Consider the following 269,658-nt stretch of genomic DNA (forward strand, 5'->3'; position numbering starts at 1 on the left):
TTTTGCATGGTTGTTAGGGACTATATACTTACATCACGCACCAAATTGCAACCGGATCGGATGAATTTTGCACCTCCAAGAGGCTCCGCAAGCGAAATCTGTGGTCGGTTTAAATGGGGGTATCTATAATTATAGACCGATATGGACCAATTTTTTCATGGCTGTTAGGAAACATATACAACACCATGTACCAAATTTCAAGCGGATCGGATGAATTTTGTTCCTCCAAGAGGGTCCGCAAGCCAAATCTGGGGATCGGTTTATATGCGGTCTATACGTAAAAGTGGTCCGATATGGCCCATTTGCAATACCATCCGACCTACATCGATAACAACTACTTATGTCAAGTTTGTAGTCGATAGCGTGTTTCGTTCGGAAGTTAGCGTGATTTCAACAGACGGACATACTTAGATCGACTCAGAATTTCACCACGACCCAAAATATATTTAATTTATGGGGTCTTAGTGCAATATTTCGATGTGTTAAAAACGGAATGACAAAGCCTCTAAGCAGCATTTGCTTGTACGTGAATACCTTCCCAGCAAAAAAAGCGTCACCAAAAATGTAATGAAAATGTACCTTTTGGATCCGGAAGTGGTGCAAAATTGACGCAGAAGCGATGAATTTAACATGGGCTTGTCATAGGACGGAAGTGCTCCATTTCAACAGCCGTTACACTGAATTTGAATCACTTCTTTAGGTCTCATCCGAATTCAATGTTTTGGATGTAAATTAAAAAATTCTGTGTCAAATTAATAATTTTTATAATTTTTAATGGATTCTAACGCTTGTCTGAAACGTTTGACCTCAAATAAAGGGTGATTCTTTTGAGGTTAGGATTTTAATGCATTAGTATTTGACAGATCACGTGGGATTTCAGACATGGTGTCAAAGAGAAAGATGCTCAGTATGCTTTGACATTTCATCATGAATAGACTTACTAACGAGCAACGCTTGCAAATCATTGAATTTTATTACCAAAATCAGTGTTCGGTTCGAAATGTGTTTCGCGCTTTACGTCCGATTTATGGTCTACATAATCGACCAAGTGAGCAAACAATTAATGCGATTGTGACCAAGTTTCGCACTCAGTTTACTTTATTGGACATTAAACCAACCACACGAATGCGTACAGTGCGTACAGAAGAGAATATTGCGTCTGTTTCTGAGAGTGTTGCTGAAGACCGTGAAATGTCGATTCGTCGCCGTTCGCAGCAATTGGGTTTGTGTTATTCGACCACATGGAAGATTTTACGCAAAAATCTTGGTGTAAAACCGTATAAAATACAGCTCGTGCAAGAACTGAAGCCGAACGATCTGCCACAACGTCGAATTTTCAGTGAATGGGCCCTAGAAAAGTTGGCAGAAAGTCCGCTTTTTTATCGACAAATTTTGTTCAGCGATGAGGCTCATTTCTGGTTGAATGGCTACGTAAATAAGCAAAATTGCCGCATTTGGAGTGAAGAGCAACCAGAAGCCGTTCAAGAACTGCCCATGCATCCCGAAAAATGCACTGTTTGGTGTGGTTTGTACGCTGGTGGAATCATTGGACCGTATTTTTTCAAAGATGCTGTTGGACGCAACGTTACGGTGAATGGCGATCGCTATCGTTCGATGCTAACAAACTTTTTGTTGCCAAAAATGGAAGAACTGAACTTGGTTGACATGTGGTTTCAACAAGATGGCGCTACATGCCACACAGCTCGCGATTCTATGGCCATTTTGAGGGAAAACTTCGGAGAACAATTCATCTCAAGAAATGGACCGGTAAGTTGGCCACCAAGATCATGCGATTTGACGCCTTTAGACTATTTTTTGTGGGGCTACGTCAAGTCTAAAGTCTACAGAAATAAGCCAGCAACTATTCCAGCTTTGGAAGACAACATTTCCGAAGAAATTCGGGCTATTCCGGCCAAAATGCTCGAAAAAGTTGCCCAAAATTGGACTTTCCGAATGGACCACCTAAGACGCAGCCGCGGTCAACATTTAAATGAAATTATCTTCAAAAAGTAAATGTCATGGACCAATCTAACGTTTCAAATAAAGAACCGATGAGATTTTGCAAATTTTATGCGTTTTTTTTTTTAAAAAGTTATCAAGCTCTTAACAAATCACCCTTTATTTGCAAAAATTCATAATTTTTTAGATTGGATGTAGAATTATCTTCAACAAAATTTAAATGATTTGTACCATTTTATGAATTCATACTCTGTTTTTAACCTATTTGAAAAAATAAAATTACCCATTAAAAGTATGAAAAAAGCATGTTATAAAAAATTTAATCAAAAGAATTTCCTGGGTAGTTAAAATAAAGAACATCATTGGGAATGCATCCTCTGGAAGTGCTTTTAAAGTTGTGCCTTTGGAAGAACTGAATATTCGATAATTAAGATCTGTATCCTAATTTTAATTTTATTGATCTTAAATTTAAAGCCAAATAGATCGCTAAAAATATCTTTATTTTAAAAAAGTGGCATCTTTGGCTCGGTATCAGTACCAACATCCCTTGGATCAAAGTAAACGTTTTTTGGTTAGAGTAGTTGGTGCTTGTTGGTGACTTCTATAGTGGTTTCACTGTCCATCCTACGCAATATCTATTTAATAATATTTTATTTTGCAATTTGCTAAGTAGTTAGTCTAGTATTCACATCGATGGGGTCTTGTTGACATTTGAACGTTAACTAATTAAAATCGATTAAATTTCTTTGGGTTATTCTACACTGGCAGAGATGCTGGATAGCTGTGACATGCTTGGGGCTGCTACCGCTGGTAGATTGACACCTTGAATAACCATGGCTCAGGTTAGCACTTCGATTGGTTTGTTCCCCCCTTCGGGTGAAATGTTATCATCACCTCTAGAAGGGAAGGGGAATTAAATAGCATTTGTTTGATACGATGCGATTATGCAAGTTTATAACCAGTCTTGGAAACTGAGTACTGGATTTCGAAGATTTGCATGCAGATCAAAGAAACCAGTTAATGGTGGTGGTTGTACCAAATGCCGATTCAAAGAAAGAAAAACCAGAAATAGTTTTATATCAAAATATTCCCGCATCTTTGGTGCCTACAGTGTGCCAGTAACCGTTGAATTATCAACATCATCAAGTCCTCCATTGCAATTAAAGCGGATTCTTTGTCAAACGAAACGAAAAATAAAATGAAACTACAACTCTTCTGTCTACTTATCGGTGTGGTTTTGGTAGGTTTTATTCAATTGTGAAATTGTAAATCCATAGTTTAACTGATATTTTTGTTGTGTTATAGGCCTCTGCCAAATATGAAATTCGTGGTCCTCAGGATGCCCTTAAGGCTCATGAGGAATGCCGTGAAGAATTCCCCAGTATACCCGATGAAATTTACGAACAATATCTGGATTACGTTTTCCCCGATCACAAACGTACTAAATGCTATGTTAAATGTTGGGTTGAGAAAATCGGTATTTTCACCGAGAAGAAAGGATTCGACGAATTGGCCATGGTGGCCCAATTTACTCATGAAAATACCTCATTCCTTAGTTCGGTACGTCATGGCCTTGAAAAGTGCATCGATCACAATGAAGCCGAATCAGATGTTTGCACGTTTGCCCATCGTGTTTTCTCTTGTTGGTTACCCATTAATCGTCATGCTGTGCGTAAAATTCTTGGTACACCCAAGGATAACTAAAAAAAGGACAATATTCCTAAACTGTGCTGCTGTGAACTATTTTAGATTTTGTTTCAAATGTACATAGATATTGTTAAAAATATAATTTTGTTTTAGAAATTTTGTAGAAATAAAGCTCGATGTGTTATTTGTAGATTGAGTATTTTGTGTTTTTTTTTTTTTCATGCTTAACCCTCTAATGCCCCAATTTTTTTGCCAGCTGATAAAATTTTCAATGTTAACGACACAAAAGCAAGAGAACTAAGCAAGAAAAATGTATACGGTAAAATTCAGCATATGCTGCAAAGCCTCTTGAATAGTTTCAAATAAGTTTTCTCTTTATTTTGCCTATTTTTGTTGTCTTAAGGCGTGTTTTACTAAAAGCTTCCTTATTTAATGAAGCCCGCCTAAAGGGCTTGGGCATCAGAGGTTTAATAGATATGCGGCCGCCCGCTGCATCGTATGAATATGGATGTAAATTATTCTTTGCTTAGTTACCAAAACGTTTAATTGCCCATATCTCTGAATACTGGGTGTATTTTTCACATTTGTAATAAACATTCAACATTTTGGGTGACGAACTTTTTTGATATAATCTCAAATCCGTAAAATTTGTTGGAGCATAGCTTCCAAGAGTTATAATCCCATATAAATATATATTTTAATTAAGGACATTTTTTACACTTTTAAAAAATTTCTATCCTTAATATTTAAATAGTGAAATGGCCTGGGACCTAGGGTTGTGGAGTCTAGCCAATGTCCGACTCCAGCATTTTTCCATCAGCCACGACTCCGACTCCGGAGTCGACTCCAGGTAATATAACTAAATCGCATTTTAATAACTTTCATTTGTAATTATAAGGTGTACCCTTCATAAAAAATGGAAAGATATAAATTATCTTATTTCTAGCTCTAAATTTCACATTTGATGCCAGTTGCATACCGACAACTGTTAGAATTTTAGAAGTCTGAAAGAAATTTAGACCAATTGGCTACTATTGTGAATACATTAACCCTTTCACTACCGATATAAACCGAATGTTGAAATTTTTTTTTATACCCTCCACCATAGGATGGGGGGTATATTATATATATATATATATATATATATATATATATATATATATATATATATATATATATATATATATATATATATATATATATATATATATATATATATATATATATATATATATATATTCTGGGTCTTGGTGAAATTCTGAGTCGATCTGAGCATGTCCGTCCGTCCGCCCGTCTGTTGAAATCACGCTAACTTCCGAACGAAACAAGCTATCGACTTGAAACTTGGCACAAGTAGGTGTTATTGATGTAGGTCAGATGGTGTTGCAAATGGGCCATATCGGTCCACTTTTACGTATAGCCCCCATATAAACGGACCTCCAAATTTGGCTTGCGAGGCCTCTAAGAGAAGCAAATTTCATCCGATGCGGCTGAAATTTGGTACATTGTGTTAGTATATGGTCTCTAACAACCATGCAAAAATTGGTCTACATCGGTTCATAATTATATATAGCCCCCATATAAACCGATCCCTCGATTTGGCTTGCAGAGCCTCTAAGAGAAACAACTTTCATCCGATCCGACTGAAATTTGGTGCAAGATGTTAATATATGGTCGCTAATGACCATGCAAAAATTGGTCCATATCTGTCCATATTTATATATAGCCCCCATATAAACCGATCACCAGATTTGACCTCCGGATCCTCTTGGAAGACCAAAATTCATCTGATTCAGTTGAAATTTGGTACGTGATGTTAATATATGGCCTCAAACACCCATGCAAAAATTGGTCGATATCGGACCATAATTATATATAGGCCCCATATAAACCGATCCCCAGATTTGACCTCCGGAGCATCTTGGAAGAGCAAAATTCTTCCCATTCGGTTGAAATTTGGTACGTGGTGTTAGTATATGGTATCCAACAACCATGCAGGAATTGGTTTCTATCAGTAATTATATAACAGGTCAGTAATTATTTTATTTTTTTTTTTTGTCAAAATTCGTTATTATTCAACATAGTTCCCTTCAAGAGCGATACAACGATTACAACGACCTTCAAATTTTTTGATACCAATTTGGTAGTACTCCTTCGGTTTTTGCCTCAAAATAGGCCTCAGTTTCGGCCATCACCTCTTCATTGCAGCCCTGCGAGCATCCTTTTGAGGTCTGAGAACAAGAAAAAGTCGCTGAGGGCCAGATCTGGAGAATATGGTGGGTGGAGAAGCAATTCGAAGCCCAATTCATTAATTTTTGCCATCGTTCTCAATGACTTGTGGCACAGTGCGTTGTCTTGGTGGAACAGCACTTTTTTCTTCTTCATATGGGGCCGTTTTGCCGCGATTTCGACCTGCAAACGCTCCAATAACGCCATATAAGAGTCACAGTTGATGGTTTTTCCCTCCTCAAGATAATCGATAAAAATTATTTCATGCGCATCCCAAAAAAAACAGAGGCCATTACTTTGCCAGCGGACTTTTGAGTCTTTCCACGCTTCGGAGACGGTTCACCGGTCGCTGTCCACTCAGCCGACTGTCGATTGGACTCAGGAGTGTAATGATGGAGCCATGTTTCATCCATTGTCACATATCGACGGAAAAACTCGTGTGTATTACGAGTTAACAGCTGCAAACACCGCTCAGAATCATCAACACGTTGTTGTTTTTGGTCAAATGTGAGCTCGCGCGGCACGCATTTTGCACAGAGCTTCCGCATATCCAAATATTGATGAATGATATGACCAACACGTTCCTTGGATATCTTTAAGGCCTCTGCTATCTCGATCAACTTCATTTTACGGTCATTCAAAATCATTTTGTGGATTTTTTTGATGTTTTCGTCGGTAACCACCTCTTTCGGGCGTCCACTGCGTTCACCGTCCTCCGTGCTCATTTCACTACGCTTGAATTTTGCATACCAATCAATTATTGTTGATTTCCCTGGGGCAGAGTCCGGGAACTCATTATCAAGCCAAATTTTTGCTTCCACCGTATTTTTTCCTTTCAGAAAACAGTATTTTATCAAAACACGAAATTCCTTTTTTCCATTTTTTCACAATAACAAAAGTTGCTTCACAAAAGACGCTCTATCTCACAAACTAATTGATTTACTATATAAAAATAATATGCATTTAATACTAGCGACGCTGTGTCAGACCGGGGACTTATCAGCCAACCTGTTAAGCCCAAGTAGTAAAATCGGGAGATCGGTCTATATACTATACTAAAACATGGACCGATACTCACCATTTTTCGCATACCTCTTTATGGTCCTAAAATACCTATAGATTTCCAACTTCAGGTGAATTGGATAAAAACTACGGTTTTATAAGCCCAAGACCACAAATCGGGAGGTCGGTTTATATGGGAACTATATCAAACCCTGCACCGATATAGCCCATCTGCGAACGTGACCTGCCTGCAAAAATTTTAGCACGATTGCTTCATTATTGAAGACGTGATTATAAGAGACAGACGGACATGGTTATATCATCTTATAATTTCTCACTGATCAAAAATATATATGCTTTATATAAACGAAAATCGATATTTCGATGTGGTACAAACGGAATGACAAAATTATTATATCCCCGTCACCATTCTATGGTGGTGGGTATAAAAAGCGAGTTATAAGAAATTGCATTAATGGGACTTCCTATGTAGTTAAAATAAAGAACATCTTTGGGAGGACATTTTTCGAAGTGCTTTTAAAATTGTGCCTTTAGAAGAACTTCCAATTTGTTTGCTGGGTAAATATGGAATACGTATAAAACTTCCCAGCACAAAAATGGAAGTTGTTCCGTAAATATTTCTTTTAAAGCGCATCCCGGAATATCCCATGAATTTTTTTGTACTTCCGATGCAGTCCTTTTGGACAAGTCCACAAACATTTCTTTTGAAGCCCATCCCGGGATCCAATATCGATATTTTTCCACTTCTGATGCAGTCGTTTTGGAAAAGTCTTAGAAAGTACGGAATAAGGTGAAAAGTTTTGGACAATTAAATTTCGCAAAAAAGAATAGAAGATCAATAAAAAGGTAAAAAATATAAAATAATATCCGCTGAGATTTGAACCTGCGCCGTTTGACTTTTTCATTTCCATGGAAGTTCGTTTGAGAAGGTTTTGCAAATTACGAACCTTCAAAAATATATTTATACAAAAATATATGCCGAAAAAAAAACAAAATAAAAATGTAGAACATAAAAAAAATATATATTTTTAGCTGATGGTCTCAGTTGCCAATGCTTTTTTATATCTTTATACTAATATTATATTTACTATAAATTTAGTATCAACTATAAATAAATAAATAAAAAATATTTTTTTAGAAAAATTTTTAATAAAAGAATGGCGATTTGAACCAGCGTTCTTTATTTTTTCATTCATAATAATAACAAGTATATAAGGACGTAAGTTCGACCAGGCCGAATCTTATGTACCCTCCACCATGGATTGTGTAGAAACTTCTACAAAAGACGGTCATCCACAATAAAATAACTTGGGTTGCTGCCGATGGCAAGGCATCTTAAAACTTCTTAGCATCATCTTTTAAATTGTAAGCTATTCCATGCGGGATATATGGTAGACAGAAGAAATTTCGATTAAATACGTATATATTCAGTTCTTGACTGGTATATATAGGGAAGAAATAATAACGAACCGATATGAACTTTAGTGCGGTAATTATAGACCCAGAATTGAAATATGGTTGTCGCTTTATATTAAAATTACTTGGGTTGCTGCCGATGGCAAGGCATCTTAAAACTTCTTAACATCATCTTCTAAATTGTAAGCTATTCCATGCGGGATATATGGTAGACAGAAGAAATTTCGATTAAATACGTATATATTCAGTTCTTGACCGGTATATATAGGGAAGAAATAATAACGAACCGATATGAACTTTAGTGCGGTAATTATAGACCCAGAATTGAAATATGGTTGTCGCTTTATATTGAGGCTATATACAATTATGAACACGAGCCTACCAAATATGACAGATTTTTTTTTCTAATTAGTAGATTGGTAGAATTCTTAATGTTTTGGAAGATTTTGCAAAATATTCCTCTCCCACTATGAAATGCTTCATAAATTTTCTATAGAAATAACATTTTGACAAAATTTTCTATAGTAATAAAATTTTGACAAAATTTTCTATAGAAATCAAATTTTGACAAAATTTTCAATAGTAGTAAAATTTTGACAAATATTTCTATAGAAATTATAATTTGACATAATTTCGTAAAGACATAAAATGTTTACACAATTTTCTATAGAAATAAAATTTTGACAAAATTTTCTATAGAAATAAAATTTTGACAAAATTTTCTATTGAAATAAAATTTTGACAAAATTTCTATGGCAATACAATTTTGGTAGATTATTTTTGGCTCGAGTGGCAAACGTGATTTTTCTGTGATTGGGGATCGGTTTATTTGGGGGCTATATATAATATAGATCGATACGGGCCAATGGTTGTTATCGGCCATACACTAGCGCAATATACCAAATTTCAACCGGATCGAATGAATTTTGCTCCTTCAAGAGGCTCCGGAGGTCAAATATGAGGATCGGTTTATATGGGGGCTATAACATATATAATTATGAATCGATATGGATCAATTTTTGAATGGGTGTTGGAGACCATATACTAACACCACGTACTAAGTTTCAACTGGATCGGACGAATTTTGCTCCTCCAAGAGCCTCCGGAGTTCAAATCTGGGGATCGGTTTATATGGGATCTATATATAATTATGGACCGATGTGGACCAATTTTTGCATTGTTGTTAGAAACGATATACCAACACCATGTATCAAATTTCAGCCGTATCGGATGAAATTTGTTTCTCTTTGAGGCTCCACAATCCAATTCTGGGGATCGGTTTATATGGGGGCTATATATAATTATGAACCGATTTGGACCAATTTTTGCATGGTTGTTAGATACCATATACCATGTACCAAATTTCAGCCGGATCGGATGAAATTTGCTTCTCTTAGAGGACCCGCAAGCTAAATTTGGGGATCGGTTTATATTGGGACTATATATAATTATGGACCGATGTGGACTAATTTTTGCATTGTTGTTAGAGACCATATACTAACACCACGTACTAAGTCTCAACCATATCGGATGAGTTTTGCTGCTCCAAAAGCCTCCGGAGGTCAAATCTGGGGATCGGTTTATATGGGGGCAATATATAATTACACCAACCCCATGTATCCCATTTCAGCTAGATCGGATTAAATGTGCTTCTCTTAGAGGCTTCGCGAGACAAATCTGGGACCCGTTTATATGAGGGCTATACGTAAAAGTGAACTGATATGGCCCATTTGCAATACGATCCGACCTACATCAATAATAACTACCCAGCAAAAAAAAAAATTGAAAATGTTCCACAAACATTTCTTTTAAAGCCCATCCCAGAATCCCCCATCGAGTTTTTTCAACTTCCGATGCAGTCCTTTTGGACAAGTCCACAAACATTTCTTCTAAAGCGCATCGTGGGATCCCCCAATGATTTTTTTCCACTTCCGATGCAGTCCTTTTGGACAAGTCCACAAACATTTCTTCTAAAGCGCATCTTGGGATCCCCACAATGATTTTTTTCTACTTCCGATGCAGTCCTTGTGGACAAGTATTAGAAAGAACGCAATCAGGCTATTTAAAGTGCAAATTTTGTACAATTAAATTTTACAAAAAAAAAATAGAAAACTAATAAAAAAAAACTAAAAAAATGGAAAATTAATAAAAATGTAAAAAAAAAAAATTCATCCCCGCTGGGATTTGAACCTGTGCCTTTTGACTTTTTCGTTTCCATTGAAGTTCTTTTGAGAAGGTTTTGCAAATTACGAGAATTTTTAATTTTTTTGTTGATTTTTAATGGAAAAAAATATATATATACCAAAATATATGCCGAAAATAAAATATAAAAAAGATGCATGAATTCAAAGAATAATTTTTTAGAAAAATATTAAAAAAAAAAATGCCGCTGGTGAGATCTGAACCTGCGTTTCTTATTTGTTCGTTCATACTAATAAAGAACATCTCGAGAAGCAATTAGAATGTTATTCCTTGGTGCCGTATTACAATTATATCACAAACATTTGAATTGACATTTCGGGGCTTTATGTTCAATGGCGTTTGTTACTGAGTGTGCTAAGGCGTTCTGTTATGGTGCCAGCAAACCCAGGTTCAACCCCTGCTCGGAGCGAAAAAGTTTTTCAAATTGTAAAAATTAGATAATAGGAAAATAATTGTGTAATAAAACATATGGGTAAAAAAAAGTGAAATTGATTGAAAAAAAATTGTTTTTTTTTCGCTTTTTAAATTTATTCATTCAAATTAACTTCCAGGGCACAACTTCTAAAGCAATGCAAAGGATCCAAAAAGGGAGTACTTCCGTCCTATGACAAGCCCATGTAAAATTCATTGGAGATTATCCAAGTTTGCACTACTTTCGGATCACAGATTGGGGATCCAAACTACTTTTTTGGAAGCTCTTTTTTTGCTGGGTACTTGTGCCAAGTTTGGTGTCATATAAAGTTCATATCTCAAACATTTGAGTAGACGTTTTGATTCATGGTGTTCAATGGCGTTTGTGGCATAGTTTTGTAATTTGTAAAAATTAGACAATAAGAAAGTAAAATTGTAACAAAAAATACTAATAAAAATAAAAAGTGAAATTGAAAAAAGAAGTATTTTTTTACTTTTTTTTAAATTTTTTTTATCCATATGAACGTCTAAGGCAATGCAAAGGATCTAAAAATGGGGTACTTCCATCATGACAAGCCCATGTAAAATTCATTGGCGATGAGCTAAATTTGCACTACTTCCAGATCACAAATTGGGGATCCAAACTACTTGTTTGGAAGCTCTTTTTTGCAGTAAAATACAATGTATTTTTACAATTCATGTAGTACTAGGCCGATCGATCCTGTTGGTCATATCAAACGATGTCCTGTGTCGCAATACCGGTTCCTTATGGTGAGAGGTCCTTCCACTTCTACGAGATAGTTCTTCATATTATGTTTGGGGATTATTCCATATTACGATTAGATCTTCGTGCTATAGCAAAGGGTCTCCGAATGACTTTGATGTCGAGTGGAGCTTCCATCATTTTGCAATCGAATATTCAGGGACGCTCTTATGTAGAGCATCATCATTCTACACTGGCATTATTTTTCCAATGCTAAAGCTTATCTTTAGAAACTGAAATTGATGTTCAGCATGTAAATGAACTTGGCAATAGTCAATGCTATTTTTTGCCTCAATTGTTAAAGGCAAATATGTGTGAAATAGTTCCCCAAAGAGAAGGAATAGACATAGATTTGTTATCAGCGCGAAACATTGTCATATTTGTATGTATGTGCGGTGTCGCAAAGGGTAATGAAATCTTTAAATGGCGATATGTCGGCCATAATAATCTTTGAGATTTGCTTAAACGCCACCAAAATAAAAACGAAAACACAAAAAAACATCTCAAATTTAAATCTCCGAAAAAAATTGAGATCTTTGAAAATTTTTACCAGTTGGAGGAAGTATTTCTTAATGACAGCAGCATTAATCAAGTGTTGGAGCCGAACCATATTATAGCGGGTAGCATTATGAAGACGTGTCATTTAATTTGCATAACATTGGCTATTGTTCTACTAGGCAAGGTTGTTGTTTAAAAAAGTGTTGAAAAAAAAAATTAAAACAAATTTATTTATTTTTTTAATTTAAAAAAAAATTCATAGAATTTTGCTGCAGCTGATATCGATGAACATGAAGGCTATGTGATTGGCCAATGTTTGGAACGTTTTGGTGGACCAACTTTGGAGAATGCTGAACGTTTGAAACGCTTTAAGGAATGGTCCATTACCTATGAGGAAATACCATGCTTCACAAATTGTTATCTTTCCAAGATGTTTGATTTTTATAATGAAACCAATGGCTTCATCGAAGAGAAAGTGATCAAAAAATTTGGAGCTCCCGTTTACGAGGTTTGCAAGCCCAAATTGAATGAGGGAAATAATGAGTGTGAAGTTGCCTACAATGGTTTCCATTGTATGGTCAGTGTAAGTATTTTTAGCGCAGATGACCCTTTAATCCTTTCTATGACAACATATTTCTTCTTTAGCTGGAAAATGATCCTTTTGTTGTCATAGATGGTATGGACAATTTAAATATCGATGCCAAATTAGCCATGAAGGATTGCCTACATCAATTTGATCGTTATGATTGGCAACGTTTTGGTGAATATCCTCGTTTTCCCGTGGTCGAACCTATTCCGTGTTATACCCGATGCTTTGTGGAAAAACTCAAATTGTTTAATCATCGTCTACAAAAATGGAATTTTTCAGGATTAAATACTAAGCTAAGTATTCCTCTGGATAATGTCAACACCGAGCATTGTATGGCTTTGAGTAAAGCGCGTAATCGAAATAATTGTGCTTGGATGTATCGGGAGTTTACGTGTCTTGTTATGGCCACTATACCAAGTGGACATTAAGGGAAAGATTTAAGTAATAATATTGTGCAATTATTGTTAAATATACTTTGAAAACAATTCATGTCCTTATTTGCGGCGGTATGATTTTTATGATATTTTACGGTGGTGTGAATCTTAACATAATCAGGAAGGAAAGAGAATAGAATTGTCAAAGTCAAAAATCCTACAAAAACAAAACACTAAAAAGCGAGTAAGTAAAGTCGGGCGGGACCGACAATGTTAAACTCTTCAGCACAGTGTAGATCACAAATTTTGGTACCAACTCAAATCAATCAAATTTATTGGGGACAGTATAAAGCTCTAAACTGAAATATATATGTATTTAAATCTGAAGCGATTTGGACAAATTTTATTACACTTTCACAAATAATCTACAAGTAAAAATTAAATCCACACCATGTTAGTAAAAACACGTATATATGGCCGTATGTTCGGCCATGCCTAATTTTATGTACCCTCCACCATGGATTGAGTAGAAAATTCTACTACGAATTACTTGTGTTGTTGTAACACTTGCCGTTGGCAAGGTATATTAAAACTTCCTAATACCGACTTCTAAATTGTACGTTAGTCCATACGGGGTATATATTTAAAAAAAATCGATTAAATACGTATATAATTCAGTTTGACATCATTTTCTATAGAAATAAAATTTTGACAACATTTTCTATAGAAATACATAAAATTTTGACAACATTTTCTATAGAAATACATAAAATTTTGACAAAATTTTCTATAGAAATAAAATTTTGACAAAATTTTCTATAGCAATAAAATTTTGACAAAATTTTCTATAGAAATAAAATTTTGACAAAATTTTCTATAGCAATAAAATATTGACAAAATTTTCTATAGAATTTATATTTTGACAAAATTTTCTATAGAAATAAAATTTTGGCAAAAAAAAATTTGACAAAATTTTCTAGAGAAATAAAATTTTGACAAAATTTTCTATAGAAATAAAATTTTGACAACATTTTCTATAGAAATAAAATTTTGACAAAATTTTCTATAGAAATAAAATTTTGACAAAATTTTCTATAGAATTTATATTTTGACAAAATTTTCTATAGAAATAAAATTTTGACAAAATTTTATATAGAAATAAAATTTTGACAAAATTTCTATAGAAATAAAATTTTGACAAAATTTTCTATAAAAATAAAATTTTGACAAAATTTTCTATAGAAATAAAATTTTGGCAACATTTTCTATAGAAATAAAATTTTGACAACATTTTCTATAGAAATAAAATTTTGACAAAATTTTCTACAGAAATAAAATTTTGACAAAATTTTCTATAAAAATAAAATTTTAACACAATTTTCTAGAGAAATACAATTTTGACAAAATTTTCTATAGAAATACAATTTTGACAAAATTTTCTATAGAAATAAAATTTTGACAAATTTTATTTCTATAAAAATTTTGACAAATTTATTTCTATATATATATATAAAATTTTGACAAATTTATTTCTATATACCAGAATAAATTCGGGTAATTCACTCAACCCAAAGTGAAATACACTTGAACCTTCCGAAAAAGGGTTTAATAGTCGGCTACTGCCTAAACAAATTTGCAAGCATATCTCTTTTCCTTTGCCAAACTCAAATCATCGATTTGTATTTAGTTTGCTCGGTTTGTTTTTGAGCGTGCTTCCTCTATCCTCAAAAAATTGACAAAATTTTCTATAGAAATAAACTTTTGAAAAAATTTTCTATAGAAATAAAATTTTGGCAAAATTTTCTATAGGAATAAAATTTTGACAACATTTTCTATAGAAATAAAATTTTGACAAAATTTTCTACAGAAATAAAATTTTGACAAAATTTTCTATAAAAATAAAATTTTAACACAATTTTCTAGAGAAATAAAATTTTGACAAAATTTTCTATAGAAATACAATTTTGACAAAATTTTCTATAGAAATAAAATTTTGATAAATTTTATTTCTATAAAAATTTTGACAAATTTATTTCTATATATATATATATAAAATTTTGACAAATTTATTTCTATATACCAGAATAAATTCGGGTAATTCACTCAACCCAAAGTGAAATACACTTGAACCTTCCGAAAAAGGGTTTAATAGTCGGCTACTGCCTAAACAAATTTGCAAGCATATCTCTTTTCCTTTGCCAAACTCAAATCATCGATTTGTATTTAGTTGGCTCGGTTTGTTTTTGAGCGTGCTTCCTCTATCCTCAAAAAATTGACAAAATTTTCTATAGAAATAAACTTTTGAAAAAATTTTCTATAGAAATAAAATTTTGGCAAAATTTTCTATAGAAATAAAATTTTGACAACATTTTCTATAGAAATAAAATTTTGGCAACATTTTCTATAGAAATAAAATTTTGACAACATTTTCTATAGAAATAAAATTTTGACAAAATTTTCTACAGAAATAAAATTTTGACAAAATTTTCTATAGAAATACAATTTTGACAAAATTTTCTATAGAAATAAAATTTTGATAAATTTTATTTCTATAAAAATTTTGACAAATTTATTTCTATATATATATATATAAAATTTTGACAAATTTATTTCTATATACCAGAATAAATTCGGGTAATTCACTCAACCCAAAGTGAAATACACTTGAACCTTCCGAAAAAGGGTTTAATAGTCGGCTACTGCCTAAACAAATTTGCAAGCATATCTCTTTTCCTTTGCCAAACTCAAATCATCGATTTGTATTTAGTTGGCTCGGTTTGTTTTTGAGCGTGCTTCCTCTATCCTCAAAAAAATTGACAAAATTTTCTATAGAAATAAACTTTTGACAAAATTTTCTATAGAAATAAAATTTTGACAAAATTTTCTATATAAATAAACTTTTGACAAAATTTTCTATAGAAATAAAATTTTGACAAAATTTTCTATAGAAATAAAATGTTGACAAAATTTTCTATAGAAATAAAATGTTGACAAAATTTTCTATAGAAATAAAATTTTGACAAAATTTTCTATAGAAATAAAATGTTGACAAAATTTTCTATAGAAATAAAATTTTGACAAAATGTTCTATAGAAATAAAATTTTGACAAAATTTTCTATAGAAATAAAATTTGGCAAAATTTTCTATAGAAATAAACTTTTGACAAAATTTTCTATAGAAATAAAATTTCGACAAAATTTTCTATAGAATTTATATTTCGACAAAATTTTCTATAGAAATAAAATTTTGACAAAATCAACAATAATTGATTGGTATGCAAAATTCAAGCGTGGCAGTGGACGCCCGAAAGAGGTGGTTACCGACGAAAACATCAAAAAAATCCACAAAATGATTTTGAATGACCGTAAAATGAAGTTGATCGAGATAGCAGAGGCCTTAAAGATATCAAAGGAACGTTTTGATCATATCATTCATCAATATTTGGATATACGGAAGCTCTGTGCAAAATGGGTGCCGCGCGATCTCACGTTTGACCAAAAACAACAACGTGTTGATGATTCTGAGCGGTGTTTGCAGCTGTTAACTCGTAATACACCCGAGTTTTTCCGTCGATATGTGACAATGGATGAAACATGGCTCCATCACTACACTCCTGAGTCCAATCGACAGCCGGCTGAGTGGACAGCGACCGGTGAACCGTCTCCGAAGCGTGGACAGACTCAAAAGTCCGCTGCCAAAGTAATGGCCTCTGTTTTTTGGGATGCGCATGGAATAATTTTTATCGATTATCTTGAGAAGGGAAAAACCATCAACAGTGACTATTGTATGGCGTTATTGGAGCCTTTGAAGGTCGAAATCGCGGCAAAACGGCCCCATATGAAGAAGAAAAAAGTGTTGTTCCACCAAGACAACGCACCGTGCCACAAGTCATTGAGAACGATGGCAAAAATCCATGAATTGGGCTTCGAATTGCTTCCCCACCCACCGTATTCTCCAGATCTGGCCCCCAGCTACTTTTTCTTGTTCTCAGACCTCAAAAGGATGCTCGCAGGGAAAAAATTTGGCTGCAATGAAGAGGTGATCGCCGAAACTGAGGCCTATTTTGAGGCAAAACCGAAGGAGTACTACCAAAATGGTATCAACAAATTGGAAGATCGTTATAATCTTGAAGGGAGCTATGTTGAATAATAAAAACGAATTTTGACAAAAAAAAAATGTGTTTTTCTTTGTTAGACCGGGGACTTATCAGCCAACCTGTTATAGTTCCCAACAAATTTGAAGGTGTTAAGATGGTATAAAAAATGTTGGTATACATAGTGGTGAAGGGTATACATATTGGTGATATGGTCGGCCCTGCCCGACTTAAGACTTTCCTTACTTGTTAAAACTTTTTTTTTAGCATCAACGCTTCAGTTCTGGTGAAAATCGAAGTTGTAAATTTCCAGCTGATTTTTTCAAATTTGACAAGCCTTTTTTTTAAATTTGAAAAAAGGTATTGTTTAATACATATTTATAATATTCCCTTCAAAACAATATATGGTCGTAGCTCAACATATAATGGATTCCAACCGACTTTAAAAAAACACATACATACATATTAAAATTTTAATTGTACATTACTTGATATGTGTATAAATGAGTTCTACAATCTAATTTATATGAAATGTCAATGAATGCTGGTCCACCAGTCATCCAAATGATGGATACATTTTCGCCAATACTGTGCTTGCTGCAAAAAAAGGAAACAGAACGTCCATACAAAATTTTCCTCGGCTGCTCTCTTTAAAATTTTCAATACAGAGGCCATTCAATTATTTGTCCTTGCTTTCATGGGCTAACGTACGCAATGCTCGTCGATAGGCCACCGAACCATTTGTGTTGTAATTCAAACGTTCCCAGCAATTATACTCATCATACATCCAGGCACAAGTGTCCATCGTTTTGCGTTTCTCATCACTTATGCGACAAATGGAAATATTCACTGTTTCATCTCGAATGGGTCCAAAAGCTTTTAGCCAATTTTTAACGATCCACTGATAATTGGCATCGTATAATTGAGCCTTATTGGCGAAACAGTTGAAAAGGCATGGAATGCGTTCACCGGCCGGAAAATGATAGTATTCCAGTAATTGTGACATACTGGTGGCTTTCTCTTTGACGCATGTCAGTAGGTGGGAATAGGTAACTAAAACATTTAATTCAGCCTTATGGAAAACGGATGGGGGGGGGGGGGGGGGAGAAAGAGAAGAAATATTCCATGTTACTTAGTGTATCCGAAGCACTGATGGATATTTGCCACTCACTTACCTGTTTCAAACACTTTAAGCCTTTGAAGGCAAATGTGCAAACATTATTAAAGTCTCGATTGAACTCGTAACGGCAATAATTGTACAAATTTGCACCCAAATCGTCGACAATCTTTTGCTTATTCCAACGATGGCGTTCTATGTCGAACCAACCTTTTTCCGCTGCCACACATCGGGCAAAACATGGTATCTCCTCTTCAGTCCAATTGGCATAATTACTGAATTTCTTTAATAAACGCTCAGTCCCAGTTTCATTATGATGGCTAATATCCTCCAGGCATTGACGCAGAATTCCACTGTTTACATCATTTTCTTTATCGCAGGATATCTGGAAATACGTAGATTAATATCAACATTGTAATCTATGGCATAAAAACAAAAATTCTCTTTTTTCCCACTTACTTGTTGTACTAAAATGCTGATGGCCACGAGAAATATGGAAATAGAGATCATTGTTGGAAATTCTTGTTTTCCTTGGCAATGTTCCGCCAGAACTGTGAGCTGCTGTGTTTTTGTTGAGAAGCGTACTCCATGATGATGATACGATGTTCGTTGGTTGGTTGCATTTGTAGTGCGTTGATGGTCTTATCAGTTTCAGAACACTCATAGGCCGTATGCCTAGAAGCATAATCGTGAACAAGAGAGAAATTGTAGGTTAAGGGTTATCATTGCCATGCTATTGTGATGCATTGGCAATAGCGAGAGAACGAGTGAGAGAGAGAGAGGGAGAAAGAGAGAGTAAATGTTTGAGCAATCATTATTATCGATAGAGCTGATTTTTTTTTTTTGCTATTCCACACCACAAGAGTCACTGACTGCATCCATGAGGGACTAGGTCAATTATTTAATTTCAAAATATTTAAAAACATTGTTGCAATGACCAATATGCAGTCACTTAACCTAAATTTATTAAAATTTGTACAAATTATTAAATTAATCAAGTAAGAAGATCTATGGTGGAATAGCACAGTGGTTCCAAATCGCATTTTTATACCCACCACCATAAAAGCGTCGCCAAAAAGTTTTTGGATCCGGAAGTGTGCAAAATTTACCCAGAAGTGACGAATTTAACATGGCAGCAGCCGTTGCACTGAATTTGCATTACTTTTTAAGGTGTGATGCGAATCCAGTGTTTTGGATGTGAATTAAGAAATTTTGTGATATTTTGACAAATACATATTTTTTAAATTTTTTATGATTTTTAAAGGGTGATACGGTCAAAATTTGGTCAATATAAACTTGACGTATTTCTTTCAATTTTCCATTTAAAAAACCTGAACACCCCTCATTTTGAAGGTGTGTGTGTGTGTAGAATGTTGCTCCTATTTTGATTTTGGAATTCACTCTTCAGTTGTCAAAATGCCGTCCAAGCAAGAAGAGCAGCGTATCAAAATTTTGATACGCGAGCTACTCGCACGCAAAGCTGGCAAAATCGCTAAAAGTTGCCAAATCAACCGTTACAAATGTAATGGGGAACGTTTGTCGACAGCCAGGAAGTCTGGATCGGGGGGAAATCGAAAACCGGAAGCCGCTGAGACGACAAAGTGAGTTGCCGGTAGTTTCAAGCGAAACCCTAACCTCTCTCACCGAGATGCCGCAAATAAGCTGGGTGTATCGTCTACAACCGTGCATCGAGCCAAAAAACGAGCCGGACTATCGACTTACAAGTAGGTAGTGACTCCAAATCGCGATGATAAACAAAATACGACGGCCAAAGCGCGATCCCGGAGGCTGTACACGACGATGCTGACGAAGTTTGACTACGTGGTAATGGACGACGAAACCTACGTCAAAGCCGACTACAAGCAGCTTCCGGGACAGGAGTTTTATACGGCAAAAGGAAGGGGAAAGGTAGCAGATATTTTCAAGCACATAGAACTGTCAAAGTTCGCAAAGAAATATCTGGTTTGGCAAGCCATCTGTACCTGTGGCTTGAAAAGCAGCATTTTCATAGCTTCCGGGACTGTCAACCAAGAAATTTACGTGAAAGAGTGTTTGAATAAACGTCTGCTGCCTTTCCTGAAGAAACACGGTTGTTCCGTACTGTTTTGGCATCTTGCCATTACGGTAAAAAGACCATGGAGTGGTACGCCGCCAACAACGTGCATGTGGTTCCCAAGGACAAGAACCCTCCCAACACGCCAGAGCTCCGCCCAATTGAGAAATACTGGGCTAATGTCAAGCGGAACCTAAAGAAGACCAAAAAACTGCTAAGGACGAGCAGCAGTTCAAGGCAAACTGGCTTTCTGCGGCGAAGAAGGTGGACAAGGTGGCTGTACAAAATCTGATGGCAGGTGTCAAGCGTGAGGCCGGCAATTCGGATTTGGAAAAGCGAAAGCCTAACTGAATATTTTTCCTGAATTTTGTACTAATTGAACTTGAGAAAGAAATTTAATTTGATTTTTAAAATAAACGATTTCACCGATTTACACGCGTTTTCCCTTGACCAAATTTTGACAGTATCACCCTTTAATGCATTACAACGCATGTTTGACATCAAACATTTTCAAAAATTTGCAATTTTTGTAAAAAGGGTTTATCATTTTTTTTCGGCAAAATTTAAAAAATTTGCATTATTTTTTAATTCTTAATATGTTTTTAACTTATTTGAAACAATAAAATTTTAAATTTCCCATTAAAAATATGAAAAAAGCGAAAAATTTACTCAAATGAACTTCCTGTGCAGTTAAAAACAAGAACATTTTTGGAGGTGCTTTCAAAGTTGTGCCTTTAGAAGAACTTCCAAATTTTTAGGAAGAACTTCCAATTTTTTTTTGTGATTTTGTTGGGTTACAAACTCCACCTTAAACGATTGTTAGTCAAAGGCATCTTGTCAACACGTCTCACTCTAGGTTTTTCTTATAATTTTTTATTTAAATTTTATATCGGATCTATAGATAGAGTATGTTAGGCGTACGCTTTTTACACCCAATGAAAAAAAAATACTTTCCTCAGGAACGAAATTTTAAACAAGTAAGGAAAGTGTAAAGTCGGGCGGGGCCGACTATATTATATCCTGCACCACTTTGTAGATATAAATTTTCGATACCATATCACATCCGTCAAATGTGTTGTGGGCTGTATATAAAGGTTTGTCACAAATACATACATTTAAATAACACTCGATCTGGACAGAATTTGATAGACTTCTACAAAATCTATAGACTAAAAATTTAAGTCGGCTAATGCACTAGGGTGGAACACAATGTTAGTAAATAAATATGGGAAACATTTTAATCTGAAGCAATTTTAAGGAAACTTCGCAAAAGTTTATTTATTATTTATCGCTCGATATATATGTTTTAGAAGTTTAGGAAAATTAGAGTCATTTTTACAACTTTTCGACTAAGCAGTGGATTTTACAAGGGAAATGTTGGTATTTTGACCATTTTTGTCGAAATCAGAAAAACATATATATGGGAGCTATATCTAAATCTGAACCGATTACAACCAAATTTGGTACGCATAGTTACAATGATAATTCTACTCGTTGTGCAAAATTTCAACTAAATCGGATCAAAAAATTGGCCTCTGTGGTCATATGAGTGTAAATCGGGCGAAAGCTATATATGGGAGATATATCTAATTCTGAACCGATTTCAACCAAATTTGGCACGCATAGCTACAATGCTAATTCTACTCCCTGTGCAAAATTTCAACTAAATCAGAGCAAAAAATTGGCCTCTGTGATCATATGAGTGTGAAGCGGGCAAAAGCTATATATGGGAGCTATATCTAAATCTGAACCGACTTCAACCAAATTTGGCACGCATAGCTACAATGCTAATTCTACTCCCTGTGCAAAATTTCAACCAAATTGGGGTAAAACTCTGGCTTCTGCGACCGTATTAGTCCATATCGGGCGAAAGATATATATGGGAGCTATATCTAAATCTGACCCGATTTCATTAAAATTAGGCATATAGTCATTAGCGTAGCTAGACAATTTTCCTAGGGGGGGGGGGGGGGCTACAGCCCCCCTAGCTAAAAATTTATATTTCATTTATTTATATTTCAATTAATGTTTTCTTTCATAACAAGTATATACGGCCGTAAGTTCGGCCAGGCCGAAGCTTATGTACCCTCCATCATGGATTGCGTAGAAACTTCTTCTAAACACTGCCACCCACAATCGAATTACTTAAGTTGCGGTAACGCTTGCCGATGGCAAGGTATCTTAAAACCTCCTAACACCATCTTCTAAATTGTATGTAAGTCCATACGTGGTATATATTAAATCAAAAAAAAAAAGATCGATCCAATACGTATATAATTCAGTTTGACAAAGTAGACATAAAATTTTGACAAAATTTTCTACAGAAATAAAATTTTAACAAAATTTTCTATAGAAATAAACTTTTGACAAAATTTTCTATAGAAATAAAATCTTGGTAGATTATTTTTGGCTCGAGTGGCAACCATAATCATGGAACCGAATAAAATTTGAACAAAATTTTCTATAGAAATAAAATTTTGACAATGATGAAAATTTTATTATGAACCGAATAAAATTTTAACAAAATTTTCTCTAGAAATAAAATTTTGACAAAATTTTCTATAGAAATAAAATTTTGGTAGATTATTTTTGGCTCTAGTGGCAACCATGATTATGAACCGATATGGACCAATTTTTGTGTGATTGGACCAATTTTGGTATGGTTGTTAGCGACCATATACTAACACCACTTTCCTAATTTGAACCGCATCGGATGAATTCTGTTCCTCCAAGAGGCTCCGGAGGTCAAATCTGGAGAACGTTTTATATCGGGGCTATATATAATTATGGACCGATATGGACCAATTTTTGCATGGTTGTTAGAGACCATATACCAACACCATGTACCAAATTTCAGCCGGATCGGATGAAATATGCTTCTCTTAGAGGCTCCACAAGCCAAATCTGGGGATCGGTTTATATGGGGGCTATATATAATTATGGACCGATATGGACCAATTTTTGCATGGTTGCTAGAGACCATATACCAATACCATGTACCAAATTCCAGCCGGATCGGATGAAATTTGCTTCTCTTAGAGGCTCCGCAACCCAAATCTGGGGATCGGTTTATATGTGCGCTATATATACTTATGGACCGATGTGGACCAATTTTTGCACGGTTGCTAGAGACCATATACCAACACAATGTACCAAATTTCAGCCGGATCGGATGAAATATGCTTCTCTTAGAGGCTCCACAAGCCAAATCTGGGGATCGGTTTATATGGGGGCTATATATAATTATGGACCGATATGGACCAATTTTTGCATGGTTGTTAGAGACCATATACCAACACCATGTACCAATTTTCAGCCGGATCGGATGAAATTTGCTTCTCTTTGAGGCTCCGCAAGCCAAATCTGGGGATCGGTTTATATGGGGGCTATATATAATTATGGACCGATGTCGACCAATTTTTGCTTGATTGTTAGAGACCATATACTAACATCATGTACCAAATTTCAGCCGGATCGGATTAAATATGCTTCTGTTAGAGGCTCCACAAGCCAAATCTGGGGATCGGTTTATATGGGGGCTATATATAATTATGGACCGATATGGACCAATTTTTGCATGGTTATTAGAGACCATATACCAACACCATGTACCAAATTTCAGCCAGATCGGATGAACTATGCTTCTCTTAGAGGCTCCACAAGCCAAATCTGAGGGTCCCTTTATATGGGGGCTATACGTAAAAGTGGACCGATATGGCCCATTTTCAATACCATACGACCTACATCGATAACAACTACTTGTGCCAAGTTTCAAGTCGATAGCTTGTTTCGTTCGGAAGTTAGCGTGATTTCAACAGACGGACGGACGGACGGACGGACGGACGGACATGCTTAGATCGACTCAGAATTTCACCACGACCCAGAATATATATACTTTATGGGGTCTTAGAGCAATATTTCGATGTGTTACAAACGGAATGACAAAGTTAATATACCCCCATCCTATGATGGAGGGTATAAAAATGAATAAAAAAATTAGACATCAAAATAACTCGAAAATTTATTTATAATAAAGCAACTAAAAGTAGTTCCACACATTTTCCAGCAAACAAATTTGGAAGTTCTTCCACAACTTTACACATAACTTTAAAAGCACTTCCAGAAGATGTACTCTCAATAATGTTCTTTATTTTAACTACTCAGGAAGTTCTTTAAGTTCAATTTTTTATAACTTGATTTTTTCATACTTTTAAAGGGAAATTTTAACTTTTTTTGTTTTAAATATTTTAAAAACCGGGTAAGAATTCATAAAATGGTACAAATAGTTTATATTTTGTCGAAAAAAATTCTAAATCCAATCTGAAAATCTGGTGAATTTTTGAAAATATTTGAGATCAAACGTTTCCGACAAGCATTAGAATCAATTAAAAATTATAAAATTTATTTATTTGACAAAATATAACAGAATTTTTTAATTTACATTCAAAACATTGAATTCGGATCACACCTAAAGAAGTGATGCAAATTCAGTGCAACGGCTTTTGAAATGGAGGACTTCCGTCCTACGACAAGCCCATGTTAAATTCATCGCTTCTTCGCCAATTTTGCACCACTTCCGGATCCAAAAAGATCATTTTTATTATTTTTTTGCGACGCTTTTTTGGCTGGGATTGTTTATTTTTTATAAAAATGGAAAATCGTAAATATGTTTTCAAATTCTGGGGGGGGCTAAAATTTTTCTGGGGGGGTCTAAGCCCCCTCCCCAGAGGCCTTCCTACGCTTATGCATATAGTACTAATTGTTCTTCTTGTACAAAATTTTATGCAAATTAGGGTAAAACTCTGGCTTCTGGGGCCATATAAGTCCATATCGGGCGAAATATATCTAAATCTTAACCGATTTCTTCAAAAATCAATAGGCATCTATTCTAAGCCAAAACACATACTTGTGCCAGATTTGAAGTCGATTGGACTAAAACTGCGACCTAGATTTTGATTACAAAAATGTGTTCACGGACAGACGGACATCGCTATATCGACTCAAGAGCCCACCCTGAACAGTTTTGTCAAAGACACCATGTATCTATCTCGTCTCCTTCTGGGTGTTGCAAACATATGCACTAACTTATAATACCCTGTTCCACAGTGTGGCGCAGGGTATAACAAACGAAATTCCCTTTTCTTTTAAAGTATTTTCTTGTAGAGCAGATAAACCCGATTTACGATAAATTATTCAACGATTGTTACTAAACTACTTTATTTGCATCTAAAGAAAACTTTGTATCGTCAAAAGAAAACTTTGTTCGTCTGAAAATTCGTTTCTCAGGAAAGAAACTCTTCTTTCAGTAGATCATATTAGCAATGGTCAATTTCACTTGGATTAAAAATTATTATTGTTTTATTTTGATTTGATCGTTTAACACTCAACTTAATTACTTTACTAACTAACATTGCTGTATAAAAATTAAATTTCTTATAAAGATTAATAACTACAAAATAGACCTCGATTACGTTCATTCACATCTTTCCACCGCCATGGTGGTAGGCGAATGGAAGTTGATTTAATTTGGCTGTTGGCTGGTCTACCCAATGTCTACGGATGAATGCCAGTCACTGCAAATTGCGCTAAAATATGAACTCTGCGTGAGAAAAAATTATTTTACTTCTTTCTTTTTTGTTGTTTTCGTTGTTTTTTTTCAGTATTTTGTAATGACCTTGGATGTGTTTCTTGCATGATGAAAATATTAAAAAAAAAAACAACTTGTGTATTATATTATGTTTAAATCAGGTTTATTTCTCCCATGAGTGTATTTTTCACATTTTTTGCTTTCATTGCAACGACACGAAATGAAGGTGTAACATGAACTACATTGCAGGCAAACAAACATTCATGTTTTAGATAGTAGAAAAATTGTAATAATAATTAGCAGACAATATAAAATATTTTCATAAATTCAAGGCCTTTGTCTTATATATAAATAAATTAATAAACAATATAAAATTAATCTAATATAGAAAACTAGAGATTTTAAGCTTTCAATGTAGTCCCAAAAATCAATATTCAAAATAAATTCTACACAACAACTAATGCTAAATTAACTTATGTTTTGAAAAAAATATTTATTTTTTGATTGATTTTTTAAGAAATTTTCCCCAGCCCAATGAAATTTTCTTTATTTCAAGTATGATTTAAAAATTGTATGAATTAAACGTGGGCATATATTTCAATAGAAAATAGAAGCCAATTTTCGTACACTTCTTAAAACTAGTAAGACTGAACTACGTCGTGGTTTACATGGTACTGATTTGGCGCCAATGACTTTTTTCTTATCTTTTAGTTCAGTTTTGTTTTTATGAGAAGAAAAAATAACATAAATGATAGTTCAAATTTCAGTAAATTTTCACTATTTTAATAATGCATTATGGAAATCTCAAAAAATGGAATACAATTTAGTTAAATTTTTTGCACGAGGTAGTTCACTCTTCCCATAAAACGATTTACTTTTTTCTGTGTATGTCAAAATTTTACTTCTATAGAAAATTTTGTCAAAATTTTATTTCTATAGAAAATTTTGTCAAAATTTTATTTCTATAGAAAATTTTGTCAAAATTTTATTTCTATAGCAAATTTTGTCAAAATTTTATTTCTATAGAAAATTTTCTCAAAATTTTATTTCTATAGAAAATTCTCTCAAAATTTTATTTCTAAGAAAAGGTTCTCAAAACTTTATTTCTGTAGAAAAGTTTGTTAAAATTTTAGTTCATTAGAAAATTTCGTCCAAATTTTAGTTCTATAGAACATTTTGTCAAAATTTAATTTCTTTAGGAAATTTTCCCAAAATTTCATTTCTATAAAAAAAAATTTTGCCAAACTTTTATTGCTATAGAAAATTTGTCAATCTTTTATTTCTATAGAAAATTATCGCAAAATTTTATTTCTATTACAATGTTTACAAAATGCTGCAATTAGAGGATGCTGATGAGGAATGTGGTAAATACCGAAACGTGCCTCCATCCAACCATCTTGCAGTCTATAGGGCTTTGTCCAAATAAATTTGACAAACATTCTTTTCCTCTGTTGGTTCAGCTACACTTGTAGTTTAGCCAATGCATGGTTTTAATCTGACATCAAAAACAACAATAATAAAATGTTCTTCCTATAATTTTGTGTCTATAAAATTTTTTTAATGTTTATTTCTGTACAATATTTCTATAGAAAATTTTTGCAAAATTTTATTTTTCCATTTGGAGCAAATTTAAAAATTAATAATTTTTTGGCCCAATTGTGGTCCGATCGGCCAAAAAAATCCTGCACACGACCATTTTATTTTTCCATTTGGACCAAATTTAAAAATTAATAATTTTTTGGCCCAATTTTGGTCCGATCGGACCAATATGGCAACCCTGCACACGACCATCGTTTACTCTTTGCTGTCCACTCTACGGGAATTTGTTCGGATCAAAAGTAAAGACTTTTTGTGATAAACGTAGACGCATCTACAGGATGATTTTTTATATCTGGACAATTTCATCTTCCATCATATCTTTCTTAGTTCTAAGTGGTTTATTTACTGCTCGGCCGTTTTTCTGCGGGTCCTTCGATATTACAAAATTTTCCTTTCGTCCAGAGGGAAAATTGAACCGAATAGCTATAGCCACAATTCGGCACAGATTCATCTTTTGTCTGCACGCAGGCCGACTCCAAACACGGTTGCCACTCGAGCCCAAAATAAAATGCCAAAATTTGAAAAAAAAAAAAACCAAACAAACTACAAAACAAAAAATTTATTTTGCAAAATTTTATGTCTATAGAAAATTTTGTCAAAATTTTAGTTCTATAGAAAATTTTGTTAAAATTTTATTTCTATAGAAATATTGTCAAAAATTTACTTCTATAGAAAATTGTGTCACAATTTTATTACTAAATTACATTTTATCAATTTTTTTTTGTCAAAATTTAATTTCTATAGAAAATTTTGTCAAAACTTTATTTCTAAATAAATTTTTGTCAAAATTTAATTTCTATAGAAAATTTTGTCAAAACTTTATTTCTAAATAAATTTTTGTCAAAATTTAATTTCTATAGAACATTTTGTCAAAACTTTATTTCTAAAGAAAATTTTGTCAAAATTTTATTTCTATAGAAAATTTTGTCAAAATTTTATTTCTATAGAAAACTTTGTCAAAATTTTTTTCTATAGAAAATTTTGTCAAAATTGTATTTCTATAGAACATTTTGTCAAAATTTTATTACTATAGAAAATTTGGTCACAATATTATTACTATACAAAATTTTGTCAAGATTTTATTTCTATAGAAAAATTTTCCAAATTTTATTTCTATAGAAAATTTTGTCAAAATTTTGTAAAAATTTTATTTCTATAGAAAATTTTGTCAAGATTTAGTGCTATAGAAAGTTTTGTCAAAATTTTATTTCTATAGAAAATTTTGTCAAAATTTTATTTCTGTAGAATATTTTGTCAAAATTTTATTTCTATAGAAAACTTTGTCAACATTTTTTTTCTATAGAAAATTTTGTCAAAATTGTATTTCTATAGAACATTTTGTCAAAATTGTATTTCTATAGAACATTTTGTCAAAATGTTATTACTATACAAAATTTTGTCAAGATTTTATTTCTATAGAAAATTTTTCCAAATTTTATTTCTATAAAAATTTTGTAAAAATGTTATTACTATACAAAATTTTATGAAGAAATAGAAAATTTTGTTAAAATATAGTGATATACATCCGATCGGGTTGAAATTGGTTACGCGGTAACAAACATATGGTATAAACTGATTGCGAGATTTGTATTCCTCTCGGAGATTTCCTCCAACATCCACATGCAAAGAAAAAAAAAAACGTTTGGAAAACGAGTAGAGTTTTTTTGAAATGCTTCGAAAATTTTAAACTTTTATCACCAAAAAAATTAGTTTGTTACAAAATTTTTATTTTTTCAATAAAAAAAGTTATTTTTGAACCAAGTCCATTTCGTTTTTTATCAAACACTGTTCTTTTCTGACTTTAGGTCTTTAATAAGATACATTTTACAGTTCAAAATATAATATAGTACAATGTAATGTTGAACATTTTTTTCGGAATCTTCCGAACATATCTGGAATATATGTAAAAAAAAAAAAAAAAAAAAAAACTTTGGTCGAAGCAGGGATCGAACCCACGACCCTTGGCATGCAAGTCGGACGTAGCAACCACTGCTCCACGGTGCCAAACTAAATGTTTGTTTCTGTTAAATAAACTTTGTTTATTCGGTTCGTTGGTATTACAGGAAAAGGTGTTAAGAACTAAAAAACCTTGTGGATGTGAGAAAGATGTGAGGGAAAATGCAATTAGCAAGAAAACAATATTTTTATACCCTCCATCATAGGATGGGGGTATATTAACTTTGTCATTCCGTTTGTAACACATCGAAATATTGCTCTAAGACCCCATAAAGTATATATATTCTGGGTCGTGGTGATCTAAGCATGTCCGTCCGTCCGTCCGTCTGTTGAAATCACGCTAACTTCCAAACGAAACAAGCTATCGACTTGAAACTTGGCACAAGTAGTTGCTATCGATGTAGGTCGGATGGTATTGAAAATGGGCCATATCGGTCCACTTTTACGTATAGCCCCCATATAAAGGGACCCTCAGATTTGGCTTGTGGAGCCTCTAACAGAAGCATATTTCATCCGACCCGGCAGAAATTTGGTACATGATGGTGGTATATGGTCTCTAACAACCATGCAAAAATTGGTCCATATCGGTCCATAATTATATATAGCCCCCATATAAACCGATCCCAGATTTGGCTTGCGGAGCCTAAAAGAGAAGCAAATTTCATCCGATCCGGCTGAATTTGGTACATGGTGTTGGTATATGGTCTCTAACAACCATGCAAAAATTGGTCCACATCGGTCCATAATTATATATAGCCCCCATATAAACTGATCCCCAGATTTGGCTTGCGGAGCCTCAAAGAGAAGAAAATTTCATCCGATCCGACTGAAATTTTGTACATGATGTTGGTATGTGGTCTCTAACAACCATGCAAAAATTGGTCCATATCGGTCCTTAATTATCTATAGCCCTCATATAAACCGATCCCCAGATTTGGCTTGTGGAGCCTCTAAAAGCAGCATATTTCATCCGATCCGGCTGAAATTTTGTACATGGTGTTGGTATATGGTTTCTAAAAATCATGCAAAAATTGATCCACATCGGTCCATAATTATATATAGCCCCCATATAAAGGGACCCTCAGATTTGGCTTGTGGAGCCTCTAAGAGAAGCATAGTTCATCCGATCTGGCTGAAATTTGGTACATGGTGTTGGTATATGGTCTCTAACAACCATGCAAAAATTGGTCCATATCGGTCCATAATTATATATAGCCCCCATATAAACCGATCCCCAGATTTGGCTTGTGGAGCCTCTAACAGAAGCATATTTCATCCGATCCGGCTGAAATTTGGTACATGGTGTTGGTATATGGTGTCTAACAACCATGCAAAAATTGGTCCACATCGGTCCATAATTATATATAGACCCCATATAAACCGATCCCAGATTTGGCTTGCGAAGCCTCAAAGAGAAGCAAATTTCATCCGATCCGCCGGAAATTTGGTACATGATATTGGTATATGGTCTCTTACAACCATGCAAAAATTGGTCTTCATCGGTTCATAATTATATATAGCCCCCATATAAACCGATCCCCAGATTTGGCTTGCGAAGTCTCCAAGAGAAGCAAATTTCATCTAATCCGGTTGTAATTTGGAACATGGTGTTAGTGTATGATTTTTAACAATCGTGCCAGAACTGGTCCATATCGGTCCATAATTATATATAGCCCCCATATAAAACGTTCTCCAGATTTGACCTCCAGAGCCTCTTGGAGGAGCAAAATTCATCCGATCCGGTTCAAATTAGGAACGTGGTGTTAGTATATGGTCGCTGACAACCATACCAAAATTGGTCCAATCACACAAAAATTGGTCCATATCTGTTCATAATCATGGTTGCCACTAGAGCCAAAAATAATCTACCAAAATTTTATTTCTATAGAAAATTTTGTCAAAATTTTATTTCTAGAGAAAATTTTGTTAAAATTTTATTCGGTTCATAATAAAATTGTCATCATTGTCAAAATTTTATTTCTTAGAAAATTTTGTCAAAATTTGACTTCTATAGAAAATTTTGTTAAAATTTTATTCGGTTCATAATCATGGTTGCCACTCGAGCCAAAAATAATCTACCAAGATTTTATTTCTATAGAAAATTTTGTCAAAAGTTTATTTCTATAGAAAATTTTGTTAAAATTTTATTTCTGTAGAAATTGTTGTCAAAATTTTCTTTCTATAGAAAATTTTGACAAATTTTTTATTTCTATAGAAAATTTTGTGAAAATTTTATTTCTATAGAAAATTTTGTTAAAATTTTATTTCTGTAGAAACTTTTGTCAAAATTTTATGTCTACTTTGTCAAACTGAATTATATACGTATTGGATCGATCTTTTTTGATTTAATATATACCACGTATGGACTTACATACAATTTAGAAGATGGTGTTAGGAGGTTTTAAGATACCTTGCCATCGGCAAGCGTTACCGCAACTTAAGTAATTCGATTGTGGATGGCAGTGTTTAGAAGAAGTTTCTACGCAATCCATGATGGAGAGTACATAAGCTTCGGCCTGGCCGAACTTACGGCCGTATATACTTGTTTTTTTTTTTTTTTTTTTTTTGAGATAGTCTTTATGAAATTGTTTTTAGATCCTGGAAAAGAATAAACGTTTATCACAAAAAGTATATACGTTTCTTCCAAATACAATTCGGAAATACGAAAAGCAAATGAGAAATGAACTTTGTTTGTCTAAATTTCGTTTGGGAGGAAAGAATTATTTTTTTTTCGTGCAAAAATTGATCCGTATCGGTTATATAGGGGCCCTATACAAACGGAACCGCAGATTTGAGTAAATTTCTTCCCATCCGGTTGAATTTTGCCACGCGATGTGGCAAAATTTTCAGTGGTTGTGTTTTCTCTCTCAGTAATTATGGTGAAAATTTTATTTCTATAGAAAATTTTGTTAAAATTTTATTTCTGTAGAAACTTTTGTCAAAATTTTATGTCTACTTTGTCAAACTGAATTATATACGTATTGGATCGATCTTTTTTGATTTAATATATACCACGTATGGACTTACATACAATTTAGAAGATGGTGTTAGGAGGTTTTAAGATACCTTGCCATCGGCAAGCGTTACCGCAACTTAAGTAATTCGATTGTGGATGGCAGTGTTTAGAAGAAGTTTCTACGCAATCCATGATGGAGAGTACATAAGCTTCGGCCTGGCCGAACTTACGGCCGTATATACTTGTTTTTTTTTTTTTTTTTTTTTGAGATAGTCTTTATGAAATTGTTTTTAGATCCTGGAAAAGAATAAACGTTTATCACAAAAAGTATATACGTTTCTTCCAAATACAATTCGGAAATACGAAAAGCAAATGAGAAATGAACTTTGTTTGTCTAAATTTCGTTTGGGAGGAAAGAATTATTTTTTTTTCGTGCAAAAATTGATCCGTATCGGTTATATAGGGGCCCTATACAAACGGAACCGCAGATTTGAGTAAATTTCTTCCCATCCGGTTGAATTTTGCCACGCGATGTGGCAAAATTTTCAGTGGTTGTGTTTTCTCTCTCAGTAATTATGGTGATGATTCTGAATGTTTCAAAGCTTCTCCAAGTGGTTCACAGTAATGTGGAACGCCGTTCGGAATCGGACATAAAAATGAGCTTAACATTGAATCGAGCAGCGTTCTGTGATCAGAAAGGAGTTCCCTACTATAGTATCACAATGAGCTGAATAGTCTAAGTGAACCTGAAATTATGGGTTGCCACTATACCATCATCGCATAGCTTTCATTTTCATTATGTATCATTTGCGTTCAGATTTTTTTAGTTTATTTTTTGCTCCCAATATGTGAAGCTGCGCGACCACAATAACATTAGCTTCAATAATTCCTCCGCAGAAGGAAATCCCCACTATTGACCGTAACCATTTTTCCCAAAAAGTCGGATCACATTACTCAAAGATATGCAACTCTTTAATTTGTCCATCAAGGTGCAATTTAAGTACTTGTTGTGTTTTACGTTTTTCTTTTTTACATTTTAAGAAGTTGATACTGCATTGCAAAATTCAGCTTACAATGTATACAATGATGAATGCCTCTTCCTCCATGTGGAAATGTCGTATTCTTGACAAGACAACCAAATTTGGCAGCAGTGCCATCGTATCAGCCAAACTGGGTGTATGATGATCCGTATGCACCCAATAACGAAAGACAACCAGCCAGAGTAAACAATCACATAAATTTCAGAAAAAAAATACAACGAAAATTTACTTCATTCCAAGTCTTATTTTTTTTGTTTGCCAAAAAAAGAAGACACGCTACATTGCAGAGGATTGCTACAAAACAAGTTCAAAGCAATCAAACCAACAACAGATACACTGACCTATGACAATTAAGTGGCCTAAAAATACTACATCACTTATGGTGGTGGTGCTACCCATACTGGGTCTCGAGCTCTTCCAATGAAAATGAAGATGAAGATGCGAGAGACGCGACAAGACAAGTAGAGAATGATGATGTGAACTGACCACTGCCACTAAAACCGGCCACCATTTCAAGTCATCGTCAGTTTTTGCTCAAAGAAGAGAAGAAAACACCAAAAACAAAAACTCAAAGTTTCCATCTTCATTGAAGATTTTGGTGGTCTTGGGAAATCCAAGACCCAATGAAGACCAATACCAAAAATATGGTGTTTTAATCTTAAAGATGATGCTACCATGCCGGTGTGATTTCTTGCAATCGTTGAACTCTTAATTTTGCTGTTTTTGTCCTACTCATCTCCATAACACAAAGGCGAAAAATTACCCGTGATTCCATTAAAACTAATTTTCAAAATATTTATATCGGATTTTATTGTCATGATCTGGGTATTGTTTCGTTTTGCCGTGTGAAATATTTAAATTAGTTGGAATTTTTTGTCTTAATTTTGTTTTTCAAAAGTTCGTTGTCTTGGGTTAGAAAATTAAAACTAATTTGACCTATTTTCAAAGTTATGGATGCAAGAAGAGCTTTTTAAAAGATAATTTATGGTAATTTATGATGTTCCATTGTAGGCCAGTTTCAAGGTTAATCCATCCAAATGAGGGGGGGGGGGGGGGATAACAAACGAATATCCATGGTAAATCTTATCAATGAAATGTTGTTACACTATATTTGTGAACGATTTATTTACCAATTATGGATGATTAAATGGATCACAACCCAAAGCGTATAGTCTATTTTAATGGAATTTGTAAAAGCTACGCTAATGTCATTATGAACTTGTTTTAACATTTGTAACAAATTTGGACGAAAAGTCATAAAATAATTTAAATCATATTGGCCATTAAATATTTTTATGATATTCAATCCAAAAATGATAGCTAAATTGTAGTTATTGTAATAAAATTAAAAAATAAAAACCGGAATATAAATTAGTTCATTTTTCGCACGAGTTTGTTAGGTTAGGATAGGTAAGGTTTAAGTGGCAGTCCACTTTATACCACTCGGCATTAATATTTTGTGATTTTAATTACGCTTCTTGGAAATCTCAAAGCGTAAAGTATAATTTATTCAATTTTCCCACGATGTAGTTAATTCATCCTATAAAACAGTTTACTTTCTTTTCTGTGTAGAAAGGTGATGAGGGTATAATGAGTTTTTCGTTCGCTCAAGAGATATTTTAGGTGTGCCCTATATATCATAGTGCGTATCAGTCCATGTTATGTAGCCCCATTTAGACCGTGATCCCGATTTGATTCTTATTTGATTTGATTTCTTAAACCCGCATTTTGTTCGATTTTCCTGAAAATTTATATTTTTAAATATTTTAGAATCAACAAGTAAAGGGTGATTCTTTTGAGGTTAGGATTTTCATGCATTAGTATTTGACAGATCACGTGGGATTTCAGACATGGTGTCAAAGAGAAAGATGCTCAGTATGCTTTGACATTTCATCATGAATAGACTTACTAACGAGCAACGCTTGCAAATCATTGAATTTTATTACCAAAATCAGTGGCAGAAAATCCGCTTTTTTATCGACAAATTTTGTTCAGCGATGAGGCTCATTTCTGGTTGAATGGCTACGTAAATAAGCAAAATTGCCGCATTTGGAGTGAAGAGCAACCAGAAGCCGTTCAAGAACTGCCCATGCATCCCGAAAAATGCACTGTTTGGTGTGGTTTGTACGCTGGTGGAATCATTGGACCGTATTTTTTCAAAGATGCTGTTGGACGCAACGTTACGGTGAATGGCGATCGCTATCGTTCGATGCTAACAAACTTTTTGTTGCCAAAAATGGAAGAACTGAACTTGGTTGACATGTGGTTTCAACAAGATGGCGCTACATGCCACACAGCTCGCGATTCTATGGCCATTTTGAGGGAAAACTTCGGAGAACAATTCATCTCAAGAAATGGACCGGTAAGTTGGCCACCAAGATCATGCGATTTGACGCCTTTAGACTATTTTTTGTGGGGCTACGTCAAGTCTAAAGTCTACAGAAATAAGCCAGCAACTATTCCAGCTTTGGAAGACAACATTTCCGAATAAATTCGGGCCATTCCGGCCGAAATGCTCGAAAAAGTTGCCCTAAATTGGACTTTCCGAATGGACCACCTAAGACGCAGCCGCGGTCAACATTTAAATGAAATTATCTTCAAAAAGTAAATGTCATGGACCAATCTAACGTTTCAAATAAAGAACCGATGAGATTTTGCAAATTTTATGCGTTTTTTTTTTTTTTAAAGTTATCAAGCTCTTAACAAATCACCCTTTATATGTTATACGGCCGTAAGTTCGGCCAGGCCGAATCTTATGTATCCTCCACCATGGATTGCGTAGAAAATTCTTCTAAATACGGTCATCCACAATTAAATTACTTGGGTTGCGGCCGATGGCACGGCATCTTTAAAATTTCTTAACACCATCTTCTAAAATGTAAGTTAGTCCATGCGGGATATATAGTAGACAAAAGAAAGGTCGATTAAATACGTATATATTCAGTTCTTAACCGGTATATATAGGGAAGAAATAATTAGGAACCGCTATGAACTTTTGTGCGGTGATTATAGAGCCAAAATTGAAATATTAGGGTCGCTTTATATGGATTTTTACTGTTTGGTAGATTGGTAGAATTCTTGATGTTTTGGAAGATTTTGCAAAATATTCCTCTCCAACTACGAAATGCTTCATAAATTTTCCATAGAAATAAGATTTTGACAAGAATTCCAAAGAAATAAAATTCTGACAAAATTTTCTACAGAAATAATATTTTGAAAACATTTTCTATATAAATATAAAATTTTGACAAATTTTTTCTATAGAAATAAAATTTTGATAAAATTTTCTATAGAACTAAAATTTTGAAAAATTTTCTCTAGAAATAAATTTTTGACAAAATTTGCTATAGAAATAAAGTTTTGATAAAAATTTTCTATAGAAATAAAATTTTGATAAAATTTTCTATAGAAATAAAATTTTGCAAAAATTTCTATAGAAATATAAAATTTTGACAAAATTTTCTATAGAAATAAAATTTTGCAAAAATTTCTATAGAAATATAAAATTTTGACAAAATTTTCTATAGAAATAAATTGTTGCAAAATTTTGTATAGAAATTATATTTTGACAAAATTTCCTAACGACATAAAATGTTGACAAAATTTTCTATAGAAATCAAATTTTGACAAATTTTTTTATAGAAATATACAATTTTGACAAAATTTTCTATGGCAATAAAATTTTGGTAGATTATTTTTGGCTCTTAGAGGCTCCGCAAGCCAAATCTGGGGATCGGTTTATATGGGGGCTATATATAATTATGGACCCATGTGGACCAATTTTTCCATGGTTTTTGAGACGGTATACCAACACCAAATTTCCAAATTTCAACCGGATCGGATGGAATTTGCTTCTCTTAGAGTATCACAATGGGCTGAATAGTCTAAGTGAGTCTGATACATCGGGCTGCCACCTAACCTAACCTATATGCCCATAAATTTCGTCTCACAAAAGTGCAGCTCCTTTTCCTCTTCTTTGTAGTGGCAGGATAAAAATTGAATAATCGTTACTGCATCCGAAGCTGGCAGGATCGCCAATTGTAGAGGCAGGATATAAAATTGAATAAAGATCGTCTTCTTATTTTTATACCCTGCGCCACACTGTGGAACAGGGTATTATAAGTTAGTGCATATGTTTGCAACACCCAGAAGGAGAAGAGATAGACACATGGTGTCTTTGGCAAAAATGCTCAGGGTGGGCTCCTGAGTCGATATAGCCATGTCCGTCTGTCTGTCTGTCCGTGAACATATTTTTGTAATCAAAGTCTAGGTCGCAGTTTTAGTCCAATCGACTTCAAATTTAGCACAAGTATGTGTTTTGGCTCAGAATAGATCCCTATTGATTTTGGAAGAAATCGGTTCAGATTTAGATATAGCTCCCATATATATGTTTTCCGATTTCGACAAAAATGGTCAAAATACCAACATTTTCTTTGTAAAATCGCCATTGCTTAGTCGAAAAGTTGTAAAAATGACTCTAATTTTCCTACACTTCTAATACATATATATCGAGCAATAAATCATAAATAAACTTTTGCGAAGTTTCCTTAAACTTGCTTAAGATTTAAATGTTTCCCATATTTTTTACTAACATTGTGTTCCACCCTAGTGCATTAGCCGACTTAAATTTTGAGTCTATAGATTTTGTAGAAGTCTATCAAATTCTGACCAGATCGAGTGATATTTAAATGTATGTATTTGGGACAAAACTTTATATATAGCCCTCAACACATTTCACGGATGAGATATGGTATCGGAAATTTAGATCTACAAAGTGGTGCAGCGTATAATATAGTCGGCCCGCCCGACTTTAGACTTTCCTTTCTTGTTTTATATTGTAAAGTATGAATTATGTACAGCACCTATATCATCATGAACACTCACGCAGTTGTCATTATATTTCACGTCAGTAATTTTTGCAAGCTTGCGTATCAGGTAGGGACTAGTGGTGGGTACGTGACACGATATTGTTCTGACTCAAGAAAAATGGCAATCCTTTCAATTCTCCCATCGGACACTCGCCATTATAACAGACTTATCACGCAATATAAGCATGCAGGTATCCAGTGGCATACCAACAGATTCTAATTCCCCTGGAATATGTACGATAGTTTCCAGGTTTGCTAACTCAACCGCTTCGCAGTTTCCAGGTATGCTCTCGTGAATGTTGCACTGCTCAGCCTTCTCATTGAGAGATATGACAGGTTTCGAGTTAAGAAACACAGGTCTTTTGAGAATACCCCAAAGCCCATTTCTCCATCCAATTTGGAGCCATAGCCAATCCGCGGTGTTTGTATGCCTCATGTCTCACTGGGGTTCGCCACAGTGTAATCCACTGAGCTTGGAACATCTGTCATTATTTTGATAACCGAACTGTGACCGTACTTTATTTCAGACTACAGTGATAGCCCGTGCAACCGTACACTCGTTGTTGCAGCTTGGAATATGGTTACGTGATGGAATGTGGAATATGGTTACGTTATGTTAAAGAAATTTCTTCCTGGCCTACTGAATGCGCCAGAGATACATAAGCACGCCACTTATCTAAACCGCCAGCCATCAGACCACACATCATATAGCTTTATAGGTCTAACCACCGCCGTATATAGCCAATGTACGATTTTCGATTGGATTTTCGGTTTTAGTACCCACTTGTTTTCTTGGCATTTCTATGGGGTTGACCGTGGGAATTTTGTGGTCTTGGCAGGATTTGAACCTTATATGCCTCTTCGATGTCTAGAAAAGTCACAATTGTGTATTCGGTAACTGATGACTTTCAATAAAGCTGACAGTAGACCTGCTCTTCGAGTAAGCAAGTTGTCGATTCGAAAGCTATCTTGAAGTCATTATTTTTAATGTACATCCAAAAATACTCTTTTAACGATGGACATAATTTTCAGATGATATTTTACGCAGTTTCTGCTATTAATTTAAACATTTTCTCAATTTTACTGTGTATAAAACACTGTTAGGATAAGGTATATAATGACAATTCCCAAAGAATATGTGAAAAGTGTGGCGATCCATTCATCGATTGACTCAAAACGTCTCTATGTAGAGATAAATGTCAAAAAAAAACTTTAAAAATATATATTTTTTGCAAAATTTTTCCTTATTTTTTTAATGAAATCCGAAATACTGAAAACGAATTACACCGGAAGAACTAATGCGAAAGCAATACAGCGGATGCTTCAGCATATGATTTTCAACCTATGAAAAATTCATTGCTTCTGAGCCAAATGACCACTATTTCCGGATCCAAAAATAATATTTTCATTGATTTTTTTTGGCCACACTATTTTACAGGAATGTTTATTTTATTTTGTTTTTGTTAAATAGAGAATGTAATTGAAACCTTCTCCTGACTACAGTCAAGGTTACTGCGATAGTCTATCAAAAAACTTTTTTCGAAAAAAAAGAAGAAAACATTTATTTAACAATTAATTTACCGGAAATATTGAAACTAATCCAACATAAAGACATTTAATTTCACGAGAAGCCTATCGCATCTGTCAAGATGATTTACTTTAAACAGCATTTAGATCTTATTATGGCTTCGCATGCAAAACCAATGGTTCTATTTACAATAATTTATGTATTTGTTATCCCATACGATTTGCCTATGAAGATCTAATGTGATAATTAAGATAATGTATTAGCTTAGACATTTTGTGTTTTTTTTTTTTGCTATTTATCAAAAGAGCCGATATATGGCGTGAAGAGACATCTGATCCCATGTGATTATTTGCTATTTTCTCTCATCATCTTCTTTATGGATTTAAAAGGAAATATTTTAAGATCTTTATCGCCATATATATTTTTTGTTGCTTTGACATTTCAAATAATTGAAATTCCTTTTTGTCGCCATCAGATAAATGTCATTTTTGAAAAAAAAATCTATAACCATTTACATACGTACGTACTTACCTTTATGCATATGCCAAGGAGGAATGGCATCCATCGACTGGCACACCAATGACATGTGCCGCTTGTTTCATTCACATGATTCTCTTAAGACAGGCCATAAACAAATAACCACCAATATGTGCGCTTGTACCTATTACGAGTTTTTCCTTAATCGCATGTTACCAACTCGACCAAGATTTTGTAAAAAAAAATAACTAAGAAACATAGTACGAGAATAAATCTTGCACAGTGAAATGTAGTTGGAAGTGGAATTTACGTGGATCCTAAATAAACATCAAAATATTAAAACATGTACATACACTGAATGCTGTGTTTTTTTTTTAATATTTAAATAAAAGTTAATAAATTTATTTTGATATAAAATAAAAATCTAATAAATAAATAAATAATTTAAAAAATATATTGGAATTTTTAGCGCTAGGTTAGGTTAGGTTGAAGGAATCTTAAATACCCATCAGGAAGAATCAAATATAATAGTTTTCTTTGATAGCTCTTCATCATAGAATTTTATTTGAAAATATATAGCATTTCAGGTGGATTTGATAACAAGAACAAATATTTTATTAAGAAACGAATACAAAATAAATATTACGATATATAAATCATTGTGTAAATCAATAAATTTATCACGATTTTGTGGTTTTTCAATCTGAACATTGCGCCTTTGCAGTCAACGTTACTAAGTCAACATTTTCATTATTATTCAGAGAACAGACTTTAAATTGACAGATTCTTACATTTCGAAAATTAATGGAAAAATGGAAAAACATTCTTCATCAATGGTTTCAACGGATATGAATGAAATTTTATCAAGAAATTTTTATCAGCTTAAATTTAAATTTCAATCATATCACAAAAAATTAGCAAAAACGAAGCCAAATTACATGCAACCGCTACTATCCGCTCTAACATTGAAAAACCCAATTTTTTTTACTGAGCGAATTAAAAACATAACTTTTTATACGACCCACAATCACGGTTGCTACTCCAGCCAAACAAAAAAAAAAATTACCAAAAAAAACTTTATTTCTTTATTTCTATAGACATTTTATTTCTATAGGAAATTTTGTGAAAATTTTATTACTATAGAACATTTTGTGTACGTTTTATTGCCATAGAAAATTTTCTGAATATTTTATTTGTATAGAAAATTTCGTGAAAATTTTATTTCTATAGAAAATATTGCCAAAATTTTATTTCTATCGAAAAACTACCGTCAAAATTTTATTTCTAAAGAAAGTTTGTCATTCCGTTTGTAACACATCGAAATATCGATTTCCGATTATATAAAGTATATATATTCTTGATAAGGGAGAAATTCTAAAACGATATAGCCATGTCCGTCTGTCTGTCTGTCTGTCTGGCTGTCTGTCTATTGTAATCACGCTACAGTCTTCAATAATAAAGCAATCGTGCTGAAATTTCGCACAAAGTCGTCTTTTGTCTGCAGGCAGGTCAAGTTCGAAGATGGGCTATATCGGTCCAACTTTTCATATAGTCCCCATACAAACCGACCTCCCGATTTGGGTTCTTGGGCTTATAAAAAACTTAGTTTCTATCCAATTCGCCTGAAATTGGAAATCTAAAGGTATTTTAGTAACATAAAGAGGTGTGCCAAAAATGGTGACTATCGGTTGATTTTTAGGTATAGCCCCCATGTAGACCGATTTCCCGATTTTACTTATTGGGCTTCTAGAATCCGTAGTTATTATCAAATTTGGTTAAAATTTAAAATCAAGAGGTATTTTAGGATCATAAAGAAGTGTGCTAAAAATGGTCAGTATCGGTCCAGGTTTTGGTATATCCCCCATATAGACCGATCTCCCAATTTGGGGTCTTGGGCTTATAGAATCCGTAGTTTTTATCCAATTTGCCTGAAATTGGAAATCTAGAGGTATTTTAGAACAATAAAGATGTGTGCCGAAAATGGTGAGTATCGGTCCATGTTTTGGTATAGCCCCCATATAGACCGATATCCAGTTTTTACTTCTTGGGCGTCTAAACTCTGTAGTTTTTATCCAATTTGCCTGAAATTAGAAATCTAGAGGTATTTTAAAACCCTAAAGAGGTGTGTTGAAAATGACGAGTATCGGACCATGTTTTTATATAGCCCCCATATAGACCGATCTCCAGATTTTATTCTTGGGCTTATAGAAACCGTAGTTTTTATCCAACTTGCATCAAATTGGAAATCTAGAGGTATTTTAGCAGCATAAAAAGTTATGCCGAAAATAGAGAGTATAGGTCCATGTTTTGATATAGCCATTAGATAGACCGATCTCCCGATATTACTTTTTGGGCTTCTAGAAACCGTAATTGTTGTCCACTTTGCCTGAAAGCAAAAATCTGGAGGTTTTTTAGGAATACAAATAGATGTGCAACAAATGATTCTAGAATCCGTAGTTTTTATCCAATTTGCCAGAAATGAGAAATCTTCAGGTATTATAGGACCTTAAATATGAGAGCCAAAAATAGCGTGTATTGGTCCATGTTTTGGTTTATCTCCCAAATAGACCGATTTCCCGATTTTACTTCTTTTAGAAACCATAGTTTTATCAAATTTGCATGAAATTTTAAATCAAAAAGTATTTTAGGAACATAAAGAGGTGTGTCGAAAATTGTGAATATCGGTCCATGTGCACTGATAATGAAAATTGCTTGAAACTGAATTATAGTTTCCAGATTTTACTTTTGGTAATCATTTAAATAATGGGGGTAAAAATCTACAGATGTTAGATTTTATATCAAGGCGTTATTTCATTTTCATTTTCTTGCACACGATGTTTATAATTCCTCTAAAACTCAAACAAATATGGTTCTTATAAATCCAGAATCTGATCTAGTCTTCATAGGTAAAATCTTGGAATTTACGGAACTGACGACTGAACTGATCTGCTTGTCACCAAATCCCCCTGAAATTTTCACAGGAAACTATAATATTTGATTCATGCTGGTGGGTATTTAAAATTCGGCCCCGCCGAACTTACTGCTTTATATACTTGTTTTTATATTATTTTATTCTACGAAAAAAATCTTATTATCCAAAGTTTATTTCTATAGTGAATTTTGTGAATATGTTAGTCCTATAGGAAATTTAGTGACAATTTTATTTCTATAGAAGAAAATTTTTTTAAAATTGTATTTCTATAGAAATTTTGTAAACATTTTACTTCTCTAGAATATTGTGTCAAAATTTTATAGAAATATCTTTTTTTTTCAAAATTGTATTTCTATAGAAAATTTTTTCAAAATTTATTTCTGTAGCAAGTTTTGTCAAAATTTTAGTTCTATAGAAAATTTTGTCATATAAAATCTTGTTCTATAGAAAATTTCGTAAAAATTTTAGTTCTATTGAAAATTTCATCACAATTTCAGTTTTATAGAAAATTTTCTGTAAATTTTATTTTTTTTCGAAAATTTTGTCAAAATTTTATTCCGATTTCGATATAGAAAATTTTCTCAAAATTTTATTTTTGTAGAAATTTTTCTCAAAATTTTATATCTGTAGAAATTTGGTCAACATTTTGTTTATATGCACAATTTTATCAAAATTTTATTCATATAGAATATTTTTTCAAAATTTTATTTATATGCACAATTCTATCAAAATTTTATTCATATAGAATATTTTGTCACAATGTTATTTCTATAGAAAAATTTGTCAACATTTTATTTCTATAGAAAATATTGTCAAAATTTTATTTCTATAGAAAATTTTGTCAAAATTTTATTTCTATAGAAAATTTTGTCAACATTTTATTTCTAATATAGAAAATTTTATTTCTTAGGAAATTTTGTCTAAATTTTAGTTCTTTAGAAAATTTCGTCAAAAGTTTAGTTCTATAGAACATTTTGTCCAAATTTTAGTTTTGTGTAAATTTTTATTTCTATAGAAAATTTTGTCAAAATTTTACTTCTATAGCATTTTTTCAAAATTTTTTTTTCTATAGATAATGTTGCCAAAATTTTATTTCTATAGACAATTTTTTGTAATTTGTATTTCTATAAAAAAATTTATCAAAACTTTATTTCGATAGCAATAAAAAATTCCCCAAAATTTTATTTCTACAGAAAATTTTCTCAAAATTTTATTTTTATAGAAATTTTTCTAAAAATTTTATTTCTATATATATATATATATATATATATATATATATATATATATATATATATATATATATATATATATATATATATATATATATATATATATATATATATATATATATATATATATATATATATATATATATATATATATATATATATATATATATATATATATATATATATATATATATATATATATATATATATATATATATATATATATATATATATATATATATATATATATATATATATATATATATATATATAGAAATAAAATTTTTAGAAAAATTTCTATAAAAATAAAATTTTGAGAAAATTTTCTGTAGAAATAAAATTTTGGGGAATTTTTTATTGCTATCGAAATAAAGTTTTGATAAATTTTTTATATATATATATATATATATATATATATATATATATTTCTACAGAAATTTTGTCAGATTTTTAGTTCTATAAAAAATTTTGTCAAATTTTTAGCTCTATAGAAAATTTTGTCAAAATTTTAGTTTTATAGAAAATTTTGTGTAATTTTTTTTTAGAAAATTTTGTCAAAATTTTATTTCCATAGATAATGTTGCCAAAATTTTATTTCTATAGAAAGTTTTCTCAAAATTTTATTCTTATAGGATTTTTTCTCAACATTTTATTTCTGTAAAAATTTTTGTTAAAATTTTATTTATATAGAAAATTCCTCAAAATTTTATTTTTATAGAAAATTTTGTCAAAATTTTATTTTTATAGAATTTTTTCTCAAAATTTTATTTCTGTATAAAATTTTGTCAAAATTTTATTTATATTGAAAACTTTGTCAAAATATTATTTCTATAGAAAATTTTGTCAAAATTTTAGTTTTTTTAGAAAATTTCGTCAAAATTTTAGTTTTTTAGAAAATTTTGTCAAAATTTTAGTTTTGTGTACATTTTTTTTGTCAAAATTTTATTTCTATAGAAAATGTTTCTATATATATATTTCTACAGAAATTTTGTCAAAATTTTAGTTCTATAAAAAATTTTGTCAAAATTTTAGTTCTATAAAAAATGTTGTCAAAATTTTATTTCTATAGAAAATTTTGTGTAAATTTTATTTCCATAGATAATGTTGCCTAAATTTTATTTCTATAGAAAATTTTGTGTAAATTGTGTTTCTATAGAAAATTTTGTGTAAATTGTACTTCTATAAAAAATTTTATCAAAACTTTATTTCGATAGCAATAAAAAAATTCCTCAAAACGTTATTTCTATAGAATTTTTGTCAAAATTTTATTTTTGTAGAAAATTTTCTTAAAATTTTATATCTATAGGAAATTTTCTCAAAGCTTTATTTCTAAAAAAAATTCTTTAAATGTTATATCTATAGAAAATTTTCTAAAAATTTTGTTTCTATAGAACATTTTCTCATAATTTTATTTCAATTGAAAATTTTCTCAAAATTTTATTTCTATAGAAAATTTTGTGAAAAAATTGAATTGTAAGAGAAAGTGGATTAATTAATTTTTTATTTCCATAGATAATGTTGCCTAAATTTTATTTCTATAGAAAATTTTGTGTAAACTGTACTTCTATGACAATTTTATCAAAACTTTATTTCGATAGCAATAAACAAAAATTCTATAGAAAATTTTGTCAAAATTTTAGTTCTTCAGAAAATTTCGTCAAAATTTTTGTTTTTTAGAAAATTTTGTCAAAATTTTAGTTTTGTGTGCATTTTTTTTTGTCAAAATTTTATTTCTATAGAATTTTTTTCTATATATATTTCTATAGAAATTTTGTCAAAATTTTAGTTCTATAAAAAATTTTGTCAAAATTTTAGCTCTATAATTTTAGCTGTCAAAATTTTATTTCTATAGAAAATTTTGTGTAAATTTTATTTCCATAGATAATGTTGCCTAAATTTAATTTCTATAGAAAATTTTGTGTAAATTGTATAGAAAATTTTATCAAAACTTTATTTCGATAGCAATAAAAAAATTCCTCAAAACGTTATTTCTATAGAATTGTCAAAATTTTATTTCTATAGAAAATTTTGTCAAAATTTTATTTTTGTAGAAAATTTTCTTAAAATTTTATGTCTATAGAAAATTTTCTGAAAGCTTTATTTCTAAAAAAAAATTCTTAAAATGTTATGTCTATAGAAAATTTTCTTAAAATTTTGTTTCTATAGAACATTTTCTCATAGTTTTATTTCAATTGAAAATTTTCTCAAAATTTTATTTCTATAGAAAATTTTGTGAAAAAATTGAATTGTAAGAGAAAATGGATTAATTAATTTTTTATTTCCATAGATAATGTTGCCTAAATTTTATTTCTATAGAAAATTTTTTGTAAATTGTACTTCTATAGAAAATTTTATCAAAACTTTATTTCTATAGCAATAAAAAAAATTCCTCAAAATGTTGTTTCTATAGAATTGTCAAAATTTTATTTCTATAGAAAATTTTGTCAAAATTTTATTTTTGTAGAAAATTTTCTTAAACTTTTATATCTAAAGAAAGTTTTCCCAAAGCTTTATTTCTATAGAACATTTTCTTAAAATGTTTATCTATAGAAAATTTTCTTAAAATCTTATTTCTATAGAAAATTTTCTCATAATTTTATTTCAATAGAAAATTTTCTCAAAATTTTATTTCTATAGAAAATTTTGTGAAAAAATTGAATTGTAAGAGAAAATGGATTAAAAAGTCTAATTTTTTTTTAATAATCGCAATTCTTGATTGGTACAAAATTTTCAAAAGTTAAAAAATCGACAAGCTTGAAAAAAAATCCGAAAAACAAAAATTAGCCCAAAAAGTGACAAAGTCAAAAGTCGGTAATTTTTAAACTTTGATGAAATTAAAAAGTTTTTTACCAATATTTTTAAATTTTCAATTATTTCAAGAATACAAAAGATTTCGTTATTTCTTTACTTTTTTTTGTTTAATTGGCAATTGTTCCAAATGTTTGGTTAAATGTTTAACTGTATCAATTTAATTGTTTTATACAATTCGTAGTCAACCTCATGTTTTTTTTTTTTGTATTTTTAATCCACTGTATAAAAGCTATTACAATGCGGGTTTCTTCGAATATGAAAATCAGAGAACGTTGTTCACTTAACATTATCAAAAGGCAGCTATCATTAGAACAACTTTCAAGTTTTATACGGGACGGTTAATAGACATAAATACCCGATATACACCATACATAACTAATGAAGATGTTGCTATGCTTAACTCGCAGAGTAAACGTTCGAATTACCCAACAATAACGGCAGGTACAAATACACTACAACTGTCGCTATGCATGCTTGCCCGCTGGGACACATTCCTAGGCAGGGTATCAAAAAAAAAAAAAAAAAAAAAAAAAAAACAGTAACAGTAACATTAACAAATCTCTGAAGACAACATAAAAATTCGTATTGTAAACGTGTTACCCATAAATATTTTTAGTTGTTTTTTTTATTTTTTCTTTTAAATTTTAACAAAATTTTATTTTTTTGCTTTGCCGTTTTATATTTTGTTGTTTTCCAGTGAACACTTATCTGTTGTTGAGATAAATGATTTGAACTTTTTATTTGTGTTTTAACACCGGCACTTGTCGAAAATAAAAAACCGTAAAAACGGAATCAATTAAATACATGTGTAAGACAAACAAAACAAAGTCTTATTTAAACAATAAAATATCTGGCATGAATATTATTTGGTCACATTATATAATTGGTAATTGCTGCTATAGATTTCGCTATATTGCAATTTATTTTGTTTTCTGTACACTCCTAACGATATCTATATTATGATGCAAATCAAAGACAAATTTTGCGAAAAATAGCCAAAAATTACACCATTGAACAAGAGTGCTTATGAACAAGTGCCAATGCATAAATTGCGTTTCCATTCCATTCCATTAGCATACAAGAAATAAAAAGTGAACTACGGCAAATTGCAGTTTTATGTCCTTTACTATAGGATTAGAATATTATAAGACGAATTTTCAATTGAATCACCATTGAATTGAATATGTTACGCTCAGTATTGCCAATTGAACTATTTTATAAAAAAATATAGCTATTTTTGATGTTTAGTTGTTAGAAAATTCGTAATTTTTTTTAGCAATAATGCTTAGAGCTGGATGTTGATCCGACTGCCACAGTATAATTCTAAAACAAGTAAGGAAAGTCTAAAGTCGGGCGGGGCCGACTATATTATACCCTGCACCACTTTGTAGATCTAAAGTTTAGGAAAATTAGAGTCATTTCTACAACTTTTCGACTAAGCAGTGGCGATTTAACAAGGAAAATGTTGGTATTTTGACCATTTTTGTCGAAATCAGAAAAACATATATATGGGAGCTATATCTAAATCTGAACCGATTTCAACCAAATTTGGCACGCATAGCCAAAATGCTAATTTTACTCCCTGTGCAAAATGTCAACTAAATCGGAGTTAAAAATTGGCCTCTGTGGTCATATGAGTGTAAATCGGGCGAAAGCTATATATGGGAGATATATCCAAATCTGAACCGATTTCACCCAAATTTGGCACGCATAGTTACAATGCTAATTCTACTCCCTGTGAAATATTTCAACTAAATCGGAGTTAAAAATTTGCCTCTGTGGTCATATGAGTGTAAATCGGGCGAAAGCTATATATGGGAGCTATATCTAAATCTTAACCGATTTCAACCAAATTTGACACGCATAGCTATAATGCTAATTCTACTCCCTGTGCAAAATTTCAACTAAATCGGATTTAAAAATTGGCCTCTGTGGTCATATGAGTGTAAATCGGGCGAAAGCTATATATGGGAGCTATATCTAAATCTGAACCGATGTCAACCAAATTTGGCACACATAGCTACAATGCTAATTCTACTCCCTGTGCAAAATTTCAACGAAATCGGAGTTAAAAATTTGCCTCTGTGGTCATATGAGTGTAAATCGGGCGAAAGCTATATATGGGAGATATATCCAAATCTGAACCGATTTCAACCAAATTTGGCACGCATAACTACAATGCTAATTCTACTCCCTGTGAAAAATTTCAACTAAATCGGAGTTAAAAATTGGCCTCTGTGGTCATATGAGTGTAAATCGGGCGAAAGCTATATATGGGAGATATATCCAAATCTGAACCGATTTCAACCAAATTTGGCACCCATAGTTACAATGCTAATTCTACTCCCTGTGCAAAATTTCAACTAAATCGGAGTTAAAAATTGGCCTCTGCGGGCAAATGAGTGTAAATCGTACGAAAGCTATATATGGGAGCTATATCTAAATCTGAACCGATTTGGCTGATATTTTGCAAGTTTTTCGAGACCCATAAAATATTCGGATGTACGGAATTTTAGGAAGATCGGTTGATATACACGCCAATTATGACCAGATCGGTGAAAAATATATGTGACAGCTATATCTAAATCTGAACCGATTTTTTCCAAAATCAATAGGGATCGTCTTTGAGCCGAAACAGGACCCTATACTAAATTTTAGGACAATCGGACTAAAACTGCGAGCTGTACTTTGCACACAAAAATACATCAACAGACAGACGGACAGACAGACAGACAGACAGACGGACATCGCTAAATCGACTCAGAATTTAATTCTAAGCCGATCCGTATACTGGTCTATGATTACTCCTTCTTGGCGTTACATACAAATGCACAAACTTATTATACCCTGTACCACAGTAGTGGTGAAGGGTATAAAAATTGTAAATTTTTTTATGTTTTGTTAGATTGGTAGAATTTTTGATTTCGGTAGATTTTGCAAAGAGGTACTTCTTCATAAATTTTCTATAGAAATAATATTTTGCAAACATTTTCTATGGAAATAAAAATTTGAAAAATTTTTGTAGAAATAAAATTTTGACAAAATTTTCTATAGAAATAAAATTTTGAAAAAAATTGGAATAGAAATAAATTGTTGACAAAATCTTCTATAAAAATAAAATTTTGACAAAATTTTCTATAGAATAAAAATTAGACAAAATTTACTACGGAAATAAAGATTTGACTAAATTTTCTATAGAAATAAAATTTTGACAAAATTTTCTATAGAAATAAAATTTAAAAACAATTTTTCTTTGGAAATAAAATGTTGACAAAATTTTCTATAGAAATAAATTGTCGACAAAATTTTCTATAGAAATAGAAATGAAATTTTGATTTTCAAGAGAAATTAAAATCTGACAAATTTTTCTATAAACAAAATTTCCTATAGAAATAAAATTTTGACAAAATTTTCTATAGAAATAAAATGTTGACAAAATTTTATATAGAACTAAAATGTTGAAAAAAAAATTCTATATAAATAAACTTTTGAAAAGAATTTCTATAGAAATAAAATTTTGACAAAATTTTCTATGGAAATAAAATTTTGACAAAATTTTCTATAGAAATAAAATTTTGACAAAAATTTCTGTAGAAAAAAAATTTTGAAAAGAATTTCTATAGAAATAACATTTTGAAAAAATTTTATATAGAAATAAAATTTTATAGAAAAAAAATTATATAAAAAAAATTTTATAGAAATAAAATTTTGAAAAAAATTGCCAAAGTCATAAGTCGGTAATTTTTAAACTTTGATGAAATTAAAAACTTTTTTTGTACCAATGTTTTAAAGTTTTCAACTATTTCAAGAATACAAAAGATTTCCTTTTGGTTTATTTTTAAAATTTTGAAAGAATTTTTACCCAGGCAAATGAAATTTTCTTCTGTGATTTTTTTTGTTTAATTGGCAATTGTTCCAAATGTTTGGTTAAATGTTAGATGGGTTTATACAATTCGTAGTCAACCTCATGTTTTTTTTCGTATTTTTAATCCACTGTAGCTTGCGGGTTTCTTCGAATATGACAAAATTTTCTATAGAAATAAAATGTTGACAAAAAATAGGAATATAATGTTGACGAAAATAAAAATCTGCTGTTCAAAAGTGTAATTAGACCTTCTATTACATACGCGTGTCCAATTTGGTGCATAGCAGCAAAATCGCACTTGAAAAAGTTGCAAGTTCTTCAAAACAAATGCCTAAAGATGATAAATAATAAGCATTGGAGATACTCTACATCTATACTCCACAACGAAACAGGATACATGAAATTGGAAGAATTTCTTGCCATGCTTAATTCTAATTACATGAACAAAGCAAAATATTCTCCTTATCCGCTGATAAGGTCTTGCTGCGAATAAGACTTTTATTAATACTTCAATCATTAGAATTATCAAATTGGAAGTCGTATGTTTATCGTGGCTATTCCCGCAATATCCCTGTATAGTCATACATATTCCAAAATATTTGAACTGATTATGATAATGTATATAAAGGTTTTATCCTAATTTTCCCTTTAAAAATATATAGATAAATATAGATTGAAACATATTGTTAATATCTCTGATGAATAATCTTATTTGTAGCAATATCTAAAAGATAAAATCTCATCCAAACATTGTAATTATAATGAGAAATGAAGACTAATAAAGACGAATTCAAAAATTAAAAAAAAAAATTAATTAATTAAAATTTTATATAAAAATAAAATGTTGAAAAAAAAATTCTATAGAAATAAAATTTTGACAAAATTTTCTATAGAAATACAATTTTGAAAAGAATTTCTATAGAAATAACATTTTGAAAAAATTGTCTATAGAAATAAAATTTTGACAAAATTTTATATAGAAATAAAATGTTGAAAAAAAATTTCTATAGAAATAAAATTTTGAAAAAATTTTCAATAGAAATAAAAATTTGACAAAATTTTCTATAGAAATTAAATTTTGAACAAATTTTCAATAGAAATAAAATTTTGACAACATTTTCTATATAAACTTTAACAAAATCTATATATATATATATATATATATATATATATATATATATATATATATATATATATATATATATATATATATATATATATATATATATATATATATATATATATATATATATATATATATATATATATATATATATATATATTCAAAGTATGTTTCTTTCTTTGTATGTTCCGGATAAGCTCGGAAACGGCTGAACCGATTTACTTGAAACTTTCAGAGATCGTAGGGGCGCTCATGTTGTTAAAATAGGGAACTTCATTTTTTGACACCTGGTCGCGGAGGGGGACCTCCCTTTGGCCGACTTTTTAAAAATTGTACCAAAGTTGATCGATTTGCTTGAAATTTTGATTGAAGGTTGGTGTTGGCATCTAGACAAAGATCCGTTACTTTATTTTTCGATATTTTGACGCGGAGGGGAACCTTCCCTTTGTCCGACTTTTTGAAAGTACACCGAAAGAATTTTCTTCGTAAAAAGAACGAAAAATTTCGTTAAAAGTACGAAATTTGTCATTGTTTTACAACCAAAGAAACTTTTCATTAAAAGTACGAAATATTTCGTACTTTTTACGAAGAAAAGTTCTTCCAAAATTTTCGTAGTTTGTAAGAAAAAAATTCGTACTTTTTATGAAGAATCTTCGTACTTTTTATGAAAAATCTTCGTACTTTTTATGAAACAATTTCGTTCTTTTTATGAAAATGTTTCGTACTTTTTATGAAAAATTTTCGTAGTTTTTATGAAAAATTTTCGTACTTTTTATGAAAAAATTTCGTACTTTTTTCTGAAAAATGTTCGAACTTTTAGAAAAAAAAAATTATAGTCGAAAGTGCATTTGGTTGTAGTTGCAAGTATGAAAAATGACATCACTACTTTACATCTTAAGTTTTTGAATAATTTTTAGTTTTATTGCTTCACTTTTATTCATAGCGCGCTATCACCCAAATGAGAAGTAGCATAGACTTGCATAAAAAAATAGAATAAAGGAATACACTCAAGCACATTATAAAAGACAATTTAATGCCGCGAACGGAAATTTTACAACTTCAATGAAACTTCTTCGTTATTTCAAAGAAAATGTTTCGTACTTTTTATGAAGAAATTTTAACGCAGAATGTTTCGTAAAAACTTCTTCACAAAATTCATGAAATTTTAAGAAAGTTTCGTTAAAAGTACGAACTTTTTACGAAGAAAAGTTAATGTAGAATGTTTCGTAGAAGTTTCGTATATTCGTAAAATGTTCTTCGTAAAATTTACGAAAATGAATGAAAATTTCGTTATTTTAATGAAGAATTCAGGAAGAATAGTTAATGAAGAATTCTTCGTAAAATTAACGAAGAGAATTCTTTCGGTGTACAGTGAAAAAACTTAATTTCTCTAAATTACCTGAGATTTACAGAGAACATGCGGTGAGGTTATGAAATTTGGTGGTACCTGGTGTGTTCATATGCATTTGGGGAGGGGGAATTTCCCCTTCCCCTTGACCTTCTGCTTGCCCCACACTTGAAGAAAAGTTTCGATATTTCGGTGTGTTACAAACGGAATAGCCTTGATGGGGGGAATATTTTTGTTGATGGGTACAAAAAATATTTGATGATCAAAGGACCATGTGAATATACCAGGTATACCGAAATGAAGTGAGCGTTTCTGCGTTCCTTGAATCTCTTTCGTGAAGGATTACCTCCATTTGATGTCGTTACCTTAGCAAAGCTTCGACTTGCCAAATTGTCGCCACCTGTCGACCTGTCTACAGGTCGACTACTTGGGCCGGAATCTTGGTCCTTGCCCAAATTTAAAACTTCAGTCGATACCCGTCCACTGGGCCCTGAAGTTAGCAACCCAGTGGATGGCTTTGAATCTCGCTGCAGGGTGGTTTAATTTACCACCACACTTGAAATTCGTAATAAGTACTTATTACGATGAAATAATCCGCTATTAAAAACAAGTTGAATAACCGTCGAACTGAACGGACGTATACCGGTATACCTGGTAGTTAAAAGGAGTCTATGATGAGAAAAAGGTTACAATTTATTCTGCAACAAACCGCTTATGAAGACCGTTCAAGAAGATCCTCCTCGGAGCGTAAATAAATGAGATACTCATTTTAGGAAAATTTGGTTATTGCTTGACTAAATCTAGAATAAAACAAATGACACCGTGTATGCAAGCCAGTATGTGTATTTTTTATTATACCATTAAAATGGGCCAAAGACAATAAATAAATGACCAACTTCAATTCTTTGATAACAGATCCGTAGGTGAAAACTTAAAATTCCATTCACAAATTTCATATTCTATAACTGTTAAGTTTAAGCAAGAACAGTAAAACAAGTACCTGCATTTTTGTATGAAGAACTTTTAGTATAAGCTTAGTAATGCCTTTCCCATTTAGTGGTATTTCCCGGCGTTATACTAACACACCTTATTTGGCTTAAAGTTAATAACCCTTGGCAGTCTATCGACATTAGGAGTGCGTCAGACGCTATTCACATTTTTATTCCCACTAATCAATGAAATGCATTATTACCGTTAAATGATATAAATGCAAGCATATATGCTCATATGAGTGTCTGTGCATGTGCTTGGTACCCGTATTGATTGTATATTATGCGTACACTGAACAAATCAAATTCTTATTTATTTAATTACTAACAGTAAAATTATACTTATATGCTGTAGGCTCTACTTTTATTCACAATATTTACAGTGCAGAATACATACATTCTACACATTTAAGATGAACAACGTATAAAAAATACCTAGCAAAAAATGGAGCACTATTTCAGCAGGATTGTAAGGGATAGAGGCAGTACAACTGCTTACAAAATAAACGAATCAGCGTTGATTTTTGTGGGCGATTTCCCGATTTAGAGTAGCTTCTACATAGCGCTGATATAATTGCTCATTTTAATTTAATATTCGGGAGCCACCGTGGTGCAATGGTTAGAATTCCGCCTTGCATACACAAGGTCGTGGCTTCGATTCCTGCTTCGACCGAACACCAAAAACTTTTTCAGCGGTGGATTATCCCACCTCAGTAATGCGGGTGACATTTCTGAGGGTTTTAAAGCTTTTCTAAGTGGTTTCACTGCAATGTGGAACGCCGTTCGGACTATAAAAGGCTATAAAAATGAGGTCCCTTGTCATTGAGCCTAACATCGAATCGGGCAGCACTCAGTGATAAGAGAGAAGTTCACCAATGTGGTATCACAATGGACTGAATAGTCTAAGTGAGCCGGATATATCAAGCCAAATCGGGAGATCGGTTTATATGGGGGCTATATATAATTATGGACCGATATGGACCAATTTTTGCATGGTTCTTGGCAACCATATACCAACACCATGTACCAAATTTCAGCCAGATCGGATGAAATTTGCTTCTCTTTGAGGCTCCGCAAGCCAAATTTGGGGTCCGTTTATATGGGGGCTATACGTAAAAGCGGACCGATATGACCCATTTGCATCACGCTAACTTCCGAACGAAACAAGCTATCGACTTGAAACTTGGCACAAGTAGTTGTTATTGATGTTGGTCGGATGGTATTGCAAATGGGCCATATCGGTCCACTTTTACGTATAGCCCCCATTAAACGGACCCTCAAATTTGGCTTGCGAGGCCTCTAAGAGAAGCAAATTTCATCCGATCCGGCTGAAATTTAGTACATGGTATAACTATATGGTCTCTAACAACCGTGCAAAAATTGGTCCACATCGGTCCATAATTATATATAGTCCCCATATAAACCGATCCCCCGATTTAGCTTGCAGAGCCTCTAAGAGAAACAAATTTCATTGATCCGGCTGAAATTTGGTACATGATGTTAGTATATGGTCTCTAATGACCATGCAAAAATTGGTCCATATCGGTCCATAATTATATATAGCCCCCATATAAACCGATCACCAGATTTGACCTCCGGAGCCTCTTGGAAGACCAAAATTCATCTGATTCAGTTGAAATTTGGTACGTGATGTTTATATATATGGCCTCAAACACCCATGCAAAAATTGGTAGATATCGGTCCATAATTATATATAGGCCCCATATAAACCGATCCCCAGATTTGACCTCCGGAGCATCTTGGAAGATCAAAATTCTTCCCATTCGGTTGAAATTTGTTCGTGATGTTAGTATATGGTATCCAACAACCATGCAGGAATTGGTTCCTATCAGTCCATAATTATATATAGCTCCCATATAAACCGATCGCCAGATTTGACCTCCGGTGCCTTTTGGAGAAGCAAAATTCATCCGATCTGGTTGAAATTTGGTACGTGGTGGTAGTATATGATATTTAACAACCATGCCAAAAGTGGTCCATATCAGTCCATAATCATTTATAGCCCCCATATAAACCGATCCCGAGATTTGGTTTTGGAGCCTCTTGGAGGAACAAATTTCATCCGAGTTAGTTGAAATTTGTGGATGACAGTCTTTCGTAGAAGTTTCTACGCAATCCATGGTGGAGGGTACATAAGATTCGGCCTGGCCGAACTTACGGCCGTATATACTTGTTTTTAGTTATACCCTTCACCACTACTGTGGAATAGGGTGTAATAAGTTTGTGCATTTGTATGTGATGCCAAGGAGGAAAAGTCTGGGACCCATCGTTTAGTATACCGATCGTCTTAGAATTAAATTCTGAGTCGATTTAGCGATGTCCGTCTGTCTGTCTGTCCGACCGTCTGTCTGTATATGTAATTTTGTGTGCAAAGTACAGCTCGCAGTTTAAGTCCGATCGTCCTCAAAATTGAACATAGTTTTAACTCAAGCTTTTTTATTCCAAAAATCGAACGAAATTTTTCAAATTGGAAAAATTGAAATGAAACAATGACATGTGTGTGAAAAAAGAGCACTTCCGCTGCATGCCAAAACCATGTAGAATTCATTAGGGACTTTTCAAGTATGCATTGTTTCCGGATTACAAGATGAGTTCCAAACACACATTTTTGGAAGTTTTTTTTTTAACATTTCTTTTTCAGTGTAGCTGCTAAGTACTAATGTCACCTGAATGACAGCGGATTTGAAGTGATACTTTTTAGATTTTTTGTTTTGCCTTGCTGAAAATGTCTCTGATATCAAAAACCAATGAATGCAGGCAAACACCGGTGAATGCTACTAAATGCGACAAAATCAAACAACAACAACAGCGGCAACAACAAAATATTATTAAATGTTAACTATAAAACGTTATAAATTGCCAACTGTTACAGCAGTGGCGGTGGCGGCGATGGTGGTTAGTTGAACAAATCGAAAGGGCACATGATGCATATTAATGGCCAAATTCAAAACCGCTAAAATGTAAATGGGTTTTCTGTTTTTGGCATTGCTGCTCCCTAACTCACGGTAGTAGAGAAATATAGTCCAGCAGCCATCAAGTAACCATCAGCAATGGCCCTACCAGTCATCATTGGCCCTCCCAGCAGTAGTGGGTCGATCAAACGTCACATGTCACCTCCTTCGTATGCTGTTGCGGTTGGCAATTTGTGGAATATATCCCAAAAGTGATTTGGCACTTTGTGCGTTACATTAGAATCGCACAAACGCTCACACGCCCCATTTGAATACCATGCGAATGTAATTAAAATTCAATTATATCGAATAAAACTAATTAAGATTTATGCAATTTTGTCTCATTTTACTACCAAGATGAGACTGACTTTGGAAAAAAGCAATTATATCGTTTTTTCTCAAAAAAAAATTAAAAATTATGTAAAAATTAAATTTGAAAGCGGGAAAAAATGTTTATATAGATTGTAATGAAACTAGTGGTCAAGGTACAAACTATTTCCAAATGGACATCATTAAAATATCATTACAGTCACCTATGAATGCATTTTCGCAGAGGCCAACAACATGGTAGAGGTTAACATAATAGTCCGTTCATATTAACTAACTCGAAAACATGTACAGACTAAAAGTTGTTTGAGAAAATGACCAACGAAATTTTGTAATAAAGGTCAACTTATGGAGAAATGATGAAGTTTGCCAGTTAAGTTTTTTTTTTTTGGTTTTGTTAATTGTGAAAATGTTTCTGTTTGAGAAACATTAAATGATTTATGCATTTCTCTTCAAAATATTACTATCATGGCTCATTGCATATCAGAGTTATTGATTTATTTATTTATTTTTTTTTTGTTAAATCATTAGTAACAGGTTGGCTGATAAGTCCCCAGTCTAACAAAGAAAAACACATTTTGTCAAAATTCGTTTTTATTATTCAACATAGTTCCCTTCAAGAGCGATACAACGATTATAACGACCTTCCAATTTTTTGATACCATTTTGGTAGTACTCCTTCGGTTTTGCCTCAAAATAGGCCTCAGTTTCGGCGATCACCTCTTCATTGCAGCCAAATTTTTTCCCTGGGATCATACTTTTGAGGTCTGAGAACAAGAAAAAGTCTCTGGGGGCCAAATCTGGAGAATACGGTGGGTGGGGAAGCAATTCGAAGCCCAATTCATGAATTTTTTCCATAGTTCTCAATGACTTGGGGCACGGTGCATTGTCTTGGTGGAACAACACTTTTTTCTTCTTCATATGGGGCCGTTTTGCCGCGATTTCGAGCTTCGAACGCTCCAATAACGCCATATAATAGTCACTGTTGATGGTTTTTCCCTTCTCAAGATAATCGATAAAAATTATTCCATGCACATCCCAAAAAACAGAGGTAATTACTTTGCCAGCGGACTTTTGAGTCTTTCCACGCTTCGGAGACGGTTCACCGGTCGCTGTCCACTCAGCCGACTGTCGATTGGACTCAGGAGTGTAGTGATGGAGCCATGTTTCATCCATTGTCACATATCGATGGGAAAACTCGGGTGTATTACGAGTTAGCAGCTTCAAACACCGCTCAGAATCATCAACACGTTGTTCATTTTGGTCAAATGTGAGCTCGCGCGGCAACCATTTTGCACAGCTTCCGCATATCCAAATATTGATGAATGATATGACCAACACGTTAACCTAACCTATCTCGATCAACTTCATTTTACGGTCATTCAAAATCATTCTGTGGATTTTCTTTATGTTTTCGTCGGTAACCACCTCTTTCGGGCGTCCACTGTGTTCACCGTCCTCCGTGCTCATTTCACCACGCTTGAATTTTGCATACCAATCAATTATTGTTGATTTCCCTGGGACAGAGTCCGGAAACTCATTATCAAGCCAAGTTTTTGCTTCCACCGTTTTTTTTTCCTTCAGAAAACAGTATTTTATCAAAAATTCCTTTTTTTCCATTTTTTTCACAATAACAAAAGTTGTTTCACAAAAGACGCTCTATCTCACAAACTAATTGACTTACAGACGTCGTCAATTTTGACACAAATCATTTGAAGGTTGGTACTTTATAAAAATAATATGCATTTAATACTAGCGACGCCATCTATATGTCAGACCGGGGACGTTTGTAGCACATCGAAATATCGATTTCCGACTATAAAAAGTATATATACTCTTGATTAGGGAGAAATTCTAAGACTATATAAGCATGTCCGTCTGCCTGTCTGTCTGTTGTAATCACGCTACAGCCTTCAATAATGGCGCTATGGTCCTGAAATTTGGCACAGATTCGTCTTTTGTTTGCAGGCAGGTCAATTTCGAAGATGGGCTATATCGGTCCAAGTTTTGATAAAGTCCCCATATAAACCGACCTCCCGATTTGGGGTCTTGGGCTTATAGAAATCGTAGTTTTTATCCAATTTGCCTGAAATTTTAAATCTAGGGGTATTTTATGACCATAAGAGGTGTGCCAAAAATGGTGAGTATCGGTCCATGTTTTGGTATAGCCCCCATATAGACCGATCTCCCGATTTTACTTCTCGGGCTTATAGAAACCGTAGTTTTTATCCAATTTGCCTGAAATCGGAAATCTAGAGGTATTCTAGGACCATAAAGAGGTGTGCCGAATATATTGAGACGATCGGTGTACTTAACGACTTCTCAGACTTTTCCTTCTTGGCGTTACACACTTATTATACCCTGTACCACAGTAGTGGTGAAGGGTATAAAAAAACCAGTAAGGAAAGTCTAAAGTCGGGCGGGGCCGAGTATATTATACCCTGCACCACTTTGTAGATCTAAATTTTCGATACCATATCACATCCGTCAAATGTGTTTGGGGCTATATATAAAGGTTTGTCCCAAATACATACATTTAAATATCACTCGATCTGGAAGAATTTGATAGACTTCTACAAAATCTATAGACTCAAAATTTAAGTCGGCTAATGCACTAGGGTGTAACACAATGGTAGTAAAAAAATATAGAAAACATTTAAATCTGAAGCAATTTTAAGGAAACTTTGCAAAAGTTTATTTATGATTTATCGCTCGATATATATATATTAGAAGTTTAGAAAATTAGAGTCATTTTTACAACTTTGCGACTAAGCAGTGGCGATTTTACAAGGAAATTGTTGGTATTTTGACCATTTTTGTCGAAATCAGAAAAACATATATATGGGAGCTATATCTAAATCTGAACCGATTTCACCCAAATTTGGCACGCATAGCAACAATGCTAATTCTACTCTCTGTGCAAAATTTCAACTAAATCGGAGTTAAAAATTGGCCTCTGTGGTCATATGAGTGTAAATCGGGCGAAAGATATAAATGGGAGATATATCTAAATCTGAACCGATTTCAACCAAATTTGGCACGCATAGCTACAATGCTAATTCTACTCGCTGTGAAAAATTTCAACTAAATCGGAGCAAAAAATTGGCCTCTGTGGTCATATGAGTGTAAATCGGGCGAAAGCTATATATGGGAGATATATCCAAATCTGAACCGATTTCAACCAAATTTGGCACGCATAGTTACAATGCTAATTCTACTCCTTGTGCAAAATTTCAACCAAATCGGAGTTAAAAATTGGCCTCTTTGGGCAAATGAGTGTAAATCGGGCGAAGGCTATATATGAGAGCTATATCTAAATCTGAACCGATTTGGCTGGTATTTTGCAAGTTTTTCGAAACCCATAAAATATTCGGATGTACGGAATTTGAGGAAGATCGGTTGATATACACGCCAATTATGGCCAGATCGGCGAAAAATATATATGGCAGCTATATCTAAATCTGAACAGATTTTTTCCAAAATCAATAGGGATCGTCTTTGAGCCGAAACAGGATCCTATACCAAATTTTGGGACAATCGGACTAAAACTGCGAGCTGTACTTTGCACACAAAAATACATCAACAGACAGACAGACAGACGGACAGACAGACGGACATCGCTAAATCGACTCAGAATTTAATTCTAAGCCGATCCGTATACTAAAAGGTTGGTCTATGATTACTCCTTCTTGGCGTTACATACAAATGCACAAACTTATTATACCCTGTACCACAGTAGTGGTGAAGGGTATAAAAAACAAGTATATACAGCACTAAGTTCGGCCGGGCCGAATCTTAAATACCCACCACCATGAACCAAATATTAGGGTTTCCTTTGAAATTTCAGGAGGGCTTGTGGACTTGAGGATATTCCCGAAGATAAATTTAAAGATTTCACCTATGAGGACTATATCAGATTCTGGATTTATAAGAATCATTTTTGTTTGAGTTTTAAAGGAATCATTAACATCTCTTGTAAGTGTGCAAGAAAATTATAAAATAAAGTCTTGATTTGAAATCTTAAATCTGTAGAAGTAAAATCTGGAAATTTTACATTGAGTTTCAAGCAATTTTCATGATCAGTGCGCCTTCTACACCCTCAAGAAGTGAATTCGGTCTATATGGAGGCATTACCATATGGATCCATAAAAACTTAATCCGATACACGTTTTTGTGAGCCTAAAATACCAGAATATCTACAATTTCAGGCAAATCAGATAAAAACTACGGTTTCTAGAAACCCAAGGAGTTAAATCGGGAGATCGTTCTTATGGGGGCTATACTAAAATATGGACCGATACTCACCGTTTTCGGCACACCTCTTTATGACCCGAAAATACCTCTAGATTTCCAATTTCAGGCCAATAGGATAAAAACTTCGGATTCTAGAAGCCCAAGAAATAAAATCTTGAAATCGGTCTATATGGGGGCTATACCAAAATATGGACCGATTCTCACCATTTTCGGCACACCTCTTTATGGTCCTAAAATACCTCTAGATTTCCAATTTCAGACAAATTGGATAGAAACTACGGTTTCTATAAGCCCAAGACTCCAAATCGGGAGGTCGTTTTATATGGGGACCATACCAAAACATGGACCGATACTCACAATTTTTGGCACACGTATTTGTGGTCCTACAATACCTCTAGATTTCCAATTTCAGGTAAATTGAATAAAAACTGCGGTTTCTATAATCCCAAGAAGTAAAATCGGGAGATCGGTCTATATATGGGGGCTATACCAAAATATGGATCGATACTCACAATTTTTGGCACACGTATTTGTGGTCCTACAATACCTCTAGATTTCCAATTTCAGGTAAATTGAATAAAAACTTCGGTTTCTATAAGCCCAAGAAGTAAAATCGGGAGATCGGTCTATATGGGGGCTTTACCAAAACGTGGACCGATAATCACCATTTTTGGCACACCTCTTTACGGTCATAAAATACCTCTATGTTTCAAATTTCAGGCAAATTGGATAAAAACTACGATTTCTATAAGCCCAAGACCCCAAATCGGGAGGTCGGTTTATATGGGGACTATATCAAAACCTGGACCGATATAGCCCATCTTCGAACTTGACCTGCCTGCAGACAAAAGACGAGTTTGTGCAAAATTTCAGTACGATTGCTTCATTATTGAAGACTGTAGCGTGATTACAACAGACAGACAGACAGACGGACAGACGGACATCGTTATATCGTCTTAGAATTTCTCCCTGATCAAGAATATATATACATTATATAGTCGGAAATCGATATTTCGATGTGTTACAAACGGAATGACAAACTTATTATACCACCGTGACCATTCTATGGTGGTGGGTATAACAATGTGTAACATAAAAAAATATTTTTTTAGAAATATATTTAATAACAAGTATATACGGCCGTAAGTTCGGCCAGGCCAAATTTTATGTACCCTCCACCATGGATTGCGTAGAAACTTCTACGAAAGACTGTCATCAGCAATCGAATTACTTGGCTTGCGGTAACACTTGCCGATTGTAAGGTATCTTAAAACTTCCTAACACCGTAATATACCACATAGTCCATACGTGGTATATATTAAACTAAAAATAGCCGATTAAATACGTATATAATTAAGTTGAAAGTTTCTATAGAAATAAAATTTTGACAACATTTTCTATAGAAGTAAAATTTGGAAAAAAAATTGTATAGAAATAAAATTTGGAAAAAATTTTCTATAGAAATAAAATTTGGAAAAAATTTTCTATAGAAATAATTTTGACAAAATTTTCTATAGAAATAAAATTTTGACAACATTTTCTATAGAAGTAAAATTTGGGAAAAAAATTGTATAGAAATAAAATTTGGAAAAAATTTTTCTATAGAAATAAAATTCGGAAAAAATTTTCTATAGAAATAATTTTGACAAAATTTTCTATAGAAATAAAATTTTGACAACATTTTCTATAAAAGTAAAATTTGGAAAAAAAATTGTATAGAAATAAAATTTGGAAAAAATTTTCTATAGAAATAAAATTTGGAAAAAATTTTCTATAGAAATAATTTGGAAAAAATTTTCTATAGAAATAAAATTGTGACAACATTTTCTATAGAAATAAAATTTTGACAATGTTTTCTATAAAAGCAAAATTTTGGTAGATTATTTTTGGCTCGAGTGGCAACCATGATTATGAACCGATATCATATGCTGACACCATGTACCAAATTTGCTTCTCTTAGAGGCTCGATTTATATGAGGGCTACATATATAATTATGGACCGATATGGACCAACTCCTGCATGGTTGTTGGAAACCATATACTAACACCACGTACCAAATTTCAGCCGGATCGGATGAATGTTGCTCCTCTAAGAGGCTCCGGAGGTCAAATCTGGGGATCGGTTTATATGGGGGCTATATATAATTATGGGCCGATGTGGACCAATTGTTGCATGGTCAGTAGAGAACATATACCAACACCATGTACCAAATTTCAGCCGGATATGATGAAATTTGCTTCCCTTAGAGCAATCGCAATCCAAATTTGGGGGTCCGTTTATATGGGTGCTATACGTAAAAGTGGACCGATATGGACCAATTTTTGCATGGTTGTTAGAGACCATATACCAACACCATGTACAAAATTTCAACCGGATCGGAAGAATTTTGCTTCTCTTAGAGCAATCGCAAGCCAAATTTGGGGGTCCGTTTATATGGGGGCTATACGTAAAAGTGGACCGATATGGCCAATTTGCAATGCCATCTGACCTACATCAATAACAACTACTTGTGCCAAGTTTCAAGTCGATAGCTTGTTTCGTTCGGAAGTTAGCGTGATTTCAACAGACGGACGGACGGACATGCTTAGATCGACTCAGAATTTCACCACGACCCAGAATATATATACTTTATGGGGTCTTAGAGCAATATTTCGATGTGTTACAAACGGAATGACAAAGTTAATATACCCCCATCCTATGGTGGAGGGTATAAAAAAATTGCCGCTGGTGAGATGTGAACCAGCGTTTTTCATTTTTTCATTCATACCCAGCAAAAAGAATTTGAAAGTTCTTCTAAAGGCACGACTTTAAAGCAGAAGTCAAATTGAAATAATTTTTTTTGCTTTTTTTTTAATTTCTTTATCGAAATGAATTTCCAAGGCACGACTTCTAAAGCAATGCAAAGTATCCAAAATGTAGTACTTCCGCCATATGACAAGCCCATGTAAAATTCATTGGAGATGATGCAAGTTTGCACTTCTTCCGGATCACAAGTTGGGTATCCAAAATACTTTTTTGGAATCCCTTTTTTGCTGGGTAAAAATCGGTTCTGTAACATATATCCCAAACACATTTTGCTTCAAGCATATATATTTTCAGGATTGGTCCAAACAAAATATTGTTTGTATTGTTCAAACATATTATGTTTCACCTTAGGGCATATACTGGTAGTAAAACATTTTAATGAAATTTTCTTTGTGTGAATATATTTCTAAGGCGCCAATTCGTTACTTCCATTATTTTACTTGCAACATACTCTCTAGGTCTCTCTTTCTAAACCCATATATGTTTATAGGCTATTTCCAAATTAATATATGTTTGCATCTAAGCATATTATAGTTACAAACATTTTATGTCCCAAATATAATATGTTCTAACATATTAACATGTATGTCCCAAACATATTATGCTAGTTTATGAACATTATATGCTTGCACTTAAAAATATTGTGTTAAAAAATTTGAGTTCCAAACATATAATGTTTACACCCAAACATATGAAAAACAGTCTTTTTCGTCCGTGTAGTGGAAGTAAGTATATTCTAGACGATTTAATTTGCTTTAAAAAAGGTGTAATTTAAATTGTTTCCTTTAAAATGAAAAAAAGATCTAGATCTAAACTTCATTCAGACATGGGAAATGTTTCCCATTTTTATATCAGAAGAAAAGTATGAGAGCTAAATTTAAGTCCTAACCGACAGTAAACCCCCTGTGTGGAGCTCCGCCTCACCTAACTTTTAGAAAAATTCTTTGGAGTTCTCTGGAAATGAAGAGCTTTTATTGAGCTATCAAACTTTTCTGTCCAATAGCCTATTGCAGCATTTTTAAATCAAAGGAGTGCTCTCGGGCTCGACATAACAATTTTTCAAAACAGTACAATTTAACTGGTTTGATTATACCATACACGGATGAAAAAGACTGTTTTTCATATGTTTGGCTATAAACATTATATGTTTGGAACACTAATTTTTAAACACAATATTTTTGAGTGCAAGCATATAATGTTCATAAACTAGCATAACATGTTTGGGACATATATGTTAATATGTTAGAACATATTATGTTTGGGACAAAAAATGTTTGTAAATATAATATGCTTGGATGCAAACATATATTAATTTAGAAATAGCCTATAAACATATATGTGTTTAGTAGCTTGGAGCGCTATTTAACAGGGAGCGATATTGAATTAAGTTAGTGGTTGTTGCTTGTTATTACAAAATTAACATTTTATTTTCCCTTGGGCAATTGATCAGCTACTTCTTTGATCCTTACAAACTGTGTGGTCCGCTGTTCGAATCCCCGTCCGGCAAAAGGTAAAATTAAAATAAAATAAAAATCATAAAATTGAATAATTTCTTCTACAATGTTTGTATTACAGAAAAAGGTGCTAAGAACTAAAAAATCTCGTGGAAGTGAGAAAGATGTGGGGGAATATACAATTAGGCAGAAACAAAATTTTGAGCATTCAGGTCGAAAACCTATGTTGTTAGCACCTATATTACCTGTTTATTTTCATAATTCATTATGATTGTAAATATATAAATAAATAAATAAAATTTTGAGCACAATATTGTTTGGGAGAATTTTTTTTAATCATATAATATTTTGGGTGCAAAATGCTTCCAAACATATTGTATGTTCACATAATAACATATTGTTTTTTAGAAGACAACATTATTGAATTTGGATGCAAAAATACAAAATGTTTTGAACTTAGACTACCCAAACATATATTGTTTAGACCAATACCCAAAAATGTATATGCTTGAAGCAGAATATGTTTGGGAGTATATGTTACAGAAGCGATTTTTTGTGAGGGTGTAGAGAAAATCAAATATGAAAATAGTCGTAAGCTTACGATTAATATTCCACAAACCCTTTGTCATATTTTCTTTGTCCCAAAGAAGGTATGACAATTTACTCAGACTACCAAGGCCATTTGTTATATACAAGGTATATCAACTCGATCTTATCAAGGAGCGCTGCCGATTTCTATTTTTAGATTTCACACTTTCACGGCTAACTAACAAATTTATATGAGGTATTATTTTGCCATATATCTTAAGTTTAATTTATTTCCATATGTACGTAGGCCTTTGAGTATAATGTAATATTAGAGTTTTGCTATAATATTACAATTTCTTTATTCAGCGTACTGGTAGCTAAAGTCCTTTAAATTTAAAATTTAATTAATTTCCAAACAATTTCATTAGTCATATTACGGACGTCTACTCCTCCATGGCAACATTTGGCAATATGGCCTTGTTGAAAGAGGTCTTGAAATTTAGAGAAATTTTTCATGGCATATATGTGCAGACTCATCTTTCCATTTGGTAATATTTTCCATTAGCCCGAATAGAAAAACTTCAACCCAAATTTAAAGATAAATTATTTTGAAAATTTACGTAGGTATATTTACATTGTACTAGTGGATGAGACTGAGTCAACAACCTCTATGTTGAGCGTCAAACTTTTGATTAAAAATAAAAAGCGATTGCCTTCAAAAATAGAAAATATGACCGTAAGTTATAAAAGTAAAGTTTGTATATTTTTCAAATTTTTATTGTTTTTTGTTTTGATGCTAAAAACAAAGATGCATTCGCGACAATAATAAACACCTTCGGCATCTTCTTATTCAGTTGGCATTGTTGTCAGTGGGAAGTAATGGAATTTTTATGGAAATTTTTGCTTCTTTTAATATAAAGCCATTGTCTATTGAGATGAAGTGTGATAAATGCAGTTTAATGACACATCTTTTTCGATCTTAGGCATAAATGGTATTCACTCATTATTCTAATGATGTATTAATGCACAGAAAAAAAGTATCTAACATAGAATCCAGCCCATATGGATTCTATGTTAGATACTTATAATTTAGAAGACAAAGTTAAAGGTTTAAGGTTTAAAATACATTGCCATCAATTTTAATTAAAATTAAGTTTATAATCTTTGCTTCAAACATTTTTTTATTAAAGTTAGGGCAGAGATTTTGGAAATTTGGGTCCCTTCGTTAAAGTCGTATGTCGTTGAACTTAGCGGCTTGGAATCAAATTCTGAGTCGATTTAGCGATGCCCGTCTGCCTGTCTGTCTGTATATGTAATTTTATGTGCAGTTTAAGTCCGATCATCATCAAATTTGGCACAGAGTTTTACTTTGGCTCAAAGACAATCGCTATTGATTTTGAAAAAAATCGGTTCAGATTTAGATATAGCTGCGATATATATTTATTACCGAACTGGTCATAATTGTCGTATTTATTAACGTATTTACTTAAAATTTCGCAAGGCCGAATATTTGGGGGCTTTCGAAATATATGAAAAATATCAGCCAAATTGGTTTAGATTTAGATATAGCTCCCATATATGCGTCGCTAGTATTAAATGCATATTATTTTTATATAGTACCAACCTTCAAATGATTCGTGTCAAAATTTGACGTCAGTAAGTCAATTCGTTTGTGAGATAGAGGGTCTTTTGTGAGGCAACTTTTGCTATTGTGAAAAAAAAAATGGAAAAAAGGAATTTCGTGTTTTGATAACATACTGTTTTCTGAAGGGAAAAAATACGGTGGAAGCAAAAACTTGGCTTGATAATGAGTTTCCGGACTCTGTCCCAGGGAAATCAACAATAAATGATTGGTATGCAAAATTCAAGCGTGGTGAAATGAGCACGGAGGACGGTGAACGCAGTGGACGCCCGAAAGAGGTGGTTACCGACGAAAACATAAAAAAATCCACAAAATGATTTTAAATGACCGTAAAATGAAGTTGATCGAGATAGCAGAGGCCTTAAAGATATCAAAGGAAAGTGTTGGTCATATCATTCATCAATATTTGGATATACATAGCTCTGTGCAAAATGGGTGCCGCGCGAGCTCACATTTGACCAAAAGCAACAACGTGTTGATGATTCTGAGCGGTGTTTGCAGCTGCGACATTTTCTTGATCTCATATCTCAAAAGTATGCTCGCAGGGAAAAAATTTGGCTGCAATGAAGAGGTGATCGGCGAAACTGAGGCATATTTTGAGGCAAAACCGAAGGAGTACTACCGAAATGCTATCAAAAAATTGGAAGGTCGTTATAATCATTGTATCGCTCTTGAAGGGAACTATGTTGAATAATAAAAACGAATTTTGACAAAAAATGTGTTTTTCTTTCTTAGACCGGGGACTTAGGATAGGTTAGGTTATGTGGCAGCCCTATGTGTCAGGCTCACTTAGACTATTCAGTCCATTGTGATACCACATTGGTGAACTTCTCTCTTATCACTGAGTGCTGCCCGATTCCATGTTAAGCTCAATGACAAGGGATCTCCTTTTTATAGCCGAGTCCGAACGGCGTTCCACATTGCAGTGAAACCACTTAGAGAAGCTTTGAAACCCTCAGAAATGTCACCAACATTACTGAGGTGGGATAATCCACCGCTGAAAAACTTTTTGGTGTTCGGTCGAAGTAGGAATCGAACCCACGACCTTGTGTATGCAAGGCGGGCATGCTAACCATTGCACCACCGGGGACATATCAGCCAACCTGTTATTTATGGTAAAAAAGCTGCATCTTTGGCTCGGAATCAGTACCAAAATCCTTAAAGGATGGTCAAAATATTTCGATTTAAGTAAACTTTTTTTGACTGTGGAAGACAGCCTTTTGTAGAACTTTGCATGCAATCTATACACTGAAAAAAATATTTACGTGATATTAAAGATTACGCAACCTAAATTTTAGGAAGCGAAATTTACAAAATATTAAGGACAAATTCCTTTAAAATAATGAAATTTTAATTAAAATAAAGTTTGTAATCTTTGCTTTAAAAACTTTTGTCATTAAATTTAGGACACAAATTTTGTAAATTTGCGTCCCTTCGTTAAAGTCGCATGTCTGTGAACTAAGGCTAATTTTCTTTAAAGTAAAGAAACATATTTTTGATTTAAAGAAATTGTCCTTAAATTAACTGAAATATTGAAACTTTAGATTTACGATAAAAACGCTTCAAATATAGGCTAAGACTTATTTTGAGGATTTAGCGTCTTTGGTTTAATGTTTTTTTTTTAATTAAGAAAACATTTTTTACTTTGAGCTATCCGTTATAATTTGGATTTTTAAACTGGCATTTGTTTGTACGTGAGTACCTTTATTAATAAACCGCGAAAATAGAATGAAAATTTAATAAATAAGATCTGTATACTAATTTTAATTTTATTGGTCCTAGATTTAAAGCCAGATGGGTCGCTAAAAAAATTCTTTATTGTGAAGAAGTCTCACCTTTAGCTCGGAATCAATACCAAAATCCTTAAAGTTAAAAGGTTAAAGTGGCAGCCCGATTAAGATTCAGGCTCACTTGGACTATTCAGTCCATTTTGATACCTCATGAACTAAAAGTACCTATTACATATGGGCTATTCTAGTTTTAACCGCTGAACCTTCTCGATTATTTTCTTCTGTTGAACCAACCAGATTAGCAGACATTAGCAGACTGCTTTAGGTAACGTTTTCCAGGTCCGCCAGTTATCTGAAGCTATATGCCCCTAAAATTTGCTTACGCCTTACACAAAATGCAGGACACTCACACAAGAGGTGTTTTATTGATTCCTTTTCCTCCGCATCATGACAGCTCATACAATAGTCATTATACTTGGCACCAATAGTTTTTGCAAAATCGCCTATCAGGCAGCGACCCGTTACAGCAGATATCAGGAGTGATATCTGGCGTCTCGAGAACACTAGAATACCAAGTGTGCGATTTAAGTTTAAATGGGGCCATATTTGCTTGGTGCCGTTACAACCCTTGCAATTCTCCCATCGAACATTTGCCATCATCCAAAATCCTTAAACTAAGGTCAAAATCTTTGGATCCAAGTAAACTTTTTTTAGTGTAGTCTCAGTAGCCTGCTGCAACATAATTACTTATATTATCATATGCCATCATATTTTTTCAGTGTATGATACTTGGAATTACTTGTTAGTATTTTCTAGTCGTCTATTTAATGCACGTACCATTTATAGGGGTTTCATCATAATTGTCGTCACTTCTTCATCATCAAAAAACAGCATCATTGACAAAAAAAAAATAGTTGTATAATTTTGGGTTTGCCATAGGTGCTGTTTGCATTACGTGCCACGCAAAAACAAAAAAATTAAAATGATTATAAAAGAAAAACACATTCATTGAGAAGAATATTAAATGCTTAAGAAGTAAGCATCCAATAGAGTAGGTTTTTGTTGTTGTTTTTTTTTTTTTAAGAAGATTTATATTCATTAGTTGCAGTAGTAGATATTTCATGATTTTGTCTATTTATTCGATCATAATTAATTACCTTTGAGCTATTAATCATCTAGAATTATGTTTATTTGTTTCAAATAAAATTTTTATGGACAGAGACATTGCGTAAAGGAAATTATTTGGGACGGTATTGAATTGCATCATTAATTTGTATCCACGTTTCTAGGGGATTTGCTTCACATAAAGGGTGATACGGTCAAAATTTAGTCAAGGGAAAACGCGTGTAAATCGGTGAAATCGTTTATTTAAAAAATCAAATTAAATTTCTTTTTCAAGTTCAATTAGTATAAAATTCAGGAAAAATATTCAGTTAGGCTTTCGCTTTTCCAAATCGGAATTGCCGGGCCTCACGCTTGACACCTGCCATCAGATTTTGTAAAGCCACCTTGTCCACCTTCTTCGCCGCAGAAAGCCAGTTTGCCTTGAACTGCTGCTCGTCCTTAGCAGTTTTTTTGGTCTTCTTTAGGTTCCGCTTGACAATAGCCCAGTATTTCTCAATTGGGCGGAGCTCTGGCGTGTTGGGAGGGTTCTTGTCCTTGGGAACCACCTGCACGTTGTTGGCGGCGTACCACTCCATGGCCTTTTTACCGTAATGGCAAGATGCCAAATCCGGCCAAAACAGTACGGAACAACCGTGTTTCTTCAGGAAAGGCAGCAGACGTTTATTCAAATACTCTTTCACGTAAATTTCTTGGTTGATAGTCCCGGAAGCTATGAAAATGCTGTTTTTCAAGCCACAGGTACAGATGGCTTGCCAAACCAGATATTTTTTTGCGAATTTTGACAGTTTTATGTGCTTGAAAATATCTGCTACCTTTCCCCTTCCTTTTGCCGTATAAAACTCCTGTCCCGGAAGCTGCTTGTAGTCGGCTTTTACGTAGGTTTCGTCGTCCATTACCACGCAGTCAAACTTCGTCAGCATCGTCGTGTACAGCCTCCGGGATCGCGCTTTGGGCGTCGTATTTTGTTTATCATCGCGATTTGGAGTCACTACCTTCTTGTAAGTCGATAGTCCGGCTCGATGCACGGTTGTAGACGATACACCCAGCTTATTTGCGGCATCTCGGAGAGAGAGGTTAGGGTTTCGCTTGAAACTACCGGCAACTCTCTTTGTCGCATCAGCGGCTTCCGGTTTTCGATTTCCCCCCGATCCAGACTTCCTGGCTGTCAACAAACGTTCCCCAAACACTTTAATTACATTTGTAACAGTTGATTTGGCAACTTTTAGCGATTTTGCCAGCTTGCGTGCGAGTAGCTCGGATTTTCGCGATGCGCGAACAAAATTTTGATACGCTGCTCTTCTTGCTTGGACGGCATTTTGACAACTGAAGAGTGAATTCCAAAATCAAAATAGGAGCAACATTCTACACACACACACCTTCAAAACGAGGGGTGTTCAGGTTTTTTTAAACGCAAAATTGAAAGAAATACGTCAAGTTTATATTGACCAAATTTTGACCGTATCACACTTTATCAATATACACGGACTTTATTACACCAGGAATAAAGTGCCTTCGGAACTAAAGGAAATAACGTTCATCAATTTAGTTTAGCCAATTTATTTCCATTAAGTTAAATTTTTGTTTAAAATAATAAAATTTACTTGCTTCAGTAAAAAAAATCCTAAACTTAAAGCAGTTACGAATAGTTCATTAACTAGGATAAGGTATGGAATTTTACTAATACTGTTTTCTTCGCTGGGTATAAGAATTTACTACTGAACAAGAAAATTTTATTCACTGAGAACAAAGCATTCGTAAAAATAAACAAAATATGAACTAAAACCAAGTTTCCTCAAATTTAGAAAAATTTCTTATAAAATGACAATTCTGAATTCCTTTATTATAGAAAGCTTATCACACATACGAATAACACTTGGCATAGAAAAATATTTTAGTTTATTCGTACTAAGAAGTATTCAGTCCTTTTAAAACTTAAGGAGACACACTTGTTAGAATATAGAAAATTTTCCTATATTTCTTTTATCTTCCTGTGATCGATAACTGTCATCGATGTAATCGGTATGTTTGCGCGTGGGTTGTTTTTTTTTTTTAGTTGGAATCGCGTTGTTATGGTATACGGAGGGATTGTTAAAAAAATAATATAGTAAAATTATATAATAAATAACAAATAAAATATATAACATATTTATACCCTGCGCCACACTGTGGAACAGGGTATTATAAGTTAGTGCATATGTTTGTAACACCCAAAAGGAGACGAGATAGACACATGGTGTCTTTGGCAATAATGCTCAGGGTGGGTCCCTGAGTCGATATAACCATGTCCGTCTGTCCGTCCGTCCGTCCGTCTGTCTGTGAACACATTTTTGTGATCAAAGTCTAGGTCGCAATTTAAATCCAATCGCCTTCAAATTTGGCACATGTTCCTAATTTGGGTCAGAATAGAACCCTATTGATTTTGGAAGAAATCGGTTCAGATTTAGATATAGCTTCCATATATATCTTTCGCCCGATATGCACTAATATGGACCCAGCAGCCAGAGTTTTATGCCGATTTGCTTGAAATTTTGTACAAACATAACACTTAGTCGTATAGTCAAGTGTGCAAAGTTTGATTGACATCGGTTCAGATTTAGATATAGCTCCCATATATATCTTTCGTACGATATGGACTTATAAGGCCCCAGAAGCCAGATTTTTGGCCGAATTTGGTTGAAATTTTGCACTAGTAGTAAAATTAGTAGTATAGTGAAGTGTGCAAAATTTGATTGAAATCGGTTCAGATTTAGATATAGCTCTAATATATATCTTTCGCCCGATATGGACTTATATGGCCCCAGAAGCCAGATTTTTGGCCGACTTTGGTTGAAATTTTGCACTAGGAGTAAAATTAGTAATATAGTCATGTGTGCCATATTTGATTGAAATCGGTTCAGATTTAGATATAGCTCCCATATATATGTTTTTCTGATTTCGACAAAAATGGTCAAAATACCAACATTTTCCTTGTTAAAGAAATAGAAGTACAATTAGTAGTATAGTCAAGTGTGCAAAATTTGATTGAAATCGGTTCAGATTTAGATATAGCTCCCATATATATCTTTCGCCCGATATGGACTAATATGGTCGTAAAAGCCAGAGTTTTGGCCCAATTTGGTTGAAATTTTGCACAGGGAGTAGATTTTGCATTATAGCTAAGCGTGCCAAATTTGGTTGAAATTGATTTAGATTTAGATATAGCTCCCATATATATATTTCGCCCGATATGCACTTATATGGACCCAGAAGCCAGAGTTTTATCCCGATTAGCTTGAAATTTTGCACAAGGAGTACAATTAGTAGTATAGTCATGTGTGCCAAATTTGATTGAAATCGGTTCAGATTTAGATATAGCTTCCATATATATTTTTCGCCCGATATGGACATATATGGCCCCGGAAGCCAGAGTTTTGGCCCAATTTGGTTGAAATTTTGCACTAGGAGTAAAATTAGTAATATAGTCATGTGTGCCAAATTTGATTGAAATCGGTTCACATTTAGATATAGCTCCCATATATATGTTTTTCTGATATCGACAAAAATGGTCAAAATACCAACATTTTCCTTGTTAAATCGCCACTGCTTAGTCGAAAAGTTGTAAAAATGACTCTAATTTTCCTAAACTTCTAATACATATATATCGAGCGCTAAACCATTAATAAACTTTTGCGAAGTTTCCTTAAAATTGCTTCAGATTTAAATGTTTCCCATATTTTTTTACCAACATTGTGTTCCACCCTAGTGCATTAGCCGACTTAAATTATGAATCTATAGATTTTGTAGAAGTCTAACAAATTCTGTCCAGATCGAGTGATATTTAAATGTATGTATTTGGGACAAACCTTTATATTTAGCACCCAACACATTTGACGGATGTGATATGGTATCGAAAATTTAGATCTACAAAGTGGTGCAGGGTATAATATAGTCGGCCCCGCCCGACTTTAGACTTTCCTTACTTGTTGTTATTTTAAATTAGTGAGAAAAAATTATGTTCGTGATGTCGTATAAAGAAAGAAAACAGATTAACAACCAATTCATTCGTCTTCATTTTGAAATCTTCAATTAACAGGTAATTTCATTCCTTTTGTGAAAAAATTGGTTTATGATTTTTATACCCTCCACAATGGGATGGGGGTATATTAACTTTGTAATTCCGTTTGTAACACATCGAAATATTGTTCTAAGATCCCATAAAGTATATATATTCTGGGTCGTGGTGTAATTCTGAGTCGATCTAAGCATATCCGTCCGTCCGTCTGTTGAAATCACGCTAACTTCCGAACGAAACAAGCTACCGACTTGAAACTTGGCACAAGTAGTTGTTATTGATGTAGGTCGGATGGTATTGCAAATGGGCCATATCGGTCCCAAATTTGGCTTGCGATTGCTCTAAGAGAAGAAAATTTCATCCGATCCGGCTGAAATTTGGTACAAGGTGTCAGTGTATGGTCTCTAAGAACTATGCAAAAATTGGTCCACATCGGTCCATAATTATATATAGCCCCCATATAAACCGATCCCCCGATTTGGCTTGCGGAGCCTCTAAGAGAAGCAAATTTCATCCTATCCGGCTGAAATTTGGTACATGGTGTTAGTATATGGTCTCGAACAATCATGCAAAAATTGGTCCACATCGGTCCGTAATTATATATAGACCCCATATAAACCGATCACCCGATTTGGCTTGCGGAGCCAAATACGTGATGTTAGTATATGGTATCCAACAACCATGCAGGAATTGGTTCCTATCAGTCCATAATTATATATAGCTCCCATATAAACCTATCGCCAGATTTAACCTCCGGTGCCTTTTGGAGAAGCAAAATTCATCCGATCTGGTTGAAATTTGGTACGTGGTGGTAGTATATGATATGTAACAACCATGCCAAAAGTGGTCCATATCAGTTCATAATCATTTATAGCCCCCATATAAACCGATCCCGAGATTTGGTTTTGGAGCCTCTTGGAGGAGCAAATTTCATCCGAGTGAGTTGAAATTTGTGGATGACAGTCTTTCGTAGAAGTTTCTACGCAATCCATGGTGGAGGGTACATATGGTAATATAATAAATGTATAAAGAAAGAAAACAGAATAAAAACCCCTTAATTCGTCTTCATTTTAGAATCTTCAATTAACAGGTAACATTCAGTGACGCTAACCTTTTGTGAAAAAATTGGTTTATGATTTTTTTTTTTAGAAATTGGTTTATGATTTTTTTTGGAACCGGGCATGCTTTCTTCTTAGTGTATGTATGCAAGTTCAAATAATTTTGATAAATTTTTCATTGCATATGATCTTATATCTTGCTTTTATCGTTACCAATTATGTTTCATATAAAGACATTTTTGACATCTTACTGACATTTAACAACCTTTTATATATTTTCATAAGACTGTCACAGCTACACCCATACCTTTATAGCTTATGGATTTATTAGACGAATATTAATGCCATCGCGAAGACTATGGTATGATTCATGCAGAATATATGATTGAAAGAAGGTCACCCTACCCTAACGTTTCATTGATTTGATGTCATTAGTCCATAAAAAACACACAGGTAGAAACACAGTATAAATAATAAAAATTATGTCATTTTCATTATTCAGGTTCAGAAAATATTTACAAACAGCTCGTAGACTGAAAGAAAAACAAAATAACAAACTCATGAATCTGTGAAACATGTATAACAGCCCGGAGGAAAAACAAAAGACTTAAGACACAAACCTCTTTGAATGAGATGATGTGCGATATTGCGGTGCTGTATCGATGCAAAATACAAATAGCTTCTGCTGCAATGTTTACATTTAATTAACTCCCACTTTGTTTTAACAAATCGCTTGGTTACTAATAAAATATAAATTAAATAAATCTCTAAGTGCTGCACACCGATGCCCGGGTTAGCTCGAGACGAAGAGATAGGAATTCACAAAAAAAAAAAATAAATAATCTAACTGAATAGAAGGCACAAACCGAACTCAAACAAGAAATAAACTTTCTTCAATTTTGCATGAAGTCAGACGTTCCTATGTCTGTTCATACGAGTGGTCGTTTAGAGGAATGAACAACATTGCAATGCTGGCTGGACACACCCGCCGTCGACTAAACAATGATCTCTGAAAACTGGTATTTATTGCACATTTCCAGTAATGCTTACTAACATGAAATACTTGGAATAGTTTTCTTGTTTGGTATTACCTCCCGCAGCATAAGTAAATATCAGTTGTTTTACAGTGGTTACCAATCTTGTAATGGTAATGGTTTCGTATGCAAGGAAATAATGGATCCATATGAATCATAACACTAAGTTCCAAATTTCATATCGGATGACAAATTTCACACGAATGCGCTTAAGGAGAAAAGTTCACAGATTGGTCTATGGGATTTATATCAAAATAAGGTATCAAAGTAGTTTAGCATAAACAAGTATATATGGCCGTAAGTTCGGCTAAGCCGAATCTACACCATGAATAGCGTAGAAACTTTTATGAAAGACTGTCATCCACAATCGAATTACTTGGGTTGTGATATCTTAAATCGTTTTCTAAATTGTGAGTTAGTCCAACCACGTATTAGACAAAAAAGGTATGTCTAGGTAAGTCTACAAATAATTACGAATCGATATGGACTTTTGCACGGTACGTAGGGAGCCAGAATTGAAATATGGGGGTCGCTTATGTGAAGGCTATATACAATTATGAACTTGATATGGACCAATTTTTGTGTGATTGGGGATCGATTTATCTGATGGATATATATAACTATAGACCGATATGGACCTAGTTAGACATGGTTGTTAACGGCCATATAACTAACTAGCACAATGTACCAAATTTCAACTGACTCGGATGAAATTTGCTCCTCCAAGAGGCTCCAAAACCAAATCTCGGGATCGGTTTATATGGGGTCTATATATGATTATGGACTGATATGGACCACTTTTTTTTAATATCATATACTACCACCACGTACCAAATTTCAACCAGATCGGATGAATTTTGCTTCTCCAAAAGGCACCGGAGGTCAAATCTGGGGATCGGTGTATGGGGTTTATATATAATTATAGACTGTTTATATGGGGGCTATATATAATGATGGACCGATTTCGACCAATTTTTGCATGGGTGTTTGCGGCCATATATTAACACCATGTACCAAATATCAACTGAATCAGATGAATTTTGGTCTTCCAAGAGGCTCCGAGGTCCAATCTGGTGATCGGTTTATATGGGGGCTATATATAATTATGCACCGATGTGGACCAATTTTCGCATGGTCATTAGAGACCATATACTAACACCATGTACAAAATTTCAGCCGGATCGTCAAATCGGGGGATCGGTTTATATGGGGGCTATATATAATTACTGACCGATGTGGACCAATTTTTGCATGGTTATTAGAGACCATATACTAACACCATGTACCAAATTTCAACCGGATCGGATGAAATTTTCTTCTCTTAGAGGCTCCGCAAACCAAATCTGGGGATCGGTTTAAGTGGGGGCTATATATAATTATGGACCGATGTGAACTAATTTTTGCATGATTGTTAAAGATCATATACTAACACCATGTACCAAATTTCAGCCGGATCGGATGAAATTTGCTTCTCTTAGAGGGTCTGCAAGCCAAATTTGGGGGTCCGTTTATATGGGGCTATACGTAAAAGTGGTCCGATATGGCCCATTTGCAATACCATCCGACCTACATCAATAACAACTACTTGTGCCAAGTTTCACGTCGATAGCGTGCTTCGTTCGGAAGTTAGCGTGATTTCAAGAGACGGACGGACGGACGGATATGCTCATATCGACTCAGAATTTCAACACGACCCAGAATATATATACTTTATGGGGTCTTAGAGCAATATTTCGATGTGTTACAAACGGAATGGCAAAGTTAATATACCCCCACCCTATGGTGGAGGATATAAAAACACTAAATAAAATATTGACCACATCGGTCTATTTTCTCCTGTACAGATACGGTCTGTCGTAAACTTTAAGGTATTTGACATACATTTACGACGTATTTTACCATACGTCAAAAACGTCGTAAACCTACGTAAAATACTTAATTTTTGACAATATTGGAACATTTTTATAACGATTTATTTCATACTTTATTTACAACTTTTTATTCGACTTTATTAGTAACATTTGTATTTATGAATGACTTTTCAAGGAAATAATGGATCGATATGAATCATCGGCATTATATATAAATCGAAGTCGAGGTGGTTTGTATTTTCGACATTTACTATGTTTTTTACGTTTTATGAAGGTATATGAGGTTTTCGACGTTTACAACTTTCTGACAGTAGAAAAATACAAAAATTGGTTCTCGGACAATATCTGCATGGATTATCAATGACAAACCCATGTTAAATTAACCGGTCCCTTCCATACGTTTTGACCAGAACCGGGACTCGTCCATACACACCAGAGACTAGTCCTGAACAGGTCCTGTCCTTTATATATAGGCCTATTATAAACCAATCTTCACAGTAGATTTATTGAGCCTCATGGTGGAGCAAATTTCATCCGATCAGGAAATCTGGTATGTGATCTAGGCTGCCACAGTTGGTAGAATTCTACCAAAAAAGATCGATTTTTTACTGCTTGGAAGAATTTTTTAAAACTTTGGTAGATTCTGCAGAATACTCCTCTCCAACAAAGAGGTAGAAATAAAATTTTTACAACATTTTCTATAGAAATAAGTTTTTGCAACAATTTTCTATAGAAATAAAATGTTGACAAAATTTTCTTTAGAACTAAAATTTTGACAAAATTTTCTATAGAAATAAAATTTTGACAAAATTTTCTATAGAAATAAAATTTTGACAAAATTTTCTTTAGAAATAACATGTTGACAACATTTTCTATAGAAATAAAATTTTGGTAAAATTTTCTATAGAAATAAAATTTTTACAAGATTTTCTATAGACATAAAATTTTGACAAAATTTTCTGTAGAAATACAATTTTGACAAAAATTTCTATAGAAATAAAATTTTGACAAAATTTTGTATAGAAATAAAATTTTGACAAAATTTTGTATAGAAATAAAATTTTGACAAAATTTTCTATAGAAATAAAATTTTGACAAAATTTTCTGTAGAAATAAAATTTTGACAAAATTTTCTATAGAAATAACATGTTGACAACATTTTCTATAGAAATAAAATTTTAATAAAATTTTCTATAGAAATAACATGTTGACAACATTTTCTATAGAAATAAAATTTTGGTAGAATTTTTTTTAGAAATAAAATTTTTACAAGATTTTCTATAGAAATAAAATTTTGACAAAATTTTCTATAGAAATAAAATTTTGACAAAATTTTCTATAGAAATAAAATTTTGACAAAATTTTCCATAGAAATAAAATTTTGACAAAAATTTCTACAGAAATAAAATTTTTACAAAATTTTCTATAGAAATAAAATTTTGACAAAATTTTCTATAGAAATAAAATTTTGACAAAATTTTCTATAGACAAAAAATGTTGGTAAAATTTTCTATAGAAATAAAATTTTGGTAAAATTTTCTATAGAAATAAATTTTTGACAAAAATTTCTATAGAAATACAATTTTGAAAAAATTTTCGATAGAAATAAAACTTTGACACAATTTTCTATAGAAATAAAATTTTGACAAAATTTTCTATAGAAATAAAATTTTGACAAAATTTTCTATAGAAATAAAATTTTGACAAAATTTTCTATAGAAATAAAATTTTGACAAAATTTTCTATAGAAATAAAGTTTTGACAAAATTTTCTATAGAACATTTTCTATAAAAATAAAATTTTAATTAAATTTTCTATAGAAATAACATGTTGACAACATTTTCTATAGAATAAAAATTTTAATAAAATTTTCTATAGAAATAACATGTTGACAACATTTTCTATAAAATAAAACTTTGGTAAAATATTTTATAAAATAAAATTTTGGTAAAATTTTTATAGAAATACAATTTTCACAATATTTTCTATTGAAATATAATTTTAACAAAATTTTGACAAAATTTTCTATAGAAATAAAATTTTGACAAAATTTTCCATAGAAATAAAATTTTGACAAAATTTTCTATAGAAATAAAATTTTGACAAAATTTTCTACAGAAATAAAATTTTGACAAAATTTTCTATAGAAATAACATTTTGACAAAATTTTCTATAGAAATAAAATTTTGACAAAATTTTTTATAGAAATAAAAATTTGACTGCATCATATGTCTATAGAAATACAATTTTCACAAAATTTTCTATTGAAATATAATTTTAACAAAATATTTTATAGAAATAAAATTTTGACAAAATTTTCTATAGAAATAAAATTTTGACAAAATTTTATATTGGAAAGAAAAAAATTGACAAAATTTTCTATAGAAATAAAATAGTGACAAAATTTTCTATAGAAATAAAATTTAAAAAAAAAAAATCTATAGAAATAAAATTTTTATAGAAAAAAAGCACAAAATTTTCTTTAGAGATAACATGTTGACAACATTTTCTATAGAAATTAAATTTTCTATAGCAATAACATGTTGACAATATTTTCTATAGAAATAAAATTTTTGTAAAATTTTCTATAGAAATAAAATTTTTATAAGATTTTCTGTAGACATAAAATTTTGACAAAATTTTCTATAGAAATACAATTTTGACAAAAAATTCTATAGAAATAAAATTTTGACAAAAAATTCTATAGAAATAAAATTTTGACAAAATTTTCTATAGAAATAAAATTGTGACAAAATATTCTATAGAAATAAAATTTTGACAAAATTTTCTATAGAAATAAAATTTTGACAAAATTTTCTATAGAAATAAAATTTTGACAAAATTTTCTATCGAAATAAAATTTTGACAAAATTTTCTATAGAAATAAAATTTTGAAAAAAATTTCTATAGAAATAAAATTTTTATAGAAAAAAGCACAACATTTTCTATAGAAATAAAATTTTATTCTGATCATTAAAATTTTGACAAAATTTTATATCGAAAAAAAATTTACAAAATTCTCTGTACCCAAATGTATGCAAGACGGGCATGCTAACCATTGCACCACTGTGGCTCCCATTTTCTATAGAAATAAAATTTTGACAAAATTTTCTGTAGAAATAACATTTTTTCTATAGAAATAAAATTTTGACAAAATTCTCTATAGACATAAAATTTTGACAAAATTTTCTATAGAAATAAAATTTTGAAAAAAAAAAATTATAGAAATAAAATTTTGACAAAATTTTCTATAGAAATAAAATGTTTACAAAATTTTCTATAGAAATAACATTTTGACAAAATTTTCTACAGGAATAAAATTTTGAAAAAATTTTCTATGGAAATAAAATTTTAAAAAAATTGTCTATAGAAATAAAATGTTGACAAAATTTTCTATAGAAATAAAATTTTGACAAAATTTTCTATAGAAATAAAAATTTTACTACATCATATGACAAATTTCATCCGTTCCGGTTGAAACTTGGTCAACCAAAATTGTTTCCATAACCCTAGTAATTCGATTGAGGATGATAGTCGTTAGTAGAGTCCATGGTGGAGGATACGTAAAATCCAACCTGGCCGAACTTTGGGCCGCATTTACTTCTTCTGGGTTAGAATATTAGAGATTATTTTCAAGCAAAGTTAAATATAGTGTGGGAGAAAATAAATTAGGCATTGGAAACACTGTGCATGCAGTTTACCATTATCGAAAGTAATCAAATCTAACAATGCTAACACAATATCTTTTATACGCTATTAATAAAAGAATTGCAGCATTGGTCTTTTTTTCATCGTATGTTAGACTCTTTTTTCTCGCTTTAGATAAAAATGTTCGTTCAATTGTTTTAACTTCCATGTACAACAATTCTTAGTTTTGTTGTTAGATTAATAAATCTATGGACATGAGTATATGTGTGTGTATAATGTGTGTTACACATTATATACTCCTATAAGAATGTCTTGGTATATAAGCACACTTTTGCTGTTATAACAACAGTTAAAATGCATTAATCTGCATTGCTTAGCAATGCTTAAAGAATTCTGTTTTTTTGTATCTCGTGGTTCCACCTCTGTTGTCGACTCAACAATCTATAGTCAGTCAGTCATAGGCTAACCAAAGTGTTTGAATCCGGTTTTTTGGCTTTAGCGTTAAAAACAAACAAAAAATAAACAATAACAAATTTTATATAAGATTGTTGTCTTCAGAGCTGAACAAAACTGTAACACATGATGTAAAAACAAAACAAAATATCTATCAAAGTTGGCGACAAATGCTGCGATATTTTCCACCGAAACGTTTGGGGGATTGCGATGCTGTTTTTGATATCTCAACAACAACCAAAAACTGAGCATTTGAAGTTTTGAAAGAAAAAAAAAACAAAATCAATAAACTGGGCTGAGCTTCTTAGCCTTACCTCAGTTCGGCTCCATTCGAATTCAACCTCACCCAAATTGCTATGGCACCAGAAAGGGAGTCAAGGTGTGCTTGACTAACAATCCCGTTTTCAAAACATTTTTGATTTTAGATATTTTTTTTTTTATGTTGTTTTGGTGCCGTTGATTTTCAATACAAAAAGACATTTGCTCAAGACCACTACAACAAATTTTCACCTTCGGTCCTGCTGACATTTCGTCCACCAAAAACCAGTAGCATAATAATGTTAATGTAATTAATATCAAAATAAAATCAAAAACATTGAAAAGTGTCTTAGAATTTCAATGAAATAGTAAGCGTTTTGCTAATTGATTCCGAATGGTAATTTGAAAGGTGTTTTATTTCACAATCGATATTTGATTGGTCTAATAATTTTTTTAAAGTAAAATAATTATTTATTTATTAAAATCTTTATTAAATTATTTCTTACATGTCATTAATATATGCAGTTTCATACCAGATGATACTACTTATCCACCAACTATTGTGGTAAGAATTGGTCCAAAGTTTTGCCTAGAGTAGAGTATGTATTTCTCTGATATATGTGACTGAAGGAATTAGATGATTCATCGATATATTGGTCTCAAACCCCGTTAAGTTTATACATTCTGGGTCATTCTGAATCGTCTTACTGATTGTCCATCTATTAAAATCACGCTTCGGAACGAGCAAGCTATCCACTCGAAACTTTTCACTGTTTTCTGTTAATAATATAGGACGAATGGCACTCACGGTTGCTACACCAGCTATAAATAAATCTACCAAAATTTAAAGAAAACTTCCTAAAAAAAATACAAAACAAACAAGTATATACGACCGTAAGTTCGGCCAGGCCGAATCTTATGTACCCTCCACCATGGATTGCGTAGAAACTTCTACGAAAGACTGTCATCCACAAATTTCAACTCACTCGGATGAAATTTGCTTCTCCCAGAGGCTCCAAAACCAAATCTTGGGATCGGTTTATATGGGGGCTATAAATGATTATGGACTGATATGGACCACTTTTGCCATGGTTGTTAAATATCATATACTACCACCACGTACCAAATTTCAACCAGATCGGATGAATTTTGCTTCTCCAAAAGGCACCGGAGGTCAAATCTGGCGATCGGTTTATATGGTAGCTATATATAATTATGGACTGATAGGAACCAATTCCTGCATGGTTGTTGGATACCATATACTAACATCACGTACCAAATTTCAACCGAATGGGATGAATTTTGATCTTCCAAGAGGCTCCGGAGGTCAAATCGGGGGATCGGTTTATATGGGGGCTATATATAATTATGGACCGATGTGGACCAATTTTTGCAGGGTGTTTGAAGCCATATATTAACATCACGTACCAAATTAAACTGATTCAGATGAATTTTGATCTTCCAAGAGGCTCCGGAGGTCAAATTGGGGGATCGGTTTATATGGGGGCTATATATAATTATGGACCGATGTGGACCAATTTTTGCATGGTTGTTAGAGACCATATACTAACACCATGTACCAAATTTCAGCCGGATCGGATGAAATTTGATTCTCTTAGAGGCCTCGCAAGCCAAATTTGGGGGTCCGTTTACATGGGGGCTATACGTAAAAGTGGACCGATATCGCCCATTTGCAATACCATCCGACCTACATCAATAACAACTACTTGTGCCAAGTTTCAAGTCGATAGCTTGTTTCGTTAGCGTGATTTCAACAGACAGGCGGACGGACATGCTCAGATCGACTCAGAATTTCACCACGACCCAGAATATATATACTTTATGGGGTCTTAGATCAATATTTCGATGTGTTACAAACGGAATGACAAAGTTAATATACCCCCCATCCTATGGTGGAGGGTATAAAAATTTTATTTTGCAAAATTTTATTTCTATAGAGAGTTTTATCAAAGTCTTATTAGTATGGAAAATTATGTCAAAATTTTATTTATATAGAGGATTTTCTCAAAATTTTATTTCAGTAGAAGATTTTGTCAAAATTTTATTTCAATAGAAAATTTTGACAAAATTTTATATCTATAGAAAATTTTGTCAAAATTTTATATCTATGGAAAATTTTCCAAATTTCACGATTGCTACTCAAACCAAAAAATATACTAAAATTTGGAAAACATTTTACTAAAAAACTATCAAACAAAAGATTTTATTTTGCATAATTTTATTTCTATAGAAAATTTGGTCAAAATTTTATTTCAAAAGAAAATTTTGCCAATATTTTATTTCTATAGAAATTTTTTTCAAAATTTTATTTCTATAGAAAATTTTGTCAACAATTTATTTCCGTAGAAAATTTTGTCAAAATTTAATTTCTATAGAAAATTTTGTCAAAATTTATTACTATAGAAAATCTCGTCAAAATTTTATTTCTATAGAAATTGATGTCAAAATTTTTTTACTTTAGAAATTTTTATCAACATTTCACGGTTGCCACTCAAGCCAAAAAAATCTACCGAAATTTGGAGAAAATTTTACCAAACAAAAACTTTTATTTCTCTAGATAATTTTGTAAAAATTTTATTTCTGTAGAGAGTTTTATCAAAATTGTTTTTTTTTTTTATAGATAAAATTTTCAAAATTTTATTTCTATAGAAAATTTTGTCAAAAGTTTATTTCTATAGAAAATTTTGTCCAAATTTTATTTCTATAGAAAATGTTGTCAAAATCTTATTTCTAGAGAAACTTTTGTCAAAATTTTATTTCTATAGAAGTTTTTGTAAAATTTTTTTTCTATAGAAAATGTTGTCAAAATCTTATTTCTTTAGAAAATATTGTCAAAATTTTATTTCTATAGAAAATGTTGTCAAAATCTTATTTCTATAGAACATTTTTTCAAAATTTTATTTCTATAGAAAATTTTGTCAAAATTTTATATCTATAGATAATTTTTTCAAAATTTTATATCTATGGAAAATTTTCCAAATTTCACGATTGCCACTCAAACCAAAAATTATACTTAAATTTGGAGAACATATTATCAAAAACTATCAAACAAAAAATTTTATTTTGCATAATTTTATTTCCCCGTGTAAAAATTGGAGGATCCAATCCTATCTAATAATATCAAATTGGATCTAATTAGATCTGTTCAGATATTAGTTCAGACATAATTGGATATGCACAGATATGGTATATATGATGCTAGATCTGGTTAGATATAATTGCAGATCTCATCATATATAGTATAATATCTAATTATATCTGGCATATCTAATAATATATGCTTGGATAGGACCGTATATAGCACTATAATAAGATATGGTAGATATAACATCATATCTGACTATATATGGGTTTAAATACGGTCCAAAATATAATTAAAAACAATCATGAACAAATTAAAAAAATATTTGAAATATACGTCTAAAAAACTATTCGAGATATATACACAAAGTTACAGATGGGAAAAACAACTTTTGTTTATTTAACGGACTTACATAATAAATTTTAAAGTATTTACAAACATGTTTTTCGAGTTTCAGAACATGGTTGAGCTCCTTCACGTCATATAGTTTTAACAATCTAAAGCAGTCAGTTTTGGAAATGGATATAATATGATCAGCGCCAGTTTTTAAATGTTTTATCGGATACTGCTGGTTGACGTCAAAAAGTGTAATAAAAATAAATTGTTGAAAATGCGCAATTAACAGACCCATTTAGTATTTGTCGTTCCCATGCGTTTGGAGTATAATTAACCTTTCATCCAAAGCATTATTTAGTATCCAAAGTAGATTGCAAAATTAATTTTTATTTTGAAATATACTCATATAAAAAGACTGCTGTTAATAGGAAACACTGACTGCTGTTTTTTCGGTAAACAAAAATGTGTTGTTTTAGCAGTTTTTCTGCTAAAGTAGCAAACAATAACAGACGTACAGCCCAAAACTTAGTAGTTTGCTTAAATAATAGAAATTCAAACTTTAAAAAACATTTAGTAGATTTTGATTGTGCAATAACATTTCTGAGCATGTCGTCCTTTTTAATATATGTCCCACTCGGACATCACCAAACAGTCGTACCTTGAGGATGGGGCTTCTCAACAATACCTTCTTGGTTTTCTAAGCAATTTTGCTTACTGACGCAGGCGCCGAAGTGGATGGAGCCTCATTAGTCAAGATGATTTTAATATTTATATTGTAAATTTCATTTAATACGTTTTACTGCTATTAATTGCGTAAATTGTACTTGTTAAGTTTCAAATAACAAAAGTTTCTTCTTTTTACATCTATCATACGTTCTAATAAATGGGTTCTATACATTATATACAAATTATGGGCTTTTATGCGTTGAAAGATCTCGAAAGATATAATTGTATCAAATAATATACAATTATATCTAATTAGATCTGATTAGATGTGTCTCATTTTTGAGATCTGATCAGATCCAATTTCATAGCATTTAGATCTGACCAGATATAACCATTTTTCGGATCAGCTCAGATCTGGCCATGTCTTGGCTCAGATCTAATCATATCAAATCAGATCCCCCAATTTTTACACGGGTCTATAGAAAATTTGGTCAAAATTTTATTTCAAAAGAAAATTTTGTCAAAATTTTGTTTCTATAGAACATGTTTTCAAAATTTTAGTTCTATAGAAAATTTTGTCAAAATTTAATTTCTATAGAAAATTTTGTCAAAATTTTATTTCTATAGAAAATGTTGTCAAAATCTTATTTCTTTAGAAAATGTAGTCAAAATCTTATTTCTATAGAAATATTTGTCAAAATTTTGTTTTTTTTTTTAGAAAATTTTTTTCAAAATAAATAGAAATTATCAACATTTCACAGTTGCCACTCAAGCCAAAAAAATCTACCGAAATTTGGAGAAAATTTGCCAAACAAAAACTTTTATTTTGCAAACTTTTATTTCTCTAGATAATTTAGTCAAAATTTTATTTCTGTAGAGAGTTTTATCAAAATTTTATTTCTGTTCAGAGTTTTATCAAAGTTTTATTTCTATAGGAACTTTTGTCAAAATTTTATTTCTATAGGAACTTTTGTCAAAATTTTATTTCTATAGAAAATTTTGTCAACATTTTATTTCTATAGAAAATTTGTCAAAATGTGTTTCTATAGAAAATTTTTTCAATATTTGTGAAGTACGTCTTAGTTGGAGAGGAATATTTTGCAAAATCTATCAAAACAACAAGAATCCTACCAATCTACAAAAAGTCCAAAAAATCTACAATTTTTGGTGGAATTCTACCAACTGTGACAACGGTGATGGCACTGCAATCCCCAGATTTGACTTCCGCAACCTCTTGATCCGGTTGAAATTTGGTACAAGAAGTTCATTTGAGTCAATTTTTTTATAACTCGCTTTTTTCATATTTTTAATTGGAAATTTTAAATTTTATTGTTTCAAATGGGTTAAAAACAGATTAAAAATTAATAAAATTATGCAGATTATTTAAATTTTGCCGAAAAATGCTAAATCCTTTCTAGAAATTGCGAATTTTTGAAAATATTTGATGTCAAACGTTCCAGACAAGCGTTATAATGCATTATCAAATTATAAAAAAATTTAAAAATTATTTATTCGTCAAAATATCACAAAATTTCATTATTTACACCCAAATCACAAATCACATTCGCATCACACCTTAAGAAATGATGCAAATCAGTGCAACGTCTGTTGAAATGGTGGACATCCGTCCTATGACAAGCCCATGTTAAAATCATCGCTTCTGCGCCAATTTTGCACCACGTCCGGATCCAAAAAGAACATTTTCACTACCTCCAGATTTCCAATTTCAGGATAATTGGATACAAGTTACGATATGTAAATGCACAAGAATTTAAAAACGGATATCGGTTTATAGACCAAACCAAAATATTGCAAACCTAAATCGGCGTATCTATTTGTGAATCTAAAATACTTCTCGATTTCAATTATCAGGAAAATCGGAGAAAAATTTCTCAGCAGCCCAAGCCCAAAAGATCAAATCCACATAATGATTACCCAGCAAAAAAATTTGGAAGTTCTTCCAAACGCACAACTTTCAATTTCAGTGCAATGGCTGTTGAAATGGAGGACTTCCGTCCTATGACAAGCCCATGTTAAATTTATCGCTTCTGCGTCAATTTTGCACCACTTCCGGATCGAAAAAAAAACATTTTCATTACTTTTTTGGCGACGCTTTTTTTGCTGGGTATATCAAACTCTTATCAATAAAACCCAACATACAACTAGATTTCTAATTTCGGAACAAATGGATAAAAAACTACGTTGTTTAAAATATAAAGACGCCAATCGGTCGATCGGTCAATATTGGGAATATACACTCACCAAAAAAAAACTAACTCTCTATTTCACTAAAGCCAATTTAACTTTATTTTAATTCATGGAGTTATGTTTGGAGAGAGCTTTCTTTACTCTAATAATTTTTTGCGTAAAATGATCTAAAAACAAGTATAAACGGCCGTAAGTTCGGCCAGGCCGAATGTTATGTACCCTCCACCATGGATTGCGTAGAAACTTCTACGAAAGACTGTTATACACAATCGAATTACATGGGTTGTGGTATCATAAATCGTTTTCTAAATTGTGAGTTAGTCCACACGTGGTATATGTTAGACAAAAAGGTATGTAAGTCTACAAATAATTACGAATCGATATGGACTTTTGCACGGTACGTAGGAGCCAGAATTGAAATATGGGGGTCGCTTTTATGCGGGCTATATACAATTATGAACTTGATATGGACCAATTTTTGTGTGATTGGGGATCGATTTATCTAAGGGCTATATATAATTACAGACCGATATAGACCTAGTTAGGCATGGTTGTTAACGGCCATATACTAGCACAATGTACCAAATTTCAACTGACTCGGATGAAATTTGCTCCTCCAAGAGGCTCCAAAACCAAATCTCGGGATCGGTTTATATGGGGGCTTTATATGATTATGGACTGATATGGACCACTTTTGGAATGGTTGTTAAATATCATATACTACCACCACGTATCAAATTTCAACCAGATCGGATGAATTTTCCTTCTCCACAAGGCACCGGAAGTCAAATCTGGGGATCGGTTTATATGGGGGCTATATATAATTATGGACTGATATGAACCAATTCATGAATGGTTGTTGGATACCATATACTAACATCACGTACCAAATTTCAACCGAATCCGATGAATTTTGGTCTTCCAAGGGGCTCAGGAGTTCAAATCTGGCGATCGGTTTATATGGAGCTATATATAATTATGCACCGATGTGGACTAATTTTTACATGGTCATTAGAGACCATATACTAACACCATGTAACAAATTTCAGCCGGATAGGATGAAATTTGCTTCTCTTGGAGGCTCCGCAAGCCAAATCTCGGGATCGGTTTATATGGGGGCTATATATAATTATGGGCCGATATGGACCAATTTTTGCATGGTTGTTCAAATTTCAGCCGGATCGGATGAAATTTGCTTCTCTTAGAGGGTCGGCAAGCCAAATTTGGGGGTCCGTTTACATGGGGGCTATACGTAAAAGTGGACCGATATGGCCCATTTGCAATACCATCCGACCTACATCAATAACAACTACTTGTGCCAAGTTTCAAGTCGATAGCTTGTTTCGTTCGGAAGTTAGCGTGATTTCAACAGACGGACGGACGGACGGACGGACATGCTCAGATCGACTCAGAATTTCACCACGACCCAGAATATATATACTTTATGGGGTCTTAGAGCAATATTTCGATATGTTACAAACGGAATGACAAAGTTAATATACCCTCATCCTATGGTGGAGGGTATAAAAACGGGGGAAAATTATACACAAATGAAGCATAAAGATTAACTAAATTCGTACTTCTCACAAAATAGTTAATTATTTCTTTAAATTTGTAAATTTAACTACAAATGCGCCCACCTTGAACTTCGTATGGCACTAAAGACATTCTTGCAATTTTGAACTCCCATTTTTTCCATCAAACTTTGAAAAATATTTATTGATTTTTATGATATCGGCGTGATGTCAGCGTTTGTTATACTGTTTAGTTAGAATTTTCTAAATATAATATAAATTTTCTAAAATTAACCAAAATTTTTCTTCCTGATGGATTCACTGTTTTTTTTTTAGTGCACGGTTTCCGTAATCATACCTACTAAAAAAAAGGAGCGGTATCAGTTCAAATAGCTTCAAAATATATGCATATAGGTCAGTAAGCAATTACATGTTATACAGGTATTTGTTTTGGACTTTGCTTTCTATAATTCTATGAAATATTTATATGTCCATGTTTTTGGAAAATAATTTCAAAATTTTAACGTTAAATCACCAGTATTGTATGCACAAAACTAAATATAAATTTTTGTTTAAATTTCAAAGAATTTCAAACACATTTGTTTATGTCAGCGAGAATTATTCTAGATCAAACAAAATCATATGCATCTTTTCAATGATTTCAACCATATCAACCATACCATATTTCTAAATAAAAAAAAAAATAATATTATAACAAGCAAAACCAGTATCGTGAGCTCCAAATTTTATTTCTACAATATCAATTATTTTTAAATAATTTTTATTTTATCAATGCAGCTAATATTTACCCACATGTGATTGGTTGTCAAGTTTGGCATGAGTGAATTAGAGAATGCTCTAAAGTTTAAATAAAATGCATGTATATCTACATAATATCTGACACTTACAGTGCAATATATTTCTAAAAAAAACAAATGCCACATAGGTTTTTTGAAATATTTCATAACTATTCAAAATAAGTGTGCATGCAGGAAAAAGGGAAACGGATTCAAGTCAAACAACCAAGACGGTTAGCATTCATTGAATTGTAGATATGGAGACAAAATACATTCCTGAAAATCACCTACATTTCTACAATAGACTTAATAATGGTGCCTTGCTATGCGGCAGATATTTAAACACGGAATTTGGTTCAAAATAATAGCAAGGTATTCAACTAAGCATTGGCTTAGCGACTAGATAGATGGTAACTGGTCATTTGCTCGAGTTAATTTTCAGTTGGTATTTCGAATGAATGGCAAATTTTAATAACAAGTTAACGTACTTGTCTCGTGTCAGTAGCAGTCAGTGAACAATTTTACTGTATTTTATGATTTGTCACACATTTTTTTTCTTAAATTAATTATAGCTTATTTTTATTTGACCATTTTTATACCCTCCACCATAGGATGGGGGTATATTAACTTTGTCATTCCGTTTGTAACACATCGAAATATTGCTCTAAGACCCCATAAAGTATATATATTCTGGGTCGTGGTGAAATTCTGAATCGATCTAAGCATGTCCGTCCCAGTATTGGGCAAAATTTATTCTAAATAACAAATTAAAAGATAACGAATAAATTCCATTTAGTTTTTATTTGGAATAACAAATAATTCTTTTATTCGTTTATTTGTGAAAACAAATAACTTCAATTTATTTGTTATCTTTTTATTTGTTATCTGAAGGTTTCAAATAATACACGTATGTGAAAAAAAAATTCTGATCACCTCCTTCGCTTGAGAACGTTTTAGGCGTTTATAGCTCTGGTACTCTTCAAACGCATCCTTACCATGTCGCCTCTTAAGGTGAGATATGAAGTTTGATGTTGAACTTTTCTCTCCTTTTATCTTAACAAAATCAGGCTCACATTTCACGCACACAGCACTGATATTCTTTACTCCGTCTTCTAAAATTCTGTAGAATTTTCCATCAAAAATGGAAAAACCAGATTCACTTGAATCACTATTTTTGGATGTAGTACCTTCCGGTTCCATTCCTAGTTATAAAGACAATTATCGCTCCTCAAAAAAAGATTATTTTATCAGAAGAATTCAATAAATTCAATTTATTTTTTTTTCGATTCAAAAAAATTATTATTTGTATGACAAATAACAACTAACGAATGACGAATAATTATTTTGACACAAATAAACAGATAACAGTTGTAATTTGATTTCAAAAAATTCCAAATAAAAAATAACGAATAAAAAATTATTTGTTATTTGAATAAAAATTTATTGAATAACGCCCAACACTGGTCCGTTCGTCTGTTGAAATCACGATAACTTCCGAACAAAACAAGCTATCGACTTGAAACTTGGCACAAGTATGTTAGTTGTTATTGATGTAGGTCGGATGGTATTGAAAATGCCCCATATCGGTCCACTTTTACGTATAGCCCCCATATAAACCGATCCCCAGATTTGGCTCTAAGAGTAGCATATGTAAAAACTGGTCCACATCGGTCCATAATTATATATAGCCCCCATATAAACCGATCCCTAGATTTACCTTGCGGAGCCTCTAAGAGAAGCCAATTCCATCAGATCCGGCTGGAATTTGGTACATGATGTAAGTATATGGTCTCTAACAACCTTGCAAAAATTGGTCCACATCGGTCCATAATTATATATAGCCCCCATATAAACCGATCCCTAGATTTACCTTGCAGAGCCTCTAAGAGAAGCCAATTTCATCCGATCCGGCAGGAATTTGGTACATGATGTAAGTATATGGTCTCTAACAACCATGCAAAAATTGGTCCATAATTATATATAGCCCCCATATAAACCAATACCCAGATTCGACCTCCGGATCCTCGTGCAGGAGCAAATTTCACCCGATTCAGTTGAAGTTTTGTGTTTTGTGTAACTATATGGACAGTAACAACCATGCAAAAATTAGTCCATATCAGTCTATAATTATATATAGCCCCCATATAGACGGGTCTCTAGATTTGCCTTTTGGAAAAGCAAAATTCATCCAATCCGGTTGAAACTTGGTACGCGGTGTTAGTATATGGTCTTTAACAACCATGCCAAAATTGGTAAATATCGGTCAATAGTTATATATAGGCCTCAGCTAAATCGATATCCAATCACACAAAAATTGGTCCATATATCGGTTAATAATTGTATATAGCTCCCATGTAAAACGACCCCCATATTTCAATTCTGGCTCTTTAATTTGTAGGTTTACTTATATATACCTTATGTGTCCAAAATATACCACGTATGGACTAGGTTATGTTAGGTTGTAGAGGGTGACATCAATGTTCTTGAATTGCTGCCCACTTAGAACAGTATAGGTCCATTGTGATCCCTCGATGTGATTTTTCCCATCTTTCTCCTTCCGATGCGGTCCGCTTTGTCCCAGAAACCTCCACCTGCTCGTTCTCTTTGAAAGAAATCTCAGAATAACCAACCAGAGGCCCTGATGAATGCAAGTATGTTCCTTAAGCTGCACTCCCGCAGATCAGTGAGAGCCTGAAAGAAAAAGCAGCCCAGTATCTTGTTTCTTCTAAAGGATAAAGTTGGGCACTGACACAGGAAGTGGTACGAGTCCTCCGTAACTTCCGGGTCCAGGCACTATCTACAGATGTCATCGTCTTTAAGTCCTATTCTCACCATGTGTTTCCCAAGTCTGTTATGTCCTGTTATGATACCAATCAATGGCCGTAATTCCTCTCTGTTCATCGACAACAAAATTTCGCAGTTCCTACGTTTCTTTTCATCCCATATCAACTTGTTTTGCTCGCAACCATCCGAAGAGACCCAGCGTCTTCGCCATTGCTCATCATATTTAACCTCTATCCTGTAATGATAAGAAGGTAGTGGAGGTTTTTCGTTCCACGAGCACCCTCCTTAGCCAGCACATCCGCTTTCTCATTTCCTATTATCCCATAGTGCCAAGGTACCCAGCACAGAGTTATATTATGCTGTTCAGTGAAAACCTTGAGTTCTCGACGACAGCGGCTGACTACCCTAGACCTTATGTCAGCACTGCACAATGCCTTTATAGCTGCCTGACTGTCGATGAAGAAGCTGATATCGCTTCTGAATAACGGCCTCATCAACAGCGACTCAGCAGCCTTTGTAATCCATGGTGGAGGCTACAAAGATTCGGCCTGGCCGAACTTACGGCCGTATATACTTGTTTTTTTTTTTTATTAATTTTTGAAGAACAATGATATAGTGATTTGAATTGACTAAACTTATTGCAAGAGATAAAACAGGTTGGCTAAATTGAATCAATCCTTTAGAAGTTATAATTTTCAATTTATTCAATAAATGTAAAGCCAAAAAAAAAATTATTTAAATTATTTAAAACCATCTAAAATAACCACTAAGGCCGTAGACATATTGCCTTCACTACATATATATTTCGGAACAAAAAATTTTTAAAACTACTACTACTACAGCATGAATATATGACTGATAGAGAATAAAATTTGGAGATTGTAACCAACGACACCAAAACGATTTTAGTTAATATAACTAATGATCATAAGAAGAAGTAAATCTCGTATTGCGACTAGCAAAGGACATGGAACATTTCGGTGCCCAATATTTTTGTTGTGCTAAGGAATTCGTTCTTGAGGATGTAATATTCGTAGCTACAGTTGTCTTCCTAAGCCATTCGGATCAACGGTTTACCCAGTGAGAAAGAATATAGTTGTCATACGAAGACGTTAGGATTTACAGTTCCCTTACTGAGACCATCTGGCCAAGAGTTCCCCTACGTCACCTTAGGGACTACATTTCTCCCCACTGATACATTCTGGCCAACAGTCTCCTACTGAGATCTTCTGGCATATGAGTTGCCCAAGTGAGTCACTTAAATCTAATGTTCCCACATAAAGAACTTTATGACAACATATGAGAATTTCTGGCATACATTGAGATCTTCTGGCCAAAAGTTCCCCTACGATATCTTGTGAGCTACAGTTCCCTTAATGAGACCTTCTGACCAAGTGATCGCCTGCGACAACTTGTGGCCTATAATTTCCCACTGAGAACTCCTGTCCTACAGTTTGCAAGAATGTTTCTCTTGGATCTATTGTTTTCCCACTAAGAACCTTTGGACAACATATGAGACACTCGGACCTACAGTTCTCTTAGGTTAGGTTAGGTGTCAGGCCGATGTATCAGGCTTACTTAGACTATTCCGTCCATTGTGATACCACATTGGTGATCTTCTCTCTTGTCACTGAGTGCTGCCCGATTCCATGTTAAGCTCTCCTTTTTATAGCCGAGTCCGAACGGCGTTCCACATTGCAGTGAAACCACTTAGAGAAGCTTTGAAACCCTCAGAAATTTCACCATCATTACTGAGGTGGGATAATCCACGGCTGAAAAACTTTATGGTGTTCGGTCGAAGCAGGAATCGAACCCAAGACCTTGTGTATGCAAGGCGGGCATGCTAACAGTTCCCTTACTGAAACCTCCTGGCCAACAGTTCCCCTACGGCAGTTCCCTTACTGAGATCTTCTGGCCAAGTCTTCCCCTGCGACAACTTGCGGCCTATAGTTCCCTACTGTGATCTTTAGGCCTACAAGTGCCCGATCTATTGTTCCCTCACATAGAACTTTGGGACAACATATGAGACATTCGGACCTACAGTTCCCTTACTGGGATCTTCTGGCCAATAGTTCCCCAACAACATATTGCAGGCTACAGTTCCCTTACTGAGACCTTCTGGCCAAGAGTTGCCCTGCGACAACTAGCAGTCTACAATTCCCAACTGATACCTTCTGGCCAGCAGTTTGCCCGAGTGAAGCACTTGGACAACATATGAGACATTCGGGCATACAGTTAACTTACTGAGATCATCTGGCCAAGAGTTCCCCAACGACACCTTGAGGCCTACATTCCCTCCCACTGAAAAATTCTGCCTATAGTTCCCTCACTGAGATCCCCCTATTAAGAGCTTTAGGGCAAGATATGACACCCTCGGACCTATAGTACAGTCCACCGCTGAAAATCTTTTTGGTGTTCGGTTGAAGCAAGGATTGAACCCACGACCCTTTTCATGCAAGGCTAAAATGCTAACCATTGCACCACGGTGGCATTGGACATTGGAACCTACAGTTCCTATACTGAGACATTCTGGCCGAAAGTTCCCTTACGACACATTGCGGCCTACAGCTTACCTACCGACACCTTCTAACCTACAGTTGACCGCCTGAGGCGTTCGGATTACTGTTTCTCTACTAAGAACTTGAGACAAAATATGAGACATTCTGACCTAAAGTTTCCTTACTGAGACCTTTTAGTCAACAGTTTCTCTACGGAGGCATTTCGGCCTACGGTTCCACAACCGAGACCTTCTGGCCTGTACTTTGCCTACCGAGATTTTCTGGTCCATAAATTCTCTACTGAGACATTGAGATCTAAAATTTCCCCAATGGGACCTGAGACCCACAGTTCCTCAACACGGACCTTTGTGGCTACAGTACCCTACTGAGACCTTTAGCCCTTCAAGTGTCATACTGAGATATTTGGATGCACAGCTTCTCTACTGCTACTTTTGATCCCACAGTTCCCCATCTGAGACCGTCTGGCTTACATATCCCATACTGAGAACATTTGAGCCACAGTTTCCCAACTGATTCCTTTGAACTTAATAATGCTGTACTGAGCCATTCGGATCCTTAGTTCCCTTACTAAGACCTGCTGGCTAAGTTATCCTACGGCTACCTAGCGGCCCATAGTTCTCCTACAAACACCTTCCTACTGCTGAGACATTTGAAACTACTGTTTCCCCACTGAGATCTTCTAGTCCACAGTTCTTCAATTGATACCTTCTAGCCAATAGTTCCCAACTTAGGCCCTTGTATCTAGAGTGTCCTACTGAGACGTTTAGGCCTCCAAGTGCCTTACTAAGATATTCGGATCTACTGTTTCCCCTCTAGGATCTTCTGGTCCACAGCTCTTCTAGGGTGATCTTTAAGCCCACAGTCCCCCAACTGAGTCCATCTGGACTACAGATCCTACACTGAAACCTTCAACAGTTACCCCACCGACAACTTCGGCCCAACGGGTGCTCCACTGAACCATTCGAATCTGTTGGTTCTCCACTGAAAAATTTGGAATTACAGTTGCCATACGGAGACATTTAGATCTGCAGTTACCGTATTAAAACCTTCTGACTAACAGTTATCGCACGGGTATCATGGGGCCCACAGAGAACATCGGGTCAACCAGTGTCATACTGAGACATTCGGATCTACTGTTCCCCCACTTAGACTCTAGGGTGCACAGTTCTACTTCTACTGAGTCCTTTGGGCGCACAATTTCTCTTAGGACGTATACTGTTCTCCCAGTGGGACAGTTCTTCTACTGCTTCTCTGCTGCGACCCGCACTGAGAACCATGGGCCCACTGTTCTACTTATAGGTTGGGCCCACAATTTCCCAAATGGACAACAGTTTCTCTTCGGACTTATACTACTTCCACTATGGGACCTCTGAGCCCACAGCCGATCCTCCTGAGAGAGTATGTTTAATCAACTCCACCTGAAATTCTATATTTGATGTAGAGGTTTTCAAATGAAACTATTGCATTTGAAAAATGGAGATGGGAATTTAATATTCGGTCCGACCGATTTTTCGGCCTTAAATACTTGTTCTAGCCTCATTTTTTATAAACTTTACATAACTGAACTGATTTATTTCCTAATTTGAAGAGCAGGAAGTGTGAGTTCTAGAGAGGAAAGGAGGGATACATCAAGTTGAGTTATTTTCGTCTATTAGGTTAGGTTAGGTTATGTGGCAGCCCGATGCATCAGGCTCACTTAGACTATTAAGTCCATTGTGATACCACAGTGGTGAACTTCTCTCTTATCACTGAGTGCTGCCCGATTCCATGTTAAGCTCAATGACAAGGGACCTCCTTTTTATAGCCGAGTCCGAACGGCGTTCCACATTCCAGTGAAATCACTTAGAGAAGCTTTGAAACCCTCAGAAATGTCACCAGCATTACTGAGGTGGGATAATCCACCGCTGAAAAACTTTTTGGTGTTCGGTCGTAGCAGGAATCGAACCCACGGCCTTGTGTATGCAAGGCTGGCATGCTAACCATTGCACCACGGTGGCTCCCTCCGTCTATTAGATAGAGCTACTATACGGACAGTGTTAGGAGTTTAAGTGAGTGTTTGAAATTCTCCAAAAGATATTACGTCGCAATTGGCCAATTATTAATTCTTGATAAACAATTGTTTTCATTCTATTGTCTTCTCCCAATGGTACCATTTCCGTTCCTTACATATGCAAATATATTCCAGAAATTCTGTGTTTAAAAACATTATGATTTAATAATTTCTTAGCCATCTGTTTCCCATTTACTGGCTAACAGATAATATTCGAAACCGGCATATGAATAAGCGAATTATGGCAACTGTTTGTTCAAAACTGGAATTCAAAGAACATTTCTAAAAAGACATTTCATATGAAGCTCGGTCATTTCTTAAATTTACACTACAAGTCAATTAAATCGTTGTTGTGTGTGTGTTTATTTTTTTAAGTCTTTCGAATTCTGGTCAAATGTATGCAAGGTATAAAAACTTGCAATCAATAAAAAAATAGTAGTAGACCCTCCTATATAGAGGTGTCCAACACACATTCAATGTGAGTGAATATTGAAAGCGAAAGCCAAACCGACAAGGTAGGTGGGTTTTTTGCCACACTTTTATTTTATATTTATTTCAGCAAAAAACAAAAATGGAACTCAATGCAAAAAATAAGTGTCATTCTCAGTGCTATAATATAGCTATAATCTCGGACAAAAGAGCGCGAAAAAAAGACACCGAAAACGAGGTGGAAATGTTCGAGACTGTCTCGACACTTCAAATGATGGCTTTGCGAGAAAACTGAAAGTCATTGCGACAATATAAACAAATAGACTTGAACACACAAAGATTCATACGCTTATATTGGCATAGATAGTAGCGGGATGTGGTCCAACGTCCACCTTCTAGATACATTCGGGACACATGGACGATGCAATGGCATCAGCAAAAGAAAATGCAACAATACATTCTGTTGTAAAACCTCTTAACTCCACTCATAGTTGGACCAAGACGGACTGGTACGGTATAGGTGGACACAAAATGAAAGATATGTCCGGCAATAGGAGGGCAACAAATTCGCAGAGAATTGGCAAGAGAAAAAACCGTAATTTGGCATTACTTACTCCTACATGTTTCTATGAGATGTAGATACTACCAAGAATCGAGTATATCTGTAACTTACAGTGAGTACTGTGTTACCAAACTTCTTACCATTACACATCCATATTGACCAGATAAATAATAACCCATAAAACTATGACGTTTCCTCCAAACTATGGAGAACAGTGGAATATGAAAGTCAGACAGATCCAGCTGCAGATTTATCATCCGCATCTCAGTGCGGGTGATATTCCCATTAGGTGGCTGAAATGTAATGCAACGAAGTAAGGTGCTATACACTCAGAGAAGAAATATGATCACCACAATTATACACCTCTTGTGTGAGTGTTCAGATTTTTGAGTAATGCGTAAGCGAATTTTAGGAGTATATAGCTTGAGATTACTGGCGCACTTTTGGAACAATCTGATGGATTCAACAGAAGAAAATAATCGAAAATAACAGGTTGGCTGATAACTCCCCCATCTGACACATAGATGGCGTCGCTAGTATTAAATGCATATTATTATAGTACCAACCTTTAAATGATTCGTGTCAAAATTTGACGTCTGTAAGCCAATTAGCTTATGAGATAGAGCGTCTTTTGTGAAGCAACTTTTGTTATTGTGAACAAAATGAAAAAAAGGAATTTCGTATTTTCTACCCTCCACCATAGGATGGGGGGTATGTTAGGACAGCCCGAGGTATCAGGCTCACTTAGACTATTCAGTCCATTGTGATACTACATTGGTGAACTTCTCTCTTATCACTGGGTTCTGCCCGAATCCATGTTAAGCTCAATGACAAGGGACCTCCTTTTTATGGTTGAGTCCGAACGGCGTTCCACATTGCAGTGAAACCACTTAGAGAAGCATTGAAACCCTCAGAAATGTCACCAGCATTACTGAGGTGGGATAATCCACCGCTGAAGAACTGTTTGGAATCGAACCCACGACCTTGTGAATGCAAGGCGGGCATGCTAACCATTGCACCACGGTGCAATAAAGTATTTATATTCTGGGTCGTGGTGAAATTCTGAGTCGATTTAAGCATGTCCGTCCGTCCGTCTGTTGAAATCAAACTTCCGAACGAAACAAGCTATCGACTTGAAACTTGGCACAAGTAGTTGATATTGATGTAGGTCGGACGGTATTGCAAATGGGTCCCCTATCGGTCCCCTTTTACGTATAGACCCCATATAAACGGACCCTCAGATTTGGTTTGCGGAGCCACTATGAGAAGCATATTTCATCCGATCCGGCTGAAATTTGGTACATGATGTTGGTATATGGTCTCTCACAAACATGCAAAAATTGGTCCACATCGGTCCATAATTATATATAGCCCCCATATAAACCGATCCCCAGATTTGGCTTGCGGAGCCTCAAAGAGAAGCAAATTTCATCCGATCCGGCTGAAATTTGATACATGGTGTCAGTATATGGTTTCTAACAACCATGCAAAAATTGGTCCACATCGGAACATAATTTTATTTCTATAGAAAATTTTGTTAAAATTTTATTTTTATAGAAAACTAGCATAACCCGGCCGGCTTCGCTGCGCCTTCCGAAGCGTATTTGGAGGAACATTTTGCGTTAACTTAGTCAACTATATACTTCGTGCGGAAAACAAATTCGAAACAAAACAAATTCGAAAAGATTTGAATTCTTTTAAACAAATCGGACTACTTGATTTTTCGTTTGTAGGTACAAATACGGCGGGAGAGGGTGTACCTTCTTCTATATTTCTTGTGAATTTTAAGTGTGGTTTGTCAAGGTAAGGTATCCTTCTCCTCAACGTATCTGAAAATTAAGCATTATATTATAATAACATACAAAGAATTACTGTTTCCCATCCAATAAATCGGAAAAGGCAAAAGTAGTAAAAAATTTTACCACATTAACATTTGCTAAAATGTTGGAAAATAATGCACCCTCTACGTTGGCTGCCAATTTCATGTAAATTTAAGTTCTTTACTAAAAAGAAGTCTGGCAGAAGCCTGTGCAAAAATCATAAAATTATGTACCGAGTTCCCATTTACGGACAACCCTCTACTTTCAACTTAAGAAAAAAATAAAAACGGAAAAAAGGGAACCCTTTCTTTACTAATAAGAAGTCTGGAAGAAAGAAGCCTGTGCAAAAATCATAAAATTATATACCGAGTTCCCATTTACGGACAACCCTCCACTTTCAATTTAAGAGAAAAAACCGACAAAAGGGAACTCTCTCCCCACCTTCGCTCCACTCTGACCTGATATCGGACTATCACGTACCCTATATTAATTTCGCAACTACTCAATGGTCCCTATAAATTCTATCGAAGTAAATCGACAGAGTTTATTTCAATTTTCCCCTTCCCCAACCAGATATCGAAAAATCATATATTAATTTAAAAATCATGTATAAATTTCATCACCTCCTCCCACGTTCCCTGTAAATTTAAAGTAGATCGGAGATGTTTAATTTTTGCTCTATTGTTTTAAAGGGACGTCACTTTCCCCGATACAATATCGACAAACACCGTAGTGAATAGCACCTCTAACCTTCCCTGAAAATTCTTGAAACTTTCCTTCAAGTGTGGGGCATTGAAGGTTGACTCTTCATTTATAACCTCTTCCCCCGCTTCCTTTGTAAATTTCAAGAAAACTTAAATTTTTTTATATTTCATGTTAGCCTGATACCGAAACAGGCAATTGACGTCCAAATGAATTATATCTAATTATACAATTATTTTTCGAGCTTTATGGACAGATATAGATTAAGGAACATGGTTAATAGAGCCATTTTTTTTGCAGTTTTAGAGGAGGACCTCCTCCACGACCAAATGTCGAAAAGCGTATCTTTTGTCTCTCTCTCTCCCCAGTCCTCTGTAAATTTCAAGTAACTCGGTAAAGTTTAATTGTTTCTCTGTATGTCCTTAAGAGAAGCGGATGTCTCCCTATGCCCTTTTATTTTTATTAAAAAATCAGTAACCTGATATAAATTTCATAACCTCACCCATTTTTCCGTAAAATTTCAGTCGGGGGAGTTTAGTTTTGTTTTCACTGTACTTTAAAAAAAGTCGGGCAAAGGGGTGGCCCCCCTCCTCGACCAAATACCGAAAAATAATGTAGCGGATTTTTGTCTAGATGCCAACACCAACATTCAATGAAAATTTCATGCAAAACGCATAATTTTGTTCCAAGTTTCAAAAAGTAAGGCAAGGGGGAGGTCCCCCTCCCCGTCCGCATATGAAATCATCAGGTACCCCATATTAATTCCATAACCTCACCGCATGTTCTCTTTAAATCTCAGATAATTTAGAGAATTTTAGTTTTTTCACTGTACTTTAAAAAAAAAGTCGAACAAAGGAGAGGCCCCCCTCCGCCACCAAATACCGAAATATAAAGTAGCGGATCTTTGTCTAGTTGCCAACCCCAACCTTCAATGAAAATTTCAAGCAAATCGGTCAACTTTGGTCCAATTTTCAAAAAGTCCGACAAAGAGGAGGTCCCCCTCCGCGACCAGGTGTCAAAAAATGAGGTACCCTATTTTCACCACATGAACGTCCCCTATGATCTCTGAAAGTTTCAAGTAAATCGGTTCAGCCGTTTCGGAGCCAACTCGGTTCATACAAACAAACAAACAAACAAATAAACAAACATAGATTGAATTTTATATATATATAGATTTTGTTAAAATTTCATTTCTATAGAAAATTTTGCCAAAACTTTATTTCTATAGAAAATTTTGTCAAAATTTTATTTCTATAGAAAATTTTCTCAAAGTTTTATTTCGATAGATAATTTTGTCAAAATTTTATTTCTATAGAAAATTTTGTTAAAATTTTATTTCTGTAGAAAATTTTGTCAAACTGAATTATATACGTATTTAATCGGCCTTTTTTAGTTTAATATATACCACGTATGGACTTACTTATAATTTAGAAGACGGTGTTAGGAGGTTTTAAGATATACTGCCATCGGCAAGCGTTACCGCAACCCAAGTAATTCGATTGTGGATGGCAGAATTTAGAAGAAGTTTCTACGCAATCCATGTTGGGGGGTAGATAAGCTTCGGCCTGGCCGAACTTACGGCCGTATATACTTGTTGAAACCTATTTCGGTAATTTTGAAGAATGTTTCAGATTTAAATATAAAATCAAATTAATCAAAATTTCTTTCTAAATATACCCACTTTAAGAATATGAAATTTTTGGCCTCACGACAAATTTTTTTTACAGTGTGAATGCAATAGATCAAAATGCTTTTGTAAACAATAAAATGAACTACCATCGGATTAAATCAATCAGGTGCCAGACAAGCGGTTTACAAATAACAGCAACCTGCAGTTGGTTGTAATACAAAGCAATAGTTACATTTTATTCTCCGCAACCCACTGTGCGATGACAGTCAACACTCAGTTGGGTGATTTTCATTGGGAGTCTATGGCGCACACTATTAAATGAAATAAAAATATAAACCATGGAAAAGCAAAACAGAACTGACCAACATTCATTTCGCTATACAGAGATACTCTGATGTTGCTGTAGCATTTATAATAAAACAAAATAAGCTCAAAACCAATCAAGCATAGCACTACAAAATCACCAGGTCCCATTAAAATCAGACAAAATTAAATTGGAATTCAATACTCTTCCTGCATTCCGAAACCTTGAATCATGATACATACAAACATATGTATCTATGTGTGTATGGATGCCTTTTTTTTAATAGGCTCCACGTAATTTGATCACTATGAATTTGCACCTTTTTTACCATGGCTACGATTATTTTTCAATTTCAGCTACATGTTGCAAGTATACCATGCAAAAATTGTAAAGTGGAGAAGTGTGAGGGAATTTTTATGCAATGAGTGGATGAAAATTTAATTCATTCGTCAAACCAGAGATTTCTTATGGAAAACTTATGAAAATAATACTTCATTAAAGATAACGAAGGGGAGAAATTACAACATTTTTCACAAACATTTTAATTAATAGTTTCTTGGTATATTAATCAAGAAATAAACATGAAAAATCTAAACGGGGTTATTTCTATAGAAAATTTTGTCAAAATTTTATTTCTATTGAATTTTTTTTTTTTTTAAATTTTATTTCTATAGAAAATAAAACTGCGCCAACCGTGAATCCAAATTGCATAGTTGCTTATTGATTCTCCATTGAATGCATTTGTTCTGGCCACTAATATTGGTCATTATTTCGTCCAGGGTTATCACAAGAGTATGGCTGCTGACAACGGCAGACGGCGGCACTGATGACGATGTAAATTCTCGGATGCCGTTTACCACGACTTCCGAAACATGTGGAAGTCAAATAATCTTATACCAAAAACAAGTATATACGGCCGTAAGTTCGGCCAGGCCGAAGCTTATGTACCCTCCACCATGGATTGCGTAGAAACTTCTACTGAAGCCGATGGCAAGGTAACTTAAAACTTCCTAACACCCTAATATATACCACATAGTCCATACGTGGTATATATTAAACTAAAAAAAGCCGATTAAATACGTATATAATTAAGTTTAAAGTTTCTATAGAAATAAAATTTTGACAAAATAAAATTTTGACAACATTTTCTATAGAAGTAAAATTTTGACAAAATTTTCTATAGAAATAAAATTTGAAAAAAATTTTCTATAGAAATAAAATTTGGAAAAAATGTTCTATAGAAATAAAATTTTGACAAAATTTTCTATAGAAATAACATTTTGACAATGTTTTCTATAGAAATAACATTTTGACAATGTTTTCTATAAAAATAAAATTTTGGTAGATTATTTTTGGCTCGAGTGGCAACCATGATTATGAACCGATATGGACCAATTTTTGTGTGATTGGGGATCGGCTATATATAACTATAGACCAATATAGACCAATTTTGGCATGATTATTAGCGGACTAATACTAACAAATCGTTGCAAATTTCAACCGGATCGGATGAATTTTGCTCCTCCAAGAGGCTCCGGAGGACAAATCTGGGGATCGATTTATATGGGGGCTATATATAATTATGGACCGATATGGACGAATTTTGGCATGGTTGTTAGAGACCATATACTAACACCACGTACCAAATTTCAACCGGATCGGATGAATTTTGCTCCTCTAAAAGGCTCCGGAGGTCAAATCTGGGGATCGGCTTATACGGTGGCTATATATAATTATGGGTCTATGTGGACCAATTTTTGCATGGTGATTAGAGAACATATACCAACACCATGTAATAAATTTTAGCCGGATCGGATAAAATTTGCTTCTCTTAAAGGCTCCGCAATCCAAATCGGGGGATCGGTTTATATGGGGGCTATATATAATTATGGGTCGATGTGGAATAATTTTTGCATGGTGATTAGAGAACATATACCAACACCATGTACCAAATTTCAGCCGGATCGGATGAAATTTGCTTCTCTTAGAGGCTCCGCAATCCAAATCGGGGGATCGGTTTATATGGGGGCTATATATAATTATGGACCGATGTGGACCAATTTTTGCATTGTTATTAGAGACCATATACTAACACCATGTACCAAATTTCAGCCGGATCGGATGAAATTTGGCAATCGCAAGCCAAATTTGGGGGTCCGTTTATATGGGGGCTATACGTAAAAGTGGACCGATATGGACCAATTTTTGCATGTTTTTAGAGACCATATACTAAATTTGCTTCTCTTAGAGCAATCGCAAGCCAAATTTGGGGGTCCGTTTATATGGGGGCTATACGTAAAAATGGACCGATATGGCCCATTTGCAATACCATCCGACCTACATCGATAACAACTACTTGTGCCAAGTTTCAAGTCGATAGATTGTTTCGTTCGGAAGTTAGCATGATTTCAAAAGACGGACGGACGGATGGACGAACGGACGGATGGACGGACGGACGGACATGCTCAGATCGACTCAGAATTTCACCACGACCCAGAATATATATATATATATATATATATATATATATATATATATATATATATATATATATATATATATATATATATATATATATATATATATATATATATATATATATATATATATATATATATATATATATATATATATATATATATATATATATATATATATATATATATATATATATATATATATATATATATATATATATATATACTTTATGGGGTCTTAGAGCAATATTTCGATGTGTTACAAACGGAATGACAAAGTTAATATACCCCCATCCGATGGTGGAGGGTATAAAAAAAAATAATTAAAAATAATGCATGCATCAAAACTGTGCGGATATGTATGGATCCGAGACCTGACTTGTAAACAACATCATCAAGCAGAAACTAAACGCCTTTAGCAACAGATGTCTTCGCAATATCCTAAAAATTTGGTGACCACGTAATATTTCCAACTTCCCAAAATAGCCGATCAAAACAATAAAAGGAGAAAGTAAATGCTATTCGGACACACCCTTGGAAAGGCAACTTCCCAAATAGCCGATCAAAACAATAAAAGGAGAAAGTACATCTGATTCGGACACACCCTTGGAAAGGCATCCGATGAAATATGCCACGAGACCCTTGAATGGAATCCTCAATGATTAAGGAGGAGGCACAGACAAACAAATTTGTATATTCCGCGTAACCTTGAAAATGGATGAACCGATTTAAATGAAATTTTTAGAAAACGTAAAGTGTAATCATGTGGTGCAACTAGGGTACTTGATTTTTCAATACCTGGTCGGGGAGGAGATCTCCCCTTTGTTCGACTTTTTGAAAATTAACATTTTCAGGAGAGGTTGGAGGTGGTCAGTGCAGGGGACCAAAGCGGAGGTCCCCTGCACTGCCCGACTTTTTTTTAAAGTACAGTGAAAAATCTAAACTTATCCGTTTTACTTGAAATTTAGTCCCTCCAGGTTACGAAATTAATATGAGGTCACTGTTTTATCTAAATATTTGGTCTGTTTTTAATATTTTGCGACCTAATCTTTTGGACCAAAGTTCTCTGATTTGTTTAAAATTTTTTGGAAGGCGTCTAAACAAAGATCGTCTACTTTATTTTTCGTTATTTGGTCAGTGCAGGGGACCTCCGTTTTGTCCGACTTTTTTTTTAAAGTACAGTGAAAAATCTAAACTTATCCGTTTTACTTGAAATTTAGTTCCTCCAGGAAATTAATATGAGGTCACTGTTTTATTTAAATATTTGGTTTGTTTTTAATATTTTGCGACCTAATCTTTTGAAAGTTGGACCAAAGTTCTCTGATTTGCTTAAAACATTTTGGAAGGCGTCTAAACAAAGATCGTCTACTTTATTTTTCGACATTTGGTAGGGGAGGGGCACCTACCTTTTCCATACATTTTGAAAGTTGAAGAAGAATTCCCCGATGTTCTTGAAATTTCAAGGATGTGTAGCGTTTTCTCTGAATAAAAACGCAAAATTTATTTCTTTTTAACCAATAGAGCAAAATCTAGACTTCTCCGACTTACTTCGAATTAACAGGGATCGTGGGAGAAGGTGAGTAACATAATATAGGGTACGAATTTTTTGAAAATATAAAGTTGTCAGATTTTGTTGAAACGTCTCTCGATTTAATTTTGCACCACTTCCGGATGCAAAAAGGACATTTTCATTACTTTTTTGGCGACGCTTTTTTGCTGGGATATTCTTGCAGTTCTATATTTCATCAATAAATGAATGTCCAAATTATTTTGATGCTATAAATTATTATTAGCATGGATTAAAATCATTTCACCAAAATAAAAACATGCAATCTATTTTCTAGATGAACACAAGCATAGCACTGTAGAAAATCGTGTTAAGTATTTTTCAAAAAATATTCAATAATTTCCGAAAATCCGCCACTGATTTTTCATTCAATGCCAATGCTGATGATTGGTACTTTTGATTTTGAACACCACTAAATCAGCTCTCAACAACATCGCTCTCTTCACTATCAATTTTGCTTATTTGCCAAAGTGGTAGCCGTAAATGTGGCCTGTTTTTAGGTCGATCAATACCAGTTGGGTCGATGGATGACGTTTGCTCAGTTATACGGTTGGCCATTCATGGTAATGTGAACGCTGACCACTCGACACCACATGACGCCTGGGTGTTGGCACTTGATCTTTCCCAAAGGTTACTTACTGACTACTGGCTGTACCGGCTACCACATCACGAATTGATTCAGATTCATTTGTGTGGTCTTTCTTTCTATTACAAGGGGGTTCTGTGCATTAAAATTTTGCCGTCCCCCATCCCCCCCAACATCCATCGAACTATTTAATATTTATGCAGAGTTTAGCCGCTTCCAGCTTTGGGTTTAGCATTAGCACAACACAACAGCACTTTGTCAAATCATTTATCTTGGCTTCATCTCTTATCTTGTTGACCATCACTTTGAATTGATGTCGTCGTCGTTCATCGATGTGATGATTTTTCTGTGTTTATCTTTTCATCTCTTTGAATGTCCATCAGCCCATGTTACACCTCCAGACTGCCTCCCAGCTAGCGATTTTTATTAGTTTCATTCCATAGCCAGTGCCTCAGCTGGAATTGCAATCAGCCATTGAAGTGTCATTAATTTTAGTGATCGACTATGTATTTGCCAGTGGAACTCTTTTTTTTGCGATTTCTATTTTTTTCACACATTTTTCTGTAAATCTCTGACTCTTTGTCTGGTTGCCCGTCTATCTGCAATTGTTGTGCAATTATGAAAAATTATGGCATAGTAGCAGTAGCAGTATTGGTGGTGGTGGTGATTGCTTGTTGTCTTCGCCATTGATTGTTATACATATTCCAAAACGTCTCTATTGATGAGGATTATTGCAGATTGTTTTTATTGTCTTTGGTCTTGCTTATCCCCCTCCTGGGTCACAGTATGCTGTTACATTATGTCCCGCTGCCAATTTCTTGTTGTGATTTCACATTGATTCGCCATAAATCATGACCTCGGATTTAGATGTGGTGATACTAAAAGGCGAATTAATGTAATTATATAGTCTACATGGCTATACTTAAATAGTTTATGCATTTAATGATTGAAAGTTCGTTGATCTATTTCATGTTACGATTTGTAATATTACTCTCAAGGTCATGTGAGTTATTAGGAGGACAATAATATAGGCACTCAATTACATTATATACATACAGCAAAAATAGCATTTTCAAATTTAATTGAAGTCGACAAATAATCAATTTAAAACTTTACTGATACAATTAAATATTTATTAAATTTGAAATATAATCGGTTAATGGAAAGAAAATTAATGAAAAGTTTTAAGTTTTTAATGAAAATATTAATTATTTTTAATTAAATAAAAATATTTCCAATTAAAAATATAAGTGAAAATTTTGTTCGGAAATAAATGTTATTTATTGGTATATTAATCCATTCAAAATAGAGGTGTGCACGTGACACGAAATTGTTGTGACTCACGAAAATTTTCGTGACTCTCGCGTGAGTCGTGAGTCACGCTCATGGCAAAGGCGTGAGTGTGCGTGAGCGTGAGTTACGAAAATATTATATTCGTGAGTGTGCGTGAGTAAAGATTTACGCTCACGAAAATAATCCCACTCACCAACATAAAACGCTTAAGAGTTAAATTCATTTACAATTTTAGTGACACCTCGGATGTTAAGAGTGTAATAACGCTCTCGATTTTAATAATGCTCATGTTTTCAAGCACGTCGCTATGGTAAATTACTCAAAAAATTGTTCGTGAGTCACGGTATTTTTCGTGAGTCACGACATTTTCGTGCGTGAGGATTATGGATTATGAACCGATATTGTCCAATATTGTAGGGAAAATTGTTTGGGAATGTATGTTTTTTTGTCCTTGTAGGGTAAACTGAACATTTTCCCTTGCAACATTGACTATGAGCTATAGTCAGATTGAGACAAAGCACACATAAACATGTACCCCTTAATTTTCTTAAATATGCAACTGCGGTTTATATCCCAGACCTATATCAATGTTACCCCCCAAATGATTATGATTACTAATTCAGTAAGGTTGGTTTAGGGTATGATATAGTCGGCCCCGTCCAACTTTCTACTTTACTTACTTGTTTTTTTTTTATTTTTTATTTTTTTATTAAGATTAACATTAAATAATCCTTACATTATGCATTTATAAATATAATAATTTTACGCTTAAGTGTAGTATGATTTTCAGATAGGTCCAGTAAGAAGAAATACTAATTGAATTGGGAGAACAGACGATGTATTGGGTCATTATTCTCATAATTTACCAAATAAAAGGGATTTCAGCAGCTGGTAGTTCCGTGACGGCCTCAGAGGACCATTGTGTGTGTGTTTTTTCATACCCTCCACCATAGCATGGGGGTATATTAACTTTGTCATTCCGATTGTAACACATCGCAATATTGCTCTAAGACCCCATAAAGTATATATATTCTGGGTCGTGGTGAAATTCTGAGTCGATCTGAGCATGTCCGTCCATCCGCCCGTCTGTTGAAATCACGCCAACTTCCGAACGAAACAAGCTATCGACTTGAAACTTTGTACAAGTAGTTGTTATTGATGTAAGTCGGATGGTATTGCAAATGGGCCACATCGGTCCACTTTTACGTATAGCCCCCATATAACCGGACCCCCAAATTTGGCTTGCGATTGCTCTAAAAGAAGCAAATTTCATCCGATCCGGCTGAAATTTGGTACATGGTGTTAGTATATGGTCTCTAACAACCATGCAAAAATTGGTCCATATCGTCCCCTTTAACGTATAGCCCCCATATAAACGGACCCCCAAATTTGGCTTGCGATTGCTCTAAGAGAAGCAATTTGCATCCGATCCCGCTGAAATTTGGTACATTGTGTTAGTATATGGTCTCTAACAACCATGCAAAAATTGGTTCATATCGGTCCATAATTATATATAGCCCCCATATAAACCGATCCCTCGATTTGGCTTGCGGAGCCTCTAAGAGAAGCAAATTTCATTCTATCCGGCTGAAATTTGGTACATGGTGTTGGTATATGTTCTCTAATGACCATGCAAAAATTGGTCCACATCGACCACTAATTATATATAGCCCCCATATAAGCCGATCCCCAGATTTGACCTCCGGAGCCTCTTAGAGGAGTAAAATTCATCCGATCCGGTTGAAATTTGGTGTTAGTATATGGTATCTAACAACCATGCAAGAATTGGTCCATATCGGTCCATAACTATATATAGCCCCCATATAGACCGATCACCAGATTTGACCTCCGGAGCCTCTTAGAGGAGCAAAATTCATCCGATCCGGTTGAACTTTGGTACGTGGTGTTAGTAAAGGGTGATTTGTTAAGAGCTTGATAACTTTTTTTAAAAAAAAAACGCATAAAATTTGCAAAATCTCATCGGTTCTTTATTTGAAACGTTAGATTGGTCCATGACATTTACTTTTTGAAGATAATTTCATTTAAATGTTGACCGCGGCTGCGTCTTAGGTGGTCCATTCGGAAAGTCCAATTTTGGGCAACTTTTTCGAGCATTTCGGCCGGAATAGCCCGAATTTCTTCGGAAATGTTGTCTTCCAAAGCTGGAATAGTTGCTGGCTTATTTCTGTAGACTTTAGACTTGACGTAGCCCCACAAAAAATAGTCTAAAGGCGTCAAATCGCATGATCTTGGTGGCCAACTTACCGGTCCATTTCTTGAGATGAATTGTTCTCCGAAGTTTTCCCTCAAAATGGCCATAGAATCGCGAGCTGTGTGGCATGTAGCGCCATCTTGTTGAAACCACATGTCAACCAAGTTCAGTTCTTCCATTTTTGGCAACAAAAAGTTTGTTAGCATCGAACGATAGCGATCGCCATTCACCGTAACGTTGCGTCCAACAGCATCTTTGAAAAAATACGGTCCAATGATTCCACCAGCGTACAAACCACACCAAACAGTGCATTTTTCGGGATGCATGGGCAGTTCTTGAACGGCTTCTGGTTGCTCTTCACTCCAAATGCGGCAATTTTGCTTATTTACGTAGCCATTCAACCAGAAATGAGCCTCATCGCTGAACAAAATTTGTCGATAAAAAAGCGGATTTTCTGCCACTGATTTTGGTAATAAAATTCAATGATTTGCAAGCGTTGCTCGTTAGTAAGTCTATTCATGATGAAATGTCAAAGCATACTGAGCATCTTTCTCTTTGACACCATGTCTGAAATCCCACGTGATCTGTCAAATACTAATGCATGAAAATCCTAACCTCAAAAGAATCACCCTTTATATGGTCTCTAACAACCATGCAAGAATTGGTCCATATCGGTCCATAATTATATATAAGCCCCCATACAAATCGATCCCCAGATTTGTCCTCCGGAGCCTCTTGGAGGAGAAAAATTCATCCGATCCGGTTGAAATTTGCAACGTGGTGTTAGTATAAGGCCGCTAATAACCATGCCAAAATTGGTCCATATCGGTCTATAGTTATATATAGCCGATCCCCAATCACACAAAAATTGGTCCAGATCGGTTCGTAATCTTGGTTGCCACTCGAGCCAAAAATAATCTACCAAAATTTTATTTTTATAGAAAACATTGTCAAAATGTTATTTCTATAGAAAATTTTGTCAAAATTTTATTTCTATAGAAAATTTTGTCAAACTTTTATTTCTATAGAAAATTTTGTCAAAATTTTATTTCTATAGAAACTTTAAACTTAATTATATACGTATTTAATCGGCCTTTTTTAGTTTAATATATACCACGTATGGACTATGTGGTACACCAAAAAAAAAAGTTTACTATTTTTTATGAAAAATGAACTAACCCATAGTAAGAATGACCATGATTTGGCGCCAAAGATTTTTTTCATCTAGATAAGTTCATGATTTTCTTATAAATTAGTTCATGTATTGCATCGTATTTTAGTTCATTATTATTATGCTGTGGGAAGAATATAGTTAAACTCATTCAAAATATTCCTGCTATCCGGAAAAAAGAACAATTTTTTGGGAAACCTGTATTAAGAAATTGGTTTGAAATAAACTGTTTGTCGGTATAATTTTCAAAAAAGTAGAGAAATTGAGGAATCAAAGGTACAACAAGCCTGTATACAACTAAGAAATTTTTCGTACAAAACAAGTAAATTTTCTATTACCACCAGTATTTTATTTCAAAAATTTATTATTAAATTACACAAAACTATGGGTTATGATATACAATAAAGGAAATATTTTTATTAGAACGTTGGATGCAGTTACTTGTCGGTAGTTAGTAATTGCTTCTTCAAAAGAGTAATATTCTATGTTATTAGGACTAAACTAATTAATTTAAATTTCCATGTTTTCTATCCATATGAAAGATATATGTGGCATAAGATGCTATATTCAATTGAATTGTCCAATTTCATCGATTTTGGCTATCTTTTGTTGGGCGGACTTGTCTTATAAGCATCTGAAATTGCAAAGTTATACAAAATATAAGAAAAATATTATCAAATTCTATCGTTCATATTGATTTTTAACTTACGGTTTTCAAGAGTATTTCCTAAATCCAATAAGGATATCAGCATAATTAGCATTAAACAGTAAGAATATTTAAAAAAAATTACCATTACAAGACATGTCTACCTGCAAGTGAAAAAAGTTATTTTTAATAAATTGAAATTTTGGTTTTATTAAAAACGGACAAAATACCGTTTATAGAAAAACTTACCACATTGCAAAATCCATCCAGTAGGTACATTATTGGAATCATATCCATGGACTAATGGACGTTTTTGAAATTATTCGCAGAATATATTTGAAATAAAAAATATTATAAAATTAGACACAATTTCCACTTGTCAGTATAGCATTTAGAATTTAAGGTGTATATTAAGTTCGAGTTTAGAGGCTAAAATCGCAATTTTCATGATAAGTTTTCTTTAATAATCCATTATAAAAAAAATAATCTTTATAAAAAACTTGGTTTGAGCTATTTTCCATCAAGTTATATTTAAATTTGTATCGAAGACGTATAATTTTATACTTTCCTTAGTGATTTGTTTTTAATTTTAGCGGCTAAACTCGAATTTAGTACTCACTTGTAGGAATTGCTGTAACATAAAAAATATATATTAAAAAAAATGGTTGCATCTCCAACCTGTGATTCAGATGTATAACAAATATAGATCATCCTATTACCACTCATGTTGTATATTTTTTATGTAAATCAATTAAAAATCCGCACTAATTTTAAACTATTAACAGAAATATACAGTTCCTTAATCTTTTGTTTGTTTTTTTTTTATCAATAAAAAGCGTTTTTGATTACTCTAACATCACATCATTCACTTCTCAGTTTCTAAAATGTTCCGAATAAATGTATTTTCATTAATAAACACCAATACCGCACGTACAATTTTGCAAAATTAAATCCACGTGTGCACTTCATAAATGTATCAACATAACTGAATGCAACAATAAAACTCAAAGACACAAATAGTCATAAAGGATACATACCTGCCGTAAAGAAAAACAACTCCACACACACACACACGATCCCTTTCTGATCTGGCTATTGCAAGAAAACAACTCTCACCACAAAAGATACCAACAACACACAAGGAACATTCCATTGTCTCTAGAATCAAAACAACCAACAACAGCATAAATGACTCAATAACAAACACAAACAATCAAACGAGATATACACAAAATGTCTCTAAAAACTCCCTCACATGATGCACTCACATTTTCCAGTAGCACGTTTATTGATTAGTTGGAATTCTATCTATAAGTTAAGGTAAAATATATACCAAATCTATGAGGAATCTCTAAAAAATTATATACACCCGTCAAGGATTATATTAACTACTTTGTATTATACTTTATCTAAAATTTTCAATGTGAGGAAAAACACTCCAACATATAATAAAAATGGAAATAATCTGTAGGTAGCCATCGTACGAATCGGTAATGTCGTTAAGTTAAATTTTACTACAAAAATTTGTTTCCATACAAAATTTTTCTTAGTAAATTGTCCACGTTTCGTAGTAAGATTTTTATATTGCCCATGTATTTTTATAATAGAATCAACGATGCATTAACCACTGTGTTGGAAATTTATTTAAGGAAAAATTCTTCCCATTTCGTAGTTAGTGAACTAAAAAACATTTACTGAATTTTTATAAGTTTTCCTTTAGCTAAATTAATTTTCGTTGTGGTTACGAAAAATGAACTATATTACAGTAAATTTGTTGAACTATGTGAAAGTTAAAATGGTCCTTAAATTTACAAGACACTTTTTTTCTGTGTATATATTACGGTGTTAGGAAGTTTTAAGATACCTTGCCATCGGCTTCAGTTAAAGTTTCTACGCAATCAATGGCAGAGGGTACATAAGCTTCGGCCTGGCCGAACTTACGGCCGTATATACTTGTTCTTTTTTCATTCAAGTAACTAAAGTAAAAATTATAGTGAAGGACACTTTCTAATGTTGGAGAAACTTAAAAAAAAAAACACATTACAATTTTCTTGCCCCCTTTTTTGAGTCTACATATCGTGTTTTCCGAAAACTAAGCCGCTATTTTGTAATAAAATAAAAAATGTCAATGCAAAATAAAATTACCCTAATATTCAACTCTGGCAATATCTGGCAATGTTTCCACTTTGTTTTAGTAAACGATCAGATATAAATTTTGCTTGCGGGCTAATATAATGTAGATCAATCCATAAATCTATTATCATAAAAACTAAGGCAGTTGCCGAAATATTAAAAGAAAAAACAACAACATTAAAATAAAAAATCAAATGCCAAAAATTTCAATTTTAACCCCACGTGAAGGCAAAAAAACAATCAACAATCAAACAGACATAGACGGACAGCTTTGTTGGTGTAAATACCTCTAATACCAGTAAAAAGACACCAGATTTAAAGTTTATACGACATCAACAATGAATGGTACTCAATACTCCAAGTCGGCTTTCTAGGGTAGTCATAGTAAAAAAAAATAGTAACAGCAATTATTTTGTTATTTACTTCAAGTCGCAGCCAGTTGGTTTTTTTTGCTTTTTTTTAGGGAAGGTATATCACTCCAACGCCGACACATCACAACGCCATCCTAATGGTTTTTCAGTAGTGGTGACGATATTGAGAGAACGTCGACAGCAAAGTTTTATGACGCATGCGCAACTTGCATACAAAACTCTCTGTTGCGACCAAGAAAGCACCAGAAACTTTGTGAAAACATAACGAAGAAAAAAAAGTCCAGCAAAAAGAAAACCTCTAACAACTACAACAACAACATCTGGACAAACTTCAGTCAGTAGACGTAGTATTAACTGTCTTGTTTAGGCCATGCTAATATTTTTTGTATTAACAGCAAATATAGCTGCTGTTTCTGCTACTGCTGCTATTGACTTGTGCTGCGGTGGCTACCACTAACACTATCGCGTAATTGTTTTTAATCACAGTGCAAACGAGTAAATGAGTGAGTGAATTTGTGAGTCTGTAGAGTCGACATATTGAGTGGTTTTTGAAAAAAAAAAACCGGGCTACCAGACAATGATTATCATTTAAAATGAGAGTGAGTTTAAGGTTGTTGGCCAAAAATGCAATTATGGTATTTAGTTTGTTTTTTTCATAATGGTCATCATAGAAAAAAAAAGAAATATTTACATTTTCTTTTTTTTTTGGTAATTTTGTTTTTTTTTTTTTTCTTTTTGGGAGATGTCATTTTTTTAATTTTTTTCTCCAAATTTTTGTTTGCATTTTCTTTTTTTTATTATTGTTTTCTTTTACCAATTTTCTATAATACAGCTCATGCGCTCAGCCGCAATACTATTAAGCTGGCCAACAACAACTACCAATGCCTACTTCATCAGTACTCACAATGAAAAATAATCACAATTCAGCAAGCGCAAGCGACATTTTTTCCCCCAACCAGCTCATGTACGCGTGCGCACATTCGCAGCGGTATAAAAAGCGAATGTAAGACCGCCAACCACACACAGTCGGTTCAAGTATTTCGTTGTCTCAGGTAATTCCAGACAATCTCAATCACTCAGCGTCTGTTCATCTATCACGAGGAGTTTCAATTTATTTTGGATTTATTCAATATAAAACAACAACAACAAAAACACAACTAAATCAAAATGAAAAAGTTTATGATTGTATTCGTTGCACTTTTTGGAGCCGGTATGTATTTACACACAAAAAAAAACAATCAAATGTCTAAAATCTAATGGAAATTAATCAAAGAAGTGTCAAAACTTAGAAAAAATTACAGAACAATTTAAAATGACAATTAAAGCAAATATGAATAAATAACTAATAAAGTGAGCACAAGCCAAAGTGTTGTAAACAATTGAAGACAATAGAATTTATGGGACTTACCAAATAAACAGACAGCAAAAAATAAAAAAGTGAAATTCGAACAAAATTTTAATTTTGTGAATAAAATAGAAATTTTTCTATAACTATCTGTCTTGACTTCTTCCTGGAAAATTCCAGAAATATTTTAAAGTTAAAAATAAAGAATAAAATAAAGTGAAATCTTCAAATTCTGCTTGAATATCCTTATAAGTCAAATTTCATGTCCATGTCAAGTGACGGAAACCAATTAACAATTTTTTTATTAAAAAAAAAAATTGGATAAAAAAATTTCAAACAATTTTAAAAATGTTAAAATATTTTGAAATGTGTTTAGAAATAATCATATCAGTGACTTTGCCAGGATGTGCAACTAAAATCAAACTGGACCAATTAAAGATAAATTAAAAATATAACTAAAAAAGTTAAAGTTTTAAATCCATAAACCCCATACAAAAATTATAGTGTTTACCAAAGTATAAAAACATTTTAATGGCAAACATTTTTTTTAATTCAAACAAAAAAAATCCTTTGTAAACTACCATTGTATTGTTCCAAAGAAATAATATCCTATAACATGAACATTTTGTACATTTCATTGTTTGAAAAACTTTTGTCCATATGAACTTAATAAACAACATGAGCAGTTTGCAAATTCTTTTCTATTATTTATTAAAACTTAAGATAATGTGACCTATATTTGAAATCATACAATTTATATTAATTGATGGATATCAAGATAATTCAATTAACCATTTTTTTGAATAATTTTTAGAATTTAAATTTATAGAATTTATATCGTTAGTGATCGAAACCGAAAAAACGAATTTTTGTCCATGAAGAAGCAAAAAAAAAAAACTTTGATAAAGGGGAGTTAGTCAAAATGTTCGTCTCAATTCAAAATATTAATATATCGTATCATTTGACATGCAATACATTTTGAAATTTACTGTAGGGGGTCCTTAGTACCCAATGACTCATACAGAACCCTTTACTATACTACAAGAAAATTGTTGAGCTAAAACCTTCACGTGGACGAAATCGCGAACATTTCGTTTTGATTTTTTGTCAACGTTTCCGTTTCATTTTGTTACCATCCGTTCACGATTGCGGAACGGAATTTTTTCTATTAGTGTTTGCGTAAAACCTCCTAACAATTTTGTGTGATTAGGAGTAATAATTTCCTACACCCAAAGAAAAAATATTTTCCTCAGCAAAGAAATTTTAGACAAACAAAATTTCCTTTTGTTATAAGGTATTTTCTTAAAGAGCAAATAAACCTGAATTTTTGACAAATGTTGCAATGATTTTATCTAATGATTATTATTTACTTCAATAGAAAATTGTTTAGCATCAAAAGAAAACAAAGTTAGTCTAAAATTTCGTTCCACAGAAAAGAACATTCTCTTAACAAACCACATCACAATTAAAGTTGATGGATTTAAATCCTGCACTGAAAAAAATATTGTCGTGAGGTCAAAGATTTCATGTCTTTAAAATACGAATGCAAATTTTGCTTAGCAAAGAAGACGCATGTCTCTAATATAAAGTTTTTTTCCTTGTCCAAAAGCCGATAAACTTTTTTATAAAGTCGTATTGTACTTATAATTAAGTGATTTCACTTAAAAATGGGTATCATAACATGAAAGAATAAATGTTTGGGCTAAGGTCAACTTGACTTTAATAATTCTGAAAAATTCTTTAAATTTAATGAAATTGTCTTTAAATTTGCTGTCTTTTTGCATCTTGACTACAAAGCAAAAAATCGGTCAAATATAGGACTTTTCAACACTTTATTTTAAAGACGTCTTTTACTTGAAACATACCATAATTTCTACTGGAAATCGAGTCTTAATTTGAAAAATAAAGTTGTCGTTAACTCGTTTTTAAAGGACTTTGATAGCATATGAAGAAAAAAAGCTGAAAAAGCGAAAAATTAAAATTTGCTTCCTAGAAGCAAGTACACAAAACCCAAATTTAAAAGAGAATTGGTTCTTAAAAGTATCCTTACTTATATTCTCCGCTTCTTTGGCTCGGAATCAATACCAAAATTTTTAAAGTAAAGACAAAATCTTTGGAACCGGGCATGCTTTTTTTTCAGTGTGGGCGAAATAAAAAGGAAAACATTTTTAAAATAATAATAAATATTCGCATATTACGAGCTGAAATTCCATTGGTGAAGCAAAGATCAATACAGAACAGAACATCTCTGGCGAATAAATTCGTAATAGCAAAATATAATTTCATACATATGAATTGAATTGAACATTTTTACTACATATTATTGCAAAAATCTATTCGAGCTTATTGGACAGGAAGATTAAGGGAATGGATATTATTAAGTTACTGAAAAGAAAATGCCAGATTCCCATCCCGCAAGATTGACTATACATATGCTTCAGTGTTGGTCACTATATATTTTCATAGTCTTTACACTGAAAAAAAAGCATACCCGGTTCCAAAGATTTTGTCTTTACTTTAAAAAATTTGGTATTGATTCCGAGCCAAAGAAGCGGAGAATACAAGTAAGGATACTTTTAAGACACAATTCTCTTTTAAATTTAGGTTTTGTGTACTTGCTTCTAGGAAGCAAATTTTAATTTTTCGCTTTCTCAGCTTTTTTTCTTCATATGCTATCAATGTCCTTTAAAAACGAGTTAACGGCAACTTTATTTTCCAAATTAGGACTCGACTTCCAGTAGAAATTATGCTATGTTTGAAGTAAAAAACTTCTTTAAAATAAAGTTTTGAAAAACATGTCCTATATTTGAAAGATTTTTTGCTTTGTAGTCAAGATGCAAAAAGACAACAAATTTAAAGACAATTTCATTAAATTTAAAGAATTTTTCTGAATTATTAAAGTCAAGTTGACCTTAGCCTATATTTTTTTTCTTTCATGTTAAGATACCCATTTTTAAGTCAAATCACTTAATTATAAGGACAATACGACTTCATTGAAAAGTTTATCGACTTTTGGACAAGGAAAATAACTTTATTTTAGAGAAATGCGTCTTCTATGCTAAGCAAAATTTGCATTCGTATTTTAAAGACATGAAATCTTTGACCTCACGACAATATTTTTTTCAGTGTAGCGAGATCTGGTCGGGAGAGATGATTTCATTTTTTTTTTTTATTTTACATACGAAAATCATTCTTCCCAAATGTAACCATGTTTCACCACCACTGTGCATCATATTTTCGTATAACTTACAATTCCTTAATCTTATTTTTTGATTTCGGTTTGTTAGTACACTAAAATTTTTATTTCATGAAAGCGTTAAACAATTAATACAATTTTCTGTATTTTTTGATGCGAAATTCGACCAGTAACTTCTGCCATTAAACTCGATTGTTCATGGTAATTGCTTTTGCTTTTTGATCATTTGTAATCATTTAATTAATCTTTCCCACAATCGTCTGATTCTCATTATCTTTACTTCACTTATCTTATATCTAAAATTATCTTTCTCTTCACCATTTATCCTCAACCTCTTCCTATCTATTTATATTTTTCCATCTATATATTTATTTTTTTTAATATTTCTCCATCTATTTACCAACTAATCGATTTACTTTTCAACCAAAAATATTTTGATTGGGAAGTCGAGCAGTGACTTCAATGCCATTCAATTTTATCTACACCCAAAAGAAAAGTGATCACACCGTGTAGGTTTATTTTAGAAAATTTTAACTAAAATAGTTTTCTAATTGCAACATGTTACAAATAAGTTAATACTTTTTGTCAAATTGAAGAAAGTTTTTTTAAAAATAATTAATTTTTTTCTGTTGTTTAAGAAAATTTCATATGTTGAAAGAAAAAATTGGATTTAAAAATTGTTAAAATGTCTTTAGCGCTGTACGAAGTTCGAGACAGGTACAATTTTAGTAAAATTTACTCATTTGAGAGACTTATGAGCTAAATTTAAGCAAACTTCTAATATTTTAGGAAAACATGAACTATTTTATTTTTTAGTAAAATTATGCACAATATTTGTATACAACTTTTTTTCTTATTTTTAGTTCACGTCATTAAAATTAGCAACAAATTATTCAAATAAGGAATTTTTACTCATATTGTGCAAAATTTAACTAAAATCAAGTAATCTTCATGAACTAAAATAAAGTTCAGTTGGCATTAGAGCCCCTTTTTCTGGGTGTATTTATGATGAATTTGTGGCATTTTTTTTTTCGAAGCCGATAAATTTAAAATTTAATCGAATGATGTATACGAATTCCATTAACATAGGTACCAATTTGATAGTTAATCGTGTGTAATGCTCAGATAATTATTAATTTAATTAATTTTTCCCAAGATAGTTTGGTTTTCATTGAATAGGATATCTTTACTTGTTTTATCTTGTTCCAAAAAATATTCTTCTCTTCATCATCTATCCTCTTTACCTAACTATACCTCTTTTATTTCGGAATATTCAGTTGTTTGAAAGAGTGATTTCTCAATTCTCCAGGCTATACATTTATCCACATGTCTACCTATCTATCTATACATTTTTAGCTGATGGCCTCAGTTGTCAATGCTTTTTATATCTTTATACTAATATTATATTTACTATAAATTTAGTATCAACTATAAATAAATAAATATCTATACATTTTTCTATATAGCTTTCTATATATACCTATCCATCTTTCTTGAGCTATGTAAAGGGTGGTAAAATTGTAAGGGCCGATGTTGATTTTGAATAAAACACAAACTATTTAGGAAATTATTGTAATTTTATTTTATTATGATATATTGGTATTACTCAATTATGTATGGAATAAAATATCGGCCAAATGGGCGCCGCGACCTCGGTGGCATACCTTCATCCGATGGTCCAAATTTTCGATGACGCTGAGGTATAATGGAGGTTCTATGCCGTTAATGTGCCGAATTATTTCATCCTTTAGCTCTTGAATTGTTGCTGGCTTATCGTCGTACACCTTTTCTTTCAAATAACCCCAAAGAAAAAAGTCCAACGGTGTCAAATCACATTATTTTGGCGACCAATTGACATCGCCATTACGTAAGATAACACGGCCATTGTATTTGTTGCGCAAAAGAGCCATTGTTTCGTTAGCTGTGTGGCAAGTGGCACCGTCCTGCTGAAACCACATATCGTCCACATCCATATTTTCCAATTCGGGCCATAAAAACCATAAAAAGTTCGTTATCATCTCACTATAGCGAACACCATTCACAGTAACTGCCTGACCGGCCTCATTTTGTAAAAAATACGGCCCGATGATGCCGCCAGCCCATAAACCGCACCAAACAATCACTCTTTGTGGGTGCATTGGTTTTTCGACAATCACTCTTGGATTCTCATTCGCCCAAATGCGGCAATTCTGTTTATTGACGAAAATGTGCCTCATCACTGAAGATGATTTTCTTCGAAAATTGATCATCCACTGTTGCCATTTTTTGGAACCATTTAACACATTGTTGGATTGTGTAACTCTCCATGGTTCAAATTGAGTAAGTCTGAAATAGAGAAATGTCAAATAAAATTCGGAAAAAACTTGGCGTTTAGGTGTGGTTCACATTCAACATCGGCCCTTACAATTTAACTACCCTTTATTTGTCTTTCAATCTCTCTTCATCTATTTGTCAATTAATTTATCTATCTCTCTACCTATGTACTTGTTATTCAATCTGTCTCCAACAACTTTTCAATAAATTTCCCTACCTTTATAGCAGTCCTTCTTTTCTATCAATCCTTCTACATCTTCATCTACCTATCAATCTAATCTATCTATCTATATATAAACCGATACATGTCTATGTATCTATTCATCTCTCTAATAATCTATCCTTTATCCATATAACTTTGTCCATCTATATAATGTTTTTCAATCTCTCACCATCTCAGTGTTGCCTGGTTGGGGGTTTTCCCCCCAAATTTAGGGGTTTTTTTACACGTTTAGGGGAATTTTTAGGGGTAACATTTATTTGGGGGTAAAAAATTATTTTAGACCATATAAAGTGGAGCAATTGTCAACAAAATTTGGAACAATTCTGGCATGAATTTTGAAAAAAAAAATGAGGGAAGTCAACCCATGTTCTTAAATACAAGCAAGTAAGCAATGACATTCTGTTTTAAACGCATCTGTTGAAGGGGCATTTTTAGTATTTGATACAATTAAAAACAAATTAACATTAAATTATTGGTCTCATAAGTTCACACCTACAATTTTGGCGAATAATATATATATTTACTGAACTTTAATTTTTGTTTATTTTTTTATTTCTATTATTTATACTTTATAAGCCGTTGTTTTAATTAATTTGATTTGAAAGATTTCTAGATTGAATTATATTGTTTTGTCTGATCTTTATATTGATATACATTTTGTATTATTATATATAGAAAAATTACTTTCCTCAGGAACGAAATTTTAGACAAATAAACCCGAATTTGTGAAAAGTGGTATAATGACGTTATCTACTGATTTTTATTTACTTCAAAAGAAATTTTGTTCTTCAGAAAAAAAAATTCAGTATATATATTTGTGTTAAATCTAATTTAATTTAAAGTGTATCACCGCAGAATTTTTTAACGAAATTGGGACACCTTTTTGACTTATTAACAATCTTAAATTTTTAGGGGGTTTTTGAAAAAAGTCTAGACCAATTTAGGGGTTTTTTCTTAAGATTTGGGGGGAAGAATCAAACATCACCTGGCAACACTGCACCATCTATCTATCCATCGTTCTTCAGCTATGTATTTGTCTTTCAATCTCTTTCCATATATTTTGCAATTAATCTATCCATCTCTCTACTTATTACCTTAATCTCTCTACCTTTCAATTAATCTTTCTACATTTATATCAATCCTCTTCATCTACCGATCAATCTATTTATCTATACATACCTATCTATAAACCGATAGAAGTCTAACTATCTATAAATCTATCCATCTTTTTAATGATCTATTCATATACCCATCTTTTTCCATCTATCTTCTAATTAATCTATCTCTCCATCCATAAATTTTTCTACATATTATTCGTTATCCATCTATATACGATATTTATCTTTCAATCTCTATTCACATACCTTTCAATTATGCTATCTACCTTTCAACTAGGATTTGTCATCTTTCTTTCCACCTATTGATCAATTTATCTATATATTGATAAGTTTATATTTAGAGATCTCTGTCTATAAACCTTTTATATATCTATACATTTATATACCATATTTTATTCTTTCTCTTCACATTTAATTTAAATTAAATTATTTATCTTAAACTATTACTCCAACTATTCTTTTTACCTTTCAACTAGGATTTGTCATCTTTCTTTCCATCTATTTATCAATTTATCTATATATAGATAGGTTTATATTTAGAGATCTCTGTCTATAAATCTTCTATATATCTATACATTTATATACCATATTTTATGCTTTCTCTTCAAATTTAATTTAAATTAAATTCTTTGTCTTAAACTATTACTCCAACTATTATTTTTTATCGTCATCTTATATAAACCTATTCATCTATATATCATATGTTTTTGGGAAAAAACTGGTCAATCTTCTCCTTCATTAGGATTATGAGGTGATCATACTCCTTCTCTGGATGTGGTTGAATTATTTTTTTTTATACATTTAAATGTTGCATACTCAAAGTCTTACCTTAAAAGAATTACAAACTCAATTCAAGATGTCATATTGCCTTATGTCTTATTCCTTAAATGTTAAGTAAATCTTTGGAATTGTTGGGTTACTTTTACTTTTTTCTACATTTAGTTGTTATTTAGTAGTATACAAATTTTGTATTACAAATAACTAAAGCCCTTTTACTAGATATTAAAAAAAATCTTGTGTAATTTATATTGCATTATTAAAAACAATCCATAACAAATCCATTGACGAAAACAAAATCGTAACTCAAGTAAAGTGAAGGCAAAACATGTCTCATGGCATAATAAGCAAAACAAAAAAAGTTCCATTCAGCAATCATGTTTCTGCTATTTTTTTTTTTCTTTGAGTTTTTTTTTACACTCAAGCAAAAACCAATCAAACAAACTTCAATCACTTGGTTGTTTTTAGCAATTGCTTTTAGCATTTCATAGTCATCGATACAAACAACTTTACTCGATTTCGAGGAATCCCAAGTACAAAAAAAAAAAAACGGGGTGAGAAGAGATTTAAGTAGTAGCAGTAACTGGTTGACTGGAATCAAACTGAAACCAGTGCACTTTTGCATGTTAAATAGATGAAAAACCAAAACCAAATGAAAGAAGTAAAAAAAATATATATATATATATATATATATAAAATCCTAGCCAACTTTAGAAACAACAGCAGAAAAAAAAACAAAAAAACACAAAAACACAAAGTTAAAGCGTAACTAATGTTATACGAATTCGTAATGTCTACATTACACGCCTTAAAAGTTTATCGGAAAATGTTGATATTTTGCAATGTTACTACTACCAATGATCATGATGATGATGACGATGGTATATCATGACGGTGGGGAGTCTGGAATGCTTAAGTCAGCCTTAACTTCAGTTTTTGTTTTTGTGGATTATTTAGCTTGTTTTTGTTTTGTTATGGAAAAGAAGTTAAAGACATAGTAAATGAGCGGCATTTGAGTTTTAGTAAACATCATTTTATTTATTTACTATTTAGTTTAGACATCTAGTATTCGTAGTCAAGCTAATGGAACTTGATATTTGCAAAAGTTGATTTAATGTATTACGAGTAATAGCAGTTTTGGTTTTCAAGACATTTTGATTTAAATTCTTGAATGGCATGACGTTAAGAACTATAGAAATTATTATTTTCATAACATAAGTAGGAAAAGAAGATATATTTGTTTTGTAAAACTTAGCAGAAGTCATGTATTAGCCATCTTCCCTCTACTGTTCAACTGTATATATTAAATTTAAATTTATTTAAATATTCACGAAAAAAGACATATTTATCCAAACCTCCAATTTCACGGAGGTTTCTATAAAATTTTTTATTTTGTTATTACAATTTTTATTCGAGTTTATTAGATAAGACGATTATGGGAATTTATACAATTAATGGTAATTTTCTTGTAGCTCCATTAGGGTTTAAGTGGGAGTTAACAGGAAGTAAATTGCACATATATTCTTTCCGGTTAACTTTAACTAAAAAAAATTTTCAGCAGTTAAGTTCCTAACTGGCACATAGAATATATAGGCAAGATGACAGATATGTCCATAGTACGAATTAAAAGTTCGTTAGCTAACGTAGCACTAACGGAACTTCATGTAAATGGGGATAAGTTATGGAAAAGAAAGAATGCCAGATATCAATCTATACAAGCCTAGCTATACGTTGCATCGCAGGCTAAGGCGAATTAGCGGAGGGAGGTGAATAATTTTGGGTCTTATATGATAATTTCCTTTGGATATTGTACAATCGAATTATTCTCTCCAAATTCATCCATTGCCACCACCGCTGTCTATAATTTTTTCATATAAATACAATCCCTTAATCTTATATTATTATTTCGGTATGTTTCTACACTATATAAAACTATGCAAATTCACGTTTGCCAGTGTTAAAATAAGGTACTTCTTTTCCAATAACCTCAAAAGGAAATTTCTTCAGATCATTGATCAAAAAAGCTTGATTTTTTTTTTAAATTTCAATTTGATCAAAATTAAAATTCATGAAATAAAATCATGTCTATCCAAAACTGTGATTTTGGAGGTTGAGATAAAATCTTATATTTTATTGTTAAAAATTTTATACGAGTTTATTGGAAAACAAGATGATGAAAATGATTCTATAAAGTTATTGGAAAGAAAATGCCAGATACCAATATACACAAGACTAACTATAAGTTTCATCGCTGGCAAAGGCGAATTTCTTATAGAAATTCCATAGGCGAATTATTCTTCCAAAATTGAACCATTTCCTCCATCACTGTGTATCAATTGTTTCATACAACTTGGTTGATAAGTCCCCGGTATAACAAAGAAAAACACATTTTTGTTTTTTGTCAAAATTCGTTTTTATTATTCAACATAATTCCCTTCAAGAGCAATACGACGTTTATAACGACCTTCCAATTTTTTGATACCATTTTGGTAGTACTCCTTCAGTTTTGCCTCAAATAGGCCTCAGTTTCGGCGATCATCTCTTCATTGCAAGATTTCACTTCTTTCCTGTGATTGTTTTTAAACAGCTGATGACAGTGTTGCATATTTTTGGACAAGTCCTAGATAAACGAGTAGTTTGTTTTCTTTTAGTCCTTCAGGGCTTAGGGTATCCAGTGCTAAAAGAAAACAGCCCTATTGTTATTATCTTTTTAACAACCATAAACTCAACCCCCCTATTGCAGATATTATATATCAAACTTGCTGACTTTTTTTCGTAGCCTCAATTTCACACTATGTTATTGTTTTTGGTTGCAATTTTTCAATATATTTAATTAGCGGTTGATTTTTCTGTGGTTTTATCTTGCCTATATTGTATGCAATTTTCAATAAAACGCTTTCCCACACATTGTGATATTATTTAATTTTATTTATGGCAATTCATATATCTATATATGCGTGTAGAAAACTGGGTTACTTTGGTGCTTGATGCTTATAAATGTTGTAATCGATCGATCATTTGATGCACATAATTTCCACCTATGCCTTTTGTGTAACATCATCCATCTATTCAATTAATACCAGTTTTCCTTATTACCAAATGTAGATTACTGTTATGATAATATAATAGCACAAAAAAAATAAAACGTTACTGGTTAGTTAATTGATAAAAATATTTTAATGAAATTATACCAAATTTAATTTTGTAGTGAAATTTTAATTTACCCTAATTGCAATCTTATATAAATTTTAAAATAATTTAAAAAATTAATTTAAATTCCACAATGCCTCTAAAAATAGATTTCGATTTGTTGTTTCATTGGTGTAGTAACAAACGGAATTAAAAATAAAATTAAGGAATTGTATCTATGAGAGAAGATGATGCACAGTGGTGTTGAAAAATGGTTTAAGTTGGAAGGAATAATTCTCGTATGTAATTTCCAATCATCTCTCACCCAGAGACTGACTACACTAAATACTATGGAAACTTGCATTAGTCAGCAAAGAAACATATGTCTAGTCAGGTTTGTGGATTGGTATCTGGCGTTTTCTTTTCAATAGCTTCGTAATCAATTGGAATTGTGTATATGTCAGAAGATGATACACAGTGGTAATGAAAAATGATTCAATTTAGAAGGAATAATTCTCGTATGTAATTTCCAATCATCTCTCACCCAGAGACTGACTACACTAAAGACTATGGAAACTTGCATTAGCCAGCAAAGTAACATATGTCTAGTCAGGCTTATGGATTGGTATCTGGCGTTTTCTTTTCAATAGCTTCGTAATCAATGAATTCCTCAATATTTCATGTCCAATAAGCTCGCATTAAATTGTTATAAAAATATATAAATTAAATTCAATTATGATCTTAATAAAGGCACCTCTTTTTATTGACTGCAATCTAATTTAAAAAAGCTTTTCAGTTTTTTTATACCCTCCACCATAGGATGGGGGTATATTAACTTTGTCATTCCGTTTGTAACACATCGAAATATTGCTCTATGACCCCATAAAGTATATATTCTGGGTCGTGGTGAAATTCTGAGTCGATCTGAGCATGTCCGTCCGTCTGTTGAAATCACGCTAACTTCCGAACGAAACAATTTATCAACTTCAAACTTGGCACAAGTAGTTGTTATTGATGTAGGTAGGATGGTATTGCAAATGGGCCATATCGGTTCACTTTTACGTATAGCCCCCATATAAACGGACCCCAAGTTTGACTTGCGATTGCTCTAAGAGAAGTAAATTTCATCCGATCCGGCTGAAATTTGGTACATGGTGTTAGTATACGGTCTCTAACAACCACGCAAAAATTGGTCCATATCGGTCCACTTTTACGTATAGCCCCAATATAAACGGACCCCCAAATTTGGTTTGCGATTGCTCTAAGTGAAGCAAATTTCATCCGATCCGGCTGAAATTTGGTACATGGCGTTAGTATATGGTCTCTAAAAACCATGCCAAAAATTGGTCCATATAGGTTCGTAATTACATATAGCCCCCATATAAACCGATACCCAGATTTGGCTTGCGGAGCCTCTAAGAGAACCAAATTTCATCCGATCCGGCTGAAATTTGGTACATGGTGTTAGTATACGGTATCTAACAACCATGCAAAAATTGGTTCATATTGGTCCACTTTTACGTATAGCCCCCATATAAACGGACCCCCAAATTTGGCTTGCGATTGCTCTAAGAGAAGCAAATTTCATCCAATCCGGCTGAAATTTGGTACATGGCGTTAGTATATGGTCTCTAACATCCATGCAAAAATTGGTCCATATAGGTTCGTAATTACATGTAGCCCCCATATAAACCGATCCCCCGATTTGGCTTGCGGAGCCCCTAAGAGAAGCAAATTTCATCCGATCCGGCTGAAATTTGGTACATGGTATTGGTATATGTTCTCTAATGACCATGCAAAAATTGGTCCATATCGGTCCATAATTATTTATAGCCCCCATATAAATCGATTCCCAGATTTGTCCTCCGGAGCCTCTTGGCGGAGCAAAATTCATCCGATCCGGTTGAAATTTGGAACATGTTAGAATGTGGTCTCTAACAAACACGCAAGAATTGGTCCATATCGGTCCATAATTATATATAGCCCCCATATAAACCGTTCCCCAGATTTGATCTCCGGAGCCTCTTGGAGGAGCACAATTCATCCGATCCGGTTGAAATTTGCAACGTGGTGTTAGTATAGGGCCGCTAATATCCATGCCAAAATTGCTCCATATCGGTCTATAGTTATTATAGCCGATCCCCAATCACACAAAAATTGGTCCATATCGGTTCATATTCATGGTTGCCACTTGAGCCAAAAATAATCTACCAAAATTTTATTTTTATAGAAAATTTTGTAAAAATTTTATTTCTATAGAAAACATTGTCAAAATATTATTTCTATAGAAAATTTTGTCAAAATTTTATTTCTATAGAAAATTTTGTAAAAATTTTATTTCCATAGAAAATTTTGTAAAATTTTTATTTCTATAGAAAATTTTTTCCAAATTTTATTTCTATAGAAATTTTTTTCCAAATTTTATTTCTATAGAAAATTTTTTCCAAATTTTATTTCTATAGAAAATGTTGTCAAAATTTTATTTCTATAGAAACTTCAAACTTAATTATATACGTATTTAACCGGCCTTTTTTAGTTTAATATATACCACATATGGGCTATGTGGTATATATTACGGTACTAGGAAGTTTTAAGATACCTTGCCATCGGCAAGTGTTACCGCAACCCAAGTAATTCGATTGTGGATGACAGTTTTCAGTAGAAGTTTCTACGCAATCCATGGTGGAGGGTACATAAGCTTCGGCCTGGCCGAACTTACGGCCGTATATATTTACTTGTTTTTATTTTAAATTACAAGAATTTGTAATTTATAATTTTTGCCCCAATTATACTTCATGTCCTTCATAATGGCATTTAATCAAAACGGAATGAATGTCAACGTTGAAAAAATAAATAAAACAAATTTGCCAAATGACATTAACCATGATCTTATTATATAGAAGGCAGGCAATACACACATTTCATTCACCCTCAGTCATACCGATAAATGTCATCCAGTCATCACAAAATCCCATTTGATCAGTTTGCACTAAAAATAAAAACCAATTTGCATAACAACTTTTTAATTGCCACAGCAATTGTTACATATGCTACAAATACAAGTTGTAGTAGTAGTGCATAGTTGTACAATTCATTGTTGGCCATGTTATTTGCTAAAGGTTAACATAAAATACCGGTCAAATTAAAAAAAAAATGTTGTGTGTGTGTGTGTGACATAAATCAAGAGAAAGGTAAATACTTTTTAAATGTGTGTAAACAAGTTTGTTTAATTACAAAAAAATTGAAGAAGAAACAAAAAACACAAAAATTATATCAACCAATTTTTAATAGTTATAAAGAAAATTGTAAATAAATTAAAACTAAACCAAATTGAATATTAAATAATCAATTTGTGTAAAATTTTTGTCTTTTATAGCATTTTTAATGCGATTGTGTGATTATTGACTTAAGTTATTAGCTCATACTGTGTATTTCTTTTAATAAGAATGTTACCAAACAGGAAATGAGCAAATGCCAAGATGCCAACCCCATTTGCAATTGACGGAGTTTTACTTACTATTATTTACAATTGCTGCAAATATCATTAGCACTCAGACAATCCTCAATGTCAACTGGTTTTCACATCTCTTTTTTTTTGTTTGTGTCAGACCGGCATTTATAAAACACGAGTATATGCAATCTTTTGCGTTCAATGTTTAATTTAAATTCCTAGCATTGACTTTTTCATTACTTTTACCATATGATATTAAATAATTATGAATGCCAATGATATATACAAGAGCTGTTACAAAAGTCATGAAATATTTGTTTTTGTTTTTTAAAGAAATCCCAGATTATCAATACTTGGAAATCACTTAAGCCCGCTATTAAATATTATACGAACTGGTAAAAGTATCTGACATTATATTGGCAATTAAAATAAATAGCACTTGCTGTTTGTTTATTTTTTTCTTTATATAGCTTATGGTCTGGTTGAAGTGGAGAAAAATTGCATATTAAAACCAAATGATTATAATGGTGGACTTTCAAGTATGCCATTTCACTGTTACAAATATTGATGGCCACTCACATGAAATATGGAAGCCATCAAGTTGTTTGTTTGGTTTTTATTTTTTTCGTTCTCTCTATCTCTCACTGTTTCAGTCGCCTATAAATAAACTAATAATGTGGCATTTATTGTTATGATGATATTTATTTATAATTTACATGTAATTAATTGAGTTAAAATTAATGTTCTCTTATAACATTTGTTATGCACGGTTTAAAATCATATTTGCGGATGCGGACATAAGTTTGAAAAATATCTATATATGGTATATATGTAGGAATTTGGGGTGGAACGATAGAAAATATACAAGGTTGTCATAGATTTCAGTGTGAAAAACGCTTGTCAATGTCTTGCAATATATATCTATCTAAAATCTTCACCAAGATCGTTTTGCTCGGCTTGGTTGTAGGTACTTGGTATTGGTGATACAACTCATAAATCTTTCAGAGTTATCAGAACTATAAAAAAATATCTTCGCCAAACTAAGCAATTCCAAATTTGAACTTAGAAAACATTTTTGGAAGTTCTTCCTTAGCGATTACTTTTAATGTAAACCCAAACATGCCAAATTTTTGGGGTAGACTGTTTTGGTTTTCTCTGTTTTCGGAGCAATTTTAAATTTTCTGGACTTGGATTTTCTAAATAATGGATATATTTCCACAAAATATTTGAACAGTGTTTCTATCTAATTACTGACAGCATTACGATTAAATATGTGTAGAGATAAAAATTAAAAAAAAGAAAAAACATTAAGGAAAAAACTAATACAAATTCAGATGACTACCTCTTTATAACAAATTCATTTTCTTCCTATATCCGATTTTATATTGCTTCTGGATATAAAAAAAACATTTTCATTAACTTTTTAGCAAAACTCTTTATAATTGGAAATTTTTGAAAATGTTATCTAAAAAAGACATATTCTGAACTTGATACAATGATATCACAAATAATGAAGGGCACAGAATTATTGGATACATAGAACTAATACCCACAAGCGTTACCGTTGAGAATTTCAAAAAAAGTGCCACAAAAATTGCCATTTGCAAGAAAAGTTGCACAATTTCGAATTAAATTAATTTCTAACAGAATTATAAAGTCGTTTTTTTTTTAATTAGATTTAAATAAACCAAACAATAATTGTATCTCTAGTTAAACGAAACTGAATCCCTCAAACTCCCAACAAAAAAACGGAACCAAAAATACAATAAAAATATTCTTTTTGTGTCCTGAAGTGATACAAACTTGGCTCAGAAGCAGAACCATATTTAGTTCTTCTTGAAAAATAAGGAAAAACTTGACATTTTTATCGCAACTCCACATCTGTCAAGTAACAGATCGGTAAACTTTTAAAATATTTTTTAAAAATGTTGCATTATTTTATTTAAACTTACTGTGTTTTATACCCGGTACAATTCAGAATTTTTTTCGGAAACTGTATAAAACAAAGGATTTTTATATATAACGTGAAGATAACTGCTGGTGAAGTGAAAATTAAGTCTGTCTCTAGAAGTGTATTTTTTGATGTATTTAAAAAAAAATGACTTGGGAAGAACTCCCAATTTTTATCTGGGTAGTTCATGGGATAGCCCGGTTTCCCTATTACAGAAAATGTTATTTATATAGCTTAGGTTAGATAAACTATAGTGGCTGCCCAATATTGCAGGCTCACTTAGACCATGCAGGCTATTGTGATACCATAGTGGTGAACTTCTCTCTTATCACTGAGTGCTGCCCGATTCTATGTCTAGCTCAATGACAAAAGATCTCCTTTTTATAGGCGAGTTCTAAAGGTATTCCACATTGCGGTTAAATAACTTACAAAAGCTATGAAACCATCAGAAATACCACTAGCATTACTGATAGGTGATAATCCACCTCTGAAAAACTTTTTGATATTTGGTTGAAACTGGGTTTGAACCCACGACCATGTGTATGCAAGGCGGGCATCCTAACCATTGCACCACGGTGGCTCCCTAAATGTTCTTTATATATTTTCAGGCATTTTAATTATTCGCTTCAGACGAAAAAGTTCTGAATATTATAGTATTGGACATATTAATTCGATTTCATGTTAAAGCGACAATCCCATCCGTATCAAACTATTGCACTAATAAAGGTATTAATTAATAAAAAAAGGCACAACATGACAAAAAGTTGGCACAAAATGTAAAAAATATGTCACTTTGTGGACAAAAATGTAAAAACTTAAAAAAGCAGCACATTACCAACTAAAGAAGTACAACACTGATGCCCACTTTATGTACAGATTATAAGACCCAACACTAGATTCTTATAAACTACAAAAAATGTCGACAATGGTCAAGGTATTGCCACCTATAACACAATCCGAATGACATTGTGGAAAAAGTCTGCTTCTCAGAAAATTCAGTAAAATCGCTCTGGCAAAAAGAAGCAAGCAATCTTGCCATTCGGATTTGGCTATAGGTAGCAATACCTTGATCATTGTTGAATTTTTCTTTAGTTTATAAGAATCTAGTGGTGGGTCTTATAACCTGTATATGAAGTGGCATCTAAACTAAAAACAATAAAATTGATTAACATTTTCCTCTTCAGGAATAAAATCTCAGTAATCGGATTTTTTGGGTTATCACACGTCAGTTACAGACATATAGGAAACAATTTTGCTGGAATTTTACTTCAATTTTCTATCAAAAGCCATGCAAATTGTGTTATATTAGAAAAACTATAATTTATTTTATTCTTGCTATAAACCTTATTTATAAAATCCGTTTTCATTTTTTTTTCGATCTTCTAATACCATAAATTCTTGGCACTAGGCTAAAAAACATCTTACTGTTATCCTACATTTGCCTTAAACCACCCTAATACATAGACGCAGACTTGTATTATTATTTTTTTAAGTTTACCTACAAGTACCTCATCATCAGTATCATTATCTATACGTACACAACAACCAAACAATTAATTGTACATGCAAGTATGTAAAACAAGTGCTTAACAGTAACAAGCAGTGTGTAACACAGTGTAAACTACTGCACTACTACAAAAAAACAACAATTTTTCTACCAACAATAACAACAACAATTCAAATATTTGTATCTTCAGAGTATATGTGTAAGTGTTGTTGTTGTTATCATTCTTTCAATGTAACGTTGTTGATGATGGTTGGCAGGCTGTTTGGTTGGTTTGCTCTCTCTTCATCAGTATAGACATACTACAAGAAAAGTCTTTGACCATAATGGACAGAGAGAATACAAATGTTTGCATATGAATGCTCATTTAAAAGTGCTCATTTGATTGAAAAATAATTTAATATGCTAGACGCATGCACACACACACGCACACACATTTGTGTGCAACACATTCTCCGTCATTTTTAACGAGAGAATGGATAAATGTTATACGTTGTTGTTGTTGTTGTTTCTTTTGCTATTTAATTTTTTTCCATTATAATTCATATGAAATTTATGCAGTTTAATTTTATTATGATTATTATTGTTATTATTGCTGATGTGTATTTTTTCTCTTTCACTTTTTCATATGCACTTTATAAATCAGTTTACTCGTTGGTCTTTTAACATATGATTGATATTCGTATATGTGGAGGTGTATGAAAAAATATTAACAATATGGATTATAGGAAAACTTTAAATTAAAGAACAAATGGAATAAATGAATTACGGTGAAGCCTTCTACAATTGACTACCATGGTGACCAGAATTTTATAAAAAAATTTTTGAGAGTAACCACTTTTGATTTTTAATCATGACAACTATCCACTATAGAGAGGTTGGTTTCACTGTATATATAAATACCTAGAGAGAGAGAGAGAGAAAGAAAGAAGTCCACGTAACTAGAGTTGGATAGTGCCAGAAGGAATTAATCACTTTAAGGAAATATGGGAACGAGAAGTAGGTGTCACTGAAGACGACAATAAAAACTTTAAATATTATATATGTTCGCAATAGTAATATTGATTTAAAAGAAAATGATGAAAAATAAAAATAAATAAAATAAAAAAAAAATACAAAAATGAAAATAATAATAATAATTGCAGGAGTAGGTTTTTTATTGAAAATTATAAAATTTTATATATTTTTTTTAGACTTAAGAAGTTTATATTTGTGATCACTTTATTTCCATACTTTTAACCATTTTAGATTATAAGTAAAGCTTTTTTTCGGGGAGTTATTCTTTAGTAGATTTATTGTAATTTACCTCAATTGTCTTTGTCGTCCGTGTAGTACCTAATGAAAAGAAAAAAAATGAGAGGCACTGACATGAGGAACGAAAATAGAAAAAGGAACTATTACCTATTGCGGAAGTGAACTAAAAGGAGCGATCACTTCAAGTAACTATAATTCACAACTCTACACAGAACATTTTTCATATTGAGCTAATAAAAGCATATTATCTTAATTCGGGATATAAGTTAAGAACTGTAGTGTTTTTGAAAACAAATTGCTACGGATTCGGATTCACCCCTTAGCGGGAAATGATTACATTCATTGGAACTAAGATTCAACCGCAGGTTTTGGTGAACTTCCAAACAACAATTTTCAGCACAAGTTTACATTCGCTCAAACATTTTCTCTCCCTTTTTCACACCTTTGGGTAGCATTGCATGACCTTTCCAAGAGTTCATTAAAAACGCCATTGCCTTATAGACCAAGTCAACCTAGTAAAGACTCTAATAAACCTCAAAATCTTACACCGCATTGAATTCATCATTGCGGATTCCAAAATAAACCATTGATTAAATTATAAAGAAATACCATAAAATGTCAATAGAAATATGCAATTATTTTCTTGAGTTTTATAGTACGTTTAGAGACGTTTATTTAAGGATGGGCTTAGTGAAGTATTTTTCCCAGACAACAATAGTTGAAAATTGTTAATGCCTGAGTGGCATAAAAATTTTGAAAATGAGACAGCGTGTAAATGTCTATTACACAAGGAGTTGATGTATATTAAGGTGGTGCAATGACGAAGAAAAAATTGCCAAAAAATAACTTAAATAACAAAATCATATCATGAATCATAAATAAGAACTTTATTGATGTTAAGTTTAATTAAGTTTTTAACTTTTCGATTAGGTTAGGTTAGGTGGCAGGCTCACTTAGACTATTCAGTCCATTGTGATACCACATTGGTGAACTTCTCTCTTATATTTTCTCAATTAAGTTCACTGGGGATTGTAGTCGATGATCTTATAATTTGATTATGTCCTTAATTATGGACCAACCTTAAATCCTTAACCAGTCACTACGAAATTTTATTTTGGACCAAAATTTTTCTAAAATCGGACCAAAATTCCCTCCAGCAAACCAAATTTCGAATTTCGAAGAAAAATGCTTCAAAATATATTTTATTGTTTTACATAGCGCTTTTATTAGAAAAGTAAAGTAAATCAGAAAGGACTGATATGATTTAGCGGTTGATATCTAAACGTGGACTTTTCAACTTTTTTTTTTTATTTGAAAAAAAAGACTTTTTGAAAAGGTCGAATTTTAAAGTCAATTTTAGTTGACATCAACACGAAATTTTCATTCGATTTTCTGTGATTGAAATGGTATCGAATCCCAAACTGAAAAAAAAGCATTCACGGCTCCAAAGATTTTATCTTTACGCTAATGATTTTGGTTTTGATTCTGAGCCAAAGAAACAGAGAATTGAAGTGAGGACACATTTACGTCACAATTCTCTTTTACTACAAGCGAAAGTTATTTTATGTTTCAAGTAAAAAAATGACTTTCAAATAATGTGTTAAAACATTTCATTAATTTTGAAGATTTTTTCAGAAATATTAAAGCCATTTTGAGTTTAGTAAAACGAAATTTTTGTTTCATGTTAGGATACCCAATTTTATGTCGAATCACTTAACAATAAGGACAAACCGATTTCATTGAAAATTTTAGAGACTTTTTGACAAGGAAAACAAAATTTATTTCAGAGAAATACGTCCTCTATGCTAAGCAAAATTCGAATTCGTATTTTGAGCACATGAAATATTTGCTCTCACGACAATATTATGTTCAGTGAACATATTCTAATGAATATGTGACAGAAATTTTAAATACTAGAAAAAATTTTTAAAAATGGAACAAATTCCGTTTGGTCAGACCATCGAATCAAATTTAAAAATTAGAAATCTTTTGATCCGATCGGACCAACACGGCAAAGCTATCCCTAACAATATTTCTCTGTCCGTTTGTCTATCACATTTCCACAAAGATATTAATCTGCTGTCTACGACAGTGATGCCAACTCCCGAATGTCAAAAAGCACCAAAATTATATTATAACTTCATTTTGATCATTAATGAATTCTTCGACAATATGTTTTTCAGAAGACAAAATAACTTTGTCGATATATAATCTTGAAATAAAAATTTGAAGGGAATATATTTCTCATAGCACTTTTATGTTTTTTTGTACACATTTTTTTTGTTCATTCCATCTTAACACTGTTCAAATAAAAAAAAAAAAAACACCAAAGGTGAAGCTTTTTTGAAAACGAAATTGGTCCTTTTTCATCTACCTCATGGTAGATGAAGTTCTAACAGTTCAAAAGCCATCTTAGTTTATTTCGAGCATTGAAAAGAAAATCAATATGTCGGTTTTCATATTCTTCAAAAGATCGACTTTTAAAGGTTTGCAAAATCGACTTTTGCGACATTCTACTGTTTTATATATTGGCTACAGCTTTACTAGAGATAATGTTTCTCCAATTTTCTAATCTGCCAAATGAACAATGTACTAAAATATATAATTCGAATTTTTTATTTTATTGTCTTCTTATTTGTCAATACTCTGCCTTATTATTAAATATTTCGTTTTTTTAGGAATTTTAATAAATATTCCCGCTTTATTTTAAATTATTATTAATAAATACCTAAAAAATTTAATTAATATACAATTACTTGTGATAGTGTGATACTACTTCGATTTAGTTGTTGTCTATTTTTAATTTTCATTTATCTCGGTTTTTTTTGTTGCTACATGATATATTCATTAAATCTTGGTATTCTTTTGATGTTACCATAGTGACAGTTTCGTTCGCATAGCATTTGCTATGACATTATTCCATACCATAAAATGTCTATAGTATGATGAGGTAAAACTAGCATAGCAAAGCGAACCTGTGTTAATACAAAAATGTTGTATTAATTAAATCTTTATGCTAATTAACAGTGATATTTTATTTAATTGTCAATAAAATGTTTCATGGCACACAAAACACAAATTGAACAAAAAACAACAGAATAAATGGATGGTTGGATGGATGTGCCAATATTTGTCAGTTTGGTAAAATACAATAAGTAGCAAAAAAACAGAACAACTGCATGTGACAGTCAACAAACAATTCGTTTTTAATTTATCCATATCGCATCAGTTAGCATAGTAAATACATTTGAATACAATTTAACAAACAAATATAAATGGAGAGTAGATGAATAAGTTTTTTTTTTAAAGGCAGATAATCCTAAAGAGCTGAAAACAAAAAGATATAGATATGATAATTATTAACAAATAATAAAAAAAACCTTATATGAAGTATTTAAAAGATTAAATTACTGCATTTCAAAACACGCATGTATAGAAAAGAGATACAAACTGTGAACAACGTTCTTGATTCATGACCATCTGTCCATGAAAATGAAATGTAGTCAAATTGACAAAATCTCTAAAATTAAACTATGGCCAATTGCAATATACTGCAGTGGTGTACTTGGACACTTTTGTGACAATTTAAAGGTCGTTCCCAACAATTTTATTTAGACATTTCCATAGCAAATTTTGATCAGGAATGTGGCAGTTCCGAAACGATCGTCCATCTAACCGTGTTGCAGTCTAAAGGGTTTTGCCCAAATCAATTTAACAAACATATTGTCCTCTATTGGAAGAATTGTGAACAACGTTCTTGATTCATGACCATCTGTCCATGAAAGTGAAATGTAGTCAAATTGACAAAATCTCTAAAAATAAACTATGGCCAATTGCAATATATGTTACTACAGTGGTGTACTTGGACACTTTTGTGATAATTTAAAACTCGTTCCCAACAATTTTATTTAGACATTTCCGTGGCAATTTTTTTCTGATTATTGGTTGACAATTTTGCTGTAAGTAGAGAATGCTGATTAGGAATGTGGCAGTTCCGAAACGATCGTCCATCTAACTGTGTTGCAGTCTAAAGGACTTTGGCCAAATCAATTTAGCAGGAAGAACTGTGAACAACGTTCTTGATTCATGACCATCTGTTCATGAACGAGAAATGTAGTCAAATTTACAAAATCTCTAAAAATAAACTATTACCAATTGTAATATACTACAGTGGTGTACTTGGACACTTTTGTGACATTTTGAAGCTCATTCCCAATAATTTCATTTAGACATTTCCATAGCAAATTTTTTCTGATTATGGGTTGACAATTTTGCTGTAAGTAGAAAATGCTGATCAGGAATGTGGCAGTTCCGAAACGATCGCCCATCTAACCGTGTTGCAGTCTACAGGGCTTTGGCCAAATCAATTTGACAAACATACGTTTCCTCTGTTGGTTCCGTGCTACTATTGTAGTTTGTAGTCAACACATGGTTTCAAGTTGAAATAAAAAAATAATTTTTCTGTATCCCTTAAAAAAAAATTTCATTTCATTAAAATCACTATATTTCAATCCTTACGATAGTACTACCTTATTCAAAATAATTAAATTTAATATTAAAACTCTCACACACATTATGACAATTTTATTACCTTTCGAGGCCATAGAAATAAAATTATTTTTATATTGGCTAAATTATATTGCAAAAAACCCACCCATGCAATTATTTTAAAATACTCTTCAAACATCGAACTGCTTTAACATACTATTTCCTCTTCAATTTGTGTATTATGCATATACATTTAATTATCTAAATTTATTTAATCAGTTTTAGTTTTTCATTAATACGCTCTTTTGATTTTGAGTATATAACAAACGAGCTTTGTTTTAATATGATTTTTATCAAATTATTCATAAAATCTAGATTTCCTAGCAAAAGTGCAAAACCAATTTTATTTACTAATATCTGTGAATAGCATAAATTCGCATTGATGCTCTATTGAGCATTCTGAAGTGTATATTATTCAAATAGTTTTGTTTTATTATTGCTATTTTCATTTTAATTGTGTTGTTTTTCTGAGTTCCGTTATGCTATTGGCATTGATATTGGTTTATTAAATTTATCATTAAAATCTTTATGGAGTGTATTTGAATATAAATAAATGGAAGCATGAAATATATACCAAAAAAACCAAAGCAAAGTGGACATGATTTTCAAATGGCTAAACTAGTTAAGGTCATAAATTGCAAAATAAAATGCAATAATATTTTCGAATTCATGGAATTTGTGCTCAAAATGGAAAGGTGGAAATAGTTGAGTTAAGAGATTTTGAAAAATTTGAACACACAAATGAAATTTCATTAAAACTGAGCCAATGAAAATTGTTGAACGAAACATTTTCATTAATACAATGAAAATATTTGTTACGTTGGTTAACATAAAATTCATCATAATAACGAAAAATTTCGTTACATTAACGAATTTGTTTCATTGGCTCACTTTTAATAACTTATTTCGTACACACAAAATTTTTTTTCTGATTCAATCACGAAGTTAATTGATCCAATTAATTTTTAATTGAAATGTCTTCAATCACAGAAATGATAGTATTAATTAAAAAATTAATTTAAGGTCAATTAAAAAATTAATTGATCCAATTAAAAAATTAATTGATACTATTATTTTTGTGATTGATTTTTGTTTCAGTTGAAAAATTTGTTGAATCAATTAAATTTTTAATTGAATATTTTTTCAAACTCAGTTAAAATTTTAATTGGAAAATTTTTCGTGACATTTTTTTTGTGTGTATAACGACACTTTTTCTATTAGTGAAATATGGCATTATTTTTTTTTTTTTTTGAATATATGTCCAAACAAAATAATCCATAAAAATTAACCCTTTCACAAAAAATTGGGGCCTATCTCCATTAGTTGTTTTGAAAATGTGATTCTTGAATTTCGACCAAATGGCCTTTTGAAAGTAAGAACTATTTGACCTATAATATCTATCGAAGTGTGAGAACAAAAAAGAACGAATTCTTAAATAGTATCAGCTATAGTTTTTAGAATCAACGTCCTTTTACTAGAGGCGTATAGTTTGCAATTTTCTTCTCTCATTTTATTTTTTCTAAATTTTAATATTGGTCATATTTATGAAAAAATATTACAGAGATTTTTTTTTAATAAAATTCCAAATGACCTAGTCTCATTATTTACACTAGATATAAATTCTGAAAATTTCATAAAGCAATTTGCTTTATCTACTATTTTGATTATTGTTGTCAATTTAAACATTATCAACGGTCCATCAATCAAACATAGAAGAACAAAAAAAATGAAACTAAATGTTATGATAAACAAGAGCAAATGGCCAACTAAAATTTATAAAAAAATTCGAAAAATGTAAAACCATAAGCAACAAAAATCATATCCAATGCTTTGACACCCTACTATTCTGCTAAAGGCTAACCACTTACATTTGAGTCCTATATATTTTCTCAATGGAATTTTGGGCATACATGGGATACATTTTCATAAAATCACCTTAAAATTAGAGAGTTTTAAGAGCTTGAGGTAATAGCATTTTTTAATAATATGCCGATGGTTATCATAGACTAATAATATAATTTGCTCATAGACTCATTATTTCTTCTAGATAAAGATAAATTTATATTGTTTTTATGTAGAACCTGAATTTTTCCATCTACTAGGACTTGAAGTGGATCCATAAGACTTTTTATCTTTTTTGTTAGAATACTCGTATTGGTATAAAAATCATAGCCATGAATGGACCGTGTCCGTCCGTCCGTCCGTTCGTTCGTAAGTTAATAGCAACATACAGACGGACGGGGAAGGAAGCTAAATTCTAGTGTCTAACCAATAAAATATCTGTAAGATATCTCTTAGAAGTGTGTCTTATTAATGAAAATTGCAAATAAAACAAAATGCGATTAAATTTTGTTATGATACAAATTCTCATTATTTGCATTCTGAAACAAAATATGCAAGAAATCTAAAATATGCCATATTACCAAATTCATTCCATAATTGATCTTTAAATTTTAATGAATTTTCTATAGTAGAATCGAACAACAGAAACGTCAGAAATAACATTAAATTTTATAATCATTTTGGATTTGCTCAAATTGGCTATCTTTGGCATGAAATATGGCCGATATAGTCATCATACGCTGCACGAAAGAGGATCTGCGGTATTTTGGTCCGACGAATCGCCTTCTTGAGATAATCGACACTGTGTTGTTTCTTAGTGCCATTGTGGCTATCCAAAAAGGCTAGATGCGCAAAAGTCAAACATATTGCGATCACGATTGCCACTCAAGCAAAAAAAAAAATTTACAAAAAATTGGAAAAAACTACCAAATAAAAAATCTTATTTGACAAAATTTTATTCCTATAGAAAATGTTGTCAAAATTTTTTTTCTATAGAAAATTTTGTCAAAATTTTATTTCTATAGAAAATTTTGTTAAAATTTTATTTCTATAGAAAATTTTGTCAAAATTTTATTTCTATGGAAAACTTTGTCAAAACTTTATTTCTATAGAAAATGTTGATAAAATTTTACTTCTATAGAAAATGTTGTCAAAATTTTATTTCTATATAAAACTTTGTCAAAATATTATTTCTATAGAAAGTTTTTTCAAAATTTTATTTCATAGAAGATTTCGTCACAATTTTATTTCTATAGAAAATTTTGTCAAAATTTTATTTCTATAGAAAATTTTGTCAAAATTTTATTTCTGTAGAAAATTATGCCAAATTTTATTTCTATGGAAAACTTTGTCAAAACTTTATTTCTATAGAAGAAGTTGTCAAAATTTTATTTCTATAGAAAATTTTGTCAAAATTGTATTTCTATAGAAAATATTGTCAAAATTTTATTTCTATAGAAAATTTTGTCAAAACTTTATTTTTATAGAATTTTTTTTTTAAAAATTTTATTTCTATAGAATTTTTTTTTAAATTTTATTTCTATAGAAAATTTTATTTCTGTAAAAAATTTTGTCAAAATTTTACTTCTATCGAAAATTTTGTCAAAATTATATTTCTACAGAAAATTTTTTCAAAATGTTATTTCTATAGAAAATTTTGTGAAAATTTTATTTTCATTGAAAATTTTGTCAAAATTTTATATCTATAGAAAATTTTGTCAAAACTTTATTTCTATAGAAAATTTTGTCAACATTTTATTTCTATAGACAATTTTGTCAAAATTTAATTTTGTATAAAACTTTGTCAGAATTTTACTTCGATAGAAAATTTTTTAAAAAATTTTATTTCTATAGAACATTTTGTTAACATTTTATTTCTATAGAAAATTTTGGCAAAATTTTATTTCTATAGAAAATTTTGTCAAAATTTTATTTCTATAGAAAATTTTGTCAAAATTTTATTTCTTTAGAAAATTTTGTCAAAATTTTATTTCTATAAAAAATTTTGTCAAAATTTTATTTCTATAGAAAATGTTGTCAAAATTTTATTTCTATAGAAAATGTTTTCAAAATTTTATTTCTATAGAAAATTTTGTCAAAATTTGATTTCTATATAACATTTTGTCAAAATTTTATTTCTATGGAAAATTTTGTCAAAATTTTATTTCTATAGAAAATTTTGTCAAAATTTTATTTCGATAGAAAATTTTGTCACAATTTTATTTCGATAGAACATATTACAAAATTTTATTTCTATTAAAATTTTATCAAAGTTTTATTTCTATGAAAAATTTGTCAGAATTATATTTCTATAGAAAATTTTGTCAAAATTTTATTTCTATAGAAAATTTTTTAAAAATTTTATTTCTATAGACATTTTTATTTCTGTGGAAAATTTTGTTAAAATTTTATTTCTATAGAAAATTTTGTCAAAATTTTATTTCGATAGAACATATTACAAAATTTTATTTCTATTAAAATTTTGTCAAAGTTTTATTTCTATGAAAAATTTGTCAGAATTATATTTCTATAGAAAATTTTGTCAACATTTTATTTCTATAGAAAATTTTGTGAAAGTTTTATTTCTATAGAAAATTATGCCAAAATGTTATTTCTATAGAAAATTTTTTAAAAATTTTGGTTATATAAAACACTTTGTCACAACTTTATTTCTATATAAAATTTTGTCAAAACTTTATTTCTATATAAAATTTTGTAAAAAAAATTATTTCTATAGAAAAAATTGCCAAAATCTTATTTCTATAGAAAATTTTGCCAAAATTGTATTTCTATAGAAAATTTTGTCAAAATTTTATTTCCATAGAAAATTTTGTCAAAATTTAAGTTCTGTATAAAACTTTGTCACAATTTTATTTCGATAAAAAATTTTTTCAAAAATTTTATTTCTATTAAAATTTGTCAACATTTTATTTCCATAGAAAATTTTATCAAAATTGTATTTCTATAGAAGATGCTGTCAACATTTTATTTATATGGAAAATTTGTGAAGAGGAATATTTTTCAAAATGTACCAAAACGTCAAGAATTCTACCAATCTACCAAAAAGTATAAAATCTACCATTTGAGGCAACAGTGTTTGAGATCTGGAGATTTTGGTACCCATTGTGCGGTAGAAATATAGCGAGGAATATTATTTTTACGATATTTTGCCTATAATACTCGGCATTTATTTTGATCCCATGGTCGATAAATACGAGCGGGTAGCGACCATCGGTTTTTACCGCGGCCATCGAATCTGGTTTTCACTTTTCGGATCATTTCTGGTGTTGTTACCGCTTTTACGTTCACTTTTTGAACGCGATACAACACTTTTAATATCACGGTAGTAAGAAATGGTACAACAAACAAAAGATTTATTTACATTTAAATGCTGGAGGGCTCTAAAGATAATCGCGTGTGATTTTCATCCAAATATGAAGCGTTTACACTATCACGTTTGAATTCCTTTGAATGCATTAGATTAAAGTGATTTTATAAGCTTGTATACAATAAAATGAATTATCATTGTAACTTTCACTGGCAAACAATTTGTTGGCTTACAAACAAACAAAAAAATCATTAAAATTGATATAATGAAACATTTTCATTAAGACAATGAAAATATTCGTTAATAGTACGAAAAGTTACTTTGATTAAACAAAAATTCGTTATAATAACAAAAATGTTCATTGTACTTCGAATTGTTTTCATTGGCTCAATTTTAATAATACATTTCGTCAATATAACAACGTCTTTTTGTACCAGTATAGAAATCATAGTCAACTGAAGTTGGTTGCAGTAAATATCAACAAAACTCTATATAAAATTCGGCTGTTTTACTTGTTGATTGGGTATTTCATCATTCAACATAAATATTGATTTCTTTAATAAAAATAATAACTTTGTTTATCAATTTGTAGCCTATATTATAGTCGTCTACACCTAATTCCGGGTTTTTTTTTATACACGAAAAATTACTCAGTTTTCTTTTTTTGATTTTTACACAAGCACTAAATCAAATCGATTTGTTTACCTTGCCAATGTGAAAACTGTTAACATTTATTTAACACCAAAAACGAAAAAAAAAAACACGTAAACCATCCAAAAAATATCAGCCATGACATAACAAAATGAAATCCTATTACCACATGTCAAAGAGTTTTCTTTCAGCTTTAGCCAACATGCATACATGCATGTTTGCATCCAATAGCCAATTTAGTCAAAAGCCAAAAGTTAATGTTGTGAAAATCCATAGAGAAAACACAAATTACAAAAAAAAAAAAAAACAAACAAGAATGGCCCCATATTTGAGACCAGTTATTAAATAGGTACTTTAACTAATCTATCAGCAATTCAAGTATTACACAAATTTTGCATTTACCCAGTGCGCGCGTACGTCATAAATCCGAAATGCCATGCGTACGCACCGCTGCTCATTCACATACACGCATTTCTTATAACAACTCACACATCATTGGACAAAGATCAAATAGGCACACTTTACACATTTCTCTATGCCATGATGATGATGATTGTGCGCGTTGGTAGTCTTTGACTTCGATCCAAATTGCTGTCGATGCTGTGATACGCATGCGTAACAAGGTGTCATGAAGTTTTTGACCATTTTCTAGGTCAGTAAGCCATAAAGTGAATGAACTGGTTTTTATTTTGGGTTTGTTTATTTATTTATTTCTTTTGTTTGTATTCAGTTTGTATAGGGAATTTCTGATGGGTTTTAATGATATTTTTAACACTTTTACTTTCAATGAGGTGTTAAGTGAGCATTTGAGGTTTATTAAATGTCATCGTTATTACCACTTATGTAATTGGTATATAATAATGAATATATATTTTTTTATAGTTATCTTTGTTTGAGATTTCATAAGGAAAAACCGCAACCGGTAAGCAAACCGTTGCTCAAGAGCGTTAATGTACTCATTTATCTATGAGTATTGTGAAAAATGATTCGGCGAATTGAGTATTTTTCTCTATAGCTTTACTGGATGAGATAGAGTTGCCATATTTAGAAATTGGGTGAATGGAAAAATACACGAAAAAAAAAAAATTATTTCTAAATAAAAATAATTACGAAATTAGTTTTGTAGTTGTAGCTATAGCTATAGTCCTAAATTTTATGCTTTTAGTCTTTTTTTTTTTTGGGGAAAACTTTTTTAATTAATAATAAAATATTACAGTAAATCCTCTCAAACTAGGACTCTTTACAAAACGACCACTTCTGGAAAAATAATAACAAAAATTAAAAAAAAAATCAATGAAATAAAAGTGAATAAGTTGGCACCTCCCGAATGTGGAAAAAAATGTGGGCAATCAAAGGTGTTAAATTTTGAGAGATTTTTCTATAAATAAAAATTTTCAAGTATATTATATTTTTTTATACATGTTTCTACAACACTCCTCCTCACCAAGTTGGCAACACTTTTTCATTTGATATTTACTTCAGCTCAGATAGGTTCAGTGACTGCATTTGAAAAAAAAAGCTTGTTGTAATCCCAGACAAGTAATGAAGCTAGACTTATACGAGACAAGCCAAAATAAAAAATAAATAAATAAATAACACATGCAATGCAATTAAAGCCCATTGAATGTGATCGATGGCCAAATCTATTAATCAATTTTTGTATTTATATATTGACAACTCTGTTATTAGCACAAAGCTTGAGGCATAAATTTCAATTTATTATAGATGAAAAATTTATTTTCAATATAAAAATAAAAATTTAAAAAATAAAATTTTCAAAACTGTACCAATTTTCTTTATAAAAACTGCTATATACATTTTGTGCCACATAAATGCCTTAAAAATGCATTTTATGTTAAAGTTTTTGCAATACATTTATATACTCAAAAATTTTACTGCATATAAAACACAGTAGGGACAAATAAAATAATGAATGAATATTTAAAAACGTTTTGAAAATTTTACTTATCAGTTTCTCGGCAGACGTGGAATTTGCTAGTATTATTCAAAACTTCTTTACACACACAGAAAACAAATTTGTTGTGGCAACCAATTTTTTTGCCAACCAAATTATTTAGTTCCTTCTACTATGAGAATTTAACCTACATTATTTGTTACTACAACCAATTGAAATTGGGTATCACAACCATTCCATTTTGTTATTAGTTAGGACAACCAACAATTGTCTGGCATAGCAGTCTGTTAGATTATTGGAACAACCAATATTTTACAATTTACTTTACACCAAAAATTAAATGCTATACATTTTTCGTTAATATATTTATTGTTTATTTGCAACTAATTATATAATTCGTGAAATAAATTTATCCACGGGTTTTACCCTGAACCACTCTTTGGTCAGACGATAATAATTTCAGTTTGCGTGCCTACTTGAATTATTAGTTCTTGGTTCCAGGTTGAATTCACTCATCGGTTTTGATTCACACCCTGAGTTGACTGGCTTTAGCTGGCCGTATATTTGTTTCTCGTAAGACAGAAGTCGCATTTCTCCATCCATTCTAATGATGTTCGGAACAAGGATTCAATTTTGGGGTTGTTCCTATAACTAAGAATCATGAAAAGTTTATAACGATTCCTCCCGTCGAAAACTTACCTGTATTTTCATTTGCAAATATTCGTGTTTTCTAGAATAATATGCTCCAACTAAAGAAAGTGGTCTTGTTGACTGTTCCTATTATCAAATTTCGGATTTTTACCGGCCATTACATGATGGGTGAACTGAAATTCAATAATAATAATTCTTTTTCCTTTTCTTTGAAACAGACTATTATTGGTGTCCGAATTTGAGGTACGAAAGCATTAATAATCTTGATGTTGCTTAAAAGTTGGACTCTCTCACAAAGTCAGAGTTAGGCTGTTTGGCTTCAACACTAACTTTTTGATGAGCATTACCTTTGGTATAGGAAGGACCATCTAAAGAATTGACCTTCAATCCTTTTAACAAAGTTGGTCATAACTGTGCGAAAACTCCTGGATTTTCCATAATTTCCCAACTTTCTCAAGCAATAAACTATTGGGAATTTTCCTTGTCTTCAATAAATATTCGAGACATGAGACTTTTTCCAAATAAATGTTGCAGCAACATGTCCCACTAATAACTACCAAATTTGTTATCATAACCAATTTATTTATAGTACACACTTTCTGTCGGTTTCCGAGACAATTTTAAAAAATAAATCTGGTAACACAACAGTACGGAACAGAATGAAAGTTGATTTTAATTAATAGATTTATAACAACCAATATTTGGTCGTGAGTACTAGCATTTGACTGTATTGATATTTTATTGGTTATACCAAATATTAAATAAAAGAAATAACTGACATATGGTTCATACAACTAAAACTAATGGGCCTCAACTATCTTTTTATTGTCGTGATCGAATTTCAACCAAACCTTTCTCTGGGTGCATAGAGTAAAAAAGGGAGCCACCGTGGTGCAATGGTTAGCATGCCCGCCTTGCATACACAAGGTCGTGGGTTCGATTCCTGCTTCGACCGAACACCAAAAAGTTGTTCAGCGGTGGATTATCCCACCTCAGTAATGCTGGTGACATTTCTGAGGGTTTCAAAGCTTCTCTAAGTGGTTTCACTGCAATGTGGAACGCCGTTCGGACTCAGCTATAAAAAGGAGATCCCTTGTCATATAAAAGGAGATCCCTTGAGCTTAATATGGAATCGGGCAGCACTCAGTGATAAGAGAGAAGTTCACCAATGTGGTATCACAATGGACTTAATAGTCTAAGTGAGCCGGATACGTCGGGCTGCCACCTAAACTAACCTAACCTAGAGTAAAAGTCGAAAAAAAAATTAAGAAAAAAGTATTTTTTAAGCGTTTCCTTATTTAAAAAAAATTAAATCCAAATACTGAAATATTATCACATTTGAAGAATTAATGCAAAATCAATGCAGATGGTGTTTAAAATGATGTCTTCCTTTCTATGACAACCCAGTAAAATAAAAAAAAAAAAAACAAGTATATACAGCAGTAAGTTCGGCCGGGCCGAATCTTAAATACCCACCACCATGAACCAAATATTAGGGTTTCCTTTGAAATTTCAGGAGGACACTTCCAGAAGATAAATTTAAAGATTTCACCTATGAAGACTATATCAGATTCTGGATTTATAAGAACCATTTTTGTTTGAGTTTTAGAGGAATTATTAACATCTCTTGTAAGTGTGCAAGAAAATTATAAAATAACGTCTTGATATGAAATCTTAAATCTTTAGAAGTAAAATCTGGAAATTTTACATTGAGTTTCAAGCAATTTTCATGATCAGTGCGCCTTCTACACCCTCAAGAAGTGAAATCGGTCTATGTGGCATTACCAAATGGACCGATAAAAACTTAATCCGATACACGTTTTTGTGAGCCTAAAATACCAGAATATTTACAATTTCAGGCAAATAAGATAAAAACTACGGTTTCTAGAAACCCAAGGAGTTAAATCGGGAGATCCTTCTTATGGGGGCTATACTAAAATATGGACCGATACTCACCGTTTTCGGCACATCTCTGTATGGCCCGAAAATGCCTCTAGATTTCCAATTTGAGGCAAATAGGACAAAAACTTCGGATTCTAGAAGCCCAAGAAGTAAAATCGGGAAATCGGTCTATATGGGGGCTATACCAAAATATGGTCCGATACTCACCATTTTCGGCACACCTCATTATGGTTCTAAACTACCTCTAGATTTCCAATTTCAGACAAATTGGGTAAAAACTACGGTTTCTATAAGCCCAAGACCCCAAATCGGGAGGTCGGTTTATATGGGGACCATACCAAAACATGGACCGATGCTCACCATTTTTGGCACACGTATTTGTGGTCCTACAATACCTCTAGATTTCCAACTTCAGGTAAATTGGATAAAAACTACGGATTCCTTAAGTCCAAGAAGAAAAGTCGTGAGATCGGTCTATATGGTGGCTATACCAAAATATGGACCGATACTCACAATTTTTGGCACACGTATTTGTGGTCTTACTATACCTCCAGATTTCCAATTTCAGGTAAATTGAATAAAAACTGCGGTTTCTATAAGCCCAAGAAATAAAATCGGGAGATCGGTCTATATGGGGGCTATACCAAAACATGGACCGATACTCACCATTTTTGGCACACCTCTTTATGGTCATAAAATACCTAGAGATTTCAAATTTCAAGCAAATTGGATAAAAACTACGATTTCTATAAGGCCAAGACCCCAAATCGGGAGGTCGGTTTATATGGGGACTATATCAAAACCTGGACCGATATAGCCCATCTTCGAACTTGACCTGCCTGCAGACAAAAGGCGAGTTTGTGCAAAATTTCAGCACGATTGCTTCATTACTGAAGACTGTAGCGTGATTACAACAGACAGACAGACAGACGGGCAGACGGACATCGATATATCGTCCTAGAATTTCTCCCTGATCAAGAATATATATACTTTATATAGTCGGAAATCGATATTTCGATGTGTTACAAACGGAATGACAAACTTATTATACCCCCGTCACCATTCTATGGTGGTGGGTATAAAAAAAAGAAAAACAGGAAGTAGTCAGAATATCATGCCGTGTTGTCATATTAGGTTCAAATCACAAACATTTGAATAGATGTTTTAATGCATCGTGTTCAACGGCGTTTGTGGCTGAGTGTGCTAAGGCGTTCTGTCATGGTGCCAACAGACCCAGGTTCAACCCCCGGTGGATGCGAAGAAATTTTTCAATTTATAAAAATTAGATTATAAGAAGATAAAAAACAAATACTGATAAAAATAATAAGTGAAATTGGAAAATTGTTTTTTTAGTGTTTTAAATTTCTTCATCCAAATGAACTTTCAAAGCAGAACTTCTAAAGCAATGCACAGGATCCAAAAATGGAGTACTTCCGTCCTATGACAAGCTCGTGTAAAATTCATTGGAAATGAACCAAATTTGCACCACTTCCGTATCACAAATCGAGGATCCAAACTACTTTTTTGGAAGCTCTTTTTTGCTGGGCAATTTTGAACTAATTCCGGATTCAAAAAGAACATTTTCCATTGCTGTTTTTGGCTATATATCGTTGTCATTGAGCTAAACCTATAATCGGCCAGCATTTATTGATTAAAGGGAGGTCCACCTTTTTTGGTATCACAATGGATTAAATAGTCTAAGTGAGCCAAAAATAATGGGCTGCCACAAAAGTTATTCTAACATAATCGTGTGACTAACTTTAAATGTATATTTAGAACTTGGATAATTTTTATTTTCTTTAAACTACTGGGAAATTTTAATGCAAATGGTTTTAGACATTTTCATTAAAAAAAAAAAAAAAAAAAAAAAAAACATTACAACATCTCAACTTGCAAGGACATGTGAAATAGGATATTTACAATGTAACGTAATATCCTTCTTTAAATTTACCTGGAACTCTCGGAATATATTCCCACACAGAATGTTGTCACAACCAGATTTAAATTAAAACAGTCAAAAACTCCATCTCAGGGTTAACTCCTTTTCCCCGAAAAAAAATATATATAGAAGCAAAGGAACAAAAGACTTCCCAAAGTGAATGGTATGTTGTAATGGTAAAGTAATTTAAACAACCTCATTGTTGATTACATTTTAGTTGGAAGTCATTAAACCATTAAAAAAAACCTGTAATTTTTTTTTTGCATTTTGTTTTTCTGCATCTGAAACCAAAGATGCTCTATGGTCCCTGTGCAAAAGTAAATGCAAAACTGCATATCCTTTCAAAACGAAAAAAAAGTTTCGACATAGCAAAAAAAAAAAAAAAAACACAAGTCTGATATCAACTCAAGGTTACATGCTGTTTGTGGGTACTTTTTATAAAGAAGACCGTAAAACAAAAATACACAGTGGCATGTAATTACACGCAATATTTTGCAGATGTTAAACTATGTCATACCGCAAGAGTTTGCCTACCTTTCAGGTTGTGGTGTTCACATTTTTTCTGGTTTCTTCTGTGCTGAAAAATGTTCGTTGTTTTTTTTTCATTTTTGAAAAAGGAGTTGTTGTCTCAGATTGGGACCGGCAGCATTTGAGAGCAAAGGTTTACCGGTTTTTTTTTATATTGCACTCATCTTGAAATAATGCGCAATGTGTGTAGTAGATATATGCAGTATATGTGATATCATAGATTATTACATAATTTTTGTATTTTATTTTTTTTTCTTTTTTTATAATATTTTTCTTTTGTATACATTGAGTATTTAGGTCACAATCATATTTGTAGAAAACTAAAGGCCGGTTTAGTTTAAGTTTGTGAGTAAAGGCTTCTTTTGCGCATCAACCCGATAGATATTGTTGTTTTTGTTGTTTCTAGTATCTAAAATATATCCCTGGTTTAAATAAAATCGCCTAGTCTTCATATGCAGTTGGTTTACTGCAGTTTTGGATGATGATGATGATGTGAATTGTAAAAGGGAACACATTTTAACGAGATTTAAAATGTTGTAATAGCTGATGGTGACGGTGGTTTATGATGGCTAAATGTTGCAATGCGGTTTTATGCTATATATTTGAAATGAACGAAAACCTTCCTTATCACGCGTGCAACCATATAGCAATAAAGTGCATTTAGACTTGGTGGTAATACGGATGACGTTTTGAATCACGGTTATCATGTCTGTCAGGAGATTTGTATGTTATCAAAAAAAGGAGATTTTTTAAAATTAATTAAAGAGGAATTAAAGCTCAAAAACTTAAATAAAAACAAACGAAGTCCTCAATATGGACAAAAAAAAATAAAGTTTCGTTCAGTTATTTCATATTTTGGGGGTTTATTTCATTTTTAATTTATTTTCAAATCTCTCTAATATTCAGTTGGCGAATAAATTTTAGCCGATTAGCACTTAGTTATTAATTAGGATTTAATGAATTTAAATATATTTTTGTACATTTTTTAATTTAAAAAAATTCTTTTTACTACTTTTACGAAATAAGTCCCCCAAAAATGATGACATTTTTCATTTAGGGTTTTGAAAATATTTGTTGGTTCACTTGCCTCGGTTCAGTCCAAGAGTCACAAGGAACTTTCCATGAAGCTTTGTAAAAATATAATAATGAATTTATATTGTCCTTTTTTACTACCTTTCACGAAAATAATGAGGATTTATTTCATTTTTTGGGAACTTATTTCTTTTGTCAGTTTGAGGCAGAAATACATTTTTACATTTGAGGCAAAAATAAAGCGCTACATTTTTTGCTACGTGCAAAAAATCACGAAAACAACATCACATTTAAGAATCAGTGTTGATTTGTTCAAATTGGCACGAATTATGGCCTTCAAACGCCAGCAAAGCCATCATACCCACGAAAGTGACTTTGCAATATAATACAATTTTTAGAAAAATTTCTCCGAAAATCTACCAATATAGATTTTTTTCTATAGAAAATTTGTCAAAATTTTATTTCTATAGAAAATTTTGTCAAAATTTTATTTTGATAGAAAATTTTGTCAAAATTTTATTTCTATAGAAACATTTTTCAAAATTTTGTTTCTATAGAAAAATTTTTCAAAATTTTGTTTCTATAGAAAAATTTGTCACAATTTTATTTCTATAGAAAATTTTCTTAAAATTTTATTTTTATAGAAAATTTTGTCAAAATTTTATTTCTATAGAAAATATTGTCAAAATTTTATTTCTATAAACATTTTTTCAAAGTTTATTTCTATAAAATTTTTTGTCAAAATTTTATTTCTATAGAAAATTTTGTCAAAATTTTATTTCTATAGACAATTTTGTCAAAATTTTATTTCTATAAAATTTTTTTTCAAAATTTTATTTCTATAGAAAATTTTGTCAAAATTTTATTTCTATTGAAAATTTTGTCAATGTTTTATTTCTATAGAAAACTTTGTCAAAATTTTATTTCTATAGAAAAATTTAAGCAAATCCTAGTGGGAGAGGAATAATTTGCAAAATCTACCAAAATATCAAGAATTCTACCAAGCAGTAAAAATCTATGAATAAAGCGGTAAACGATCATCGGCCGTTATGGCAGCCCATAAATAAAAATCATTATATAAAATCGATGCAACACTTGTGACAAATTGTGGTTTATGTGCTCTTTATAAAATATTTTATAACAAAAGGGAACTTCGTTTGTTTAAAATTTCGTTCCTGAGGAAAGTATGTTTTCTTTGCATGTACCCTTGGAATTATAATGACTCTTAGTTTTTGTGTATGAAAAACAAAACCATTGCTCCACATTATTATAATGTCTGAATATAATGCAGCTGATTGACCCAAAAACATGCAATCGTGGTAATTTAGACATGGAATTGCATTTTTACCTTGGACTTACTCCCCAGGCAATTGAGGTCATTCAGTTGCACAAAAATTATATTCAATCTTTTCTCCTACCAAATTACCATAAGAAGGCAATTATCTGCACCTCATATAAATCACTTATAATAGCCTAAGGGCCTAAATTCATTTATATCTTAAAACCACATTTAAAGTGATTGTAATATTGGTGAGCCTATTTAAATTTATTTTTTCATCATAAAATAATTGTAACATTTTTGCTTTGAATTTACATTAATCTTACCAACTATGTGACATTTTGATGATTTCCGGTAATTGTTTAAATGCCATATAATAGAAAAACAATTTGTATTTGCATAGCCTGGATCATTTGTTTATGTGAGTATCACTTGTATGAGGTTTCGATTACAATAAAAATTACTTAACGTTACAGATTTACCTAAAGGTATGTTTTCTGTCACCAAAAAAAAAAAACTAAAAAAAAACATTATACGTTTTTGTTGACATTTATCACTCTTCAAATCAGCAGAAATACATGTTTTGTAAGTTAACGCTTGAAAGGAAACAAAAAATCTCAATACAAATCAGATCATTGTTTTGAGTAATTTTTGTGAAAATGATTTTTACTTTCACTTTCATTGGATTGCCATAATGCTTTCTATGTTTTTCTAATGCAGCCTGTCATGCATAGGATTTGTAAACCACAGAAACTATTTACTATCTTATGGAAATGTTTTCTATTTTGCATAATATTTGTTAGCAGTTATTGTAGAGAAATATTTGACATAGTGATTGACGTTCCTTGTTGTGATTTTAATTTTATTATTTATTTAAAAACGAAACTATCATACATTTTCATGTTATTTATTGTACAACTGAATTTATCTGGGACAAAGGATGTGAATAAGAATTTACTCAAATATTAAACACAAAAAAGAAGAACAAAACATACTTTCCTCCGAAATGAAATTTTATACTAATGAAATTACCAAATACAAAGTATTTTCTTTAAGAACAAATAAACTCGAATTTATAATTTTAAAGAAAATTTATTAAAGTCAGAATAAAAATTCCTTGTCTGAAATTTCGTTCCTCCTCTTTTAGTGTAGCTATTTTGAAGAATTGTTTGTTAAAAAATAAATATTACAGATTTTTTCATCTTTTTGTATGAATAACATTTCTTTTGGCTTAACTTTAAAGTGTACAACTTCCCATCAAATCGAGCGCAGCCAAAATAGCAATGAAAAACTGAAATTTTGGTACAAAATCGAATCAGAGGCAATGACAAATACATGGTCTTGCCACAAATTAGCTTTGGAAACATCCACTGCATGCAGAGAAGGAATATGATCACCCCAAACATATTTTAAGAGCAAATTGTTATTTTTGTCAAACGTTAAGTTTTAAGAGCAAAATGTTATATAAATTACATTTTGACTAAATTTTCTATAGAAATAAAATTTCGATTGAAATAAAATTTTGACAAAATTTTTTTATAGAAATAAAATTTTTACAAAATTTTCTATAGAAATAAAATCTTGACTTAATTTTCTATAGAAATAAAATTCTATAGAAAAAAAATCTCGATATAGTCAAATTTTGACAAAATTTTCTATATAAATAAAATTTTAACAAAATTTTCTATAAAAATAAAATTTTGATAAATTTTTCTATAGAAATAAAATTTTGACACAATTTTCTGTAGAAATAAAATATCTACCATTTTCTATAGAAATAAAATTTCGATAGAAGTCAAATTTTGAAAAATTTTCTATATAAATAAAATTTTGATAAAATTTTCTATATAAATAAAATGTTGATAAAATTTTCTATAGAAATAAAATTTTGACAAAATTTTCTGTAGAAATAAAATGTCTACCGTTTTCTATAGAAATAAAATTTCGATAGAAGTAAAATTTTGACCAAATTTTCTATATAAATAAAATTTTGATAAAATTGTCTATATAAATAAAATGTTGATAAAATTTTCTATAGAAATAAAATTTTGACACAATTTTCTGTAGACATAAATTTTCTATAGAAATAAAATTTCGATAGAAGTCAAATTTTGACAAAATTTTCTATATAAATAAAATGTTGATAACATTTTCTATAGAAATAAAATTTTGACAAAATTTTCTATTGAAATAAAATGTTGATAAAATTTTCTATAGAAATAAAATTATGACAAAATTTTCTATAGAAATTTTGACAAAATTTTCTATAGAAATAAAATTTCGACAAAGTTTTCTATAGAAATAAAATTTTGACAAAATTTTCTATAGAAATAAAATTTTGAAAAAATTTTCTATAGAAATAAAATTTTGACAAAATTTTCTATGGAAATAAAATTTTGACAAAATTTTCTATGGAAATAAAATTTTGACAAAATTTTCTATAGAAATAAAATTTTGACCAAATTTTCTATAGAAATAAAATTTTGACAAAATTTTCTGTAGAAATAAAATTTTGACAAAATCTTCTAAAGAATAAAAATTTTGTCAAAATTTTCTATAGAAATAAAATTTTGATTTAATTTTCTGAGAAATAAAATTTTGACAAAATTTTCTATGGAAACAAAATTTTGACAAAATTTTCTATAGAAATAAAATTTTGATACATTTTTCTATAGAAATAAAACTTTGACAACATTTTCTGTAGAAATAAAATGTTGACAATTTTCTATAGAAATAAAATTTCGATAGAAGTCAAATTTTGATAAAATTTTTATAGAAATAAAATTTTGACAAAATTTTCTATATAAATAAAATTTTTTATAGAAATAAAATTTTGACAAAATTTTCTATAGAAATAACATTTTGACAAAATTTTCTATAGAAATAAAATTTTGACAAAAATTTCTATAGAAATGAAATTTTGACAAAATTTTCTATAGAATTAAAATTTTGACAAAATTTTCTATAGAAAAAAAATTTGATAAAAGTTCCAATAGAAATAAAATTCTATATATATAAAATTTTAGCAAAAATTTCTATAGAAATAAAATTTTGATGAAATTTTCTATAGAAATAAAATTTTGATAAAATTTTCTATAGAAATAAAATTTTGCCAAATTTTCTACAGAAATAAAATTTTGTCAAAATATTCTATAGAAATAAGATTTTGATAAAATTTTCTGTAGAAATAAAATCTTGACTAAATTTTCTATAGAAATAAAATCTTGACTAAATTTTCTATAGAAATAAAATTTTGACAAAAATTTCTATAGATATAAAATTTTGATAAATTTTTCTATAGAAATAAAATTTTGACAAAATTTTCTATAGAAATAAAATTTTGAAAATAGTCAAATTTTGACAAAATTTTATATAGAAAAAAAATTTCTATAGAAATAAAATTTTGACAACATTTTTAATAGAAATAAAATTTTGACAACATTTTTAATAGAAATAAAATTTTGACAAAATTTTCAATAGAAATAAAATTTTGACCAAATATTCTATAGAAATAAAATTTTGACAAAATTTTCTATAGAAATAAAATTTTGACCAAATTTTCTATAGAAATAAAATTTTGACAAAATTTTCTATAGAAATAAATTTTTGACAAAATCTTCTATAGAAATAAAATTTTGACAAAAGTTCCAATAGAAATAAAATCGAACATTTTCGATAGAAATAAAATTCTATAGATATAAAATTTTGGTAAAAATTTCTATAGAAATAAAATTTTGACAAAACAAACAAAAATTAAGTCCGTCTCTAGAAGAGCACTTTTAGATGCACATTAAAACTAATGATTTAGGAAGAATTTTAAATTTTTCTTTGGGTGTTTCGGTATAAAAAATAAATTATTGTTTATGTGAATGTTTTGGTCGAATTGTGTCGATAGAAAACTTATATTTATATTTCCCAATTTCCCTTGATTTCATCCATAAATGTGCGTTTTCATTGATGGGCCAAAGTGGAAACCTGTTAGCCTACTTCAAATGGAACCAACAAAATGCATACTTTTAGGCGGACAAATGTTTTTCTAAAAGGGTGAAATAAATTTGAAATTTGATGTATTGGAAAAGTGTTTATAGTTTTATTCTGGAAAAAAATGACGACTAATATTTGTGTAACGAATAGTGCTTCTAATCTAATTTACAAAAAATATTAAAACTTTTGATTTGGAAATTTAATTTATTTCCTTATAGTTTTTTCCTTTATCCCCCAATGTGCTGCAAGCTAAACAAACCAAACCACAAACAAATGTTTTGGTAAAATCCATTAATATCTCTATTATTTCAGCGTTAGCAATTATGACAAATTATGTATTTGTTTCTTGTTTTGCATTGCAACACAATTTAATTGTAGCAAATGGCTTGAATACACTCTGTTGCTTATAACATTGGCCCCAAAAACCTCATCTGTCTGTGAGCTCTCGCAAAAGTCGTCGACAATAATAACCGTAAACGGTCACTGACTTTTGCACTTGCAACGGCCGATGCTATAAAAATGCATTATTTTTGTAGTATTATAGTGTTGCTGTCATTGTAGGAGCTTGGACATTGGAATGAATTGGTTTATGTGAGGAAATAGTTTTTATTTATTTATAGTTGATACTAAATTTATAGTAAATATAATTTTAGTATGAAGATATAAAAATCATTGGCAACTGAGTTTTCTTTATTAAAAAAATAAGGCATTTAGAAAATGGTTATGTTAGAATAAAAATTATAGAAAGAAGGGTTCATTTCCTATGTTGAAGACATTGAGTTAAAAGTTTGATTTTTCGTAAGAGATCTACCCTAATGTATATATGTATTTTTGTTGAAAATATTTGGGAAAAAAATTTTTCCATTAAACCACATATTTTGTTAGCCGGAATTACAGTGTTGTTTAGATTGTATTTGCATGGGGCTGTGTTGTTTATTAGTGTATTGTATTTTGTGTTTCTTTTATGTATACTGCAACTAGCAACCTGTGAAAAAGGAAACAAACTCTTTTCGTCTCCGTATAAATACATGTAGTTGCAAATATGCTGGCCAAATTGTATGTAGTTTTAAAGTGTTGTTTTAATAATCATAAATATTTGCTTGCATATGGTTTTCAATAAAATGGCAATTTTCATTTGTATATCAAGGGATGATGACAGTATAACTAAGGTGTTGGGAAATCCCAGAAAAATATAGACGTACGAAATTGAATTCATTGTGCTCTAAATACAAGGGTATATTGAACCCTAGTAGTTTTTTAGAGACAGATAGTTAAAACAAATTAAATTCTTTGTTTTTTTGATTTAGAAAATAAGGTCGAAGGACCATATTTCACAGTGGTTTTAAGATAGGCTCCAATTTTTTTTTTTTTTTTTTGGGTGAATGACTTATAACAAACATTTATAAAAATTCAGTTGTGAATATAAAAAAATAGGAAGGCTAGGTTTTACTTAGTAAATCTTCTAATAATTTAATATATACATTTGGTATTCAAGGTGATTTGACATATGAACTATAATATTGTTCTAATACTGCTTGTGATTATTTAGAGATCATATTTTTAATTTAATTTCAATTACTTATTCTGAAACAAGACCTCTGTAAAAAGGTATATTTCCAACCAACAGAGATATCATTCAAAATAATACCATGCTAAATATTTTCATTGCTGTAGGAAAGCAAAAAAATAAATTCAAGTCGAAGGACCATTTTTTTTTTGTAAATATCTAATGCCTAAGATTATAATCAATTTCAGTTACTTATTTTGAAATATAGATCTCTGTAAAAATTTATCTTTACAACGAAGACATATATCTCTCTATACTGTAATTCTCTGTTAAACATGTTCTTAACTATAGGAAACCTAAAAAAATGAAGTCCATCCAAGGACTATTTTGTTGAGCTATCTAATTCCTAGGAGTTTGATTACTTGTTCTTGAACATAGATCAGGGTAAAAATTTAAATTTACAACCAACATAGACATAATTCACAATGACACTCTGTTATTTATTTATTTATTACAAGATTTACAATCATAATAAATTATGAAAATAAATAAAAAAAATTACCCAGTAAAAAATATTCCAGCAGTAAAATTTAGTTGCGCTTTTTGGTATACAATAAAGTAGGCAATGCATCCACACTGCATGTATCGGCGGCAATAACGTAAACGAGTAATCAAACAAGTTTATGATCATTCGTTTACGTTATTGCTACCAATTCATGCAGTATAGATACGCGAAAGGTAGTGCTGTTTTCCTTCATACCAATAACAATATTGCTCACTTCTGAGCAATATTGTTATTGAAATGAGCAATTATATCAGCGCTATGTTGAAGCTGCTATAAATCGGGACATCGCCCACAAAAATCAGCGCTGATTCGGTTGTTTTGTAAGCAGTTGGTACTGCCTCTCTCCCTTACAATCTTGCTGAAAAAAAAATAATTTATGTCGAAGGACCATTTTTTTTAAATATCTGATGCCTTAAAGTATTGTCAATTTCAATTACTTATTCGAAATCATAGAAGTCGGTAAACATTTAAATTTCCAACCAACACATTCAAAACAATTCAAAATAATATCCTGTTAAACATTTTCGTTGCTTTAGGAAAGCTAAAAAATAAATTTAAAGTCGAAGGACCATTTTATTTGAAATATTTAATACCTAAAAGTATGATCAATTTCAATTACTTATTCTAAACCACAATAAGACAAGACATCTAATAAAAATAATTTAAGTCGAAGGACCATTTTTTTTAAATATCTGATGCCTTAAAGTATTGTCAATTTCAATTACTTATTCTAAATCATAGAAGTCGGTAAAAATTTAAATTTCCAACCAACACATTTAAAACAATTCAAAATAATATCCCGTTAAACATATTCGTTGCTGTAGGAAAGCTAGAAAAATAAATTTAAAGTCGAAGGACCATTTTATTTGAAATATTTAATACCTAAAAGTATGCTAATTTTTCTAAATCCTATATCAAATATAAATAACAATGAGGTTGTGAATTAAAAAGTAGGAAAGCCAGTCTATATTTCGTAGATTTATTTTTTAATTAACCCTCTAATGTCCCAATTTTTTTGCCAGCTGACTAAAAAATTAATGTTAACTATACAAAATCAAGCAAACGATACAAGAAAAATGTAAACGGTAAAATTCAATATATGCTACAAAGCCTCTTGAACTATTTTAACAAAATTTTCTTTTTATTTTACCCAGTTTTGTTGGCTTAAGATGTGTTTTACTAAAGGCTTCCTCATATAACGAAGCCCGCCTAAAGGCGGGATTGGGCATTAGAGGGTTAATTTGTTTTTTAACCAACACAAAGTATTCATAGTGCTAGAAATGTTGTTAAATAGTATAAGTAGTATTATTCTATAAAGTAAATAATATTATTCTATTAAGCTTTTTACGTTTTTGTTGGAAAGCAAACAAAGAATTAAGTCGAAGGACCATTTTGTTGGAATCCAGAATGCCTAAAAGTATGCTCTTTTTTAATTTTTAGGCTACTCATAAAACCTAGTAAATAGAGATACATCTTTACTTGAACCCCATCTCTAATGTATTCAACTGTAATTTGTCTGCAACATATATAAAGTCTTTGTTACTATTTTTAAACATGACAATTATTTATTTAAAAAAAAATCGCCTTTTTTTATTACACTAAAAAACTCTCCAATTAGTGCCCCAGAAATTCAAATATTATATTAAGGGAAATGTTTTATAAAAAAAAAACTAAAATTATATATTGTGGCCAGTTGCATTCAATTAATGGTGCTTTTGGCATTTAATGAGTTAACAAAACTTCATACCATCATTAGAGCACAAAATATACAAAATGAGCAATTAAAAAAAAAATAAATATTTACATGGCGTTATGCTTCCTCATTGACCATTATATGCTACAAAATTCCAAACTCAAATGAAAAAAGCATACGATAATCATCAGCAAAAATGTCCAGGTTTCCACTTTTTTTGTTTGAAAATTTCGTGGTTTAGATTTGTAAATCAACAAATTATGCTAACATGTTTGCAAAGTTTTGCCCCATATGAGTGAAGCTTACATTGATTTATGTAAATTTTGTTATAACAAATCACAACAAGAACAACGAAAAAAAAAAGTTCAAACAACAAACAAACAACTCACTGCAATGTTTATATTTCCAGTGTAAATTAATTTGTTTTAACCAACAAAATTACAAACGAAACAAAATCATAAAATTATAGGACAAAGTGGTAAAATTTCATTCATCCACTTCACTTTGTCGTTTTTTTTTCCACCACCAACGCAAAAGCTTTTGCATTGAAGGCAAAGGACCACATGTTTATATACGCATGGAACATGTTTTTGTTTCAAAACAAATTACAATGCCAACAACTAGGGTAGTGTGAAACAGCAAAGACCACAATTTTGCAACTAACTAAATTACAACTAATACCAGTTGGAAAAAAAACACGACCATGTCCCTGGGCTTCTTTTATGTGTGTGTTTTTTCTTATCAAATAATCATACGCATGTTACATTAGAGCGAAACACCCACAATTTGAAGCATACTGGGCATACAAAAACCATAGGATATAGTTGAGGCGCCAAAAAAATATACAAAGATATAGAGCATACTTTGAGGCAAAATATAAATCTAACGTGTAACATATTTTATATAGAAATTTTCGATAAAATAATATAAGAAATTTTATGCAAAAATTTTTGAAAATACGAATTCCATAAACCATTGCATTTGTTAAATGAGACCCTATGAAAATCTAAGTAATATAATCTGACCTGGTAAAATAAAAGTTTGAAAGGTAAAACTTTTTACAGAAATAAAAAAGTATCGGATTTTCGTAAGTTTCCTGAATGTTTTAAAAATACAGCTATAAAATAATAAAATATTGCATACTTTTGGGTAAAAGTTAAAAATTCATTTTTCCAGAATCCATACAATATTTAAGTCATAACATGAATTTTCGATAAAGTGTATGTTTGAAATGAAAAACATTTTAAAGAAATCAAAAAGTATGGGAATTTTTACTTCTTTCCTGGATGTTATAAAAATACAGCTATACAACAATAAAATATTGCATACTTTTGGGTACAAGGGAAAAATAATTTTATCCAAAATCTTTACAATAATTAAGTCCTGATACGAATTTTTTGTGAAGTTAATGTTTGAATTAAAAACAAAAATTAAACAAAAAAAAAAATTTTATCGGAATTTGCATTCCATTCCTGATTGTTTTTTTAAATCCATAAAATAATAAACTATTGCATACTTTTAGGTAAAAAAAAATGAAAAATTAATTTTGTTAACCCCAAAGTATTTAAACCCTATACTTTCTTTTTATACCTACCATATAAACTGGTATTCAAAGTAACACCTACTTTTGTGAATCATACCATCCAACAAACACGCAATGTTTATTTAAAATGTAAACATTTTCAAAACAGCTTAAAATTATGCTATGTAGTTTTAACACTTTTTTTGTGGTTTGTATTTAAAATGACTCTTGGTCAGAGAAGACCAAACTTTTTTCCAAAGGCTTTTATAAGAAATTTTATTTCAAAAAATATTTTATATATTGGGAAATATTTTTAATAATTTATGCATTAATTAAGGTGATGTGATTTTATCTTGTTTCATAAGGGAGAAAAACAAGATAAGAAATTTTATTTCAAAAAATATTTTATATATTGGAAATATTTTTAATAATTTATGCATTAATTAAGGTAATCTAATTTTATCTTGTTTCATAAGGGATGGAAAGTTTTTTTGTTTTCCTTTTTTTCTTCTCTTAAAATAAATGGTAGGACATTTCATTAAATTTACAATTGCTATTGAAGTGGAAATGAAAATAGCAAAACAGTGTGATAATCTAATTGTACAACCACAAAATTGAGGTCTATAGTGAATTTCAAACAAATCTCCTTTTTTTCGCCACATACTATGCCATTTGTTGCAGGTAAACAGTTCATGGTTTGTTTTTGCTTTTATTTTTGATTTTTAGTTTAGTTTGTGGAAATTAAGGCTTTTAAATATATATCGAGGTTATTTGTTTTGGGGGGAAAATAAATAGGATTTTTAATTTAAATTTGATTTGGACATATTGTTTCATTAACATATGTGAAATTTTTAAATGGGAATATATGATTAAAAAAAAATTGTGCACTTGGGACTTTTGCAAAAAAAACTATATTTAAAAAATGGCCAAATATGAATGAAGGATATTAAAATTTAATAAAATTTATAGTGATAAAAATGCATATTGCTCTTAGAAGACTTCTAAAGGATATTTATGAAATGGTCCTTCAAGCTGAAATTATCATTATGCGGATTCAATTCCCAGAAGAACTAAAGAAGAAGAACGGATTCAATTCCCAGAAGCACTAAAGTTGTAAAAAAAAACTAAATGTTTAACACTATATAGTAACTGCAAAAATGTTTCATCGGTGTACTTCTATATACATACTCCAGAAAAGGCTTTCGTATATGATTTTCGATTTTTCTATGAAAGTTTAGTAATTATTGTTTCATAGTAACAATTCTTTAAATTAAAAAAAAAGATTAACTCTTTTGAAATATAACAGTTATCGAACATTTTTTATATCAAAAATTTTAGCAAAAAAAAAAAAAAAACATTAGAGGTACTCACCTATAGATAGCAGGTTATCTTCAATACAACAATGATGCAACGAGCTGAAATAAACAATAAAAAATATAGCATACTTTTAGGCGATATTGTATATTGATTTAAAATGGTCACGAAGTCATGACTTAAATATATGATTTTTTTATAAAAATCTTCAAAAAAAGTTAATTTGATACTTCATCTTTATTTCTATGCAAAAAAAAATCTCTAAAAAAATGTATATATGTGGAGATTAGGTTGACAAAAATGGTCCTTCGACATAAAATGTGTGCATTACAACATTATCATATTTTTGTATTAAAATAGCTTAGAGCCACAAATATCAGCCTGTCTAATCTAAGCTAAAATTATCTTCAAACATTTATAATTTAAATTCAATCAAACGTGTATATAAAATAGAAATATTCTATTTAACATCCAAATAGAAACCATACAAAATAAAAAACAAATTCTAGTTCTATTTTGGATAAATAAAATGGTTCTTCGATTTCAAAATTTTATATTAGAACTTTGTTGAAAAAAACAAAAAGAATTAAAGCATATTTATAGGTGACAGGTTATCATGTATACGAAAACTATAATATTATTAAAAAAATTTGCTTATGATCTTGTATTTCATAAAAAAAAGTGATTTTACTATTTTACTATAAGGATATGTACAAAACATCTTGCCTTCTGTAAAACAATGATTTTAATGTTTCAAGGTTATGTTCAATTTAACCAAAAATATTCCTTTGTTGACTATTTTGCTACATTTGGGTTCGTTTCAAAAATGGTCCTTCGAGGTAATTTTTTTCTATTTTCGATCCCAGTTTCCGTTTCGTTTAAAGAATGGTGGTTCGATTTAAAAATGTTATATTAAAACTTTGTTAGTAGGCGATAAGAAAATTATTCGATAACGAGTTATTTTAAGGTCATGTACAAATATCTGGAATTAAAAAAAAATACTCTTTCAGGGTTAAGTACAAACATTTTTAATTAAATTTTATCCAAAAGTGTGCATAAAAATGTCCCTTCGGGTTCTAATGTGCTATATTTGGGCACCAAAATATTTTTCCTTTTTAAGTATGGCCCTTCGAGATAAAATTTTTATATTAGATCTTTTTGTGGAGAAAAATTAAAGCATGCTGGTAGGCGACAAAAATATCTTTTAAACGAAAATAATTTTAAAAATTTTCAATAAATATTGCTTTTAGAAAAATAAATGAAAATGAGAATATTTCAATTCTTTACACAAAAGAAGCTTCAGGGGGCTGGTATTTCTATTCCCAGCTTTCATTCATAAAATAAAGACATATCGAGTTAAAATTTTTAGCACTTTTTTTTAAACTTTTCTCGGAGAAAAATTAAGGTATAACTCTCCTACGAAAGTGGCATTTCTAATGTAATTTAGAAAGTTTGGCTGTAGGGAATTATTTTCTTTATTAAAATATTTTTTATTACAATTAGCCCACAACATGTTTACAATTTAATCAAATTTATGATATTTTGATTGCTTGCAATCATTTTACAAAAATGGTCCTTCGAATTTCAATTTCTGTAAAAATAAATTTTATAATTTAAAAAGTTTGGCTGTAGATAATTATTTTCTTTATTAATATATTTTATTACAATTATTTACAATTTAATCAAATTTATGTTAAAAATGATTGCTTTCAATCATTTTTACAGATATGGTCCTTCGAATTTCAATTTCTGTAAAAATAAATTTTATCAACCAATATTAAAGTATACTTCAAGGCGATAGCATATTATACTCCATATAGTTTGTTAGTATTGTTTTTAAAATTTTTCTTGAAAAGAAAAATATATTGGGGTATAGCCGATTGGATTTCTTGCATACGAAAGTGATATTTCGAATATAATTTTAAAAGTTTTTATTTGGGGATTTATATTTGTAGAGCATTTTTTTCCTTAAAAATTTATTTTATTATATGTCCAAATTTATGATATTTTAATTGCTTGCTAATAGTTTTACAAAAGTGGTTCAATTTCTGTAAAAAATAAATTTTCTCAACCAATATTAAAGTATACTTCAAGGCGTTAATATATCTTACGCTGAAATATTTACACTATTAAATATGTTGTAATTAACATGGATTTTAGAGAATTATTCTCTTCATTAAAGCGGTGCTTTAAATTCACCATAATTCCAATTTTATTTTGTATAATTTGCCGATTAATTCCTATAGGACACCATTATAATTTCCAACCATAGATTTCATCCAATTAATCACTTATAATGTGAAATGAAATGTCAAAATTGTGTGATACTTTGCAATAATTAATTAAAAATACATTTGTGCAAAATCAAATGTACACAAACAAGCACACAAACGGTCGCACACACACTCATACATACACACAAAAGGAAGCTTAATTTAAAGCTTCAACTGTCCAACAGTTATTAGACTAATTGATCCTGTGACACGTACATCTACCCAACCACAATTACATAGGCATGCACACCCACATACACACACACACATAAATGGAGGGGTATTCAAAAATTCTACAATGAAGTAGGCTCCGTTTTGTAATTGTAGATTATGTTCGCGGCATGATATTGACATGATAGGCTTATTTACCGTTACAAATTGCTATACATAAATATTGGTATGTATGTATTTTTTCGTGAGCGTAATATAGGTTTTTGTATGTATGTGCAAATTAGTGTCACTGTCAAACTGTTACAAACCCAAATGTATGCAATAATTTATAATCGAAAAAAAAGACAATAGGGTGTCACGATAAACATTAATCAAAATCAAATGTTAATTTCAAGAGAAAAATTAATTTGTTTAATTTTAAAAATTCCATTTTTAATTGCCACGAATAAATCTTATATCTCATTTCATACATATGGGTATATGTATGAATCATGGATTAAACTATGTGTTGAATTTATGATTGTGGATTTTTTTTTAAATTCATAATTGTAAAATGCAAATAGTTTATTGACTATTTGTTATTATCATTTGTTTTTCGTTTTTTTTTGCGTCTCCTTTTGTTTGTCCTTTGCACTGAATTATTACATGTCATTGACTTTGGCATTGTCATTGCCACTATCACTTTGGCCGCCTATACGCACTGAGTTGGCATTGGCATTTGTTTGTTGGTTTTATTTGTTATCTATGAACTGTTAATTAATTGTATGATGATGTTCTCACAGTTTATAATGTAATTTTTAATTAGTTTTGACACTTCTGTTGGTTTTATCCAATCAACCATTATATTTTATTTTATTAAATTTTTTATTCGAGCGCGAGTGCGCTCTTACGTTCGCTTTGCCTGTAACTTATTATCCATATTGATATAATTGCACTTTTTTCCATTTACATAAATAATAATGTTAATTTTTTAATTTTTTTTTTATTTTTATTTTTATTTTCATTTTGTAGCTGTTGCCCAGGAATCATTTAAATGTCCCGATGATTTTGGATTTTATCCTCATGACCTTTCCTGCGATAAATATTGGAAGTGTGACAATAATGTGGCTGAATTGAAGACCTGCGGCAATGGTTTGGCATTTGATGCTTCCGATCCAAAATATTTGACTGAGAACTGTGATTATTTGCACAATGTCGATTGTGGAGATCGTACACAATTGGGTAAGTTTGGAAATTTTTGAAGGGAAATATTGTATGCTTCCATCCACACCAAGAAAATCCATGGAAAAATAGAGCGCAGAGTAAAAAAATGGATTATAGTAATTGACTTTTAACTATGTAACATTGAAATAATAAGAATCTTATTGATTTCAGTCGATATGATAACCAATCAAAATTTTAGCATGCTTTTAGGCTATAAGGTAATTGGCTTTATTAAAATGGTCCTTCGACTTCAGATATCAACTGTTCGATTTCGATAGAATACATCAAGTAATTGGTTCTTCTTAAAAAATCATAAACCGTTAGAAAATAAAAATTAATGAGTTTGCTGCCGTACAGGCAAAATCCATGAGAAAATGAAGAGCAGCGTTAAAAAATTGAATGTAGTTATTGGGCTATGGGAGTATGTAAAATCCAAATAATACGAATCGCACTAACTTCATTCATGAAATTGATATGACAATCAATAAAATAATTTTTTTAAATTGAAGTGACAACAAATTTAGCATGATTTTAAGCGATAAGGCCATCAGCTTTGTGAAAATGGTCTTTCGACTTCAGATCTGGATTTTTCGAACCATCTAATCTCAATATGTCATCCTACTGAAAATATGGGAGGAAGTGCAAAATTCAATAGTAGAATATATTAATTGGCTGGTTCTTTTATTTTGAATACGCGTAGGGCGAGACTATGCAACTTTGAAATAATAGGAATCATATCAATTTGATCTGCCAAATTCAAATGGCAATCACTGTACAATTAGTTGTACAAAACTGGTTTTTACAAAACTGAGTTTTTCCCCACCAGAGGTAAGAGACTCAGTTGACCCAAAATTAAAAAAAAAAATCCGGTTCGAAGGACCATGTACAATTAGTTGTCATTGACAACCATTGCAGAGAGCTCCATTTGAAATCCCAAATCAAACTTTTCTCGTTGAGTTCCAAATGAATACTATTTTTTTTATTGAATGTGAACTTATATCTAGAATATTGCTAACCCTACAATCTTATCGCTATTCTAAACAAACATATGTTGCTGCGTTTCATTAGGGTCTTCTGAGGAAAGAAGATAGGAGCCACCGTGGTGCAATGGTTAGCATGCCCGCCTTGCATACACAAGGTCGTGGGTTCGATTCCTGCTTCGACCGAACACCAAAAAGTTTTTTAGCGGTGGATTACCCCACCTCAGTAATGCTGGTGACATTTCTGAGGGTTTCAAAGCTTCTCTAAGTGGTTTCACTGCAATGTGGAACGCCGTTCAGACTCGGCTATAAAAAGGATGTCCCTTGTCATTGAGATTAACATGGAAGAACTCAGTTATAAGGGAGAAGTTCACCAATGTGGTATCACAATGGACTGAATAGCATACTTTCAGGCTACAAGATAATTGGCTTCATTAAAATGGTCCTTCGACTTCAGATCAAAAATGTGTTAATTATACTACTTATGGAAAGTAATAATTATCTATGTAATCTATGCAACCATAGTGAAAATCCATGAGAAAATAAATTGAAGAGATAATAAATATAATACAGTAATTGGCTGGATCCTTTAGCTCCAATATCGAAATAATGGGAATCATATTAACGCCATCCGCCAAATTGAAATGACAATCAATCATACATTGTAGCATTATTTCAGGCTGCAATTTAGCTTTACTAAATTGTTTAGCTTCAAGAAAATGGTCCTTCGACTATGAATCTTAAGTTTTCGTATCATAAAACTTATCAGAGCAACAAAAAGCAGTAATGTCAAAATGCAATCATAATGAAAGTGCACGGAAAATAATGTGGGGAGAATAAAAAAAGTAGAATACAGTTGCCCAGCAAAAAAGCGTCGCCAAAAAGGCAGTGAAAATGTTCTTTTTGGATCCGGAAGTGGTGCAAAATTGTCGCAGAAGCGATGATTTTAACATGGGCTTGCCATAGGACGGATGTCCATCACTTCAACAGACGTTGCACTGAATTTGCATCACTTTTTAAGGTGTGAAGCGAATCCAGTGATTTTGATGTGAATAAAGAAATTTTGTGATATTTTAATGAATAAATAATTTTTAAAATTTTTTTATGATTTTTAATGCATTATAACGCTTGTCTGGTATGCTTGACATCAAATATTTTCAAAAATTTTTCTAGATTTTTCTAGAAAGGATTTTGATTTTTTTCGGCAAAATTTAAATAAGTTGCACTATTTTATTAATTTTTAATCTGCTTTTAACCCATTTGAAACAATAAAATTTAAAAATTTCCCATTAAAAATATGAAAAAAGCGAATTATAGAAAATTTAATTAAATGAACTTCCTGTTCAGTTAAAATACAGAACATCTTTGGTAGGACATTTCTGGAAGTGCTTTTAAAGTTGTGCCTAAAGGAGAACTTCCAAATTGTTTGCTGGGTGGTTCCTCTAGTTGGAATACGCGTAGGTTGGGGTTATGCAAAATCGATAGGAATCATACTAACTTCATTCGCGAAAATGAGATGACAATCGATCTATTGAATGTCTGCTCTCTGAGCAATCACACGGCAAACGACAGTCTGTCAACTCGAAAAATTAATTAAATTTTTTTGTTCATGTATGCTTTTAAACGATATGAAAATGAAAATGGTCCTTCGAATTCAGATCTCAAAATTTTCGAATTATGCAGCTTATCAGAACGAAAATAACAGAATGAAAAAGGCGATTATATTAATTGGCTACTCCTTTTATTTGGAATACGCGTATGGTGGGACTATATAAAATCGAAATAATAGAAATCATAATAATTTCATGCGCCAAATAGAAATGGCAATCAATTAAAAAATATACCAGGCGTTACGGAAATTTGGTTTTTTGAAAATGGTCCTTCGATCTCAGATCTGAAATTTTCGTATAGGTTTTATCAGAAAAAAAACGAAAGTATTTTTGATCCCAATCCCGTTAATATTACGTATGTGATTGATTCCTAAATAAATAGTCTAGTTTAATCTGTTAATACAATACTTGTTATCACTTCTTACCTACATTTTCATGAAGCTCCGGTAGTTCTAAGTTACCTAACGAATTTTTATAGCGTACTATGATTATACCTGTCATCGTTCCTATAAATTCCATACGCCAGTTAGAAAATTAACTGCTGAAAATTTTTTAGTTAAAGTAAACCTGAAAGAAGATATTTGCAATTTACTTTTTGATAACTGGATGTTAAAGTCTAACAGAGCTACATTAATTTTCCAAATGGACATATGAATCACATATAAGTATGCAAAGAAAATGTTATGAAGACTGAGCTTTTCCCCTAAACTCTCAATTTTAAGGAGTGATATTCGATATTGCTGGAATAGTTTAAATTAGACTTTAGAAAGGCTATCTCACAATTCTATGTAAAAGGAATTAATCATATTTATTATTATATTTTTTCCTTAAAAAAAAATTTGCCACATTTTCCAATGGGAGTGTGCCACGTGTTACTGCGAGTGAGACGTTTTGTGCGACTTTTCTGAAATTCTCAACGATAATGCTGCCTAGATGAGATCTCCTTGAAAAATTGAAAAAATTTACTCTTAACTATTGAATCTTTCCTTAAGCATGACCTAAGACCTGAAATCTATCGTTCGTTCGTTCGTTTCGCTTGTTCTTTGCTCTAAAAACACTAGAACCTAATATTAATGTATAATTTTGTTGTAATCTTCCATTTTAGAACCCCCAATTTCCACACCCCATTGCTCCCGTTTGTATGGTATCTTCCCCGATGAGGCTAAATGCGATGTCTTCTGGAACTGCTGGAACGGTGAACCCTCTAGATATCAATGTTCTCCCGGTTTGGCTTACGATCGTGATGCTCGTGTCTGTATGTGGGCCGATCAAGTTCCAGAATGTAGAAACGAAGGTAAACCAATCATAAAAATTAAATTCTAAGGAAAATTTATAAAAATGTGCTCATGTGTTTTTTTTTCGGTTTAACAGAAGTTGCCAATGGTTTCGCTTGTCCTGCCGCCGGTGAATTGGCCAATGCCGGTTCATTCTCCAGACATGCTCACCCAGAAGATTGCCGTAAATATTATATCTGCTTGGAAGGTGTTGCCCGTGAATATGGTTGCCCCATTGGTACAGTATTCAAAATTGGCGATAGTGATGGCAGTGGTAACTGTGAAGATCCCGAAGATGTTCCCGGATGGTAAGTAATCTTGTGGTTTATCAAATAATTTTTTTTTTTTTTAATTTTTGGGCAATGCAATTAGTATTAAAATGGTAGCGGTAGCTTTTAAGCTTTTGTTGAAATATTTTTCTTTTCAATTTCCGGGTTAAAATTTGGAGATGTCAGTTGATATGATGAAAACTAAGATCTGACTATATTTTATTCCTATGGAATTAGATGTGATATCAATAGTGGCCTAGATCTAATGTCTTACATATAAATATATCTATCCCTATATGTAATTAGATCTGATGTTAGATCCCGTCATATATAGAATTATATATAATTATATATAATTTTGTCTCATCATATCTGGATAAATCTGCAGATATGTGGCCAATTTCGAGATCTAATTATATCTAATTAGATCCCCCAATTTTTACACGGGTTGCCAATTTTCAGAACTACTAATTAGATCTCTCAATTTTTTAGTAATTAATATTGAATTGCATGTGATGAGATCTTAAAAATTAGACAGATCTGCTGATACAGAAGATTCTGTTAGATCTTATATTTTATCTGATGGTATCTACCCTAATACTTATAAGGGATATATATCTGCTCAGATCTAATATCTATTGAATATGGAATTGGTTCTCATAATATTTCAGGAATGAGACCAATCTAATGATATAGGTAGAATTGAATATATCGTTCGTGTAAAAATTGGAGGATCTAATTAGATATGATTAGATCTCAAAACTTTAGATCTAAGCAGATTTACCCAGGTATGATGAGACAGAATTAGATATAATTCCATATATGACAAGATCTAACATCAGATCCAAGTATATATAGGAATATATATAATTATATCTAAGACATTAGATCTTGGCCAATGTTGAGATCTGATCAGATCTAATTCCATAGTACACGTGTAAAAATTGAGGGATCTAATCAGATATGAGATCTCAAAATTGGCCACTTTAGATATACTCACATATGATAAAATCATATCATATAGATATAAATGTATATAATTCCATATATGACCAGATCTGACATCAAATCCAATTATATATAGCGATAGATATAATCTAGACCAATAATATTGAGATCTTATCAGATATATTTTCATAGCAATTACATATTATTAGATCATCATTCCATTTTTCGGATCTATTCAAATTTAATTGTATCAAATTAGATCTCCCAATTTTTACTCGTGTAATTATATATGATTAAATCTTACAATTCTTGGGATTTACTCATATCTAATCACATCAAATTGGATCTCTCAATTTCTAATGGGGCGAGTAAAAATTTAGAGATATAATTTAATACGATTAGATCCAGGCTAATATTGTAATCTGATTACATCTAATTTCATAGTAATTAGATATGATTTTTCGGATCTAGTCATATCTAATCGTATCAAATTAGATCTCTCTCATTTTTTTACTCGGTCGGGATAGCAACAGATGCAGTCTGTTCGTATTTATTCTTTATCATATCTGACGGTGTATAATTTCATTCTTATAAATATAGCTTTCGATATTCTCAGATCTAATGCCTCATTTTTAAGATCCAATTGTATCAAATCTGATCCACCAATTTACCACACACGTATTTAGTCAATTTTATTTTACATTATTCACACAGCCGCTTGCTTCTACAAGTTATTATTGTTTTTTTTTTTTTTTTGCGTATTGTACATATAGATCACTTTTACTTTTCTAAGGGCAAATCAGATTCAAAATTTAGTTTTAATTTTTCATTTGTACATCATGAAATCGTTGTAAATCATAGCAAAATAAAAATCCTATCCTAAACCTACAGTCCTTAACCTCTCACATAACAAAAATCCCTCTACATTACAGCGAAGACTACTACGGCGATTTGGATTTGAAGAGCATCCGTAAAAGTGAACTATTAGCTGGTCTACAAGGCGAAGGTCGTAAAAAGGGTGTATCCAAGGGTGCTGCCGCCTCTTCATAAGTCCCTCATCACAAGAACATTTCTCCACATTAACCCCACCAGCACTCACAACAACACAGAAACAAAATATACGATGAAATATCAATCAGCCAATTAATAACTTTCTCTAAACCCCACATACATTCACATACACAGAAAACAGTGAACCCCCCAAAAGAGAGAATTTTAAAACTAAAAGAGAAAAACACAACAGGACATTTTCCTTAACCACAACAGCAACAAGAAGAAACATTATTAAATATATTGTAGCTATCAACTATCCCTAAGATGATTTTTCAGTAAAAAGAAGAAAGTAAAGTTGATCAGTTTTCCCTGTTGTCATGGGAGACCCATATAAATGAACTTTTAAGATAGAAATGATAGAGGGGTATTTTCTCCCCCCCACCCAAAAAAAAAATGTTTTTTGTTTGATATTTCCATGTTAAAATTTCTCTGTGAAAGCTTACATTTAAAATTTTCTTTTTCTTTAATTTGGTTTATTTATATTTAATAACCTGCATTTTGTAAAAAAAATCATCATCTATCAGTCTTTTTTTTTTTGTTTGTTTTTCCCTTGGAATATATGTTCCATTTATTTTCTCATCTATATATTTTTCTGTTTATTTTTGTTGTCCTTTCAAGTGAATTTTTTCTTATCACATTTTTTGTTTTTGTTTCAAAAGAAGCTTACAGAGAATTAATTCTAATAAAATTTAATAATTAAATTGCATAGGAGGAGACATAAATCAGCAGACAATGAAAGATGAAACAAAATTTAAAGAAGTTGTCAAAACAAAATTTATTGTAGAATGTCGTAAATATTTTATTTAGGCATTTTTTTTTTAATTTAAGTGATTTTTGATTATAAGTTTATAATATTATTAAAAAAAACGAAAACAAAACAAAAGAAAATAAAAAACAAAATATACAAAAAAAAATATAAAAATTAAAAAAAAAAAAAAAAAAAACACAAACTGACTTTTTCTTCCCTTCATATAATACCTTACTAATTTTCAGATATTTCCAATTAATTTCATCCCTGAATACAAATTAACAATGGATGGCATGGGTTTACCTTCCACCTTTGTCCTCGTTGGTATAACTAATGGAATATGCGTATTTATCACTATCATATTATAATAAAAATCATATACCAGGGTTTTGATTGGAATTTGTTTTTACGAATTCGGCACTTCAGAGACAACAGCAGTGCTTTCATGCCAAAATGTTCGGAAAATTTCATTCCATTTACAAAAGACCAACATATGTGACTAAAACTAGTAATGGGGAGCTTTTTGTCCTCCGATTAGTATTTACCAAGAGGATAATCCACAAGTTAGTGCAATTTTTTATGCAATCAATTGATCTAAGAAAGATACGAGTATAATGTCAGGCGAAGCCAACTGTGTAATATCATATACCGCCCAGTAAAAAGTATATACGAGGTCGAATCTTATCTACCCTCCACCAGGGTTGTGGACTTGGAGTAGCAGTCTGAAGATGCTGCTCGAGCCGGACTAGTAAACATTTTACTCGACTCCGAACCCTAGCCAAACCAAAATTTATAAAACACACCGCAAATAGTAAACTGGTTTATAGAAAGAATAAACTAACTCGTACGAAAATTTAACTAAATTGTATTTCACATTTTGAAATTTACACAGAGCAGCGTTAAAACCAAGAAAATTAATGCCCTCTTGTACTTTTTAAATGCAGTTTACGAAATTACATCCCCTCCTACAGAAACAAAATGAACTAAAAGTAAAGAAATCAAGTATATACAGCCGTAAGTTCGGCCAGGCCGAAGCTTATGTACCCTCCACCATGGATTGCGTAGAAACTTCTACTAAAGACTGTCACCAACAATTGAATTACTTGGCGTGCGGTAACATTTGCAGATGGTAAGGTATCGTAAAACTTCCTAATACCGTCTTCTAAATTGTAAATTAATCCATACGTGGGATATATCAATCAAAAAACTGGCCGATTAAATACGTATATAATTCAGTTTGACAACATTTTCTATACAACTAAAATTTTGACAAATTTTTTTTATATAGAAATAACATTTTGACAAAATTTTCTATAGCTATAAAATGTTGACAAAATTTTTATGGAAATAAAATTTTGACAAAATTTTCCATAGAAATAAAATTTTAATAAAATTTTCTATAGAAATAACATTTTGACAAAATTTTCGATAGAAATAATATTTTTACAAAATTTTCTATAGAAATAAAATGTTGACAACATTTTCTACAGAAATAAAATGTTGACAACATTTTCTATAGACATAAAATTTAGAAAAAATTTTCTATAGAAATAAAATTTTGACAAAATTTTCTATAGAAATAGAATTTTAGAAACAAAGTTTTGAAAAAATTTTCGATAGTAATAAAATTTGGACAAAATTTTCTATAGAAATGAAATTTTTACAAAATTTTCTATAGAAATAAAATTTTGCCAAAATTTTCTATAGAAATAACATTTTGACAAAATTTTCTATAGAAATAAAATTTTAGAAACACAGTTTTGACAAAATTTTCGACACAAATAACATTTTGACAAAATTTTCGACACAAATAAAATTTTGACAAAATTTTCTATAAAAATAAAATTTTGACATAATATTTTATAGAAATAAAATTTTGACAAAATTTTCGATAGAAATAAAATTTTGACAAAATTTTCGATAGAAATAAAATTTTGACAAAATTTTCGATAGAAATAAAATTTTGACAAAATTGTCTATAGAAATAAAATTTTGACAAAATTTTCTATAGAAATAAAATTTTGACAAAATTTTCTGTAGAAGTAAGATTTTGACATAATTTTCTATAGAAATAAAATTTTGACAGAATTTTTTATAGAAGTAAAATTTTGACAAAAATTTTTATTGAAATAACATTTTACCAAAATTTTCTATAGAAATAAAATTTTGGTAGATTATTTTTGCCTCGAGAGGCAACCATGATTATGAACCGATATGGACCATTTTTTGTGTGATTGGGGATCGGCTGTATATAACTAAAGACCGATCTGGACCAATTTTGGTATGGTTGTTAGCGGAATATACTAACACCACGTCCCAAATTTCAACCGGATCGGATGAATTTTTCTCCTCCAAGATGCTCCGGAGGTCAAATTTGGGGAACGGTTTATATGGGGGCTATATATAATTATGGATCATCTGTACCAATTTTTGGATGGTTGTTAGGGACCGTATACTAACACCACGTACCAAATTTCAACCGAATCGGATGAATTTTGCTCCTCCAAGAGGTTCCAAAGGTCAAATTTGGGGATCGATAATTATAGACCGATATATACCAATTTATGGATGTACCAATTTTTGGATGGTTGTTAGAGATCATATACTAACACCACGTTCAAAATTTCAACCGGATCGGGTGAATTTTGCTCATCCAAGATGCTCCGGAGTTCAAATATGGGGATCGTTTTATATGGCGGCTTTATATAATAATGGTCCGATATGGACCAATTTTTGGATGGTTATTAGAGACCATATACTTACACGACGTACCAATTTTCACCCAGATCGGATGAAATGTGCTTCTCTAAGAGGCTCCGCAAGCCAAATCTTGGGGTCGGTTTATATACTAGGGGCTATACGCAAAAGTGGTCCAATACGGCTCATTTACAATACCATCCGACCTACATCAATAAAAACTAATTATGCCAAGTTTCAAGTCGATAGCTTGTTTGGTTCGGAAGTTAGCGTGATTTCAACAGACGTACGGACGGAAATGAAATTTTCGTTTTTTTTTTATACCCTCCACCATAGGATGGGGGTATATTAACTTCGTCATTCCGTTTGTAACTCATCGAAATATTGCTCTAAGACCCCATAATGTATATATATTCTGGGTCGTGGTGATATTCTGAGTCGATCTGAGCATGTCCGTCCGTCCGTCTGTTAAAATCACGCTAACTTCCGAACGAAACAAGCTATCGACTTGAAACTTGGCATAAGTAGTTTTTATTGATGTAGGTCGGGTGGTATTGTAAATGAGCCGTATTGGACCACTTTTGCCTATAGCCCCTATATAAACCGACCCCTGGATTTGGCTTGCGGAGCCTCTTAGAGAAGCATTTTTCATCCGATCTGGGTGAAATTTGGTACGTCGTGTAAATATATGGTCTCTAATAACCATCCAAAAATTGGTCCATATCAGACCATTATTATATAAAGCCGCCATATAAAACGATCCCCATATTTGAACTCCGGAGCATCTTGGATGAGCAAAATTCACCCGATCCGGTTGAAATTTTGAACGTGGTGTTAGTATATGATGTCTAACAACCATCCAAAAATTGGTACATCCATAAATTGGTATATATCGGTCTATAATTATCGATCCCCAAATTTGACCTTCGGAACCTCTTGGAGGAGCAAAATTCATCCGATTCGGTTGAAATTTGGTACGTGGTGTTAGTATATGGTCCCTAACAACCGTCCAAAAATTGGTCTATATCGGTCCACTTTTACGTATAGCCCCCATATAAACGGACCCCCAAATTTGGCTTGCGATCGCTCTAAGAGAAGCAAATTTCATACGATCCGGCTGAAATTTGGTACATGGTGTAAGTATATGGTCTATAACAACCATGCAAAAATTGGTCCATATCGGTCCACTTTTACGTATAGCCCCCATATAAACGGACCCCCAAATTTGGCTTGCGATCGCTCTAAGAGAAGCAAATTTCATACGATCCGGCTGAAATTTGGTACATGGTGTAAGTATATGGTCTATAACAACCATGCAAAAATTGGTCCATATCGGTCTACTTTTACGTATAGCCCCCATATAAACGGACCCCCAAATTTGGCTTGCGATCGCTCTAAGAGAAGCAAATTTCATCCGATCCGGTTGAAATTTGGTACGTGGTGTTAGTATATGGTCTCTAACAACCATGCAAGAATTGGTCCATATCGGTCCATAATTATATATAGCCCACACATAAATCGATCCCCAGATTTGTCCTCAGGAGCCTCTTGGAGAAGCAAATTTCATCCGATCCGGTTGAAATTTTGAACATGGTGTTAGAATGTCGTCTCTAACAAACACGCAAGAATTGGTCCATATCGGTCCATAATTATATATAGTCCCCATATAAACCGTTCCCCAGATTTGATCTCCGGAGCCTCTTGGAGGAGCAAAATTCATCCGATCCGGTTGAAATTTGCAACGTGGTATTAGTGTAAGGCCGCTAATATCCATGCCAAAATTGGTCCATATCGGTCTATAGTTATATATAGCCGATTCCCAATCACACAAAAATTGGTCCATATCGGTTCATATTCATGGTTGCCACTCGAGCCAAAAATAATCTACCAAAATTTTATTTTTATGGAAAACATTGTCAAAATGTTATTTCTATAGAAAATTTTTTTAAAATTTTATTTCTATAGAAAATTTTGTAAAAATTTTATTTCTATAGAAAATTTTGTCAAAATTTTATTTCTATAGAAAATTTTGTCAAAATTTTATTTTGTTAAAATTTTATTTCTATAGAAACTTTAAACTTAATTATATACGTATTTAATCGGCCTTTTTTAGTTTAATATATACTACGTATGGACTACCTTGTAATTTAGAAGACGATGTTAGAAAATTTTAAGATACCTTGCCATCGGCAAGTGTTACCGCAACCCAAGTAATTCGATTGTGGATGACAGTCTTCAGTAGAAGAAGAAATTGTCACATAAATTATGAAATAGCTTCATCTTTGGCGAGATTCCGAGATAAGTTTGCATGAGATGAATACCATGCATCCGTAGCCATAATATCACATGTATGTCAACGTGCAAAAAGTGCAACGATGTAAAAAACAATTCAATTCATAAGCGATAAAGTAACCAAGTAACCTATCTTCAAAACAGGGAAAAATGACAGTTGGAAGAATTTGAAATGCTTGTTTAATTTGGATTCCAGACCACAGAGCTTCTTCACCACAGCTATGAGATTTTACTTTCCCAAGATTTGTTGGTGAAACCACAAAATTTAATCCTTTTTTGCCATTTTAGCTTTAATTAATTTTAATGACGTTAAAAGCCAACAGAGGGAAGACTTAGTAGAAAAGAGCAGTTTCGCATACAAAGAAACCATATATGCACATGTGAACAATCACACATACACACTTAGCCCTCGATTTACGCATTTTGTGGGTATATTTAGTGAATTGACAAAATTTTAAAAAAGAAAACTTAGCTCCTCTTTATTCCACGGCCTATAAAAGGAAATACAAATGGAGCATTTGGAGTAGTAACTGTTCCATGGTTTTATTTTGGGACCCAAGCGCTAATTATACCGTCCACCATAGGATGGGTTATTCCGTTGTCATTCCGTTTGTAACACATCGAAATATTGCTCTAAGACTTCATAAAGTATATATATTCTGGGTCTTGGTGAAATTTTGAGTCGGTCTAAGCATGTCCGTCCGTCTGTTGAAATCACGCTTACTCCCGAATGAAACAAGCTATCGACTTGAAACTTGGCACAAGTAGTTGTTATTGATGTAGGTCGGATGGTATTGAAAATGGCCCATATCAGTCTACTTTTACGTATAGCCCCCATATAAACGGACCTCCAAATTTGGCTTGCGATTGCTCTAAGAGAAGCAAACTTCATCCGATCCGGCTGAAATTTGGTACATGGTGTTAGTATATGGTCTCTAACAAACATGCATCGGTTCATAATTATACATAGCCCCCATATAAAGTTGATCTCCGAAGCTTCGTGGAAGAGCAAAATTAATCCGATTCGGTTGAAATTTGGTAGGTGTTATTAGTATATTGTCTCTAACAACCATGCTGGCATTGGTCCATATCGATCCATATTTATATGTAGCCCCCATATAAACCGATCCCCAGATTTGACCTTCGGAGCCTTTTGGAAGAGAAAAATTCATCCGATCCGGCTGAAATTTGGTACATGATGTTAATATTTGGTCTCAAACAACCATGCAGGAATTGGTTCATATCAGTCCATAATTATATATAGCCCCCATATAAACCGATCCCCAGATTTGACCTCCGAAACCTTGTGGAAGAAGGTGTTAGTATGTTATATTGTCTCTAGCAACCATGCTGGAATTGGTGCATATCGTTGCATAACTATATATAGCCCCATATAAACCGATCCCCAGATTTGAACTCCGGAGCCCCTTGGAGGAGCAAAATTCATCCGATTCGGTTGAAATTTATTACGTGATGTTAGTATATGATCTCTAACAACCCTGCAGGAATTGGTCAATATCGGTCTATAATTATATAAAGCCTCCATATAAACCGATCCCCAGATTTGACCTCCGGCGCCTTATAGAGAAACAAAATTCATCCGATCTGATTGAAATTTAGTACATCGTGTTAGTATATGGTCTCTTACAACCATGCAGTTGTTGGTCATTATCAATCCATAATTATATATAGCCCCCATATAAACCGATCCCGAGATTTCGTTTTGGAGTCTCTTGGAGGAGCAATATACCATATACCTCGTATGGACTAACTTACAATTTACAAGACGATGTTAAGAAGTTTTAAGATAACATGCCCTCGGTATGTATTACCACAACCCAAGTAATTCGATTGTGGATGACAGTCTTTCGTAGAAGTTTCTACGCAACCTATGGTGGATGGTACATAAGATTCGGCCTGGCCGAACTTACGGCCGTATATTCTTGTTTTATTTACCCAGTTTGGCTAAGACAATTTTCTACAATTGTGAAATCATTTCGTGAGGACTCGGTTGTAAATGTTATCCCTCATAAATATGAAAATGAAAAATTTTATTACTTGAGTATTTAAAATAAATACACGGTGATCGAACTCCCACCTTAAATTTCTCGAACATTTGGAAGGCGATCACCGATGTCAAGGAGTTGTGTCGAAATTTTGATATTATTACAGCTCGCAAAGTGGTATGGTAAAATTTTATATTTTTTCCAATTTTTGAATTATTACTGATTTTAATAAAACTTTGTGTAGGGTTTTTTGGGGGGCGAAAGCGTCACAATTTGAGGAAAACAGCCAGAAAAATACTGCCGTCATTGTATACCCTCAACTTCTTTGTAGACCTAAATGGTCGTACCATTTCAAATCCCTCAAAATTGTTGGAAGCCATATACATATATTTAAATCTGAACCGATTATCTCATTACTACTGGTGATATTTCTGAATGTTTCAAAGCTTCGATATGTGGTTTCACCGTAATGTGAAACGCTGTTCGGACTTGGCTATAAAAAGAGGTCAGTGATAAGATAGAAGTTGACCACTGTGGTATCAAAAAACACGGAATAGTGTAAGCACAATACTTAACCTAATCTAAAGCCATTTTCATGTAATTTCTCAAAAGTTCATTTATGATTTACCGAGCGATACATATGTATTAGAGGTACAGGTAAATTTCAGACAATTTTAAATGTCGATTTTACATGGATATGGGCTAGACCCTAATATAGGTAGTCAGCTGTGGATCCCTATCTAAATCTTGACTTAATATCTGGAATGTCTTTCACTACAGTGAGTACGATATGACTACAGTATGAAGAAATCATCACTAAAATTTTGTGTAATATGTGGGTATTCTGGCCATATTTGCCTAAATCGGAAAAAAATTAAATTTTGGAAAAACTCGACATTTGCCTTCAGGCGGGTCAAGTTCGAAGATGGGCTATATCGGACCCTGTTTCGATTTGACTTCTTTAGGGCAATTTTCATCCAATTTGCATGAAATTGGAAATCTAGAGGTATTTTAGGTCCATAAAGGTCTGTGCTAAATTTGGTTTATATTTATCCTGATTTGACTTCTTGAGGGCATGGAAGCCGCAATTTTCATCAGTTTTTTATGAAATTGGAAATCTAGAGGTAGGTCCTCAAATGCTGTGCAATTTTTTTTTTAGTTTTTAATGTAGTTTCATCCATTTTGTTTTATGCTTATGTAGTTCAATGAGTAGCCAGATCAAGAAACTCTGCTACAAGGATGTGGTGTGTCCAGAGTGATCTGGTGGTGAGACGGGTAGGCTTTGCTGGGGAAGTGGAAACGTGACGAGTGTCATGAGACCTTTGATTACAAATGGGACACACGTCAGCTACGCTGCTATCAATCACTGATAAGTAGGAATTGAGGCGGCTACACTTGGCTGATCTTAGTTGGGCCAAACCTACCCTGGTCTGCATAGGAAGGTCTCTCTCCTCCGGTGCTATGGGCGGTGGTCGGACTCCGAGAGCAGTATTAACCTTGTAGCTTCTCACCGCTTCAGCTACAGTATCCTCATGAATCCTGTACAGACATGTATGATATGCTGCCTGATCTAGAAGCTCTCTTTTATAACGCTGGATCTCGCGCTCTAGAAGGTGAAGATCAACCCTTAGATTCCTGCGTGGAGGTTGTCTATCCAGAAGATGGTGACTTGGATGACAACTTCGATAGCAACCCAAGAGGTACTGCTTTGACAACATGTAATTGTGTCGACGCACTGGGATGATCTTGGCATAAAGGTGATCCAGGGGTGTACTGCGGAGATATGTTGTTGCATATCTAAGGGCAACGTCTGTATGGTATTCCATTGCGTGTCGCTCGTTTGAGGTGTCCACATTGGAGCTGCATAGTTTACCAATGACCGGTCAATTGCCTTACATGTAGTCAACAAGGTTTCTTTGTCCGCACCTCAAGTGCTGCCGGCTTGATGACCTTGTTTCTACCGCGGAGCTTATCACAAATTGCAGTGGCATGGGCGGAAGACTTATAAATGCTGTCGAATGTGACCCCGATAATCTTGGGGTAATTTGTGGTCGGAATTATTTCGCCGTCGACTCTGACATTCAACTGCCTGCGTATTTCCGCCGTCCATGTTGTGAAAAGTGTGGCTGAGGATTTGGTGGGAGGTATCCATAAATTTCTTGCAGTGATTTCACTGGTAAGATCAGCGAGGTAGACGTTCAATCGATCGCATATGTCATCAACAATGGGCCCGGATGCTATACTTGTACAATCGTCCGCATATGATACAATCTCAACGCCGTCTGAAGGTTCAAGGGGGGAGGGGGGTGGAATCGAGGACAGGTAGAGATTAAACAGTGCCGGAGATATCACCCCACCCTGGGAAACTCCCTGTTTAACTCTACGGAGTCTTGACTTCTTGTCCCTGAATTCCACGTACGACTGGCGTCCGCACAGATAATTCAGATCCCAAAGGTTGGTTCCTGCCACTTGGGACGTATTTTCAATTACTTCGAATAATGTGTCGTGGTTAACCGTATCGAATGCCTTCGATAGGTCAAGCGCCACGAGGACCGTCCTATGACACGGCTTGGGCTGATTGAGTCCCATATTAATGTGTGCTGAAATGGCATGCAAGGTGCTGTGTACCTTACGGAATCCATGTTGATGGTGGGCAGGCTGGGGAGGAGTAGTGCCTCAAGTGTCTTGGCTACTGGCGAGAGAAGGGATATCGGTCAGTACGTTTCATCTTCACTCGAAACTTTGCCTGGCTTCAGTAGTGGAATCACCCTACCCATCTTCTTCCAGACATCGGGTATAATGAGTGATTTGAAGGACAAATTGAGGAGTCTGGTCAGGTACTCAACTCCCAGTATTCCCAGATGCTTTAGCATTAGCATTGAAATTCTGTCGGGGCACAGCGCCATTGGATGGTTTCGCGCTGTTGATGACATTGGTAACTTCGGAGACTACGTATGCGACGAGAGGCTCTCCTTTTCGCTCTATTACTATCGGCATGCTCGACAAACTGTCGGTTGAAAAATCTGGCGCATCTCTGCGGATCAGTCACCATCACGCCGCCAAAGGTGACTGCGTCCCATCATCCCTTGTGGTGGGGTTCGAGAGGGCTCTCATTGTTGTCCACAATTTACCTGTTCCTGTGCCTAAGTTACATTGCTTCAGGTGCTCTAACCAAGTGTTCCGCTTGTTCTCGTCGACTAACTTTCTCATCTCTAGATTCAGTTCCCTGATTCTAGGATTAGCAGGGTTAGCACGACGGCGTTCATCACGCTCGTCTGCGAGTCCCGCCGCTCCGGCTGGGAAGTTTGGCCTCACTTGGGCAATTCGACCAGCGGCTATGAAGCGAGCGGCTGCTGCGTTGATGATGTCCCGGAACACCCGCTGGGCAAAATGAACATGAGAGTGGGACGGGAGCTCACTGATTGATAAATTTGTTATATGTAGGTCCGTGTTTTACTATAGTCCTCATATAGACCGATTTCTCGATTTGATTTCTTGAGGGCATGGTAGCATGCAATTTTCATCCGTTTTGCTTGAAATTTGAAATCCTGAGATCCTTTATGTGTATAAAGAGTTGCGCCAAGATTTGTTTATATCAATTCATGGTTTAATATAGTCCCCATATAGACCGATATTTTAGCCGCAGAGCGCTATACAAAATTTAATATACATTGTTTTAATATAGCTTTCTTATTGACCGATCTACCACTTTGACGATTTAACGTCTTTCATCTGTTTTGCTTGAATTTTGAAATTGTAGGTTCATAAAGAGCTGTGCCAAATTTTCTATATAGCGGTTCATATTTTCCCCATATAGACCGATATTTTAAAGTCCTATCGGGTCGTTTTTTAATATAGCTCCCTTATTGATCGATCGCCCACTGTGAATGCATGGCAGCAGCAATTTTTAACTGGAGGCATTTTAGATCCAAAAGAAGCTATGCCAAATATAGTTTATAGTTTATAGCGATCAATGTTTCGGTACAACTGCTTTCTTGGGCAATCTCCCGATTAGATTTTTTTGACAATTTGTACTCAACATATCGGGAAGTGGTTCAAAAATGGCGCAGAAGTGATGGTTTTAACATGGACTTACCATAGGATGGATGTCCGCCATTTCCACCAGCCGTGGCACTGAATTTCTATCACTTCTTAAGGTAGGATCCGAATTCAAACCCGGTTTTTTTGGCTCTAAAAAAGCGGTGTTTTTTTATAATAACTGGGTATGATCGATTCCAAAATTTCATACCTGTATGTTGGGAAATTATAACTATAGATGTGTATGATCTGTAATGTGATCAAATGCCGGTTTGTTTACTGTTGGTTTTATGGGTCTTAAAAAACTGGCATTCTTTTCCAAACCCGGTGTTTTCTTTATTATCAACGCTATGATCGGAAATTGCGGCGAGTCAGTATCGATGTGTATGCCTTGCAAAGTGATCAATGTCGGTTTTTTATACATTTTATTTTCTCGGTTGTGAAAAAACCCGGGTGTTTTTTTTTTTTTTTTTTGCAAATACCGGTATGACCGGAATTTGTAGCAAACCCTGTTTTTTGTCCTAAAAAGCGGTGTTTTTTATAATAACCGGTATGATCGATTCTATGGGTTTTTTCCAAAAATCTTAAAACAGCTTTATTTAGAAAGGACAATTTAATTTTTTGTCACAAGAAATCGACGAAAAATTCCCAAATGTTTGGTTAAAAAATTATCAGTAAGTATCTTTGGTTCATATGCTTTTATTGCAAATCGAGTTGGATTAATTTAATAATTTTGCATTGAAAATAAATAGAAACAGAAATTGGCATTAAGATCTTGCAAATGCGCGGCCTCAATAAATCCCCCTTAAAGTGGGATTTTCAGCACAAAACTGGCAATCGGTGCAACAAGATAAACCGGTGCACCCGTTTGGCTGTACCGGTTTCGATCACTCTAGGGACCTAAATCGATGCAAAAAGATAAACCGGTGTACGTTTCCATCACTCTAGGGATCCTGATCACGATTGCAACTAGAGTTTGGAGAAATTTTTACCACGAACCCAACAAACAAAAAAATCATTTCTATAGAAAATTTTGTCAACATTTTATTTCTATGAAAAATTTTGTCAAAATTTTATTTCTATAGAAAATTTTGTCAAAATTTTATTTCTAAAGAAAATTATGTCAAAATTTTATTTCTATACAAAAATTTTTCAAAATTTTATTTCTATAGAAAATTTTGTCAAAATTTTATTTCTATAGAAAATTTTGTCAAAATTTTATTTCTATAGAAAGTGTTGACAAAATTTTATTTCTATAGAAAATTTTGTCAAAATTTGTTTTCTATAGAAAATTTTGTCAACATTTTATTTCTATAGAAAATTTTGTCAAAATTTTATTTCTATAGAAAATTATGCCAAAATTTTATTTCTATAGAAAATTTTGTCAAAATTTTATTTCTATAGAAAATTTTGTCAAAATTTTATTTCTATAGAAAATTTTGTCAAAATTTTATTTCTATAGAAAATTATGCCAAAATTGTATTTCTATAGAAAATTTTGTCAAAATTTTATTTCTATAGAAAATTTTGTCAAAATTTTATTTCTATAGAAAATTTTGTCAAAATTTTATTTCTATAGGAAATTTTATCTACATTTGATTGCTATAGAAGATTTTATAATCCCTACGGGAAATTGGTGCAAATTGCCACTGACGGACCCAACACAGAACTGGTACCGATGCTCCAGTTAGTTGCAATTTATAAATAGTCGTAATTTATTGATTTCCGTACTCGCTTGATATTAAAATCTTTTTGGATCAACACATTTGGTGAAATAAAATTATCAAAATAACCTATTGTTCGACATATTTCAAATGTTCGAATGCGATTCGGATGCCCAAACTGAAACAGTTTTCTAAGAGTTTATCCGAGCGTGGGTCCTGAAGACCTGTCTATGGAGTGCCCCTGCTAAATTGTTCCAGGACGTGTCCTTTGGAATGAGTCCAAGACGTGTCCTATAGTGTAAATTTACCCCGTCAATGTCAAACCCATGTTAAAGTGACCGGTCCCTTCCATACATTTTGACCAGAACTGGGACTGGTCCATACACACCATTTCCCGTAGGGATAATTTTATTTCTATAGAAAATTTTGTTAAAATTTTATTGCTATAGATCGTTTGGGTTGCGATTCGCAGATTGATATTCGATCCAGCAAAAATTAGACTTTTTTAAAACTTGAAAAAATCGACTTCTCGCCTTTTTGACTATTTAAAATTTTAAGCTGCCGTTAAACCGGATAACTTTATACATTCATGTCTACAGTTTCATTCACTAATAATTCTTAAACTAAACTAGAGTTATAAAAAAACATAAAATAACTTCCTGTTTAGTTAAAATAAAGAACATCTTTGTGATGACATTTTTGGAAGTGCTTTTAAAGTTGTGCCTTTAGAACAAGTCCACTTTTCGACAAAAAGTTTGAGACTCTAATTCCCAACAGTGAGGCGTGGTGTACACGGACCCCGGGGAATAAAAGATATATAGATTTCTACACTGATGGCTCCAAATTGGATGGCCAAGTGGGTTTCGGAGTATATTCTAAAGATCTGGAACTTCGAATAGCGAAAAGATTACCTGATCACTGTAGTGTTTTTCAGGCTGAAATATTAGCAATAAGGGAAGTGGTGAATTGGCTGAGAAGTAATGCTCCAAGCAATATTGGCATTAATATATACTCAGACAGTCAACCTGCAATAAAATCCTTGGACTCTGTGTTCCTCAACTCGAAAACGGCCATCGACTGCCGCAAATCTCTCAATGAGATGGCTGAGCAGCACAATATTCACCTAATATGGGTGCCTGGCCACAGGAACATACCGGGGAACTGCGAAGCAGATGAGCTAGCAAGGCTAGGAACTACCTTACATATTCCAGGGGAACTAGAATCTGTTGGTGTGCCTCTGGCTACCTGCAAGCTCTTACTGCGTGAGAAGGCTGTTATGATGGCAAATGTTCGATGGGGGAATTGTAAGGGTTGTAACGACACCAAGCAAATATGGCCCCATTTAAACTTAAACCGCACACTAGATATGCTAGTGTTCTCGAGACGCCAGATATCACTCCTGATATCTGCTATAACGGGTCGCTGCCTGATAGGCGATTTTGCAAAAACTATTGGTGCGAAGTATAATGACTATTGTATGAGCTGTCATGATGCGGAGGAAAAGGAATCAATAAAACACCTCTTGTGTGAGTGTCCTGCATTTTGTGTAAGGCGTAAGCAAATTTTAGGGGCATATACACTGGTAGAAAAAGTTTCGTTATATTAATGAAATGTGTCATTAAAATTGAGCCAATGAAACAAATTCATTGATATAACGAAATTTTTCGTTATTATAACGAATTTTCTGTTAGTCAACGAAACGTTTCGTACTATTAACGAATATTTTCATTGCCTTAATGAAAATGTTTCGTTGTATCAATGAAACATTTTCGTTGGCTCAATTTTAATGAAATTTTCTTTGTGTGCAGCTTCAGATTACTAGCGGACCTGGAAAACGTTAACTTAAGCAGTCTGCTAATATTTTTGGAACAATCTGGTTGGTTCAACAGAAGAAAATAATCGAGAAGGTTCAACGGTTAAAACTAGAAGTGCCCATATGTAATAGGTACTTTTAGTTAATGTGGTATCACAATGGACTGAATAGTCTAAGTGAGCCTGAATCTTAATCGGGCTGCCACTTTAACCTAACCTAACCTAGAACAACTTCCAATTTTTTTTGCTGAGATATAAATTGAAATTGTGATGATGTGTGAGTACGAGTGACGAATTTGCCTCTTTCTCATGTTGAAAACCTAAGTAAATCGAGGTATAGCTGTTGACTACATAGACGTCTATGTCATATGTTGGGATTATGTGTTTGTGTGTGTTTTTTAATTTTTTTGAATCAAAAGAATAAAGCTAACAAGAAAAACGTAATCACAATTAAGGAATAAAACAATAAAAACAGAGAAAACGTCTAAATGTATGTTTGTTTAATAAGATTACATTCCTGGTATTATTTTTATTATAAAATTGTATAAGAGACGCTCGTAACTTCAAGTAAACCATGATTCAATGTGGTTACAAACATTTTACCGACATAAGAGAGAGACTGACATAATGGCAGATATATAGAGATTTTAATTGTTGTGTGGATTTATTTGATTTTGATGAAACTCTCATTTTGAAATATATTATCTAAAACTTGTACTACACTGGTAGAAAAATAGTTCGTACTATTAACGAACGGGCTTCGTTGATTATTTTTCGTTAATATTATGAAATTTTTCGTTATAAGAACGAAAGTGATCGTTAATACAACGAAATCAATCGTTAAAAGATAGTTTTGTGTTTTGGTTTTTCGTTATATTAATGAAACACGTTTCTTTAATATTACGAATATTGACTTTGTAATTTTTTCAAGAATTAGAATAAAAAAATTTTCCAAGATGAAATTATTACAATCATTTGCACATAGAGAATAACTTTTGGAAACTTTTAGCCCTTAAAACAGTCGTTTTCTATACTTCGAAAATGGAATTGAAAATTTCATTTATAAAACGAAAGCGATCGTTAATATAATGATATGGATCGTTAAAAAATAAATTTTAAATTGTTATATTTCGTCATATTAATGAAATATGTTCATTAATAATACGAATGGGAGTTTGAGTATTTCTGCCTCTCCGTACTCTCTCTAAAACGTCTCTCCATACTCTCTCTAATACGTCTGTAGCGTCTATGTAATTTGTACATACACATGTAAGCATGGAAATAAGCACATGTTTGCGTGTGCGTCTTGAAAAAAAAGGTAAAAAGTTCAACAGAAAACTTGTCTGATGGGCAAACCTTAACAACATTTACGTTCTTTTCGCTGAAGAGTTCACAGGCTCATTACAGTTTCGTTGTGAATAATAAATTGGTGTTTTTTGTATATTCGCAAGAATTTTAGTGTAAATTTTTAATCTTTAGTGAAAATGCCACGGGGAAGTGAACTTTCAGATGAAGAAGGCGGAACAATTACACTGGTAGAAAAAGTTTCGTTATATTAATGAAATGTGTCATTAAAATTGAGCCAATGAAACAAATTCATTGATATAACGAAAGTTTTCGTTATTATAACGAATTTTCTATTAGTCAATGAAACGTTTCGTACTATTAACGAACATTTTCATTGCCTTAATGAAAATGTTTCGTTATATCAATGAAAAATTTTCGTTGGCTCAACTTTAATGAAATTTTCTTTGTGTGGACCGTAATGAACCTTGGTTGCAAAAATAAATTGGATAAGTGGACACGACGATACGATTATCATTTTTTGGTCTTAGAAATTAGAGGCTTTTTTTCTTAAGTGAAAGTCACACTATACACTATATGATTATTAAATTACTTAATTTATCAATAAATAAATACTACTGTACGAGTATATAAATCCTATTTCAAAGATCTTAACAAAAATAATACACTACCAATGACTACATTCAAATGCAATAATTGGTTGGGTTTCATTAATATAACGTTTGTGTTCATTTATACAACGTTCGCCTTTCATTCATACAATGAAAAAACTGGGTTCATACAATGAATGATTTTCGTTCATACAACGTATAAGCTGCATCCATACAATGAATAAATTTCATTCATACAACGATTAATATTCGTTAATACAACGAAAAGGCTACGTAATAGCAACGTAATTATTCGTTAATACTACGAAATTTACTCCATAAAGGGTTTCGTAAATATAACGTAAAATTACGTTGTTATAACGAAATGCTACGTTGGCTGACTTTTAATGAAGAATTTCGTTAATACAACGTAGAAATTCATCGTATTAACGAAACTTTTTCTACCAGTGTATGTACTTCAAATGTATAAGATATATTATATATTAAATTTGATCTGAAAGACTATTGTCCTGAGACCATGCCCCTAATATACGAATGCGAGTTTTGATTAAAATTCAATTAAATCGTTATGTCCTTATAAAGGGTGATTTTTTAACTATTATCTTTTTGGCAACACTGGTTTAACCACTAACGTGCGTTTTTATACAAATACAGCTATTGCAAAACTTGAAGCCAAAGAACCTACCGCAATGCAGAATTTTTGTTGAATGGTCACTTGGAAAGTTGGTCGAAAATCCACTTTGTGGTCAGCGACAAACTCATTTTTGCATCAATTGGTGCGAAAATGAGTCGAATTTTCGAACCTACCGCAATACAGAATTTTTGTTGAATGGTCTCTTGGAAAGTTGCACGCAGAGAAAAAAAGTTTGGAAAACGTGTACCGAAAACGTTTTTCTTTTGTTACAGTTCTCTAAATTTCTTCGAAAATTGTAAACTTTTATCACCAAAAAATTAGTTTGTTATAAAATTTTTATTTTTTCAATAAAAAATATATTTGTGAACCAACAACACAATCCATTTCGTTCATATCAAGCACTGTTCTTTTCTGACTTTAATAAGTCTTTAATAAGACACATTGTACAGTTTCATAGTAAAAATTTAATCTTCCGAAAATGTCTGGAATATATGTAAAAAAAAACTTTTTGGTGTTGGTCGAACTTTAACAGCTACGTAGTCCAGTGGATAGTGTGTTGGTTTACAAATTGCATGGTCCGTGGTTCGATTCTCCCTCCAGGCGAAAGGTAAAATTTATAAAATCGAATAATTTCTTCTACATTGTTTGTATTACAGAAAAAGGTGCTAAGAACTAAAAAACCTCGTGGAGGTGAGAAAGATGGGAAGGAAAATGCAATTAGCCAGAAAAGGTTATTTTTTTTTTTTGAGTTAGTCTCTATGAAATTGTTTTATACATCCTGGAAAGAATAAACGTTTATCACAAAAAGTATATACTTTTCTTCCAAATATACTTCCTTACAGCGAAAAGCAAATGATCTTTGTGTAAAATTTCGTTTGGGAGGAAAGAATTATTTTTTTTTTGCGTGTGGCCGAAAATATCGAAATATCGTTCGATATACAGGAACAGGCCATAAATTTAATTCATTAATGACTTTGTTAGTAAAGCCAATACATAAATGTGATTCTCAAAATTCTGCTATCGATAAGTGGTCATATTATTTCAATTTACGTTGAGAATTTAAATTGATTGTATGTTCATACCAGCCGAAACTCAAAAGCAGTGTACTAATACCAACCGAATAAAAATCATAATCATCCATCCAAATTTTTACGAAAGTCATTGCATACCTTTAGGCAATTATCTTAATTGAGAGAAAATATAACAGTTTGAGGATGACAGCAGGGCTGCCATTTTGGCCCGATCGGACCAAACTTGGTCCAAAAAATTATTAATATTGAAATTTGGTCCGATGGTCGGAATTTGGTTAATTTTGGTCCATTTTTGTCAAATCGGTAATTTTTTAATTTATAGGAATGAAATTGTGACAAAATTTTCCATAGAAGTAAAATTTTAACAACATTTTCTATAGAAATAAAATTTTGTCAAAATTTTCTATAGAAATAAAAGTTTGACAAATTTTCTATAGAAATAACATTTTGACAAAATTTTCTATAGAAATAAAATTTTTACAAAATCTTCTATAGAAATAAAATGCTTATAAAATTTTGTCAAAATTTTCTATACAAATCAAATTTTTACAAAATTTCCAATAGAAAAAAATTTTGACAAAATTTTCTATAGAAATAAAATGCTTATAAAATGTTGTCAAAATTTTGTATACAAATCAAATTTTTACAAAATTTCCTATAGAAAAAAATTTTGACAAAATTTTCTATAGAAATAAAAGTTTGACAAATTTTCTATAGAAATAAAATTTGGACAAAATTTTCTATAGAAATAAAATTTTGACAAAATTTTCTATAGAAATAAAAGTTTGACAAATTTTCTATAGAAATAACATTTTGACAAAATTTTCTATAGAAATAAAATTTTTTACAAAAATTTCTATAGAAATAAAATTTTTACAAAATTTTCTATAGAAATAAAATTTTTATAAAATTTTGTATAGAAATAAAATCTTGACAAAACTTTCTATAGAAATTAAACAGTTTGAGGATGACAGCAGGGCTGCCATTTTGCCCCGATCGGACCAAACTTGGTCGAAAAAATTATTAATATTGAAATTTGGTCCGACGGTCGGAATTTGGTTAATTTTGGTCCATTTTTGCCAAATCGGTAATTTTTTAATTTATAGGAATAAAATTGTGACAAAATTTTCTATAGAAATAAAAGTTTGACAAATTTTCTATAGAAATAACATTTTGACAAAATTTTCTATAGAAATAAAATTTTTATAAACTTTTCTATAGTAATAAATTTTTTATACAATTTTGTATAGAAATAAAATTTTGTAAAATTTCCTATACAAATAAAATTTTTACAAAATTTTCTATGGAAATAAAATTTGGACAAAATTTTCTATAGAAATAAAAGTTTGACAAAATTTCTATAGAAATAAAATTTGGACAAAATTTTCTATAAAAATAAAATTTTGACAAAATTTTCTATAGAAATAAAATTTTGACAAAATTTTCTATAGAAATAAAAGTTTGACAAATTTTCTATAGAAATAACATTTTGACAAAATTTTCTATAGAAATAAAATTTTTACAAAATTTTCTATAGAAATAAAATTTTTATAAAATTTTCTATAGAAATAAAATTTTTATAAAATTTTGTATAGAAATAAAATTTTGTCAAAATTTTCTATACAAATAAAATTTTTACAAAATTTTCTATAGAAATTAAATTTTGACAAAATTTTCTATAGAAATAAAAGTTTGACAAATTTTCTATAGAAATAAAATCTGGACAAAATTTTCTATAAAAATAAAATTTTGACAAAATTTTCTATAGAAATAAAATTTTGACAAAATTTTCTATAGAAATAAAATTTTGACAAAATTTTCTATAGAAATAAAATGTTGGTAGATTATTTTTAGCTCGAGTGGCAACCATGATTATGAACCGATATGGACCAATTTTCGCGTGATTGGGGATCTGCTATATATAACTATAGACCGATATGGACCAATTTCTGTATGGTCCCAGCAAAAAAATGTCCACTATTTCAACTGCAGTTGCACTGAATTTCCCTCACTTCTTAAGGTGTGATTCGAATGCAGTGTTTTGGATATGAATTAAGAAATTTTGTGATATTTTGCCGAGTAAATAATTTTTCAAATGTTATATGATTTTTAATGCATTATAACGTTTGTGTGGCACTTTTCAAAAGAAATATTTTCAAAACTTCACAAATTTTCTACAAAGGATTTAGCATTTTTTCGGCAAAATTAAATAAATTGCACTATCTGCTTTTAACCCATTAAAAATGTGAAAAAGCGAGTTAAAAAACATTGACTCAAATGAACTTCCTGTGTAGTTAAAATAAAGATCATCTTTGGGAGGACTTGTTTTGAAGTGCTTTTAAAGATGTGCATTTAGAAGAACTTCCAATTTTTCTTGCTGGGGTTGTTAGAGAGGATATACTAACACCACGTACCAAATTTCAAATCTGGGGATCGGTTTTTATGGGGGCTATATATAATTATGGACCGATATGGACCAATTTTTGCATGCAATCACGACGTACCAAATTTCAACTGGAATTTCACCACGACCCAGAATATATATACTTTACGGGGTCTTGGAACAATATTTCAATGTGTTACAAACGGAATGACAAAGTTAATATACCCCCCATCCTATGGCGGAGGGTAAAGAAAATTTCATCCGATCCGGCTGAAATTTGGTACATGATGTTGGTATATGGTCTCTAACAACCATGCAAAAATTGGTCCATATCGGTCCTTAATTATATATAGCCTCCATATAAACCGATCCCCAGATATGGCTTGTGGAGCCTCTAAGAGAAGCATATTTCATCCGATCCGGCTGAAATTTGGTACATGGTGTTGGTATATGGTCTCTAACAATCATGCAAAAATTGGTCCACATCGGTGTATAATTATATATAGCCCCCATATAAACCGATCCCCAGATTTGGCTTGCGGAGCCTCAAAGAGAACCAAATTCCATCCGATCTGGCTGAAATTCGGTACATGATGTTGGTATATAGTCTCTAACAACCATGCCAAAAATTGGTCCACGTCGGTCCATAATTACATATGGACCCCATATAAACCGATCTCCAGATTTGGCTTGCGAAGCCTCAAAGAGAAGCAAATTGCATCCGATCCGGCTGAAATTTGGTACATGGTGTTGGTATATGGTCTTTAACAAGCGTGCCAGAATTGGTCCATATCGGTCCATAATTATATATAGCGCCCATATAAACCGATCTCCAGATTTGGGTTCCGGAGCATCACAGAGAAGCAAATTTCATCCGATCCGCCTGAAATTTGGTACATGATATTGGTATATGGTCTCTAACAACCATGCAAAAATTGGTCCACATCGGTTCATAATTATATATAGCCCCCATATAAACCGATCCCCAGATTTTGTTTGCGAAGTCTCCAAGAGAAGCAAATTTCATCCAATCCGGTTGTAATTGGGAACATTGTGTTAGTATATGATCTTTAACAAGCGTGCCAGAATTGGTCCATATCGGTCCATAATTATATATAGCCCCCACATAAAACGTTCTCCAGATTTGAACTCCGGAGCCTCTTGGAGGAGCAAAATTCATCCGATCCGGTTCAAATTAGGAACGTGGTGTTAGCATATGGTCGCTAACAACCATGCCAAAATTGGTCCAATCACACAAAAATTGGTCCATATCGGTTCATAATCATGGTTGCCACTAGAGCCAAAAATAGTCTACCAAAATTTTATTTCTATAGAAAATTTTGTGAAAATTTTATTTCTATAGAAAATTTTGTCAAAATTTTATTTCTATAGAAAATTTTGTGAAAATTTTATTTCTAGAGCAAATTTTGTTAAAATTTTATTCGGTTCATAATAAAATTTTCATCATTGTCAAAATTTTATTTCTATAGAAAATTTTGTTCAAATTTTATTCGGTTCATAATCATGGTTGCCACTCGAGCCAAAAGTAATCTACCAAGATTTTATTTCTATAGAAAAGTTTATTTCTATAGAAAATTTTGTGAACATTTTATTTCTATAGAAAATTTTGTTAAAATTTTATTTCTGTAGAAAATTTTGTCAAAATGTTATGTCTACTTTGTCAAACTGAATTATATACGTATTGGATCGATCTTTTTTGATTTAATATATACCACGTATGGACTTACATACAATTTAGAATATGGTGTTAGGAGGTTTTAAAATACCTTGCCATCGGCAAGCGTTACCGCAACTTAAGTAATTCGATTGTGGATGGCAGTGTTTAGAAGAAGTTTCTACGCAATCCATGATGGAGGGTACATAAGCTTCGGCCTGGCCGAACTTACGGCCGTATATACTTGTTTTTTTGTACATTAGTACTTTTTTGTTTGATAACAGAAACACAATAGCCTAGACAATGAATGGACTAATTTTTGGTTTTATTTGTACCCAAATTCCCACATTCTTCCATCATGTCGTATGTGTATTTGATGGAGCCTATATGGAGTCTATATAAAAACATGAACTGATACACACGATATTCGGATTTCCAATTCCAGACACATTGCATGGAAATTGCGGTGTATTGGTGCTCAAGACCCCAAATCGGAGGATTGGTTTATATGGGACCTATATCAAAATATGGACCGGTATACACCATATTCTGCACATCTCTCTTACATATTCCAAGCAAATTGGATAAAAATTGCGGTGTAGAGCAGACCAAGAATTCAAATCTGGAGATCGGTCTATATGGGAGCTATACGCATACGTACATATCATATTCGCCACAACTCATTTTGAACCTAAAATACCTTTACATTTTGAATTTCAGCCATTATGGTCGACCGAAGTCAACGATTTTTTATTTTTTTTTTTTATTGTTCATAATTCAAGTGATCTTCAATGAGTTGCAAGCTCAACATTTTCACAGTATTTCATTAATATCCTTAAATAAACGATTCGATTTTGTGTCCTGCATTTTGATTTAATGGCAGCAACTAAGTTACTCTTTTTAATTGTTGTTTTCGACATGAAAAGACTATTTCTGACACGTCGTCTCCTTTACGGATATGATGATGTCCCCGTATACATCTTGAAAGTATTGTTTCAATTTGTGTTGATATATATTTTTGTCGTTTTGTATCATTTGAAATGGACATCCAGTGGTTTCTAACCAAGCTGAAGATGTTTTCTATCCTTTGGTGTCTGTTATTGTCGGTATTAAATTGAGGATTGTACATCGTTCAATCCGTGCCTTTGTGTGTGTGTGTATGTGTTTGTTTGAGATTGTGAAGAGTTTCTTTAACAACTTATTGTCTTTGTGCTTCCTTGTACTGTTGATGATTATTTTCTGATGCTTTCATTTGCAATTTTTGTTCTTTTGTTAGTATCAGCTAAAGTGTCCTGTTGTTCATTTGTTTTATTCCATTTTCTATAGTTTTATATATTAAACAAAAGGGTTATGGGAAGGAGACTCGACGAATTTAAATTAAATTCCTTTGAATATAATAGTATTTATAAAATTAACAATGATCAAGTAATATTCCGGGTACAGTCACATTTGGCAAATATTTGCCTAGAATGCATGTCAAACTTTTTGGGAAGAGCAGATTAAAGTGGGTTTGAAATCTAGCCAAGTCCGTCTATCCCTCTATCCGTTCGTTTTGTGATCAAACTCGCAGTTTTAGGTCGCAGTTTTAGTTCAATCGACTTCAAATGTATATGTATGGTCCCAGGAACCAGAGTTTTAACGTGATGTGCTTTAAATTTTGTGCAAGGAGTACAATCGTTATTGTCGTAAAGTGTGTCAAATTTGGTTGAAATCGGTTCAGATTTAGATGTAGCTCTCACATATATCTTTTACCCCCGCCAGACTTTAGACTTTCTTCTGTTTATCCAATTAGGTTTGTTCCAAAAACATTAACAGACTGTTTAAGTTAGTATTTCCCAAGCCCGCCAGTAATCTAAAACAGTTTGTTCCTAAAATTCGCTGAAGCCTCGCAGAAAATGCAGGACACTCTCATAAGAGGGTTTCAATTGGTTCCTTTTCCTCCGCATCACCCTCACAAAAAATCGCTTCTGTAACATATACTCCCAAACATATTTTGCTTCAAGCATATATATTTTTGGGTATTGCCCAAACATTTATATGTTTGATCTCTTCCAATATATAATATGTTTGAAAGCATATTGGTCTAAACAATATATGTTTGGGTAGTCTAAGTTCCAAACATTTTGTATTTTTGCATCCAAATTCAATAATGTTGTCGTCCAAAACACAATATGTTATTATGTCAACATATACTATGTTTGGAAGCAATTTGCACCCAAAAATATTATATGCTTAAAAAAAATTCTCCCAAACAATATTGTGCTCAAAATTTTATTTATTTATTTATATATTTACAATCATAATGAATTATGAAAATAAACAGGTAATATAGGTGCTAACAACATAGGTTTTCGACCTGAATGCTCAAAATTTTGTATGATTTTTTTTTATTTTAATTTTACCTTTTGCCGGACGGGGATTCAAACAGCGGACCACACAGTTTGTAAGGATCAAAGAAGTAGCTGATCAATTGCACAAGGAAAAATAAAATGTTAATTTTGTAATAACAAGCAACAACCACCAACTTAATTCAATATCGCTCCCTGTTAAATAGCGCTCCAAGCTACTAAACACATATATGTTTATAGGCTATTTCTAAATTAATATATGTTTGCATCAAAGCATATTATATTTACAAACATTTTATGTCCCAAACATAAAATGTTCTAACATATTAACATATATGTCCCAAACATGTTATGCTAGTTTATGAACATTATATGCTTGCACTCAAAAATATTGTGTTTAAAAATTTGTGTTCCAAACATATAATGTTTATAGCCAAACATATGAAAAACAGTCTTTTTCATCCGTGATCATGACAGCTGATGCAGTTGTCATTGTATTTCACGCCATTAGTTTTTGTTAACTCGCATATCAGACAACGACTTTCGAGATAAGGAAAAAAATTCTAGAAATTTTATTTCAGGTTGACTAATTGAGGATACATTTATGTGAACACTAGCGTAACCCGGGCCGCTTCGCCTCCCGAAGCATATTTTCATTAACTTAGTCGACCATATCCTTCGATCTGAAAACAAATTCGAAAGATTTGAACTCTTGTAAAGAGTAGGGTCAGGGGAAGTCTGGCACAAAAACTGAATTACTGATTAATCACACGTGTCCCGTACATTTCAAAACAAACGGACTACTGGCTTTTTCGTTTATATATAGAAATAGGGCGGTTATGCAACGGTTAAAACGGACCGGCTTAACAAACGTCGGGTAGGGAGTTTTCACATTCAACCAATTTTTATACCCTCCGTCATAGGATGGGAATTATATTAACTTTGTCATTCCGTTTGTAACACATCGAAATATTGCTCTAAGACCCCACAAAGTATATATATTCTGGGTCGTGGTGAAATTCTGAGTCGATCTGAGCATGTCCCTTCGTCTGTTGAAATCACGCTAACTTCCGAACGAAACAAGCTATCGACTTGAAACTTGGCACAAGTACTTCTTATTGATGTAGGTCCGATGGTATTGCAAATGGGCCATATCGGTCCACTTTTACCTATGGCCCCCATATAAACGGACCCCATATTTGGCTTGCAGACCCTCTAAGAGAAGAAAATTTCATCTTATCCGGCTGAAATTTGGTACATTGTGTTAGTATATAGTCTCTAACAACTATGTAAAAATTGGTCTACATCGGTCAATAATTATATATAGCCGCCATATAAACCGATCCCCCGATTTGGCTTGCGGAGCCTCTAAGAGAAGCAAATTTCCTCTGATCCGGCTTATTTCTATAGAAAATTTTGTTAAAATTTTATTTCTATAGAAAATTTTGTTAAAATGTTATTTCTATAGAAAATTTTGTCAAACTGAATTATATACGTATTTAATCGGTCTTTTTATACCGTTTGTAACACATCGAAAAATTGCTCTAAGACCCCATAAAGTATATATTCTGGGTCGTGGTGAAATTCTGAGTCGATCTGAGCATGTCCGTCCGTCTGTTGAAATCACGCTAACTTCCGAACGAAACAAGCTATCGACTTGAAACTTGGCACAAGTAGTTGCTATTGATGTAGGTCCGATGGTATTGCAAATGGGCCATATCGGTCCACTTTTACGTATAGCCCCCATATAAACGGACCCCCAAATTTGGCTTGCAGACCCTCTAAGAGAAGAAAATTGCATCTGATCCGGCTGAAATTTGGTACATGGTGTTAGTATATGATCTTTAACAAATATGCAAAAATTGGTCTACATCGGTCAATAATTATATATAGCCCCCATATAAACCGATCCCCCGATTTGGCTTGCGGAGCCTCTAAGAGAAGCAAATTTCATCTGATCCGCCTGAAATTTGGTACATGGTGTTAGTATATGATCTTTAACAAATATGCAAAAATTGGTCTACATCGGTCAATAATTATATATAGCCCCCATATAAACCGATCACCAGATTTGAACTCCGCATCCTCTTGGAAGACCAATATTCATCTGATTAAGTTGATATTTGGTACGTTAATATATAGCCTCAAACACCCATGCAAAAATTGGTAGAAATATAAATATAAACCGATCCCCAGATTTGATCTCCGGAGCCCCTTGGAAGAGCACAATTCATCCGATTCGGTTGAAATTTGGTACGTGATGTTAGTATATAGTATCCAACAACCATGCAGGAATTGGTTAATATCAGTCCATAATTATATATAGCCCCCATATAAACCGATCCCCAGATTTGACCTCCGGCGCCTTTTGGAGAATCAAAATTCATCCGATCTGGTTGAAATTTGGTATGTGGTAGTATATGATATTTAACAACCATGCCAAAAGTGGTCCATATCAGTCCATAATCATATATAGCCCCCATATAAACCGATCCCGAGATTTGGTTTTGGAGCCTCTTGCAGTAGAAAATTTCATCCGAGTCCGTTGAAATTTGGTACATTGTGCTAGTATATGGCCGTTAACAACCATGCCTAACTAGGTCCACATCGGTCTATAGTTATATATAGCCCTCAGATAAATCGATCCCCAATCACACAAAAATTGGTCCATATCAAGTTCACAATTATATAGACCCCATATAAGCGACCCCCATATTTCAATTCTGGCTCTTTACGTACCGTGCAAAATCCATATCGATTCGTAATTATTTGTAGACTTACCTACATATACCTTTTTTTTTAATATATACCACGTATGGACTAACTCACAATTTAGAAAACGATTTAAGATACCACAACTCAAGTAATTCGATTGTGTATGACAGTGTTTAGAAGAAGTTTCTACGCAATCCATGGCGGAGGGTACATAAGCTTCGGCCTGGCCGAACTTAAGGCCGTATATACTTGTTTTTTTTTTAATTGTTTTGTATTCAAATCGTTGGAATTTCCTGTGAATTTCAAGCGTGGTTTGTCAAGGAGAGGTATACTTCTCCTCAATATACCGTCCAATAAATCGGAAAAAGTAAAAGTACTTAAAAATTTGCCATATTAACATTTGTTAAAGTGTTGGACACGGAGAACATACGTTTCCCAAACATTTACGGGAAAATTAAGCGCCCTTTTCGTAAAATTATGTACCGAGTTCCCATTTATCGACAATCCTCTTCTTTCTATTTTCAAAAATCTGGCAAAAGGGAACGCCCTTCCTTCGCTCTTCCCCGACTAGTTATCGTAAATTCACGTACCCAATATTAATTTCACAAACTACCCAACTTCACTATTCCGCTTCCCCAACCAGACATCGAAAAATCATGTACCCTGTATAAATTAAATAATAATCTCCCAATTTCACGTAAATCGGAGAAGGTTAGATTTTGCTCTATTTTTTCTCTGCAAGAAAATCTGTAAATAGGCAGTTCAAGTTCGAAGATGGACTATATCGGTACAGGTTTTGATATAGTCCCCATATAAACCGACCTCCCGAGTTGGGGTCTTGGGCTTATAGAAACCGTAGTTTTTATCCACTTTGCCGGAAATTGGAAATCTGGAAGTATTTTAGGACCATAAAGAGTTGTGCCAAAAATGGTGAGAATCGGTCCATGTTTTGGTATAGCCTCCATATTGACCGATATCCCGATTTTATTTCTATGGCTTATAGAAACCGCAGTTTTTATGCAATTTGCCTGAAAATGGAAATCTAGAGGTATTTTCGGACCGTAAAGAGGTGTACTAAAAACGGTGAGTATCGGTCTATGTTTTAGTATAGCACCCATAAAACCGATCTCCCGATTTAACTCCTTCGGTTTCTAGAAACTGGTATTTTAGACTCACAAAAACGTGTATCGGATTTGGTTTTTATCGGTCCATTTGGTATGGCCTCCATATAGACCGATTTCACTAGAAGGCGCACTGATCATGAAAATTACTTGAAACTGAATGTATAATTTCCATATTTTACTTCTCGTAGAAGTGGAAGGACCTCTCACCATAAGGAACCGGTATTGCCACACAGGACATCGTTTGATATGACCTACAGGATCGATCGATGGGCCTAGTACTACATGAATTGTAAAAATACATTGTATTTTACTGCAAAAAAGAGCTTCCAAACAAGTAGTTTGGATCCCCAATTTGTGATCTGGAAGTAGTGCAAATTTAGCTCATCGCCAATGAATTTTACATGGGCTTGTCATGATGGAAGTACCCCATTTTTAGATCCTTTGCATTGTCTTAGATGTTCATATGGATAAAACAAATTTAAAAAAAAGTAAAAAAATACTTCTTTTTTCAATTTCACTTTTTATTTTTATTAGTATTTTTTGTTACAATTTTACTTTCTTATTGTCTAATTTTTACAAATTACAAAACTCTGCCACAAACGCCATTGAACACCATGAATCAAAACGTCTACTCAAATGTTTGAGATATGAACTTTATATGACACCAAACTTGGCACAAGTACCCAGCAAAAAAAGAGCTTCCAAAAAAGTAGTTTGGATCCCCAATCTGTGATCCGGAAGTAGTGCAAACTTGGATCATCTCCAATGAATTTTACATGCGCTTGTCATAGGATGGAAGTACTACCTTTTTGGATCCTTTGCATTGCTTTAGAAGTTGTGCCCTGGAAGTTAATTTGAATGAAGAAATTTAAAACGCGAAAAAATTTTCGACCAATTTCACTTTTTTTCAACCATATTATTTATTACACTATTATTTTCCTATTACCTATTTTTTTACAATTTGAAAAACTTTTTCGCTCCGACCAGGGGTTGAACTTGGGTTTGATGGCACCATAACAGAACGCCTTAGCACACTCAGCCACAAACGCCATTGAACATAAAGCGTCGGAAGGTCAATTCAAATGTTTGTGATATGGTCGTAATACGACACCAATGAATTACATTCTAATTGCTTCTCAAGATGTTCTTTATTAGTATGAACGAAAAAATAAGAAACGCAGGTTCAAATCTCACCAGAGGTAATTTTTTATCAAATATTTTTGGCATATATTTTCGTATAAATATATTTAAAAATCAACAAAAAAATTAAAAATCCTCGTAATTTGTAAACCCCTTCTCAAAAGAACTTCAATGGAAGCGAAAAAGTCAAACGGCACAGGTTCAAACCCCAGCGGGGATGCAATTTATTTTGTTTATTATTTTTTTTTTTTTTAATTTATTAATTTTGCATATTTTTTTTAATTTTCTATTTTTTTTTTTGTGAAATTTAATTGTTCAAAATTTGTACTTAAAATAGCCTGATTGCGTACTTTCTAATACTTGTCCACAAGGACTGCATCGGAAGTAGAAAAAAATCATTGGGGGATCCCAAGATGCGCTTTAGAAGAAATGATTGTGGGCTTGTCCAAAAGGACTGCATCGGAAGTTGAAAAAAGTCGATGGGGGATTCTGGGATGGGCTTTAAAAGAAATGTTTGTGGAACAACTTCCAATTTTTTTGCTAAGTAAATAATGGGGGTGAAAATCTACAGATTTTAGATTTCCAATCAAGATGTTATTTCATCATTTTCTTGCACACTTACAAGAGATGGTAATGATTCCTCTAAAACTCAAACAAAAATGGTTCTTATAAATCCAAACTCTGATATAGTTTCATAGGTAAAATCTTTAAATTTATCTTCGGGAAGTGTACTAGTTGAACGGCTCTGCTTGGGAGAATATCTGTCATAACCACCCCCCCCCCCCACCCCGGGTATTTAACATTCGGCCCGGACGAATTTACTGCTGTATATACTTGTTTTTTATATCACCCTTTTTCGATTACCCTATTGTGTGATGTGTTATTTCCACTTGACAACCATTTATTTTCAACACATTTTCTTTTAATTTGTGATTTGTTGCATTCGACCAGTTTTGTGTTGGTTGTGGTTGGTTGTGCAGTTTCTACACTGTTCTCTGCTACTTTTTCCCATTTTACTGGAATAATGAAAACCAAAAACACAAGTGGTTTCTTCTGTGACTGAAATGTCTTTCTTATATCAAAACAGACGACAAAGATAGTAGAGAATTGAATTCATCATACGTATTGTTGTGGTGCGAATGGACTTATTAAGTTTTGTATCTTTCAATTAGTATTTCCAATGAATGGCCCACAAAGACAAAAGGCACACACACACAAACCCTCACAGAGAATAAAAATGCCACACTTGGTCCCATAGCCGAAGGATGAATATATAAAAAAAGTTGGATAACCGCATGCAATTATTGTAACCCCTTTTTGTGCTCGGTGGAAATTGGGGTTAACGTACAATGTAAAATTTCCTAATACAACCCCTGTATTAAAATTTTTATCCGAGTCTCAAGGTATTTAATTTAGGAGCTACGAATATGGGTCCCATGAAAATCAGATACAAATCCTAAATAAAGTAGGGTTTCAAAAGCTGCAAATAATCTCTTGAAAATGTTCACGCTTCATTTCCATGTTTTGGCGAGATGAATCTTTTAAGTGGCTATAAACAACACATATAGCGTTCGTATGTCAAAACTTTCTGGTACGTATAACCTAAAAAATTCCAAGCTTTACGATAGAGCTGCAAGTTGGCAGATTGCAATACTTGGTTTGTCCAGTATAAAAGGCAACCTTCGCATAAGCTCTTTTATTGTTCCGAATAGCATTCCCTTGTATCAGATTTGCTTCCTGGGAAGCCTGCCTTTGGTCGTGGTTTGTGACTTTCTCTTATTGCCGAAGTTAAAAATGGGCTAACGTAATTTCACAGATACATAAGAGAAGGTTTGAAACTTAAAAAAGGGCTAACTCAATTCCTAGGTGATATAAGAGGCCAGATTTCAAACATTTTCCTATGGACGAAGCCAAAAGTGAGCTAACGATATGTTATAAGCTAATGCCCTTCGAGCATGATTTCAGATGTTTTCCTAGCGCCCTAATGTGATCCCAAAGAGCTATAAGTGATCGCATTCGACGGTGATTTAATTCTTAAGGCACATTCAAGATATAATATGCCAATATAAATTCACCAATGTGGTTTCATTAGGATATGGGAATAAACATACAAAAAAGATTTATATGAAGTAAAAAAAAGCAACGTTTACTTGGACACAAAGACTTTGATCTTCACTTATCGATTTTGGAAGTGACTACGAGTCACAAAAACGGTTTGCCGAAATAAAGAAATTTAAGCTTGCTTTTAGTCTAAGACTATTAAGTCTTACTACTTTATAGGATTTAAATTACTTCGAAATTTTAAAATTTAACCACATCGGATAAAAATATTGGCTTCCATGCACGGTTGCCACTCGAGTCAAAAATTATCAAATTTTGAAGAAAACTAAAAAACTAAAAAAATCTTGTTTTGCAAAATTTTATTTCTTAAAAAATTTTCTCGAAATTTTATTTTTTAAGAAATTTTCTCAAAATTCTTTTCTACAGAAAATTTGTCAAAATTTTATAACTGTAGAAAATTTTGTCAATATTTTATTTCTATAGAAAATTTTGTCAAAATTTTATTTCTATAGAAAATTTTGTAAAAATTTTATTTTTATAGAAAATGTTGTCAAAATTTTATTTCGATAGAAAAATTTGTCAATATTTTATGCATTGACTAAACTACAAGTGTAGCTTAACCAACAGAGGAAAAGAATGTTTGTCAAATGTATTTGGGCAAAGCCCTATAGACTGCAATATGGTTGGATGGACGCACGTTTCGGAATTATCACATTCCTCATCAGCATCCTCTACTTGCAGCAAAACTATCAACCAATTATCAGAACTTTGGCAAAATTTTATTTCTGTAGAAAATTTTGGCAAAATTTTATTTCTGTAGAAAATTTTGGCAAAATTTTATTTCTGTAGAAAATTTTGGCAAAATTTTATTTCTATAGAAAATTTTGTAAAAATTTTATTTTGATAGAAAAATTTGTCAATATTTTATTGCATAGAAAGTTTTATCAAAATTTTATTTCTATAGAAATTTTTGTCAAAATTTTATTTCTATAGAAAATTTTGTCAAAATTTTATTTCTATAGCTGGGTTTATTTTGACCGTGCTTCCTCTTTTTTCTTTTTTTTTTTTTTTTTGGTTTATTTTGAGGAAGCACTCAAATCGATGGTTTGACGGTGGAAAAGGAAAAGAGATATGTTTGTACGAATTTATTTCGGCATAAGTCGGCTATCATGTAAAACCTTTTTTCGGAAGGTTCAAGTGTGGTTCATTGTTGGGTTTAATGAACTGCCTGAATTTATTCTGATAATTGGTTGATAGTTTTGCTGCAAGTAGTGGATGTTGATGAGAAATGTGGTAATTCCGAAACGTGCGTCCATCCAACCATCTTGCAGTCTATAGGGCTTTGCAAAAATAAATTTGACAAACATTTTTTTCCTCTGTTGGTTAAGCTACACTTGTAGTTTTGTCAATGCATGGTTTTAAGCTGAAATCAAAAAACAACAACAATGATTAAAGAATAAAACCGACAATAACAAAACAAAACGAATGAAAATGTTATTTCTATAGAAAATTCTGTTAAAGTTTTTTTTCTATAGGAAATTTTGTCAAAATCTTATTTCTACTGAAAATTTTGTAAAAATTTTATTTGTATAGAAAAATTTGTAAATATTTCTTAGAAAATTTGTCAAAATATTATTTCTATAGAAAATTTTGTCAAAATTTTATTTCTATAGAAAATTTTGTCAACATTTTATTTCTATAGAAAATTTGTCAAAATTTTATTTCTATAAAAAATTTTGTCAAAACTTTATTTTTATAGAAAATGTTGTCAAAACTTTATTTCTATAGAAAATTTTGTCAAAATTTTATTTCTATAGAAAAATTTTTCAATGTTTTATTTCTTAGAAAATGTCGTCAAAATTTTATTTCTATAGAAAATTTTGTCAACATTTTGTGTCTATAAAAAGTTCTGTCAAAATTTTATTTCTATAGAAAATTTTGTCAAAATTTTATTTCTATTAAGAATTTTGTTAAAATTTTATTTCTATTAAAAGTTTTATCAAAATTTTATTTTTATTAAAAATTTTATCAAAATTTTATTTCTATTAAAAATTTGATCAAAATTTTATTTCTATTAAATATTTTATCAAAATTTTATTTCTATTAAAAATTTTGTCAAAATTTTATTTCTATAGAAAAATTTGTCAAAATTTTATTTCTATTTAAAATGTTGTCAAACTTTTATTATACCCTTCACCACTACTGTGGTACAGGTTATAATAAGTTTGTGCATTTGTATGTAACGCCAAGAAATAGTGGTCACAGACCCATCTTTTAGTATACCGATAGGCTTAGAATTAAATTCTGAGTCGATTTAGCGATGTCCGTCTGTCTGTCTGTCTGTCTGTCTGTCTGTCTGTCTGTCTGTCTGTCTGTCTGTCTGTCCGTCCGTCTGTCTGTATATGTAATTTTGTGCACAAAGTACAGATCGCAATTTAAGTCCGATCGTCCTCAAATTTGGCATAGGGCCGTTTCTTGGGACAGAGACAATCGCTATTGGTTTTGGAAAAAATCGGTTCAGATTTAGATATAGCTGCCATATATATTTACACCCGATTTGGTCATAGTTAGCGTGTTTACAACCGATTTTCTTGAAATACCGTACATCCAAATATTTTATGAATCTCGAAAATCTTGCAAAATATCAGCCAAATCGGTTCAGATTTAGATATAGCTCCCATATATATCTTTCGTCCGATTTAGACTCATATGACCACAGAGGCCAAAGTTTACTACCGATCTTCGTGAAATTTTGCACAGAGGGTAGAACTGACATTCTACCAATGCTTGGTAAATTTGATTAAATCGGTTGTAATTTAGATATAGCTCCCATATATATCTTTCGTCCGATTTGAACTTATATGGTCTCAAAAGCCAGAGTTTTGCCCTGACTTACTTTAAATTTTGCACAAGCGGTACTTTTAACGATGCCAAATATGGTCAAAATCGATTCAGATTTAGATATAGCTCCCATATATATATATCTTTCGCCCGATTTGAACTTATATGGCCTCAAAATCCAGGGTTTTGCCGTGATTTGCTTCAAATTTCGCACAAGGAGTACGGTTAGTAGTATCGGTAATTGAGTCAAATTTGGTTGAAATCGGTTCAGATTTAGATATGGCTCCCATATATATCTTCCGTCCGATTTGCACTCATATATCTTCCGTCCGATTTGCACTCCCATTTACGTGAAATTTCGCATAGATAGCAGAATTATTATTCTAACTATACATGTCAAATTTAGTCAAAATCGGTTCAGATTAGATATAGCTCCCTTATATACGTACACCAGAGTTGGGAAATATGGTAGACTGTTACACATTTTAGACCCATTTTCAATGGAAGTTTATTCCAATTAACTGGATAGCGTTAGCCGATTTAAATTTTAATTCTAGAGATTTTGTAGAAGTAAAAAAAATTGTCTCCTTTATATAGCTTCCAGCAAATGTGAAGTAGTTGAGATGATAACACAAATTTTGGCCTACATAGTGGTGAAGGGTATAATATAGTCGGCCCCGCCCGACTTTACTTACTTGTTTTAATAGAAAATTTGTCAACATTTTATTTCTATAGAAAATTTTGTCAAAATTTCATTTCTATAGAAAATTATGTAAACATTTTATTTCTATAGAAAATTTTGTCAAACTTTTATTTCAATGGAAAAGTTTGTCAAAATTCCTTAGAAAAATTTGTCAAAATTTTACTTCTATAGAAAATTTTATTAAATTTTTTTTTTCTATAGAAAATTTTGTCAGAATTTTATGTCTATTGAAAACTTTGTCAAAATTTTATTTCTATAGTAAATTTTGTCAAAATTTTATGTCTATCGAAAATTTTGTCAAAATTTTATTTTTATATCAAAAATGCTGTAACAATTTTATTTCTATAGAAAATTTTGTCAAAATTTTATTTTTATAGAAAATGTCAGAATTTTATGTCTATAGAAAACTTCGTAAAAATGTTACTTCTATAGACAATTTTGTCAAAATTTTATGTCTATATAAAATTTTACCAAAATTTTATTTCTATGGAATATTTTGTCAAAATTTTATTTCTATAGAAAATTTTATTTCTATAGAAAATGTTGTCAAAATTTTATTTCTATTAAGAATTTTGTCAAAATTTTATTTCTATTAAAAATTTTGTCAACATTTTATTTGTTTAGAAAATTTTGTCAAAACTTAATTTCTATAGAAAATTTTGTCAAAATTTTATTTCTATAGAAAAATTCGTCAATATTTTATTTCTATAGATAAATTTGTCAATATTATCTTAGACATTTTTTTCAAAATTTTATTTCTATAGGAAATTTTATTATTATTAAATTTTATTTCTATAGAAAATTTTGTCAACATTTTATTTCTATTAAAAAGTTTGTCAAAATTTTATTTCAATAGAAAATTTGTCAACATTTTATTTCTATAGAAAGTTTTGTCAAAACTTTATTTTTATAGAAAATTGTGTCAAAATTTTATTTCTATAGAAAAATTTGTAAAAATTTTATTTCTATAGAAAAAATTGTTAGTAAAATTTGGTACGGGGTGTAAGTATATGGTCTCTAACCATCAAGCAAAAATTGGCCCACATCGATCCATAATTATATATAGCCCCATATAAACCGATCCCCAGATTTGACCTCCGGACCCTATTGGAGGAGCAAAATTCATCCGATCTGGTTGAAATTTGGTACATGGTGTTAGTATGTGATATGTAACAACCATGCCAAAAGTGGTCCATATCGGTCCCGCCCGACTTTAGACTTTACTTACTTGTTTTAATAGAAAATTTGTCAACATTTTATTTCTATAGAAAATTTTGTCAAAATTTCATTTCTATAGAAAATTATGTAAACATTTTATTTCTATAGAAAATTTTGTCAAACTTTTATTTCAATGGAAAAGTTTGTCAAAATTTCTTAGAAAAATTTGTCAAAATTTTACTTCTATAGAAAATTTTATTAAATTTCTTTTCTATAGAAAATTTTGTCAGAATTTTATGTCTATTGAAAACTTTGTCAAAATTTTATTTCTATAGTAAATTTTGTCAAAATTTTATGTCTATCGAAAATTTTGTCAAAATTTTATTTTTATATCAAAAATGTTGTAACAATTTTATTTCTATAGAAAATTTTGTCAAAATTTTATTTTTATAGAAAATGTCAGAATTTTACGTCTATAGAAAACTTCGTAAAAATGTTACTTCTATAGACAATTTTGTCAAAATTTTATGTCTATATAAAATTTTGCCACAATTTTATATCTATGGAATATTTTGTCAAAATTTTATTTCTATAGAAAATTTTGTCAAAATTTTATTTCTAAAGAAAATGTTGTCAAAATTTTATTTCTATTAAGAGTTTTGTCAAAATTTTATTTCTATTAAAAATTTTGTCAAAACTTAATTTCTATAGAAAATTTTGTCAAAATTTTATTTCTATAGAAAAATTTGTCAATATTTTATTTCTATAGATAAATTTGTCAATATTTTCTTAGAAATTTTTTTTTCAAAATTTTATTTCTATAGATAAATTTGTCAATATTTTCTTAGAATTTTTTTTTCAAAATTTTATTTCTATAGAAAGTTTTGTCAAAACTTTATTTCTATAGAAAGTTTTGTCAAAACTTTATTTTTATAGAAAATTGTGTCAAAACTTTATTTCTATAGAAAATTTTGTAAAAATTTTATTTCTATAGAAAAAATTGTTAATAAAATTTGGTACGAATTTTGTCAACATTTTATTTCTATTAAAAAGTTTGTCAAAATTTTATTTCAATAGAAAATTTGTCAAAATTTTATTTCTATAGAAAGTTTTGTCAAAACTTTATTTTTATAGAAAATTGTGTCAAAACTTTATTTCTATAGAAAATTTTGTAAAAATTTTATTTCTATAGAAAAAATTGTTAATAAAATTTGGTACGTGGTGTAAGTATATGGTCTCTAACAATCAAACAAAAATTGGCCCACATCGATCCATAATTATATACAGGCCCCATATAAACCGATCCCCAGATTTGACCTCCGGACCCTATTGGAGGAGCAAAATTCATCCGATCTGGTTGAAATTTGGTACATGGTGTTAGTATGTGATATGTAACAACCATGCCAAAAGAGGTCCATATCGGTCCATAATTATATATAACATAGTCCCCATATAAACCGATCCCCAGATTTGACCTCCGGAGCCACTTAGAGGAGCAAAATTCATCCGATTCGGTTTAAATTTTTACATTGTTCTAGTATATGCCCGCTAACAACCATGCCAAAATTGGTCCATATCGGTCCAGATAAACCTATCCCCAATCACACAAAAATTGGTCCACATCAGTTCGTAATTGTATATAGCCCCCTTATAAAGCGACCCCCATATTTCAATTCGGCTCTCTAATTACCGCTCAAAACTTAATATCCGTTGGTAATTTATACACATCCCTATATACCATATACTGGGTCAAGAACTGAATTAGATACGTATTTAATCTGTTTTTTGTGTAATATATACCACGTATTGACTAACTTACAATTTAGAGGACGATGTTAAGAAGCTTTAACCCTCTAATGCCCCAATTTTTTGCCAGCTGATTAAAATTTCAATGTTAACGACACCAAAGCAAGAGAACTAAGCAAGAAAAATTTATACGGTAAAATTCAGCATATGCTGCAAGCCTGTTGAATAGTTTCAAATACGTTTTCTTTCTATGTTGCCCATTTTTGTGGTGTTTTTTACTAAAAGCTTTCTTATTAAATGAAGCCCGCCTAAAGGCGGGCTTGGGCTTTCGGGGGTTAAGTTGGCAAGGAAACACAGCTCAAGTTATTCGATTATTGATGACAGTTTTTAGTAGAACTTTCTACGCAATCCATGGTGGAGGGTACATAAGATTCGGACTGGCCGAACGTACGGCCGTATATACTTTTTTTTTATGATTTTTAATGGATTCTAACGCTTTTAATTCACATATTTTAAACAACTAGCAATTTTTCTAGAATGGATTTAGATATATTTTTTTAATTTAAATAATTTGTGTCATTTGATTAATAAATACTAAAAATAAAAAAAATAAAATAATCGTTACTTTTTTTTTTAACTTTGAAACAAAAAAAAGATTAAAATTACCCATAAAAAATATGAAAAAGCGAGTTTTAAAAAATTGAATTAAAAGAATTTCCTGTATAGTTGGAAGGACATTTTTTGAAGTGCTTTTAAAGTTGTGCAGTTAGAATACCAAATTTAGCACAATTTTTTATGGACCTAAAATACTTCTGGATTTAAAATTTTAAACAAATCGGATGAACATTGCAATTTCCTAGGGAGAAATGACGAGTTTTCTTAATGATGACGACAAAGTCGAAAAGTTGACATTTAAGAAGGTGGATGGTTTATATGACAGCTACACAAAAGATGAATCGATAGCGATTCAGAACACTAACTATTAAAAGAGTTCTTTCTATATTGCGTCTTCAACAAACGACTTTAGAAACAAATGTAAACTTTTTGGGTAAACTACAAGAAGTAGCATATTAATGTTCAGTCCAAACAACATTACAACGTCCTTCGAATTATTTTTAGTTAAATCACTTCAGTGTAATACCCATAAATATAAGTAAATTAAGTTATATCCTATTTATATGCTGTATTATATGGCAAATATTTTTAATGCACTTATTTCTATCTTGTTTTGAAGTTTATTAATTTATTTTTGTTTTGTTTTCTTTCCTTCTCTTTTTTTTCCATACATTTCTTTTGCTATCTCTTTCAATTCATGTTAAACATACAGCGAAGATTACTATGGAGATGTCGATTTAAAAGCTTTGAAAAAGTTGGGCTATTAAAATTTTCCCTAAAGTCCCAAAGAAAATGATGTTCAAAAAACCAAACACAAAACTGAGAATATGAAAAATCTGGACATCATAACGACAAAACGACAGATTCTTCTTTAAGAATATAAGAATTTAGCTATAACAGAAGTAGATTTTCCGAGGAATAAGCAAATGAATGTCTGTGTGAAATGTATAAGGATACTTTAGCATAAATTTTGTCCTTGCATTTGAAAGACTGCATGATAAATTGTGGATTTTGCTGGTCCCATAGAACAACTTGGCAAAATAAGGAAAAAATTGACAATTACTTGCTTACAGCGAGCGTCTGCCAAGGTAACTGCTTCATCCATATTTTCACCTCTTCACTTAAGTTTTCAAAATATTTGTAAAGAATAATATTTATAAAGCAATACATCAATGCTCTACGAGTCCTTATAAATACATCAACACACGTATATATATATATATATATCCTTATAAATACATCAACACACATATATACACAAACAAATAAATATCTACTAATACTAAGTAAGTACATAAATATATAAATATGAACACCTTTATACATATACACATAGAAATATAGAAGCTATCTATTCACTAGATATATAGTAAAGCTTAACAAATGTATTAAGTTAAAATAAATTTTAATTGTTCCATAATAAATATTAGACTAAAGTACTTAAATATATTGTATGTAATTATTGTTTTGTCTATTGTATAGTATCATATGACTTAAACTTGTAATACCTTTGCATTATACGAGAGTCTGTATATATGTTTAAAACTATACCATTCAAACATACCATCAGAATATTGTCCTTTATTGATTCTGCAAAATATTTTGGTATTTTTTGCTATTGCCAAATTACACTAGTTTACACTTTTTTTCATGTACACCTTATAAGAGGCAACTTTTCTTATGTATTTTAATCTGCTGAATTCGAAAAAAAAATTTAAAAAAATATGGAACAGTTTTTGGAATACCCCGTTATTTTTAGTTTCTCGCTATTTATAGGTCATCCTTCACCACTACTGTGGTACAGGGTATAATAAGTTTGTGCATTTGTATGTAACGCCAAAAGTCTGAGACCCATCGTTTAGTATACCGATCGTCTTAGAATTAAATTCTGAGTCGATTTAGCGATGTCCGTCTCTAACAGGTTGGCTGATAAGTCCCCGGTCTGACACATAGATGACGTCCCTAATATATTAATATTAAATGCATATTATTTTTACACTGAAAAAAATATTGTCGTGAGGTCAAAAAGTTTTTTTCCTTGACCAAAGGTCGATAAACTTTTCAATGAAGTCGTATTGTCCTTATAATTAAGTGATTTGATTTAAAAATGGATATCATAACATGAAAGAAAAAATGTTTGGGCTGAGGTCAACTTGACTTTAATAATTTAGAAAAAATCTTTACATTTAATGAAATTGTCTTTAAATTTGTTGTCTTTTTGCATCTTGACTATAAAGCAAAAAATCGTTCAAATATAGGACATGTTTTTCAACACTTTATTTTAAAGACGTTTTTTACTTGAAACATAGCATAATTTCTACTGGAAGTCGAGTCTTAATTTGGAAAATAAAGTCGTCGTTAACTTGTTTTTAAAGGACTTTGATAGCATATGAAGAAAAAAAGCTAAAAAAGCGAAAAATTAAAATTTGCTTCCTAGAAGCAAGTACACAAAACCCGATTTTAAAAGGGAATTGTGTCTTAAAAGTATCCTTACTTGAATTCTCCGCTTCTTTGGCTCGGAATCAATACCAAATTTTTTAAAGTAAAGACAACATCTTTGGAACCGGGTATGCTTTTTTTTTTTAGTGTATATAGTACCAACCTTCAAATGATTCGTGTCAAAATTTCACGTATGTAAGTCAATTAGTTTGTGAGATAGAGCGTCTTTTGTGAAGCAACTTTTGTTATTGTAAAAAAATGGAAAAAAAAGGAATTTCGTGTTTTGATAAAATACTGTTTTCTGAAGGGAAAAAATACGGTGGAAGCAAAAACTTGGCTTGATAATGAGTTTCCGGACTCTGCCCCAGGGAAATCAACAATAATTGATTGGTATGCAAAATTCAAGCGTGGTGAAATGAGCACGGAGGGCGTTGAACGCAGTGGACTCCCGAAAGAGGTGGTTACCGACGAAAACATCAAAAAAAATCCACAAAATGATTTTGAATGACCGTAAAATGAAGTTGATCGAGATAGCAGAGGCCTTAAAGATATCAAAGGAACGTGTTGGTCATATCATTCATCAGTATTTGGATATGTGGAAGCTCTGTGCAAAAAGGGTGCCGCGCGAATTCACATTTGACCGAAAACAACAACGTGTTGATGATTCTGAGCGGTGTTTGCGGCTGTTAACTCGTAATACACCCGAGTTTTTCCGTCGATATGTGACAATGGATGAAACATGGCTCCATCACTACACTCCTGAGTTCAATCGACAGTCGGTTAAGTGGACAGAGACCTGTGAACCGTCTCCGAAGCGTGGAAAGACTCAAAAGTCCGCTGGCAAAGTAATGGCCACTGTTTTTTGGTATGCGCATGGAATAATTTTTATCAATTATCTTGAGAAGGGAAAAACCATCGTGACTATTATATGGCGTTATTGGAGCGTTTGAAGGTCGAAATCGCGGCAAAACGGCCCCATATGAAGAAGAAACAAGTATATACAGCAGTAAGTTCGGCCGGGCCGAATCTTAAATACCCACCGCCATGAACCAAATATTAGGGTTTCCTTTGAAATTTCAGGAGGGCTTGAGGACTTGAGGACACTTCCCGAAGACAAATTTAAAGATTTCACCTATGAGGACTATATCAGATTCTGGATTTATAAGAACCATTTTTGTTTGAGTTTTAGAGGAATCATTAACATCTCTTGTAAGCGTGCAAGAAAATTATAAAATAATGCCTTGATTTGAAATCATAAATCTGTAGAAGTAAAATCTGGAAATTTTACATTGAGTTTCAAGCAATTTTCATGATCAGAGCGCCTTCCACACCCTCAAGAAGTGAAGTCGGTCTATATGGAGGCATTATCAAATGGACCGATGAAAACATAATCCGATACACGTTTTTGTGAGCCTAAAATACCAGAATATTTACAATTTCAGGCAAATCAGATAAAAACTACGGTTTCTAGAAACCCAAGGAGTTAAATCGGGAGATCGTTCTTATGGGGGCCATACTAAAATATGGACCGATACTCACCTTTTTCGGCACACCTCTTTATGACCCGAAAATACCTCTAGATTTCCAATTTCAGGCAAATAGGATAAAAACTTCGGATTCTATAAGCCCAAGAAGTAAAATCGGTCTATATGGGGGCTATGCCAAAATATGGACCGATACTCACCATACCTCTAGATTTCCAATTTCAGACAAATTGGATAAAAACTACGATTTCTATAAGCCCAAGACCATTTTTGGCACACCTCTTTATGGTCCTAATATACCTCTAGATTTCCAATTTCAGACAAATTGGATAAAAACTACGATTTCTATAAGCCCAAGACCCCAAATCGGGAGATCGGTCTATATGGGGGCTATACCAAAACATGGACCGATACTCACCGTTTTGGCACAACTCTTTATGGTTATAAAATACCTCTAGATTACAAATTTCAGGCAAATTGGATAAAAACTACGATTTCTATAAGCCCAAGACCCCAACTCGGGAGGTTGGTTTATATGGGGACTATATCAAAACCTGGACCGATATAGTCCATCTTCGAACTTGACCTGCCTGCAGACAAAAGACGAGTTTGTGCAAAATTTCAGCACGATTGCTTCATTATTGAAGACTGTAGCGTGATTACAACAGACAGACAGACGGACATCGTTATATCGTCTTAGAATTTCTCCCTGATCAAGAATATATATACTTTATATAGTCGGAAATCGATATTTCGATGTGTTACAAACGGAATGACAAACTTATTATACCCCCGTTACCATTCTATGGTGGTGGGTATAAAAATTGTTGTTCCACCAAAACAACGCACCAAGCCACAAGTCATTGAGAACGATGGCAAAAATTCATGAATTGGGCTTCGAATTGCTTCCCCACCCACCGTATTCTCCAGATCTGGCCCCCAGCGACTTTTTCTTGTTCTCAGACCTCAAAAGGATACTCGCAGGGAAAAAATTTGGCTGCAAAGAAGAGATGATCGCCGAAACTGAGGCAAAACCGAAGGAGTACTCTCAAAATGGTATCAAAAAATTGGAAAGTCGTTATAATCGTTGTATCGCTCTTGGGAAGTATGTTGAATAATAAAAACGAATTTTGAAAAAAAAATGTGTTTTTCTTTGTTAGACAGGGGACTTATCAGCCAACCTGTTATGTCTGCCTGTCCGTCCATCCGTTTGTATATGTAATTTTGTGTGCAAAGTACAGCTCGCAGTTTAAGTCCAATCGTCCTCAAATTTGGAATAGCGTCGTTTTTTGGAACAAAGACAATCGCTATTGATTTTGAAAAAAATCGGTTCAGATTTAGATATAGCTGCCATATATATTTATCCCCGATCTGGTCATAGTTGGCGTGTTTCTCAACCGATTTTCTTCAAAGTCCGTACATCCGCATTTTTTATGAGTCTCGAAAAACTTGCTGAATATCAGCCAAATCGGTTCAGATTTAGATATAGCTCCCTTATATATCTTTTGTCCGATTTAGACTCATATGGCAACAGAGGCCAATGTTTACTACCGATTTTCGTGAAATTTTGCACAGAGAGTAAAATTGACATTCTACCAATGCTTGGTTAATTTGATTGAAATCGGTTCAGATTTAGATATAGCTCCCATATATATATTTCGTCCGATTTGGGCTTACATGGCCTCAAAAGCTAGAGTTTTGCCCTGACTTGCTTCACATTTTGCACGAGAGGTAAATTTGGTTCGATTCAGATTTAGATATAGCATCCATATATATGTTTCGTCCGATTTGGGCTTATATGGCCTCAAAAGCCAGAGTTTTGCCCTGACTTGCTTCAAATTTCGCACATGGAGTACGTTTAATAGTATCGGTAAGTGTGCCAAATTTGGTTGAAATCTGTTCAGATTTAGATATAGCTCCCAAAGTTATACTCCAAAGTTATAACTCCCATTTAAATTAGCGGGTCTTTGTGTAAACATCACCCTTAACCTTTCTTGGAAATTTCACCCAAATCGGAGAACTTTGGCCCAATTTTGAAAAAGTCGGGCAAGGGGGATGTCCCACTCCCCAACCAGATATAAAAAAATGAGGTACCCAATTTTCACCACATGATTACCCTCTACGTTCTCCGAATATTTTTCATGTGAAATAATAAAATTATTTTATAACAAAAGCAACTGCAATGAATTCAAAACATAAAATTTTGTAATGTGCGCTGTATGCAAAAAAAAAAGATTTTCCCGCTTTTCCGTTGAAACTTCTCTTCAGAAGTTTCTTTGCTATAAACTTCACAGAGCCCGAGATCTTTCCAACGAATGCCGTGGAAAACAGTTCGTGCATTCTGGAGTTGCATCATCTGGAGTCTCATCAAGTGTACATTTTCAGTGTAAACTAGTGTTATTTACCTTCGTTTTTGGTTTATGGTCTTTTTGTGGAAAATTGATTAAATTTATTTTCATTTCATCATATATACAATATCTACGATATAACTTCCATTGGACTTTTGACAAAGTTACAAAATATACAGTGTGCATGAACAGGATAAGAACGAAGAAATACAAACGAAGGAATAGTTTCGTTAGAGAATAAAAACAAATATTTATTATAGAAAATCCTTTTTTTTTTTTTGTAATATTAAAATATGAATGAAATATAAATATCCCCATTTAGATCTACACACTTTTGTATGCGTTTGAACCAATTGTCGAAGATCTTTTGACTCTCTCCAAAGCATGCATTCTGAATGCATCCACCGCTTCTTCAGGAGTCGAAAACCGAATTTTAATGTGAATAAAACGAAGCCATTCGGTGACAAGTCAGGACTATACAGCGGATTACCCATCAAATCGATGTTTTCAGTTCTCAAAATGTAGTAGTTTGAGCCACATTATCGCGATCCGTCTTCTGCGGTTAGTTTTCTTCATTTCTTGAAAGACAACTGGCAAACAAATGGTTGGTGTACCACTCAGAATTCATTGGTCTGCATTGCTCTAGTGACCAGTTGCTCCAAAAAAACAAGTGACCATTGGCTTGGAAGTACTTCATGAGCGAAGAACTTTTATTCGATTTAGCTCATATTGAAACACTGCTGTTTACTTTCGGCCTTATACGCATAAAACCACAATTCGTTACCTTTCACGTTGTCACATACGTGTTGAAACACTTTCATCGTATTTTTGGAGCATTTCTTTCGAACAGTCGACATGAAACTTTTGTTTTAAGCGATTGACAAATTGTGTGAGATCCAAGGAAAACACATTTTTTAACGATCCAATATGCATGCAATATCCCAGCAAAAAAAGCGTCGCCAAAAAAGTAATGAAAATGTTCTTTTTGGATCCGGAAGTGGTGCAAAATTGACGCAGAAGCGATGAATTTAACGTGGGCTTGTCATACACACAAAAATTTTTTTCTGATTCAATCACGAAATTAATTGATCCAATTAATTTTTTAAATGAAATGTCTTCAATAACGAAAATGATCGTTCCAATCACAGTTTTAATTGGGCATAGAAAAAATTCTTGATTAAAAAATTAATTGATTTTTTCAGCAAATTTCAATTAATTTTTTAATTGATTCAATTAAAAATTTAATTGATGTTTATTGCAAAACTCAATTAATTTATTAATTAAAAAAGGTAACTATTTGTAATTACTTTCTGAATTGGCTTAGTGTTTTTATTTGGATTAACAAATGATTGTTTGAAATACATTTTTAATTAAAAATTAAAAAAAATAAGCACTTTTTTAACTGAATTAGTCGAAAATTTTGTCAAAATTTTATTTCTATAGAAAATTTTGTCAAAATTTTATTGCTATAGAAAATTTTGTCAAAATTTTATGTCTATAGAAAATTTTGTCAAAATGTTATTTCTATAGAAAATTTTGTCTACATTTTATGTCTATATAAAATTATGTCAACATTTTATTTTTTTTTTCAAAAGTTTATTTCTATAGAAATTTTTTGTCAAAATTTTATTTTTTTTATATAGAAGATTTAGTCAACATTTTATTTCTATAGAAAATTTTGTCAAAATTTTAATTTTATAGAAAATTTTGTCAATATTTTATGTATATAGAAAATTTTCTCAAAATTTTATTTCTATAGAAAATGTTGTCAAAATTTAGTTCTATAGAAAATTTTGTCAAAATTTAATTTCTATAGAAAATTTTGTCAAAATGTTATCTCTATAGAAAAATTTGTCAAAATTTTAATTCTATAGAAAATTTTGTCACAATTTTATTTTTATAGAAAATTTTGTCAAAATTTTAATACTATAGAAAATTTTGTCAAAATTTTATTTCTATAGAAAATTTTGTCAACATTTTATTTCTATAGAAAATTTTGTCAACATTTTATTTCTATAGAATTTTTTTTTAAGAAACGTTCTTCTTAATTATTCTAGCTTGACGCGTGCTAAGTACGGTTGCCAATCGAGCCCAAACTAATCTATCAAAATTTGGAGAACAATTTACCAAAAAACTGCCAAACAACAAAATCTTATTTTTCAAAATTTTATTTCTATAGAAAATTTTGTCAAAATTTTTAGATTTTTTTTAATTTTATTTCTATAAAAACTTTTGTCAAAACTTTTATTTCTACAGAAAATTTTGTCAAAATTTTATTTCTATAAAAACTTTTGTCAAAACTTTTATTTCTACAGAAAATTTTTTCAAAATTTTATTTCTTTAGAAAATTTTGTCAAACATTCATTTCTATAGAAATTTTGGCAAATTTTTTTTTCTATAGAAAATTTTGCCAAAATTTTATTTCTATTTAAAATTATGTCAACACTGTTTTTTCAAAAGTTTATTTCTATAGAAAATTTTTGTCAAAATTTTATTTCTATAGAAAATTTTGTCAGAATTATGTTTCTATAAAAATTTAAATCTTTTTTTCTATAAAAAATTATGTCAAAATTTTGTTCTAACGAAAATTTTGTTAATTTTTTTTTCTATAGAAAATTTTATTTTTTTTATACAGAAAATTTTGTCAACATTTTATTTCTATAGAAAAGTTTGTCAAAATTTTATTTCTATAGAAAGTTTTGTCAAATTTTATTCTTATAGAAAATTTTGTCAACATTTTATTCTTATAGAAAATTTTGTCAACATTTTATTTTTATAGAAAATTTTCTCAAAATTTTATTTCTATAGAAAATTTTGCAGAAATTTTAATTCATTTCTATAGAAAATTTTGTGAAAATGTTATTTCAATAGAAAATTTTGGCAATACTTTATTTCTATAGAGAATTGTGTCAAAATTTTATGTCTATTCAAAATTTTATTTCCATAGAAGACTTTGCCAAAATTCTCTTTCTATAGGAAATTTTATTTCTATATAAAAATTTGTTAAGTTGGAAAAGAATAATTTGCAAAATCTACCAAAAAATCAAGAAGTCCACAAATCTACCAAACAGTAAAAAATCTACCATTTTTGGTAGAATTCTACCAACTGTGCCAACCAATGTAATAATACGATTACTTTTATTACTAAAACTCACAGTGTGACGGCTATCGAAAATTTTGTCAAATTTTTATTTCTATTGAAAATGTTGTCAAAATTTTATTTCTATAGAAATGTTCATCAAAATTCTATTTCTCTAGAAAATTTATGAATTTGGAAAAAGACTATCGAAAATTTTGTCAAATTTTTATTTCTATTGAAAATTTTGTCAAAATTTTTTTACTATAGAAATGTTCATCAAAATTCTATTTGTCTAGAAAATTTGTGAATTTGGAAAAAGACTAATTTGCAAACTTTACCAAAACATCAAGAATTCTACCAAACAGTAAAAAATCTACCATTTTTAGTAGAATTCTACCAACTGTGGCAACCGTGTTGCTGAGTTCTGTTAGAATATCCAAGGTCTGCGCCCAAAATGTTTGTTTGCTTAGGGCATCAGTACTATGTTCAGGACAATATTCAGCAGTCGAGGAATACGAGTGGGGAGCAACCATTGGCCGTAGGGATAGGTTAGGTTAGGATAGGTTTATTGCTAGTGTTAGACCGTTATTTTTTGGCTCACTTAGATAACTTAATCTGAACGGCTTTTGACCTTCATAGATGGTCGAAACTGGGATGGAACCCATGACCCTTTATATGCAAGGGCGGATATGTTAACCAATGCACCACGGTGGTTCCCGTGACCGTTACACTAGCGCTTCAGCTCTAGTCGGCAATCCAGGGAGTAAATTTGCAGCAGACCTCTTTGACTGACCAATCATTTTGTTTGTTCATAAACTCCACAATTTGCAATGGCTTGCAATGGAGAAAACCGTACACTGGCCACTTTCGTGCAAGCGGAGCAACTTCTTGGTTCTTTCCAATCTAACTTTTTTGTGCATCGGTGAATTTTGCAATTTTTACAACTTCAATGGTTTTAGTAAAATTTTTCAATTTGTCTTGCATCTTCTCTGTGCGTCGGTCAGTCCTTCATAGACCTTGCTAAGCAATCGCAATAAGACGTTTTTCCTGAACTCTTGGACCCAAGTACTGAATTTGCGGCTTTCATATTCACTATAAAGCACCACTTATGTCTTATTTGTGTGTAGATGAACCGCCTCTCCGGGTCGGTAGCTTACCGATACTCCTTATAACACAGCGGCTTATTTGGAGAAGGCCTTTGATATCGTACTCTAAACCACAGTTTGTAGTTTTTATCGTCATTCCATTCCCCTTCGATCTTTATCCTTCGCAGTAAGATATTCTTCCCTTTACCTTACTTCATATTCGTTTGTTCATTTGGTGCGTTACTGCTGACTGTAAAGTGGCCCAGGATGGTTGATTTTTGTCAAAAGATACCCCCAAAAAGAATGGAAAATTTCATCCATTTCAATGGTTTCTTCTCTTACACGTACACAAAAAATTTTCCTATACATCTCCCAAAATCCTATCCAAATGACCCAAAGTATACTATTTCTATTACATATTGCAAACGGTATTTATAGTTTCTATATTTTAAAATTGTAAAGAGTATTTTTCATTCATATTATGTTAGTTTATATTGCTGCAAATATATAAAGTCAAAATAATTTATTATTTCTTGTAAATGTCGTCTCTGAATGTATATTGAAATTAAGCACATAAATGCACATGGCATTTTAATTCTATCTGCAAACAAAATAGAATGGTCAACTTTTACAAACATATTTGAATAGATTAAGTTAAGGTATTAAATTTTAATCTAATCGAAATAAAAATATAAATTATCAAATTTACTTATATTGTTACTTTCATTTTATATTACCATACCAATCAAGAACAAAATGTGTACAGGTGGGTATAGCAGTATTGCAATAAAATTGAATTCTAATCGTTTGAAGATGTTCCTTGAATACCAAAGACAAACAACTTTTTTCAAAAGATATCAATAAGGATTATAATCTATTATAAATAATGTGTTTATGGAAATATCGAAAAGCCACCTAAGTGGATTTGTTTAGCAATACAAATCACTTCAAAATGCAATTTAAAGGAGATTGCTTTCCTTGAAGAATTTTTTTCAATAAAGATGGCTATTATATTCACGATTACTTTTTTTAATGCTCCATTTTAAGGAATATAAACTTTATGAAAAGTTCCTTTGAGTCCATCAAGTTATAATAAAACTCTCTTCCAGGAGGTATAATTTTATACTTTTTCTGATTTAGTTTTGATTTTAGCGGCGAAACTCGAAATTACCCAACAAAAACTCCTATTACCAGGTATGAGCAGGGATCCGGAGCGGAGCGTGGAGCGGAGCGGAGCAAGCCCTTTTTTTGCCGGAGCGGGAGCGGCATTTCTAAAATCCGGAGCGGAGCGGTTTCCAAATGAAAAACCGCTCCGCTCCGAATAAAATATTACTTGAATGAAATGTGTAACTTTGAAATTACACTGTGTAGGTAATTTCAAATTTAGCTAGTACTTAGCGTAGTGTGAGTAAACGTTTAAAATGTACGATATGTATTTTTGTACGTACGTACATTGGGGAAAACACAACGTGTTTTTTAGTAATTGTTTTCAAAAACGGCAAATGTCAAAATATATATCTAGTATGTGTTGTAAAAGTAACAACAGTACTTTCGATCAATATCATCCCGTATTACTACAAAGATGTTTGTAATGAAGGTCAAATAAATGCAATTAAACGATCTTATTTATATTTAATTTTTTAGTTTTCTACACTGAAAAAAATATTGTCGTGAAGTCAAAGATTCCATGTCCTTAGAATAAGAATGCAGATTTTGCTTAACATGGAAGACGCATTTCTCTAAAATAAAGTTTTTTTTCTTGTCCAAAAGGCAATAAACTTTTGAATGAAGTTGTAATGTCCTTATAATTAAGTGATTTTACTTAAAATTGTGTATCATAACATGAAAGATACAATTTTTGAGGTAAGGTCAACGTGACTTTAATAATTAAGAAAAATTCTTTAAAATTAATAAAATTGTCTTTAAATTTGTTTCCTTTTTGCATCTTGCCTACAAAGCAAAAAATCGTTAAAAAATAAGACATGTTTTTCAACACTTTATTTTAAAGACGCTTTTTACTTGAAACATAGCATAATTTCTACTGTAAGTCGAGTCTTAATATGGAAAAAAAATAACTCGTTAACTCGTTTTTAATGGATTTTGATAACAACTGACAAAAAAAATCTAAAAAAAAATAAAAATTAACATTTGCTTCCTAGAAGCAAGTACATAACCCCCAAATTTAAAAGAGAATTACGTCTTTAAAGTATCCTTACTTGTATTCTCTGCTTCATTGGCTCGGAATTAATACCCAAACTGTTAAAGTAAAGACAAAATCTTTGGAACCGGGCATGCTTTTTTTCATTCACATTTGCTTTACTATTGTACTATATCCTAGCATTCTCTTATTTCTGATATTAGTTCTCGAAAATTTAATTAAAATTATGGATAGTTTCAATTTTGGTTGAAAAATGTGCGCATATACATTTATTATACAATAAAGGGGAAAAAAGCTAAATTAGGTAACACTAGATCTGAGTAAGAATATTCGTAGGTATACCAAACATAAACATACACACACACATTACAAATATAACAAAACCTCTTCTCTACGTTTGTTGCAAAACAAAAAAAACTTTCGGAGAGTAGTTACTTCTACTCTGTGTACAGACTTTCAATTCCAATAAGCGTTGCCGTTTTGGTCCGATCGGACCAAAATTGGTCCAAAAGATTTCTAATTTTTAAATTTGGTCCGATGGTCAGACCAAACAGAATTTGGTCCATTTTGGTCCATTTTCATAAATTTGGTTTCTATCACATATTAAATAGTAGATGGTGCACCGCAAAGAATATTGTCGGGAGGCCAAATATTTCACATGCTTAAAATACGAATACGAATTTTGCTTAGAATAGAAGACGTATTTCTCTGAAATAAAGTTTTTTCCTTGTCTAAAAGTCTCTAAACTTTTCAATGAAGTCTGTTTGTCCTTATAGCTAAGTGATTCGACATAAAAATGTGTATCCTAACATGAATGAAAATGTCGTTTTAATGAAGTCAAAATGGATTTAATATTTCTGAAAAAATCTTCAAAATTAATAAAATATTTCAACACATTGTTTTAAAGTCATTATACCCTAAACCACATAGTGGTTAGGGTATAATAAGTTTGATCTGCCAAAAAATGTGCCTACAAGAAATATTGATTTTACACCCCATAAAATATATACCGATCGACTCAGAATCACCTCCTGAGTCGATCTAGCGCTTGGCGTCCGTCCGTCCATCCGTCCGTCTGTCCATGTATTTGTTGTTCACAGGATTTCGGTCGCAATTATTAACCGATTTTGATGAAATTTGGTACAGGGAGTTTTTTTGGGCACAAGGACGAACGTTATTGAATTTGGAAGAAATCGGATCAAATTTAGATATAGCTCCCATATATATGTATTGCCCGATTTCGACAAATGGTGTCACGTTGCACTTTTTTTACTAACCGATCGTCGTCAAATTTAGCACAAAATAATCTTCTGTACCACCCTTTAAGTCTGAAAATTTCATCGAAATCGGTTCAGATTTAGCTATAGCTCCCATATATGTACCGCCCGATTTTTCTAAATAAAATAAAACTCAATTGAACAAATAATACAATGTTTGTACTATAATTTTCTCGAAGAGGAGCGGAGCGATTTTTTTTTCTCGGAGCGGAGCGAAGAGCGGAGCGGTTTTATTTTCTCCGGAGCGGGAGCGGAGCGGAGCGAAAAAAATGGACCGCTCCGGATCCCTGGGTATGAGTACAAGTATGCCTGCGCCAAATTGGTAACAACTTCCTCGTACATATATCAGTAGTAATACTTTTACACGAGCATGACATTGGAGGAAAGTACTTCCGTGCAAGCATACCAGCAGTCGAAAAATAAGTACTTCTTCGCAAGCATACCATACTTCGCCAAGCTTACCAAAAATAATATCTTTACCATAAATATACCCAAAAAGTGCGAACTCACCCCTGTTGTTTTGTAATCCAACACACTATACCACGCCCCACGACATGGAACTATTCAATGATGTTATTTTGTTATATAAATTATGTACTATACAACTTAAGAAAACAAAGGTATAACAGGTTGGCTGATAAGTCCCCGGTCTGACACATAGATGGCGTCGCTAGTATTAAATGCATATTATTTTTATACAGTACCAACCTTCAAATGATTCGTGTCAAAATTTGACGTCTGTAAGTCAATTAGTTTGTGAGATAGAGCGTCTTTTGTGAAGCAACTTTTGTTATTGTGAAAAAAAATGGAAAAAAAGGAATTTCGTGTTTTGCTAAAATACTGTTTTCTGAAGGGAAAAAAATACGGTGGAAGCAAAAACTTGGCTGGATAATGAGTTTCCGGACTCTGTCCCAGGGAAATCAACAATAATTGATTGGTATGCAAAATTCAAGCGTGGTGAAATGAGCACGGAGGATGGTGAACGCCGAAAGAAGTGGTTACCGACGAAAACATCAAAAAAATCCACAAAATGATTTTAAATGACCGTAAAATGAAGTTGATCGAAATAGCAGAGGCCTTAAAGATATCAAAGGAACGTGTTGGTCATATCATTCATCAATATTTGGATATGCGGAAGCTCTGTGCAAAATAGGTGCCGCGCGAGCTCACATTTGACCAAAAATAACAACGTGTTGATGATTTTGAGCGGTGTTTGCAGCTATTAACTCGTAATACACCCGAGTTTTTCCGTCGATATGTGACAATGGATGAAACATGGCTCCATCACTACACTGCTGAGTTCAATCGACAGTCGGCTGAGTGGACAGCGACCGGTGAACCGTCTCCGAGCGTGGAAAGACTCAAAAGTCCGCTGGCAAAGTAATGACCTCGGTTTTTTGGGATGCGCATGGAATAATTTTTATCGATTATCTTGAGAAGGGAAAACCATCAACAGTGACTATTATATGGCGTTATTGGAGCGTTTGAAGGTCGAAATCGCGGCAAAACGGCCCTATATGAAGAAGAAAAAAGTGTTGTTCCACCAAGACAACGCATCGTGCCACAAGTCATTGAGAACGATGGCAAAAATTCATGAATTGGGCTTCGAATTGCTTCCCCACACTGAAAAAAATATTGTCGTGAGGTCAAAGATTTCATATCTTTAAAATACGAATACAAATTTTGCTTAGCATAGAAGACGCATTTCTCTAAAAAAAAGTTATTTTCCTTGTCCAAAAGTCGATAAACTTTTCAATGAAGTCGTATTGTCCTTATAATTAAGTGATTTGACTTAAAAATGGGTATCTTAACATGAAAGAAAAACTGTATAGGCTAAGGTCAACTTGACTTTAATAATTCAGAAAAATTCTTTAAATTTAATGAAATTGTCTTTAAATTTGTTGTATTTTTGCATCTTGACTACAAAGCAAAAAATCGTTGAAATATAGGACATGTTTTTCAAAACTTTATTTCAAAGAAGTTTTTTACTTCAAACATAGCATCATTTCTACTTTAAGTCGAGTCCTAATTTGGAAAACAAAGTTGCCGTTAACTCGTTTTTAAAGGACTTTGATAGCGTATGAAGAAAAAAAGCTGAGAAAGCGAAAAATTAAAATTTGCTTCCTAGAAGCAAGTACACAAAACCTAACTTTAAAAGAGAATTGTGTCTTAAAAGTATCCTTACTTGTATTCTCCGCTTCTTTGGCTCGGAATCAATACCAAATTTTTTAAAGTAAAGACAAAATCTTTGGAACCGAGTATGCCTTTTTTTCAGTGCACCCACCGTATTCTCCAGATCTGGCCCCCAGCGACTTTTTCTTGTTTTCAGACCTCAAAAGGATGCTCGCAGGGAAAAAATTTGGATGCAATGAAGAGGTGATCGCCGAAACTGAGGCCTATTTTGAGGCAAAACCGAGGGAGTACTGGTATCAAAAAATTGGATCGCTCTTGAAGGGAACTATGTTGAATAATAAAAACGAATTTTGACGAAAAATGTGTTTTTCTTTGTTAGACCGGGGACTTATCAGCCAACCTGTTATTACCCACCTTAAGGGTCATTTCAATTTTGTAGGAAATGTTGTCAACAGTTCATTTCTTTAGGAATTTTGTCAAAATTTTATTTCTAAAAGAAATTTTGTCAAAATTTTATACCTATAGCAAAATTTGTCAAAGTTTCATTTCTGTAGGAATTTCTATTGGAAACTTTGTCAAAATTGCATTTCTATTGTCAAAATTCCATTTCTACAGGAAATTTTGTCAAAATTTTATTTCTATAGGAAATTTTGTCAAAATTTTATTTATAAAAGAAATTTTGTCAAAATTTTATATCTATAGGAAAATTTGTTAAAGTTTCATTTCTGTAGGAAATTTTGCCAAAATTTCTTTTCCTTAGGAAATTTTGTTAAAATTTCATTTCTATTGGAAATTTTGTCAAAATTTCATTTCTATTGGAAATTTTGTCAAAATTTCTTTTTCATAGGAAATTGCAAAATTGCATTTCGAAAGGAAATTTTTCAAACTTAATTTTGCATAGGTGATTTTATCAAAATTTTATTTCTAAAGGAAATTTTTTCAAATTTTCTTTTCTCTAGAAATTTTTTTCCAAATTTCATTTCATTGGGAAACGTTGTTAAAATTCCATTTCTATAAGAAATTTTTGTCAAAATTTTATTTCTATAGGAATTGTTTTAAAATTTAATTTCTATATGAAATTTTATCAAATTTTAATTTCTATAGGAAATTTTCTTAAAATTTCATTTCTATACGAAATTTTGTCAAAATTTCATTTCTATATGAAATTATGTTAAAATTTCATTTCTATAGGAAATTTTGTCAAAATTTCACTTTTATAGAAAATTTTGTAAAAGTTTCATTTCTATTGGAAATTTGGTCAAAATTTAATTTCTGTAGGAAATTTTGTCAAAATTTCATTTCTATAGGAAATTTTGTCAACGTTTCATTTCTATAGGAAATTTTGTCAAAATTTCATTTCTATAGGAAATTTTGTCAAAATTTTATTTCTAAAGAAAATTTTGTCAAAACTTTTTATCTATAGGAAATTTTGTCAACTTTTCATTTCTATAGGAAATTTTGTCAAAATTTAATTTCTATAGGAAATTTTGTCAAAATTGTATTTCTAAAGGAAATTTTGTCAAAAATTTTTATCAATAGAAAAACTTGTCAAAGTTCCATTTCTGTAGGAAATTTTGTCAAAATTTAATTTCATTTCTTTAGGAAATTTAGTCAAAACTTCCTTTCTATAGCAAATTTTGTAAAAATTTTATTTCTATAGGAAATTTTGTCAAAATTGAATTTCTATAGGAAATTGTATCAAAATTTCATTTTGATGCGAACTTTTATCAAGATTTCATTTTAATTGGAAAGTTTGATTAACTGTTATCTCTATTGTACAGTTTATCACAATTTTAATTCTACAGGATGTTTTATTAAAATTTTACTTCTACAGGAATTTTTCTTAAAATTTCATTTCCATAGGAAATTTTGTCAACATTTCATTTCTATAGAAAGTTGTGTAAATATTTCATTTCTATATGAAATTGTGTCACAATTTTATATATATATAGGAAAATTTGTCAAAATTTTATTTCCATAGGAAATTTTGTCAAAATTGTTATAAGAAATGTTGTCAAAATTTCATTTATATCAGAAATTGTGTTAGAATTTCATTTCTATAGGAAATGTCGTCAAAATTTCATTTCTGTACATTGAAAAAAAGCATGCCCGGTTCCAAAGATTTTGTCTTTACTTTAAAAATTTTGGTATTGATTCCGAGCCAAAGAAGCGGAGAATACAAGCAAGGATACTTTTAAGACACAATTCTCTTTTAAATTAAGGTTTTGTGTTCTTGCTTCTAGGAAGCAAATTTAATTTTTTCGCTTTTTTCAGCATTCTTTCTTCATATGCTATCAAAGTCCTTTAGAACGAGTTAACGACAACTTTATTTTCCAAACTCAGGCTCGACTTCCAGTAGAAATTATGCTATGTTTCAAGTAAAAAACGTCTTTAAAATAAAGTGTTGAAAAACAAGCCCTATTTTTGAACGATTTTTTGCTTTGTAGTCAAGATGCAGAAAGACAACGAATCTAAAGACAATTTCATTAATTTTAAAGAATTTTTCTGAATTTTTAAAGTCAAGTTGACCTTACCACAAAAAATGTTTCTTTCATGTTATGATACCCCTTTTTAAGTCAAATCACTTAATTATAAGGACAATACGACTTCATTGAAAAGTTTATCGACTTTTGGACAAAGAAAAAAACTTTTTATTAGAGAAATACGTCTTTTATGCTAAGCAAAATTTTGCATTCGTATTTTAAGGACATGAAATCTTTGACCTCACGCCAATATTCTTTTCAGTGTAGGAAACTTTCTCAAAATTTAATTTCTATAGGAAATTTTGTCAAAATTTAATTTCTATAAGAAATTTTGTCAAAATTCCATTTCTTCTATAGCATTTCTTTTCTCGAAATGTTATTTCTTTAGAAAATTTTGCCAAAAGTTCATTTCCATACAGCGAATGCACTATTAAACTCTATACGACATTTCCTCTTATGGCTAATTAGAGTGACACTTGCTAATTACGTGTTGTCTTATCAATTTCGTTTCACATTTCCAGCCTCAAGTAACTAAAATAGCCCATTGGGGAATCCCACCAGTCACATATACGCCATCACAATTGCAGAATCAATTGAAACGAGATGACTTTTTAACCCATTTTGAGCGACTTCAAATACCAAAAACCCCAAACATATGCCAATCATATATTCTTCGAAATTTGGTGGTACATTTGGATGATTACAAAATCTTCCATTGCCAGTTAAGAGTTAATCAAATGTTGACCACATTCTTTTGGGCATACACATGCATGTGATAGAGAGTAAACTTCCTGTGGCGCCTTAACCAATGGCCATTTGGCAAACGATGTATTGACCATCATCATTTGGGCCATCTTCGTTGCACTTTGTCCATATGCAACTAACTGGCTGGCGTGGAATGGCCACTTATTGATTTCAATTAACGTACAAGTGGGCAAATGTTATAGTAGACTGTAATGCATGGGCTAATGTTACATTTGTGTTCCAGTGGTCAGGAGTGTACGAGTGGTGCGATAAGTCGCACAGACGGACAGACATGGTTTGTTTCGCTAGTTAGGTAGGTGGGTAGAAAGGTGGTGTTGTGAAATTTTACAAAAGTCCTGCGACTGGTGTAATGTAAATTCTAAAGCATGTGTACCGAATATCATGGACATGTACCAAATAAAGCTCAACACACTGACCAACAAGGTCTGATGGGAGGAAGAATACAAGCACACACACTTGCACTGACGCGGCCATATCTTTTCAGCCTATTGACAAAGGCTAAAATGTATCTTCAGTCTATTCTATGAATACCATATATCGGTCGATATGTTTATGTTAGCATGTGATGGTCTCTCCTCCAGTTGGCTATCGATGGAATATCTACAGTTCGTGTGTCTGTGTGCGGTGTTGTTGAATATATTCATGATACTTGTTATTTGGGGTTTTATGGCTGTCGCACCGACAAGTCCATGTTTTCATTCAGCCGTATGTTGCCAATGCCAATGTATTAGAGTCGAGTGATTTTTTGAGTGTGATTGTCGTATTCCTTATAGCACATTTGGTTAGGTACGAACAAATTAAAATTCATCTGAATTCGATCGGGCCGAAAGATCTTCAAGTTTGATGGATTTGAAGCCTAAGGATATGTTGAAACAAGTATATACAGCACTAAGTTCGGCCGGGCCGAATCTTAAATACCCACCACCATAAACCAAATATTAGGGTTTCCTTTGAAATTTCAGGAGGGCTTGAGGACTTGAGGACACTTCACGAAGATAAATTTAAAGATTTCACCTATGAAGACTATATCAGATTCTGGATTTATAAGAACCATTTTTGTTTGAGTTTTAGAGGAATCATTAACATCTCTTGTAAGTGTGCATTACCAAATGGACCGATAAAAACTTAATCCGATACACGTTTTTGTGAGCCTAAAATACCAGAATATTTACAATTTCAGGCAAATCAGATAAAAACTACGGTTTATAGAAACCCAAGGAGTTAAATCGGGAGATCGTTCTTATGGGGGCTATACTAAAATATGGACCGATACTCACCGTTTTCGGCACACCTCATTATGACCCGAAAATACCTCTAGATTTCCAATTTCAGGCAAATAGGATAAAAACTTCGTATTCTAGAAGCCCAAGAAGTAAAATCGGGAAATCGGTCTATATGGGGACTATACCAAAATATGGACCGATACTCACCATTTTCGGCACACCTCTTTATGGTCCTAAAATACCTCCAGATTTCCAATTTCAGACAAATTGGATAAAAACTACGGTTTCTGTAAGCCCAAGACCCCAAATCGGGAGGTCGTTTTATATGGGGACCATACCAAAACATGGACCGATTCTCACAATTTTTGGCATACGTATTTGTGGTCCTACAATACCTCTAGATTTCCAATTTCAGGTAAATTGAATAAAAACTGCGGTTTCTATAAGCCAAAGAAGTAAAATCGGGAGATCGGTCTATATGGGGGCTATACCAAAACATGGACCGATACTCACCATTTTTGGCACACCTCTTTATGGTCATAAGATACCTCTAGATTTCAAATTTCAGGTAAATTGGATAAAAGCTTCGATTTCTATAAGCCCAAGACCCCAAATCGGGTGGTCGGTTTATATGGGGACTATATCAAAACCTGGACCGATATAGCCCATCTTCGAACTTGACCTGCCTGCAGACAAAAGACGAATTTGTGCAAAATTTCAGCACGATTGCTTTATTATTGAAGATTGTAGCGTGATTACAACAGACAGACAGACAGACAGACAGACAGACGGACAGACGGACATCGTTATATCGTCTTAGAATTTCTCCCTGATCAAGAATATATATACTTTATATAGTCGGAAATCGATATTTCGATGTGTTACAAACGGAATGACAAACTTGTTATACCCCCGTCACCATTCTATGGTGGTGGGTATAAAAAAATTCAATTAGGGGTGTCCTTAAAAAACAACATGGAAAAAATGGTATATCCTCACAGAGATTTTTATTCCATGAGGAAAATAATTTTTAAGATTCTAAAAACAAATCTTTTTTAAAAAGGACATCAAACCAAACTAGAAAGAAAACAAGTATATACGACAATGGACTGAATAGTCTAAGTGAGCCTGAAACTTAATCGGGCTGCCACTTTAACCTTTAACTTTATATAGGGCCTTTAGGTCTAGTTTTCATCGTGAAAATATACAGAATTTTATGTGAATGTTAAGAACCATACTTCTTCAAGAAGATTGGGTTAAATGGTACGGTTCCTGAAGTTAGGTTAGGTATAATGGCAGTCGGTTATTTTAAGCGCACTTAGATTTAGAATGGGAGCCACCGTGGTGCAATGGTTGGCATGACCGCTTGCATACACAAGGTCGTGGGTTCGATTCCTGCTTCGACCGAACACCAAAAAGTTTTTCAGCGGTGGATTATCCCACCTCAGTAATGCTGGTGACATTTCTGAGGGTTTCAAAGCTTCTCTAAGTGGTTTCACTGGAATGTGGAACGCCGTTCGGACTCGGCTATAATAAGGAGGTCCCTTGTCATTGAGCTTAACATGTAATCGGGCAGCACTCAGTGATAAGAGAGAAGTTCACCACTGTGGTATCACAATGGACTGAATAGTCTAAGTGAGCCTGATACATCGGGCTGCCACATAACCTAACCTAGATTTAGAATAAGCTCACTTATTCAGTCCATTGTGATAACTTCTCACCTATCAATGATCGCTGCCAAATTCTATGATTACCTCTTCCTTTTTATAGCTTTTTATGGTGATGGGGATATAATAAGTTTGTCATTCCGTTTGTAACACATCGAAATATCGATTTCCGACTATATAAAGTATATATTCTTGATCAAGGAGAAATTCTAAGACGATATAACTATGTCCGTCTGTCAGTTGTAATCACGCTACATCTTTCAATAACGGCGCTATCATCCTGCAATTTGGCATAGATTCGGTTGTTGTTTGCAGGCAGGTCAAGATCGAAGATGAGTCATATCGGCCAAAGCTTTGATATAGCCCTCATATAAACAACCGTCCCGATTTGGGGTCTTGGGCTTCCGTTTTGCCTGAAATTATAAATCTAGAGGTATTTTAGGACCATAAATGGTCCAAAATGGGCTGTATTGGTCCATGTTTTGGTATTGCCCACATATAGACCGATTTTACTTCTTGGACTGTATTCTCTATCCGATTTGCCTGAAATTGGAAATCTAGAAATATTTTAGGACCACGAATATGTGTGCCGAATATGGTGTGTATCGGTGCATGTTTTGGTCTAGAAACTGTAGTTTGTACCCGATTTGTTTGAAATTTGAAATCTAAAGATATTTTAGGGATACAAATAGATGTGCCGAATATAGTGTGTATCGATCTATTGCTTGCTATAGACCGATCTCACGATTTTATTTCCTGAGTTTCTAGAAAACGTTTTTTTTTATCGAATTTGCCCGAAATTTTAAATCTAGGGGTCGTTAGCTTAATATGTAAAGGTGCTAAGTCAAATTTTTTAAGGAGAGACAAAAAACTTAATAAATTGTGAATTAAACCTATTCTCGAAAAACTGTAAATGTAGTTACCATAAATGCCTTCAATACAAACAGTAAACTTTCCGCAAAATCGCACACAAAAAATTGCTATTAAATTTTTTTTGCTAAGCCTTCTATACTCAACCCAAAATTGGACGTGTATTTTAACAGGCACTTTTACACATCATTACTAAACTGAGATAAAGACAGATATTTAATATTTTTTTATACCCTCCTCCATAGGATAGGGGGTATATTAACTTTGTCATTCCGTTTGCAACACATCGAAATATTGCTCTAAGACCCCATAAAGTATACATATTCTGGGTCGTGGTGAAATTCTGAGTCGACCTAAGCATGTCCGTCCGTCCGTCTGTTGAAATCACGCTACCTTCCGAACGAAACAAGCTATCGACTTGAAACTTGGCACAAGTAGTTGTTATTGATGTCGGTCAGATGGTATTGCAAATGGGCCATATCGGTCCACTTTTACGTATAGCCCCCATATAAAGGGACCCTCAGATTTGGCTTGCGGAGCCTCTAACAGAAGCATATTTCATCCGATCTGGCTGAAATTTGGTACATGGATTTGGTATATGGTCTCTAACAACCATGCAAAAATTGGTCCACATCGGTCCCCATATAAACCGATCCCCAAATTTGGCTTGCGGAGCCTCTAAGAGAAGCAAATTTCATCCGATCCGGCTGAAATTTGGTACATGGTGTTGGTATATGGTCTCTAAAAACCACGCTTAAATTGGTCCACATCAGTTCATAATTATATATAGCCCCCATATTAACCGATCCCCAGATTTGGCTTGCGGAACCTCAAAGAGAAGCAAATTTCATGCGATCCGCCTGAAATTTGGTACATGATGTTGGTACATGGTCTCTAACAACAATGCAAAAATTGGTCCACATCGGTCCATAATTATATATAACCCCCATATAAACCGATCCCCAGATTTGGCTTGCTGATCATCCGATCCGGTTGTAATTTGGAACATGGTGTTAGTATATGATCTTTAACAACCGTGCCAAAATTGGTCCATATCGGTCCATAATTATATATAGCCCCCATATAAACCGTTCTCCAGATTTGACCTCTTGGAGGAGCAAAATTCATCCGATCCGGTTCAAATGTGAAACGTGGTGTTAGTATATGGCCGCTAACAACCATACCAAAATTGGTCCATATCGGTCTATAGTTATATATAGCCGATCTCCAATCACATAAAAATTGGTCCATATTGGTTCATAATCATTGTTGCCACTCGAGCCAAAAATAATCTACCAAAATTTTATTTCTATAGAAAATTTTGTCAACATTTTATTTCTATCGAAAATTTTTTCAAAATTTTATTTCTATAGAAAATTTTGTCAAAATTTTATATTTATAGAAAATTTAGTGAAAATTTTATTTCTACAGTAAATTTTGTGAAAAATTTTATTTCTATAGTAAATTTTGTTAAAATTTTATTTCTATAGAAAATTTTGTCAAAATTATATGTCTATAACAAATTTTGTCAAACTGAATTATATACACTGTTAGAAAAATATGTTTTTCGTATGTTCCGATATAAACAAAATGTTTTTCGGGCACAAGTTTTAAACACAATATATTTAAGTGCAAACATGTAATGTTCCTAAACTAACACTAAATGTTTGGAACACATATGTTAATATGTTAGAATATATTATGTTTGGGGCATGCATGTTTCATAAAAATAATATCTGTGAATGTAAACATATATAAATTTACAAATTTCAAGTAAACATATATATGTTTACAATTTCTGTGAAACGGTTGTATGTTGTTTCGGAAAACTGTTTCATGATAAGGCCAAAAATGTGATATGCTTAAGTCTAAATATTATTTAATTTGAATATAAGAATGAGTAATCGGAGTAAAGAAAATAGACATTCGGAACCAAGAGAATAGACATTTGGAAAAAAAACGGCATGAGTTTTCGCCTTGAGAGCAGAATTTTATGTATGTGTGGACAAGTGTTTTGTTTATCATTTTGGCATTTTTTACCGGCCTTAAAGGTAAAAATGAAATTAAGTACAAAACACGATAAGTTTTAAAGGCATTTAAAATAGTGTTAAATGCTAGTAAAAAACGGTTCACGCCTAAATAAATTTTCTTCTTTTGTTAGAGTTTTTGAATTCCTTCCAAAATTTCAAACTTTTTTACCAAAAACAGTTTTTTGTTATAAAATTGTTATTTTTGCAATAAAAAATAATATTTTATCCAAAAGCTCAGTCCATTTCGTTTATATCAAGCACTGTTCTTTTCTGACTGTAAATCTTGAATACCCCACATTTCGAAATTTCATTATAAAAATTTAATATAGTATAAATGTCTAAATTAAAAAAAAAATTGGTTCGGTCGGAGCAGGGATTGAACCCACGGCCCTTTGCATGCAAGGCCGACATGCTAACCACTGCTCCACGTGGCCAACAAATGTATGTTTTTGTTAAATAACTTTATGTTTGCTTGGGCTCGTGGGCGCTGCAAACTATGCTATATAAATGTAACTTATAACCATAATTGTCTACTGGTGACTATAACAGCTACGTAGCCTAGTGGATAGGGTGTTGGCTTACAAACTGTATGGTCCTCGGTTCGATTCTCCGTCCAGGCGAAAGGTAAACATTAAAAAATTTATAAAATTGAATAATTTCTTCAACATTATTTGTATTACAGGAAAAGATGCCAACAACTAAAAATTTCGTGGAAGTGAAAATTATGTTAGGGAATGAGCATAATCTTCTTTGGGGAAAATTCTTCCAATCATATAATATTTTTGGGCTCAAAATACTTCTAAACATATAATAGGTTCACATAAAACAAACATATTAATGTTTCGGCAGTATCCAATAATATATGTGCTTCCTGCAAAATATATTTGGAACAAATGTTAGAGAAGCGATTTTTTTTGAGGGTGTACGTATTTGATCGATCTTTTTTGATTCAATATATACCACGTATGGACTTACATACAATTTAGAAGACGGTGCTAGGACGTTTTAATATGCATTGCCATCGGCAAGCGTTACCGCAACTTAAGTAATTCGATTGTGGATGACAGTGTTTAGAAGAAGTTTCTACGCAATCCATGGTGGAGGGTACATAAGCGTATATACTTTTTTTTTTTTTTTTTTTTTTTTTTTTTTTTTTTTTTTGGTAAACTATGTATTTTTGATTTATCTGTCGATCTACATTTTAATCCATTTGTTTGTAAAAGGTTGACTTAGCTCCTTTACTCATTAAGCTAACTAGATGTTCCCCTTTATAAACGCGTCTTCCGATTTGGCGTCTAGATTCTATAGGTTTTTCAGAACCATAATTATGTGTGCTGAATTTGGTGTGTTTCGGTGCATGCTTTTGGCATAGCACCATATGGACTGATCTCCCGATTTTACTCCTTGGTTATTTCATAATTATCTTGCACACTTACATGAAATGTTCATGATTCCTGTAAACCTCAAACAAAAAAGTGTGTTATAAATCCAGAATCTGCTCTAGTCTTCATAGGTATAATCTTTAAATTTATCTTCGGGAAGCGAACTGGTTGAACTGATCTGCTTAGGAGAATATCTGTCATCAAACCCACTGAAATTATATACTCGTATATATTGTAACGTAACCCGCCACGACGAAGAGTTTTCAAAGGAAACCATTTTATTTAATTTATAGTGGTTGGTATTTAAGATTCGACCCGGTCGAACTTACTGCTGTATATACTTGTTTTTTTTTTTTTTTTTTTTTTTTTATATACCCTCCACCACAGGATAAGAAACAGGTAAGACATCGAAATATTGCTCTAAGATCCAATAAAGTATATATTCTGGGTCGTGGTGAAATTCTGAGTCGATCTAAGCCTGTCCGTCCGTCCGTCCGTCTGTTGAAATCACGCTAACTTCCGAACTAAAAAAGCTATCGACTTGGCACAAGTAGTTGCTATTCATGTAGGTCGGATGGTATTGAAAATGGGCCATATCGGACCAATTTTACGTATAGCCCCCATATAAACCGACGCTCAGATTTGGCTTGCGGATCCTCTTGGAGGATCCGATTCGGTTGAAATTTGGTACGTGATGTTACTATATGGTATCTAACACCCATGCAGGAATTGGTCCATATCGGTCCATAATTATATGTAGCCCCCATATAAACCGATCCCCAGATTTGACCTCCGGAGCCCTTTTGAAGAGCAAAATTCACCCTATACGCTTGAAATTTGGTACGTGGTGTTAGTATATGGTCTCTAAGAAAAATTGGTCCACACCGGCCTTAATTATATATAACCCCCATTTAAACCGATCCCCAGATTTGACCTCCGGAGCTATTGGACGAGCAAAATTCATCCGACCCGGTTGAAATTTGGTACGTGGTGAAATTTGGTATATTGCGCTAGTATATGGCCGCTAACAACCATGCCAAAATTGGTCCATATCCCGGTCTATAGTTATATATAGCCGATCCCCAAAAATAATCTACCAAAATTTTATTTCTATAGAAAATTTTGTTAACATTTTTTTACTATAGAAAATTTTGTCAAAATTGTATTATTATAGTAAATTTTGTCAAAATTTTATTAGTATACCCAACAAAACTGATGATTACTGGTGGTAACTTCAACTTTTGTGGAAGTGGAAAATCTGACTCAGACTTCACATCATTGTTGTTGTTGCCATCAATCCTTGTAGTTGCTTTCTTCGCCGTTTTGTGAGTTGTTGAAAATTCGTTTGGCTTAATTTAAAATTGCTGCATTGTTGCTTTATTTCTATAGAAAATTTTGTCAAAATTTTATTTCTATAGAAAATTTTGTCAAACTGAATTATTTACGTATTTAATCGGACGTGTGGACTAACTTACAACTGAGAAGACGGTGTTAAGAAGTTTTAAGATAACTTGCCAACGGCAAGTGTTACCGCAACCCAAGTAATTCGATTGTTATATATATATATATAGTTATATATAGCCGATCCCCAAAAATAATCTACCAAAATTTTATTTCTATAGAAAATTTTGTCAACATTTTTTTACTATAGAAAATTTTGTCGAAATTGTATTATTATAGAAAATTTTGTCAAAATTTTATTAGTATACCCAACAAAACTTATGATTACTGGTGGTAACTTCAACTTTTGTGGAAGTGGAAAATCTGACTCAGACTTCACATCATTGTTGTTGTTGTTGTTGCCATCAATCCCTGTAGTTGCTTTCTTCGCCGTTTTGTGGGTTGTTGAAAATTCGTTTGGCTTAATTTAAAATTGCTGCATTGTTGCTTTATTTCTATAGAAAATTTTGTCAAAATTTTATTTCTATAGAAAATTTTGTCAAAATTTTATTTCTATAGAAACTTTTGTCAAACTGAATTATTTACGTATTTAATCGGACGTGTGGACTAACTTACAACTGAGAAGACGGTGTTAAGAAGTTTTAAGATAACTTGCCAACGGCAAGTGTTACCGCAACCCAAGTAATTCGATTGTGGATGACAGTCTTTAGTACAAGTTTCTATGCAATCCATGGTGGAGCGTACATAAGATTCGGCCTGGCCGAACTTACGGCCGTTTATATTTGTTTTTTTTTTTTTGGTTGTTTGGTAGAAAAAGTTTCGTTATATTAACGAAATGTGTCAGTAAAATTGAGCCAATGAAACAAATCCATTAATATAACGAAATTGTTCGTTACCATAATGAATATTCTGTTTATCAACGAAAATTTTCGTACTATTAACGAATATTTTCATTGTCTTAATGAAAATGTTTCGTTAGGTTAGGTTAGGTTAGGTTAGGTGGCAGCCCGATGTATCAGGTTCACTTAGACTATTCAGTCCATTGTGACACCACATTGGTGAAATTCTCTCTTATCACTGAGTGCTGCCCGATTCTATGTTAAGCTCAATGACAAGGGACCTCCTTTTTATAGCCGAGTCCGAACGGCGTTCCACATTGCGGTGAAACCACTTAGAGAAGCTTTGAAACCCTCAGAAATGTCACCAGCATTACTGAGGTGGGATAATCCACCGCTGAAAAACTGTTTGGTGTTCGGTCGAAGCAGGAATCGAACCCACGACCTTGTGTATGCAAGGCGGGCATGCTAACCATTGCACCACGGTGTTTCGTTATATCAATGAAAAATTTTCGTTGGCTCAATTTTAATGAAATTTTCTTTGTGTGTATATACTTGTTGTTATTTATTTATTTGGCAATTTCTTACTCGTATCTCTGAATTATACTTGTCCCTGGAGAATTTAGAACCCAACTGTTCGTGTCTTCTGTCTTCACGAAAAGGGAGCCAAGACTGACCTCCTTGCATACGAACGTATGTCATCAGCAACGCCGGTGAAACTTCTATTAAAATCTTTCCAAGTGGATTTTAATGTGTAACGTGAAACGCCGATCGGACTCAGCTCTAAAAAGGAGCACCCTTTTCAATGAGCTAAACATGGAATCGGGCAGCACTCATTGAAAAGAGGAAAGTTCACTACAGTGATATCAAAATGAACTGAATGAAATAACAGGCTGCTACTATACCTAACCTAATTTAACCATATTTAAAATTTTGGATAAATCAAATATCTCTCAAACACGACCCATTTTAGTGTATCTGTTTGTTATAATATATGTATGTGTATGTTTGTGTGTGAATGAAAAGAGAAATATTTTCGAATGTTACTTTTTAGACATTTCTTTAAATGTATGCTGCTTCTTCTATGTGAGTTGTTTGTATTTTTGTTGTTATTGGTCCTGTTTTTTTTTCTCCACATTGGCTATTTTTTTGCTGGCATATAGCAGACGACTGCTCTACTGTGGACTAGGTCTGGGCTGATCTAGAAGCCTTGCCAATAATTATCATTGTGTTATCTTTGTTTATGCGTCTGTGCCAATTTTTCTATGTAAATGTACAACAAATAATGTATGCATTGTAATACCTACCAACAGTCTGTCCGTCCCATATGAATGGGCTTCATAAAGCACACACACACACACACACCCATATACACTCAAACATATGGCATCGCATAAAGCAACATATCTATGATGCAGAAACATGCATTTGCTTTTTGTTCCTATTTGATTTTCTATTGAATGAATGAATCTAAATGCATCTTTAATGTTAGATAGTTGGATAATACTGGCAATACAAATGCACAGTGGTATTTTGTCATATGTGGAGTATTAATCAAAATTTTTAAGTTTTTCTTTCAAGCTTAGTAATATGTTATTATTGAACAAGTATATACGGCCGTAAGTTCGGCCAGGCCGAATCTTATGTACCCTCCACCATGGATAGCATAGAAACTTGTACTAAAGACTGTCATCCACAATCTAATAACTTGGGTTGCGATAACACTTACCGATGCCAAGGTATCTTAAAACATCTGAACACCGTCTTCTAAATTGTAAGTTAAATACGTATATAATTCAGTTTGACTAAATTTTTTTCATAGAAATGAAATGTTGACAAAATTTTTCCATAGAAATAAAATTTTAACAAAATTTTCTATAGAAATAAAATTTTGACAAAATTGTCTATTGAAATAACATTTGGACAAAATTTTCTATAGAAATAAAATTTTTACATAACTTTCTATTGCAATAAAATTTTAACAACATTTTATATAGAAGTAAAATCTTGACAAAATTTTATATAAAAACAAAATTGACAAAATTTTCTATAGAAATAGAATTTTGAAAAAAATTTCTATATAAATAAAATCTTGACAAAATTATCTATAGAAATAAAATTTTGACAAAATTTTCTATAGCAATAAAATTTTGACAAAATTTTCTATAGCAATAAAATTTTGACAAAATTGTCTATAGAAATAAAATGTTGACAAAATTTTCTATAGAAATAAAATGTTGGCAAAATTTTCTATAGAAATAAAATTTTGACAAATTTTTTTATAGAAATAGAATTTTGAAAAAATTTTCTATATAAATAAAATCTTGACAAAATTATCTATAGAAATAAGCTGCTATGCTAGCGCAATGTACCAAATTTCATCACGTAAAAAATTTCAACCGGATCGGATGAATTTTGCTGCTACAAGAGGCTCCGCAAGCCAAATCTGAGCGCTGACAAAGTTAATATACCTATCGGTTTATATGGGGACTACATATAATTATGGACCGATATGGACTAATTCCTGCATGGTTGTTAGAGACCATTACTAACATCACGTATCAAATTTCAACCGAATCGGATGAAGTTGCTTTATTCATGAGGCTCCGGAGGTCAAATCGGTTTATATGGGGGCTATATATAATTATGAACCGATGTGGACCAATTTTTACATGGTTGTTAGATACCATATACTAACACCATGTACCAAATTTTAACCGGATCTGATGAATTTTGATACTCCAAGAGGCTCCGCAAGCCAAATCTGAGCGCTGACAAAGTTAATATACCTATCCTATGGTGGAGGGTATAAAAAAGAATAGGGCGATAAAAAGTTGGATACACAGAAAAAAACTAAACTGTTTTATATGAAGAATGATCTGCCTACTAAATGATAAAACTAGAAAAATTTTCCTTTTTAACTTCAGTTTATGAAATTACATCATTTCCTAGAAGAAACAAGTATATACAGCAGTAAGTTCGGCAGGGCCGAATCTTAAGTATCGACCACCATGAATCGAATATACTAATTTCCTTTGAAAATTTCAGGGGGGTTTGATGACAGATATTTTCCCACGCAGATCAGTTCAACCAGTACGCTTCCCGAATATAAATTTGAAGAGTTTACCTATGAAGGCCAGATCACATTCTGGATTTATAAGAACCATTTTTTGTTCGAGTTTTAGAGGAATCATAAACATCTCTGGTAAGTGTGCAAGAAAATTATGAAATAAGGCCTTGATTTGAAATATAAAACCTGTAGATTTTTACCCCAATTATTTAAATGACTACGAGAAGTAAAATCTGGAAATTTTACATCCAGTTTCAAGCAATTTTCGTGATCAGTTCAGTTTTGCACCCTTAGATCTGAAATCGGTCTATATGGAGACCTTACGAAGTGGACCGACAAAAACTAAATCATATACACTTTTTTATGGGTCTAAACTAGCAGTATATTTTCAATTTATGGCAAATCGGATAAAAACTACAATTTCTAGAAATCCTTGGAGTTAAATCGGGAGATCGGTCAAATGGGATCTATGCCAGAAAAATGGAGGGATACATACAATATTCAGTACTTCTAATTGTAGTTCAGAAACTAGACCCCAAATCGTAGGGCCGTTTTGTAAGGGGACTATATAAAAAACTGTACCTATACACAATATATTCGGCACACCTCTTTATACTCCTAGAAGACCTCTACATTTCCAATTTCAGGCCAATTGGGTAAAAAATGCGGATTCTAGAAGCCCAAGAATTAAATCTTGAGATCGGTCTATATGAGGGCTATACCAAAACATGGTCCGATACTCACCATTTTCGGCACACCTCGTTATGGTTCTAGAATACCGCTAGATTTCCTATTTTGAGGAAAATTGGATAAAAACTACGGATTCTAGAAGCCCAAGAAGTAAAATCGGGAGATCGGTCTATATGGGGGCTATACCAAAACATGGACCGCTACTCTCCATTTTTGGCACACTTCTTTGTGGTCCTAAAGTATCTCTAGATTTCCAATTTCAGGCATAGTGAATAAAAACTACAGTTTCTCTAACATCAAATCGAGAGGTCGGTTTATATGGGGACTATATCAAAACCAGGACCGATATAACCCATCTGCGAACTTGACCTGCATGCAGACAAAAGACGAGTTTGTGCAAAAATTCATTATTGAAGACTGTAGCATGATTACAACAGACAGACAGCCAGCCGGACAGACGGTTATAAAGGGTGGTCAATATAAACTTGACGTATTTCTTTCAATTTTGCATTTAAAAAACCTGAATACCCCTCATTTTGAAGGTGTATGTGTGTACAATGTTGCTCCTATTTTGATTTTGAAATTCACTTTTCAGTTGTCAAAATGCCGTCCAAGCAAGAAGAGCAGCGTATTAAAATTTTGCTCGCGCATCGCGAAAATACGAGGTACTCGCACGCAAAGCTGGCAAAATCGATAAAAGTTTGCCAAATCGACCGTTACAAATGTAATGAAAGTGTTTGGGGAACGTTTGTCGACAGCCAGGAAGTCTGGATAGGGGGGGGGGGGGGGGGGGGGAAATCGAAAACCGGAAGCCGCTGAGACGACAAAGAGAGTTGCCGGTAGTTTCAAGCAAAACCCTAACCTCTCTCTCCGAGATGTCGCAAATAAGCTGGGTGTATCGTCTACAACCGTGCATCGAGCCAAAAAACGAGCCGGACTATCGACTTACAAGAAGGTAGTGACTCCAAATCGCGATGATAAACAAAATACGACGGCCAAAGCGCGATCCCGGAGGATGTACACGACGATGCTGACGAAGTTTGACTGCGTGGTAATGGACGACGAAACCTACGTCAAAGCCGACTACAAGCAGCTTCCGGGACAGGAGTTTTATACGGCAAAAGGAAGGGGAAAGGTAGAAGGGGAAAGGCAGATATTTTCAAGCACATAAAACTGTCAAAGTTCGCAAAGAAATATCTGGTTTGGCAAGCCATCTGTACCTGTGGCTTGAAAAGCAACACTTTCATAGCTTCCGGGACTGTCAACCAAGAAATTTACGTGAAAGAGTGTTTGAATAAACGTCTGCTGCCTTTCCTGAAGAAACACGGTTGTTCCGTACTGTTTTGGCCGGATTTGGCATCTTGCCATTACGGTTAAAAGGCCATGGAGTGGTACGCCGCCAACAACGTGCAGGTGGTTCCCAAGGACTAGAACCCTCCCAACACGCCAGAGCTCCGCCCAATTGAGAAATACTGGGCTATTGTCAAGCGGAACCTAAAGAAGACCAAAAAAACTGCTAAGGACGAGCAGCAGTTCAAGGCAAACTGGCTTTCTGCGGCGAAGAAGGTGGACAAGGTGGCTGTACAAAATCTGATGGCAGGTGTCAAGCGTGAGGCCCGGCAATTCGGATTTGGAAAAGCGAAAGCCTAACTGAATATTTTTCCTGAATTTTATACTAATTGAACTTGAAAAAGAAATTTAATTTGATTTTTTAAATAAACGATTTCACCGATTTACACGCGTCTTCCCTTGACCAAATTTTGACCGTATCACCCTTTATCGTCTGGTTCATCAAGACTATATATATAATTTATATAGTCGGAAATAGATATTTTGATGTGTTACAAACTGAATGACAAACTTATTATGCCCCCGTCACCATTCTATAGTGGTGGGTATAAAAAGAATACGGCCATAAGAAGTTGGATACACTGACAAAAAAACTAAACTGTTTTATAGGAAGGATGAACTACCTCGTGCGAAAATTTAACTAAATGATAAAACTAGAAAAATTTTACTTTTGAACTTCATTTTTTTTTTTTTTTTTTTTTTTAACTTCAGTTAAATTAAATCCTCTCATAGAAGAAAAAATGAATAAAAAGTAACGAAGAAAATCATTGGTGCCAAATCATGACCAATTTAACCATACATTAGTTCATTTTTATTTTTTTAGAAATCGAAGAAAAATTTCCGTCTGTATCAGTTCATATTGAACTTATAGCCACGTTTAGCTCAAACAATGTTTGAGGTACACTTAAAAAAATGAAAATTTCATTGGGGTGTTTAAAATATCGCAGAAAATACTAAAATTGAACTACCAAAAAAAAATTATTATTTTTCACTTATTAAAGAAAAAATCGTAGTTTGAAGGGAAAAATAGGAGTTAAAAATTGCAAAATTGTCTTTAGTGCCGAAGTTCAAGATGGGCATTTTATTTATAAAATTTACAAATTTTAAGAAAGTCTGAACTATTTTGTGGGAGACACGAATATATCTTTATGATTTATTTTATTATTTGGGTATAATTTGTTCCTCGGTTTTAGTAAATTTAATTAACGTACGAAAAAACACGATTAATGTCATGGAAACTTTATTAAAACGTTATAATTCCTTGAACTAAAATATAATTAAATCGTCTTTAGTGAAATATAAGGTTCACCTTGTTTTGAGTGTATGGAATTTTTTCCGTGATATTTTCATTCTAATTAAACACATGCAAAAAAATAATATGTTTGGCAAGTGGCCACAACATAATTTTTGTCTTACTGTATTTTGTATCTCTTGAAAAAGTTCAAACTTTGGTCACAAACAGAAATGTTTATTATAAAAATTTTATGTTTAACGTAAAAAATATTAAAAACGAATTAGCAGTTTTGTCTTACTGTATTTTGTATCTCTTGAAAAAGTTCAAACTTTTGTCACAAAAAAATGTTTGTTATAACAATTTTATGTTCAACGTAAAAATTAATAAAAAAAATCTTTTTATCCTCTGGTGATTTCGGTTATATCAAAGGATTTCCTGAAGAACGGATGTCTTTACGCCGCATATATACAATAACTTAATGTTTCGTGATTAAAATATTATACTATGCAATGGGTAACATCTAAAATTTTACATATACTCCCAATCACATTTAGCTTCAAGCAAGTAAATTTTTGGATATTGCCCAAACATTTATATTTTTGATTCCTTCTAGTATATTATATGTTCGAAAAGTCCAACACCCAAATAAATAAATAAAATATATTTGTCCATAATAACTAAATATGTACGACTTTGGAGCATGTCTTTTTTTTCAAGCATATCATTTGTACGTGTTAGCATATATATTCTTGAAGTTTATTCAACGCATGGTTTTTAGCTGAAATCAAAACAACAATTATAATTGAAGAATAAACCAACAATAACACATCAAAACGAATGAAATAAAATATGACACAATAGTGACAACATTTTCTATAGAAATACAATTTTGATAAAATTTTCTATAGAAATAAAGATTTGAAAAAATTTTCTATAGAAATAAAATTTTCGCAAAATTTTCTATAGAAATAAAATTTTGACAAAATTTTCTATAGAAATAAAATTTTGACAAAATTTTCTAAATTTTCTATTCAAATGACATTTTAAAATTTTTTTTTTAGAGAAACGACGCTTTGACAAAATTTTCTATAGAAACAAAGTTTTGACATAATTTTCTACAGAAATAAAATTTTTCCAAAATTTCCCATAGAAATAAAGTTTTGACAAAATTTTCTATAGAAATAAAATTTGACAAAATTTTCTATAGAATTAAAATTTTGACAACATTTTCTATAGAAATGAAATTTTTCCAAACTTTTCCATAGCAATAATGTTTTGACAAAATTTTCGATAGAAATAAAATGTGACAAAATTTTCTATAGAAATAAAGTTGTGACAAAATTTTTTATAAACATGAAATTTTTCCAAAAATTTCCATAGAAATAATGTTTTGACAAAATTGTCTATAGAAATAAAATTTGACAAAATTTTTCTATAGAAATAAAATTTTCTAAAGAAATAAAATTTTGACAAAACTTTCTACAAAAATGAAAATTTTGACAAAATTTCCTGGGGAAATGAAATTTTGACAAAATCTTCTATAGTGATGAAAATTTGACAAAATCTATAGAAATAAAGATTTGACAAAATTTTCTATAGAAATAAAATTTTTGCAAAATTTTCTATAGAAATAAAATTTTGACAAAATTTTCTAAATTTTCTATTCAAATGACATTTTAACAATTTTTTTAGAGAAACGACGCCTTGACAAAAGTTTCTGTAAAAACAAAGTTTGGAAATAATTTTCTACAGAAATAAAATTTTTCCAAAATTTCCCATAGAAATAAAATTTGACAAAATTTTCTATAGAAATAAAATTTTGACAAAATTTTCTATAGAAATAAAGATTTGACAAAATTTTCTATAGAAATAAAATTTTCTATAGGAATAAAGTTTTGACAAAATTTTCTATAGGAATAAAGTTTTGACAAAATTTTCTATAGAAATGAAATTTTTCCAAAATTTGCCATAGAAATAAAGTTTTGACAAAATTTTCTATAGAAATAAAATTTTGACAAAATTTTCTATAGAAATAAAATTTTCTAAAGAAATAAAATTTTGACAAAACTTTCTGCAAAAATGAAAATTTTGACAAAATTTCCTATGGAAATGAAATTTTGACAAAATCTTCTATAGTGATGAAAATTTGACAAAATTTTCTATTCAAAGGGCGTTTAAACAATTTTTTTTATACCCACCACCATAGAATGGTGACGGGGTATAATAATTTTGTCATTCCGTTTGTAACACATCGAAATATCGATTCCGACTATATAAAGTATATATATTGTTGATCAGGGAGAAATTCTAAGACGATATTGCCATGTCCGTCTGTCTGGCTGTCTGTCTGGCTGTCTGTCTGGCTGTCTGTCTGGCTGTCTGTCTGGCTGTCTGTCTGTCTGTTGCAATCACGCTACAGTCTTCAATAATAAAGCAACCTGAAATTTCGCACAAACTCGTCTTTTGTCTGCAGGCAGGTCAAGTTCGAAGATGGGCTATATCGGTCCAAGTTTTGATATAATCCTTATATAAATCGACCTCCCGATTTGGGGCCTTGGGCTTATAAAAACCTTAGTTTCTATCCAATTTGCCTGAAATTGGAAATCTAGAGGTATTTTATGACCACAAAGAGGTGTGCCAAAAATGGTAGTATCGGTCCATGTTTTGGTATAGTCCCCATATAGACCGATCTCCCGGTTATATTTCTAGGGATTGTAGAATCGATAGTTTCTATCCAATTCGCCTGAAATTGGAAATCTAGAGGTATTTTAGCACCGTTAAGAGGTGTGCCGAAAATGGTAACTATCGGTTGATGTTTAGGTATAGCCCCCATATAGACCGATTTCCCGAATTATTCTTGGGCTTCTAGAATCCGTAGTTATTATCCAATTTGGTTGAAATTTGAAATCTAAAGGTGTTTTAGGACCATAAAGAGGTTTGCTAAAAATGGTGAATATCGATCCAGGTTTTGGTATATCCCCCATATAGACCGATCTATCGATTTGGGGTCTTGAGCTTATAGAATCCGTAGTTATTATCCAATTTGGTTGAAATTTGAAATCTACAGGTATTTTAGGACCATAAAGAGGTGTGCTAAAAGTGGTAAGTATCGGTCCAGGTTTTGGAATATCCCCCATATAGACCGATCTCCCGATTTGGGGTCTTGGGCTTATAGAATCCGAAGTTTTTATACAATTTGCCTGAAATTGGAAATCTAGAGATATTTTAGAACAATAAAGAGGTGTGCCCAAAATGGTGAGTATCGGTCCATGTTTTGGTATAGCCTCCATATAGACCGATCTCCAGATTTTATTCTTGGGCTTATAGAAACCGTAGTTTTTATCCAACTTGCCTCAAATTGGAAATCTAGAGTTATTTTAGGACCATAAAAAGGTATGCCGAAAATGGTGAGTATAGGTCCATGTTTTGATATAGCCATCGGATAGACCGATCTCCCGATATTACTTTTTGGGCTTCTAGAAACCGTACACCCAGAAAAAAGTGTCTTCGAAACTAAAGGAAAAAATGTTCATCAGTTTAGTTTAGCCATTTTATTTCAACTCAGTTAATATTTTGTGTGAAATAATAAAATTTACTTGTTTCAGCAAAAAAATCCTAAACTGAAAGCAGTTAGGAATAGTTCATTAACTAGAATAGGGCATGGAATTTTACTTATACTCTTTTCTTCGCTGGGTATAAGAATTTACTACTGAACAAGAAAATTTTATTCACTGATAACAAAGCATTCGTAAAAATAAACAAAAACCGAACCAAAACCAAATTTCCTCAAATTTAGTAAGATTTCTTATAAAATGATAATTCTGACTTCCTTTATTATAGAAAGCTTATTATACATACGAATGACACTTGGCATAGACAAATATTTTAGTTCATTCGTACTAAGAAGTATTCAATCCTTTCAAAACTTAAGGAAACACACTTGTTAGTATATAGGAAAATTTCCTACATTTCTTTTATCTACCTGTAATCGATACCTGTCTTTGGCGTAATCGATATGTGTGCGCGTGGGTTGTTTTTTTAGTTGGAATCGCGTTGTTATGGTATACGGAGAGATTGTTAAAAAATAATATAGTAAAATAATATTATAAAAAACAAATAAAATATATTAAATATTTGTTATTTTAAATTAGTGAGAAAAATGTTCATTTTTTTAAAATTAGTTTATAAAAAAGAAAACACCAGCAGAATAACAACCCCTTCATTCGACTTCATTTTGGAATCTTCAATTATCAGGTATTATTCAGTGACGCTAACCTTTTGTGAAAAAATTGGTTTTGAATTTTTGTTTATATTTGTAGGTATTGAAATTGTAAAAGGTGGATAAAATTGCTATGCAGCAAATTATTCAAAGTGAAAGGTACAACAAGAAGAAAAAATGTGTTTTAATATATCAAGGCCAGTTGATGCTGTTGATTCTAAATAAATATATTTAATATATTAATAAAACATGTCTTTTATTGAAGAAAAAATTGCTTATATAAATACATAAAATTGTATTTAAAAACGAAGGTAAGCAGATCTAAATTTGAAGTAAAAGGTTTACCACAAATATGTAAGATTCGTCCCAATGAATGAAAAACAAGTATATACGGCCGTAAGTTTGGCCAGGCCGAAGCTTATGTACCCTCCATCATGGATTGCGTAGAAACTTCTAAACACTGCCATCCACAATCGAATTACTTAAGTTGCGGTAACGCGTGCCGATGGCAAGGTATCTTAAAACCTCCTAACACCATCTTCTAAATTGTATGTAAGTCCATACGTGGTATATATTAAATAAAAAAATTGATCCAATACGTATATAATTCAGTTTGACAAAGTAGACATAAAATTTTGACAAAATTTTCTACAGAAATAAAATTATAACAAAATTTTCTATAGAAATAAAATTTTCACAAAATTTTCTATAGAAATAAAAATTTTGACAAAATATTCTATAGAAAGAAAATTTTGACAAAAATTTCTACAGAAATAAAATTTTAACAAAATTTTCTATAGAAATAAACTTTTGACAAAATTTGCTATAGAAATAAAATCTTGTAAGATTATTTGTGGCTCGAGTGGCAACCATGATTATGAACCAAATAAAATTTGAACAAAATTTTCTATAGAAATAAAATTTTGACAAAATTTTCTATAGAAATAAAATTTTGAAAATGATGAAAATTTTATTATGAACCGAATAAAATTTTAACAAAATTTTCTCTACAAATAAAATATTGACAAAATTTTCTATAGAAATAATATTTTGGTAGATTATTTTTGGCTCTAGTGGCAACCATGATTATGAACCGATATGGACCAATTTTTGTGTGATTGGACCAATTTTGGTATGGTTGTTAGCGACAATATACTAACACCACGTTCCTAATTTGAACCGGATCGGATAAATTTTGCTCCTCCAAGAGGCTCCGGAGGTCAAATCTGGGGAACGTTTTATATGGGTGCTATATATAATTATGGACCGATATGGACCAATTCTGGCACGGTTGTTAAAGATCATATACTAACACCATGTTCCAAATTACAACCGGCTTGGATGAAATTTGCTTCTCTTGGAGACGCAACAAACCAAATCTGGCGATTGGTTTATATGGGGGCTATATATAATTATGAACCGATGTGGACCAATTTTTGCATGGTTGTTAGAGACCATATACTAACACAATGTACCAAATTTCAGCCGGATCGGATGAAATATGCTTCTTTTAGAGGCTCCACAAGCCAAATCTGGGGATCGGTTAATATGGGGGCTATATATAATTATGGACCGATGTGGACCAATTTTTGCATGGTTATTAGAGACCATATACCAACATCATGTACCAAATTTCAGCGGAATCGGATGAAATTTGCTTCTCTTTGAGGCTCCGCAAGCCAAATCTGGGGATCGGTTTATATGGGGGCTATATATAATTATGGACCGATGTGGACCAATTTTTGCATGATTGTTAGAGACCATATACCAATATCATGTACCAAATTTCAGCCGGATCGGATGAAATATGCTTCTCTTAGAGGCTCCACAAGCCAAATCTGGGGATCGGTTTATATGGGGCTATACGTAAAAGTGGACCGATATGGCCCATTTTCAATACCATCCGACCTACGTCGATAACAACTACTTGTGCCAAGTTTCAAGTCGATAGCTTGTTTCGTTCGTAAGTTAGCGTGATTTCAACAGACGGACGGACGGATATGCTTAGATCGACTCAGAATTTCACCACGACCCAGAATATATATTTCGATGTGTTACAAACGGAATGACAAAGTTAATATACCCCCATTCTATGATGGAGGGTATAAAAATCAATAAAATCATCCCATATATGAATTCAATTCAGTTAAATGTTTTCATTCTGTAGTATAGTGGTACCTAAATATAGGAACATGTTACCTAATATACGGAATGCATTCTAGCTAATTCCTATGAAAATCACATCATTCAAACAAATAAAAATGTCTTTGGCGCTATACGAAGTTCAACTTTCTTCACAATGAGTTCATTTTAACATAAAAAAGGGGTCACTTTTTCTGGGTGTAATTGTTGTTCACTTTGCCTGAAATCGAAAATCTGGAGGTTTTTAGGAATACAAATAGGTGTGCAAGAAATGATTTTATTTTTAGGCTTCTAGAATCCGTAGTTTTTATCCAATTTGCTTGAAATGAGAAATCTACAGGTATTTTAGGATCTTAAATATGAGAGCCGAAAATGGCGTGTATTGGTCCATGTTTTGGTTTATCTCCCAAATAGACTGAATTATAGTTTCCAGATTTTACTTCTGGTAATCATTTAAATAATGGGGGTAAAAATCTACAGATGTTAGATTTTAAATCAAGGTGTTATTTAATTTTCCTGCACACTTGCACACGATGTTTATGATTCCTCTAAAACTCAAACAAATATGGTTCTTATAAATCCAGAATCTGATCTAGTCTTCATAGGTAAAATCTTTGAATTTATCTTCGGGAAGTGTACTGGTTGAACTGATCTGCTTGTCACCAAATCCCCCTGAAATTTTCACAGGAAACTATAATAGTTGATTCATAGTGGTGGGTATTTAAGATTCAGCCCGGCCGAAATTACTGCTTTATATACTTGTTTTAGAGAAATGACGCTTTGACGAAATTTTCTAGAGAAAGCACTCTAGGAATGAAAGTGTAATAATTCTATAAGAATGAATAAAATTTTGTATATAAATTAAATTTTTGACGACAATTCTTATAGAAATGAAAATTTGATAAAATTTCCTATTGAAATGGAAGTCACTTTGGGTTTAGTGAATTACCCGAATTTATTCTGATAATTGGTTGATAGTTTCGCTGCAAGTAGAGGATGCTGATGAGGTATGTGGTAATTTCGAAACGGCCGTCCATGCAACCATCTTTCAGTCTATAGGGTTTTGCCCAAATAAATTTGACAAATATACATTTCCTCTGTTGGTTAAGCTACTCATGTAGTTTAGTCAACGTATGGTTTCAAGCTGAAATCAAAACAAAAAATTGTGATTTTTATATAAATATAACGTTTGAAGCACCTTCACAATTTACGTTTGATTTAATGATATTTTCTAAATAATAAAAGGGCCTGGCAATGTATTCGTCGTAATAGCCAGCTTCGATTCGATTCCACTGTGATGTTGCAGCACGATTCACTGTTCCTTATGATAATATCCATTATACATCGTCACACAGATATAAAATAAACAAACACAATCATATACGTGCGTGTGTGGATGTGGATGTGGATGTGTATAACAATCAATAAAGGCAATCATAAGTCTATATGTTAGCTTTGCTTTGCCTCCTTGCATCGTCCATGGCAATTTCAATATTCAAGACATTATCCCCTCAAAAGGCTAACAGGCAAAGTCTATTAAAAAATGTACAACATGCGACATTTGTACCTATACTGTCTTAGGATGGACCATTGTCCTAACGATCGATCGATTTTCCCCCCTTAAAAGACTATCTTTATTTTTGTAAATACTGCATGGAAGCTTGTTATTAAAAAATCTATGCAAAAATAATTGAACAAATTGAATTAAACGAAGAATAACATTTCAGCATTAAATAAATTTTATTGATTTGCTTATCGTTCTGAATGAAAATTTCTTCGATAAGGAATGAAAATTTCTTGGAAACAATGAGAAAGAAATTATATAGGATGTAAATAATATGCAATTGAAAATGTTAGAGATATGTTGGAGACAATTAGTAAAACATAAGAGATATTCCATGAAATAGAAATTGTGGTCAAAATTTCGAGTTGGACTTATGTGTTTTCCAATATGGATTAAGTGCAATGAAAAATTTTTGTCTTGTGCATGAAGATTTCTTTTGGTTCACTCCAAGAGTAATTTCACGAAGGTCGTCCAAAATCAGTTGTTATGTTATTCTGGAAACGATTGATGCTGTGCGCTAACTGCATGAAAATGTGACCGTCAAAAAAACTAATTCGCGTTGGATTCCACACAATATGTCAATCGTTAATGGCAATTTGTTAAAAGAAATACTCCAAAAATGCGATCGCGGTCCTTCGAAACTATGACATCGTGACAGTTGATGAATCGTGGATGTACACGTATGAGTCCGTAAGTAAACAGTAATCCAACCAGATTTGCTCGCGCACGAAGCATTTCTAAGCAACTGATCGCCCGTTTTGTCGAAAAAAAAAACTGGGCATGTCGCAATTCTACCACAAGAACAATGAAGAACAGTCTATTTTAATTGGTACAAAATCATTTGTTTGCCATCTGTCTTCTAAGAAATCAGAAAAACGAACCGCCGAAGACATACGCCACTCTCCACCACGACAATGCGAGCTCTCACACATTGGATCAAACAACCGCATTTTTGAGCACTCACAACATCGATTTGATGGGTCGTCCGCCGTATAGTCCTGACTTGGCACCATAAATACGTGAAAAATAAAATGTGAGATCCACGTTTTTCGATACTTTAAGTAGCGAAAATGTTTCGACAGTTCAGACGCATGCAATAGTGTATAAATCATAATGAGTAATTAAAACAAGGCCGTAAGTTCGGACAGGCCGAATCTTATGTACCCTCCACCTTGGATTGCATAGAAACTTGTACTAAAGACTGTCCTCCACAATCGAATTACATAGGTTGCGGTAACACTTGCCGATGGCAAGGTAAAGGGTGATGCGGTCAAAATTTGGTCAATATAAACTTGATGTATTTCTTTCAATTTTGCATTTAAAAAACCTGAACACCCCTCATTTTGAAGGTGTGTGTGTAGAATCTTGCTCCTATTTTGATTTTGGAATTCACTCTTCAGTTGTCAAAATGCCGTCCAAGCAATAAGAGCAGCGTATCAAAATTTTGCTCGCGCATAGCGAAAATCCGAGCTACTCGCACGCAAAGCTGGCAAAATCACTAAAAGTTGCCAAATCAACCGTTACAAATGTAATTAAAGTATTTGGGGAACGTTTGTCGACAGCCAGGAAGTCTGGATCGGGGGGAAACCGAAAACCGGAAGTCGCTGAGACGACAAAAAGAGAGTTGCCGGTAGTTTCAAGCGAAACCCTAACTTCTCTCTCCGAGATGCCGCAAATAAGCTGGGTGTATCGTCTACAACCGTGCATCGAGCCAAAAAACGAGCCGGACTATCGACTTACAAGAAGGTAGTGACTCCAAATCGCGATGATAAACAAAATACGACGGCCAAAGCGCGATCCCGGAGGCTGTACACGACGATGCTGACGAAGTTTGACTGCGTGGTAATGGACGACGAAACCTACGTCAAAGCCGACTACAAGCAGCTTCCGGGACAGGAGTTTTATACGGCAAAAGGAAGGTGAAAGGTAGCAGATATTTTCAAGCACATAAAACTGTCAAAGTTCGCAAAGAAGTATCTGGTTTGGTAAGCCATCTGTACCTGTGGCTTGAAAAGCAGCATTTTCATAGCTTCCGGGACTGTCAACCAAGAAATTTACGTGAAAGAGTGTTTGAATAAACGTCTGCTGACTTTCCTGAAGAAATACGGTTGTTCCGTACTGTTTTGGCCGGATTTGGCATCTTGCCATTACGGTAAAAAGTCCATGGAGTGGTACTCCGCCAACAACGTGCAGGTGGTTCCCAAGGACAAGAACCCTCCCAACACGCCAGAGCTCCGCCCAATTGAGAAATACTGGGCTATTGTCAAGCGGAACCTAAAGAAGACCAAAAAAAAAAAACTGCTAAGGACGAGCAGCAGTTCAAGGCAAACTGGCTTTCTGCGGCGAAGAAGGTGATGGAAATCTGATGGCAGGTGTCAAGCGTGAGGCCCGGCATTTCGGATTTGGAAAAGCGAAAGCCTAACTGAATATTTTTCCTGAATTTTATACTAATTGAACTTGAAAAAGAAATTTAATTTGATTTTTTAAATAAACGATTTCACCGATTTACACGCGTTTTCCCTTGACCAAATTTTGACCGAATCACCCTTTATCCTAAAACTTCTTAACATCGTGTTCTCAATTGTAAGTTAGTCCACACAGGGTATATATTAAACAAAAAAGGCCGATTAAATACGTAAATAATTCAGTTTGACAAAATTTTCTATAGAAATAAAATCTTCACAAAATTTTGTATAGTAATAAAATTATGACAAAATTTTTTATAGCAATGAAATTTTGACAAAATTTTCTATAGAAATAAAATTTTGACAAAGTTTTCTATAGAAATAAAATTTTGGTAGATTATTTTTGGGGATCGGCTATATATGACTATAGCCCGATATGGACCAATTTTGGCATGGTTGTTAGAGGCCATATAGCGCAATGTACCAAATTTCACCACGTACCAAATTTCAACCGGGTCGGATGAATTTTGCTCCTCCAATAGCTTCGGAGGTCAAATCTGGGGATCGGTTTAAATGGGGGTTATATATAATTAAGACCGGTATGGACCAATTTTTGCATGGATCGGGTGAGTTTTGCTCTTCCAAGGGGCTCCGGAGGTCAAATCTGGAGATTGATTTATATGGGATCTACATATAATTATGGACCGATATGGACCAATTCCTGCATGGTTGTCAGAGACCATATACTAACACCACGTACCCAATTTCAACCGAATGGGATCAATTCTGATCGTCCATGAGGCTCCGGAGGTCAAATCTGGGGATCGGTTTATATGAGGGCTATATATAATAATAAACCAATGTGAACCACAGTTTGCATGTTTGTTAGATACGATATACTAATACCATGTACCGAATTTCATCGGGATCGGATGAATTTTGCTACTCCAAGAGGCTCCGCAAGCCAAATCTAAGCGTAGGTTTATATGGAGGCTATACGTAAAAGTGGTCCAATATGGCCCATTTGCAATACCATTCGACCTACATCAATAACAACTACTTGTGCCGAGTTTCAAGTCGATAGCTTGTTTCGTTCGGAAGTTAGTGTGATTTCAACGGACATGTTTAGATCGAATCCACGACCCAGAATATATACTTTATGGGGTCGTAGAGCAATATTTCGATGTGTTACAAACGGAATGACAAAGTTAATATACCCCCCATCCTATGGTGGATCCGATCCGGCTGAAATTTGGTACATGGTGTTAGTATATGGTCTCTAACAACCATGCAAAAATTGGTCCACATCGGTCCATAATTACATATAGCCCCCATATAAACCGATCCCCCGATTTGGCTTGTGGAGCCTCTAAGAGAAGCAAATTACATCCGATCCGGCTGAAATTTGGTTTATTGTGTTAGTATATGGTCTCTAATGACCATGCAAAAATTGGTCTACATCGGTCCATAATTGTATGTAGCCCCCATATAAACCTATCACCAGATTTTACCTCCGGAGCCTCTTGGAAGACCAAAATTCATTTGATTCAGTTGAAATTTGGTACGTAGTGTTAATATATGGCCTCAAACACCCATGCAAAAATTGGTCGAAATCGGTCAATACTTAAATATAGGACCCATATAAACCGATGTTAGCGTGATTTCAACAAACGGATGGACGGACATCGCTAGATCGTCTCAGAATAAAATAGATGTATAGAAGAATTTCGATTTCTAGCTTGCGAGCAAGAAACCTCTGACAGACAGACATCTTTTTCCATATTTGTTCAGAAGGACATTTCAACTTATCTAAAAATTTTCTGTATATTAATATCTTTATTATGCCCAAGTGCATACAAATCCACGTTATTATCCGCTAAACACATAGCGGCACAGTGTATAAATATTTTGAAAGTAAATATGCAATGAACATTTTAAACGAGCAATTTATTGACCCCTAAAAGTCCTTTGACATGTGTATATACTTAAAACATTATGGATGTTATCATTTTGCAAATAATAACAAGAGCAATCCATGTTGAGCATTGATATCCCCCAACTATGTGGAAGTTTGTAACCCATGAACTTAAAAATTTTCACAATTTGCGTTGACTTTGTCATTGTGGTAATTGCCACTTTGTACTTTGTGGACTATCATTTTATTATTTATTTCCATAAAATCATTGTAATGAGTTTTCATGTACACTCATGTATTCTAATTTTAGTGTTGCCAAGCATATTTCTTAATTTAATCTCAAAATAGTCGTAAGGGTAACGGACTAAACTACAATAAACAAGTATATACGGCCGTAAGTTCGGCCAGTCCGAATCTTATGTACCCTCCACCATGGATAGTGTAGAAACTTCTACGAAAGACTGTCATCCACAATCGAATTACTTGGGATGTGGTAATACTTATCGATGGCTTAAAACTTCTTAACATCGTTCTCTAAATTGTGAGTTAGTCCATACGGGGTATATATTAGACAAAAAAGGTATATGGATGATATGGACGTTTGCACGGTACGTAGAGGGCCGGAATTGAAATATGGGCGTCGCTTATATGGGGGCTATATACAATTATGAACTTGATATGGACCAATTTTTGTGTAATTCGGGATCGATTTAACTGAGGGCTATATATAACTAAAGACCGATATGGATACTGAAGAAATATTACGATATTTGTTTTATGTGAATATATTTGAAAACGCTATGCAACATCTCATTACAAAGAAGATTTTGTCCTTACCAATGTGACCAGATGTAAAAAGCACCAAAATGAATTTTAATAATTATAATGCCTACATTATTATATTAACTATGTCATTCCGTTGTCATCGAAATATTGCTCTAAGACCCCATAAAGTATATATATTCTGGGTCGTGGTGAAATTCTGAGTCGATCTAAGCATGTACGTCCGTCCGTCTGTTAAAATTACGCTTACTTCCGAACGAAACAAGCTATCGATTTGAAACTTGGCACATGTAGTTGTTATTGATGTAGGTCGGATGGTATTGCAAATGGGCCATATCGGTTTACTTTTACGTATAGCCCCATATAAACGGAAGAACGGAGAAGCATTATTTTATCCGAAATGGCTGACATTTGATACATGATGTAAGTATATGGTCTCCAACAACTCAGCAAAAATTGGTCCAAATCGGTCCATAATTACATGTAGCCCCCATATAAACCGATCCTCAGATTTGACCTCCGGAGCCTCTTGAAGAAGCAAAATTCATCCGATTGAAATGTGGTACATTGCGCTCGTATATGGCCGATAACAACCATGCCAAAATTGGTCCGTATCGATCTACAGTTGTATATAGCCCCCAGATAAACCGATCCCCAATCACAGAAAAATCACGATAGCCACTCGAGCCAAAAATAGTCTAACAAAATTTTATTGCCATAGAAAATCTTATTTCTATAGAACATTTTGTCAACATTTTATTTCTGTAGGAAATTTTGTCAAAATAAAATTTCTATAGAAAATTTTGTCAAAAATTTATTTCTATAGGAAATTTTGTCCGAAATTAATTTCTGTAGAAAATATTGTCAAAGAAAATTTATGAAGCACTTCTTAGTTGGAGAGGAATATTTTGCAAAATCTTCCAAAACACCAAACAGTAAAAAATCTGCCATTTTTGGTAGACTCGTGTTCATAATTGTATATAGCCCCCATATAAAGCGACCCTCATATTTCGATTCTGGCTCTATAATTCCCGCACAAAAGTTCATATCGGTTCGTAATTATTTTTTCCCTATATACACCGGTCAAAAACAGTTCTTTTGTCGAATATATAACCCGCATGGACTAATTTACAATTTAGAAGATGATGTTAAGAAGTCTTAAGATGCCTTTCCATCGGCCGCAACCCGAGTAATTCAATTTTTGGATAACCGTCTTTAGTAGAAATTTCTACGCAATCCATGGTGGAGGGTAACAACATAAGATTCGGCCTGGGCGAACTTACGGCCGTATATACTTGTTTTTTTTTTTTTAATTTTTTTCGTAAAGATAAAAAGTATATATGCAGCAGTAAGTCCTGCCGGGTCGAATCTTAAATACCCACCACCATAAATCAGATATAATAGTTTCGTTTAAAGTTTAATTTAAATTTGATTAGAAGAAATAAAATCTGGAAATTTTACTTTCAGTTTCAAGCAGTTTTCATGATCAGTGCGCCTTCTGTACCCTCAAGAAGTGAAATCGGTCTAGGTATATGAAGGCCATACCAAATGGACCGATAAAAACTAAATCCGTTACAATTTCAGGCAAATCAAATATAAACTACAGTTTATATAAATCCAAGGACTTAAATCGGGAGCTCGGTTTATATGGGGGCTATAACAAAACATGGACCGATACACACCAAATTCACCACACCTAATTGTGGTTCTAAACAACCTACAGACTGCACTTGGCCTGCCTGCAAACAAAAAACGAATCTGTGCCAAATTTCGGGACGATAGCGCCAGTATTGAAAGCTGTAGCGTGATTACAACAGACGGACGGACATGGTTATATCGTCTTAGAATTTCTCCCTGATCAAGAATTTATATACTCGATATTTCGATGTGTTACAGACGGAGTGGCAAACGTTTTATATCCCCATCACCATTCTATGGTGGTGGGAAAGAGTTATAAATACTCCCTATACAAAGTTTCTTGTAAATCAGAGTAAAACTTTGGCATCTGTGGTTATAAGAGTGTAAATTGGGCGAAGGATTTATATTGGAGCTATATCTAAATCTGAACCGATTTCAGCCAATATTGGTATGCATATCCAGGCAGGGCAAAACTGTGGCTTCTGGGGCCATATAAGTGCATATCGGGCGAAAGATATATATGGGAGCTATATCCAAATCTGAACCGATTTCAACCAAATTCCGCAAACTTTACGACACTATCAATTGGGAGATATATTTAAAACTGAATCGATTTCTTCCAAAATCCATAGGGTTCTATTTTGACCCAAAATACATACTTAGGGCAAATTTTAAGTCGATTGAACTAAAATTGCGACCTAGATTTTGATTACAAAAATGTGTTAACAGACAGACGGATGGACGGACATGACTAACTCGACTCAGGGGCTGGCCCTGAGCAATATTGCCAAAGACTCCTTATGGCTATCTCGTCTCCTTCTGGGTGTTGCAAACAGTAAGCAGTAACTTTTAATACCCTGTTCCACATTTTGGCGCAGACTATAATAAAATAGTTCATATTTTCCTAAAATGGGAGACGTTTGCTTCAATTGAGTTCATAACTCTCAAAAATGATTAAATTTTTCTAAAATTGTTGCTGTCTTGAACTTCGTACAGCGCTAAAGATATCTTAACAATTTGTAAATCCAATTTTTTACGAAATTTTCTTAAATAACAGAAAAACAAATTAATAATTTTAATCTGCTCTCACACTATTAAGAAAGTAGTTCCTCGTTTTTCCTTCTAGTAGATTCGTGGGCAACATCTAAATATTATTCATTGGCAATCTTTGGCCATTTGGCCAGACTAACATGATTTGTTCATCTATTGTGCATAGACTTTTCACATGTAAACGTTACTCTTGCCTACGAACTTGTTTTTCTCTGTGCGAGTGCATGAGTTCACCACAACATCGTATTTAACAAATATTTTAGTATTATCAAGTTGTCGCCACTGATGCTGTTGCTGCAACTGTTGTGCAACAGCACTGTCGTAGTCGTAGTGGTTGTGGTATTTATTTTGTATACCCCGGTCATATCCGTTCAAATGTGTGTTCCTTGCAACCAAACAAACATAAATATGTTATGCTTAGCAGCACCCCAATAATATCAGACAAATAATTCATTGCATACATGCAAGCACATACATACATCTATCTGTAGGAATATTTCAAAAGGCCAACAAAAAAAGTTTATATGCAAAATGTTTAGGAAATAACTTGTACTTTTTTGAAATTTCATCTACAAACGAGAATACTTTCGGAAATGGATAAAATAATGGAGGGTACAATTTTACTAGCACATAAATTACTGAAATAATATAATAGACATGTTACGGTTACAAACAATTTGTTAACATCGTATAGATCTCAACACTAAAACTGATTCAAATGGGTTACATTCGTAATACAAATAACAGATAGTTATTTTATTTGAGGGCCCCATCAAAGATTGGTTATAGTTTTACCCCTTGGCATTCCATCTGATTCAAAAGTCAGTTGGTCAAAAAAAAAAAAAAAAGAAAACGATGGTGTCCAAGCATTTTATTTTTGTTTTTGATAAAATACTTGAAAAAAAACATAGTTTGTGTAAAGATTTAGTTTAAGAGAAATTTAGAAAAAATTTCTAAAATATAAAAATACGGCCACAATGAATTTCATACAAATTTTCACCAAATAATGTTATCAACAACCCAGCAAAAAAAAAAAAAAAACAAGCGTCGCCAAAAATGTAGTGAAAATGTTCTTTTCGGATCCGGAAGTGGTGCAAAATTGACGAAGAAGCGATGAATTTAACATGGGCTTGTCATAGGACGGATGTCCACCATTTCAACAGCCGTTGCAGAGAATTTGCATCATTTCTTAAGGTGTGATGCGAATTCGGTGTTTTTTGGATGTGAATTAAGAAATTTTGTGATATTTTAACAGCTAAATAATTTTTAAATTTTTTATGATCTTTAATGCATTATAACGCTTGTCTGGAACTTTTGACATCAAATTAAAAAAAAAAATCGCACTTTTTCTAGAAAGGATTTTGCATTCATTAGGTAAAATTTAAATAATTAGCACTATTTTATTAATTCTGAATCTGTTTTTAACCTGCTTGAAACAATACATGGTTAAAATTCCCATTACAAATACGAAAAAAGCGAATTATAAACAAGTATATACGGCTGTAAGTTCGGCCAGGCCGAATCTTATGTACCCTCCACCATGGATTGTGTAGAAACTTCTACGAAAGACTGTCAT

At 32.3% G+C, this 269,658-nt stretch overlaps 4 protein-coding genes across 5 annotated transcripts; 3 read left to right on the top strand and 1 right to left on the bottom strand.

Moving 5' to 3' along the window:
- Positions 1-3,014: 3,014 nt before the first annotated feature.
- Positions 3,015-3,802, top strand: Obp83g (Odorant-binding protein 83g). Its single transcript, XM_075292065.1, has 2 exons — positions 3,015-3,199; positions 3,265-3,802. Exons 1-2 carry the CDS (start codon positions 3,158-3,160, stop codon positions 3,661-3,663), a joined length of 441 nt encoding a protein of 146 aa, XP_075148180.1. The 5' UTR covers positions 3,015-3,157; the 3' UTR covers positions 3,664-3,802.
- An 8,279-nt stretch (positions 3,803-12,081) lies between these two features.
- Obp83cd (Odorant-binding protein 83cd) lies at positions 12,082-13,234 on the top strand. Its single transcript, XM_075314384.1, has 3 exons — positions 12,082-12,332; positions 12,411-12,731; positions 12,794-13,234. The coding sequence occupies exons 1-3, from the start codon at positions 12,279-12,281 to the stop codon at positions 13,163-13,165; spliced, it is 747 nt and encodes a 248-aa protein (XP_075170499.1). The 5' UTR covers positions 12,082-12,278; the 3' UTR covers positions 13,166-13,234.
- A 4,430-nt stretch (positions 13,235-17,664) lies between these two features.
- On the bottom strand, positions 17,665-18,929 carry Obp83ef (Odorant-binding protein 83ef). Its single transcript, XM_075292066.1, has 3 exons — positions 18,782-18,929; positions 18,381-18,707; positions 17,665-18,277 (listed from the first exon to the last, which is right to left on the bottom strand). Exons 1-3 carry the CDS (start codon positions 18,830-18,832, stop codon positions 17,885-17,887), a joined length of 771 nt encoding a protein of 256 aa, XP_075148181.1. The 5' UTR covers positions 18,833-18,929; the 3' UTR covers positions 17,665-17,884.
- A 99,861-nt stretch (positions 18,930-118,790) lies between these two features.
- On the top strand, positions 118,791-218,807 carry Gasp (Chitin binding Peritrophin-A domain-containing protein Gasp). Of its 2 annotated transcripts, none has more exons than XM_075292068.1 (5): positions 118,791-118,984; positions 171,691-171,900; positions 175,578-175,766; positions 175,844-176,054; positions 218,075-218,807. In XM_075292068.1, the coding sequence occupies exons 1-5, from the start codon at positions 118,942-118,944 to the stop codon at positions 218,127-218,129; spliced, it is 708 nt and encodes a 235-aa protein (XP_075148183.1). In that variant the 5' UTR covers positions 118,791-118,941; the 3' UTR covers positions 218,130-218,807. The 2 variants fall into 2 exon arrangements, with proteins under 2 accessions (XP_075148183.1, XP_075148182.1); XM_075292067.1 differs by lacking the exon at positions 218,075-218,807 and adding an exon at positions 177,896-178,930.
- Positions 218,808-269,658: the final 50,851 nt, after the last annotated feature.

Source organism: Haematobia irritans, chromosome 1, assembly GCF_050003625.1.
Source record: "Haematobia irritans isolate KBUSLIRL chromosome 1, ASM5000362v1, whole genome shotgun sequence".
NCBI lineage: Eukaryota > Metazoa > Arthropoda > Insecta > Diptera > Muscidae > Haematobia > Haematobia irritans.

Coding starts and splice junctions, on each gene's coding strand:
- Obp83g (XM_075292065.1), top strand. CDS start 3,158: ATGAAACTACAACTCTTCTGTCTACTTATCGGTGTGGTTTTG. Junction 3,200..3,264: donor TACTTATCGGTGTGGTTTTG/GTAGGTTTTATT, acceptor GTTGTGTTATAG/GCCTCTGCCAAATATGAAAT.
- Obp83cd (XM_075314384.1), top strand. CDS start 12,279: ATGAAGACGTGTCATTTAATTTGCATAACATTGGCTATTGTTCTACTA. Junction 12,333..12,410: donor CTATTGTTCTACTAGGCAAG/GTTGTTGTTTAA, acceptor AAAAATTCATAG/AATTTTGCTGCAGCTGATAT. Junction 12,732..12,793: donor GTTTCCATTGTATGGTCAGT/GTAAGTATTTTT, acceptor TTTCTTCTTTAG/CTGGAAAATGATCCTTTTGT.
- Gasp (XM_075292067.1), top strand. CDS start 118,942: ATGAAAAAGTTTATGATTGTATTCGTTGCACTTTTTGGAGCCG. Junction 118,985..171,690: donor CGTTGCACTTTTTGGAGCCG/GTATGTATTTAC, acceptor TTCATTTTGTAG/CTGTTGCCCAGGAATCATTT. Junction 175,767..175,843: donor TCCAGAATGTAGAAACGAAG/GTAAACCAATCA, acceptor TCGGTTTAACAG/AAGTTGCCAATGGTTTCGCT.
- Obp83ef (XM_075292066.1), bottom strand. CDS start 18,832: ATGATCTCTATTTCCATATTTCTCGTGGCCATCAGCATTTTAGTACAA. Junction 18,708..18,781: donor TCAGCATTTTAGTACAACAA/GTAAGTGGGAAA, acceptor ACGTATTTCCAG/ATATCCTGCGATAAAGAAAA. Junction 18,278..18,380: donor GCTTAAAGTGTTTGAAACAG/GTAAGTGAGTGG, acceptor GTTTTCCATAAG/GCTGAATTAAATGTTTTAGT.